Source organism: Micrasema longulum, unplaced genomic scaffold, assembly GCF_059751315.1.
Source record: "Micrasema longulum isolate JH-2025_06_02 unplaced genomic scaffold, ASM5975131v1 h1tg000252l, whole genome shotgun sequence".
Lineage (NCBI taxonomy): Eukaryota > Metazoa > Arthropoda > Insecta > Trichoptera > Brachycentridae > Micrasema > Micrasema longulum.
In genome coordinates this window covers 603,937-892,294 of record NW_028277457.1, presented here as the reverse complement: position 1 = coordinate 892,294, position 288,358 = coordinate 603,937, and the positions used below count along the sequence as shown (strand labels likewise).

Sequence of the window (288,358 nt, the reverse complement as noted above, 5' to 3'; positions counted from 1 at the left end):
CGATATATAAAATACATTGCATAACATCATTGTTATAATAATTAAACTTTTAAAGTATTTAAGTGCCTTATCCAGTCCTTGAGTGTTGTTTTGTGCCTTGATTTACTGTGTTACTAAATCTAATCTAGTTACTAAAAATAATTGTATATTAAAACTACTAAAACCTTTTGTTTGTTAATGAAAATTCTTGGTTCATTGTAATTTATCATAGAAAAAAGACAAGTCATACTTAAATGCACAAATTTGAAATAACCGCTGACCGATTTCATCACCTTTGCGACATATGGTAATTTCAAATTTGTGTATCATCGCCATCCCCCTTTCCACACCCAGTAGTGCACAGGGAATTGTATTGATAAACCAAATGCAGCGTATTTTGATCATGTGTTGTATGAAGGTGAGGTGATCGGTCTTACGCTTCTGACAGTCCAGAAATAATAAAACATTGCAGTTTGAACAGCCCTTAAAATCAATATTTCACATCCATCCTGCCAGAAATCGAACACAAGACCTCAATAATTTTAGGTAAACGCGCCAACCCAACGCCGACGAGGCGAATTTATCTCCACTAGATTTCAACACTAATCCTGTGTTCTGGTTCTATTTCACACACAGAACCGTATTCTTCATCTGCCTGGAAACAGATTAAGTATCACTCGTCTTTTATTTCTATAGTAAATTATAAAATCACTAATACTTTCTTTTTATGTTTGGTTTGAAACGTGTTGTGTTTTGTGAATTAATAAATTAATATGTAATTTTATAGACTGATCAATCTACATCCGTCCATTGTGAATTGGCTATTATGAACTAAATATTGTATGCATTTATATTTACATAATAATGTGACATCTCTAATTAATTGTAAAAATGATATTTGTGAAATGTATTTGTGGTACTTGAGAAAAGAAATGAAGTCTCTACGGTATGCAGTTTTTGATAAATAATAAAAACTTTTTACGGTTTAATTCCTATACCGTTACAAATTTTCATAGTGATATAACATTTTTGTTATTTATTGTTCATTCATCATCATCCCATGTCTGCTCCCCAGTTGGAACACCAGACCTATATGTCGGCAGTGGACGCAGTTGAGGCTCTCAGGAGGCATCCGCAGTATATGGCCCAGCCAACTGTATAGCCTCCGCTTGATGTTAGTTGTCACCAGAAGTTACTGCGTGAATTTTCTTAATTCAAAGTAAAACCACCGCACACCCAAAATTCTTCTAAGGTGCCTACATATTCTCAAAACTTAATATTGTACTGTTCCGGCCCTAGTGAGTTTCCATGATTCGCACCCATAGAGAATAGTTGTAATGCAGCCATTGTTTAATGGCTGAATTTAGTTCTTACTAAATCCGATCTCCGGACAGCCTCCATGCTGTTGAAAGCAGAGCCTGCTGATCCTGGCTGCACTTCCAGCTCTTTAAAAGCTGCTATGATCCCTTTTTATGTAATCAAATAACCAGATTTTGCATGTAGGTTTTTTATTTTTTTTATGTTTAAGTCTGCCCTGGTGAAAATCTATAGAGATTGTCATACTAATATTTCCTAATAACAGTTAACACATTTGGAAACAGATAACTTGCATCAATCTAGCATTTATTAATATTTGAATAAGTCTTGAATCTGTTATTGTTATTTTATATATTTTAAAGAAGGGCAAATACCGAAAATTCACTCAACTGCCCGGTATTTCATCTGATATGTACGAAACCGCAAGATAACTAGAAATGCAGCAGTTCATTATTTCATGCAAACCAGAGAAAAATTATACATTGGTCAAGTTTACTATTACAGACTATTTCTACTAAAGGCTGATTTCTGAAACTCTGATGAGGGAAATTAAATATGCACAAAAAACAATCAATCAAAAGTGAATATTTTGTACAATATATATTATGTATGTATATATGTGTTTACAAAGCGAAGAAGTGTGTGGGACATTGACATTGTTGTCAATTAAGTTATTAAAATGAGAGTCATATTTTTAGATCTTTTTATATGTAGGTAATTACTTTTATTATTACAACACGTGTAGTATGTTTGTTTTGATTAATTCTTTACCATGGAGACAATAGCCACAATCAAACAAAAAAGTACATATTTTATTTTATGTATAATTTGTTATAGAAACATTTGTTAATATCTGACAATTGTGTATGTATCTTGTTTGCTTTATCTATTAGTTTTATATACCTTGCTAAAGTGTAATTATTTACATTTATACTTCTTAATATTTTGTTTAATTCTGCTTTTCAAAACCTTTTTTCTATGTAATCTGTTATCATAATGCAGTTTTTGTTTTAAGCGTGTTTAATATGAATTTGCATATTCTCTAAATTTAATAACAAGTTGAGATTGACAAAAATCTCTGAAAATCAATAAAGCATCTTCATATACAAATTAGGCTTATGATTGTTAGTATATTATTCATTCCTCAATTCTGTTGATGCCGTAAAAAATCATGCATTTAATTGTATGGCAAAGTTTCCCATGTATGAAAAATTTTATAAAAATGAACTACTTTGAAACGTCACATCAATAACGTTAGTAAATATTAGGATTTATCCACTCACCGACTTTTTATGTGTACCGGTTTCGAGACGTACCCGTCTCTTCGTCAGGACACCCACTACACCTACACGCAAATACTAAGATACACTATCACATTTACTGTTACCGTAGTGTACACGGTGGCCTCCGTGGTGCAGTGGTCAAGACGCTTGACTCACAAACGGAAGGTTCCGGGTTAGATTTCCGGTGAGAACACAAAAATTAAATGTGATTTTTCTCAAGCCTGGGTGTTCTGTGCTGTAATTCACCACTGTAACTGGGCCTCCTGGTCTGTCGTGGTGCACAAAAAAAACCAAAATACATGGTATTTACGAAAAAATACACAAATTACATGCAGTTACCTAACCCCTTCCCCACAAATTCTACAACATATCGCTAAATATTACTTACTTAATTTTAGTGCATGTTTAGACATGGTGGTGTTTGCATCCCCTTGAACTCTGCGTGTAATTAGTGTTTGTTTTTTTTTTCATAAATACTATGTATACTACTGTGACAGTAAATGTGATAGTGTATTTTAGTATCTGCATGTTGCAGTAGTGAGTTTCCTGATGAAGAGACGGGTATGTTTCGAAACCGGTAGGCATAAAAAGTTGGTAAGTGGTTAAATAGTCATATTTACTAACATCCATTTATTTTTTTGGCTTAGTTTGATAATCTATTAAAAAATCAGTACTGTGATAGCAAAAGATTATACCTGTCACAGACACTATTTTACTGAAGAGCAAAAAGAAAGTTTCAAAATCGATTGGGCAGGGTATTATAAAAGATAATTCCATGTATCTTATATCTATGTATATATTATCATAGCTTTATCCTTTTGCCACATCAAAGAATATACTTTTAGGGGCATTTTTTGGAACAAACTTGAAAAATGACAAAAACAGCACCTATAACCATTTGCCATCACAGTACCGAAATAATGTTTTTATTTTATTTTTAAAACAAAACTCGGAATAAAAAATGAGCGAGAAAATTTAAATTATGCTGTAAACAGTTCCTTGCACAGTCTTTTGAAATTTTGGAACTAATATTTTGCTAAGATATTTTAGAAGTTTATGTTTTTTTTTTTTTATATGGGAGTTGCTTTATTATTTACCTTGCTTATAATATACAAGGTTTATATTTCAAAAAGTGGATTTTTCTGCAATTAAATATCTTAAAATTTATCTAAACTATTGGGATCAGGAGGGATATATTAATGTGGGCTAATCAGGAACTTCTCAGCATTTGCTCACGTGGAGAGGAAACCACTTAAAACTCTTCAGGAGAAGCCGGCCTGTTAGCAGTAGTCAACAGGCCTTCCGTTCCACTAGAGGAGTGTTCGGCATTTTGTTCCCTACTTTGGTTTATTTTACCAATTTCCTGCGCTATATTTATCATGTATGATACTACCTCTCGTGTGAGTTCTTTATTACCTATCACCGATGGGATGTCGCATAGATCTTCACCCAGGCCTCTGCATCGCGCCTCCAGCTGTTGTCTTTGAAAGCTGAAAAAGGGGCAATGCATCAACAGGTGAGGGACATCTTGAGGAGTTTCATCATCGCATGGGCAGCTGTCGATCTCTGAGAGCTTGAAGCGATGCAGGTAGCTCATGAAGCCACCATGACCCGTAAGCATCTGGGTGAGCTCGTAGCCAGCATTTTGCATTTTTCTGAAATCATAGGCATGAAAAATTGTAGGGAAAAACATTTTAGTTACACTTCCGGTTGTCTCACTCAAATAGCGATCGTTCCAGAGTTGAAGGGTCCTGCTTCTTATTTTCCTTTTGGCAAAACTGAGCGGAAAATCGGCGAAATCGGGGGCTGTTTTCTTAAGCGTAGCCTCCCGAGCCTTTTTGTCAGCCTTTTCGTTGCCAAGGATTCCGCAGTGTCCTCGTATCCAGCCGATGTACACGTCCTGGTGTCTGCATCGTAGATTCTGGATATCTGTTCTTATGTCCATTACAATAGGGTTGACTGAATTTCGGTCAGTTATTGAATGGACTCCAGATTTGCAATCTGTCAGGATCGTTATTTTCTTCCATCTGTTTGGTAGCTTCTTCAAAACATAGACCAGGGCTTCTCTGATCGCAAAGAGTTCTGCCTGAAACACGGAGCAAAAATTGCCGAGTTTCAACTTTCTCGACGGCAGCTCTCTGATGCCATCGTAAGGTACAAAAGCTGCACCCACTTTGCAGTCCAAGAGACTGCCGTCCGCGTAGATCCTCAGCTCTTCCCGCGCCGTCCCAGGCAGAACCTGATCATCGTAGCCATGATCTATCGGATAGCGCTCCGCCGGATGAGGAAGTGAGAAATAGTCTCCCACTCCCTGGTAAAATCTGTCCTGCGGCAAGTCTTGCAAGGTGAGGCTCCTTTTCACCTCATATGCTTCTGCAAGCTCCCTGATCCTCAGATCGAGTGGCATGAATCCACTCAAAACCTGTGCTGATACCAAGGAGATTGGCATATTGATAATGAATATTTTTGATGTATTCTTGCAAATTGTGTATTTGAAACTTTGTTAATTGTATTTTTTCCTACTGACAACGCAACCGTGTATCACTTGAAGTGTTCTCTAAATCCCTACCTTGTTAATGCCTACAATTCTGTAAATTAAACATGAATTATTCTTGTCAAGTATTTGTACTTATTAAGGCTGTATGTTTTGTTGATTTTGTCATGGATTTTCGTGAAATATATGTATTTTTTTCATTTAGTAAGTGTATTATTTTCTTCCGTTTTTTTGGAACATACAATTGAAGGCATTGGAAGCAAAGATAGCACACTCCCGTTTTGGTGTTTTTGAGAAAAATAACAAAAACTGCTACACTGACGTTAAAGGTATTACCGTTTATAATTCATTTATAATCAAAACTACCATCACTGATCATTATACAACAACTATATTATTTCAAAACAACTATAATACTTCTTACAAAAACAGATCGCTACAGAAGCACATTACCGCAATAAATTATAAACAATTACACGATGACATTTGCAACGAATGTTGAGAGCAAAGCATTTACACTAAAAATAATGCAAATTATGCGTTTGACTCCTTTATAGATATTTTAAAAACAAACATATGTAAAGATAGCTATTAAAAACTTATAAGTAATAAAAAACAAGCATTTACCTCTTGGATAACTAGAGGAGTCTTGAATTCTATCCACAAAAGAAACCGAATACACTTGAAATTTCGTAAAGACCCAAATAACATCGCTCTAATAACCTTTTACAAAAAATATCGTAATGTTTGTAAAACAGTCAAAAACTGTGTAAAAGTAAACTACTTTAAAAATGTCATCGACTCACCAGATTGCACCTCTAAAAAGGTCTTTGAAGTTATAAAAAAAGCATCTAATACTTATGTGAAAAAAGACTCACCCATACGGAAAATGAAAGATAGGGATTCTTTAATAATGTTTATGGGTTGTAAAAAAATTGCAAACCACGCTAATGACTATTTCTCAACGATTGGCGCTAAATTAACTACTTGCCCAAATGAAATCATTGAAACTATTAATTTACTAAAATCATCAAATTCATTAGGTCCTGGTGGTATTGGTTCTGTTCTGATTAAGCATCTAAAATTAACTATTGCACAGCCTCTCTGATCGCGCCACTTGCCCGTTGGCAGGTGAACGCTCGAAAATTGACTGGTTCGCAGAATGTGTTATCTTTATGCTTTGCCGCTGAACCCTAATATATACAGTGAATGCAATTCCTACCTTACACTGGGTTTCTGGCACCTTATTGTTTGTAACTTGTCTCGCGGCAGTCAGGATCAGATCGTGGGGTCATGAAGGCGGGGCACTTGAGATGGTTTCTTGATTATTATTATTTCACGACACAGTGGATTAAATAAATTATTATTCGCAAAAGTAACTAACGATCGCAGTGAGAATTGAAAATTATCTAAGCACATGAATACTGACAGCTCGGTTATATTAACAATTGTTCTTTTGTTAAATGCATTTGAGTAATTTTGAATATTGAACATGTTGTGCCGGAGACAAAATGTGGTACCTACCCACAGTAAGAAACGCAACATCTTAACCAGGGGCCAGTATGTAGCAAATAAATCCAACAAAGTAAATGTGGGGAAACCACTATCTCTTATGTTTTTAACCTAAGCTTTAGTTCTGGCACATTCCCTTCTTCCTTAAAAAAAGGTATTGTAATTCCCATTCATAAAAGGGGAGACAGAGTAGATATTGCCAACTATCGACCAAAATCTTTACTGAACACAATCTCTAAAATTATAGAAACAATAGTAAAAAAGAATTTCAGAATACATAGACATTAATAATATTCTATCGGCAAATCAGTACGGATTTCAAAAAGGAATAGGTACACACACGACACATCTCTGGTATAACAGATCTTATTTCTAAATATGTAGACTCCGGCAAGAAATGTCTTTAAATTTTTTTAGACTTGGCAAAAGCTTTCGACACGATATCATATAAAATCATGTTGAAACGTCTGTCAAATATAGGTTTGCAAGGTAATTTACATAATTGCATTTGCAGATGACACTGCTCTAATTTTTACTAGTGACAAATGGGATGAAACTTATTCTGCGGCTCAAAACAGTGTCAATATAATAAAAATGTGGCTGGATAACAATCTCTTAACTTTAAATATTGACAAAACAAAATATATAACATTTAGTAAAACCAGCACAAACAAAACCTTTGATTAAAAATTGCTCTGAAATACTTGAATCAGTACACATCAAATATTTGGGAATAATTATTTATAAATATTTAAAAGGACAGAACACATAGAATATATAACACAAAAAAATAGAAAGCTTTCCCATATCTTCAAGTCGATACATAACATCTGATCCCTAATTAAACTCAAACAACTATATTTTATTTTATGTAACTCAATTATAACTTTTGGCATAATAGGATGGGGAGGCACTAATAAATTATTAAAAAATCTCGAATCTGCTCAAAAAATCAGTATTATCAAATCAAAATAATTTTTAAAAAGCCCTTCAGGTACCTTAGCATCAAGTTATTTGAACAATTTGAGATCTTAGATATAAGGCAATTATATATTTTTAGAATAATAATGTTTATGAAAGCAAATTATTCTACCAAATCCCAAAAGAAGCACTCCCACACTACCAGAAGTCAAACTAGAGGATAGGTCATGGGGTCTACCACAAACTCTAAATTCGGGTAAAGAAATTTAATGTTTCTGGGCCCCAAAATATTTGATATGTTACCTAAACATTGCAAAACCATGACCCGGATTCAATTTAATAAATTTGTAAAAAATTGGTTACTGCTTTAGGTAGAAAAATCGGAAAATTTACTCAAAATACATGCTTAAATAATAAATGGTATAAATTAATATTTTACAACTGTATAATAAATTAACTAGTAGGTAGTAATGTTATTGTTTATTTTGCATAAAAATGTTTGCCTCAAAACAGGTTGTACCTAGTTAGGCAGACTAGACATGATCCAAAGAAATCTATTACCTAATTGTGTATATCGTAGATAAAGTAATTATTATTTTTGTTAATAAACCATAATTATTATTTATAATGCCAAAGAGAGTCTTTATGTTAGAAATGTTGTTTTCACTGAACTTAAACTTTAAGATACTAATAAATTAGCTTTAATAGAAACACAAATTCAAAAAACTTTCTGAATAATTGTATGGCATGGCCATTTTGAAAATTTTAATCTCAATACTGTCGTTGGTCGAATAAAATGGCTAATGGATATTGCTATGTTTGCTTCCAAACACTATTTTCAAACCATCAGAAGTATGATTTTAAACTACATTTGCAACTCAACTCATGATTTTTATAAAAATAAAGTTGATAAACTACAGAATGACATCATGACCAAAAAAACAAAAGTTTTTGGAGGTTGCTATCTTTGCTTCCAATGCCTTCAATTGCAGAAATTGAATCACCAAATATTTTACGTGTAAATTTTTCTTATATTTTTTTACTTTTTTTAAAATAAATGAAGGTCAGTCCTGACATATTTTAATAAGATTTAGAGATCGATAAAAAAAAAAACAGTTCTGAACATATATTTTTTTTTAATTCAATAAATGTTATCATAAAATACCAAATAATATTTTTTTCTTTAAAAAGAAATATGTGGTTTTTATGATTTACCTAAATATTTCATTTTGAGGGCCATTTTCAACGAGTTGTAAATAACTCACTATTAGAAAATGGAAATCAAGTTGGGGTAGAGTGGGATTCAAACCCCAGACCTTTGAGCCTAAAATAGTATAATTTTCAATGTTTTGTGGCCTCTCTTTTTGTCTTAATGACAGTAGCAATTCTAGGTGGCATTGATAAAATTAAACTTTTTATAGTTGTTAATATTTAAAGCATTAACTTTGTGGTCAAACATTTTACTAAATGTTATTAAATATTTGCATATAACCACTTACCGACTTTTCTATGTCTACCGGTTTAATTGGTGTCCTGATGAAGAGACGGGTACGTCTCGAAACCGGTAGACATAGAAAAGTCGGTAAGTGGTTATTTACAAATATTTAATAACATTTAGTTTTAATAGTTGTTTCCAAAATCTCTTCATCCCACGTATGTTCTAGTGCTTTCTTCAGCACTTTTGCTGTCTGGGGATTCCACCTTTGTATTGCCCATAAATTTTTGATTGCGTTCAAATCAGGGCTTTTTTCAGGCCACGACAATTATAAAGGCATGTTTTGAACCAAAAATGCGAAAACCCGATTGGAAAAGGCAAATGCTCACAAAAGTTAGACTCTAAATTAGTGGAAGACAGTAATATTTTCAGGGGAGAGTAAATTCAACATCTGGGGATCTGATGGCATCCCCTATGTGAGGCGATGGATTGGGGAGCAATACAGTGATGAGTGTCTTCAGAGAACTATAAAAAAAGCAAAAGGCCAAATAATCTCCCTTTTATGTAAGCCGGATAAATCCTATCGAATCGGTGCAACATCGTTTGCTAAGAAAGTTAGCATGGATGATTGGCCTCGAGACTACACATACGGAGAAATGGAGTCAATGTTAAAAGTCTCAAGTCTACAAAAATGTAGAGGGAACAGTAAAAGCTTAGGAGTATGAACTCATTTGGAATGATTATTTGCCGTCAACAACACCTTTCAGAGACAGATATTGTGTATTTCCCAAGACGACTCTGTTGATATTAAATGTTTTTTTTTGTTTGTGGACAGTTTACTCTTTACTTTACTAAAAACGATGTGAATAAATTCAATATTTGTGTGGCTTGGGTCTAAAAGGGCCAATGTCGTACATGACAACATTACGCAGAGTAATTTTACAGCTCATTTGTGACGTTATAATAAAATATTTGAGATGTTTGAAACGATTTTCATTAAAAAAATACAAACACATATTTTCAGGTTTGTCTTCATAAATAATGGCATCAAGTAATATTTATTTAAAGGGTAAATAAAAATACTTCATATTTTATAAATATAACAAAAAAATATGTTTTATAATACCTATTCAGCTTGCAGTTTTATTTGACTTCTTGATTCAGGATGAGATTTTAACTTTAAAAATCCAATATCTCAACTAGTAAAATGCAGTTGCTAACTTGTGTCAGAAACCAGACAATATGTATGCGTACATATTTTTTTTTTAATTTGTGTATTTTTTATTGATACAAAATGTTTTGAAGAAAAAAATTAAATCAGACATTGGCCCTTTTAGACTCAAAAAAGAATTAGCGTCTTTGTCCACTATTTTGTATTCATCATGGATGATAAGAACATTCAATTATCAAAATTAAACAATTAGTCAGTCAGGAGATGTTATGCGGATGAAATAATCTTTGTACAAAAATATAGGCAGGCCTCCGTGGTTTGGTGATCAAGACGCTTGACTCCTGCACGGAAGGTTCCGAGTTCGATTCCCAGTGAGAACACAAAAATTTTAATGATTTTTTCTCGAGCCTGGGTGTTCTGTGATGTAATTCACCTGTGTAATTGAGCCTACTGGCCTGCTGTGGTGCAAAATAATAAACAAAAATAAACAAAAAAAATAAACAAAATAGAAAAAAACAAAAAAGTAGTTTCTGCATTTATTTTCCATTTCAACATTTCTTTATTGACATTGTTTTATATAGGTTATTTTATTTTATTTTGGAAACCAACAGTTCTACATACACATTTATAATAAAGAACAGATATAGTGTATAAACTCAGAACCAATAACAGGTTTCCACAAATTGTACAAAGTTAGTAAAGAAAATATAATGATGCAGTTTATTCATAAAAAAATGTTTTTTTTAACAATGAAAGAAGATATATATATATATTTTTAATGAAAAGTTATTTTGAGTGGGGCGGGATTAGGACAGGGATGAAGAGAGGATAAGGAGGTTAAGGGAGATGTACATATTTAGTGTCTATCAAGTTACATAATACATTTAAGTGTCAATTTTAAATCTGACAGAGTGATATTTGTGTAGTCTATGTCTTTAAATTTGGTATTGTTCACTGAAAAAGTCCTTAGAAAAAAAGCATTTTTAGGATATGATATTTTACTTATTGGGAGCCAGACAAGTACGTATTGTTTTTTTTATGCTAATAAAGGTTTTTATTAAAAAATAAATAAAAAATGAAACAGGTGGTACAGTCTACAAATCCTGGCTGGAACATGTACTGTTATTAAACAAAGTAATTCTGTACAGTCAACCTGATCCTGTTTGAAGTCGGTACGCACACACTCTGCGTTATTGTAGAGAAATGATTCCATGGTAGGTGGAGGCAGCGAGAGTTATACCACACTTATTGATCCTAAAAATACAGTTTTTTGGGCGGCCTCCGTGGTGTAGTGGTCAAGACGCTTGACTCACGGTGAGAACACAAAAATTAAAATGTGATTTTTCTCAAGCCTGGGTGCTCTGTGATGTAATTCACCACTGTTGTGGTGCAAAAAAAAATGTAGATGTAAAAAAAAAAAAATGTTTTTTTTTTCTGGTACCCGTCTCGTTCAATAAAAAGTCAACTATTGCAATTTTCCTTCCATCGCAACGCTCAAATTTTCATTGTATTTCTGCACATGGATTTATTTACACTACAAGTTTAGTCATATTCATTTCGGTGTAAAAATCATCCAGCGGTTGTTCCCAACGCTTCTCAAAGAACACTCCTTGTAAGAACTTGGCGTGAGTACCCGTGTATATAGCCCAAGGCAAGTAATGCTTCAGATACAACTGCCGGTGTTTGGGCTTTAATCTTATCGCTCCAAAAATACCTCCCCCGATACACATCGGCAATCCAGTTTGCAATCCCTCCACCCATTTGATCGTAACTTCTCCTAACATGTTAGTTTTCATCCCTAAACAAGCGTGCACTAAATCGTGTACTTCTCTGTACCTCTGCATCACATAGGCCAATTCTTTATCTTTGATAAACTGCACGGGAAGCCTAGAATCCGCTGTAACTTCGTTTTCTAGTAAAAAATTGTGGTAAGTTCTTCCTATGGTGCCCTCTGGTAAGGTCCCCAACTTTTCGAAGTCGACGGTTTTTGAATTGATGCGCGGTTTGTCGTGTAAAATGTCGATTCCTTCGACAGTTTTGAGCATTTGTTCTCGCATGTGAATCAACGCAGTTTCGCCGGTGACTTCACCGAGACAAGCGATCATGTCTCCTCTATAGGGGTCCACGAGGGCGACTGCGGCAGAACCGATGGATAAAGCGGCCCTTTGGAATTGAGTTAGTTCGATATAGTTTTGTTTGTATTCGTTTTCGAAATTTAGGTTAGGATCATCTTTTAGCTTTTTCTGTGACGTACTGTAATGACGTAACTGGTGGGAGCTTTGAATACATTTTCTAGTTATTTGATTTAATCTCAACATACACGTTGACTTTATTAACATTTTAATATGATTTAATTACAAACAGAAGTTAAATACTGCTCAATACTTTTATGCTATATGTCAAAATAATTTTGACATATCGTCTTAGTGTTGCTATTATAAAAATAATTATAAAAAATTCAAGTAAGATAGGAACTTATTTTAGAAGGAATGAAGAAAAATCACTTTCTTTCACAGTTTGAAAGGAATAAGGGTCTATAAAATAATATTGAGTAAAAAATTTTTTTTTTACTATTTACCAGTGGCAAAAAAATGTTTTTTAATTTTGAATTCTCGCGAAAGCGGTCATTGCATTGGCCGCGCCCCTAATACATCACAATTCATGTGAATATTTAATTTTGTAACCATTTTGTTATAATTATCAATGCCAAACATGTCGCGTTCTTCTAGACATATTTTTTTATCATTGCTTTTTTTAAATTATGTTATGAAATGAAAATTATGAAAATACAATTATTTTATCTTAATCCACTTCACAAATTTTTATCCTTTTTGATATTTCCCTATTTAAAAAATATCATCATAGAGCTATCCCACTATTTTTTTTGTTGTGAATTCCTTCCTTAGAAATCAGTGTACTAAAGCTAAATCAATCATGCAGTTATAATAATTATGCATTTTTGTAGTATAAAGACAGTTAAATTAATAAGAGCAACAGTTATACATTATACAGTATAAAACATTGTTAATAATGTTACTGTTGTGGTTCATATAATACTACAGGTTATTGAAAAATATTAAATAAAACTTTAATAGTATAGTTAAATATATTTTTTATAATTTGTATAAGTTGTATCCCCAATACATAATGAGATTTAATATTATATGTACATACATATTACGCAACCATAATATTTTATTTCTAGTAATATTATACTCTAACATAAATATGTACAAATATTTATTATATAGATTTTGTGTCCCCTGAGGTTAGCTTGACCTGCATAGGCCACCTTTTATAATTTTAACTTCTGACATTCCAGTCTCAGACTGAAATCAACAATAGTGTCTATAATGTGTAATATAAGATTACATGTACCAGGGTCAAGGACTATCATTGACTAAATCTTTACTGGCCAATTGATCATCCAGATACGTTTGAGTTTCGCTAGAAGTACAGGAAAGAAACACATCAGATTTCCTATTCAGCAAAACCCGACAACAGGTGGAAGCGTGAATTTTAGTAGACGGAAAAGAAGATCTTAAGTTCCCAAAGTCATAGTCTGAAAAACTCAATGGCTCTACGAAACAATCGCAAGTTTGAGTTTCTTTGAAAGAAAAGTCTGGAGATTCGTTGCGTGTCTCTTCAAACGTCGATATGTTTCCAGGAAAGTCAAAAATGTTATCATTTGTTTGAGTCTCAGTTGAGATTAGGGCACTTTCAGAATCCCCGTAACTAAGCGGATCTTTTAATGAGTCTATTTGGGTACTTAAACAATTCTCGTTAAAGCTGATTTCGGTGTCTAAATTTCTGGTGTCCGTAGGCCAGGCAGTCTGCGTTTGAATGTCCGACAGACAAATCAGCTCGGAAAAGAGTATCGAGTCGTGTTTCCATCTGTTTGAGTACAGGAGTTCATCTAGAGCTGTCTGGGTTTCAATTGTTGTCGAGTTCCCCGTACCATCGCCATAAGTAAATTGACTATCCATATTAGGTGAATAGTTTGTTGTTATATTTGATGTATTTATACCACCACATTCACTGTCAATTTCATTGACACACGGTTGTAAGGCCATTTTCAAACAGTTTTCTTGTTTCGTATCGTTTGTATCGAATTGAGATAAGTTGAAATTTTTACTATATCGCTTAACCCTGTCTGGCTCTTGTTCAAAATCAACAGCTGTACTACAAGCTATGTCATACTTAAGTATTTTTTTCTTTGGAAGAGTTACACATAAAGATTTAGATGGAATACTTTTATCAAAAATATTTGTCATTCTTTTCGATACTTTTAAATCATCAGCGGAAGAAATCTTTTCTTGCATGCTGTAGTTTGTTTGAGTTGCGAATGTTCTTTTGTTATTTTCATACGATAAATTAGTAGACTTGTCGAGCTTAATTTTTCGTTTCACAGTACCATTAGATGAAAATGTTTGAGTTTCAGCATTGAACTTTTTGGTTATAGAATGATTTGTTTTTTTCACGATTTTCAGAGTGGTTTGAGTAAATCTATCCCGATTAAAAGAGGAAATACTTGATTCATCGCCATTTTCTGATATTTCTTTAATTATTTCGCAGTTGGAATCGGACATTTTCTTTTTTTGGATTCTTTTTCTACTTTTTGAAGGTAATTTAGAAGCAGATTTTTTCGGCCTTTTATTTGATTTAGAATTTACATTAGCGCTCACATCATTTGAAATTGCAGAAGGAAGTAAATTCGGTAGAAGAGTGTTAGTTGGGATTAATACGTAACTAGGAGCACCGTTGACATTATTCATTTTGCTTTCATCAGTATTGACAGCGTAAATTTCATTTCTGTTGACGTATTTTGTCAAAGTGCCGATTGTATAAGTACTAGGTAAATTAATTGAATGGGAGTCTACTACATTTTGCGAATTTGAAAACTGTTTCAAATCAACTATTGACTGCACGGCTAGATTGTGTGGATTATTCAAATGAGTTTCATTAATAAGATATTTGTTTTGCCCGGTGTCGTGAATTATTATCTTCGATGAATTCGAGGAATCCGGATTACGTAAAACGGGAAGTTTGATATTATCACTGCCCGAATTTTCCATTTGCGGTGAATGATTTAAAAAGTATTTATTTTGTTTGTATAATTGGTGGAGTTTCGGATGCTTTCTGTATAAATGTAATACAAGAGCATTCTTGTCAATGTATTCCCAGCCGCAAACCTTGCACGTAAATATGAGTCCGCAAGTATTTAAGTGACGTTTGTAAATGGATTGTATGGAAAATTTAGCTTTACACTTCTCACATTCGAATCGTTTTTCTCCGTGAACTTTCATATAATGTTGCTTCAACAAACGGTTATGAGTAAAATGTTTATTTCGTTTTGTTTTGATATTGTAAATGCATTGTTCCACGGGGCAGAAATATCTCGATTTGCACTCTTTAGAAGTAGAATTCATTTTGCCAATTTTGTGGTGTTTGACAAGGTGCATTTTTAAATGTGGAGCCTTCTTGAAAACACTATTACAGTTTTGTTCTGGACAAACATGGTCATCCAAGGATTCAGTTAATTCTATCTCAGCGGGGAAAATGTCTACTACCTCTGCCATCTTAGTAATAAAACCTTAAACTACCCTTTTTTACATTATTTTATTTTAAAAAAAAATTTTCTGAAAATACTCAAACTTCAAACTACGCACGTTTGACGTAATGAATGACACTTTGAGGTTTGACCATAGATAAAGGATATAATTGGATATAATATGAGTTTGACATTTACATGACCACAGACATGAAATTTGAGAGTGTTCATTTACATTTACTTCGCGCTTACTAATCGTCAGAAAATCTAGTCGGTGTTGGTTCGACCAACACCGACTTGAAATCCAAACTCTCACAAATATAATAACTTATTTTGTCAAAAAGGAGATGAAAACAGTATATAAAGGAACTTCAACTGATTTCAATAAAAGAAATCAATTATATCTTATGTTTGCTTCATGATTGCCACAAAGCTTTTATTCAGTAGTGCCTAATATAGAAAGTGCATATTATGTACCACCCCTTTTGACAGACTGTACGTAATGATAAACCAATACTCGACATAAATATTTAGACGCGATCGCGTATTTGACTCACCGTATGTTTTTTTGTTTCTTCAATTTTGTGAAAATATAAATGAAGTTCATTTATTTTTTACTTACCATACGATTATTTTGAAGCCAAATTATATAAATGAAATACTTAAGCAAAAAGATCAAATAATAATGTGGATATTACTACTTTTATTCATTTTTAAGAATAATCAGAATGATAAATAATATTTTTGTCCGTGGGCTCAAACAAATAACGAATAATGACTTATTTTGTTTGTCAATTCCTATTTTTCAACATTAATATATTATTTTACAAAACACGATAAATTAAATACTTCAAGTAGAAAAACATTATCATTTTCAATTTAATTTTTTTACAAAAAGAGAGGTATTTGAGTTTTTTATTATTTGCTGAATTATTCAAATATTCAGACTTCCTAAAAGCCGTTAATAACTTGGACTGGAAAAAATGGAAATTTGTTTGTGACAGAGTAAAATTCAAGCCTTGGACCTTTGGACCGTGAATTTACAATACTACTGCATGGCCCGGTTCTCGGCTCCATAGTGTCTCTTAATTTCTGAACAAATGAGCTGTTACTTTTTATAAAACCTTTTTATTTTTCCATACTTATTTTTCATGTTGATATTGTTTCAAAATTTTTCGTTGAGTGATTTTGTTGCAAAATATTTTTTTTAACTTTCTGTAGTTTTTTTTCAAATATTATTATAACACTTTTTTTCAAAGTTATGACTATATTGAGTTACAATTTTTTTTTTCATATGATTTTAATATATTACCAGGTAATCTAAAAAGTATATTGAAATATTTTACAACTCAGATCAGACGATCACCAAACTTAAAAAATAGTCGAACACATTCCGAAATCTCCTTATTTTTTTGCATTCTATGGATAAACGAACAAGCAAACGTCGGAACAGTGTTCATATCGTAAATTTACAAATAAAAATACTTTTATTTTTTAAAATAGCTAAAGTTTAGCCCATAAACATGAAGAACAGAAAGTTATATCTAGTCGTTTTATTATCTACATAATATTTGTTTTATCATATAAACTTATACATCGTATAATGCAACATGGACCATGTTTCGAAGTTTGTGAGTATTATTGATGTTTTCCACTTAAAATATATAAAAATATCCCATGCAATATATTTTTAGTGTTATTTAATTGGTTTTATTCAGAACATCGTGTTCTAATGAAGTCCTTTATCCGCTACTTTTATCGTTCCTTGCCCACAATATATATTTTTGGATCTATTGCACCTTAAATCTATTTTTGTTTCCTACTAGTTAAGTATGTTTACCAGTTTTATATTGTTCGTTTATTATTATGTAATTTATTAATTTATTTTGTTTACAAACAACGAAAAATAATATTTAAAACCCAGATATACTCAAATGTAAAAAGACTATTTATTTTTCATCAATTACTTGTAAACACTAATAAAATACCCATTTAAATAAAACGAACAATATAAACATATTACAACAGAGATGAAGAACATTTTAAATAAGGTAATACAGAAGTCGAGGCGTCTAGGATCAGATGTTCGAAGTTTGAACCCCACTCTACCCCAACTTGATTATCATTTTCTAATAGTGAGTTATTTACAGCTCGTTGAAAATGGCCCCAAAATTGAAATATTTGTGTAAATTATGAAAACGCGAATAATTTTTTTTTAAATAATGAAATTTTTAGATGTAGCTTGAAAGAATAATATTTTTAAATACCACCTTTTTTCAGTTCCGGATGTCTCCGATATCTACGGACCGGTTCGTTACCTGGAGAGTGTGAAGGCGTGCGGGCCTGCCACCAAACAGGTGCTGTATGTAGAAGTCGTCCCAAAAGGTTTTGTCAAGATCCAACACTTGCCCAGCTATGACGAGGTACGATATTTAAAATTAAGTATTTATCAACTGTTTTCCCTCCGCTTTTGGCGACACTTAGTTTAAATTTATCGGTAGTATTGGCAGTTATAGGGCTTATGACCTGTCATTGGCTGGTTCAAGTAGCCACTTTACACACTATGTGACATTCACCATTCTGCCAATGTTTAAACATCCACATTTCCTCAACTCTATCTGTTGACTTTCGTGAAGTAAAAGAGCTGATGTGGGCTGTTCATCCGGCTGAACCAATTCACCAACTAGGCAACGCCTGAAAACAATTTTACAATACTCAAAACATTCTTGAATTATGTAACTGGTAAATGAAGAAGCATGAAAATTGGAAAATCGTTTTCAGGTGGTGCCTAGTCGGGGCATAGGTTCAGCCGAATGAATCTCACCCGCATGATAAAAGTTTTGGCTCTTTTACCTTACAAAAGTGAGGAGTTGAGAAAATTTAACCATAGGCAGAATGGTGAATGTTACACAGTGTAAAGTGGCCACTTAAACCAGCCAATGACAGGTCATAAAGGGCTTAAGTTCCTAGACTTCCATATTCCCTTCTCAAAAATGTTTTCCCTCTCTGTTGCAACAAATTTAAACACAAAAATTAGTGACTTTGAAGCAAGTCTGTAAGCATTTAATTAAATCTAAATAATAAACTTCTAAACACAGTTGTATACTTTATTTCTTTATATTGATTTTTTTTTAAATTATGTTGTTTATACACTCATCTTTTTAATTTTATACCAACTATAGTTCTTAACACTGTTCCTATCTTTTATTTATTTATATTGTATTTTTTTAAATTTATGTTTATATGCTCGTCTTCTTTTTTATACCAACTTTATTTCCAAACACTGTTCTATCTCTTATTGCTTTAGATGTATTTTTAAAATTTTATGTTTTATATAACTTCCATGTATGTAAAAGCCTTATGGGCGTGAAAAATTATTAAAATAAAAAATAAAATAAATAATGAAAATATTCAGCGTGTTGTTGGCGGGCCGGCTTGCAATAGTAATGTTAGCTCGTGTTGGAGTTTGGCTAAATGAAATCCGCATTATGATTGGTTAAATGAGCGGAACGGCAAATAATCTCGTTTGATATATAGTTACGTGTGTGTAACGTGTGGAACATTTAGACAGATCAACAAAGTACATACTCTAGGGGTGTTATAAAACTATGATTTTAAATTAATGTGTTCTGTTTCTCAAAGGTGTTTCTAATCTTTATTTATAGAGTTTGCAAGATCAGGATCCGTTAATGACAGTAACCCAATCTCCTCCACCCCTTGATGGCATCAAAAATACAAATACTCCCGAAGAAGCTAATCAAAATCAAGAAAAAAAATCAAGAAAACATAAAGACAAACATAAAAAGCTCAAAACCAAAAAAAACAATTCCATAGATGACAAATTCAATAAAGAAATCAAAGATCAACTACACAATATTGAAAAACTAGATTCCATAGACAATTTTGACAGTTTACCTTCGCCAGATAGGTGCTCTAGTCCCGAATGGCCTCCTTCACCCAAAAGAAAAAAATCCCTAATAAGGCGAAAAAAGAAAAAGTTAAAGAAGTTTATTGATCACACGAGCAGCACATTTACATGCAATCGTTCGAATTGTGATTTTTCAACCACAGAATTAACTGAACTTAATTTACATAGAAAGAATGATCATAAAGGGAGAAAAGATTTTCAGTGTGACCAATGCATATACAGAGGTGCTACAGCATCTGATCTTAGGTAGGTACTAAAATCCTTTATTTTTATTATCACTTAAATATACATATTATGAAGCGTATGATAAATATTATGTGCCTATCATATGAAGAGTAAAGTTTTATGTGTGAAATAGAACCATAATCTTGGACGAGTGTTTTTAACTCAATGGCTCCTCTTAAGTAAAAATCCTAAAAAAAGAAATCTAATGAAAAAAAGCCTGCCTCGTAATGTAGTGGCTGGTGCCATGTTTGAGGTCCCGGGTTTGATTCCTGGGAGGGTCGACTTGAAATATTTATTTAAAAGGTGGTTTTACACTTCAATATTTCATCACCCATGGTCTGCCATCCGAAGCGTAAGACTGATCACCTTACCTTCCCATAAAAGATTTACGAGTTACGATCTAATAAATATGTATTTAAATGTAAACTGTAAAAGTTCGATGAGGATGGTAATTTTTTTTTTCTTTGATTGACAGAAAGGGTGGTTTATTTCTAGTTGATAGAGATGGCAGATACTGAAAACTGTAATGAAGAAGTTCAATGCTACCAAAAAAATTATATATATTGCATAGTGGTTTTTGTTTTTGCAGAAAACATTACAGGCAACATTCTGGAGAGATCCCATACATCTGTACAATGAGCGGTTGTGACTTTAGAGCCAAGCATAATAATAGCCTTGTGTACCACACTAAAAAGGTATGTTACTGCTACATTTTATCATAATCAGCTCTTCAAGCTTTCCGGACGCTTTAGTGCAAAGGAAATGTGTCAGGATGGTAAGGTTCCTTCTTTTGATTCTCTCCTGAAATGCAGGATCCACAGGTTTCAGACGAGTCGGAAAAGTAAGGAACCTTCTGATTTTCAATATCAATTTATTTACTTATATTATGTTTTCATTACAAAATATTACATCTGTAGGATTAGGTTGTTGGGTGTTGGTTGGAGTTCCTACCACAGTTAGAGATTGACAGAGAAGACACGAGGTTACTGTTTAATGCATATTTATTACATGTCGAATAAGATACAGCACCTGATTGTGTAGCAGGAGCGTAGCAGCGATGATAGGTTGAAGAGACGGCACTTGAACTACATGCTAAAACTGTGTGACTTCATCGATCTGGACTGAAGTGAACTGAACTTGTTGGGCTGACTGACTGGCGTTGCATCCTGTGATGTCTTTATAGACCACATTCCTTTGTAGTTCATTTCTTCATGGTAGGGACGATGTGAATGTACTGCAGAACGATGCCCCCTGATTTCATGTGCAATACTGTTGGAGTTGTTATTTTGGATTATACAGAAAATGATGTCATTGCTTTCTTCGGTAATCACACTATTTTAGGTGAAACGTTTTAGCACGTGTGTGTCGTCAATTATGGACTGTGAACCCTATACATCTCAACAGATTTCCCTAGTGAGGAGGATCCTTGAATTAATTTTATAAAAAAAAAAATATATATATGTATATGTACACTCAAACTGGGTCTAATAATCACAGGAAATAGCGAGATCTCAGATGTAATGAGGAAACATTCGTTGACGTTTTAGTTTATGTTAATTTTGCATAACACCTATTCTCCTCTAAGGATGCGAATCGTGGCACCTCACTTGGGTCCAAAACAGCAAAATATGAGAATAGGTGTCTCAGAAGAATTTCGGGTTTGCGGTGGTTTGACTTTGTTAGGAATGAGGTAATAAGAAAATGGACGCAGCAAACTTTGGTGACAACTGTCATCGAGCGGAGGCGATATGGTTAACCTTAACCACGCTTGGCTACTTTACAAGACATCAGGTTCTCGGCATCCTGGAAATCCACTGCTGACTGTTCGTCGGCAGTTAATGTCAGTTGAGCTAGCAGTCTGCGTGGACACTGTCATAGCTTAGTTGTTAGAAAATGTCCTGGACAACAGGTAGTGTTAGTTTGGTACTGCGCTAGGATCCTCAGAGTTGTCTATGGTCCTGTGAGAGAAAGCAACCATTTTCGTCGCTACAATACGGAGCTATATGAAATCTATGGAGGGCCCGATGCAATCAACTCCATCAAGGTGGGATGCTCGAGGAGGGCTGGCCATGCAGTTAAAATGGGCGGCAAGAGTGGGTCCTACCCAGGACTGACGGGTTTATGATGATGATGATGGAACATTTTGCAAGCACTGATTGATTATAGTTGCGTGGACCTGCGCCAGGAAAAGGGGGAAGTGAGAGGAGTCTTGAGATGGATATGGATAGGTAGGGAAGTGAATTGTGCATAGTTAAATTATTTTGTTCTTGTTTCAGTACCACCCGACAGGAGAACCCTTGAAGTGCGATGCATCAGAGTCCTGCATATTCAGCACATATCTGAAGGCAGCTCTCAAGCATCACAAGATGATGCAACATGGTGGCGGGAAATCTCTGGCCTGCGAGATTTGCCCCTACAAGTTAGTACACTTGAATAATTCCATGGTCCATAAGAAAAGTAGGACTCCCTCCGCATACCCGAAAACTGTTTTAAAGACTGTGCGGTTTCAATCATACTAAAAAGCAATGTTTTTTTTTTGTCAAAAAACAAGTTACTCTTTTAAAATGTACAATTTCATAAACCTCTATTTTAATAATTTAACAATTTGTTCAGTGGTAGAATACTCGCTTGCCATAAGAAAAGTACCGTGGAAATCAAATCTTTGTAAATAAATACTGGACTAAATTTTTTATTAAGATCGATGGCTACTTCAACAGAGATAAAGTCTAGCCATCTGAAAAAAAATACATAGAGTACATTATTATTTTGTGTTAGCTTGTTATTCATCCGTATTCAAAGACAAATTTTAAGCTGAACATAGTAAATTCTACTCACCTCTCCTTCAAGTTATTCTCTGCGTATGATTAGAATTTTCTTTTCTCAACATAGTTTTGTCCCTGAATACGGGCATTAGTCTAATTATAGACACTGCTCGCTCGCACCTTGTAGGTAAATACATAAAATAATTAAATAACTAAAAAACTAAATATTTCATTTTAAGGCCATTTTCAACGAGTTGTAAATAACTCACTATTAGAAAATGGGAATCAAGTCGGGGTAGAATGGGATTCGAACCACGGACTTTTGATCCGTGAGTCCGAAACGCTAGCCACAGGACCACATCCCGATTAATTCCTACATAATTTAAATGAAAATTAAGAATATGTGATTTTTTTATTAATTAAAAAAAAAAAACTTTATTTAGATCTTCTGTAAAGTTGCTACATGTCAATTAGTAACTTTTTTCTTTCCAATGTTGATATTTGAGCATCCATTTTGGTGGCATGTTTAAATAGTTGTGAATAACCGTATCAGAAATTGGAAATCGAGTATTGGCAGCCTGATTGGATCTCTGATTTGCGAGGACTCACAAATCTACCATGAGACTTTAACCCAAACTTTTTTGATGTTTGTTTAAATTTATTTATTCACAATATAAAATATTACAGAATAATATATATAAAAATAAAAATCAACATGAAAATGTGAAATTATTCTCATTTTAAGGTGCTACCTAATGGCCGATTTGCGTAAACACCACCGTGTCCATACTGGAGAGAGTCCTTATGTGTGTGACTTCGAAGGATGTAGCTATGCCTGCAAAATTTCTTCCAACCTCAAAAAACACAAGAGGATTCACACAGAGGAGAAACCGTATTTCTGTGATGCCTGTGATTTTAGGTACAGTTTATATTTTTTATTATTATTGTGGATAATCTTCACCGACCAGCCCTATGGAAGCTTGGATACAAAAAATGTTTTTTAACACACGGTAAAAATTAGAACAATAAACTGTACGGGTTGAAAATGTATGAAAAATATAACTACTTTGAACGACGTCACTAGTTTATACGCATTAACCATAAGAGAGCAACAATAAGAGAGTTGTGAAAGATTTCCGGTTTACGGTAAGTCAACAGACCAATTGGCAGAACTGACTGAGAAGAAGCGAAAGATAACTTAAGACGTCGCACATGGAGTAATTTCATAAATATAAAACTTTAACAAATCATAACGCTGTTAATACGATATATAGAAATTTAAAAAAAAGTTTTGGCATAGTTTAATAGTCTATTAATAAATACAATTATGAAAAAATAAACACTGAATTTTCTCATTGGCTTGATGTGTCTTGTAATTAACAATATATTTGTCATGAACTTGTACCTTTATTGTATTAGAATATGTTTTAAATAAATCATTTCTAAAAAATGTTTTCTTTGCTTCTTGTCAGTTATCTTCACCGTTCAGATGTGTGTTTTGATCACTCGCCGACCAGAACTCGTGACGTTGCGGGCGGTGCAAGTTTCGGTGGGGATTTCCAAAATTATAGAGCTTGAAAATATCATAGCAATGATACATAAAAATAAAATACAGTAAGACCTCGTTTTTACATTCCTCAATTTTACATTTTACCGCTTTTTACACCGAAATGTTCAGTTCCCATTTTGCTTCATACATTCTCATACAAATATTCTCCCCAATTAACATTTTTCATATTTTTCATCACCCCGGTTAGCGTTTAAAATTTTTCAGAATTCATTTGATGTGTCAAAAAAGCCAAAATTACATCGTAATAATGGCGCCGCCGTCCACGCGCCACCGCATGTGCCACGCGAATGAAGAATAACAACAGATAAACAACCAATAAAGAATAAATTATTGTCTTAACCTAAATTCAAAGCGGTGCAGTGTAATTGACCGTTTTAGTGTCTTCCTTTCCTTCCTTTATTTTTGTTTTCATTTAAACAAAAATGTCATACTGACTTGTGCAAATCATGATACACAGTTGACAAACGTTTAGAAACAATAAAGTTTTAAAATCAATAAATTACGATGTTTAAAATGAACAATAGGGATATTTAAAGTTATAAAAAAGATAGTTTAAAAAGTTATCATACAAAGTGTGGAACAATTTTGCAGCGATCTATATGACAGTTGTTTTTAGTGATGTCATAGGAAAAAAAATATTCTCGCTGCCTTGAAAAACGTAAAAAGGGGGTTTTACTGTAATTGTTTTTTGGCTTAGTTTGATAGTCTATCAAAAAATTAAAAATGTGAAAAACACCACTGAACTTCCTCATTGGTATAATGCATCTTAAGGTTTTTTTTGTTTGCAGAACAAACTTTATAAACTCCCTCAAGGTGCACAAGAGGACCCACACCAACGAGCGGCCGTACTGCTGCGACCAGTGCGGCTACCGCTGTAACCACACCTCTAATCTGAAGAAGCATGTGGCCAGAGTGCACCCGGGAGCGCCTTACAACTTCCTGAGGAAATCCCTGGACTGACACGGAAATCTGAATTCCTAGCAAGAGAGAGAACTTCGAAGAAGACAAGCATTTGTAACTCTTTAAGCGGAAATGCGGTCTTACTTTTCTTCATACAAACATAGTCCCGTATTTTCTCCGTATTATGGCACTAGGCAGCATTTTATTTTATACACTATAGATATTTACCATTGGCGTGCCTCTATTGTTTCGCTTTTTTGATAAATTGTTTCTTATGGTAGCTAGGACCATCCAAAAACCCAAAAAAGCCCCCAGTTTTATCTGCCATCTTTGGACGTACAGTATACAAATATGATAAATACTTTTAAAAAACAGAAAAGGTACCGATACAGAAAATTTCATTCTGATACTCTTTCTAAAAAAAAACATCAAAATCTGTTCAGTTGGCGAAAATCTGTTATCTTTTTCACACTGTATCGTCGAGGTATCTGCGAGAAGGTGACAGAAAGACAATCTTCAAATACCTATTTATCAAAATTCTTACCCACTGTATAATCTCTTAAGTACTGTAATAAATTATAAATTTTCTTCTCTAAGTGCCTTGTCAGGCATCCCCAATGTTGGCAATCACTCTGGTGAAGGCCTCTGTCCTGTACCGCCCGGAAAATCTGCTTCACATATGAAGCCAGCCCAGTCTCGAATATTACGCAGCCAGGACCGTCTTCTTCCAGCCCCTCGGCGACCCTTAATCTTGCCTATCAAAATTAAAGCAAGTGGTAATTTTTTCCACGCACTTTATGCCCCAGGGCCGCGATTATGATGGGTAGCTAAGGAAGTCATAACTTCATCATGAAGGTACAGTTGAAGATAAATTCTCCCAAGCGATTACAAAGATACACTACCGACCTCCCCACATTCAAGTTTTGGGTAGGTATATTGAAATATAACAAAGAGAAGCGTACGTCACGGTACACATATCTACGCGCTTAAGTACATGCTAGAGAATGCCAAATCAGAATTAACGATGTTGTCACAGATTGGTTTGAGGTCACAGCCGGAGTTCACCAAGGTTGTGTTCTTGCACCATTCCTTTTTATAATCCTTATGGATTTCATCCTTAGAAAGTCAATTCCACTAGATCGAGGAATATCTATCTCCCCCTCCCAAAAACTCTGCGACCTAGAGTATGCTGATGATGCGGTTATAATTGATAATTCAGTTGGGGGCCTTCAGGTCACTGTAGATAAGCTAAATAGGTACTCCACATGCGTGGGTTTAAAAATCAATATTGTTAAAACCCATGTACTGTGTAATACTTCGTGCATTGATGCTCAAAATCCCCTGACTCAAAACGTCAAACCAAATCATCGAAAGGGTCAAGAGTTTCAAATACCTGAGAGTGTATGTTACAGAAAATGGCAGCTTTCAAAAAGAACTGGGCCACATTCAACAGTATGAAGGCTGTCTGGAGATCGAATATTTACTCAGTGAAAGCAAATGCCGCCTATATAACGCCTGCATTACACCTATTCTCCTCTACGGATGCGAATCGTGGCACCTCACTAGGGCCCAAAACAGCAAAATTCTGAGTTTTGAGAATAGGTGTCTTAAAAGAATCTTGGGTGTGCGGTGGTTTGACTTTGTGAGTACTCGAGTACTGTGAGGGAGCGATAGGAATAATGTCTTGTCCCAGCTTTGCCAACACCCTTGACCTTGCGGGACAGGACACTGGGACAATACAAACATTTGTCTGTAGTTCACACGTAAACGCTGCAAAAATGAATACGTGACAACATTTGCTACGAGCAAGTTTGCAATAAATATTATATCTGTTTTACCAAGATGTATTAGAAATGTTAGGGGAACTAATAAAGCTCTTGTCCTACGGTCCTGTCCATGCGCATAGGGCAATCCGGCCCCGCGGAGTGGAAGTAATCCATTGTCTTGTGGAGATAGCTTTCCCGCCTATCTCTGGGACAATGTCTCGATCTGTTGTCATGTCCTCCAAATTGCTTTTCATACGTGGACAATAGGTCGGATGCTAAGACAGAACAATATTTGATTGTCCTTTTGTTAACACTACTTAACTGTGTGCCATTTCTAATTTTTTTTGTTTATTTTTATTATAAACAATTTTCGTTCGCATAAATTATTTTTTAGTATCAGTGTCACTGATGTATAAAAATTCTTACTCATTTTTAAAAACTATTTATACTGTATGTAATATTTATAATTAGATAGATTTTAAAAGAAAATATAAATGTATCTCTGTATATAACTGGAATAATTGTATCGATTGAGTAAGCGTGTGCTTTGTAACACTTTACGATAAATTATTATGCAGTGAAAACTTTGTTTTAATAATAATCTTTATTTGGCATTTTAAAAAATCACGTTTACATTTAAAAAATCGGGACTTATTATAATTTTATTTTTAAAAAATAAAAATTTTCAATAAAATTTACACTCGAAGCAATCTTTGAAAGACCTCAAAATATGCAAAGGTGATGCAACTTCTATGACAGCTTGTATATTCTTTCCTTGTAAATATTTTTTTTGCATGACTGCTACATTTAATATACAAATAAAGTACCTTTTAATACTGTACATGGATTTTATTTCAATGATATTTTATATTATTAAAGCTCTTTCTAGGATAGTCTGTTAAATAAGAGCAAGAAACAGTATAAGTCGGATGTACAATTTTTTTTATGCTGGCAATACCAAATTTGAAGTGTTGTGTTTTTTCTTTGGTAATGACAAGGTCGCGACTTTCTATTTCAGTTTTGCCGTTTTTAAAATGTTGCCATTAAATGAAACACCAGCGCCCTCAATGGTTTTCTACAGTTTTTAGATAATTTACATTTGAGGTCTCGCCATAGTGTCGAACTCAGCTCTACTACAACTTGGTTTTCATTTTCTAGCATTCAGTGAATTACAACTAACTTAAAATGGCTCCAAAGTTAAATTGGGTATATACTCATGGTAATAGTCAGCGCATTTGTATACCATGCAAGAGGTCTCGGGTTAGATTTCCAACATGGTTGACTTGAAATATTTATTTAAAATTGTGTTTTTATGCTAAAATATTTTCAGTCCCTGGATTGGCACCAAGCATGAGACTGATCATCTAACCTTCATGTAATAAAAAATATCAGGATACGCTGCGATTGGTGAACCAATACAGTGCCCTATGCACCATTAGATGCGGAAAAGAAATAATGATGATGATATCATTAAACCTATTTTCAAGTAACTAATAAAAATTGTAATGGAAGCAATAAATTAATTTCACATAGATTACTCGTAAAAGAGAAAGACATGACATCACCAAATATAACAAAAACTGAAGATGGATATGTCAAAAGGTGAAGTAATTGGCGTGCATGTGTGAGAAGATGTATGAGGGCCGTTCTCTATTATCTATTTCCGAGACCTATCTCATATTCAGTCAATTTTTATTCAAAAACTCTTAATGAAAATAATGCATCCTAAAACAAGAAAAATAAAATCTAGCGCTCGCACATGCCTAAAATAAGGAAGCAGCTGAGAAAAAACATCTCAAAACTTCATTTTCCCCCTTTCCAATTGCCAATTAGATTAGTTGATTTTTTATCATACTTGCTCAGCGCTAGATTTAGGGGGCGCTAGTGCTCCGTGACTTACTGAAAAAGGACGGAAATATATACGGTTGCGTAGGTTTTCACTGTCACTGTTATCAAAATGTTTCTTTTTTGGATGATCCCATGTATTTTCGTTTCAATGTTTTGGAATTAATCCAACATACACGCGATCACCCAAAAAAGATACATATGTTAGTAAATAAATACGAGCATATTATTCTCCCCTCCCTTGTAAGCAAGTGTCTAGTTCTTTGTCAGCTGAACCTATGATAAGTTTGGCTATACACTTGCTTTTTATAAAAATACAAATTAAAATCATTTTTTTTTTTTTTTTATTGAATATTTTTTTTTTTTACAAAATACATTTTTGAAATATAAAATAGGTAAATATACAGAACATCTTATATATAACGTTTCTACCTCTCTTATAAAGTAGATACTTGTGTTTAGAGAGGGAGTTCGTTTCACATTTTTTTTTTTAAACAAAGTAAATTAAAACAATTCCAATAAAGCAAAAAGTAAAGTTTTTTTAAGGCGGTTGTATCGAAGGGAGAATCGAAGTTTAATGTTTGTCCAATTAATACATTTTAATTATCTTCCAAGCGGATATAATGACTTAATTGCCTTCCAAACATATTTCACTGCCTCCATACCTTTAATTATTTTCCATCATTTTATTTTAAAAGTACATGGCTGACGACAGTGCCTTTCATAAATTAATAAGCTCACTAAGAATTAGGTTCTTTTAATGCAATGAAGTATCAGAAAGAAAAAGGTCTTTATTAATTTTAAATCTAAATGAATCGCGATAACGACTCATGAATTAAGTTCTTTTAATGCAATGAAGTATCAAAAAGAAAAAAGTCTTTAATAATTTAAAATCTAAACGAATTGCGAGAATGACTTATGAATAAAGAGGAAGAAAAATCTGTATTAAAGAACTGGCTATGTCATTTTATTCTTTCCGCCTACCCCTACGGAGAAACGGTGTCACCGTTTGTTTGTTGATGAATGGATTCGTTTTTTTAATGCTCCTGTTTTAAAAAATGAGAGAAAATAATATTCAAAAAATTATTATCATCACTGTTTTTTTTAAGTAAGCAAGTACTGAAAAAATCACAGATAAAATTTATTGTTTAAAAGTAGATCAATTATTTTTTTGCAAGACCTACTGATCTAGTTCAGTTCAGTTTCTATGCCGGTCGCGCTGTCACTTTTAGTTAGCAAGTGGTATCGAGTGAAAGGGAATTCGCACGAATTTTCATTCAGTGAGTGTCATTGGGCGTAATTGGAATGTGCTCGGATTGTGGTGCTCTGTGATAATTCTGTGAAAATAACTTAACTTGTGTTGATTTATACGACAGTGTTAAACACCATTACATAACCTTTAAATACTCAATTAAGACGCTGCCCTGGTACTTCGGTGAGTCGTGAGTTTTTAACTTTGGCTATCTCTTACAATTAATGCATAAATATGGAAAAATTACGAGTAAAATGCGTTGAAAGATGTCGTTATTTTTGTTCCGTCATTTAATAGAAACTGGGTACAGCATATGGTAGGTTTATTATATTAAAATAAATTTAATTGACATATTTTGTATATTTTATTAATGTTTTGATGAAATAATAATAAATGATTACGAGTTTTCCCGCTTTCTTGTTTTCTTAGGATGATGCAATATTCTAATGGAAGGTCAGAAACGTTAGGTATTCGTTCATTTTTCAAACTAAAGATAATACAAATCTATGATAGGCATACTTGAATATCCGGAGCCATCTCGATTATGCCTCGTTCCTTTTCGAACCGTGTTCAAAAAACAATCTCCAAAGACTCGACCGGATCCAATCCCAAAGTCTGAGACTAGCCATCGGAGCAATGAAGTCCTCTCCAATTAACACTTTACAGGTAGAGGCTTCTGATGCCCCACTCAGAATGAGAAGACAATCTTTGCTCTGTCCAAATAAGGAACCTACTCGTCAAAAAAGTAAAATTGCTCTCTGACTGTGTAACATCATCATCTTTTTGGTCCCATAAACCGCCCCCTTCACTAGTCAACCGTTTTAATTTTTACAAATCTTTCGAATTTAACATTAACCCTAAAGACCTTCTTCCCCTTTGTCGTTTTCCATTTAATGTTTATGTATGCGTCCCGAATATTGAACTCACATTCGAAGTCATAATCCACCTACAGCCCCGGTTTACATTCAACCGTAATCAGTCTTCAAGATGGATAGGTTGGAAAGTTATCTACACTGATGGATTTCGGTCAGATTCGCCATCCCACACGGGTGCGGCCATATATTGTGAAGACGACTGCATCTGTATTTACAGCGGAATGTATCACAATCCGAGAAGCTGTCAAGTACGCCTTAAGCTCACAATATAGCAAGTTCCTAATCCTGTCGGATTCCTTGAGTGCCTTACAAAAAATTAAATCCCCTCCATCCTCTTATCCTGAGGACAAGCTCTGCGTGGAAACTAGATTTCTTCTTTCTTTATCAGAGGCGTCCAATAAGAGTATTGTTATGCCTAGCCATTGTGGTATTCCCGGGAACGAAAAAGTGGACGCGTTAGCAAAGGAGGCGGTCCACTCCGGGGATCCTGCCTACAATAATTTACTACCACTGGGTAATCCCCTTGTTATGACGAAGGAGAAGCAACTTCGTACATGGCAAGAACATTGGGTAGCCTCCTCCCAAGCCAAGGGTCAACATCTTTTCCGACTGATGCCAAATATAACAGAAAAGCCTTGGTTTTCCAAAGTGATTCTGAATAAGTTTGAGACATCCTCCATATGCAGAATGCGCATTGGGCACTGCTGCAATGGTTCTCACCTGTTCGAATGTCAGCTTGATTAGGAAGATTTAAACCATGTTTTTTTTGGATGCCCCATAAATGATTGTTATCCTGATTTCCTATCCGACTTCTCTGATATTAATATACCATTCCCTATTCATATTCTAACTCTCCTGTCTCCACCCAATAAACATCTATTCAAAATTCTATATAAATATCTAGTTAGAAATGATGTTAAGATGTAAATATGTTATATTATAATATTCAATGCAAAGTTCTCAAAATATTAAATACTTACTTACTAACCTGAATATATGTATTACTAACACATGTATAAATATGTAAACAAACAAAAAATTCTGATCTGTCTTTCCTCTTCAAAATTTTAAACAATTTAATTGATAGTCCATACCTCTTGGAGCGTATTTCAATCAATTGTCCCGTAAAGTCAACACGAAAAGTTAATTTTTTAAATAATTTATTGCTCAAAAAAAAAAAAAGTTTAAAACTCGTTTATTTATCATAGCTGCTCTAAATTTAATTTAAAATATCTAAATTAAATTATTAATTAAATTAAATTTAGATATTTTTAATTAATTAAAAAAAAAACTTTTTGAAACACTGAAAAATAAAACATTTGTCAGTGTGTAATAAGTTTATGTTCCTTTAATTATGTTTATTTTATTATAATATCAAAATTTTGAATTGGTCAACTATATTATGAAAATCCCTCTCTTCCACTCCTCCACTCTATTTCCTCATCTTTTTCAGAGCTCTTTTTTTTTCTCATGTCTTACATAATATATTATTTTTCTCTTTGCTGTGTAACATGTTCTCTCATTATATTTGTGAAAAACTTTAACTGGATGTATGTACTATTTTTTATATTTTGTATTCTTATGTAACAACTGTTGTTTTTCCTTAATAAATGAAAAAATAAATAAAGACAGTGATATGGCGTTCTATCCTCTCTGCTTACCCCTACGGAAACGGCGTGATGTTTTGTTTGTTTGTATATGGTCACCATAACAGAGTTCATATTAAGGATATCGAAAGAGTTCAGCATAAGTTTTTGCATTTTATCAATTTAAAACTAAATATACCGATTTAATATATAAATAACACATACTTAAATTATTATTTAAATATACAAACATTAGAAAACGGACAATTTAAATGACTTGATTTTTTAATTGAAAATAATAACATCAATGTTCGATTGTTGTGAACTCATAATTTTATTAATGTGCGAGTGCCCGGTCGAGTTACCCGATGTAATACTCTGTTCTACTGCGGTCCATCATCGACCAATTACAGCTCAAATTCATCAGTAGTACGGATGCATGTACTTGCGAACCAATATGTTAACAACATCACTGTCTTTAATGTGAGTCTTGTAGATTTTAAAAATCAATGTATATGTTCCATATCAAATAGAAGTTTGCCGCTTTAAACCTTCAAACTGTATTTCTTTCATATGTTTGTATTTTATTTGTTTATCTAATTTTTTATTTTTAATATCTCATACAAACTTCTTTTTTTATACCAACTATACTTCTAAACACTGTTCTACCTTTTATTTCTTTATACTGTATTTTTTAAAATTATGTTTATTTATTTATACATCAACGGTTCAAAGAACCTTTTTTAAAATAATGTTTTACAAAAATAACACAGCAGTGAACAATAATTATGTAGTACATAATATAAAATATAAAAAAACAAAAAAAGTAAAAAAGAAACAAAACATCTCTAACAATTAATATGAGAAATCTTATGTTCTAAATATAAATATAACAAAGTAAAATTGAGAATAATTAAAGATAAATAAAGTGGTTAGTATTCAACTAGGTAATGATAAAAAAGAAAATTAATACAACATTAGTACTTTACAAGTAATAAGTTTTTTATTAATAACATCTTTATTTTATCAGTTGGTTAGAAGAAGTTGTCATTTGGCAATAAGTCCACCAATTTACGATTTATATTATGTCCAACACGTTAAAATAAAGAAGAAAAAATATTAGTTATTTATATACTCGTGTATTATATATCTTCCATGTATGTGAAAGCCTTTTTGGGTGTGAAAAATTAATAAAATGAATATATCTGTTTTACCATCTCAGTGACCCTTTCTTAATCTAATCAACTATACCTGACTCAGATTTGCACTCTCGCCTGATTTCATCATTCGTAACCCTGTCATACATTGATTTCCCACACATTCGTCTAATAGACCACATTTTGACCGCGTTCACTCTGCTTTCATCCTTCCTTCGGCCAGTTCCATGTTTCACTTCCATACATAAGTTTAGCTTCGATTGACAAATTTTTATTAACAATTACTGTGCTTAGTACGCCGTTCATATTATTGCCCGCATTCACTCTCCTTAGACACCTTTTCTACTCTTCGATCTCTCGAAAACATGCTTCCTAGTTACACAAAATAAATAAAATGACGGGTCAAAAACCCTGTAAATGTCTCGACTTCTGTTTTTCTTAATCTCTGATGTGATATATAAATATCAACATTTGCATTTCTAATTTATGTAGCTAGTTTTCCCTATAAAATAAGTGTAACGTATCTAATTAGAGAGTCACTCTGCTGATCCCTTCATTGATTGATTGCTTCTTCGTGACGAAGCATATTTTCAAAATGAATTTCTTGTCAACATAAATTATGGAAATTTTAAGATGAGTTGAAAAATATACATAATATAATATTGAATAGTCATGCTTAGTTTCATGGACAGAATTGAGAAAATCGGTTTGAAAAAAACACAAGGCCAAAATCAAAGCTAATGTAGAAACCCGGGCCATTGAAGAACTGCTGCCGGTACCAAGAATGGAACATTATATCGTCGCCGTTCAGGCAAAAGTCACTTACCCAAAAAACACAATTTTGAGCAATCAGTTAAAAAGTTTGGAGTACTAGAAAAAATCTTATTTTTGTATTTTGGAAATTTTATGTATACAACACAATTCTCTCATATCTTTTTTATAAATTCCATTGGTAACTTTTTATTTCTGATACATTTTCATATATCTAGAAGGTTTTTCAGTTCAGTGCCGAAAACCGACATTTATTATTGTAAATAATACAATACTATGTTCTATTTGCAAAACATTGAAAAGGGGTACAATTAAGTCAAATTTAATTAAAATGAAATTATAAGCAAACATATTAGGTACTGTCTATCCTCACTGGGTATGGTAAATACCTGTTCTGAGATAGGCAGCATTTATTTATTTTATTTATTTATTTATTTAGTCATTTAACATTCTGTCAAAAATTGTTCGAGACATATCAAAATACTCCAAATACAAGCATGAAGTAAAAATAAAAATATATGAATGGATGGTTTTTGAAACGTTCATTTTGTCTAAATTCTTAACCTGCATTATTTGCCTTGCCGACGAGTTGCTGTAGATGATCCGCAGTATCAGCTATAGTGGCAGTATCATCATCGTATCTTCTATTATTTATTACTTTTCTATTTATTTGAATTTCTATGTCAACATCTTGCAAGGCATCTCTAAATACAAATTCGGAGTACAAGTTAAAAAGCATCGGTGAAAGTATGCCATCCTGCCTTACACCTTTAAGGATACGTTCAAACATACAATATTCTAAACAGCTTTATCTCTGTTGAAAAAAATAATTGATTAATATTAGATATTTTTTCACACATACCCTAAATACTGTAATTATAAAAATATATCTCTTTTTGTAATACAGCTTATTCTTATTTTGCAAGATAGGGGTCAGTGGTATATAAGCTCCTGACACTACTGCGTCCTGAGTAGATCCATTATGACGGGTCCCCGTTAATAAGTTATTGCCCTCCAAGCCCAGTAGTGTGAGAGTTTCCATTTTTCTAAATCTCCCCTTCTAATTTATTTATTATTAGTGTGTACACGGCACAAATGCCTTTTATAAACATAAACATAAACATAAATATATTTAACATAACAGTGCTCTATTACAAAATTATAAAATAATATTATAACAATATATCCATACATATTACACAGCTGTTTTATACATTGTTCGATATACGATTTTGATACTTAACATACTTAGGTAAAAAAATAATTAAAAAAATGAATAATAATAAAAATAAAGATAACGCGGTATAATCGAAATAGCGAAAATCATAAATCATTGTTTCGTTGGTATTGTTCCCCCTAATCCCAGCTCCTTAAAGTACCAGGCTATTTGGTAGTGGGCGAGGGTTCTAATGTCCTCAGGTTTAACGTTGGTCCCTCGAAGATGCGGCTTCTTTGTGATATAAAGCATCGCATTTGCATATAATGTGTATGGGTGTTTCATCATGTGCACTGCAGAACTTACATTAAGAAATTTCAGAAAGGGTCATTCCAGCATGGTGTTTGTTCAATTTGCAGTGCCCTGTACGGGGTCAAGTGATAAATCTTACTTGGTTTTGGCTAACTTTCATTAGGTCGAAAACAAACCTTTGCGAGTACCGCTTTAATAGTTCCTACATGTTGGTAGTTTATTAAAATACACAACAAAACCCTTAAATTCTTCTTGAATTAAGTCATTAAATTTATAGTAAAGTTTTGAAGTAAAACAGACTTATTTATACATTACAAAGATAATATTATACAATCGCGATTTTCCACACTCTTGAAATACATGTAACAATGTGTTATAAGAGTCACGTACAAGGATGTAACAACCGTGTTTATTATTTATCAAGTATATCTTTGTATTTTACTATGTATGTTTCCATAATGCGCGACATTGGCGGCCTCCGTGGTGTAGTGGTCAAGACGCTTGACTCACGCACGGAAGGTTCCGGGTTCGATTCCCGGTGAGAACACAAAAATTAAAAATTTGATTTTTCTCAAGCCTGGGTTCTCTGTGATGTAATTCACCACTGTAATTAGGCCTCCTGGCCTGTTGTGGTGCAAAGAAAAAAATGTAATATGTAAATATGTAATAAAAAAATATGGCACTCTCCTATTCCGCGTTTACATTCCTTAGCCAACAAATTTACTTGTGATATAGACATTTTTAATACGACAATTATCCATTTTAAAACGTTCTTAAATGCCCTGTTTAAAACTAATTATTAATGTCGTAATAAAACTTTCTTTTTCATACAATTTTTTCTCTGTTTTTGATGTGTATTATTATTTATTATTATCTTTTTCTGAAATTAATGTATCAAATATTTTTGTGTACCAGATATAATGTTATTATCTTATATATACTTACTGTAAACTAATTTTTATTATTTGTTTTTAACAATAATTTGATACCATTTTTTTTATACGTATAAGTAAACGTAAATTTATATATTTTTTTGTTTAAATTCTTTACAAGTTATTTACAATTTGCTTTTTAATTCAATTACTTTTCTTATATCCATATATTTTTTTTCTTTTTTACTATGTTAAGTTTCACTTTTTATTTTGCATGGCAGTATGCTTTTTATTGTTTCTACATGTATACAAAAAAGCGTTGTTTATCTTTTTAATTATTACTTACTATGTTTGTACTTACCTGTATATTGTTTGTAAATGCCCCTTGGGCGTATTGTAAAATTAAATAAAATAAAAATTAAAAATAATAATAATTACCAATTACATGCAGTTCGTATATAATACTATAAGGATTGCTTACAAAGCTAATAGAACATCTTTAATTTACTAACCCATTAAGGCCCAATTATATTTACATATTTTTTTCGCATTTTACAAAAGGCAACGATCTCATTATGAAGACTTTTCTACGTTTTCTTACCTTATAATTAACACGAATAGATGTTTTTTTTAAATGGTTTAAAAATATAATATTATTTTATTTTCGTAACTGTCGCAATATTATTATTTCCGAACAGAAGTAAATAATCTATATTTTGTATAAAATGTTATTTGTTCATATTTATAATTAGATCCAATTCCATACGCATTAGTTTTGATTACAAATGTATTTAGATTTTGGGTACTGTATTATTTTAGTCGTATTATTATTATTTTAACATTATTTTAGTATTACCAAAAATCAGGTAAAAATAAATAAATGAGAAGAAATTATGAGGAATGTAAGAAAATAATCTGATTGGGATCTATAAAAAGCGAATGCTGTTTGTAAACATTCAAAAACAAACTTTTTAAACACAAAAAATCGTATAAGCATTCTCGTTGAATGCAACCCTGGTAGGTCGATGGAAAAAAGATTTATGCTTCTAACTTTTTTTTACAAAATCGATTAATAATTTTAATATTTACGAACACGCGCAGCGCAAAGATCTACATTTCGCTGAACACCGCACGCAAATAGGTTGAGCCGTTAAGGAGGAGTTCAGTGACATCCCACGTACAGAATAATTATATGCGTATAGATTATTTTTTGTATTTATAAAATATGAAATATTTTCATTTACTTTTTAAACAAAGATTATTTGATGCCATTTATAACGAAATCTCATTTTTCGAAAATTTGTAGTTACCAACTTGTTCCAGAAACCCGAGGATAAAGAACTATTTTTTTTTACGAAAGTTTTTTTTTGAAGTCACAAAATTTTGTATTAAAAATATCTAAATGGGGACAAAGTAAATTAAATTCGGAGCAGCTACGATAAATAAATGAGTTTTGAACATATTTTTTTTTGGGCAATGAATTATAAAAATAAAATTAACTTGTCGTGTTGACTTTATGGGACAATGGATTGAAATACGCTCCAAGAAATATGGACTATCTATAAAATTGTTTGAAATTTTGAAGAGGAAAGACAGATCAGAAATGCTTCTACGTTTAGTAAGGGAAGTTAAACTATGAAAGGAAGAAGAGTCTTCATACGAGTCAAAATATGTAAGAGATTTACGATCCAGAAGTTTAAGGAATCTATTCTGTATTCTATCTAATTGTAATATATAAATTGTATATCGAGGATTCCAAACAACAAATGCAAACTCAAGATGGCTGCGAACGTACGCATTATTTATTTATTTATTTATTATATATACGGCCTAAGCCAATTACAACAGTTACATGAAGAAACATAAATGCAAGAAACTGAACAAAAAGAACATAAAACTATTTAGCAATGACAAACAAGGGAAAAACAATAATTGTATACAATATATTAAAAAAAACGAAAGACCTAAAACTTTGAGCTAAACCATGCCAATCCAACTTCATCCCACACTGTTTAGTCGCGAAGAGATCTACGAAAAGCCGGAAGATCTATCCCAAAAAATTCCAAATCGTGTGATGAATTGACTAATCTACACATTCTAGACATTGGAACATAAAAACCAAAGTTGCTCTTAGAAGATTTTATAAATAGCAGATTTTGACTTCTGGTGACACGGTTGGGAACATGAAAAGAAATTGATTGCAACAGAGATGGAACATCACTTAAAGCATTTAAGTATTTTGAAAATGCATATAAATAAGGTCCATCTCAGTTCTACGTCTCTCCAATGAAGACAGATTAAGAGATTGCTCTATTTCAAAATAGGAATAATAACCCCTTTGTAATCCGAGCAACCATGCCACTTTTCTTAGAAAACGGTGTTGGACAGACTCGATATGGTCAATATGAGTCCTGTAGAATGGAGACCAAATAGGAGAAGCGTATTCTAGATGCTGTCGAACTAGTGAGCAATAAAGAGTTTTGATGGTATTAATATTTTTGAAGTCCGCCGTCACTCTATTGATAAAACCGAGAAGTTTGAGAGATTTGTTTACAATATTATCAATGTGTTCACGATAGGAGAGTTTACTATCTAAAGTAATGCCAAGATCCTTTATTGACGAAACCATTGAAAGGGAAGTATTTTTTAGTTTGTAGTTGAATTGTATAGGTTTTTTTCGTCGCGAGAAAGATATTATTTTACATTTGTCAATGTTAAGTTGAAGACAATTGATGTCGCACCATTCATTAAAACAATTAATAATACATAAGATTTTGAGGGATGCGGTTGTTTTGAATGGTTGAGTGGTGCGTATAATAAAGCCCAGATTTCTAGTATCACAAGAAAAGTAACACAGCACATAAATATATTATCTGAATATTATTTTTTATTTATTTACAAACGCATATACGAGTATACCATGTATTATGCACAACAAAATCATTTTTAATTTTTCATTTTCGATATACTGTAATATAACTTATGACTTATGACACATTATGTACATTGTTAATTATAAGTTTGAAATCATTTATAGTCCAGTGTTTAAGTATCTATTATAATATTATAACTGTATCATTGTGTATATGATTGTAGATTTAAATAAATCAAAATTATAAAGATCAATGACACATTTCATTTACATAAAACGACCAACTCAAATAATTAAAATAATAACTTCAATACCCACGTTAAAATGTAAATAAAATGTGTAACTTGGTATTATAGACAGATAAATATTTTTATTTACAATGTTTATTTTATGTTATCTTAAGATACACACATGTTAATGATAACACATTGATAGTAGAGCTCTTCCGGGTTTCTTTAACTTGAGTAGGCACTCAAGTGGTAATATTAAAATATTCAAGTTGTACCTGAAGAACTTGTAAACATTATTATTATGGAGAACTTGCATAGCGCTATTTTTGTAATATATTTCCTCAAAATATATAATGTAATGTTAGCTTAGTTGGAATGTAAGTTTATTTATAAAATGAGGTGATTTTTCACAAAAATGTCGCTATATAAATCAGATAAATGTGTATACCTTAAAGCTGAAATGCTGGAAAAATTGTTCAGGAGAGCGGTTTGAAATTATAAACTGTTTCAAATGTATCTCTCGAAGTAAAAACACAATTTATTGCTGTTTTTTGGGATTCATAGGCTTTTGATAAGAGTATTTAAGAAAGAAACATTTAAAATATGGACTAGCAAATAACTATGGGACTTCAATGTTTTTTGGTCAAACCCCCCGGCCCACGCCGTCATGAGGAAGTTCAGTGGTTTTTATATATATAATTTTTTTGTTAATAGACTATTAAACTAAGTAAAAAAAATTTTTTCAATTATTTTATATCGTATTATCAGCGCTACGATTTTTTTAAGTTTTGTATTTCTGAAATAACTCCGCGTGTGACGTCAGAGGTTCATTTCCGCTTATTCCCATTCAGTTCTTCCTATTGGTCCAGAAGCGATAAGCAGACCGGAAATCTTTATTATTTTTTCCGTACATGTTCAAGAAACTTTGCCGTACAATTTAATGCTCTAATTTTTACCCCGCGCAAGAAAACATTTTTTATATACAATTTACCGTAGGGCTCAAGTTCCTTATTCCTCCTCGGACTTCAGTATAAAGTCATGTAGAACATTGAATGAAAAACAATGTATTTATAAAACTTTATTTAGGCAAAAACATTGAAATACGTGCCATTAATTAAAACTTTCATTATTTTTTTAAATAACTTGTAAATATAAATTTAATGACATAATTTTAATAGCAATAAAACAGTCATTGAAAGTAAACAGTATGTGAAAAAAAGCAAAGTGAAATAATGAAATTATGGGCAAAAAAAATGACATAATGGTTAAGTATGGTTGATTATGACAGTTAGACTTCTTGTGCAAAATCCCTCGCTGCGTCAGAGGTGGTTTGTTATAAAAAATGTGGAATTTATTCGGTATCCACTGCTTTAATACCAGCAAACCGTTGAATTTTGTTAAAAGTGAGAGTATTATTACTGCACTACACGTGTTTTAGAACAAGCTTTTTCAGTAGTGGTATACCGGAGGACTCCAGTGTTTTTAGCATTTATAGAATCTGAATATATGAGCAAAATGACATTCATAACTCAATTTTGCAAAAAATGTAACTTCCAGCCTTTCAGCTTTAAGGTACAGATATTATTATTGTTGTAATACCCGGAGAGCGCTTTTAAATATCGATAACTAATACCATACTAATACCTTATTCATGTTAGTGTTAGTAACAAAACAAAACGAACTAAATACGAAATAGCAAACTAAATACAAGCGTAACTTACGAAACCCAAGTTAATGAAAAACGATAATGATATTTATTTATTAACGTTTTATTGTATTATTGTGGTGTTGAAGCCTCGGATTTTCTTCTAAAATCACAAACTGTAAACTAACTATATTTTCTAAACGTCTACCTTGGGAAAAATATTTTCATTGATAAGAAGGTACCTACTGGAGGCGTATAAAAAAAAAAAAAGAAGGTACCTAGGTACTTGTTTATGGTTGAATTCCAAAACGTAAAATAATCAATTTACAAATATAGAATTCTTTTTGCAAATGTCAAACTCGACACTTCTCACCAACAGGGGTGCACTTTATTCATGAATGCGATTTTCAAAAATGTATTTAATGTCAGTTAATATTTCTTTAGTATTACCAAAAATCCAGTAAAAATAAATAAATGGGAAGAAATTATAAGGAATGTAAGAAAATAATCTGATTGGGATCTATAAAAAGCGAATGTTGTTTGTAAACATTCAAAAACAAACTTTTTTAAACACAAAAAATCGTATATGCATTCTCGTCGAATGCAACCCTGGTAGGTCGATGGAAAAAGATTTATGCTTCCAACTTTCTTTTTAACAGATTCGATTGAAATTTTTAATATCTACGAACACGCGAAGCGCAAAGATCTACATTTCGCTGAAAACCGCACGTAAATCGGTTAAGCCGTTAAGGAGAAGTTCAGTGACGTCACACGTACAGAGGAATTATATTTATAAAGATGTCAACAATTGAAGAACGACAATTCATAGATATTACACCCCGCACAAATTGACATTAGCCATTAAAAAAAAAACATACCGAAATGAAATATGCCTTTGACAAAAGTTTAGACGCATATATTTTATTTAATAAATTTAAAGATGTAATATAATAAATCTTTTATCCATAAATACTTCAAAATATAACAAGGATCATTTTCAAAACAAATGCTTAATAAAATTTATCTGAATGAAACGTAAATTTGATGATCACTTTTGCACTCATAAACGATATTTCACTTTAAAATCTTTAAAAAGACTGCGTGTTTTCTAAATAGTTTAAATTGGAGATGCAATCCATTTTACTACTGAAGAGTGTGATAGATGACAGATTGCAGGCTTATTCCAGCGTTATACCACGTCGGACGCAGGTATGACCGTGGAATAAGTTTCTATGGTATCTATCCCAGCTCTATGTCAGGTATAACTATATGCGGAGTTAATAAGTAAGTATTTTTACTATACCATCCTTATTATATCACTATGCTTATGCGTAATTTTATCTTCTTCTTCTTCTTTTCCACATCCGCTCCTAAGTGGAGCATGTGGACCTCACCAGTTGCCCCCGGGAGACCCTATCGCCAGCCAGCACTCTCGCTTTTTCCCATGTCAATCCAGCGCCCCTTAATTCCGCCGAACAAAGTCAAAAGATCGTCATTGACGGCCTTCCGGGACGGCGTGATCCCGCAGGTTTAAAGAAGAGGCAACTAGGGTTTAGGTTTTCCCGAGGCATGCGCAGCACGTGTCCAAGCCAGGTCCACCGCATCCTCAAGACGCTCGTTATAGGAGGCTGCTGCGTCCGTTCTCGGACTTCAATGTTAGTTATAAAATCGAACCACCTTATACCTAATATTCTTCTCAAGCACTTACTCTCAAAACTCAGAAGTTTGGTGTTTTGAGCTAAGGTTGAGTTTAGGTAAGGTGCCAAGATTCACACCCATATAGGAGAACTGGCATTATACAAGAGTTGAATAATCGGCATTTCGTTTTGACCGAGTATAGACTAGAGTTCCAGACAACACGCATCATGTTAAAAGTTGCTCCAGCAATTCCTAGGCGGGTTGCGAGCTCTTTATGCATGCTTCCATCCTCAGTTATGTGTACTCCCAAGTATTTGAAGCTGTCAACTTCCTCAATCCTCTGTCCATTATTATAGAGAGGCTGATCAGGGTCAGGACAGGATTTGTTGCACATAATCGTGAGTCTTTTTTGTATTAATATTAAGACCCAGACGAGTTGCGTTTTCCTGCAGTGTGTCAACAATTTCCTGAAAATCACCAACAGACTTTTCAAAAAGGACTGCATCATCTGCATATTCCAAGTCGCACAACTTTAGGGGGGAGTTCACTTCCATACCTCGATCAGTAATTTTATACCAGGTTAATAAGTAAGGCCCTATGTATAAAACGTATTTGACCAACAAAAAATAAGTTTATCGCGGGGAATGTTCCTCTGAAGTTTCGCGGATCGGCCCTGAAACCGTCTGTATAATACACTCTATAAACACACTGTATAATACAGTGGCATTGCCAACGTCGCCAAAGGGAAAGTTCAAATCTGACATTCGAATTTTTCGCCATTTATTTATTTATAATATTAAACTTTCCATCAATCAAATCTATCACATACACACGTGCGCGCGTTTAGTTACAGCTAAGTCATATGTATAGTGGAGGTTAGGCAATTAGTACCTGAAGTGCGTATTCGGTTATGATATCCGAATGTGTAATTCGATATACAGTAAAAACATCTATCTATCGTTCCTCGAATAATCGTTTTCCCGGATGTGTCGTTTATTACTTCCAACTCCGAAATAATTTCATATAAAACATACAAAAATTGATCGCATCGATCGTTTCTCTATCTACCATCTTACCGCATTCATCGTTTGAACGATGCGCATTTGACATAATTTAATTTTTTTTTTTTTTTTTTTTTTGTTACAATCCATTTATTCAATTCCTTGCTTATTTTTACAAGGATTTTTTACGTATATTACATATCATAGTTTCTTAAATACTTAAAGTTTGTTACATTTTTTCATAATTGACTTTTTTTTCAAAGTCTTTACATACTAATATTATTTTACATTATAAGATATCACATTTTTTTAAAATTTTCACACGGTTTTTTTTATATTTTTCATTATATTTCATTTCAAAATGTTTGTAAAAACTTAAAAATAGTTGTTTTTTCAAGATACACTGAATTTGCCTCTTATGCAGGGTAATCACACTATAGGAGTATTATATTTTGTTTTATATTGTGGCTCTTGAGTCAAGTTCATTAATTTGTTTTATTCTTGTTACTATGGTTTTCAGAAAAAACACATATGCTGGTCTTGTTTCGTTATGCTTGAGTACTTCTATTGGTTTATTAAAGTCTATATTTTTCATTTTGTACAGAAAGTCTATTTTTAACCTTTCAACATCAAAAATGCTGCATTTAAAAATTAGATGTGTTACATCTTGAATTGACGTTTGATCACAGGGACATAAATTCGTATTTATTAATTTAAATCTGCATAAATATTCCCTGAAAGCGCCATGGCCAGTAAAAATTTGGGTTAGTTCAAAAGATCTGTTTGTTTCATTTAATATATTTATGCAATCTTCTACATTGCCGAAGAATATCTTAGTTGTTTTTCCTTTCTTTGAGCTCATGTATTTTTCGTCCCATTCTTTCGTTGAATTTATTTTAATCATTTTTTTAACATAGGATATCGGAATTTCATCATAGTTTGGTAGTGTTTTCATTTTGGTTGCTTTCTTTGCGAGGCTATCAACAAACTCGTTTTGAGTATGGCCTGCATGGGCCTTTATCCAAGTTAGGTATATTTTGTTTTTAACGTCCTTGTTCAGTTGTCCAACACGTTTTATAGCATGAACGATTTTATCGGCTGACCTCATGTCGCTAACTGCTTGGATGCTTGAAAAGCTGTCACTGTATATAACGATTCGCTTGTTAGTAAGACGTTGCAAACTCCAATTAAGTGCTTCTTTTATAGCTATGAGTTCACTCTGATATACTGTACATTCTTTGGCTAGTTTTAGAAGTTTTTTGTAGATTACCTGCTCGTTTATGTATACTACAAAGGCTGCTCCTACACGGCTATCTAGCTTGCTTCCATCGGTGTAAATTTGGATGTCATGCATATTATCATTCAGCACGGAGTTATTTTCAAAAATCACTTCAATGGCGTTCAAGGCAGCTGGGTGATCAAGTTCACTCACATTCACTAGGGTTTGAATTATTCTGTCGGATGGGATTTCTTCGGCTTTGCCATACCTTTTTACGTTATAAATTTTTTTTCTTTCTGAGATGGCAATTTCTAATGGTTTTATACCAGCCAAAATTAGTGCTGCATCTGTAGAGATTGTGCGATAGCCCTTAGTTATCTTTATGGCCATAAATCGTTGCAGACTTTCGAATTTTTTTATGTTTTTCTTCTTGCTAGCACAATCTCCCCAGACGCTTGCTCCATATGTAAATATCGGTGTGAGTATATATTCATATAGAATTTTTATAACCTCGCTTTTAAGTCCCCACGTGGCTTTAGCTGCTCTAGCTATTTGTTTAAAGATACAAAAGATTAATTTAATATTTTGTGTATGTTCTAATGCGCAGAACGTTCGAAAGAGATATAATGACAATTAGAACAAGTTAAAGTTTCTGAAGATGATTGGCTAAGACTCGACACACAGACGAATTTCAACAATTTTGTCACATTTGACGACAATATCCCAACTTGTGGGATAGAAACTATCGAAAGCTCGTGTGACACAAGGTTGAAGGAGACAGCTGAAGAGGCCGATATTGATGAAGAGGAGCCGTAACCTGTACCGTCATTTTCAGAAGCATGCTCTATCTTCGAAAGATAAAAACATTCTACTACTCACATTCAATAACTGATGCCGAAAAAAATATTATTTGCAAAGCGGAAAATATAATGTTGACTTACGGGAATAAAACAGTAAAAAAAACAAACGTCGATGAAAGATTATTTCCAATGCAATAAACTTTAATATTTTTTTTGTTTTTGTTCTGCTTTCTAATTTTATTTAAATACATTTATTTACACAAATCTTTTGAAGTTCTTTTACATTCGCTATATTTGGAATTGTTTCGAATATATACGTTAGTCTTTTAAGTTTATTTGTAATATTTTCAATCTGCTGTTTCCACTTTAAAATTATTCGATTATTTCCTTCAATCGGTTACAAGCTACAACCAATACGTGTAACAATCATTTTCAGGTCGGGCACTCCCTGCCTCGCTGGCTGTTTCTGCCCAAGGCAATTAATTTATTATTACTAAGTATATATTATGATTAGACCAATCAAAACAGAGCACGTGTGTACGTTACTGGTTCCTGTATCCAAGGGTATAATGAAATTATGTGAATGGCGTTATTCGTTTTCTTTAGTTCAATAATTTATATTGCAGCATTGAAGGATATGAAACACAATGAGGAAGTTCAGTGTTACGGGAAATCGGATGTACGAGGCATGTTCAGAAAGTAAGTGCACTACCGTACATTCACCGAGGTTGGACCGCTGTGCGCGCGCAAACCACGAGCCCACTGCGTGATATCGCATAATTGCCCAATTTCAAACCACGACAAAAATCTATACGGCGTGATAAAATACAATACGGCGGATCGATATTTATTGTTTTACAATTATTTTTTCATTTAGTGCCCGGCAAACGCAATAACCAGTACACCATAAGACCGACTCATCTCCAGATAATTTCCTTTTGCAGGATTTTTACCTGAGAGTACTCGCTAAATTGAAATAATGATTTTGATAAAATTATCATCAAAATCTCTTTTGTCAAGTTTTACTTTATTTTTTGAACCGGGTTTTGGTCCCGTAGCTAGTGTTGCGGACTCACAGAGCAGAGGTCCGAGGTTCGAACCCCACTCTATCCCAACTTGATTTCCATTTTCTAATAGTGAGTTATTTACAACTCGTTGATAATGCTCACCGAAATTGAAATATTTGGGTATATTATAAGAACGCTAATACAAATTTCTATTATTTTTTTAAATAATAATATAATGGGTGTTCTTTAAACCATGTCACATCCGAAACCACGATGATCAGTATGGGCAAGAAAACCTATTAGCATATTTAAAAAAATATTTAGAATGAAGAAAATTAAAAAACAAATCGTTGCTTACTTCTGCAGGGGAGAAGCGAGGGTAGCGTGGCCGTGCGGTTGACGGTGTATCAGAATCCCCCTTCCCCCTCCTCGTTTCTCCCCTGCAGAAGTAAGCAATTAACTTTAATGTTCCAATATGTCTTCTTGCTCATACTGACCATAGTAGTTTCGGATGTGACAGGGTTTAAAGAACACCCTGTATTGACCAAGACGTTTTTATTGATATTTTTTATTAAAATCATTAACTATAGAGTACGAATGTATAAATATTATCAAATTGAAATATATTTTACTGTGCCGTTTAGATTAAGACGATATGTGTGAAATAGGCTATTCTCCGTCGGATATCACGTAGCCGGTTTGTTTATTTGGAAATTCTTGTAATAATGAACAGACTTCAGATTTTTAAATTTGTTTAGAAAAAGTTAATTAGTATTTTTTATACACTTGTTGACTATTTTTCCACATAATCGCCATCCCGTTCAATGCGGTGGTGGGCCGTGGCACGAGCTTCTTTATGCCTTCCTGGACGACCTCTCCAGCCAGGTCAGGGGTATACAAGGGGGGGTTCAAAACATCCCAACCGAATGAGTCCAAGAGCGCCTTGTTGGCTAAGGCTGACAAAAAATAACCTTTTTTGTTTTTGTTTTGTACACCATTTTGTGAAAATGGTTTAAATTATATTGATATGGTATTTGTTACACTCAATATAGTGTTAAGTTTCCGCAAACCAAGTTTTGTAAAATTTCAATTGAAAATAAACGTAAAAATTACATTTTTTAAATAAAAAATTGTAAAAGCGCCATCTATGAATAATTAGTTTCATATTTTCGTTTAGAATCACCTTAACTTCTTTTTGTACTGCCATACCGAGTCGTGAAATGTATCGAGATCTAATCGTTGCTCATTCTCAGTACAGTAAGTAATTTATTTTTTAAATTTTTATTTTACTAACATAAACGGCAAATCTGCCTTTTACAAAAATTTATAATACCAACATATTTAGCTTAATATATATATATTTTTTTAAAACATAAATTTTCTTCATACCCAAGATTTATAAAAAAAATTAAACCTAAAAATTATACAAGATTTATATTTAAAAAAATAACCTAAAAATTATACAGCATATTCAGTAGAATGTTTAAATAATAAAACATTCTACAGTAATATAACAAGAAAATCGTTAATACTGTTTCATACAGCTAGGCAAAGTGAATAAAAAATTGCACATATATATTATGAAATGTATAAATAAATTAATATAATTACCATTCACCATCTTTGAAAAAGTTCAAAAGGTTTGTTCTATAGGAACAATACTAGGGTATTAAGTGTAGGCACTTAACATATCCGATATGTGGGAATAATCATATTAGTGAACTATTAAACGTATTAGAAAATGTAAATACATATTTATTAGATTAAAGAATATTTTAAAAATCAAAAATTTGAAAATAGCTTATTACTCAATTTTACAATCTTTGTTACAATATGGTATTGTAGGATGGGGTTGTGCATATGCCAATATATTAAACCCTCTTAAAATAGTACAAAGATTAATTATTAAAGTGATTTTAAAGAAATCCTCAACATTCAATACGGAAAGTCTATAACATATTTAAGGTTCATACAGTACAGACACTCTTTATAAAATAAATTCCATTATACAAATTTATAAAGAGGAAAAAATAAAAGAATTTTAGATGAATAAGTCACTCAGATACCAAAATAATATTAAAATTCCTAAATTCCACACAAGTCATGGTCAAAATAGCTTTGTCTTCAAAGGTGTAAAAAATTATAATAATCTCTCCAATGAACTAAAAGCAATTAAAAAAAATATAAAAATATATTTTTTTGAACAAGTGTAAAAACTGCATTAAATGTTAATTAGTATGAATGTATTATTATTTTATGTTTTTTTCTTTATATATTCTGTGTTTTTTTCCCCTCAAATACTCGTTTATTCAAAATTATATAAACTCTTATAAATAAACAACTACAACAGTGTAAGTCACTCTTCAAGTACAAGAGTTAGTTCATTTTTTGGAGAGTTACAGTGATAAAATTTACTAGATGTATAAAAGTAGATCTGTATAGAATTTTTAAAAAACATGTACCTTTTATGAAATTTATAAATAAAAAAAATTAAAAAAACTATTGCCGAGTTCATGAAGTCGGTTTAATACGGCATTACAAGTATACACTGTCCGTGAATTGTTGCTACAAAACGGTGGCACTTGTCTAGTCATTCTTCCAGGCACCCTGAAGTTGATGAGAGATAACAGTTCAGGGCAATCCCATATTGAATTTACAATTCTATCATTCAGTTTTTACAAGTATAATGTTTTTAGTAAAAAATCGTAATTTAAAAATTCATGACTGATTCTAAGTTTAAAATTTATATACTCAGTTTAAGCATTTACGGGGCCTTTATAATGTCTAGACTCCTATATTCCCTTCTCTAACATGTTCTCCATCTCTGTTGTAATATGTCAATAACTTTTTGTAGTGCAACACCAACTGGTCCTTACACTCTAGTCAATATACCACGTAGGCTGTCCGCGTTATTTTTAAAACGATTTATCTGCCTTTTTTATTTCTGACGAATGTGGCTTATATTGTTGACATGCTCGGCGTAATCAGTTGACGTGTTTATACTTAACAGTTTTTAATCAATTTCTTCTAGTGAACTCGGATGTGAGAGCAAAATCAATATTAAGTGTGGGGATTTATCGATTAAGCTAACATCCAGGCTACAAGTTACTGACCCCATAGAATTAGTATATAAAATGTTATTCAATATTTGTATATAACTTATTGACTTTTCTAGACATATCTACCGGTTTCGGGACGTACCCGTCTCTTCGTCAGGATACCAATTAAATCAACATGCGAAATCCACTATACACCTTCACCATAGTTACGATCAAAACTTGACAGGAGTGGAATAAAGGGAATATAGTTTATTTGGTTATTAATTATTTCTTTCTTATTATGAATCGCTTTTTTAATGTCGTCTAATTTTAATATTTTATTTTCAACATGAAAAACTTTTAATCCAGTGTCTTTATTGAAATTATGATTATTTTCTATCAGATGGTTTGCGAGTTTTGAGCGTATCCATCTCAAATTACGATTCCCATCCTTACAAGGCCAAGAGACTTGATTTATTAGTTCCATACGAAGCACAATATTATTTAATATTACTATTATTTACTATTATTATTTTTTGCACCACAACATGCCAGGAGGCCCAATTATAGTGGTGAATTACATCACAGAACACCCAGGCTTGAGAAAAATCACATTTAATTTTTGTGTTCTCACCGGGAATCCTACCCGGAACCTTTCGTGTGTGAGTCAAGCGTCTTGACCGCTACACCACGGAGGCCGCTATTGATAGAATAAAATAGGATAGAATTCATTAGTTGAGTATACCTCGATAAAAAGGCTTGTATAGCTTTGAAACCGGTCGGTAGAAAAAAAGTGGTTGAAAACAAAGTTTATTACAAACAAAATTACTTGTAATAAACTTTGTTTTTAACCACTTTTTTCTACCGACCGGTTTCAAAGCTATACAAGCCTCTTTATCGAGGTATACAAATAAGTTTAAAGAAAAATTGTGTTCTGCCAAGGTACTATGGACAATAAATATGGACCTATAAAATGGTTCCTTGTATAAAATGTTTTAATACAAATAATGAAATACATGCTAAAACGATCATGTTATTAATTATAACAGGTGTACATTATTAAATATAAATTGTTATACATACTTACACTATATCAAATGTAACAAATAAAAAATAACCTTCACTCTTTGATCTTGAATATTCAATGTCAAATATTATCAAATTGTTTAGTAGTTCAGAAAAAGTGGCGGTGAGAGGTTTTGTTTTTTGTTTTCCGTATCCATATCCCAAATGCACTATCAACGGTTCTGAAATAAACTCTGCTTTCTACATTTCAGGTAAAATTATATTTTTTTGTATTACTTTCCAAATCGTTGAAATCAACCTTAGTATCTACTGAACTACGTTTTGTAAAGAGATCTTGGAAAAAAATGCGTTTGAGCATATTTAATTTCATTAGCATCATTCCCTTTCCACACCTAATGATGCATAGGGCACTGCATTGGTACACCAATCGCAGCGTATCTTGATCATTTTGGTTACATTAATGTAAGATGATCAGTCCTTCGCTTCAGGTACCAGTCCAGCGACTATGAAATATTCTGGTGTGAAAACACCCTTTGAAATAAATATTTCATATCAACCATGTCGGGAATCGAACCCGGCGGCCTCCGTGGAGTAGTGGTCAAGATGCTTGACTCACGTACGGAAGGTCCCGGGTTCGATTCCCGGTGAGAACACAAACATTAAAATGTGGTTTTTCTCAAGCCTGGTTGTTCTGTAATGTAATTCACCACTGTAATTGGGCCTCCTGGCCTGTGCAAATAAATGAAATGAAATGAAAAAAATCTCTCGCATGGTAGGCAAACGCGCTAACTATTTCACCTTGAGGCCGATTTAATTTATTAATTTTAAATTTACAGAATGATGAGTTACGACAAATGTCGAGATCCGTATATTAGGGAGAGTTGAGATAAGCAATATCGACACAATTTATTTATTTATTTATTAACGGACATTGTCCATGTATACAATTTATAGGGTTTAAATATTACAATTAAAGAATAGTTTAAAACATTAAAAAAGGAAGAAAAGAAGCATTAAAAAACGCAAGAGACATCAAGACAAGATCTGGACTATTTATTTAGTGCTCGTTTAAATCGTTGTAAACTTAAAACAAAAAAGTCCAGATCTTGTCTTGAGTTAACAATACGACAAAGACGGGCCATTGGAGAATTAAAGCCATAGTTTGTTCTATGCTGATCGATGAACACTACTTCATTGTTTCTCAACCTACGAGTCGGAATATTGAATTTTACTTGTCCAAGTAATGATGGAACATCGATTATATCATTTAGTATGCCGAACATATATATGGAATCAATATTAGTGCTACGTTATTGTAGACTAGAAATATTTAACATTGACTATGTCAGCATACGAATAATAACCTCTCTCTAGTCTAAGCTTCCATGCTACTTTTCGAAGCAAGCGAATTGAGAAAAGAGTTTTGCGTTGGTTAAACATAAAGTTAACACGAAAGAATGGCTGAAAAGATGCGAACGTTGATGGATGCAGAAATTGAGAAAGACATGACATGAAGAAATCCTACAAATATTTGAAGGTGGACATGTCAAAAGTTGGAATAATAGGCGTGCATGCATGGTAAGATGTATGAATGTAGAGGAAGCGAGGTCTGTTTGCAAAGGTTCTTAGCCCCACGGAGTTAGGGATACGTTATTATTTTCTGTAATATTTTTATTTTATTAACATAAACGGCAAATCTGCCTTTTACAAAAATTTATAATACTAACATATTTGGCTTAATATTTTTTTTTTTTTTAAAACATAAATTTACTTTTACCCAAGATTTATAAAAAAAAATGAAACCTAAAAATTATATAAGATTTATATTTAAAAAATAACCTAAAAAATATACATCATATTCAGTAGAAAGCTTAAATAATAAAACATTCTACAGTAATACAACAATAAAATCATTAGTACTGTTTCATACATCTGGGCAAAGTGAACAAAAAACTGTATATATTATGAAATGTATGAATAAATAAATATAATTAGCATTCATTATCTTTGAAAAAGTTCAAAAGGTTTGTTCTATAGGAACAAACCCTACACTAAATATATCAGATACGTAAGAATAACTATTGCCGAGTTCATGAAGTCTGTTTAATTCGGCATTAAAAGTATAAAAAAGACAGTGATATGGCGTTATATCATACATCATACTCGTATCTGCCTCTGAAACGGCGTGATGGTTTGTTTATTTTTTGTTTTTTTTTTCTGAGTTCAGTGATGTAAATAAAAAGACAAGGTCAAGATTACATTGTTATGTCCTCTTGTGCAGTGGTGTTGTGGGAGCTATCTGGCGCATACCACTTCTATGTATTTTAAATGATCAGAATTACACTGTTCTCGCGTGGTGTGTCATGGTTCATGGTGCACCACCGATGGAGTCCCGATTCAAGGATTTTTAGTCTGCGCTAGAGTGATGGAGGGAGATTACAACTCACCACATCAATGTGTTTTTAGAAACGTTTCCTTAACGTATTCAGTCGCTGTTTACAGCTACGCAAGCACGTCTTAACGATGTCAAATACGATGAATGATTAATAAAATCGACAGACGAGCTCTCATCACACCTTACCACTACACAACATGATACAACAATGTAAGCCTACCTTAATGCCGATGATATCTCTTACGCCATTAAAAAATATACATAAAAATACCCACTTCATACGTATTATATTTTTCTTAAATTAATTACTGCTATAAAAACGATAATTATGTGATCAGCTCTCTTTGACTTTAAACCTTTTTTTAAATGTTTCTTCAACTTTTAAAATGACATGTGGTTGCGAATTATGTGAATATGCATTGGTCAAGTATTGTCACAACTTCTACATCATTTTTACCCACAACCACTGTTCACCTCTCACCTTAGTATCCTTTGATCACCCGCCACATTAAGACGTCGTGTCGTGAATCGCGCGTTTATTTCGTTGAACGTGTGTCGCATCACTGACTTTGTTTCCACCAACCGCCAGTGTTGAGCTCCATATCGGGGGCTTACCCCTGTGTTGCCGCTCGCGAATGACCAGTCGGACCACAGCAATTCAATCAAGAACGAAGATAAGGTTAATCGCATCTATTCCTAATCCATCTCATTTGTTGGGGTTGTGACCGATTGACACTGTATACCGCATATCAAGGATACCCACTTATTTTCATTAAATATTAAATACCGTCCACTCCGCTGAATAATATTGTAGAATCCCTAGGGCTTCGCCCCCCGCAATTTCTCGCCCCGTACCCGTGTGGGAATTCGTTTTCCCACCATCCTGATTTTTTTACATTATTCCACACTTGTTAATGTGTTTTTGCACCTTAACCACACACTATAGGTAAATGTTATAATTCGAGTGATAAAATCAAATTGATAACCACAAAACGTACCTATTCTAATCACTGTGGTCATATCCACAATATTTTGTATGCATAAAAATACTATGTATAATCTACAAATTATTATTTTCATACTGTAAACTTGCTGAATTAAAAACGATGGACGTTTACGAGTAATATTTGTATAACACCGTAATTGTTATACATAAAAATTATTTATTTTATAATTATTGGTTTGGTTTGGAAATAAATATTTATAAAACAAAGATTATGAGTCCAACAGGATGAGACCTTTTTTGTTAACAATAATAAAATCAATTAAAATAACTTTTTGGAATGAACGAAATTTATAAAAATAAAATTTTTAAAAAAAGCACATGGTTGCTTACTTCTGCAGGGGTGGGGGGGGGGGGTCTTATACACTAACAACCGAGCTCCCTTCACTTCTCCTCTGCAGAAGTAAGCAACCATTGGTTTTTAAAAATATTTTATTCAAAAAAAAAATTTTGTTCTAAATATATTTTTTTAAATATGCTAATATGTCTTTATATCTAAACTGATCATCGTGGTTTCGGATGTGACAGTGTTTAAAGAACACCCTGTATATATCTAGGACACAAATTCAAACATGGTAAAGATAACCAGATAGCGGAGTTACCAAGAAAAATAGGGCTAAGTTGGGCTGCTTTCGGCAAACTTAAATATATTTTTGAAAATAAAGAAGTCCCTATATGCTTGAAAAGACAAGTATATGAATCGTGCATATTGCCGGTGACAACATACGGATTAGAAACCATATCTATAACACAAAAAAGTAGCCAGAAATTAAAATGCACTCAACGATCCATGGAAAGACATAGATGCTCGGTGTATGTCTAAGAGACGAAGAAATTGAGAAATAAGGCGCTGAACCGGATTCGTGGATATCATAGGTCGTGCAGCGAAATTTAAATGGTAGTGGGCAGGACACTCGGCGAGACAAAATAATGGCAGGTGGACACCCAGAATAATAAAGTGGAGACCATGGGCAAACAAAAGAAGTGTTGGAAGGCCACAGAAAAGATGGGTAGACGACATTGCCTCGATTGCCGGTAAAACGTGGATGATGAAAGCGGGTGATAGGAAGGAATGAAGACGTTTGGAAGAGGCCTTTATCCAACAGTGGAGAGAATAAGGCTGGAGAAGAAGAAGAATCATAGTTATTTATTATTTCAAAGGCAATTTAATGAAGATACGTACAAAAAAAGCTATTTGTCGATACAATTCCACATGCATATTGACATGGGTGGCCACAGTTTTAACCACTACGGGCGACCTGCTTTTGAATTTTTCTGGTGCGGTCACTAACACTGAAAGTAATTTAAACGTGCTTACGTTAAAAGCAAATGTGCTATGCATGTAGGTACACGATGATCGCATTCTGGGTAACCAGTGACAAGTAACAAGACAGGCATAACAAAGATACAAAGACAACAAAATAAAATAATTAAACTATAGTCCCTAAAATATAGCTTGATTAGAATGACAGCTGTCAAACTAATTTCATTAGTGATGGAAATTACTGATCACTGATCAAATCGTTTTTATCAGTTATTTCATGCAATCATGAAACTCTGTTTCCAAAAAATTGAAATAAAAACGCAAAAACAAGCCTATTATAGTGTGTTTACCACAATTATTCACCAAAAAATTAGACATTTATACTTTTTTCATGAACAACATCAAATTAATTATTTTTCTATTCGATCAATTTACATTGATCAATTTGTCCCATGTCTAACGTTTTTGCAAAATGATTGTAAGAACGTCGTTAATAATTAGGTTTATTTTAGTTTTCTTTTAGTTTTAAAGCTGATTTTATATTTTAATGTTGATTTATGTTTCAAGCATTGTATTAAAAAAATAATTAACACGCCAGATACAAATGATTTTTCGTGTGTCAATATAAATAACTCCTTTGACGTTACTACAAAGTTATGTCGTCCCTTTTTCTGACAACTGTCATTCTAATCATGTTACATTTTAAGGAGTATAACATAAAACTTACCCTGCTCGACCCCTACGACGAAACTGTACGAAAAAACACACTAGTAGCTCTACTACTACAACCATAACGCCATTTCCCCGTAGGGGTAGGCAGAGAGAATGGACCGCCATACACGTCTATCCTGGCATACATTTCAGCTTCTTCCACACTCATACATCTTGTCATACATGCCCTTCGGTTCTGTCTGCTTTTGACATGACCAGACTTTAGATTTTGGTTCATCTGATCATGCCACGTCTTCCTTGGTCGTCCTCGTCTCACGTTGCCGTTCATTTTCGCCATATATACTTGTTTTACTATTCTTTCGTCGTCCATTCGTTCTACGTGACCAAACCATCTCAGAAATCCTTTCTTAATTTTATCAATTATACTTAGATTTACACTCTCGCCAGATATCATCATTCGTAACCCTGTAATGCATTGATTTCCCACACATTCCTCTAATAGATCGCATTTCAACCGCGTTCACTCATCTTTCATCCTTCCTCTGCCAGTTCCATGTTTCACTTCCATACATAAGTGTTTCACAAATAACTATCGACGTGCTTAAAAACATGTTTTTTGAGTTATCACAAGTATTTGACCGATCACAATGAACAATAATGAACATGCTTAAGTTATCGCAGTCGTAAGTCAACGCGTGTGTAATCTCTAAGTCAACGTTCGTGTCAGTTTATTTTTTGTTTTCCCCGTAAATAAATACAGTTCACTGTCGAAAAATCGGCGTTTGGTATAAAAAATAATACAATATATTGCATTTGCAAAAGGAGTATCTAACACAAAAAAGTGAAAATTAAATTACAATTACTATAGAGACTGCTCTTCTTGACATTTGGCTTGCCAACCGCCGGCTTAATGCAATAAAAAGCTTGATAAATAATAAATAAATATAGCAGTTTTTAAATATTTTCCAAATTTACACCGATGAAATTCAAATATATGATTGCGCAGCAGGATTGATTATACGTTGCGAAACGTCAATATTTTGACATTTAATATTAGGTGTTTACGGATGTTGCATTGTGATCGCGAATACGATAAACAACCATGGCGAGAAATTGTTATCACGTCGCTTATTAGCTCGTCGATATTTATTTGTGATTGAGCTGTTATGTGCCGTGTAAGGTGTTGAGGGGCACTTTGTAATGGGTAATTGAATCGCCCTCCAGTAGTCAATAAAAGGCAGCTTCGAAGATGGTATTGTTTTATTTAGTTCACCTTTGAAGAGAACAAGATGTGTCCAACTACACTCGTTGGGTTTACTGTACTTATAATTTAATAATATTCAAGTTTACATTTAATAATAAATTGTCGTAGTCACGACGTACTAAGTTAGGAATCTAATTTTAATGTGTCCTCCTGGAACCAATGTATTGGGTTATAAAGTGTACATTTTCAGTAAATGGAGGGGATTATAATAGGTTAATTTAAGAAAGGTTCAGTTTGGAGCATCGCAAGGTGCATCTAAATGGTCAATCCTTAAAAAGACAATATTGTCCCTTGGGAAATCCGCCCCTTGCAGGTGAGAGCATTAAGATAGGTAAATTATTAGACGCGTATAGACTCTAGATATAAATCGTCAAATGGGTAGAGACTACGACTAATAAATAACCCTTGGCTAAAATAAAATGTCAAGCCAAAGATCAAAAATAAAATAGTTACGATACCATATAAGTTATTAAGGTGTGGGAGATGGCAATTATCTAACAAGGGTTTGAGTTAGTTTTGAATATAACAAAAGGCAAAACGTTAGCACTTAACAGAGCTACAGAACGCATCCCCTGCGATCAACGGGGGTTACCCGTTTTTCATTTATAAGTAGTTTAACACGTCATATGTCTTAACCTTTGCCCTTGCTTTAAATAATATATTTTTGTCATGTCATGTAACTATATCGCATTTAAACATATCTATTTGATTATTCTACATGTGCTTTTCAAAATTATTTTCATTTATCACTATCAACATGCCTCGCAATTTATCCACTCTCTGTTTGCACTGTCGTTGTATTAGACGAAAAATAATATGAATATAAACACCTTATCGTTTATTATGATGCGATTGCGTCCGTCGACGGAACACGGAACTGAGCGATCGCAGATCGCACAGGGTAATATCCCCATTATCTTTATTAGACGTGATATCGTTTCACGGTGAATCCTGATAATAGTGTTTATGTTTGTATGTAGGCAGTACTGGTGGATTTTTATAAGCTGGCGCGTGCGCTATACTTACAAATACGCATTGTGTAGTGTCCGTGAATAAGCCCATGGTATGTCATAGCACGGCATACGCATTATAAAAATAATATATGTCTCTCTCGCGCTCAGACGCGCTTATGAGCGTGACATAGACAACTATTGCTTTATTAGTTGCTAATTAATTTATTTATTAATGAAATCATACAGTCTTTATATAAAACAAGGTACAAAAGAACAATTTAAAAAAACTAAGACCAATTACAGATTTCACACTAATGAATGCAGGAGGAGAGGGGAAAAATAATTTAATTCTAAAAAAGTAAAAATAAAAATATTGCATAAAAAGTTCATAAAAAGGAGAAGACATTGTAAAGCTACTCCACTTTCCTCCCTCTCTCTCTGCTTCCATGAACATTTCAATTTAATTGTAAAAAATCACAACCAACAATAAATTATTCGATGAAGGTAGTAGATGTAGGTAACCATAAATTAAGAGTTGAAATCAAATGTTTAAAATTAAAAGTAAAAGTTAAAATTAAAATGAAAAGTTTAAATTAAAATTAAGTTAAAAGTTTAAATTAAAAGTTAAAATTAAGAATTAAAATTTAAAAGTTAAAATTGAAAGACAAAATTAAAAATCAAATTAAAAGTTAAAAGTCAAGCAGGAGATAAATTTAAAATGTCTTTAACTGATCTGATAAAAATATGGTATTTACAATGTAGTATGTCGATGTCACTAAAACTGTCATTATATGTAATCTGTATTCTTCGTAGAGTGCTATTTTTTAAATAATTAGTCATTGAGTTGGGAATGTCGAAGAGTACAGATTGACCAGTTCTACGGACAGGGACTGGATATGAAATGCCTCTAACAATTTCTGGGCTATGAATTACGTTATTAACAATTTTGTATAGAAAGCTCATATCCAACATGGTACGCCGAGTTGCGAGATTTTGAACCTTGTGAAAATTAGCTGACTCAGTCCTACTTGAGAATGAAACATTATTTCTGAAATCTAATTGTCTAAGAAAATAATTTTGAATATGTTCAATACGATTTTTGTACGTATTATATTGGGGATTCCAAATCGGCGAACCAAACTCGAGGACACTACGTACATATGAAAAAAAAGTTGATATGGTAATACAATATACACAGGATGCTTCTGCGTTCGTCTGAATTCCGCTGCGATTCTTAATAGTAAAAATATAATAAAATGTACGCGTATTAAGTTATGGATTAAAAACACGGGTTTATAAATATGTAGGTATTTTCATTTAATCGAATCATGAATAGGTAGATTATGTAGTGATGGGGCTTTCACACAACTTACACAAAGACATTTTTAATGCACAGAATACTGATTTTAAAAATCTTGATATTATATATTGTTATATTAAATGTTTTTAAAAATCTCTTTTGGATTAGAGCGGAAAAAAAACAATTACTTAAGAAAATGTCACATATTTACGAGTATTTATTTTTAAACAAGCATTTTGTGTTCATCGTAATAATAATTAATAGAGTATAATGAAAATGCACAGTACAAATTATATCGGAAAAAATATTTATACACACTTATTGATAAACAATAAATCTTGTTATTTATACACTTAAAACAATCTTTACAACTTCGCATTCTGGTTCTAGACTATAAAAAATACATTTTCAAAATTTTTAATTGCCCCTTGTTCTTGGAAGGATTATAATTAGTAAAATGCAACATTTTAAAAAATGATTTGAAAAATTAAAAATAATGAAACATAGTATGTTTGTAAATTTATATTACATTTTCGTAACCCATTGAATTTTTTATTATATACACAATCCTCTAATCCGACACCGAATTTAAAAAAAAGGTAGAACATTTGGTTAAAATTTAATACAACGTTTTTCAAAATCAACAGTCTGTAGATTTTAAATGCGTTAGTGTGAGTTTTCTGAACGCACCAGCTTAAGTTAAACCCCTAGTAGGTATGTTTGAGGAATACATTTGACTATATTCCCCCCTCCCGTCCCGGTGATGTGTAGCTAGTACAATATTATAAATGCGAAATTGTGTTTGTTTGTGTTTCCTTCACGTCTCAACGGAGGGACCGATTGGAGCGACGCGGCCGGAAGGACCGACGTAAAGTAAAAAAGGATACTTATTTTTCACCCAGAACAATAATTTAAAAAAATATGTCGACAATGAGCAACATCCTTTAAAGCAGCCAGCCATAGAAAATGAACCTGAGATAATAGCACCTTTGTGAAAAGAGTGAATAATCAAATCTGCACAACCGTTGGAAGTTTTTGACTGAATGATGAAAACATTTTGTATATTACAAACAAGAATCTATTTTTGTTGACCAGTTTTAATGATTTTTATACTACCGTAAGATTTTTCTACTGCTGTGGGTGTTTTCTGCAAATTTAGAATTGTAGTTTTTGTGATCGACACTATTTTCATATTATTACAGTTTTTTTGTGTGAAAGCCGTCTGGCTTTTTTTAGCATAACATAGAATTGGCCTTACTGCACCCGATAACACCAACATTATTTTTTTTCAAAATTGTGCACTGGCTGCTTTCTGCATAACTACGTCCATTTGAAAATGGGTAGGCGATAATGTGGAATGTCAAAAAAAATCCATTTGAAATTTACATAACTGACTAGCTTTATCTCTATGGTTAGTTTGGTTTGCTTTTTGCTTTTTGCTTTGGTTTTGTAGCAGGATTTTGGATTTGTACACAAAATAACGCCATAGACTAACGAACCGTCATAGATTGACGAACCGTCGTATTTTTTTCATAGCTATAGTTGGAGTAGCGAAAATCGATACAAGCGAATTCCTATCGTTCCACCTGGAAAATTCTTATTGATAACCGACAAAACTGATTAATTATCTAACTAATTTCTCCCATGCGAGCGAAGTTGCGGGTAAAAGCTAGTATCTCTAAAAATTTAATAAATTTTGAGTGAAGATTTTCGGTATTACTCCGTTATACATTTACGTATCGGTTAAAATATATTTTTATTAAAAAAATCGTACTTATTAGGAACTCTAATATATAAAAAAATTACCCATGTGTCGCATGTTGCGGCGTATGACGTAAAAGAGAGCCGAGTATGCAATTGTCTCACACCCTTTGCGTCTCACTCTCGATACTACAGATATTTTTGGGAGCGAGAGAGACAATTTCACGTGTCATACGCGCGAGTAGCAAAGTTGCCAGTACTTCTGCCAGACGTCAATTAGTACCACCCCGAATTTCGTCAGTGATAATTCTTTCATTGGTTTTATACAAATTTGATTAACATAATATGATAATTCTTTCGTTCGCGTTGCGACCATGAGCTGATGGTTTTTTCATGTTTTTAGCTAATTTTTTGCCGCCGAATGGCCGATGTGAACATTAGATAATGCAGGCATCATACGTCTTTGTTTTAAATATCTACTAAACCAATTTTTCCACACGGCTATTGCAGTTTTTGACTGCCAGTTTATTTAACATCGTGTTCTCGTTACATGGGTTAAGTGGCCTATTTAGTTCTGTGAATGAGTGACTCGACAAGTAGTCAACCGCCGATTTTCACTGGTAACTCAGAGCTATATCTCTCTATAGGAAAATGGAGTGGAGTCGTCGTAAATTATTTTGGATGCAATATTGGACAGCTGCCAATCCACCGATGTATGAATCGCCTTGCTCTATATGCCTACATTTTCTGAAATGGATTAAGAAAAATTAATTGTGTTTTCAAAATCAATATGGATACATACTGTGGAGAAATGTAATCATGCATAACTTTGAAAAAGAAATTATTAAAAAATATGTCTACAAAAACGCGACATGTTTGGCGTTGATAATTGTGACGTCAAGATTCATGACGATGTTCTATTTAAATTTAAACCGTCACAAACAAAAAAAAACAAAGTTCGAAATTTACACAAATCGTGACGTATTAGCGGTGTGGGTAATGCAATGGACTGTTTTCGCCGGAATTAAAAATTATAAATCAAAAAATATTTTTTATGCCAATTCATTAGTTTTATCGTTAAGTTTAATTCTTACTTTTTAATTACTTTTAGCAAGTTTATTTTTCATTTAAATATTATTTACATTTATGTAAAAACTAACTAGAAACTGATTTAATAACTTTTTTACTTTGATTTTAATTTTTAAACTACTTTTATATATTTTTTTCATTTAAATTATTTATTGACAATTCTTGATGGAATTCCATTGTAATGATGTAATAACTTATATTTCCATATAAGTTATTAATTTAAAGAATACTTGGTACACTTCCACTTATTTATTTTTACCAATTAGCGCTTTCACCCTCTAATGGGCATCTTCAGACTGGTCGAGGATGCCCATTAGTGAAAGCGCTAATTGGACACAATAAATAAGTGGAAGTGGACCAAGTATTCTATATGAATATATAAATAGCTTAAAAAGGGCCAAAATTTTTTTTTGTTAATTTTGATGGAAGTTTTTCGTTTGTTTGAGTGGGTCCCTGGGTGGTTTAGATTCACAATTGGACCCGCTAGGTAGATAATTAAAATATCGAAAAAACATTTGAGGAACCAGCTTATAGCAGGCAAGCCCACGTTCGGGCAGGACAACGTCTAGTATACTATAACCTAGATGCCATTTATATGTACAATTTACATGTTCATTTATAACTTATTTCTAACTTTTTTTAACATTTGATAAATATACCTGCTATAAAATTTAGTTAAACAAACATAAAACATAGATTTTACGTTTTTTTTTTCAAAATTCTTTTAAAATTGTTATCGATTTGAATCACACAGTTGTGGAACACTTCGCTTGTGGTTGGCGGAATTCCTCGCGTAGTTCGGCGTGCGTCCTTATTCCATATTCCGGTATTTATTTGGTATTTCCCGCGGAGAATGCAATTTCAAATTCTAAGGAAATCGATTTCTCTTTTATAAATGTGGGTAAGCAAACTTAGAAATCACCATCAAAAACGGAAAATTAGTCATTAAAGCCAAAATAAAATATACATAAAAACCTACCTACCTACCTAAAAAATAGCGTAATTCAAAACCGTCTCTAAATCTTCCAAAAGCAGATTTTAATTATACTACCTGACACCGCACACTAAGCATTCTCCATTGAGTTGGTGAAGCATAATTACAAATCTCACAAATCTTTTTTAAAAGTTTTTCGCAAATATCTCTGTAACTCCTTTAATGGAGATTTCTAAGTTTGCTTTTAATACTCTCAAATGTGCGTATTTTTATTGCTACAAAGACCGAAATCTCCAGAGACGAACGACATCATTATCTTATTAAATAATGGTCGTCCTCGTGGTGCAGTGGTCAGCGCGTTTGCCTTCCATTCAAGGGGTCTCAAGAGGACGTGGAATGTTTATTTAAAAAGGTGCTTGTACTGGTACCTTTTTTTTATTTTTTATATGGGAGTTGCTTTATTATTTACCTTGCTTATAATATACAAGGTTTATATTTCAAAAAGTGGATTTTTCTGCAATTAAATATCTTAAAATTTATCTAAACTATTGGGATCAGGAGGGATATATTAATGTGGGCTAATCAGGAACTTCTCAGCATTTGCTCACGTGGAGAGGAAACCACTTAAAACTCTTCAGGAGAAGCCGGCCTGTTGGCAGCAGTCAACAGGCCTGCCGTTCCACTAGAGGAGTGTTCGGCATTTTGTTCCCTACTTTGGTTTATTTTACCAATTTCCTGCGCTATATTTATCATGTATGATACTACCTCTCGTGTGAGTTCTTTATTACCTATCACCAATAGGATGTCGCATAGATCTTCACCCAGGCCTCTGCATCGCGCCTCCAGCTGTTGTCTTTGAAAGCTGAAAAGGGGGCAACGCATCAACAGGTGTACTGGTACCTGAAGCGTAAGACTGATCATCTTACCTTCATGTAACAAAAAAATATCAAGATACAATGCGCGGGGTTGCCCGAGTGGCTTTGGTAAAGACCAAAAATTTTTTTTTTAAAGACTATTCGTTAAATTGTGTTCTCTTCCATTACAATAGTATTATTAGTCTACTCTAGTATAATTTACATTATTTTAACATATTATAACAGAGATGGAGAACATTTTAGAGAAGGGAATATAGAAGTCTAGGCATCTACAGGCCTGTCAATGGCTGGTTTAACATTCACCATTCTGTCTTTATTTGAACATCTATATTCCTTCAATTCTTCCATCTGTTGATGTTTGTGAAGTAAAACAGGCCATGCCTTAGTGGGATTTTTATATGGGAAATAATAATAAAATATAATAATATGTATTTCGTTGATATGTAATTATGCTTTATTTTTTTAATACTCTGTTTTATTATTATGTTTATTGTAAGAAAACAAAAAAAATAAAAAAAGAGCTAAAACCTTTACCACTTTATTAAAAAATATATATGTGATTGATTGATTGATTGAGTGATTGAGATTCATCCGATTGAATTATTTCACTCACATACTAGGCAACGCCTGGAAACATTTTTAAATTTGAATGTCAATATTAACAGCTCTCTAGGGGGTTGAATCCAGTTCTTGTCTACAAAAAATTGGACCAACTCAAAACATTGTTGATACAAACACAAGAGCCAGACTCTTTTTTGGCAAGTTCTACCTTAAGTGTTACATTTTTTTATTGGATGTATTTTTTTTATGCTAATAAAGGTTTTTTTTTTATTTTTTTATTTTTTATTTATTTACTTAAGTTAGTTAATATTACATTGTATATTAACTAATATATTTACAATTATAACAAATACTTATTAAATATTTCTTACATAACTACATTATTACAATAAACATAACATTTTTTTTTAAAATCCGTAAGTTTTCTTTCATTCTTCATACTTTCAGGCATCTCATCATACAGTTTTAACCCTTTATACATTAAGCTATTTTGTGATTTTGTTTTTTTCTTAAGTGGTAGTCTTATCCTATTTCTATTTCTTGTCCTATATTTATGTACATTTCTATTTAATATAATTTCACTTATAAAATACTTTGGCATGAGATTATTAAACACTTTATATATAAATACAAATACATTATACAATAGTCTTTTCTTTATTCCTATCCAGTTCAATTGTTTTCTCATTTTTTCAACACTATTATATTTGCTTTTTTTCAGTATAATTCTCATTGCTCTATTTTGTAGTATTACAAACTTGTTTATGTCTCCCTCGTTAGCTAAATATAATATAGTAGAGCAATAGTTCCAATGAGGGGCAATTATTGTTTTGTATATAAGTTCTGCACTCTTTTTATTTATTTTTTTTCGAATTCTTCCTAGGAAGAAAATCTTTTTTGAAATTTTCTTATGTATATATTCAAAGTGTGATGTTAAATTTAATCTGGAGTCAAGAATAATTCCTAAGTATTTCATTTCATCAACCCTTTCAATAATTTTACCATCAATGTTTACATTCATTGTTATGCCATGTGCTTTATTACCTATTTCCATATATTTTGTTTTACTAACATTTAATTTCAATTTATTTATCTTTAGCCATGACGATATGTTCTGTAGATCTTCATTCAATTTATTAATTGAGTCTTCATAGTTTTCTCCCGCTATATATATAAGGGTATCATCTGCGAATAGTCGTACTTTGCAGTGCTTTACAAAAAATAAATTAAAAAAAAATAGTTTAGGTTATTATTATTGTATTTGTATTTTTTGCCTTGCGCAATAAGGTTATTTGCTTAAGATAGCATAATTCCTTTTTTTATCTTTTAATTTGAAAGGCGTTCCTTTCAAGGCTGGGAGAATGTTTGCGCCACATGTACTATGTATATGAGTATTGCACATTCACTTGTAGGTTGCAGTGTTAAATTTTTTGCTACCTACTGAGCCCTTGTAGGAATTTTATAATTATCCTACTGTGGGTATAATCTTTTTCTCTCCAGCCCAATAAGAACTGAACTGACAACGAATGTAGATGTGGTTTGATATTCTCAGCACGATAGCTAAAATATCTTGTTAGCGACTTCTCTCTCGCGGCAGGTTCTATCAGATCCTGCGGTCAGATCGGCACTTGTCGGTTTCTTGATTATAAATTCACACGATAACACGACACAGTGGATTGGAATGACGTATTGATAACGTTAATATTTCCTTTATATATTTATGTACTGAAATGACTAATGATATCAATTATGTATAGTACCGAGATTAGAGCACGGCTATCGGCAGCAAACAGACGTTATTATGGCTTATTTTAACACCTGGGATCCAAATTGCTCACTAGAAAAACTAAGACCATTATTTACAAAACTCCTCAGACCGGTCATTGCATATGGCACCGAATGCTGGGTTATGACCAAAAGAGATGAAAACATGGTATATGTATTTAAAAGAAAAATATTAAGGAAGATATTTGGTTCTGTCAACCAAAACGGAGTGTGGAGGAGACGGTTTAATCGTGATTTAGAGGCACTGTATGGCGAACCCAATATTGCACAATTTATCAAAATAAGAAGATTACAATGGTTGGGCCATGTTCACGGAATAAATGATAATCGTACCCCTAAAAAGATTATTTATACTACCCCGGAAACGGTGCCGCCGTCTTCATAAAAAGGGGACACCCGCTTCGTTCGTTGTCGTGCACATTATCACGACCTTCATTATTATTATGGATAACTTATAAAGCGCCATTTTCGTAATATAATACCCCAAGGGCGCTGTACAAAGTGATTCTATAGATAAATCAATTTAATCGAAGATTTTTTTATTTATTTTGATTAATTTTAGCTTATTGTTGTGCACACAGTGCTATATTGATATAATTACAGTGTTATTACAAAAAACAAACCTAACACATCACCAATTAAGTACACAACACATTAAATATAATACAATTTCTGACAGGACAACAAAATGTGGCAAGAATATGTTTAACGCATGACTCCATTAGTGTGAAATGTGGTGTTTTTTTTTTTTTTTTTTTTCAAAAAGAGGCTAAATATTATCAATAGAGGCTTATGTTATTAATCGAAGCTAAATATTGTTAAAAGAGGCTAAATGAGTAATTTAAGTTAAACAATTTATTTTACTATCATATGCTACAGTTTATTCAAATGATTTAGTAAACAAGTGGGTTTTAAGTTTTTTCCGAAACATCGCTTCACTCTCACAGCCTTGCACCTCTGCTGGGAGAGCATTCCATGCCGTAGGACCTGCGACCGTAAATGCGCGTTCATCGAATTTAGTGCGCTGTTTGTGTATAGGTATAATCAGTTTTGCTCTCGCCGTAGACGAAGCTGATCTGATTAAACTGTCTCAACCATTTCCATACCATTGACTCTCCGTACACCTCATAGATCTGTTCATGAATGTGGATTGGTTTAATGTTCTTCGCATAAGCAAACTTAGAAGAAATTACAGAACTTATCTCACAAGCCGTGGGATTTTCAATTTTATTTGGCATTTCAAACAAGCACCACGAAGCGTACACAACAGTCAGCTAACATCAATAGCGTCAACTCCTCAATAAGTTGCGGTGAGTACCACGCAGGCGCGAATCTTTGGATATACCTTGTGCGTCAGAGAGTTTATTGTCTTTGAGCATTACAACTTATACCCAATAGCTAATTGACTCACTGCACCGTGACCGTACCCATTACAAATAACCAGTACTGATTGTCTCTCAATTACCCACTTGTAGCAATGATTCTCTCTACAGTCGAACTACCAACTCACGTAATATATAACTTTAATGGTGATAAGTTTTTGCGCTACCATCACCAACTATTGTTTTGCGCCAACTATTTAACATATTTGCATGTACCGCCCCAACCGCGGGGCCATAAAATTCTGAAATTTATTGCACCGGGAAAACATTTTCGAGAAGAGAATGTGGGAGTCTAGGCCAGCGATTCCCTTTTTTTTTGCTATGGGACCCTAATTAATCAACCTGTTTTTGGCGAAATCCCATCTCGACATTAAAAAATTAAATTGACAAAAATGTTATTATTAAGGCCCACGAGTGCGTGGTCACAGTGGCGAGCGTTTTGCGGCGTGGGATGCAGCGCGTGGCGCTGGCCATGTGCCCGCGCGCGGGCGCCGCGCGCGATTCAAGGTCTATCTACTTTATTGTTTGCGTGTTGAAATGTTAGACTCGAAAAAAAGGTCCAAAACAAGGCATTTTTCAAAGGTGAAGCTATTTACCGACAAAAGCGCCGGCGTCGACTGCCTGTTGTCTACGACAATACGCCCTAACTCTCAGAACCCCTGTGACCCTTCCACGGAACCCCAGAGCTCACTTCCATTCATTCAAATTCACCATTCTGCCTATGTTCAAACATCTTATTCTCCTCAACTTTTCCATCTGTTGACTTTTGTGTAGTAAAATAGCTGAAACCTTTATTGCTGTAGGTGAGCTTCATCCGGCCTTGTCTTAAAACATTTGGACATACTCAAAATATTTTGAAGTCAATGATTACTTATACATATCTATGAGGGTATTAGAAGCAAACTAAGAAATCTCTATCAAAAACAGAAAATTAGTTATTGGTGCCAAAATAAACTATACATAAAAACCTACCTGCCTAACTTAATAATAGCGTAATTCAAAGCCGTCTCTAAATCTTGCAAATACAGATTTCAACTATGCTACTTGGCACCGCAAACTTAGCGTTCTCCATTGAGTTGGTGAAACATTAGAAATCTCTATCAAAAACGGAAAATTAGTTATTGATGCCAAAATAAACTATACATAAAAACCTACCGGCCTACCTTAATAATAGCGTAATTCAAAGCCGTCTCTAAATCTTGCAAATACAGATTTCAATTATACTACTTGACACCGCAAACTTAGCGTTCTCCAATGAGTTAGTAAAACATAATTAGAAATCTCTATCAAAAACGGAAAATTAGTTATTGATGCCAAAATAAACTATAAATAAAAACCTACCAACAATGTTTTGAGTATGTCTAAATGCTTGCAGACTGGCTGGATTTTCTCCCTTGGGAGTTGTTCATATTTAAATTTGTCGCAACAGAGAGGGAAAACATTTTTGAGTTGGAAATATGGGAGTCTAGGTATTTACAGGGCTTATGACCTGTCATTGGCTGGTTTAAGTGGCCACATTTCACACTGTGTAACATGCACCATTCTGCCCATGTTTGAACATCCACATTTCCGCGACTCTCCCATCTGTTGACTTTTGTGACTGTAAATGCCTAGACTCCATATTCCCAACTCAAAAACGTTTTCCCTCTATGTTGCCACATTAAAAAAAAAACTTACCTGCCTACTTTAATAATAGCGTAATTCAAAACTGTCTGTAAACCTTGCAAAAACCAATTTCAATTATACTACTTGACACCGCAAACGTATTTTACTATGTTTTTCCTATATTTCCATTATGTCTACTACCTTTGGGGTGGCGATTATAATTTTGTGTGGATATTATTTGACCGAATCCGTTGATCTGTGTTAAAATTTGCGGGGAAATAAGAGATGGGTTGCGCGGAGACGGAAAATGCGGAATCGAACAGTGTGCGGCTAAACAAACTTCAGTAGACAAAAATCCTACCTTTAGGAAGACAGGAAAGGGAATCAGGGACAGGAATCCGGATGATATCTCCAAGTCCTGGCTTTTTGGTAGTTTTTTTCCTTTTTGGTGAACACGGCACTTTCACTAAAGTTATTTGCAAAATATAATGATGAATTTGGCGGAGCGGCGGTCAGATGATGTAAAAATGTTCAGATGCGGGCAGATGATTATAGGACGAGCAGATAAAATTCTAACATGCGGAAGTCGGCAGAAATTATCAAGAAGAAAAAGAAAGTGTAATTGTTGATGTTGGTTGCTATGGATATTAAAAATTGTTCCTATAGCAACCGTAGCTACCCATGGCCAAAGAGACGAGGAGAATAACAAACATTGAAAGTTTGGAGATCACAGGATGGGTAGGATAGGTGGACCTTCATCCACCGGTGGTCCATCCAGCCACAAACCACTCAATCCCATCAACCACTCGTGCAGCCAAGCTTTATTTATTGATTACTGTTTTTTATATTTTTTTTGACTAACTTAGAACGGGGTGAATAATCCTAGTTAGAAAGTCAAAGCAACATTGTATAAATGTATAATTTAATGTACATAATATGATAATAACTACATAAATATTCATAATATTGTTAACATGATTTTTTTATCACAAAACTGATTCCTCATTGTGGTTTTTTAATGTGATTTACTGTTTACTAATGTAATTGAATTACGTACAATAAGCATTATGTTTTTTTACAATATTTATAAAAATAAACCACTCATTATTGTGATATGATTATAAACATGTTACTTCAGTGGCCGCTATCTGATTGAGTAAATTAATAATACTCGTAATTATACTATCAACAACCTGCCATTGGAGTGTTCTGTGAATCATCAAGGTTAGGTACATATGTCAATCTGCAAAATCTTCAATAAGTCAACAATATTTTGAGATTGTCTAATTTTTTTTATTTTTAAAGTATTACAAGAGAGATGGAGAACATTTCGCACCTTTAGAACGAAAACGACTCAACTGAAACCTTAAAATGAGTTAAGATCATAAAATGACTCCAATGAGTATTATTCATCTTTCTGCATTAAAAAAAATGTTGGTATAATTGCCCCTGCAGTATGAAAAATTTTCAGCTATATTCATTTTTTACTTTGTCTGTGGCAGTTAGACGTGTTCGGCGTGATCGGCGATTTTCGTCTTGGCGATCCAGAATGCCCCCACTGGGACGATTGTGCCTTAGTTTCGACGTCATATCCGTAAACCCATGTTTCGTCACCTGTTATAACACGTTTCAGTAATTCTGCATCGTCGTTGACTTCATTTAGTAACACCTGAGCAACTTCTATTCGCCGCTGTTTTTGTTCGGAATTAAAAAAAAATTGGAAAAAATTTCATGGCACGAGCCAATCGATATGCCAACATCATCAGCGACTTCTCTGATTGTGATTTGGCGAGCGTTCATAACCATTTCATTAACTTTTTCCACGTTTTCATCGATTGTTGATGTGCTGGGGCGTCCGGGCTGTTTGTCATCTTTAACGTCTTCACCGCCATCTTGGAAACGCTTATACCACTCGTAAACTCTTGTTTTACTCATATCAGACTCATCATAGGCCTTTGTTAACATTTCACCTACTTTATTACACTTTATTCCATTTTTTACACAAAATTTAATACAAATTATTTATTCATTTTTTATAACAAACGAAAATCGCCGAGCTCATAAAAACACGTCCAACCTTAGCGGCTGCACAGACAAAGTAAACAATAAATATAGCTGAAAATTTTAGCATACTTCAGAGGCATTATACCAACATAATAAACATTTGACAGTCGGACCATCAGTCGGACAGTTTTGACAAATTCCCGTTATTTTCTGAACACACCTCGAACAACTTATTTTTCATTGTATTCTTATACTGTATAAGAAATAAACAATATATAAAAAAACAACAAATGTAAGTAATTCTATCTATTTTGTGTAATTGTATAAATGAAGATGTATTTCTATGCATGTGGAATTCTATCGAAGAATACCTTCAAACTGTATGTTTTCCAGTATGTATCTTTGTTGAATTACCTTATAAAGTAAAATAAATACGAATGCAGTTCCATGGAGAACTGTCAGTAGAGAAACTCTTGTCTCGATTTATTTTTATTAATTAGTTCTGCAGCTTAAGCTTTCGTTATCTTAATTCCTTATCTAGAAATGCAATCGCATCAACTATTTTGCATATAATATAGTAATTAGCTAGATGCCATTGCTGATTTTCTCATTCAAAATAACAAACTAATCTCTTCAGCTTGTTTGTAAATAAATATGAGATAAACTGAATATTGGGCGTTAACATAAGTTGTGTTTTTTTTTCAAATTAAAAAATTAGGAAGGAAAATTTCTGCTCTCAAAATAGAGGCTAAGCGGATTATTCGTTTAAAAAAAATCAATCTATAAAGATTATTCAATGTAAAATAATAATTATTTTGAAGATAATAGTACATATTAAAATAGCGTATCTGGGACCACTGAGATTTTTTCCATTAAAATAATGTAGACTTCAGATTTTTATATCAACTCAAAAAATATTTTTTATGACGAAAGTGGAATTCGGTGATTTCTATTCAGGTATAAAATAACTTATTGCGATAATATCTACATTTTTAACTTTAAAACGGCAAAAAACGTAAACATCCATAATCCATACTTAAGAAGATAAAAGTTTTATAGTGAAACTTTCGTGGCGGTTTTCCGACCCGAAAATTCTCCTTCGTTTGTTGTCAAATTAGTCAATAATGTATCCCCCATATTTATTTTCTTCTCGCTTGAATGTCAAGGGTGTCGAAAATGCTCACTTTCATCTACTTGACATCCTGTTTCGAAGGCTTGTAATCAAATAAAATAATTTATGTAACGTAAAAGCAAACACAATATCTTGTAGAGCAGAAAATTTTCTTTCAAATGTCTTATAAACTTTACCATTTTGTTATACTTATGGTGCTCATTTTTAAATTTGAAAAAAAAAAACGGACACAACTTTTGTTAACCTCTAATAGTTTACTGTGGGAATTTGAGCATTTTCCTCGATCGTTCTCCAGTACAGCACGCGCTTAGCTGACAGATGTATCTTGACTTATTGACCCAATGTTTGTGTCCCGATATAAATATAAGATTGAATCCTAGTTTGTCTATCTTATTTATAAAGTTCTGCATCTACGCGCTGCACTGTTTCACTTTGAGATCTGTAAAAGGTTAGTTTTTTTATATTTTTATATCTGTTAATTTCATCTATTTAAATTAAACTGATCATCTAAATCCGTCGCAACATAAAGGGAAAAGGCCTTTGAAATAGAGGTGGTAAAAAAATTGAAACTGCTGTTTTAAAACAGCTACCCTTTCGAAACACCAAGAACAGTTTCACAAAAATAACTTAAAATCTTTATCCATAATGCCTACCTACTCGTATTGTAATCTCCCAAGGAAGAAGTACATATACATATACGCATGAAATCTCCCCGGCCCGTCCTCACTCCACCCCATACCCGTGTAGTCCCGTGACCTTGTCCATCCTTATTCCATATCTTAAAATTCGAAATTTTAAACAGCACGATGTCGTCAGTCGTTACCATGAAATAACAAATAATATCAAAAGCTGAAGGTGTTTCCACAACGGAGTAGCAATTTAAACTGAAACAGTGTCGTAACCAGTTGTAACCTTTAAGACATTTTAAAAGAACGAGATAACTTGTGAGTACACCGTTTAAAAACAACTGCGTTTGGTGTTAATTTTTACGTTTTTGACCCATTCATTAAAACTTCATACAATATTATCGGAATCTACGTACAGTAATGAGGCACTTAAGCGCACAATTCCTTTAAAATGCCGACCCTGCCGTTTGTATAAAAGGAACGCCAAGTTTACTAAGTGGCTCAATTTTAGTGTAAGCGCCCAATTTACACGCGCATCCAATTGATAATTTCTTGTGTATACAATATTTATAATTTATCATGGGTAATTTATTATAAATGTTAAATTAATAATTAAGTTCATATAATCCAAATGAAAACATAATTATAGGTATAAATGTGACTTATAGAATCAAAATGTGACATGTCCACTTTTCATAGTTTAGAGATAATCGTGAAAATGTGTTTATTTGTGAAATAAATGAATAGAAGTGTTTGTTTTCTTTTATTTACATTTTAACGGTTGAAATATTTCATTTCAAAGCATTAAAAATAATTTACTAAGCTCAATTTTCTATAAATTTACGATTCTTGTTTGGATCTGTCACTTTTTGAAAGTAAAGTACGGATTTGTCATATTTTGATATTAACCGTTTGGGATTTGTCACATTTTGCTACTACCGAGTGATGATTTGCCATCTTGGTCTTAAACCATGGGTGCAGCCAGGGATGCAAATTAAATGAAAAAAATCTTTAATAGTTTGTATATTAAAAAAGAAAATACATTACAAAAAATATTTAAGCTATACAGTGAGGTCGCTTATTTCTTCAATTGTTGTACAAAATAATTCCGGGTCTTCTGTAGTTTCCGCATCTTCTATATCTTGAAAGTTATCAATGATGTTTTTGTAATATAGTAAGCACGCAACATTTCTCCAATTATCACCATAGTGCTTAATGATTAGATTGTTTACATCTTTAACTTTATCTTTTTTAATTTTTGCAGTTTTATTTAACTGAATGGGAATAATTTGGCTCGGCGATGTCTTAGATTTTAATATTTTTTTAGGCATACACAAATCAACTTTATAATGGGCTTCTCCAGCAACTGTTATTAAACCGGACATATTTTTAGTTAATATAAACCTTTTGGTAGGAGCAAATTTAAAATGCCACTGACTTGGGGGCTTAAGAATCCCCTGTATGGCAGACTTCCAGTCAAAAATGTTCACTTCAGTCCCTAGCTTGTGTACCTTTCCATGCTCTTTAAAAATGTTGTAGTAGTCTTCTGGATCTACAATTACTTCCTTCATCTTTATCTTTTTTTCTATTCCTGCAAAAACCCTATCGGCTGGAAGGAAGGAATGACCGACCACGGGAAATATTATTTCTATAGTTTTTACGGAATGAGTATTACTGTCTAACCACTTGGTACACATTCCGATAAGGGTAGAATTTTTGTTCTGTCCTCCACATCCATCAGCCATAAGTCGGAGGTTGGTGATACCATCAAAATCGATGGAAGACAGAAGATGAAAGACTGAACTCGCTATTTCGTTGGATCCTTTGGCAAACTGATCCTCTGTCCATGCATAAATAAATACATTGTCAGATGTTAATTTAGAGTGCGAGGTACCAATTACTGCTGTAAAATTATACATATATAATTGGCGTGAATAATACGCAGCTTGATCTGGAACCTTAGGCAAAGGTTGGTTCTTTTGACAATCAAAAGATATTGTCATCATTCCAGATTTCTCTTCTTGTAGCATTTTAAAAAACATTTTCGCTTTCAGTTTATGCACTCGTTTTTCAATAATAAAGGTATTTTTGGTTCCAATATCCTTTTCGTATTTTATTTTTTCCCCAAGCTCTAAACACTTGGAACATTGGTCGGATTTTGGAGAACCAAATCCGATATTGAATGCAGTTTTAAAAATTTTCCTAAAATACGATGTTTTTACTGTGCAACTCGGGTCTGCTTGGGCATTGAACATTTTGCTCAATTTGTTGATATTCAATTCTGATGCCAGGTACTGCCGGGATTTTATTTTACTTCTGCAATAATGTATTTCTAAAGGAATAAATTTTGATATGTATTCTACGACAGCATTTTGACGTTCAGCAAATTTAAGGACCTTCCTATTACCTCCCCGTTTTTCAATAGCAGGAGTACCTGATGTAAAATGTCGTTTCATCACTCCTAGAACACGTGTTTTTTTTATGTGTAAAATATTTAAAAATGTATCTCTACAGACCGGCACTATCATCCTATTAATTTTTCTTACATGATAAGACGCTGATATTGATTTGGTTTTTTTTTTTTCTAAACTAGTTGAGTTATTTCCTCTTCTTCTCTTTACTTTTTTTGGCACACAATATTTAATCAAAAAATTATCTTGGTAAATTTTATTTGCATGCAAATAGAATTTTTCATAAAAGTTGTGCATGTCTGCCATTGTCAAAGATAAACATTGGTATGCTTCAGAATTATGGTTGCATTTTGGTGCAAAGGGTAAAGTTGGTGCGGAATATCTGTAACATAACCAACAAGTCGATGTTTAGAATAGCATGGATATGAAACTACTTAAAAAATATAAATCCACCTTGTAACGAAACTCGGCGTACAAGCGGGAAACCAGTGAATTAATATCATCTTTTGAGCCGATTTTGTGGAATAAATTTCTTTGATTTGACCGATAGTTTTCGAGAAAATTGATTAAGAATTAATTTGTTTTTAGATGAATTTTTGGAAATTGTTATCAAATATCATTTATTAAGACAAATAATACTGTTCATAAAAAAACAGCATTTTAATAAGAATTCATACAATTTTACTTAATCTGCGGTACTTATGAAAGCTTTTACAAGAAGAATTTTTTTTTTTTTTTAACCTAGATTCAAAAGTTATATTACACATTCGACTCCAAATATAATGCAGATTCACCAGTTTTCAGATTGTACTACGAGTTTCGTTACACATGTATATGCAAATAATATTTTTTTAAATTCAAATATCACTAAATAAAATTGACAAATTGACCTACACTAGGATACACCACTGTAATTTTAACATGCAAGATAACATTGGTTTTTTGACAGTTAAGAAAAAGAACTTACCGTTTTAGTACTTCTTTTGACCTTTTCCACTTATCTGGTTGTCTAATCCTCTTCCTTGCTTTATCTGAAGTAACTCTTTCCATATTTTACGAACTTTCTACCACTTTAAACTTTGAAAATCACAAAACATCTATCCCCTGATACTCATTAGAACGCAATTACAATGGTTATGTGAATACTCTATGAGTAAAAAAAAACAATGGCGGTTCCTTCGACCAATCACGAGACATCTGTAACGATGCTTGTTGGTTGAATGGATTTGTCAGTATTTGATAATACACTTGAATGAATATGTCATGTTTTGATAATAACCATGATTTTCAAAGAGCCACCGCTTAAAATTTGTAAGGATTAATCGGTTTATGATGACAATGCCATTTTCCAATTTTTAAAAGCAGTGAAACTGCATTATTAACTCATTTTTTTCCCAAAGTGGATCTGTCACTTTTTGATACTATAGGTCACAAATGAAATGACATTTTGTGAAATTAAAGGTATCATGGATTGAATAAAAGTTTTGAACTAAAAAAAATTATGTTATTCCATAAAACAAGGTTCCTATAAAATACATTAAATAATAATTAAAAAAATTAAAAACTGAAATTTGAAATTTAGTAATTTTTTCTTTCTTAATTAACAAAAATTGAGCAACGGAAAAAACTTTAATTTTTTTTCGTGTCGTCCACTGCACTAAACTGTTATTTTTTTTTATGTTTTCACGCAACAGCTTAAATTGTAAAACGGTAACTGTTATTGCTTTTTTTAAATAAAAAAACTGAAATGACATTTTTTTTAAAAATGCAATATGGAAGTCTATACATTTACAGGGCTTATGACCTGTCATTGCCTGGTTTAAACGGCCACTTTACACACTGTGTAACATTCACAGGTCACAGGATGAAGATGGATTGGCATGGTTTAGCTCGAAGTCTTATATGTCTATGAATGTATCGTATAACATTTTTTTATTGCTTTTCATTGTCTTCGCTACATAGTTTTATGTTATTTTTGTTCAGTTTCTTACATATGCTCGTGTGTTTCTTCATGTAACTGTTTTAATTGGCTTAGGCCATTTATACAGGGTGTTAATTAAACCCTGTCACATCCGAAACTACGCTGATCAGTGTGAGCAAGAAGACATATTGGCACATTAAAATAATTTTTTAGAACAAATAAAATTTAAAAAAATAAAATATCAAAAAAAGCAAATGGTTGCTAACTTCTGCAGGAGAGAAACGAGGATGGGGAGGGGGGAATCTGATACTGCGCCGCGCTCCCCTCACTTCTCCCCTGCAGAAGTAAGCAACCATTTGTTTTTTTTAATATATTAATATGTCTTCTTGCCCATACTGATCATTGTGGTTTCAGATGTGACAGGGTTTAAAGAACATCCTGTATAATGAATAAATAAATTAACTAGTTTCAGCAACAACACGTTTGCTTCTTCAAGCTTAGTTTTTTTTCATAGTTTCAATGTTGAGAAAATAAATAAAATAAATATACTCAAATCAGTGTTTGATTTAAATATTAAGATTAAAATGTTTTATTCTCATGACTAGTTTTTGTCTTTTGAAACTTTAACGGTCTATTATAAATCCATTTTCCTAGGCATTGTATGCTATGCAGCTGGCTGTTGGGCACACCGATGTGAGTTGCAATATTTCAGGCGAATTATTTTAAGTGGACAAAGGCAACCTCTCCCGGCTCTTGCTAGAGCATATAAGACATACTCGATGGATGCACTCCCGGTTCTAATGGGCTTGTCCCCTTTGGATCCAGAGGTCCAGCGACGATCCGCAGATTTCCACTTAAAAAGAAAGCGTTCCTCTATTATTGGTGGCGTCTGTCTACTCCCACGCTTTCCTACTTTACAAAGCATCAGGTTCTCGACGTCCTGGACGACCGCTGCTTTTGGACGATGTCTGCTCGTCGGCAGTTCGTGTCAGAACTACGGGACGCGAACCTGACTCGGGAGGATCCACAGGAGCTGGCAGCTGACAGATCCTTGGAAGATCTTTGTGGACACCATATGCTCCAACTAGGGAGCGGACATCCAATGATGATGATGTTTTAACCTTGGTTTATTACAATGAGTTACAAATATACCAATATGCGAGTGGACTAGCTTATTAGGTGTGAAATCTATGAGAGACAAATGTAGAAAGACCAGCTCACACCGAATGCCATACCTCCATCTCTCACAGTAAATCCGCATAAGCATTTTTCTCTAAATGTGTTTATTTGTCTACAGAGACACAGTCTTCCATTCCCTACCGATGGAAGGCCACGACATGCACTCGGGACACGGCGGCCACGACATGCACTCGGGACACGGCGGTCACGACATGCACTCGGGACACGGGGGTCATGATGTGGCCACCCAGCACAGCGTTGTCGCGGCCGTCGCAGACCTAGCTAAGGAACACCTGCATGTGAGATTTATTTTTTGTTTGTTTTTTTCATTAAATACAGTCGAACTTGGTTATAACGATCACGGAAATAGCGAGATCTCGGATATAATGAGGAAACATTAGTCGACATTTTAGTTTGTGGTTTTCTCCATATATTTATTCCGTTTTATAATGGTCTTCTTCTCGGATATGTCCGTATGCCAAACAAAAATATTGCCCACAGTTGAGCGAAAACTCTTCAATTGTTTAAAAACATCATTTTCAAAATGAGAATCTAAGTAATAAAATCCAAATGGGGGACTAACTAATTACCGATGCCGCTGGGCGTTGGTATCGGTTTACGTTTATGATACTATGTAAGTGTCTAAGTACTAAGTACCTAATTGGTGTTTTCGCCGACAGCATTGACAAAGTATCACACATATGGTTGGAATTGCGTGTAAAAATTCTCTCCTCCACAGTTCTAATCCCGGTCCATGCTCGGATGTTTCGAAGCCAGGAAAACTCTTTTCTTTCGACCCCTCTATGTCCCTCGATCTTCCCCTTCGTGACAAGCTGAAGTATGGCATATTTATCACCTCTGAACACACGGCCAAAATATAAAATCTTACGGAGCTTAACAGTGGAGAATAGTTCTCTTTGTATTGGCTCTACGCAATACTTCATTGTTGGTTATCAAATCGGTCCAAGATATTCTTAACATTCTACGGTGGATCCACATTTCAAATGCTTCAAGGCGGTTTATAATATTAACTTTTAGAGTCTACACCTCTACACCGTACAGTGAGTCAGACCGTATATAATATTTGACCATTCGCTGTCTCAGCTTAAGGTTTATATTATCGTCGGTAAAATCATAATGCAGAACAAATTAGTTGTATAATCTCTCATTTTCATCTACCTCCATTTTGTAATGTTAAATACCCTTTGTTTTGTTAACACAGAATGTTATTTGTTGACCTAACGGACAATGGACAACTCGGGTATAAAGATAAGCGTGAATAATAATATTTAAAAAAATATTTTTTTCATTTTTATTTTTCAAAAATATTTACAAAATAGTCTTAAATTAATGTCCTGATGAGTTACATACATACAACTTGTCAGCAGGTTCTTATAAATTGCTTAGATTATTCATACTAAACCTACATTAATAATAATTTTACTTGAAAAACATTACATATTACATCATCAAAAATTAAAAACTATCACTAATACAAAAAAAAAATTCTATTAACCATAATTTGAGCAAACGTCTCACTCCTGTATTCAACTTGGTATTTTTAATATTGTCTGGTAACATGTTCAATATTTTAGGTTTACTGTATTACAGTGTCTTTTTGACATATTTTTTTTTTTTTTTTTTTTTTTTTTTTTTTTTTATTTATTTACAATTTTAAAAAACCCGTTAGGGTTACATTAGAAATTAAATATTGTCTAGTCATTTTATGTCTCGTCTAGTCTAGTTAGTTCAGTCATCATGTGCTTTTTCAGATTGATTTTAAATTTGTCTCCATTAAAAGTTTTCAAGTAGTAAGGTAGGTCGTTGTAGTGTTTAAGTCCATTATGTAGTATTTTTGACTGTCCTGTGTTTGTCTTTGCTTTTTCAATATGATAGTGTTTTTGTTGTCTGGTGTTATATTTATGTATGTCAGCATTTTTGACTAATATTATGTCGTCGTCTTGTATGTTTCCCAGTGTTATTTTGTGCACAATTTTTAAGGTCTCAATTTTAGTCAAGTAGTTTATGTCAAACTGGTGTGTTTTTTTGTACAGTTCAGTCGTAGAGGTCAGGTAGGGTAGGTTGTATGTTAGTTTAAGAATTTTATTTTGTTGTCTTTGTATTCTTGTTATGTCTGTCTTGTTACCAGTTCCCCAGAAGGCGATCATGTAACTCAATTTACTTTTGACATAGGCTTCGTACATCATAATTTTTTCTTTTCTTGATATAAAATCTTTAATTTTGTAGAAGAGGCTATGTAGTGATGCCATTACTTTAGTGAGTCCGTCTATGTGTTTTGTCCATTTTAATTGTCTGTCCATTGTAAGTCCTAGGTAAGTCACATGTTCTAGTTCTTTAAGAGTTTCGTTGTTTATTTTTATGTTCATGTTATGGTTCTTCTTTTGTGTTTCAAAATGTATTATATTGCATTTCTTGGCATTTAGTGTTAAGAAGTTTTTGTATGTCCATTCTAATAGTTTTTGCACGTCATTGTTGATGGTTTTAGTCGTTTCAATGTCATTTTTGTTTTCGTATAAAATTCCTAAGTCGTCCGCATAGATTGTTTTTTTTCCCATTATGTCACTGTGTATTATGTCGTTAATGTATATTATATAAAACAATGGTCCTAATATTGATCCCTGAGGTACTCCAAATTGCATTGTTGTTATTTCACTTTTGTGTTCTTCAATTTTCGTAAACTGTTTTCTTCCTTGTAGATAGTTTTTAAATATTTTGAGAGCTTGTCCCTTAACTCCTGTATGTTTTAGTTTATCTAGAAGGGTATCTATGTGGACTGTATCAAATGCCTTCTTGAAGTCAAGTATGAGTGCAGTCACTGTATTTCCTTTATCAATTTTGGTTTGTATAAAGTTGCAAACTGATGTCATTGCTGTGGAGGTACCCTTTCTTTTTATTGCAATATCTAGGAACAGCTAGCTCTAGTACAGCCATACTAGTAAACCCAGTGTTGTAATCACGTACCAACTTGTGTTTATACTCGTAGTGCGACGCATGCATTATTGTTTTTATTTTTATTCCAAGCGAGCAGCTTAAATCTGTTTTAACGAAAGTTAATTGTTGGCGTATTTTAACTTTTCCAAAACATATCTAGCCCATTTTTTAAATTATTGAGACTGTACATTGAGACCAGCTCTTGTGGCAGCTTATTCCAACCATCAATAATCCTATTGCAAGAAATGTTTCTGTGAGTTTAGATTGAAACTGATTTTCTCCAGCCCGAGACTGGCCTCGAAGTCGAGCATCTTTTTTATTTGAAATGTGGATTCCACATTTGACCTGCTATAATGACTGTTGAGTATTTTATGTCTCTATCAAGACACCCCTTTCTCGCTGTTCCTGCAGCGTTGTGAGACCGAGAGTTTCCAGTCTCTGTCCGTACGGAAGCCGTTTTAGGCTCAGCAACAGCTTTGTGGTGTGTCTTAGGACTCTTTTCAAAATGTCGAAATACAAAAAACGAGTAAAACAAGCCATTATCCTGTTTCCTTGTAAAGGTAGGCAGAGCGAGAGGCCTTCCTCTACATTCATACATATTCTCATGCACACGCGCCAATTATTTGTACTTTCGACATGTCCACCTTCAAGTATTTATTGGATTTGATCATGCCACGTCTTTCTCGTACTTTCTCAATTTCTCCATTCATCAACATTCTCACCATTAACCTTTTTAGCTGTTCTTCTGCTGTACATTCGCTCTACATGTCAAAACCAACGCAGAGTTCCTTTATTGGTTTTGTCGATAATGGATCTTGATATTTTTACCACACATTTTCCTGAGAGATCGCATTTTGACATCAGCCTACTTTTATTCTTGTTTTTCCAATTCCATACTTCGCTGCCGTACATAAGGTTCGGCACCAGGACTCCATTGCGAACTGCTTATTTTGCCTCCGGTGACAAAAATTTATTTGTAAAGGTTGATTTAAGTGCACCGTTCATTCTGTTCCCGGCGCTCACCCTCCTCACGATATATTTTGCAGTCATTCCATCCCTAGAAAACATAATTCTCAGATATAAAAATAATTCACAGTGATCTCGCGTTTAGTCATACTTTCATTTCTTTTAAAAACTATCGCATTCGATTTATTGACATTCATCAGAAAATCGCTTCCCTTGTATAACATATTAAGGATTCCATAATAATAATTATTATTGTTATCCTTACAGATGGAAAGTCGGAGTGGAGATGCCGAGCAGCACTCTGGACACGGCTCAATGGCTGGCCATATGATGTCTATGACAGTAAGTTTCAAGAAACACACACATTAGAACACGGGGAATTATAAAAATTATCTAAATTTTCGCGGCCTGCCGGTAACTGCCATAGCGATCCTAGCGGCTCAGAAAAGGTTAATTTGAAATCATCATCTTTTAAATTGGTCTTATTTTGTGCCTCATACTTTGTTTAAGACTGTATTTTTTCAGTAATAAGCAAATGAATTACTGCTTTTATTTAATAATCGAATACGGAAGTTTATTAAATAAACAATTATTTTAGTTCCACGGCGGCTACAACGAGACGGTGCTGTTCGAGTGGTGGAAGTTTAACTCTATCGGAGGACTCATGGGATCTATTAGCATTATCTTCATTATGGCAGTTCTTTATGAAGGGTAAGATACCATTAATTTGTAAAAATTCATAATTATCTTTTGAGTAGCTAACCAAAAAAATTCTGCATAATTTGGTATTTTTATGTAACACTGTGATATTTTGTTTTGATATTACAATAGTCTTATATCGACATGTGCTACGTAAAGTGCTCTATCCGCAAATCTATTACATACTTTACAGGAGAGAGCTTTAGACCTTTTTTTTGGTTATATTTGACAATAAATCCTTAAAACTCCTTGGATTTATTAACTGACTTCAAAAACATCAATACCCTTAAAACTATTTTCTGTTCCCTAGTTCGCCCGCACCTAGAGTATTCCTCCGTTATCTGGTCTCCATATTATGATGTTCACATCAAAAATATTGAATCAGTTCAACATAGATTTATAAGAAAGATAGGCTGGAGGTTGGGCTTATCCAGAGACCAATATACGTATAATGAGTTAGAAACTAGCTTAAATATATCTTCTCTTCAAGACCGTCGAAATAAATTCGACCTTCTAGTCCTGTTTAAAATTCTCAACTCACTCTTTGTTGCGCCTGAACTACTAAGCTCAATTAAATTAAATATCCCAACTAGAAACCTCATACAAAACTTACTCTTTCATACCGATAACCATAGAACTAACTATGGTTTTCATTCCCCTGTGCCCAGAATTCTTAGGTCTGCCAACAAACATACCAGTCTTGATTTCTTTGATAACAAGTAGTCTTCTTTCATACGATCACTGAATCAAATTCAATCATAAACACCATTCTCCCGCTTCCACTCCCACCAAGTCTACTATATACCATTATGTCTTTCTACTTTCTTTTATAATAATTTTCTATGTTAATATGTCCCAGAAAATGCCCATTGGTCGTATGTATAAATAAATAAAGATATAGCTACCGATGAAAAATATAAAAAGGTAATATTTATGCCTTACAGTGGTCACATTTGTTTCGAAGTGTTGCCACTGCACCTTACGGCGCACGAGTATTATGTCATCTCAAATGTAAAATGATCGGACGCTGGATAGTGCTGTCATAACTCAAACTTGATTCCGCCTTCAATATCAAATAAAAATTCACTTATTTTTCTATCCTTTCTGTTCCAGGCTGAAGTATTATAGAGAATATTTGTTCTGGAGAACATACAACAGCCTACAGTACCGAGCCGTACAGCCCCCTGAAGAAAAGCCAGAGGTGGCGGAGCAAGCTAGAGTCGTACAGTAAGTATTTATTTATTATAATGATGGGCCTGCAAATAATTGGACTTCAAATTATGCGGAGCATTCATTTTTATGGTCTATCTTAGACAGCTCAACATGTGCATGGTCTATTACTCATTCCAAAAACAAGAATAACCTGCAAATGGTTATGCCCGTTGTAAAAGCTACCTCTGTAATTAACAATATTACTTTTATATTACACCCAACTGAAGCTCTTCTTGATGCTTGGTAATCGCGATGAGAATCTTCCCCATCACAAAGGGTAACTTTTTTCACCCTCAATCCGTTAATACCCAAAGTCACCTTGGGTCATCCCCGATAACAAGATCACCTAATTTTTATCAGGTCATTGTAATTTAAATGAAAAATTACTTGTCTTTAATATTGTTGATTTCGTCTTCTGAACACATCTTGTGTTCTTGTCCCTCTTCCTCTCTCTGTGAATTCCGAATGGAGCTTCTCGCTAATATCCGTCGCCCTTTTATAGGTCCTGTCATATACAGATCTGATGACTTCTAAGAGATTTTATCATCATTTCATGTCAAATCTATTGATTTCCAGTCAGTGGAGAATTCATTTCCCTCGATCCGATGAATTTCATATTGTGTACTTCTGGATTATCTTTTTTCTTCAAAAAGATGCCACGACTACCGGATTGCAAAGGGCTTCTTCAGGCAGCTTTTCCCGTTAGGCATTGATAATTTTTTTACTGTATGTGGACTCCCCTAAAGACACTTAAGTCCTTAAGTGCGGTGTGCGGTATGTGTTGGCAAGCTGTCTTCTGCTCTTTTATATGATACAATGTTTTTGAAAATTTATTGTTAAATATTAAAATGCAAATTTACAGCCATAACAAATTTAGCGTATCATTTTTAAAAACAAGTGGCTTTTTGGTAAATTGGTATATTTTTTTATATAACGTGATTTACATTGAATGTATTTATTTTATCTTATGTACAAATTAAGATTGAATATTAAAAATGAAAATTATACTAAAAATGCTTCTCTTAAAAGTTCTCTCTTTTGAAATATCTATCAATACTGATAAACTCTCTGGGGTGTGAAATCCAAAGATTTTGACATATTTTGATATACTTAAAATATTGTTTATAATATGTGTAATTCTTTAAAAATTTGTATTACCTATGTACATAAATAAATTTAGAATAAAGATAAATAATTTTCAAATATGTAGAAACATTACAATATACAAATTAGTCAAAAAGTTTATTTTATTAAATCTAAATTGTACTTAGACTAAATCATGTTTTCATGGTGAAAAAAATAGTTATTTAAATTGATTGATTAATTTTGTCGCAGCATGGTGGGAGAAGCCTTTCGCAAACAACCGTAAGTTTCAAAAATGTTACAGTGCATGACTTCTTCCTATAACCAGTCTACTAATATTTGGTGTTATAATGCTTACTCTAGTTTGGGGTACTAGTGGCGAGATTGGAATGGAAACTTCATGTAGTATATTGACTCTGTAAATAGCTAAAATATCATTAATTAAAAAATATTAACAAAATAAGAAAAAAAATACAATAGTAATGATTTTTTTTTCCTTATGTCAGATAAATTTTCAATAATGGTTAAAAATAAGCTTATTTTGAATTATCGAAAAATGAGATGTTTCATGCTCTATAAGATAAACGACACGTGTGACGTTACCCGCGCCGTTCTTTGCTCGAGTTGTACGCAGGGTTTCTTAGGAGCACACCCGGCACTGATGACAAATTACGTCGACGGTGAGCTGTTTTATATGTGCTCCTTTTTTAAACTGAAAATTGTGAATGAAAACTTGTTTTTCGTGTATTAGAAAACTCTAATTTTCCAAGCAAATAGCAATTTGTATTAAAAAAAAATTCAACACAGATGAAGCTGTTCAGAATATGGAAGTCAAGGTATTTACAGAGTTTACAATCTGTCATCTGTGTAACATTTACCATTCTATTGGTAGTTGACTTACATATTAGCGTACAGCATTTTTCAACGAGCTAGAATGTCCAATTACAGCGGTGAATTACGGCATAGAACCTAAAATGAAAAAATTAAGAAAAAAACAGATCGGCAAAGCATAAAACAATTACCTACTGTAAATTTTTTAATTCACTGTTGAATTTTTTGTATCTGTATACGGCTTTAAGCCTTAGCGGGGCAGTATCGAAAATGAAAGTATGGTGGAAACCAGCGACATCTATTGTTGAAAATGAGTATGTTTAAAAATAAATTTTAAAAAATGTCTGAAACATGAAGTACCTACTGTGTAACTGAGGAAGACAACTAAAATTTTACACGCATTTAGGAATAACGTTATTTCATTGTGTTATTTTAACTTATGTTGTGTGTTTTGATTGAATATTGAATTAACATGTTTTGTAGCGAGTAGTTTGCTTATATTGATTAACCCATTCAGGACCAATTCAAAAATACATGAAATTTAAGATTAATGTGCTCACATATCTACCAAAATTACCTATCTTTCAGCGGCACATACAATTTTACACACGTAGAATAATTTGCTTCGTAATTAATTTGTTACGTGTTAGTAATTAACAGATACGTTATATCGCAGGGCAGTTACTACAACTAGGCAACTTCTAAATCAGCACTTGTGAGTTTACCCACTAACGACAGATATTTTATTATCCTCCGTGAACTCTTACAAAGAGGCATGTCACGCATTCAAATCATCATAGGTCATATGATATATTGAGATCAATAATGAATCACGAATTGCGTACAAATAATTATAGCATTAATTTTTATTTTTTTATTATTATAGATAACTTATATAGCGCCATTTTCGTAATATAATACCTCAAGGGCGCTTTACATAGTGATTCTATAGATACATAAATTTAATTGAAGCTTTTAAATTTGTAATTTAATTAAAACAATTTATTTTGTCATCACATGGTACAGATTTATTCAAATGATTTAGAGAACAAGTGGGTTTTAAGTGTTTTCCCGAAACATCGCTTCACTTTCACAGCCTCGCACCTTTGCCGGGAGAGCATTCCATGCCATGGGGCCTGCGACCGCAAATGCCCGTTCACTAAATTTAGTGCGCTGTTTGCGTGGAGGTATAATAACTTTTCCTCTCGCCGTAGACGTAGCTGATCTAAGCGTGAGACGCCTGTTAGCTAGTTCATCTGGAATGCACGGTTCCTTTATATATGGAGGAAGATTAAAAAATGTGTTTTTAGTGGGTAACTCACAAATGCTGATTTCGAAGTTACCTAGTTGCAGTAATTACCCCACGATACATTAATGCACAAAACAGCTCTGATACTAAAACTTTTGTAAATAATTTAATATTTTATAATTTTTCATAACTTTGGCTTCATTTTGTAATACTAATTTGCACCTTAATACTTACTCCATTAAGGTAAATTATCTTTATTTATAAACGCCCAGATGACTCTTACGATACTTAGTTAAAGAGTACATAAAGTATTATAGCAATTGACATAAAATAGAATCGTAATAATACTCGCTTACAGATGAAAAAACTCCTCTTACTCAAATGAAAGACATAACCCCTACAATACATCACATACAAATAATATAGTCACTAGATCCTCAGCACAAAGACAACTTAAACAAATACAAACTAATACCACTTTCGGACAAAGGGATTTTGAGTATTATTCTATTAAAACCTATAACCTACTTCCACTATCTATTAAAACAATTAGTAACGAGAAAATGTTTAAAAATGGACAGTGGAGCTAGGTAGAAGAAAATTGGATTGTCTCATTCCCCCAAACCAATATTGAATCAACTGCTACACAAATGTATAGCTTATGTTATGTTTTTGTTCTTTCATTGTGCGTTTTGTAATATAAATAATATAGATGTACATAAATTAATTATAAACATAAATACGTTGTGTTTAAAACTGTCTGAACAGGTTTTTAATTATCTCTGTTTATTAAGTTAGTCTTCTTTGTTTATTCTCAAATGTAAAAATATTTTTTTAAAAGTGTATTGTTAAGTGTCCTCGGCAGGGGTAACCCCGGTGAGGTCACATAATTTTTATTATTAATTATAGTTTGTAATGGAAAAAACTTGAATAAATAAAAATAATAATTAGACATGTCAAATTTGAATGGCTTATTTCTCGTTTCTTAATCAAATGAGGAAGTTCAGTGCTACGGGAAAATAGATATAAAAAATGTTTTCTTACGCGCGGTAAAAATTAGAGCATTAAATTGTACTGCAAATTTTCTCAGAAATGTGTGAAAAAATAGTAAAAATGAATTAGTTTGAATGACGACGCTAATTCTTCCGAATCAAACGATGATAGTGTTCTGATAGATTTCCGGTTTACAGAAAGTCATTTTACCAATCAGCAGAACTTATCGGAGAGAACTTGTGACGTCACATGCGGAGTAATTTCAAAATTACAAAACCTTAAAAAATCATATCGCTAATAATACATTTAAAAAAATTGGCTTCGCTTGATAGTTCATTTCAATTCAGTAGAATGCCGAAAATCAGCGTATAGACGCCAATAGCATAGTATTTTTATATTCTGTTTGCAAAACAGTGAAGAAGGTAGAAAAAATATACAAATAAGCAAAATTAAAATATAAGCAAACATATTAAGCACCGTCTATTCTCACTAGGTATAGTAAATACCTGTTCTGAGGTAAACAGCATTTCTTTGTTTGTTCAATTATAAAATGCATCATATTTTTACTACTGATGTCTAAAGAAAATTAATCCAAAATTGAATAATATATAAGAATATGATCATCTTAAAAAATTTATGGAACTAAAAAAATTGTAGTTTGACAGGTTATCAACTTTTTGGGTGGTGAACTGTGGTTTTGATACCAACTGCAGTGGTGTAATGATCAATAATAGAGGTGCCAAGCACAGCAGATACAATGGGGTTAATTGTTGTCTATTGACAACTTTTTGTTTTTAACCCGCTGAACTTCTTCATTCTGTAACTTATTACTTTAATTGTACTTCAACGATCCTCGCTTAAATAATATTGAAAACTGAAAAACCCCATATATTAAAAACATTGAGAAATAAGACTTTATTTTTTATTATTTTCATGCTACCGCTATGGTGGCTGCACTCGAGTAATACAGCTTACCGTGCATGCCGCTTCTATGGTGGCGTTCGAGTGCAAAAGGTTGATACTACTCTTGTTAACTTTTTTCTTTAATATAGTTCTTAATTTAAATTCGTATTGATTTTCGTGAGTGCCACACCAGAGTATTTTTGCTTTGGTGGGTACTCCTTGTATAGTATATGAAGATAGCACGAGGGCTATAACGGTCTCTCTATTTCGTTTTTTCTCGAAGTCTTCGGGCGCCACAGAGCGCACTGTGCTTATGAAAATATTTTATACAGTCCACAATAGTGGAAATATATACAGATCTTTTATTTAGTAGAGATCGACAGCCATAATTTTATTCAATTAGCTGCAGCACCAGCACCAGCACACATTTATCCAACTCTCGTTGCTCTGTTCTGTGTGTCTTGTATTTTTTCAATCTCCGCATCAATTCCGAGAAATGGGACTGTAGAGCGATAGAGGCGTTGCAATAGATTATGTGTGGATAGAGGAATGATAGAGTGTCTCTGTTCCAGGCCGTCGATGTGCAGCAAAACACACGCGTGGCAGACGGTCCTCCACGCCGTGCAGGTGTCCGTGTCCTACCTGCTGATGCTCGTGTTCATGACGTACAACACGTGGCTGTGCGTCGCCGTCGTGGCGGGCGCGGCCTTCGGCAACTTCCTGTTCGGCTGGAAGAAGTCCGTCATCGTCGACGTCACCGAGCACTGCCACTGACGCCCTGACACGCCCGTGTCCAATTCCTGAGGGACGCGCTGCCAAACAGACAATTAACATTGTAAATTTCTAGAGAGACTCGAATCGTGGCGATGAAGTTACATACTATCTCAGTTTTGGTTAATTTTATGTCAACAATTTTTTGACCATGTCCGTAACTGTGTAAAGAAATACTAAATTTATTTGTTTACGGACTCATTTCGGGCTTTTTATATACAAGTACGATTAACATAATATACAACTAAAAATAATTCAATCTAAGACAAAACCTCGACACAAGATCTGGTCGACTTGTACCAAAACTCGAGTTTACAATATGACAATTGTGTCCGGGATGCCGGACATCGGTGCATGCGAGCCAAGGTTCGTGCTGTGCTGATTGAGGAACGGCACATCATAATTTTGCAACCGTCGTTAGTTTCCACCATGCTTAGTTTGGACACCATCCAAATATTGTTGACAATGTGATTCCATTTAATGAAATTTCTCATCATTAGATTCTTAACATTATTTTAAAAAAAGTGTAAAATCAGTGAAACAATAATTTAGGGTGTGACTAAAAAGTGTACGATTTGATTTTTTTTCTCCATAAAACTAAAATTAGTTTAGAAATTTTCCAGTTTATTTGTATCGATATAAAGTATAGACGTGTCAATTATATATGGAACACAATATCTCTCAAATGCCCTCCCGGGCTTCTCCGGAATGACACCATTTTTTTGTTGAAAATTTCTACGACATTTTGACACAATTCGGGCTCTATCTCACCAATATGCCGGATCATCCCGTTCTTTAGGTCTGGAATTATTGCTGGCTTATTTGCACAGACTTCTGTTTTCATAAAGCCTCAAAGACAAAAGTCCAGCGGTGTCAGATTGCAAGATCTCGGCGACCAATTGATGTATCCGTTTTGAGAGATGAGCCGACCTCTGAACTTTGATCGCAACGCAATTCGGGCCATAAAAAAATTGTGATCATGTCACGATAACGTTCATTATTCACCATAATCGCTTGGCCGGCCTCGTTTTAAAATACGCTCTGATAACTCCCAAAAACCGCACCAAACTATGACTTTTTGTAGATGGATAGGTTTATCGACAATCTGTTTTGGATTTTCAGCTGCCCAAATGCGGAAGTTCTGCTTTTAATGGATTTATTGAGATGAACAAATGCCTTATCGCTGAAGATAATTTTCTTAAAAAAATTTGAATAAACTTCGAGTTCCTCCAGCATCCAATGGGTGAATTGTACGACGCTGCAAATGATTCATTATTAATTTCTGTCTTTAGATCTTCACAGGTCGCAGTGACGTCAGGAGCTTGCATAGCACTGACCTCCACTTTTAAGAATGTCTTTAAATGTCATTTTCAAATATGACATTTCTAAATTTCATTCAAATCGTACACCTTCTACTTCGACATCCTATATTTGAGCTGACAATATGATATTAATTAGTTATTATTGTTAAAAATCAGAACTTGTACGTACATTTTGTGTTTCTATTATATTTATCTCTATACGAGGCAAGCCTCTATCAAAAGAGACAAAAATGTGCATGTATTGGCTTGTAATCCATTAGCTTGACAAACATTAGTGTAATCCGTAAAGTTATATTGAAACTCTTGATCAAATATTTATTTTTATTGTAAGTCAAAACATGTATGCCAAATGCTCTAAAAAAATTATCCATTTATGTACAAAATTGGTGTATTTACGCATGTTTTTTTAATGACAATTGTATTTTTATATTATTAGGGATATATATTATTATTTGTTTTGTTTTTGTATTAATTTTCTAGGACAATAATGTATGAATTTTTAATAGAGCGTCTATGACGTAATTAAAGGTGATTTGAGCATGCACTTGTAAATTATTATGATATGTGATAAATGTTTTTAAAGCTGCCACTGCCCAAAAGTTGATGAAAAATTAATGAGTTTTTTGAGCGATAATCGAAATTATTTTTTTTTAAATGTGCATTTTTATATTTTCAATTAATGCGGCGCTAGAACATACTACAAATGAGGCAAATAGAAACAACAATGGAGCGATTATTACTTATTTTGTATTCGCATTACGGATACGTAAATTTCATTCCCTCGCGGATCAGAGGTCCGAGGTTCGAACCCCGCGCCACCATATCATGATTCCCATTTTCTAATAATAGTCAATACACCTCGTTTAAAATGGCACCTAAAATTATAATATTGCTTATTATAAATAGGCTTTTAACCACCGAAAATAAGAACTACATTGTTTAATTTTTTAGAATAACAGTACTTGATTACCAAGGTGATATAAAATAACTGCATAGATCAGCACTGTATTTATTTACATGCCGATCTTATGGTGCACTCCACGGTCGAGGTCGTCTATCATCATGGCAATTTTTATTTTGTCCGCAGCTACTCTACAAAACGATTTGGAGCTGCAGTAGAATTACTCTCTTTAAGCCAAGAGATGTGTCGTCTTCCTTCACTGCGTTTTCTTTTCCTGTAGGAGGTTGTGTACAACTTTTTCTTGAACGGCAGGGCGTCGATAGTCCGAACATCCACAATTTATACCCTGTTTGGACATACAAAGTATTCGGATTATAGTATGCAGATACTTTGAAAGGCTTTTTTCGAAATACAACAATGTTTTTTACCACTGAAAGCGTGTTTTAATCGTGCAAAATGTTGTATTCTTAAAGTATAATGCTGTTAATCACACTTTTTTTAATAATTCCAATGTAATGCTTTGACAAGCGGTATTTAATAACATAGAAAATGCTTTATCCCTTAATGTGCGTAAAAGCATTTTTCTGGAATCGACTTTACCCGCCCATTCCAAGCAAGTATTCGAGGCAAACACAGCTGGAATATGTGGAATCCTTGCAACTGGTTCCGATGCCTCCAATTACTCTTCTTGGTTTTCACTGTCACGCTCATTTCTTACCATGTCTCCATCAGTTAGTTTATCAAGAAATTGTTAATCTCTATTTCTGAAAAGCCTCTGTTTTGAAAAAGGCTTAATGTAAGTCATCTTCAGGTCGTTCGGATTAGCTGGGGTTCGGACTATCAAGGCTCTGTTCCAATATAATACTGACTATTTCGTACTTCTCTTCCCGCATAAAATGTCTTAAGTACTCCAGCTTTCTTTTCTTAATTGTATTCAGTATTTTTCTTTCATATTTTTTGCATCTCAATACTTATTAATCGCGAACTCTGTCCACCCGTGATATTTCAGGCATTCTTCTATAGCATATCGATGAACGCTTGTAATTCTGCTTCTGTTTTTGTTCCTATATGCCTAATGATTTTTTAGATTTCCTCTTACTTAATTATATTTTAACTACAATGAGAATAAGAACAGATCAATCATGAGAACACATAGCATGTTTTTTTTGTTAGATTAAAATTAATTTTTGAATTTATACATTTTCTTTTACTCGTTTAAGTGATGAGCTTTTGTGCATTTTTCACTTCTGTACGTGTTTTATTTTCTAAATTAATTCTCATAATTAGATTTGTAAGAATATTATGACTGTTAAATATGCATACAGTGTAATCATTCCTTTGTGTATAGAATAATGTTAGTTATTTATAAAGTCTATAAGGGCTGTTATCACTTGTATGATTTGAGATATTTAAGAAGTAAATGATAAATTATTCTAAATTGATGTTTTTTGTTCTATCAAGCACCCACTCCTAGGCGCTGATATAATTTATGGTACAACTGAGCTTTCTTTGAGAAGAAAATGTTAAAATAAAAATTATTATTGTTAATATTAAAAACATTTTTCACTTTGTGGTATGATATTTTACACTTATTTATTTATAATTTTGTATAAACCACTCTAATTAAGAGTTATATGTCAACTGGTTTTGAGGTTACCAACTCATCGTCAGAACTTGTACTAACTTAGAGTCGCTCTCGTTACTATTTATATTACAAAAGATTATTTATATTAGAGATACTATTTATATAGAAACGAAAAATAACCATATTTCAACAGGGTTTATGACCTATCATTGGCTGGCTTAAGTGGCCACTTTACAGATTGTGTAACATTCCCCATACTGCCTATGTTCAAATATCCATATTTATTCTGGAAATCATATTTTTAACCAAAAAATACAACAACAAACCATCTCGCTGTTTCCAGGGGTAGGCAGAGAGGATAGAACGCCATATCACTCTGTCTTTGTATACAGACCTCGCTTCCTCTACATTCATACATCTCATGCACGCACACCGATTATTCCTACTCTTGACATGTCCATCTTCAAGTATTTGATGGACTTGATTATGCCATGTCTTTCTCGGTCTTCCTCGTTTTTTGCATCCATCAATATTCGCATCGTTGGATCCTTTTAGCCGTTCTTTCGCTGTCCATTCACTATACATGTCCAAATCGACGCAGCACCCCTTTCTTGATTCTGTCGATAATGCATGTCTCAGCCTTACACAGTTCACAGATCTCGACATTTGTGCACCTATCATACATCGTTTTACCACACATTCGCATCTTAAGACCAATGAAAGAAATAATTTTAAACGAGGGCGAATGCCCTTGGCAAAATAGCAGGGGGCAAAATTAGCACTTCACACCAGAGTTCTGGTGCCAACTATTACATAACAGATTGCCTGATTTGCTTTATTGAACAGCTTATTTTGCCTTCTGCCATTTACCAAGGTTGATTTAAGGTTTAAGGGCATTCGTGCTCATTTAAAAATATTTCTTTTATTGGTCTTGAATTTTAAAAATGATTTCCATAATAAATATGGATGTTTGAACATGGGCAGAATGGTGAATGCTAATGACCTATCGGTCATAAACCCTGTTGCAATATGTATTTTATATTATATTTATGTACATATGGGAACGAAGTACGAAATTGGAAAAAAAAAGGATGAAAGTAGGCTGAATGTTGTCAAAATGTTATCTCTCAGGCGAATGTGTGGTAAAACGATGTATGATTGGTGCACAAATGTCAAGATCTGTGCATTATGTAAGGGCTAAGCCCGCCATTATTGACCAAATCAAAAAAATACTGCGGCGTTGGTTTGGAGATGTCGAGCAAATGGACTGCGAAAGAACGGCTAAAAGATTTTACGGTGAAAATGTTAATGGATGCAGAAAACGAGGAAAACTGAGAAAGACATGGCATTACCAAATTCAGCGAAAAATTTAAGAGAGACACGTCAAAAGTGGGAATAATTATGCGTGCATGAGAAGTATGAATGTAGAGGAAGCGAGGTCTGTATGCAAAGACAGAGTGATGTAAAAAAAAGTGTCCCACCGAAAAGTCTTAATGAGTAACAAATTGTAATATGTATTAAAAATAAAAACAAATAAACACTGTTCTGCAGCACTGAAACTGAAATGTGGCATTCTATCCTCTCTGCCTACCCCTACAGGGAACGGCGTGATGGTTTTGATATTATTGTTGACATTTGCAAGCAATAACACATCTTCTGGATTGAATTTGTACGTTGCTTACGATGGGTTTGATGGAAAGAAAAACACGCAAGTTGACAAAACATTTATTAAATAGGATCTAAGTATAAAACAGTATTGCGGTGTGCGGAGCCCTACGGCGGCGGCGGCAGCGCGGCGGCCTCCTGGGGGGCGGTGAGGCCGGACATGAGGTCGCGCACTGCGGGCCACAGCGAGCACTCCCCATGGTTGGAACTGAACTCGGCGAACCTGACATACGAACGATCGCTTCAATTAGTATACAAAGATCAGACTCCCGTTTAGAAAGGAGAAGAACATATTATATAGAGTTGGAACACATTTCGGAAGAATAACAGTTTATTTGTCTTAGCTACTTTTTACGAAACTAAGATTCACTCTACTGCTCTGTGACATGTTTCATTCTGGTTTTCATTTCGAAGTCTCTATATTATGGAACTACGACATGAAAGGTTTTAAAAATCCAGTTATTTCTATTTTTATATTTCTTTAACTTTTTTATTTTCTATTGAATATGTTTTGTAACTTGAATTATAAAAACTTAACTTTTATTTTATTGATTAATTGGAAGAAATTGCCATTTGGGAATAAGCTTACCAATGTACAATTAAGATTATGTACAAAAAGTTGAATAAAAAAAAAAAGTAGAAATGAACATAGTTATGCAGAAAGCAGCCAGTCCACAATAGGAAAATATCACTCCTTTTTTTTACATTTTCAAAGTAATAAAGGTTATGAAATACTGTCCAGTAAAAAAAGAATTTTTTTGCTAATTGTTAGTAACAAAAAATATTTTTAAGTTTGTGATTCTGGATTCCCGCAAAAACAGTCATTCCATTGGCCACGCCCCTAATACGTCACGATTCATGTTTATTTGTTCCTGCTCATTCAAATTTGTTTAGAACATTGTCACGAATCTTGACGTCACAACCACCAAGGCCAAACATTTGTCATTTTTCTAGCAACGTATTTTTATTAGATTTATTTTTTACATTTATGTATGAAAACATTTCTCCACAATATCCATATTGATTTGGAAAAAACAATTAATTATTCTAAATCCGTTTCATATATTTTTAAAAATACAAGGCAGCAAAAAAAATTACAAAATGGAAAAAATTGATGACAGCGTTTTATTCCAAATTTTTGAATAGGTAATTTTTTACATAGATGAAGATTTAATGTACAGCTACAGTACAGTTCACATGAGTGGACAGTGTGACGCGTTTTGTCATGTTTGACATTATACACTCTAGTATATATATATTTTTTTTAAAGTAGACTTTAATCTGCTAATATTTAAGATACCTTACCAACAATTAAAATGGAATTCTACAAATTGACTGCATTCGCAATAAATAAATTATACTGGTGTTCAGATCTTCAACACAAGATATTTTGCTTTATATTTTCATTAAATAACACAGATCCACTTTTCTCTTCAATTAGAAAGTCAGCGGTAAAAAAAAATATGCATCGCTGTGAAGTTTTGTAATTTTGAAATTACTCCGCCCGTGACGTCACGGGTTGTCATCGGTGAGTTTTCATACATTTTTTTATCTGATTTCCTGTAGCACTGAATTTCCCCTTTGTACTAGAATCGGTGTGAGAAAGGAAAACATAAACATATTTTATAATAGTATCAGGGCGGGGTTACCTCTTGAGCATGACGGACGCCTGGTTCAGCAAGGAGTTGGGGGAGTGGTGCGCCCCCGGCTCCCTCTTCTCGGCCAGCTGGGTGACGTTGGTGGCCACGTCGTACACCAGCGGCAGGACGACCTGCGCCTCCCCGCGACTCAGGCACAGCTGCCGATTGCATTTTCATATTTATTTATCATATTATACAGGGTGTTCTTTAAACCCTGTCACATCCGAAACCACGATGATCAGTATGGGCAAGAAGACATATTAGCATATTAAAAAAAAAATTTAGAATGAAGAAATTTTTTAAAAATAAAATATTTAAAAAAAACAATTGGTTGATTACTTCTGCAGGGGAGAAGTGAGGGGGGCGCGGTTGTGCTGTCTCTCCAGCAGAAATAAGCAATCATTTGTTTTTTTTCTATATTTAATTTTTTAAGATTTTAGTCATTCTAAAAATTTATTTAAATGTGCCAATATGTCTTCTTGCTTATACTGATCACCGTGATTTCGGATGTGACAGGGTTTAAATAACACCTGTATGTATATACATTAATAATTTATTTAGCGTACGGCAGAAAAACATGTGGACAATGCGTGCATACGAAATGAATAGGATCGATGCCTTCGAGATGTGGTGTCGGAGAAGGCTGCTGCGTGTGCCTCGGACATCCAGAAGGACGAATGCATCGATACTGGAAGAGCTCCATATTACAACTCATCTATCAGTGGTGTGTTTGAGAAGGATACTGTCTTTAGCACGTCTAGACGTGAGCCAGACAATCTAGAAAAGGCAATAATGTCTGGCCCAGTTGAAGGTAGGAGAAGCCGCGGTAGAATCCCATATAGATGGACTGACTAAATAAAGGAGGCTACGGGGCTAAAATTTGATGAGTCGGGCTGAGGACAGACTGGAGTGGAACAGACTGATCAGAAGTGTACATGGTGATCACGATCTTCAGCATTGAGGAACCGAATCGGAAGAAGAAAAAAATGTACATAAAAATAAGAAAAAAAAAGTTGAAATTTAAGTCCAAATGTCCAAGCAAGTCAGATATTCCATCAATTCATGAATCGCAGTCAGGAGTCCACTGGATCACTAGGGTGGCGTTCTGTCTGGCAATCGTGGAGTGAAATGTTAGTTCGCCTCCTCGAGACACACCTGGATAGCACTAAATGAACTGACACAACTGGCGCCAAATGATCTCCGGGGTGCTATTCTGAATCTTCTTGCGGGGGTAGAGGAGAAACAAATTTGATATTTTTTGCCTGCGACTACACTTTGCTTCCATATATAGCCACATTGATGCTTAAACATAAAATATCTACAAAAATGTGAAACCAAACATGATGATTTTCAACAATGTTTTGATTATGTCCAAATGTTTGCTGACAGGCTGGATTTCCTCCCGAGGGATTTATTCAGATCTAGATTTGTCGCAACAGAGGGAAAACATTTTTGAGGTATTTACAGGGCTTATGACCTGTCGTGGATGAATCTCACCTACATGATAAAGGTTTCAGCTCTTTTACTTCACAAAAGTATACAGATGGAAGAGTTGAGGAAATGTAGATGTTCAAACATAGGCAGAAGGGTGAAAGTTACACAATGTATAAAGTGGCCACTTAATCTAGCCAATGACCCCTGTAAATGCCACATATTCCCTTCTAAAAATTTTTTTCCCTCAGTTGCAACAAATTTAGAAGATGATTTTCATTTAAAACATTATCGAACTATGAAATGTCAATTATAAAACTATTTATTTTATGTCGTTTAATGATTGATCATCAGTGTGGCCATATATGAAGCAAAGTGTAGTCGCATGCAAAAAATAAAAATCCACAAACCACTTTAACTAGAACAGCACTCCTGAAAATAAAGAAAACAATAGAATTTTGAACCACGGGCCAGCATTGCAAGGGTTCTTCCGAGAACCATTTGACAAAGAAACTCGAATCTTTACAAGTTGAAGCGGGTCGTGTAGCTGGCCCCACACAAAGTCGGGGGGCCGACGACGCGCGATCCGAGTGAATGAGCACTGAAAGGGAGACTCACGAAGATGAGTATCTTGTTCCTGGCGATGAGCACGGCGGGCTGCGCCGTGGGCACGATGGGCGCGGCCTGCGGCGGGATGCGCAGCGCCCACTGCAGCGCCCAGGACCGCGGGGGCGCCAGCTCGCAGCGCATGAGCTGCAGCAGGTCGCGCAGCAGGCCCGGCGGGGCGCCCCACGCGCGCGCCCAGCCCCACACCGAGTTGGGCTTGTAAGGAGGACTCACGACGCGCGACTCGAAGTACTTCTCCATCACCTGCGGACAAATATATCATACAGCGGTGTGGAAATTAAATAACGATACTGCGCCTTCCACCACGCGGCCGCATTGGGCGAGAATTGTAATAAACACAGTATCATATAAACATACATTGTTAAATTAATGTTCTTTTTTTATATTTTTATATATATTTGGACCCCTGTATTTAGTAGCCTTACGTGTCATGTACAAGGCTAAGGTACTCGGAAAAAATCATTTTTGTTTGTCTTGGAAATGGATGTTCGATCACACTCAGTCCAATCACCATTGTTGTAAAGTTCAAGAACAGTGGCGCATGATAACTACTTTTAACTACAGTGGGGATATCTGTTAAGGATATTCCATCTTTCCTGCATTTTGCTTCAAGATTATGGCATTGTAAACTGAAGAATGGGCACTGAAATAACAGATGTTCGATACTCTGTGAAGAAATATCATCGCATGGACAATAGTCATCATTCCTTAATTTAAACCTATATAGGTAACTTCTCATAGCTCCGTGTCCGGTAAAAATTTGAGTCGTTTCGAAAGTACTTAGGTGATGACGACGGAAGTCGAAAGTCGAAGGAATTAATGTTCACATTTACCCAAATACAGTAGAATTCCGTTTATCTGAACTCCAGTCATCCGGATTGCCAATTATTGAGACTGGTATCTTTATTAAGGAGTTCAACGTATTTATACAAAACAGAGGTAAGGATAGAGAATTCAAAATTATATGAAAGTAAATTGAATAAAGTTATTTTTATCTTAAGGATCATTATCAAAATTTTTTCAGGTTAACTAATGAGTTGATATAATGTTATTTTAATGAGTTTACATATATAAGTATACTAAAAATAATATACTTAAACTCATTCAAATAACATTATATCAACTCATTAGTTAACCGTCTAAAGAGGTAAGCCTCTGTTTTGTGTAAATACATTGAACTCCTTAATAAAGATACCAGTCTCGAAGATGTCGCGAAAGCGATGAAACCGGTCACTGGATATTCCAAATTTGTGGATTAAAGTATAACTCGTCTTTTATTTCTATAATAAATTTTAAACTATGATTAATAATAAAAATAATGTGACCTCACTGGGGTTACCCGTGCCGAGGACACGTAACATTATAATTGGTTATAGCCAGGCAGCCTTTGCTGATGCGCCTATATCTCATGTACTGCTTTTTTTCCAAGTTCTTCTTCCTTCAAAAACGCATCCAAATGGTTTTTAAACTGATTGACCGAAATGGAATGGACAATTAGACTTGGCAATTTATTCCAGCCTGAAACTACCCTGCTGGAAAGGAAGTTTATCTTGGGATTGAGGTGAAATTGGGGACGATAGAGCTTCCAGTTATGACCCTGTAAATTTGTGTCGGGATTTAATTGCTACATCTCACGCAGGGGGCAGGCATATTAATTACTGAGTATCTTAGAAGTTTCTATCAAGTCCCCTCGTTTCCGTCGTTCTTCCAATGATGTAAGTCCTAGTGCTTTTAATCTACCGTGGTAAGGCATCCTTTTGAGTAATTAGGGGATTTTTGTAGCACATCTTTGGACTTTTTCCAATAGCTCGATGTCTTTAGTAAAGTAGGGACTCCATACTTGATATCCATATTCCAATAAAGGTTTACATAGGGCTAATATTAAAGCAAATTTTTGATGTAATTCCAATTCGCTGTATGATTTCAAAAGCAATGAAAAAGTGATCTTAAAGTAAATTTTGCATCTTAAAGTAAAGTCTCACCTGCAGCTCCTCCATGCTCCACTGGTCCTTGTGTTCGGGGAGGGGGGCCAGCGACAGGTGCAGACTCTGCATGTGCACCGGGTGGAGGGCGACCCTCCCCTGGAGGCCGCAGGCTTCTGCGCGGAACATCACTACGCCAGGCTCCGAACACGACACCAGCGTCAACTGGAAATCACGCTCAGAATCAAACAAAAAGCAATCTACAAACAGCCCAGGCAAATTAGAGCAAAAAGAAATCGAGGTAGATTGAAGTTGGGTAACTTATTATTCAGTTATTGGTCAGTAAAAAGCTTACAAAAGAATTCTCTCAAAGTATCAATGTTCTAACTGAAACTAATTTTTCATTTTTGGGCAAGGGACATGAGAGATGTCACTCCTCTTTGTGAAGGCACAAACCCATCTACTACCCAAAGTTATATTTTATAAAGGAAGTTAACTCAATGATATTCAAAGACATAAACTGAATGCAAATTCAACAATGTTTGATTATGTCCAAATGCTTGCAGACTGGCTGGATTTCCTCCCTAGGGAGTTGTTCATATTTAAATTTATTTCAACAGAGAGGGAAAAAGTTTTCGAGAAGAAATTTGGAAGTCTAGGCATTTACAGGGCTTATGACCTGTCGTTGGCTGGTTTAAGTGGCCACTTTACACACTGTGTAACATTTACCATTCTGCCCATGTTTGAACATCCACATTTCCTCAACTCTTCCATCTGTTGACTTTTGTGAAGTGAAAGAGCTGAAACCTTTATCACGTGGGTGAGATTCATCCGGCTGAACCAAATCACCTACTAGGCAACGCCTGGAAACAATTTTCCAATTTTTATACTAGGTGATTTGGTTCAGCCGGATGAATCTCACCCACGTGATAAAGGTTTCAGCTCTTTCACTTCACAAAAGTCAACAGATGGAAGAGTTGAGGAAATGTGGATGTTCAAACATGGGCAGAATGGTGAATGTTACACAGTGTGTAAAGTGGCCACTTAAACCAGCCAACGACAGGTCATAAGCCCTGTAAATGCCTAGACTTCCAAATTTCTTCTCGAAAACTTTTTCCCTCTCTGTTGAAATAAATTTAAATATGAATGCAAATTGGTCGAACTCATCTGAACATTAATTTAGTCCATCTCCTTAATGTCTCTTTTCAATGTCTCTACCCATTCATCTAGTCCAGTGGTGTCCAACCTGTAGTTCGCGGGCGCCTGGTAGCTTGCGACCTATATTTTAGGCGCCCGCAAACAAAAAGATGGACAGAAGAATACTTAATATCGATTTGCAAAGTTTATGATGTAATTTTTGACATTTGAAAATACATGTCTTTATAAATTTATGGCTAAAGAGTGTAAGTGTAGCCACGTACATTTTCAGGTTAGAACATTTTTTATCTATAGTATCACAAACACGAACATGGCAATAATGTGTGCGTCAATCGTTTATTCCAATTTATCCAAAGCGTCTGTATTGCAAGTTGTGTAGTTAGTAATTTTTTACATTGAAAGTTTTGTCTGCTAACATGGGCAATGGAATCAGAGCCGTCAAAGACTAATAAAACCTATCATTTCAATGGGAGGATGAATTAATATTTATGAGTGTAAACGACAAAGCTGTTTGCCTACTGTGCAAAGCTTCTATTTTACCTAACTGTATAAATTTATTTTATTTATAATATTAAGTATATTCATAAATATCAGTTAGTAGAATACATAACAAACATAGAAAGGATTGAAAATGTTGATTGAAAATATTTTAAATACCTAGATTATAAAAACAATAAAACGCTTAGTACTTACAGCCAATCTGCCTAACAAAATGGATTTTTTACCCTTGAAAATAGACGCACTGTATCTGAATTATGCTATTTACATAAATTATTAAATAATAAAGTAAACTCTTTTAACCTACTCTCCAAAATTAATCTCAATGTCCCCTTTCGCGTGACAAGAAATAAGTATTTGTTCCAGCTGCCTGTCTGTAGCACTAACTATGCACAACACTCTTTCCTCTATCGTTCTTGCTCTTACTATGCTTTTTTTTCATCTAAATATATATTTTACATGCCCTTTAATTTATTTAAAAATAAATTAAGACTTCTTATTTCTGGCTGCGATATGATCCCATTTACTATTTGATGATGCTCACACTTACACACACCTGAACACTTACTCCTACACTAATACACATAAACACACATCTACACTTACTCTCATACAAATACACATAAACACACCCTTTTGTTGTAACACAATTTAATAATATGTATGATTCTTATTTAGAAACTTTGCTGGTCTGTCTTTAAACTGTATTTTTTTTAATGTTACTATATCATTGCCGACTGTGTTTCTTTAAAATAAATACATAATGTAGGAAGAGTAAAACGAGCCTTGAGCATTTAAGATTAAACTGGGCGGTGCCCGCGAAGATGGCAATGGTTTCAAAGTAGCTCTTTGTGCAAATTCGGTTGGACACCACTGGTCTAGTCCACCTCCCTAATGTCTTTCCTTCAGCCAGCGGGCCTACCTCGGTGTCGTCCTGCTGAATAAATCGCTGCAGGTGGCGACGCATGTAGACGCAGCCGAGGAAGCGCTCCAGGGGCGCCATGGGAGGCGCAGCGACGGGGGCGCCGGGAGGGGGCTCGCAGGGCGCGCACAGCGCCTCCAGGGCACCCGCGGGCAGAAGGGTGGCCACGGCGCCCGCCCAGGCGCGCCCCCCGACCAGCACTCGCCCCGCGCCCTTGGCCACTGGAAACAAACCGTTACAATGAACAAAACATCCCGATGAAAATTTAATCTGAGTTGAATATTTGCATTCTTATGAATTACTTAAACATTTTGATTTGAGGCAGTTTTTTGTAAGTTGTAAAAACACCTTGATTCAAAATGGATTACAAGCTATTTCACGTGAATGTTTACTGCAATTAATTTATTTTGGTTGTCGGCTTTACTTTAAGAAATGTAGTAGAATGGAAAATACTACAACTACAGCCTCGGCGATTTCAGTTCTCTTAAAAATACTAACCTTTGAGTTCTTGTGATCTAGCTGGGGAGGGTCTGGGTACACTCGGAGAGCCGGGCCAAGCAGTGAAAGGGCTTCCTAAAACATAATCATTTATTTTAAAAATTTACTGCATAAATAAGTATACATTTCTAATACCAGGGAATCTATATAAAATTAGTGAATTAGAAAATGAATACAGAGTGTCCTCTCATTAACTACATAATTTCTTTTTCAAAGTTAAGCATGAAAATATTTCTCCACAGTATCCATGTTGATTTTGAAAATATATCTGTGATTCAGAAGATAATTTGGAGAAAAAATCAAAATCATTTTATACCCGTCGTTTTTTATAATGACAGAAGAGTACATAACTTTGACGCCTATTTCTGAATCAAACCAGTAAAACGCTCGTCGCATGTTGTGCAAAGCGAGCTGTGTACAGGCTCTTAGTGAAGACAAATATTTACCAGGGGGTAAGTAGGCGGGCCCCGGGCTGGCCGCGGCCAGGGCTGGCAGGGGGGAGGCGCCGGGGTGCTGAGGGGAGGCGGGGCTGGCGTGGGCCACGCCCCCCATGGGCGGAGACGTCAGGTTGAAGGATCCACTATGTCCCTGTAAACCGAGCACGGAAATGTCATTTCTTAGAGAGGATTCTATAGCAACATTTATTCGCTCTCTAGTATGTTTCAGATGACCGTCTAGTAACATTTAACATCGATTTACTTTCGACAACATGTAGGAGGACTCTCAAGCAACATTAATTTACGTGTCGGAAGACTCTAACTACATAAATTTCGGCTTACGTACGAGTCGGAGGACTAACCTTAATTCACTCCCCGGTACGTACCGAAGGACTCACTGGCAACGTTGAACTCACCTGGTGCGGGCTGGCGGGATGCGGCGTGTGGGGGGCGGAGTGCGGCGTGTGGGGGGCGGGCGGCGTGAGGGGCGCGGGGAAGCGCAGCCCCCCGCCCCCGTCCCGCGGGGACACGGGCGAGGGCGGGTTGTCGTCCTCCGAGACCACGCGCGCGCCGCTCTCGGACACGTACAGGGACAGGAAGCTCTAGAAGAGAATAAAACAAAGTCACATCCATTCCGCAAGATGTTCCACAAATCATTTCTTTTTTTTTCTTTTCTTCTTTCTTATATTTTACTGAGTCTTCCTTTCTAAATTACAGTTCTAAAGATATTTTTAAATATTTCATTTTAATTTGATTTTTTGCACCACAACAGGCTAGGATTGGTATTCCGAACGCAATAACGCGTATTTAGTACGTAAAAATCCACTATTACGCGCTATAATTGTGTTTGGAATACCAGCCCAGAAGGCCTAATTATAGTGGTAAATAGCACAGAACACCCAGGCTCCAGGAAAATCACATTTGTGTTCTCACCGGGAATCGAACCAGGAACCTTCCGTGCATGAGCCAAGGGTCTTAACCACCACGAAATTGTGTCTCTCATTTAGTCCGAAAGACATTGGACTGAAGTAATTGGTCAGCAACAAAAGTACCCTAATGTTAGTCAAATAAGGTTTACTTCAAACCGTCCAATCGGTTAAATATTCAAAAAAAAAAATGTTACGATAAGTGTCCATAGGAGTGGATACTCTAATATAAATTTTAAAGTCTTCTTTTGTGATTTCTTTCTGATTTTAATATTTCCTTATTCATAATAATAAAAATACTTATATAGTTTTATTTAACTTTTATTTATAATTTTGTCAGGACGATGTCGGTCACGACGAAACCCAGTCACTGGTAAAAATGATAAATAAAAGTGGAATAAAATATGTATTATTATTGTTATAATTAAAATGCAGTTCCACCAAGAAATGTCAGTAGAAAACTCAATCTATTTTCTTATTAAGATTTATTAACATATTACAACAGAGATGAAGAACATTTAAGAGAAGGTAATATAGAAGTCTAGGCATCTACAGGGCTTATGACCTGTCAATTGGCTGGTTTAAGTGGCCACTTTACACACTGTGTAACATTCACCATTCTGCCTATATTTGAACATCTATATTCCTTCAATTCTTTCATCTGTTGATGTTGGTGAAGTTAAAGAGCTGAAACCTTTATTTACCTAGACTTCTATATTACCTTTTCTTAAATGTTCTTCATCTCTGTTGTAATATGTTAATATAAACAGCTCCCCAGGGAGTTGAATCCAGTTCTTGTCTACAGAAATTTGGACAAACTCAAAATATTGTTTATTAAGATTTGTATAGAATACGTAAAAAAAAAAAAAGAATTTTTGTATTTAATATTATGCGAGAACGTGACTATGGTGTGGCTTTTTATATATACGAATATCTAGAATATATTGTAAAGTACCATAATAATGTATTGTAGAATTCGTTTCCCAAGTTTCATTTCAGATAGGATTATCAATGGTGTTTTACCTTAAGCCCTTGAGTCGGAGTGAACTCTCCCACCACCGAGCTCCTGTCGAAGCGGGAGTAGGCTCCGTCCCTCACGGCCACCGTGCCTCCTCCGCGCACTGTGACCTCCAGGCAGTAAGAGCCTTGGTAAACTACCCGGACCTAGGAACATAAATCTGCATTAAATTTTAACTACAGATAATTGGAGTTTTTCAGATACTTTGTAAACCTGGGGGTTGAGCTTGGAGCTAGATGGGTATAATTCAAGCAGTACTGATTTAAATACAATCTGTCTATCCTCAGCATTACAACCTTCAGTGGGTCTTAACTTCCTCCGAGAAATGTCTCTATCCTGTCTTGTCTCTGGTTGCCAACTTCCAATTTTGCTGTCTCAGATTCCGACAGTCTGCCACGACATCACACAACCGCCGGAGTCTCAGCCTGCTGACACTTTTTTGCCATACTGGGTCGTTAAACAAGACTCTTTTTGGAAGTTTCAGATGTCCTAGCTAACACAATCTATTAATTTTAATGAGCCATGTTCAATATTTTCCTCCATGTCGGACCACCCTTAATCCGGTGTCAATGAACCTGGGTGTTTTTTAAACACTTACTACTTAAAGAATTGAAAACGTCACATCCCCTTCCATTCAGTAGCTGGTAAAAAGACTGACGTATCGATAGCTTGCTTTGTTTTAGTAGTGCCTCATGCGTGGGCTAAGATAGGTAGGTTTAAAGTGTGTTTGGGTTCCTCACACACAAGTTCATAGTTTGAATAACATTTTCGGGCACATACGATACAGAAAAATATCCCCAAGTAATCAATTTGCTGGGGCGTCTGGGCCGTTTGTCAACTTCAACGTCTTCACGGCCATCTTGGAAACACTTATACCACTCGTAAACTCTTGTTTTACTCATAGCAGACTCACTATAGGCCTTTGTTAACATTTCTCACACTTTGTTACAGTTTACGCAAACTTTGATACCAATTCTTTGATCCATTTTTTTAACAAACGAAAATCGCCAAGCTAATAAAAACATGTCTAACCTTAGCGGCTGCCACAGACAAAGTAACGAATACAGCTGAAAATTTTAACATATTTCAGGGGCATGTATACCAACATAATGAAAAATTGATAACGGGACACTCCAAACCCGCGAATTTTGAAAATTCCCGTTATTTTCTGAACACACCAGAAAATTTTTATTTTTATTTGAATCTCAGTTTGTTTGGATTTATTTTATTTCGAAGAAAGTTTTCGTCGTTTCTTTTTTACAAAGCTTCACAATTCGTTGAATAAATGTCTAATTAAAAAAAAATTATTTTTTTAAAAAAAATATTCTTACAATAAAATATATACTGCAGCTTACCATGCAAGAAATAAAAAATATACACATATAAAGTGATAAATAATGTATTTTTAATTATGGGTGAACCACGCCCGGTTCATTCATCGGGTAGTGCAAAATAGGTTCATTGACACTGGGTTAAAGGATTCTGGGGAGTATTTTCCTTTCAAAGGAGTCCAATTTTGTTTCATTGTGTCCAGGTCTCTGAGACATATTATGTTAGAACTGGTATAATCAGTGTTTTATATAATGTGGTCTTTGTTTTTCTGGATAGTAGACGCAACTGTAATTGTTTAATGAGGCCAAAGCAACTTCGGTTTGCCGCAAATATCCTCTTTCCGATATCTTCACTGACATTATTTTTATTGTTGACCGTGTGTAATATGTGACCTGTTCCACAATTTCAAATGTGTAATCGTCGATGTTTGTAAAGGATTGGCTGATACCAGGCAACACTGATTTGCATACTACAAAATATAATTTTCATCCTATAAAAGTGCTCTTTGCCAATGTCTCAGGCAATATTGCAGCGTTTATCATCTGGCCAGGTAGCGGAAGGAGCCTGGTAATAGCAACGCCTCACCTTTCTCCATGAATGCGGCAGCAGGGTGAAGGTCTGCACGGGAACCTGAGGACGCGCGTGCTGCAGCCCGAGGTGCGGCGAGGAGGGCAGGCGGCCCAGCGCCACCAGGGGGGCGTACGTCTCTCTCAGAGCGGCCATCAGCTGCAGGAGATCATTACTCCTAAACCAAAAATAGTACAGTTAATTCTATGAGCAAAACCTCAATTTTAAGACTTCTAAATTAAGTTTTCCATAAAACCAAAAACAAAAAATCTGAATGGGGGTTGGTGAAAAAGTGGTAGCTCCACCTGAGGCCATCATTACCTGTGCAGGAAGGCCTCTAGCTGGTGCGTGATGAGGGCGTGCGCGTTGGCGGCCGGGGGCGCGGCGGCGGGGCGCAGCCTCAGGCGCCCCCCGGCCCAGTTCACGGAGCAGCGGGCTCTGCCCTCGGGCCCGGCCCCCAGCACCAGGCGCCGGTAGTTGTACGAGACTATGGACACGTGCGTCTCGGCCGCCTCCCGCTCTGGAATCCAATAAGCAATATACAAATTGTATCAAAACATTTCTCTAGAGGCGGCGGGTAACATTTTTTTAAGTACTCGGGCAAAAGTAAAAAAAAAAAATTAAATAAAAATATTAAAAGAGTAGCTCTTTCTTTTTAGTATTCCAGCGTAGGTTCACAGACCTGACAAACTGGAATACTAAAAAGAAAGAGGCTATCATATTTTTTTAAAATCTGCATGGCTTTTGCTACAGACTTGTATTAAGACTAATTAATTATTTGTATTAAGACCTTACTTACATATACATACCTATAGTTTCTGAGGTTTGGTGTTTTGAACTTTGGTAAAGTGCCAAGATTCGCCCCCTTATAGAAGTACTGGCATTATACAAGAGATAAACAATCTGCATTTCGTTTTGAATGAGTATAGACTAGAGTTTCAGACAACACGCATCGGGTTGCGATCTTTTTGTGCATGCTTCAAGCCTCAGTTATGTGGAATCTCGAGTATTTAAAGCTGTCGACTTTCTCCATCCTCTACCCATGATTATAGAGAGACTGATCAGGGTCAGGACAGGATTTGTTGCACATAAGTCTTTTTGGTAAAAACTAAAATAATACTGTACAAAACTCCGATTAAACTAATCCTGACATATGTCTCCGAAACCTGGGTTATGCCAAAGAATATTGAGGGAACCATTGCAACTTTCGAAAGAAGAATCCTCAGACTTTTCTATGGCCCTTCGAGAGAAAACAACTATTGGCGTCATCGCTACAATAGGGAGCTATATGGTATCTACGGAGCGCTCGATGTAATCAACTCCATCCGTTGGAATGAACGACGAAAACCCCATAAAATGCCTAACTCTCTCTGTGCCACGAGGACGACGAAGAGCAGGAAGGCCTAAAATGCGATGGATGGACTGCATTAGTGCAGATACGACAATGTTGGAAGCAAGGAACTGGAGAGGAAGGGCAGCAGACCAGCAAGAGTGGAAGAGACTCCTAGATTCAGCCAAAGCCCACCCAGGGCTGTCGAGATTATGATAATGGTGAAGTCTTTTTGGAATTAATATTAAGACCCGAACGAGCATAGTTTTTCTTGCAGTTTGCCAACATTTTTTTGAAGATCACCAACAGGCTTTTTAAGAAGAACCGCATCGTCTACGTACTCCTAGTTGCACAACCTTTTATTTAACAACTCAAGTGTCAAATGACCGTCGAGTAAAATTGTTCAATTTATTTATTTGTATGACAGTTGAACAAATAATTAACTATGTACAATATTTCAGAAAGGAATTTTGTATTCTTTAAGATGCATCAGTGGTTATTTTCTTACCGGAAGGTTCTCTCTGCGTGTAGTGGTACACAAGCTCGTGCAGATGTACAACGGTGGTCCAATCAGCCAGAAGTGCTTCAGCCACGCGGGCGGCCCCTTCAGCACACATCTCGTATTGGAAATACACACAGCGTCGCATTCCTGCAACAGGAGGAGAGATGTCTAATCATGGCAAATGAGGAAGTTCAGTGGTAGACGAAATCGGATATGAAAAATGTGTTCTCGCGTGCGGTGAAAATTAGAGCATTTAATTGTACGAAGAAGTTCCTCAAAAATGTGTGAAAAAATTAACAAAAAAATAACTATAAATGTTTCAGCTCTATAACTTCACTAAAACCAACAGAAGGAAGAATTAAAGACAAACGGATACAGACATCTATTGAAGAAATATTCCACAAATCAGTGTTTAACACACATTTCCGTCAATATCACAAGTTTCGCAGAACTCCATATCAATTTATTATTAACAAAATAAACGTGGACCATATTCTCGGTTGTATGAAAGAATCGATTTGAGGCGTTTGAGGTTATTTATTTGACATTTGATATTTGACCGTGTTTTATAATTGATACCGATAATTGAAAAAAACACTAGATGTCAGTAAGGTATTGGTTTTTTCTTTCTAAAACAATGCACCGAAGTTCACAGAAAAGCACTGCCTATAAAGATACCCATAAACACGTAACTACAATAAAATAAAAACCCACACATACACGTTTTGTGCATGTAAACAACAGCTGCAATATGAACAAAATAAGCATTTGTAGTTTGTGCCTTAGCCGACCCTGGCCGATGGCGGCACGCAGATCGGTACGACAAAGTACTTAACCGAATTATATCTGGCGTATTTTTCAAATTTTACGAATAGTTACTCGCATATTTTTTACTATTTTTTGTTATTGATTTAATGAAATCCTAGTAGGGTACGCACTTCTTATGTGCCTATATGGAACGCACGCCACTGCGCATCAGCATAGGCTGCCTGCCCATAACGAATAATAATAATAATTTAATTTTAATAAAAACCTCTGACCTTTTTCATTCTGCATTTAATTTCTACATTTGGATCAAGGATCTCTCGTCAATGCTTTTTTCTATTATACACTAATCACTTAAGTGGTGAAGATGATATAGAGACGACCTTCGCATCATAAAATTGTAAAGAACCCGGCTCTCAGGCGTCAGTACACCCTATCTCCTTACCTTGCTCCTTGGGATGGGAGCTCTGCAGGGGTGTGGCGTGGAACACCAGCTCAAGCATCCACACGCGCGCCTGGTTGCGCGGCTGCACTCGCACGGCGGCCGCGAGCAGGCGGCGCTGCAGGGCGCGCGTGGGGCCCGGCGCGGCGCCCGCGGGCCGCGGCAGGGACACGAGACGCAGCGCCGGGCCCCCGCCCGCCTCCACCTGCAGCCCGCCGTGGCAGACGCCGCGAGCCGCCAGCTGGGATACAAAAAAGACATTATTTTATCTGTACAGATATAAAAATCATTTGATTGCGTCTGCTCTTTCATGACCGAAATTTGATTAATCATGCTAGATCTTGATAAGCTGTCTACATCCTACATTACCATTTTGTTCGTCGTCCATTAATTCCACATGAACAAACCATCTTAGTGATCAAATTCTAAATGAACATTATTTGGACGGACACCTTATTGTTCGGAACTTCTCTCGCGGTGTGAATATCAAAGCACATTCACAATGACAATTCGGTTCTTATTAAATTTTGTTCTTTTGTTTTTTAATAATAGGCCGGAGACAAAAATGTGGTACCCACCCACAGTAAGAATTGCAAGATCTTAACCAGGGCCCAGTAGGCAGCAAATAAATTCAACGTGTAACACACATATATTGAATGTGGCGTAACCAGACGTCATTAGTTCTGCCGAATCAACCGATGATAAGAAAGTTCTGATAGATTTCCGGTTTGCAGTAAGTCAACTGACCAATCAGCAGAACTCGTAGAGAAGAAGGAGAAGATAACTTGAGACGTGACAAGCAGTGTAATTTAAAAAAAAATATTTTGGCTTAGTTTAATAGTCTATTAACAAATAACGAAATTTAAAAAATACCACTGAGCTTCCTCATTGGTCTGTTCTGATGGTAGGTTCTGATCTCAGTGTCCTCGTCCTAAACATCTTAAAATAAAAAATAACCCACCTCTTGCGCTAGATACACAAACGGAATCCTCTCGTCAGCGGCGGCCACCACATGCGCCAGCTCGGGAAGGAAGTAGGCTGGCTGCTTGGAGCGCACCGAGCGCCCGGCGGCCGTAGCTTTTCTCTTGCCACTCGGACCTAAGTGTGCAAAGAAAAATGTTCAATTGTGGGTTATTTGTCGTCATTGACATTTGCCGATCCGCATCCGGGAGTACACTACATGCAGGGGCGAATCGTCCAAATAAGTAATTATGCGCAGCTGATTTTTGATAATAATGTATTAAAGAAACTATGCTTATGGGAAAATAAATAAAATAATTGTTTACGCTAGAAACATAAATCACCGCCACCGTTTATACCTTCCAACAAAAAAAATACCTATAAAGTGCGCCCAGTCCATTCCCAGTGAACAATGAAACTAGTCGATTACCTCAGCTTATTTCTCCTTACAAAAAAGTACACTATATTTTACATCTTTAACCCAGTTGCGGTATTTTTGTACTAAAACAAGCTTGCAGATTACCAGTATTATTTGAAGAATCTCTTCGAAACTAGTATTTCGAACATTAATTCTGAAAGCATATTTTTCCTTGATAGGATACCGATGAAATATTATGTATGACATAGGACATGTGACGATCGAAGTGGCCATTTTTGGGATTATTCATTTTAAAAGGAATCGGCCAGTGCTCGGCGTTGACATTTCTAATCATAATGGAAATACCTGCTGAGTATTATTGTTATTTGAGTTGATTTTAAGTACCCTGTCAGGTATTCCCAACATTGTCAATTACTCTGGAAAAGGTCTCTCTGTCCTGTGCTGCCTGGAAAATATGCTCCACAGTCCTGAAGCCAGTTCAGATTTTAATATTACGCAGCCAGGACATTTGTTTTCTTCCTGGCGGCTCTCAGTCTTGCTTTTCTCCATGCACTATATGCCCCAGATATGAAATTTGACAAACTTTTATGGTTGTCAAGAGATACCTGTTCGTTCTAGCTCAACTTAAGACTTCCGAGTTTGTTATCAGTAGCTGTTGAATGGAAGAAACTTTATACAAATTTGTTTGGCAAGGGAAACTTTCCCAAACTTGTATATAAAAATTCCTACTAGCGCCCATAAGAAAGATGTTTCATTGATCTTCTCACTATGAGTTTCGCGCTTTTTACAAATGGCTTGGGGCCTAATGCAAGAAAGACATAAAAACTTGTCTCTTAGAGTGTAAAATGGCCACTAATGAAGGTCAAAAGCCATGTGTCTAGACTTCCATATCCTTTAAGAAAACATCTCCATTTTTGCTTAAGAATACTATCAATCTTAAAAATATCCCTATGTAGTAAAATCCAGTACTACATTTATAAAATATTAATGTTCAATAAAAATCATCTTTACTTAGAATTTCCTTACAGGGCGGGTCTACTGAGGTGAATGGCCCGTGAGTCAGTACAAAAGTGTCAAACTGGACCAGAGATCCGAGGCGCAAAAAGGCTCCCACGGAAATTCCGGAGTCAGCGTCAGACGGATCCTCTTCATCGGGACCGCAACGCCGCACGGAGCCGAGGTGGAAGGACAGCTTCACTCCGCTCTGCTCCTCAGACATCATCTCCACTACCTAGAAAAGTAAATGACTGATAAATCGAGGGTTTTCATGGACTCGCAGGCTCATATATGAGTCGTGAGTTTCTCCCGCAGTAATTAAGTGAAAACATACTAAAAGATTGCCAAACTCATACATAAAAAATCTCCCCCAACTTTATGTGACCGACATCTTGTGGCATATATGTCCAAATTAAAGAACTTAGCTTGTCAAAAAAAGCTTCAAAGATTTATAATTTTGACGAAATCATTAGCAGTTTCAAATCTACACGTGCGCAAACATTGAACTTTTTATTTTAAGAAGTATAACAGACTCAAATCGCAAGATCAGGGTAGCCAATTTATGTCTTCACTATGCAAAATTGTAATAGAGTAAGGTTAGTTAGGGTTTCACCGGAATAGGGTTAGGTTCTCACCAGAATAGGGTTGGGTTAATTAGGGTCTCACCGGAATAGGGTTAGGATATTTAGGTTCTCACCAGAATGTGGTTGGCGTGGCGGTGCAGCGTGATGTAGAGGCGATGCGGACTGAGCTGGTGGAGGGGGTGCGTGGGGGGGCACAGGAGGGGCAGGCGCTCGGCTGCGGCTGCAGGCAGGTGTTGGAGGGTCTTCTCGCAGCGCCGCGCCATCAACCAGTACCTGGGAAAAAAAATAATTCAAAGATTGAACAGAGACCTGCTACGAATAATATGAGGGGTAGCTGATAAAAATAAAACATTTATCTTTATGTAATCAATAGTGCATAGGACATCAATTTTGTAACATGGAAGGTGATCAAGGTGAAGGTGGACACTGCAATAATGCAGAGTAAAACCGGCTTTAAAATAATTATTTCACATTAAAATTTATTTCAACAGAGAGGGAAAACATTTTTGAGAAGGGAATATGGAAGTCTAGGCATTTACAGGGCTTATGACCTGTCATTGGCTGGTTTAAGTGGCCACTTTACACACTGTGTAACATTCACCATTCTGCCCATGTTTAAACATCCACATTTCCTCAACTCTTCCCTCTGTTGAAATAAATTTAAATATGAATAACTCCCTAGGGAGGAAATCCAGACAGTCTGCAAGCATTTGGACATACTCAAACATTGTTGAATTATTCCACGTTTACACAGCTGGGAATCGAACCTGAGATCTCTCGCAAAGTAAGCAAAGAAATGACTGTAACCACAAGGAGGAATGATATACATAATTTTTCATATTTAGGGTACGTTAAATCTCTATATGCGAGTATAGAGTGATCACTTAAGCCACCCGATCGTATATAAATGCTTAGACTTTCATATTCTCAATAGCCTCATCTCTTACCGTAGTTCGGCCAGCAGTGGCTTGATCCTGTCGCGGTCGGCGGAAGCCAGCGCGGCGGGCAGCGCGGCGGCGGCAGGCGCGCGCGGGTGCTGCGGCACGTGGCAGCGCAGCGCCCCGCAGTGCACGCCCACGGCCACCAGCAGCTGCTCGGCGCGCAGGCACGGCGACAGCAGCGAGCACGACAGCACGCACGGCGACCCGCCCAGCGCGCACTCCACCTGAGATTCATCATACAGAAATGTATACGTCCATTGTCCATCAGTAAATTACATTTCGAAAATGTAACTCAATGATTCACCATTCAGTATAGTAATCACTCAAAAAATTGTGTGGAAATCTTATTCAATATATCATCACATATTGGTCCTTCAAGCCGGATTTATAAAGAAATTTTAACAATAAGGTTGAATAAATAAGTGTCTTTACCCCCATATCGGTGAGTAGCGTGCGCAGGTCCTGCAGGCGCGCCCGCGAGCGCACGTGGATGGTGGTCACCAGCAGGCGCTCCATGGACAGCTGCGGGCAGTGCAGCGCGCGCCCCGCCGCCGCCTCCTGTGCCACGCCCAGCTGCGGCACGTGCGCGGCCACCAGCGGCCGGCCCGCCGCGTCCGCTTGCACGCTCACGCGGTAGCCCAGCTCGCATCCCAGTTCCCTGGGGGACAGGGGAGCATACAGTTAGTTACCTGGGATTAGTGGGCCTCGTAGTGAATGTCGATTCCTGGCAGGCTGAATATGGAATATTTGTTTTAGAGGTGGTTTAACACTGCAATATTTTACTGTTTCTGGACAACACATGTCTCAAGAGAACCTTAACCCAAGTTGCTCCTTCTTTACACCCGCGGGCTCTCACCGTCCTGGAAAGCTGTCGATTACGATCTTTTGGCTTTATTTGGCGGAACTAAGGGACGCCGGATTGAAGTGGGAGGAGACGAGAGTGCTGGTTAGCGAAAGGGTCTCTTGGAGGCGTCTAATGATGTCCACATGCTCCACCTAAGAGCGGATGTGGATAGCGGAGAACGCTCCAGCACACAAGGCTTAGTGTCAATAGCTGCTATTCACAAAGCTGTGTTTGAGTTGGATGAACATCCCTATTTTCACCTGAACTAGCCACCAACGACTACCAGTTATTCTATAGCCCCCAATGAGTGGTTGGCAGAGGTCGGACAAACGATCTACCAGGAAGCTATAGAATTGTTGGAGCATCGCTGGAAGATTTACATACAAGTCCAGGGAGACTACATTAAAAAAAGTCACAAGGAAATAGGTCACAGGTGGAGCATATCTACCTCCAGTAGGACACAGTCAGCTTCCGGCCCGGCACGTAGTGGTCCACCTGAACGTGCCGGCCCAGGCGGTCGCGCGCCAGGCGAAGAGTCTGCGTGTATAGCAGCTCCAGCTGCAACGAGCGGCAGAAGTAGCCCAGCACGGCGAGCAGCGCATGCAGCCCGCGGCCCCCGGCAGCCAGGCGCGCCTGCGCCACGCTGCGGATGTACGCCACCTGGCGCGGGTGCACTAGGGCTTTGCCCTCTGGAAACATCCAACGCAAATACATCAATATGCTGGGGTGGAGCCGCAATCATCAATCTAAAAGTGTGAATTATATAAGATATGAACAATTTGAAAAATCCAGTGTCTCAATGCATCCAACGGAGGGTTGTTGACGGCTCTGGGTTTTTCTGATCGGACTTGTTTCTCCCGGTTTACTAACGAGCTGATGAACTAACATACCGTATGGCCGTCGGAATTGTGAAAATTAGATTGACAGTGACAGACAAAATTACTATATTTACATAGGTGCACAACGGCAATAAGCATTGAAACCAGTAAATATGAATTCTAAATAACGCAAGCAAAGAATATTATTTTTTCATTTAAATAAAGCATTTAACCATTCACTAAAGCCCCTTGGTCTCGGTTGAGGGTTTGTGGGCATACACTTGCCTGTTATATCTAAACGAGACCATTAACCTGGCTTCTGGGAGAGTGAGTCGCCTTCTCAGTTCTCACTGGAGTAATTCTCATTTGGCGCGTCCACGTTGCAGAGGTGGGCACCTTTCTATTCAGTAGACCGGAGTGTTTAAAGTGACTAAGTTTGGATGAGGACCCAGTATTGCGGGGTATAACGCGATCTCTTGCCCAGAGCTATGGGTGAAGACCCCAACGGCTTTGATGGCGGAGATGAAATGCATCGGTACAGTAGAAGAGGCGGAAGGGGCACAAACCTTCTCTCAGGCCACCCGGACATACTTCGGGCTGTGTGCTGTTAGGAGACAGCGGCATCGGGCAGGACGTTGTGTTGAGGATGGCAGCGGAGGGACAATAGTCAAACCGTGGCATCCTAAGCCCCAGCTAGCAAGAGAGGTTCCTATTTCGACATCAGGTGGCAACCGGCCATAAAAAAAACAAACCAAACAAATCTCCTAGTCTGACGCGATGTGTATATTGAGGACTAAGAGGGCTGACCCCAAGTAAATGAGACATACGGCCATTAAAGCTTAAAACTTGTTTTTGCAATGTGCGGATTCGAAAAGACCTCTAAAATGAATCCGGAAAGTGGGTGGAGCTTTCAATGTCTCAATGCATCCAAACCGTCAATAACTGGATGTCATCAAACAGATTCAAACTTAACCCATCTAAAATTGAGCTTCTATTGACAGTGACAAAAAGCGACAGCAACTTTAAGACCGATCTCCAATTTCAATCACAGGTTGTGATCCCTAGAATCAATGTACCCCTAGAATCAATTTTAACTACTAAGTGATCATTTAGATTCAGATTTTTCTCTACAATTTCAGGTCAATAAAAGTGCTTGTTTCTTCGATCTCCAACAAATCAAATCCATAGGAAGAAATATCCCAATAGATATAACCAAAGGTCTTGTGAATGCTTATGTCGTTTCGCGTCTAGATTACTGTAATGAAATATATGCAAATCTCTCACATCTCACAACATCCTCAAGATTTGCACTGGTTTCCGAACGAGTCTCCCAGTACATTGACAGAACAACGGAGGAAAACACTTTCAATATCTGAAAGGCTCCAGAAAATCTACAAAATACCCAGTGGAAAAGTTAAGTAACTGTGCTTTACCCCCAATTTCTGAATCTTGGACAAGAATAGCCACATCCAAGAGTCTCCAGGGAAGGTTGGGAGCATCTCCCATGACTGTGAGAGACACACTAAATTCCTGTCCCACTTGGAAGGTGACACGTCCATTCTCCACCTGAAAAAGCAAATTAGAATTATCCCATTACAGAATTTTATTATACGGTGGAATGGAGATTGTGCTTTAAATTTTAGCAAGATTACAGCAATTAACACGTTATAAAAAAGTTAATGTAAAAAAACTAAAAAAATTCTCAATTAAAAAAAAGAAGTAATAATATAAGCACAAAACATACGTACTGAGTAGATATTGAGCCAAAAAAGGGCTACTGTCATGGGTTATTAAGCACCTATGAGAAAGTGGTTTTTCTCAAGAGGTCAACTCGTGTGGTGCAAAAAACTATAACAACATAGGACCGAGAACACTTCCCTGAGGCAAACCACAAGTGCGAGATATTTTACATAAGGGTTAGGGTCACCTTGAAGGTCCGCATGTTCTCCGGCAGGGCGCAGGTGACCAAGCGCTGGCGGATGACGTGGTTGAGTGCGGCGAGGGTGGCACGGCGCTGCGCGGCACTCAGCCCCTCCGGGGGCACCAGGCGTTCGCGGATACAAGCCGGTAGGCGGGCGTACGTGCCCTGCGTGAGAACCTCCACGGCCGCCGGGATGTGAAACGTCGGCAGTCTGGAGACAGAACATATTGATAATAAATAATATTATGTGTACCCAAACATTCTTAAGAAATTACTTTATTCGTAAGTAACAGCGTTAGAAAATGAGAATATTTTTTTTTTAATTGAATAAAACTACAGGGTGACGAGCGGCATTAGTGTTTTCTGTAAAGGGCGCCATGAAGACTAAGGGGGTCGCAGAGGGGATGGTTTCATCAGGAGGTGAGAAGTGAGGAGAAACAGGTGGAAAATTCGTATTCCAATGGTTATCAGTAGAAAACATGGAATGGTAGGTAGATGAGAGCTTTTTTCAGAAGAGGCCTACATTTAACACACGTGCTGAATCGTCGTGCAGCGAGCATTCTATTTAAAATCCAATACTGGAGTGAAGCAAATCTTAGAGAACTTCATCAAATACCCCTTCACTCAGACAGGGCCACTGCATGGTGTGCAGTATCGAGAATAGGGGTCACCGGCTCTTATCTTTTTGGTCGAATAGGCGTGCTGTAACAGTGAACGTAGTACATTATTTGGCCTTAATCCAGGATTTTTTTCATGCCAGTTCTCGAAGCTATGGTACAAGTAAATGTGTGGTTCCACCAAGACGTGGTCACAGCCCACACAATGAGGGTTTCAATAAAAAAATTTAAGAGAAAGCAGACCTATCTCAAATGATGTGCGTGCTATTGGGTGAGTTCTTCAAATGTTTCCTTTATATATAGGGTTTTTGTGTTATTTGTACAAAGCAGCATCTGTGCCATATGGCCGCAGTCTCCATTGGAAACCAGAATTAGGTGATTGTACTGATCGTGCGTATTCCATTGATCACAAATTTACAATCTTGTAGTGAGGGGTACAATGAAAGCGTTTAAAGTTTCTAATAACTGTAACACAAAAAGTTCTTTTATCAAATGAAAAACAATTTTAATATTTTGACGTAAGAATGTCTTTATTTTTAAAAGGAAAATTTATAAAGTGAATTTGCACAAAAGTTTTTATTGTCTTTATCAGGCTCAATAGTCCAACACCCTGGGCGTATTTTAAGAAGTCTTCAGAAGTAAAATCTTCAGGCAATAGTCCAGCTTACTGGGCATAAAGCGTTTGATGTTTACTCGCGAAGAAGCACTGGCACTCTGGTTTGTAGAATCACAGGCTGTCCTTATATAGGCCATCCGGGCTTTCTTTCCATAGATGGTGACATTTGTGAAAGAGACGGGACGAGATGGTGATACTGGTCAGAGGAGCAAAGTATTCAATCGTTTTATCGCATCGGTGCGTTACATAACTAGTTTTCAAAAATTGAAGAAACGGAAGAAAGACACAAGTCTTTGAAAACAATTTCAGAAAAGGGGTGGGCACGCTCTTCTGATTCAGTTCCTTGTTTACAGCTACCATCCCCAGACCCTGGACAATCTTACAGGACGATATTCGGGCACAAATACAGTGTTAGTTCCAAACTGAGACCGATTTTTTTTGGCTTAGTTTAATGGTCTATTAACAAGTGAAGAAAAACCACTGAACTTGCTCATTTACCAGTTCTGAAGATGCCCACTTAGGCGAAACCACTCGTTAGTAAAATTAAACAAAGAAAAACGAAACCAAGGAATTTTATTGATATTTTTATCAATAAATATCTACAAAAAACATCAATATTAGTAGAATTTTATGATTCTCTACATCGCCCTACCTGGCGTGCACCAGCGTCTCGCGTGCCATGCGGGCCAGCATGTCGGCCGTGTCCACGAAGAGCAGCGCCTGCTTGTCCAGGAAGGCCATGATGTGCGCGGAGCGGTCCACCTTGGACGCGCTACTCGCCCACTTGACGAGCGCCAGCAGCCGCACGAACAGCTGCCGCGTGCGCGCCGACAGCTTATAGATCTCCACCTTACGCTCCATGTCCGTCTTGCGCGGCAACCTGCGTCGGAGAGAGATTATACGTTAAGGTGGTGCATTAACTATTCAAAACTGATGAGGGATCGCTAAGATAAACTCGGATTATGACTTTCCAAAATATTTTTTTTTATTTATTTAACTTTTTGTACATAATGTATCTTGTACATTTGCAAGCTTATTGCCAAATGGTAATTTATTCCAACCAAACCACAAAATAAAAGTTTTATTTATATAATTTAAGTTAGAAAACATATTTAAATAAAAAGCTAAGGATAAACAAAAATATAAATATTTTTTTTTATTAATAAATTTCATAAAAAGTACATGTTTTTGTAAAATTCTAAACATATCTACTTTTACACATCTAGTAAATGTTATCACTGTAACTCTCCAAAAAAAGAGACTAACTCTTGTGCTTGGAAAGTGACTTACACTGTTTTAGTTGTTTATTTATAGGAGTTTATATAATTTTAAATACCAGTACATGAGAAAGAAAAATAAAAAGATAGGATATATAAAGAAAAAACATAAAACAATAATACATTCATACTAATGAAAATTTAATGTTGTTTTTACACGTGTTCAAAAAATTTCTTTAGATTTACTTTAAATTTATTTATTGATATATTATTTTTAATAATTTTTAGTTCATTGGGAAGATTATTATAATTTTTTACACCTTTGAAGACAAAGCTATTTTGACCATGACTTGTATGGAATTTAGGAATTTTAAAATTATCTTGGTATCTGAGTGACTTATTCATCTCAAATTCTTTTATTTTTTCTTCTTTATAAATTCGTATAATAGAATTTATTGTAAAAAGAGTGTCCACTGTATGAACCTTAAATATATTGGCATATGCACCACCCCATCCTACAATACCATATTGTAACAAAGATTGTACAATTGAGTAATAAGCTATTTAATTGTCAATATGTTTCTTTTTGGGTGATACTGTGTGAGTTGGATTTGTTCCGACGTTTCGGCTACCATTGCTGGAGCCATCTTCAAAAAGTATGTGTTTAAGTACTAGTAATTTGTAGCGTGTCGCAGTCGGCAGTAGGCACATTTCTATTAGTTTTTGTAGTATGTAGTGCTGGGAACCATGTTGAGTTTAATTTAAGCCCGTCGTCTTTGTTTATGTTATTTGGGTGTCTGTGTATTTCAATTGCCTCTTTTACTGGGTTTATGTAAAAAGTTCGAAGGCGAAAAATTTAAACAGAGATACTGTAGTAACATCTTTGAAAGTGGATGGGAGATAATTCCACAGTCGAGCCGCATGGACACTCAGCTGCAAAATCATCCTGGTACCCAAGAAATCACAAAGAGTGTATATATATATATAGTTGGATAATTTATATAGCGCCATTTTTGTGAAAATCACCTCAAGGACGCTGTACAATTAATAAATATCCCAGTACGTCTTGCAGCTACAGAGCGCATGGACGGTCGGGATTCTAGTTTCTCGTTTTCAATTAAGATCAATAAAAAATTATAACAGATAGGAGCTAGATTACAGGACGTCTTGCAGCTACAGAGCGCATAGACAGTTAGAAATTTAGCTCCCATTCACACATTTTAAAAATTGACAAATAAATTTAGTGTATTAATGATACTAAAAAAAAATAAAAATAATATGAATAGTAAAAAGGAGTAAGATTACAACACGTCTTGCAGCTACTAAGCGCATAGACGATAGGAATTCTAGACCCCATTTATAAAATTTAGGTATTTTTAAGTTGGTATATGAAAGCTAGATAACCAATCATCGTGCAGCTACAAAGCGCATGGACGAGTGGAATTCTAGCAAAGTTAGAATGATATCAATAAATTTATAAAAAATAGAGCATAGTAGACTGCAAAGCGCCACAGATTTCAAATTGACAAGCTGTAGATGGCAACGGCTGCGACACGATACAAATCCCGAGTACGTAATGTCGCATGTGCATCCATTTATTTATTAATGGACACTGTCCATTGATACAATTTATAGGGTTTAAATATTACAAAAAAAGAACAGTTAAAAACATTTTTAAAAAAAGAAAAGAAGCATGACAAACATAAGGGACATCGAGACAAGATCTGGACTATTTATTTAGACTCGTTTAAATCGTTGTAAACTTAAACCAAAAAAGTCCAGGTCTTGTCTTGAGTTAACAATACAACAAAGACAGGTCATTGGAGAATTAAGGCCATAGTTTGTTCTATGCTGATGATGAACAGTACTTCATTGTTTCTCAACCTACAAGTTGGAATATGGAATTTTACATGTCCCAGTAATGCTGGAACATCGATTTTACCATTTAGTATGCCGAACATATATATGGAATCCATATTAGTTCTACGTTTTTGTAGACTAGAAATATTTAACGTGGACTCTATATCAGTATAAGAATAATTACCTCTCTCTAGTCCAAGTATCCACTCTACTTTTCGAAGCAAGTGATGTTGGACTGATTTAATGTAATTTATGCGATTGAGATAGAATGGAGACCAGACCACTATTCTAGGAGGCATATTCTAGAAGAGGGTGAAACGTTGAGCAATGAAAAGTTTTAATTGTACTGACATTAATAAAATCACAGGATATTCTGTTAATGAAGCCAAGTAATTTCAGTGATTTATTTACTGTATTATCTATATGCTCGTTGTACGTCAGTTTATAGTCCAAAACAACTCCTAAATCTCTGATGGACTTAACTACATCAATTTTGGAGTTTTCTATTAGGTACTCGAGGGAAATCGGTTGTTTTGTTCTATGAAATCATTATTTTGCAATTTTTAATATTTAGTTCTAATTTATTGATTTTACACCATTAGTTAAAAGAGTTAATACAAGAAACGTCGGTAAATAGTACGAACGACACATGTCATAATAACCCAGAAAAACATAATGTGGTTTTTAATGTTCGAAATATTATTATCTTTGTCATTTTCAAATTTATTAATTCTAAAAATATATAAAATTTCAGGTTCAAAACAAGAGCGGTAATACTTTAAAAATTCATTTTAGTATATAAAATTCACGCTTACAGTTCCGCGAGTACGGTGAGCTCATGGTACGTCCTTTGCACTATGAAATCTATCAGCACGGCCAGGGATATGGAGCCCCCACGGGCTCCGCCGCCTTCCGAAACTGGGGCACATCCCTCTATCGAAACCGGAACCATTATGACAGAAAATCAAAAACCCATTACATAATTAAAATAAGCTGGCGGGGAACAATTAAAATATGTAACTACACCATTTCGAATGATTTAAAAGTAATTATAAATAAAAATGAATCTAATTTGACAAACGCTACCGCAGCAAGCGGGTTTATTTTGACAAGCTGCTAAAACCACAGACAATAAAATTGACACCCGAAAAAAATAATGCAGATAAGTACTTTATAGAAAATAATAAAATTTTATTGTTTGTGGTAAAATGCCGGTAGCGTTATCAATCTAAAATTATAAACTTCCATGGCAAACATGGACGCCACCTCTATGGTTGTTTGCGTTTGTCAACTTTAGAGAATTTCAAATAAATACAGCGAGAAGTGGCGAGAAATTTCGGTGTTTACCGCGTTCTTTTTCAATATTTTTTGACAGAGCTTCTGCACAGAAATCAGTTCGAATTATGGAGAGCGATAATGAGTTCAGGCTGAGTTTGCTGGAAGGAGCCTCCGATAGCCCGCCACCGGCGGCCGACGAGTCCGCTGATGTTTCAGCCGATTCCGTCCACACCAACGGTGTTTCTGGTACGTTAAAACAAGAAAAGTCCGAAGATTTACCCTATTTTCGACCCGCAAATGTCATGACCTAGATTTGTTAACTGTTGATGGAAGTAACGTTCACTCAGTCGCGGTATCCGGAGCTTCAGTTCGTGTTGTATTTCTCCCACAAATCCGACAGATCATTATTCTGTCTTCATGTTTTTTCGTGTTTTTCTGTTTTTGAATCGTATTCCATTTTTTTTGCTGATTATTGGGTGCCCAGATTAAATTTTGTTATTCCGAGAGATGCTCGCTTTCTTCAAAATAATTTAAGTATTTATCCAACACAAATTCGTAATTAAATAGTTCGAAATTATTCTACAAACTTTGTTATTGTTCAATTGAGTTAGCCAGAAAATCTTCACCCGTTGTAGGACACCCAGGACAAAGTGGTGCGTTCCACCGGTATACCACCAGAATTGAGGTTTATATTTTACGTAATTTTGTATTGACAATAAGCCCTATGTCGCAAGAGTAATAACAAACACTGGTGAGTTAATCTACCACTCAGATTTTCAAATGTTTTAGAGCTTCCAATTCTGCAGCTGATTTGCAATCTCGGTATTTGCGAGATTATATATATTTAATCCTTCGCGTTTCAGTTTTGAGCTTAAATGATTTGTGTTTGGTGTTCAGACTAGCGATGGGAAATTGTACAATTTAATTGAAATGCACATCACCACACACTTATCTGTGGCCCACAATTATTGAGGACTGTTTTTTTCAAATATTACACATGCTTGAAATATGTCAAATTGCATAAACAATCTTTCTTTTAAAAAATTACACCTAACAACTAAGCCGAAGGTAATCTTATTCTAAATTTAAATAAAGATTATAAATTTCTTTTTTATTTCATTAGCACTCAATATAAATTATTGAAATTTAAAATATTGTGTTTTGAAAAAATGGTAAGACTTTCAAACTTACTTTACTTTCAAGCCGGTTTTTAGCCCGATTTTTTTTAGTTAATCGATGCTTCTTGATTAGAGGTAGGTAAGACCCTGTCACTAAAAAGATACAAGTCACTTGATCTGTATCTTTAAAGTGACCAAATCTTTTAAGTAGTTCAATTGAACAAATGTATCTTTTGCTCATTTAGCTCATCATATCTCCGCATCTTCGTATCTTTCGTATAATTTGTTTCTTCGGTTCTTTTGTTCACTTGAGCGGAGTGTGTGCGAGTGCGAGATAGAAGCTAGATTTCTGCATGTCTTGCAGCTATAAAACGAATGAATGTTTGAAATTGTATCATTCTTATAGTGCTTGAAATAATTTTGTATATTTTTCTTTTTGCTTTTCCACAATTCTGGCAAAAAGTTATGGACCTTCTTGCCAACATGATAGTGTGGTCTCGATGCCAGAACAGTGTTGACCCCTTCACTTAGTATCATATCCCTATTTTCCAATATTTCCTTACTTTCATTAACTCTTGTTGCTTGCGTGCAGTACAATGCGCTTTTTCAATCCTTTATTTACTTTCAGCTTTTGCAAACGGTAGCGGTAATGAGGCCGTGGCCGCTGAGGAGGGTGACCATGGCGCCGGGGAACCCATGGAACTAGAGGAGCCCATCGGCTCTCCGGTTGCGGATCCCAACTCCTATATAGGAGACAACTGCTTGTCCACTCCGGTAAGTCAAAAACGACCACCGATCTATCATCATTATCAGCCGTTTCTTGTCCTACGGTGATCACGGGCCTCCCCCTTAAGTTTCCACATCTCCCTATCCTGAGCCAACCGCATCTAACCACTTCCCACGACCTGTATTATGTCATCAGGCCACCTTGCCCGAGGCCTGCAGACACTTCTTCTGCGTGTTCTGGGTCGCCGTTCCAGGACTTTTTTTAGTTCATATCGAGTTTTTAGTTCTGACTATGACCAGCCCAACTCCATTTCTGGTTGACAAACCTATCTTTAATCAACTATATTTAAAGTTTGTCCAAATGCTTGTTGACAAGGCTGGATTTCACTTTGGGAATTTATCAAAATTGATATTGATCGCAGCAGAGGGAAAATATTTTTGAGAAGAGATATTTGTCGAGACTTTCGTCTATTTGATATTACATTTTGAAGGCTTGTAATCAAATACAATAATATATTTATTTATTTGTACCAAAATATGTAATACAAAAAAATGATAATTCAAACTTTTATTTGTTTTTTTCATTATGTATTTTTGTATTATTTAATTTAGTACTCAATCTTATTTGGCATATTGTTTATTACTCCTATTTCTTACTGCAGTGTAGTGAGTTTTTAGAAACCATATCTCAATTATCATTTCAATTATGTTTTTATACACATATTCTTTTTCTATTGATTTCAATGATACTCTTATTTTGTATATTTGATTATGTATGAATCTAAATTTGAATAATTTATATTTTAATATTTAGGTCTGATTATCTTTTATAAATTGTATTCTTTGGAATTTTATTATTTATTATTTATACCTTGTTATTCTGGATTGTATATTGCATCACATGTCATTTTATTTTAATCTAATTAATTTTACTCTGTATTTTTTTTGTTAATTATTATGGCTTGACACGGGCACAGCCTAAAAAGCCTTAATAAGATAACTTATATTTAAACGAGTGTAACTTTTAATGAATAAATAAATAAACACAATATCTTGAGGAGCAGAAAGTTATCTTTCGAATGACGTATTACCTTTTCAATTTTGTTTTTCTTCTGGTGCTGATTTTAAAATTTGAATAAAAAACAGACCCGACTTATGTTAACACCTAATACTTACTAATATTTTTCTTTTACGTAACTTAATGATTTCCCTGCATAGGCCCATACGGAGAGCAACTCCCCCCAGGCCGACTCGGAGGGGCTCAGCGGCCCCGCGGAGCTTGAGCCTGGGGAGATGGCCGACGCCTCTCCCGACCAGTCCGTCTCTTCCAACACCCCTCCCGATCAAGGTCAGTAAAAAAAATACTTCCTCAATACGCTACACTTCCAAAACGTCCATTATGATTACACCATTGTCATTTTTCTACCTCATGGTCTATTGGTGAATGCGTTTGCCTACCATGCGAGAGGTCTCAGGTTTGATTCCCGACATGGTTGACATAAAATAAAAAAATGAAAAAAATGTGTGAACGATAATGATTTTCCTAAAAATATATTTTTTTTAAATAGTAAAATGTGATCTTGGTGAAAATACCAAATATCTTGTAGGACTTTTTCTTGTTGATGCGGGAAGCTTCTACATTAGTTGGAGATGACAGATGAAAACTGTGTTGATGCTTCCATATGTATTTATCACATGTTGAATTAAATATAGAATTTATATCATCATCATCATCATTTCATGTCCGCTCCCTAGTTAGAGCATATGGTGTCCACAAAGAGCCTCCAGGTATCTCTGTCCACATTTATTCTGAGCATTACAACATTTATATTTGAAGCACTAACTTTGTGGTTATTCATTATAATAAAATAAATATAAAACAACTTTGTTTCTAACAACTTTATACACTAGCTTCTTTATCAAGGTATAATTTACTAATTAATATAATTGCTTGTTTAGTTTAGAAACTGGTAGCTAGAAAAAAAAGTGTTTAAAACAATTTATTTTAATCGAATAGAGAATTACTTAACATAGAAGATATTGGTCAATTTGGTTTATGCTTTTAAAAACATGTCTATCCGGTGGTTTCAGAACTGAGTCTCTCCAAGGGTGAGTTGCCCCTCGTAGCTGATGTGGCCAGCAGTGACGATGTGTCTCCCGCAGATGTGTCCAGCGGATCCATGGACATTCTTCAGACAGCGGGAATCAGGTAAATTCACTGCGTGCCTGATATTTAAAGCTCCTTTTTCCTTCACCTTATATTTTTTTTAGGTACATTAACATTGAACAATATATGTGTAATAAAAAAAATCCATAGACAAAATCTATGACTTTTTTTGCTTGGTCGACCGCAAGATATGCAAGGGTTGCCAGTTAAAAAGCCTTAAAATGACATGATAAAGCCAGTTTTAACATTCTCAGTACACTGTTTTAAATAACACTTAGAGCTACATATTTTAAAATGCAATTTTAAATATGTGATGGTGTTTAGTTCCAGTACCTTGGACAACAGTAGCTCGGCCATATCCAGTTCAGCGCAGCCCGAAGCCGAAGATCTGCTGTGTTCCAGTAGCGCCGTCTCCGACCTCCTCACCCCCATCACTACGTCAGTATACAAAACAATCCTATATTTTACCCATTGTGACGATGCGGTGTCGGGGTATTTTAGTTGATTAGTCTATTAATTTTTTAAAAATCTTCGAGCAGTACACAAAAATAATTTGACAAGTGGTTTTTTGAAAATGAAACGGATCGATATTAAATAAACAGTAAAACCTCGTTTTTACGTTCCTTAATTTAACGTTTTGCCTCTTTTTACGCCGATATGTTTAGGTCCCATTTTTTCCATACATTCTCATTCAAATATTCTCCCAATCAATGTGTTTTACGGTTTTCATATCCCCAGTTTTTTTTTTTACTCATTCGATCTGTCAAAAAAGCCGAGCCGCGCGCCGTTGCGTTTGCCCACATGGGGAATAAAGTCAATGTAAATAAAAAAATGTGTAATTTGTTGTCTCAAACTAAATTCAAAGTAGGTTCAGTGTAATTGACCATTTTGTTTAAGTGTCTAGTTTTGACATTTTACTCGATTGTGGCATGCGGTTGACGCATGAAGAATAAAGTCTCAATAAATTACAATGCAGAATGTTCAAAAATTTGGCAATAGAAATATTATTTTAAGTTATATCCATAATTTGGAAAGAAGATTGTTTAAACAGTTTTCATTAAAGTATGGAACAGTTTTGCCATGATGTAAATGACAGTTGAAATTCTGTGGTACCATACTAAAAAAAGTGATACCATATAAACAACATTTCCCAATATTTAGGGAAAAAATCGATATATTTTTATTTTCGTGTTTTTAAGGTTTTACCTACATAAAATTATTTGAACTGATTATAATAATTTTTTGAAAGTAAAAGGTTATCAGGGTATGCAGCAGTAGAGCAGTAATCAATAGGTATTTGACTATAGTTTTTCTGCACTCTCGCAGATGCCTCCCCGAATACTGTGCGAATAAGGTAACCGCACGTCGGACTAATTATGCCTAACTAAAATTTAAGTCTTGTATTCCTGTCTGTCGCACCCTAAAACTGCTCCAATTTAGATTTTTTTTAAAGAATGAGTTTTTAGAAAGAAAATTTCTGTCTGCACTTTTTTTTTAAAAGTTACTATTTTTGTATAGCGTACGTCCAAAGATAGCAGATAAAACTAAGCACTTTTAAGGGTTTTTGGATAGTCCTAGCTCCTATGATAGGGATAATGGCGGAGAAAATACGGGAATATGTTTTTATGAATAGAGGTCAAACGGCACGTCCTCTTAATCTGATGATAGTAAAATAGTGATATATAATTTCAGTTCAGCGGACACTTCAGCCCCCGCCGTTCCCGAGGCGAGCCCCCTTCCGTACCCACAGCAGCCCGTCACCAACTCCACGCACGCGGCCGTCTCCTCGAGTAATATCTCCCGTGAGTATGCAGCCTCCTTATTTGCTCTAACCCTAGATTATTTTTATTACCGGTTTTAGTCGTGAAATTATATTAAATTTATTATTATTATTTACAAATTTATTGCAAAAAAATATACATATATAAAACCAATTAATGTAAAATGAAAACGGAGTGTTCTCTGTTTATGATAGTCTCCATCTAACATGGCACAGCCTGTTCTAAGGTGGAGATTTTCTATCTTTAAAGTGTAAGTAGTCCTATACTAATAAAACAATAACATAAAAAAGAAAAACTAAAACTACTTAATTATAAATGCCTAGCTAATCAAATGTAAGAAATTAAAAATCATTATTATACAAATATAAAGTATATATATGTGCCAAGAATACATGTTACTTAAACATAAATAATATAGTATAATATATAATAAAACAAATATAAAGCAATGAAATATAAATGATTTAGAATATCCGATAGTTTTAGTTTCAGTCACCGAGCTCTATTGATTCAATTAATTAAAATTATAAGATTGATGTGGCATTTATTCTCTCTAAAATGGCAGCTCACTCTCCTTGGTAATTACATCAAATGCAGATTGTCTGATCACTGTGATAATGATTGCAGTACTAAATCAGCAAGTGTCATCGACGTGCTCGGAGCTCGGGGGAGGGGAGGACAGCGCTGTGTCTTCCTCGGTGAGCAGCAACGGTACAGGGGACGCCACGGACGCCCTCGCCACCTTGGCCAGCGCTGCTCTGCATCGCCAGCATTCACAGGTATAGCGACTAGATGAGAGATATCTATATACTTTATATATATATATATTGTGTTGTGTCATCAATGAATTGCGACGTAGAAAGCTTAAAAATTTGGCAATAGAAATATTATTTTAAGTTATAAACATAATTTGGAAAGAAGACATTTAAACAGTTATCATAAAAGTGTGAAACATTTTTGCCTCGATGTAAATGACAGTTGAAATTCTGTGGTACCATACCAAAAAAAGTGGTACTATATAAATAAAATTTCAATATGTATGGGAAAAATCATTGTATGCATTTTGTGCAAATTAAAAAAATTTATTTTCGTGTTTTTATGGTCAAGTACCTAGATCAAATTATTTATGCCTGTATTTTTTTTAATTCAATAAAAAATAACATATTGTAGTAGGTATTGTTTGAAAATATACAAAATATGTTTAATTATATCATTGGTAATTATGAATAATTCCCAATCATGACAGTTCTTACAATTTTTCTGCAGTATATTTAGTATAGTCTTGTAAAATAATTATATTTTAATGAAATTTAATTTCTTCCATACATTTTTTACTTGTTTTTTCTTTTTCAGGAATTTAAATTGGAAAAAGACGAAGAGCCGTGGTTTACAGTGGGAATAGTAAAAGGCACAACATTTACAGTAAGTAAACGTTTTGTATACAAATAATATTACTAAGGAAATCTGTCTTCTCCTGTGGTATGCAATTGGGACTCATCCGGAAACAAATGCCAGCTGTCATCTGACCTGCTATCATAAAAATCACTCTCTAGGGGGCAGTGAAGATTCAGAATACCACCCCTGGTGTGCTGCATGTGTATTTAAAAAATACAAAAAAATGACATAAATGTAACATTCCTAAAGGAGTCGAACAGGGATGTGTAAATTATGTTCAGCGTATATGTGCAACGATACCTATATGAAAGAACTGAAAGATTTAAGAATGCTAGCAAATATGGGAGATTTAACTTCAATTGTCTTTGTATGCTGATGATGCCGTACTTCTTGCTAGCAACAAAGAAGACCTGCAATTGTTCTCGGTAGCAAAAGTCTACGATGTATGCAAAGGGTGTGATTTGCTGATGAATGTTGATAAATGAAATGTGATGATTTTTAAGAATATGACTAAATGTGAAATCTCTGTGAATGGCTTTGTACTGAAAGAGGTAGAGGAATATTGATAAAGTATATTTACTAGGAATGAAAAGTCTGAAAGAGGAAGATATTGAAAGGAGGGTGAGCACCGGGAACTGTGCAGTTAGCAGTTTACAATGCAGTGCTGACCCTCATGTATGGGAGCGAAATATGGAATTGGAAAAACAAAGATGAATGCAGGTGGAATGCTGTCAAAATGCGATCTCTCAGGCGAATGTGTGGTGAAACTATGTACGATAGGCGCACAAATGTCGAGATCCTTACATTATATAAGGCTAAGATAGACATTTTCGACAATATCAAGAAAGGATTTCTGCATTGGTTTGGACATGTAGAGCGAATGGACAGCAAAAGAACGGCTAAAAGGATTTACGATGCGAATGTTGATGTATGCAGAAAACGAGAAAGACCGAGAAAGACACGGTATGACTGAATCATATGGTATGACAAATACTTGAAGATGGACATGTCAAAAGTCAGAAAAATCGCTGGGCGTGCATGAGAAGATGCGTGAATGTAGAGGAAGCGAGGTATGTATGCTACGACAGAGTTATATGCCATTTTACCTTCTCTACCTACCCCCACGGCGAAACGACGTGTTGGGTTGTTTGTTTTTATAACACAAATAACAATTTCATATCACTATCTGGAGCAACATACACCATATTGCACGCTTGCCCGTATTTCAGGTGCAGAAGTTTATAGCGGACCCGAATCTGGACCTCTCGGGGCTCACCATAGACAACCTGCCCGACCTGTCGGGGCTGCCCACGCTGCCCCTGGAGCCCGGCACCGGTTACAAGTTCCGTGTGGCGGCCATCAACTCGTGCGGGAGGGGAGAATCTGGAGAGGTTAGTTATCCTCGACTCGGTAATCGGATAGACTGCGGAAGACATTCTACGTCATGTGTCAGCCATTGAACTAGTATGGTTGGTCTGTACGATAGTAGCGATGAACATGTGCCTTGAAGAGTTGAATAAAAAATAATGAAAACTGCTTGGCATGCCGAACAAAGTGTTAAGTAATAGCTTACTAATCAAAACAAAATAGTATCTTATTCTTTGAAGTGGGGATCAATGCCGTATATGCTTCTAAGGTCCTGCGACCTGTGAAGAACTATTGTGATGGGTCCCCGTAAATTAGTTCTCGCCGTCCAAGCCCGGGGCCTCGATTATGATGGGATGATAAGGACGTCATACCTTCTCCATGACGATATAGTTGAAGATAAAATTTCTCGAGCGATTATAGAGATACACTAGCGATCCCCCCACCATCATGTTTTGATGCAAGTACATCGGTACCCCTAGTACCCCTCGATACACATATCTACACATTAAAAGTGATAAAAAAAAATTTCCTCCGACCAATTTTTCCTTTAATTGCGATTTATTAAAAAATTTCATTGTTCTGAGGTTGGCACTTTTTTTCTTAAAAGCCTATTCAAAATATGAGAAAGAAATAAGTCAATTTTGAAGTCGAATTAAATTCTGACATAACTGTCAGTTTGGAAAACGAACGGCTAGATGCAAAAAATAATGTCGCTAGATTCTGCCCCATCAACATATAAGAGTATCTAGGCATTAGAAAGTTACCAAAAATCATTAGTTATTACATTTTTTCCATCTGTTTTACTATCTTTCTGAGTGGACTTTAAAGGAGCCGGCCTTGTAATTACTCAGTAGATAAATACAGGCAATCGTTAAGCATACCCTCTTGGTAATCATCAAAGTCATATAAAAATCATGTTTAAGCGAACATTTTTTGCTTGAAGTGGGCACTTTTTATCACAGAAGTCTATTTAAAATATAAATGAGAACTATTTAAAATGTTAATGAAGTAAGGATCGCGGACTTATTTTTTGCGGTCATTCATTGGTCGGACTCGATCATATGATGTCGAGATGACAAGTTGGTGGATCATACCGAAGTAGATAGAGATAGTACAGAAATTAAGTATACCGTCTCGATATGTACAGATGAAGATAGTGTTCATAATCGAGACCCAGGTTTTTAAAGATCCTGGCTATTGTGGAAGGCGAGAGCTCTCATTTTACTAAAGCCCAGAGAATAAAGTATCAGGCCATTAGGTAGGGGGTTTTCTCTATACTGACGTGTCAGGGCCTCGTTTAGATGTTAGTCACTTGGCCCAGATTGTTCCTACTTGTTTTCTTTAAACAGAATATATTTTCCTGTAGAATTCGGTTGTTCGCAGAATTTTTGAACACCCTTTCTCACCAAAACCCGGCTTAAACATTGCCTGTCCCGTTGTGTTTAGGAGTCGGCGTTTAAGACTTGCGTTCCCGGCTACCCGGGCGCTCCCTCGGACATCAAGATCTCCAAGTCCGTGGAAGGAGCCCACCTGTCCTGGGAGCCCCCGCAGGCCTCCCCCGAGGGCATTTTCGAGTACTCCGTTTACCTGGCCGTTCGCCCGGCAAACCCTGCCAAGGTAAGACCATCCATTCTCTTGCAGGACGATGGAATGAAACAGAAGCCATAACTCTCGGAAGGCTGTACGGCAAGAAATGCTAAAAGCCTAATGGCATTTTCTTCAAGAGAACTGATTACCACGATTTTACTGAGGTTATTATATATCATAATCAAAGGAAATCATTTGTGTTTCTTTAAAGCATTGTGTAGAACTCGATCCAAACATAGTATAGTTAGTCAAATATTAAAGAAAATGTTAGATAATTGTTGTTTAAGTGCAAGAAAACACAAACTTCACATAAATGGTGGAAATAAAACATAAAAATGTATTTCATGAACATTAAAAGGGTTAGCGTAATTCCCTTGAATGATTTATTTATGTATGCTTATTAAATTGGTTCATAACATCTTAAGAACTAATATAACTTATAATGTGTCTTATTGTGAAAAACTAACCCCAAAGAACATTAGAATATCACCAAAATTGTATTAGCTTGAAAACTGTATCAAAATATTTAGTTAGTGACAATAATTTTATATCGGGTTATTGTCCTGTGGTTAGTGTCTCGGACTCACGGACCAAAGTTCCGAGGTGGGATTCGACCCACTTTACCCCAACTCGATTCCATTTTCTAATAGTGAGTTATTTACAACTCGTTGAAAATGGCCCTCAAAATTAAATATTTGAGTAAATCATAAGAACGCAAATATTTATTTTTATAAAAAAAAAAAAAAAATTACCCTTTATTTTCATTTACCTTTTTCCCTGCATTTTGGCCCGGTGTTTTTTGACACGTCACATTCGATGTGAAACTCATAGACAATTTTTCAACGCAAAAAAACTTTAATTTGGGGGAATATTTGAATGAAAATGTATGAAAAGAAATGGGACATGGAGATTTCGGCGTAAAAAGCGGATAAGTGTAAAATTAAGGAACTTAAAAAGAGGTTTAACTGTATATTAGTTTTGAATATTATCCTCATTGCCTTATTCTGTAGAATTAGAATGTTTTTTTGATTTCATCTTCATAACGTAAAAAAAGTATGAATAAACAGTAATTTATATGTGGGTATGTTGTTTTATAGATCGGTAGTCAGATGGCAGAAGGGACCATCTGTATTTTTGTCTATGTTTTAGTTTTCAAAAGTTTGAATGAATATTTCAGTAAATACACGCAGAAAAAAAAAATCAGCGTCATTTAGAATGGTAAGTTACTATTAAAAAGCAACACTAAAATATTTTAGTTTGTGGATTAAAGTCTTGAAATTGAGACGTATTTCAGCTCTCCTGAACATTTTTGAAAATTACAGATGGTCCCTTCTGCCATCTGACTACCGAGATATACTAGTGTTTATATCGATCATAATTCTTAATCTTTCGAATTAGATTTAAAATTATGACAAGATTTTTCTTAACAATCTAAGTAGTCTATCAAACATTGTCAATTTGCTAATTTGAAGCACATATATTTTTTTCAGAAAGAACCATTGTATCAAAATGGAAAAATCATGTACATGGTCTTCTTAAAACAACATCTTCAATTGTTTCTGTTTTGCATAATGCATACTAAAAAGTATTCCCCGCGATTGTTTGATCGTACGTTTGTTCGCAGGAGACGACGGCCAAGTCTCAGCTGACGTTCGTACGTGTGTATTGCGGGAAGGCTACCACGTGCATCGTGGCACAGGCCTCCCTCACTAATGCGCACGTGGACTCGTCCACCAAACCCGCCATCATCTTCCGCATCGCCGCACGCAACGAGAAGGGCTACGGGCCTGCCACGCAAGTCAGGTGGCTCCAGGGTGAGTTGTCCCCCGTTCTCGTGTGCAGAAAGGACGGAGATAAAAGAAAAACGCAATACTGCATGGCCAAGGTCTCATTCTTGTACTCCGAACCTAAAACGCCTTACTTGTGCAGACTTAGACAGAAAGGAGTGACTCGATAGAGACATAAAATATTCAACAGGCCTGTATCTGCCTAAATTTGGATCCCGTGTTCAAACTAAAACGCTCGACTTCGAGATCACAGTCTTAGGCTGGAGAAAACCAGATTCCACCTGAACCCACGGAGCAATAGGGTTGTTGATGGTTGCCACAAGAGTTGGTCTCCACGTGTAGTCTCAATGACTTAAAAATTGCGTTAGATTGGTTTTGGAAATTATAATTTTTATTTTTATTTTATTATTTTTTCACGCCCATAAGGCTTTTACATACATGAAAATTTTACAAAATATAAGTATATAAACAACATTAAATTTAAAAAATACAATATAAAGCAACAAAAGATAGAACGGTGTTAAGAAGTAAAGTTGGTATAAAAAAAGAAGATGAGTATATAAACAGCATAGATTAAAAAAAAAAACACAATATAAAGAAATAAAATAAAGGAGCAAAATAAAGGAACAGTGTTAAGAAGTATAGTTGGTATAAAAATAAAAAGATGAGTGTATTAACAACATAAATTAAAAAAAAAAAAAAATACAATATACTGTAATAAAATATAGAACTGTGTTTTAAAGTTAAGTTGGTTTTAAAAAAATTAAAGCAATATTTATATATTTCTTTTTTTTTTAATAAGCTAAAGAAATACAATTAAAGGTTTAAAGCAGCTAGGTACATAATGTTATAAAATACAATATGAACAGAATATTAAGTTCTATTTGATAAGGAACATATACATTGATATTTAAAATTTACAAGACTCACGCTAAAGACATCGATGTTGTTAGCATATTGGTTCGCGAGTACATGCATCCGCATTACTGGCGAATTCGCGCTGTAATTGGTCGATGATGGACCGCAGTAGAACAAAGTATTACATCGGGTAACTCGACCAGGCACTCGCACATTAATCAAATTGATAAGTTCACAACAATCGAACATCGACATTATTATTTTAAACAAAAAAAGCAAGTCATTTAATTTTCGTCTGTTTTCTAATGTTTGGATGTTTAAATAATCATTTAAGTATGAGTAATTTATGTATTCAATCGGTATACTTAATTTAAAATTGATAAAACGAAAAAATTTATGCTGAACTCTTTCGATGTCCTTAACATGAACCCTGTAATGCGGTGACCAGATAACTGAGTTATACTCGAGTTGACTTCGCACTAGGGCAATATACAATGTTTTCATTATGTTTATAGACTCAAAATCCCGTATCGTTCGCAGCAAAAATCCCAAGGTTCTCATGCTCTTATTTGTAATGTTTTGTATATGTTTAATAAAACTCAGTTTTTCGTCAAAAAGAATACCTAAGTCTGTCATCTCTGTAACTTTTTCTAAAGGTGATGAATTTATTTTATACGTGAAAACGATGGGATTCCTGTTGCGGCAGAATGTCATAATTTTGCATTTTTGAATATTAAGAAATAAATTATTTTTTTTACACCAATTATACAAATTATTAATATTTGATTGCAGAGTTTCACAATGATTAATGTCCAATATTTTTTTAAATATTTTAATATCGTCCGCAAAAAGCAAAACTTCGACATCATGGAAACAGGATGTAATGTCATTTACGAACATTAGAAAAAGAACAGGCCCTAGGTGACTGCCTTGTGGAAGACCACTAGAGGCAGAAAAACAGTCTGATTTTACATTTTTGATTTTTACATATAGATACCTATACACGACACCTCGCCGTGCATACAGTTGAACTGTAGATAGGAGGTGGCTTGGAGCTGCTATTTGACCGGCTATCGGGTGATAGCTTTCTTCAGGCTTCAGTTTTCTTCTTCAGAAGGGCAGGCGGCGACATCAGAGGCGGAGAGGGCGTAGATATAATAAAAACGCAGTCTTGGTTATACACTATACACACTTTATTCAATAAAAATACAGAGGTTCTATCAAGTAATTTGTACCGTGCCGCAGTCGGGCACGGTACGAGACAGCATACATAAGCCGCAAGGGAGAGCGAGAAGGGGTCGGACTTTCCCGGCTTACGCCGTAGCACGCTCTCCTATTGGCTGGACAATTTCAGATATTGTTTTTACACGTATGCTTATAAGATAAAATAACTCCCTCGAGATGAGTTTTACATGTAAAGGGAGTATGTAGGCCTCTTCCCCGTATCTTATTTAATGTAGAAATGATACAGGGAAAGGTCCCACATACTGAGAAAAAGGGTGACATGAGTTTTAGAGGATTTGACAGGGTCTGATTCCCCGCAATCTGATACAAATATGTGGCTAGGGTCTCGATATCCTAACTTCTGCCCCTGCGAGTGACATAATTAACCGTCTTTATTTTAGGGGCAGCTAGTTAGATTACAAATCGAGACTCCTAGCCGAAAATAAACATAAAAACATGATATACAAATATTAACCTAAAAACACTGGCACCGCACACTCTCGTCCGAGCGCCATTCGTCACCCTAGCGGCCACTCGGGAAGCTTCAGTCGCGGCCGGGGGTTCGACCGTCTCTCCGCGGTCATTCCGTCCATTTTCCCCGTGCAGCTACCATCTCCGCCTGGGCGCCCGCAAAAGGGCCGCTCGGCTTGGTGTCGGTGCCTAACGTTTGGCGCTCGTTCGCCGCGTCACAGGCCGTGTTGTATGTTGTATTATCGCACGCGCGGCGATGTCCGATACAATACCTGTCAGATAGATAGGCTCGAAACCAATCAAGGATAGCTCCACGAAAACCCAAACCATACAGCTTACTTAGTAATATTTTGTGAGAGACTTTGTCAAACGCCTTAGTAAAATCGGTGTATATACTATCAACTTGATTTTTATCATTAAAGGCTTCCGATATGTAATTATGGTAAAGCATTAGGTTTGTGGCAGTTGACCGGGCCTTTATAAAACCGTGTTGTTTAGTGTCTATTATATTTGAGACATCATGTTGAATTTGGTCAAGTATGAGTGACTCAAAAATTTGGGTATGACTGATTGGATGCATATAGGACGGTAGTTTTTAATATCTGAGTCGTCCCCCTTTTTAAAAATTGGAGTTATATAGCTAGATTTCCATTTGGAGGGAAAACATCCCATTGACAATAGTTTATTGAAAAACGTGGTGAGAGGTTCAGCTATAACTGAGGCACATTTTTTGAGAAAAATAGGCGGAACATTATCAGGACCTGCTGATTTATTTTCATCTAAAGAGAGTAGTCTCTTCTTACAAGACAACATATTAATTTGACAGTTTGAAAGCGTAATTGTTTTATCAAAAGTAAAGGTTGGAATCTTATCATCTGGAATAGGTTCATCATACACTTCCTTAAAGAAATTTGCAAAAAGGTTTACAATATTTTCAGTGCCATTCACTAATTTTCCATCTAGATGCATAGCACTTGGATATTCGAAATGAGAATTGTTTAATTTTTTTATGTAGTTCCAAAGATTGTTTGAGTTTAACGCCGAATTTTCCATACTTTTTACATACGATTTAAAGCATATCTTGGAAAGCGTTTTACATTCGTTTCTTGTTTTGGAAAATTCCTGATAATCATGAATACTCCGACTTTGCTTAAATTTTTTGTGTAGTACTTTTTTTGAATTTAGTAAAATTTTAAGTTCAGCGGTAAACCACTTTGGATAGTTTATTTTAATTTGAATAATGTTTACCTGATTTAACTACATATTTATTCACTGTCATACAGGGAAACTAAAATATGGAGAATTATATTGAATGGGCAATCATAGTGGAATTTTTTTATTAGCTAATAAATTAATCTAAAAAATCACAAGCTGATCGGTACTATTCTTATTAAAATCTGTTAAGAAATAAGGGAGATATAAAGGATTAAATTCTAGTAATTTGAATGGTGCCAAAAACAAACCATTCATGACGTCTTCGGATGTTTTGTGACGTCATGGGATTTTTTTTGTCAATGTATGGATTTTATAGAGTATTGTAGATAGCTTCCTTTTTCTATGTGTCGTTAGTTTAAATTAACGGCGTCCTGTCACTTATCAAACGATTGTGTTGGTAATGTCAAACATTAAAATGAATGCATTACTCGTGAACTTCTGTGACAAAATTTATTACCAACTTACGAAACTATCGTTTTCGAAAGACCTTATTTTCAAAACGAAAATAATGAATGAAAATATTCATTATAAGGGTTTATATAAACACTAGGAGACTCTTGAATCTTTTATTTGTAGAGTAGGTTAAATCTGATATGATATATAATATAATATAATACTCCCTATTGAAGTAGATAATAACTACCGAGTCGAGGGCGAGTGTGCTCATATTGCTGAATCCCCGCCTGCATGCCCAGCTCCTCTAAGTAGTGGTCTGTTTGGTAGGGGGCCAGCGCCCTAACATCCTCAGGTTTAATCAGTGGTCTCGAGGATGCAGGTTCTTTTGTAATATGAAGCATCACATTCACATGTGTATAGATGTTTTATCATCGGCACTGCCGAATCTACATCTAGAAGTTTCAGAAAAGTTCTTTCTTGCTTGGCGTTTATTTTTCTCATATTGTTTATTTACATTAACATTTCCCATCACATAAAAGAAAAAAAAATAATTTTATGTACGTAAAGGGGGGGTGACGTCTTGCAATTATGTGTTTTTTTTTATTTTGATTAGTAAATATTTTCAATCTAAAGTATGACTTACAAAAAAAACCTTCAGTGTTATCAATGAGTGTACCATAAAAAAGAATTATGAATATAATTTTTGACTTCTTTCTTAAATATGTTATATTCCTGAGTGCACTTATTATTTCCTTTGTTCATTTCATTAAAGAAAAATATTTCTCTGTTAATATAATGATGTTGCGCTGTAGTTTTTAATTTTGGAATTAAGATGTTTCCGATTGTTCTCGGTCTCGTACTTACATTTCGTGAAATATTCAATCTGCAGTGCCTAAAATGGGCTCTAGTGATAACTCACTTGATTTCGGCTAAGTTTCATCAGGTCGAAAACAAATCTTTACGATGCTCCTTTAGTGGTTTCTGAGAAAGTACAAACGAGGCTTCGTCCAACTTTCTTTCTTTTTTCTGTAAAATAATATTAGTATTGTTATTTTTTCTTTGCAGAAAACAAGGCGACCGGCTTGAAGCGGGTCTTGTCAGACGGTCGGCCCCCAGGAGCGCCCCCGTCCAAACAACAGAAGCCCCTCCTGCACTAACCCCTACTCCGCCGCTAGCTAATCAGCTCGGATATTTCTTACTACCCATGGATATTTTTTCTTGTGCGTTTTAGTTCTCAGCCCAATAAACCGCCCACACGGGAATTAAAATTAAAATTACACTTTGTTTTCTGATTTTTACGTCCTTTCAGTACTGGTGGCACGTTTCTGGGTTCTTATGCCATGTTAAATTCCAATGTGTCCTGTTGTTGACTATCCCGAACGCCCGTAAGAATGTAATATGAAGGCGCAACAACTCTGGTTACGCTACCAGCACATGGAAGGATGTGAAAATTAATTAACGCGTATTTGAAATTTATCACAACAGAGAGGGAAAACATTTTTGAGAAGGAAATACGGAAGTCTAGACATTTATAGGGCTTATGACCTGTCGTCGACTGGTTTAAGTGGCCACTTTAATACTTCTTTATTCTTCCTTCTTTTTATACCAGTTAGTTTAATTAACAATATTTTATTGATAAAGGGATTATGATAATCATAAATATATCACTTTATTTGGATATTATGTAGAGAGTAGAGTTAAAAGAATCTCTTATGGTTGGTTTCATCGAAAAAAGTTAAGTTTTAGTTAAACAACGTCATTCTTTCGTCAAATTTGATTTCTTGAACTAATTAGGCATTGCAATCCATTTTGACGAAGAAGTGACTTTGATTTCTGCTTAAAATGTCCAGCATCCAGCTGAGATTTAGTGGTTTTGATATTAAGGGGGTTCTCTGGTTTGATGGGTTCAAAAAATAGTTTTTTTTTTTTTTTTTCCATAAATTGTTTCCTTAGTATATCTAGAATAGAACATTCAAAGCCATTATAAAGATACAGCAGTTAGAACAGGCAGGTATTTGGAGCGCTGGTATGAGCTGTAACTGTGCTCGAAACTTCAAACTTTCTTCCATCTTATCTTGAGAACGGCTTTACCGATTCACTTCAAATTTATAGGGTCAACTCAAATTCTATTATCAAGATCTATTGTCATCTCAAAATTTAAAATATTTTTATTTTTTTTAACAAAAAGTTAACAAAAAATACGTGAAATTCAAAAATTTTTGTTCCGAAGTCTGCCAAAAATCCAATAATCAAAATTTTCTTTTCATAATAGTCCATTCCGTGGATATAAGCTTACGTTCCGAGATATCTCGCTGTTACTTAGGGTTAGCGATATGTACATTTTATTCACTATCAAATTGTTTCTTGTTTAAATTTTGAGGTCTGAAATTTCAACTGTTTATGCGCTATGGAGCTGCGGGACATGTTGTAGTCTGGCTCCTATTTTTGTAAATATATTTTTTTAAATGAAAACACTTTATAGTCTCTTGACTTTAAAAAATAATGTAAATGGGATGAGATTTCTTACCGTCTGCGCTCTGTAGCTACGAGGCGTGCTGTAATTAGGCTCCTGCCTGTTATTAAAACCGATCATTTTGTTTCGAAAAATTATTACGTTTGTTAATAGACTATCAAACTAAGCCAAACATTTTTATGTATAGTATTATCAGCGCTATGATTTTTAAAGTTTTTTAATTTCGATATTACTCCGCACCAGAAGTTCTCGTCGGAGAGTTCCGCTGATTGGCGAGTTGGCTTCAAAAATGAATTTTTATTTTTATAAGATCAACAATGCGTCGTAGTAACATAATGAGGAATATCAGCAGTTTTTAATATTTTTTATTGATTAATAGGCTATCAAACTAAGCCAAAACTTTAAGAAATATATACAGTAAAACCCTTTTTACGTTTTTCAAGGGAGCAAGAAAAAAAGTGTAAAACTGAGGAAAACACTAAAGTGAGAAAATGAACAATGTATGAAAAAAATAGGAATTACATAAAAATAAATTTGATTTGCTACACTACTTCCAGAAAAATTGTAAAAACGGTGATAAGTGGAAATTGTAAATATTTTTTTAACCTATTTTCATTGATTTCACATTAAAAAATTTTTTTATTTTTTTTTAAACAATATTATGTAATCTGTTTTTTTATTTGATATAGCAGCATGTTAAACTTATTTTATGCGCAAATAAAAAAATTGAATTTTGAATTTGCATAAAATATTTTTTCCCCTAAATGTTGTGGAATTTTATTTATATGGTATCACTTTTTTCTATGGCATCACTAAAAACCGCTGTCAAAGATCGCGGCAAAATTGTTTCCTCTTTTATGACAACTTTTTAAACCATTTTTTTATAACTTTAAATATTTCTTTTGTTACGTTTTAAACATCGCAATTTAATGATATTAAAACTTTATTGTTTCTAAACGTTTGTCTACTGCGTATCATGATTTGCACAAGCCAAAATGACGTTTTTGTTCAAATGAAAACTAAGACTACCCCTAAAGGAAGGTCAATTACACTGCACCTCCTTTGAATTTAGATTAAGACAATAATTTATCTTTTATTAGTTGTTGACCTTTGTTTATTCTTCATTTGCGTTTCGCGTGGCAGACGCGGTGGCGCGCGGGCCGCGGCATCATAATTACGACATAATTGTTAAAAACGTTAATTGGGGGGAATATTTGTATGATAATGTATGAAGAAAAATGGGTCCTGAACATTTCGATGTAAAAGCGAGAAAACATAAAATCGAGGAACGTAAAAACGAGGTTTTACTGTATAAAATCAGCGTTATGTTTTTTAAAGTTTTGTAATTTTGAAATTAATCGGAAACTGGAAGTCTATCACAACACTAGTAGCTAATTTTCATGATTTTTTTCATACATTTTGAAGAAACTTCGCAGTACAATTGAATGCTCCAATTTTTAGCGCGTGTAAGGAAACATTTTAGTATCCGATTTCCCGTAGCGCTGAACTTCTTCATTATACTTTTAATTTTTGGAGTTCCCGACATCGCTCTTTTACTTACTAGGAGCACAGAAGTATGCGCAAGGAAAGGGTGTATTATGTTATGTTTTTAAAATAAAATTAAGGTACAATAAATAGTAAACAATTAAATTTATTTTTTAAATCCTTAAATGATTTTTATACAAGGGGTCCTTATCCACCATTGTTATTTTAGTATACTTTTTTTTTCGCAGTGCTGCGTGGAACGTAGCCCCCTTGTAAAAAATGGTTCCCGTGTATGAATTATCCAACTATGTAAATATTCGGTAATGTTTAAATTAAAGCTGTTTTAATTCCAGTAATCAGCAATGGACGGTTTATTGAACTTTTAACTAAAATGATAATGATGCATTGTTTACAGAAATCGGCCGACTGTTTGAACTGACCAATGACACAGCAATAATATTATATTGTATCATAAGAGTATATTACAGATTATTCAATAGTGTATAGCCATATCTAAATAATACTTTTTTGGTGTTTTTTTACGAGTCTTTTATTGCCTAATCAGAGAGCGGCAAACCTTAATTAATTTTATTAGGTCGTTTCACATTTTTACTACTATTTTTGAATCAGCAAAAAGTTACTATGGCAACGTATGATTCTTTTTTCCGTGAGACATTGGATAAATTATCTACTGTGATTTATGAAATATGTACATTTTTCATTACCTGAAAATGGAACAAACCGCCCTACTTATTCGCAATGTTCGTTAGATGACAGGTAACACCAACTACCAGCTGTTCCTTTTTCAAATCGCTCTTATTGTGATATCGATAGATTCCCTTATTAAATCCAGTGCTTCTTACAAGGATTAAGATACATTCTAAATAATATCTCTTTTATGGTGATTTTTTATTAGTTGTAGTTTCAGACACACACATTGCCTTTTATATTAGTAAGATGTAATTATAAACTTTGGTCAGTTTGAATGGTGAGATTTCTAATGATTTAGGGAACAAATTGTATAACATATTATGTATGTTCCTGTGACTGGATTATTGTTGCATGCGAGTTGAGGGAACGAGTGGCGTATGGCAGGAGAATGTCTGCAGAACTGTATAGAATGTATTTTAATTATAGAATTTAATAATTATTTGATGTGTTGAAGTTTTATAAGCTGGACAATGTTAAAATAAAGAGATTGTACCAAAATTTAAATGTTGATTTTCTTTAACCAAACAGAAATGCATATCGTCGCTTAGCTAACAACACCGCTTAAGTCATTTTTGTTCTTTATACACGACAGGTAAAAAACTGCTTATTTTATTGAATTGAAGAGGAATTAGACTTCAGTTTTTAATAGATGACATTTTATGTTTAAATGACTTAGATGGAGTTGTTAGCTAAATGACTATGTGCATGAATTAAAACATAATTTGACAAATAAAAAAAACATAAAAATTTTACATGTAGGACATAAAGGTCAAAAGTTAGATAGATTAGAAATTTTAGAAATAAATAGGATAAAAAATAATAGCGATAGAATTTTAATAAATCAGCAGACAGAATTCAAAAACTCACCCTTATTAGCCCCCTTAGTTTGACCCTGTACATTGTAATAAAACAATAAATGTTTTTCATAGAATAGAATCCTCTCTTAAGCTAGGGTTTCCTAGGACAGCGGTGCCCGTATTTTAACGGCCGTAGTGAACGGTGATGCGGTGGATAGCTGTCGTAACGTCGACTAGAGAGTGGTTTCCTAGGAAAACGGTGTTATCAACACCATTTAACACCGTTTCCCTAGGAAACCACCCTCTAGTCGACGTTACGACGGCTATCCACCGCATCACCGTTCACTACGGCCGTTAAAATACGGGCACCGCTGTCCTAGGAAACCCTAGCTTTAAAGTACACCGCCAACACATGTTTCAACAATTTGTCTCACTCGGCTCAATTGAAATATTGCATATTGTATCTCTTTCGACTTATTTTTAAATGTACCTACACTGTATAATATTCACCAGTCTGAAGATGCCTATTCTAATGGGCTCTCTAATAAAACTCACCCTCTAGGGTGAAAGCGCTAAACGGTCAAATAAATTAGTGGAAGTGTACCAAGTATTTTTAAATTAATAACTTATATGTAAATATAAGTTATTACATCATTCTATCCTATGTGTATAGTGGGTTTGAATGTAAAATAGCCCATGTTAATGTGTTAGTGCCTGTTGGTGAATCAAGTAAACATATGATTTGTGTTTGTGTAAGTACACACATTTATTTATTATATTAGGTGTACAAATAATAAGTTTCCGCTGTATGACAAAAGTTAACGCCACCAGTAAGTTATGGTTCTTTAATGTCGGATGTAAAACGCCACTATCTTAAGGTGGGCATCTGTCGACAACATAACCTTGAAATATTAGTGAATTTTTATCAGTATGAAGATAAAAAACATTAAAATTACTAAAAAATTTCAAATAATTCCTCTGGTACACACAGAATAAATAGTATTTTTTTAATTCCACAGGAATTAATTCCAGTCAAAAGGGTTGTCAATAAAAAAATGGTAAATGGATGTAAATATCGGTTCTACACCCTGTGAATGCGTAGACTTTCATTTATTTTATTCTTCTTGCGAAGATATTTTCCATTTCCAATAACAAACCTGTCCAAACAACTACATATTTATTTTAATGAAAAGCCTCGAAGGTTAAATCTATTAGTTGTCGTTGAAGATTTGAACATACTCAATGAGTAGTATTTTTAAAGCCTTCTCAGAGGGGTGAATTAATTTCAAATTTTAACTTACAACCAAAGATCTTCCATAATTTGTATGCAAATAAAACAATAGTTTTGTTGACCTTGTGAGCTTTATTGTACTCTAATAAACTGTATTCCGAATTATTATAAATTACATATTATGTATTAGAGCACTTGTCCCGGCTTAAGAAATTGAATATTTCAGTCTGGTATTGACTCCAATCCAAGGCGTCCATTAAAGGGGGATTTAAAAGTGGGCTAAAAAAGCATGTTAATTAATGTTATGTATATTCCTTAATTAATTAATATGCATCGTTCTACCTATTGTACTTTTACGTAATATTATGAATACAAAATATATTTTTCAATTGAAAAATGCCACAGGGTCTCAGGTTGATGAAAGGAAACTCGATGAAAGGTCTATTCCTTCTTGCGGTGGCGGTCAAACAATGACCGTAAAAGTGTTGGCAGAGTCGGTCGGAATAAGCTGACACCCAACTTTGCACAATAGGCAATGTTGGTTGTCCCGGAGAAGTTAAATACTCTCAGAAGGTGGAGGAATCTTCGTAGTCAACGGCGTAGGATATGGAAAGCGTAAGGAAACTGCCTTACTAAAAGCCCTATCTCCCAAGAAATGCAAAGATTAACAAGTTTCAAGTTAAATTTTTCAGATTTTTAGATCTCTAGGTAGAGACGGCTCCAGACAATATTAAAAATGATGAAAAAAAAAATTGTAATGGCATTTCTCCATTTGAACGCTGGAAAGGAAAAAGTTACCAAGCGACATGTAGCAACTTTACAGAAAAGCCAATTTTTTTTGTTTTTATTTTTAAATAATATTATACATACGAGTATATGTTATTTTGGCGTGATTCTTACATAACTTAAAAATACCTGATTCTTTATTATTAAAGAAAATAATAATATAATTGGCTCATCCGTAAAATTTCTACATGTCACTTGGTAATTTTTTCCTTGGTAACGTTGATATATGTATTCTATCAAACAAGACAATAACAAATTATAAGAAAAACATTTTAAAAAAGCATACAAAAACCTTTACTTGGTTAGTAATTATTAGCAGCAGAAATTACCAAAACTCTAAAACAAAACAAAACACATTCAAATCCAAAAAACTCTATTTCATTTATATTACAGTTTGCCCATTACATACCCCGCACACTTCACCTGTATTGAGTCTGTTTGGCTTGAAAATCTCTTCAAAAGCCATCAGAATTGTACAGTCGCAGGGGAAGGTTGTATAGGAGTGTTGCGATAAAACATGGGAAATGGTTTACCTGATGCTGTTTACTTGGTCGGACCGTGCGGGATGATCTTCCTCCCGTTCACGAAGTTCCGGTAAAGCTGGAGGAGATCATCCGTCACAGTTCGATCCGTGTCTTCCAGAGCCTTCCACAAGTCTCCGATCTGCAGCTGCCGGCACCAAACCTGCTCCCGCCAAATTATTTGCATGTTATCAAGAAATGCTAATGCTTTCTCTGTCTGATAAGCTATAATATCCTACTCACAGACAATACGTCTGTTAGAAAAACTGTTAGACGGTCCGATTTAAAACTCGCATTGAACGATTTTTTATTTAGTTGTGAAAAAAACATTTCTAAAACCTATTTTATGAATACTTCAAAGTGTTTAATGAATTCTGAGAAGGTCTCAGGGAAGCTAAAATCGTATTTTCATTTAGAAAATATTGTATTAATATCAAATGAATAAAATGCTGCATGGGGATTATGAGGGTGAATTTGATGAAATTTTCACATTTAGCCGGAACACGCAACGCAGATGACATTTAATAAAATTATAGATGCCAAAGTTTAACTTCAATCCAGTTAAACAAATGAACATCTGTTGATGCATGGAATCGTCTGCCTCAAGACATACCCACACCACTATCTGTTCGTACATTTGAAAACAAATTACACATGTATATATAAGTCATAATATTATCAGCTGATAATTGCCTGCCTCTAATTTTTTTTATTTTTTAAATACAACTTCTCCAGGCCTTCTGGCACCTCATTGAACACTTTTAAATCTTTGTAAAATCGGTTTCATTTATTATTTTTTCATTTTATTTTATTCAGAAAACATAGTCATACATAATAAGTATTAAAAACAACAATTTTTTAACATAAAAAGACCAATTAAGTTTTCATAAATTATGCAAAAGATATAAACATTAAATGTGGCAAAAAAAATTCAATAAATAAGAAATTCAAGTGAGAAAAGAATAATTGTTAACATTTGCGTTTTCCATTGAGGTTATCGTTAGTAATAAATTAGAATAAATAAAAATACCAAATGCACACTCCGAGCCATTCACGCACACACACATGAACGCACATATAAAACATACACAAACATATACATTACATGCGGCACATATACATAGCATAAACCACTCAAGATGCACATTCAGCAACTATCCCAAATAATCGACCCCATGAAGAAATTTTCTGTACAAATGCAACGTGCAGTCAAAAATGCCTACATCAATACTGAGTTCATTATAATTTCTACTGGTACGTCTAATGAATAAATTCGAGGTTTAATTGTTTTTACAAGTTGGTATATAAAAAAGGGAATTTAATCTGGTATAGCGAAGAGGACGGTTGTCTTAAACTCTCATCAGTCACACAAGAGGAAGGAAAAATTACAAAAATAATAATATGGTATATTTGACCTTCCATGGAGGAATCTGATCAAGGGTAAAGCAGACAGCCATGATATTGGATTTGCACGTGGGCACCATCATTCCACCTGCAAAGTATGGAGAGTTTGAGCATTTATATTTTCAATTTACTCAATACATGTTTCGGACATACCCTCGAGTATAAAAAAAATTGCAACATTATATTTTGGATGAGTTCTCACAAGTCTGCAGCCAGTGGGTGGCCGACCTCATTTCGCGCAGGGGCAGCATAAGCGCGGTGCGAGCCAACCCGCGTAGGTCGGAGCCGGACAGGCCGGCCGTGGCCCCCAGGAAGCGCCCCCACTCCGCCCCCCCTTGCAGGGAGCCCATTCTGCCGATGCACGACACCAGGATGCTCTCGCGCGCCAACCTGGTGGTGTCAGGTAACGGGTCATCTTGGACATTCCAAATACGCAAACAGGTCAGTATATTGTTGATAGATGGATTAAAGATAAAAGAATGAATTAAATATCGATAGGAAAAAATCCTTCGTTAAGATTTTATACTTTTCTTAGAAAAAGTTGCTACCTGTATGTTGTTCTTGCGAAGCGATATGTTGGGTTTTTAGGCATGTTGAATTATATAAATCACCAGATTCTTCAGCAATTTTTCAGCAATTTGTGCAAATACACTTTAGTGAAAAATAAATTCTGTCGAAACAAATGTATAATGCTTATATGAGGAAACCATTGTTCTTCTATAAATATACTTTCTATACACGGTTCTACGTAGAACCTATCCTTCCACACAAGACTTTCCGATGTATTATGGATATACTCATAAATGTTATTCTCTTTGTTTAGAATGGGGTTGGTTTCTTTGTTAAGAATGGGGTTGGTATTTTTGTTTTGAATGGGGCTGGTTCCTTTGTTAGCCACAGGCAAAGAATACCACACCAACAATGTTTTGCGTATGTCCAAATGTTTGCAGACTGGCTGGATGTCCTCCCTAGGGAGTTATTAAGATCTAAATTTCTTGCAACAGAGAGGGAAATATTTATGAGAAGGGAATATGGAAGTTTAGGCATTTACAGGGATTATGACCTGTCATTGGCTGGTTTAAGTGGCCACTTTATTACCTGTGTAACATTCACCATTATGCCTATGTTTAAACATCCACATATCCTCAACTCTTTTGTCTGTTGACTTCTATGATCATAAATATGTAGTGTTTAAAACTGTATGAACATTTTGTTAATTATCTCTGTTTATTAAGTTAGTCTTCTTTGTTTATTCTCAAATGTAAAAATATTTTTAAAAAAGTTCATTGTTAAGTGTCCTCGGCACGGGAAACCCCAGTGAGGTCACATTATTTTTATTATTTATTATAGTTTGTAAGAGAAAAATAGGAATAAATAAAAAATTTGAAAAAATGGTTTTAGATCCTTTACATACATAGCCAGGTGAACGGTACACATTGTGTAAAGTGGCCAGTTTAACCAGCCAATGACAGGTCATAAGCCCTATAAATGCCTAGACTTCCATATTCCCTTATCAAAAATGTTTCCCTCTCTGTTCAAACAAATTCAGATCTAAATATCACACCATATAATGTTTTTATTAAACCCGTAACGAAGCATCTTGAAAATATTTCTTTGACAATTGTTTCAATATCTTCAGATGTGGATTGAAAGGCGGAATAAACAGTATTCAATGGTTCTCTGGATAATAAAAAGAAATATTGAATTACACATCTGGCATGGGAACGTAAATTCTCTGTTGGAGTCGTCTAAGGAAGGCGGGGTCGATTTCCCAAGGGCAGTTTGTTGCGCACAACAAGAACATCGGAGAACCCTGGAAATAAAATCAACATCATAGGTTTTGCGTGCCAAAGATAATGTCAAAAATTATCTACTGCTTTTTCAGTGAAAATCAGCAATGACAAAAATATATTTGGACAAAAGCACCGTATTTCAGACACTAAAACTGTTTGCTTTTATTAAAAATTAATTTCTCTCCTAAATATATAAAAAATAATAAACATAATCATAATAATGTTAGTACAATTGAAATTTATTATTAATTTATGTTATGATGGCATGTTTAAACATTTGGGATCCAAATTGCTCAATAGAAAAACTACAACCATTATTTACAAAACTCTCCTCAGATCGGTCATTGTAAATGGTTCCGAATGCTGGGTTTGACCAAAAAAGATGAAAATATGGTATTAGTATTTGAAAGAAAAATATTAAGGAAGATATTTGGTGCTGTCAACCATAACAGAGTGTGGAGGAGACGGTTTTATCACGAATTAGAGGCACTGTATGGCAAACCCAACACTGCGCAATTCATCAAAATAAGAAGATTACAATGGTTGGGCCGTGTGCACAGAATGAATGAAAACAGTACCCATAAAAAGATTCTTTATACCACTCCGGAAGGCAGACGAAGCAGAGGCAGATTAAAATTAAGATGGGTAGATAATGTGGAAAGTGACATCAGAGCAATGAGTGAGAGCAGAGAACTGGAGAAGAGCCGCAGGGTGCAGGGACGAATGGAGACAAATTCTGGAGGAGGCCAGGACTTACAACGGGCTTTAGCGCCACTGATGATAATGACAATTGAAATTTAGTCGCATGTTACACATAGTTTTGCGTTAAACACAAAAAGAAACGTTAAAAACACAGACTGAAGCCCAATGTGGGACACAGATTAAAACTACAATCGAAGCTCCAAGTTGGGCGCCAATCACTCTTAAGTATGATTTCAGTTTTAGAGTTATTTGTTCCGTGTTACCTCATATCTCTGCATCTGGATGAGAAGTTCCGAGGCCGCCCGCCTTCCGGATTCCGAGTCCTTGGTCTCGCGCTTCCTGCACAGGCAGTCCACTTCGTCCAGCAGCAGGATGCAGCGCTTGCAACCCAAGGTGCTGAATAGGAGGCGTATCAGCCTGGAAGCGCATAAACGACTTATTCATCATCATGAGAGCCTTAGCCATGGGGCACTGCATTAGTGCAGTACATGCAGTGTCCCATGATGATCTGTTACTGGAAGGTAAGGCGATCAGTCTTACGCTTCAGGTACCAGACCGGGGGCAGTGAAACATTGCAGTGTTACACCACCTTAAAAACAAATATTTCCTGTTGATCTACCCAGGAATCGAACCAAGGATTGCAACTTAATCCACATTTCATGATGCATGAGGCACTTCATTGTTAAAGTACGTGCAGTGTGTCTCGACCATGTGTCGCAGGAAGGTAAATCTTAACATAATACAACAGAGATGAAGAACATTTTAGAGAAGGTAATATACAAGTCTAGGCATCAACAGGGCTTATGATCTGTCATTGGCTGGTTTAATAAAGAACATTTTAGAGAAGGTGATATAAAAGTCTAGGCATCCACAGGGCTTATGACCTGTCATTGGCTGATTTAAGTGGCTGTTCAAATAGTCTTCAAAAAGTGATGTTTAAATATAGGCAGAATGGTGAATGTTACACAGTGTGTAAAGTGGCCACATAAACCAGCCAATGACAGGTCATAAGCCCTGTGGATGCCCAGACTTCTATATTACCTTCTCTAAAATGTTCTTCATCTCTGCTGTATTATGTTTATATTAACAGCCCCCTGGGGGGTTGAATCCAGTCCTTGTCTACAAAAATTTGGACAAACTCAAAACATTGTAGGTAAGTCTTACGCTTCAGGAACCATACATATTTATTACAAGGGAATCTATTATGGACATGGCTCAGCTCGTTCTAAAATGGAGATTTTTTGATTATATGTACCAAGATATTTTAGGATCCCTGTAATGAGATACGAAGGCATAGAATTAAGAATAATCAAGAAACCACATACGCGCAACAAACAAAAGGTGACTAAACTACTCTTAAAAGAGTAGTTTTACGTTTTGACCCATTAGTTTCTTTGTAGACGTCGCTCAGTACGCAAGTTCCGATTTGAATTCAACTATGCCGTGTTGTGTCGTGTTAAAGTGTAAAAAATCTGCTACTGATTTTAAAGAAACAGGATGGGATTACATTTCATGTGTTATTAGCAAATCGTGTGTAAGTAGCAAATGCATTACTTAAAAATTGAATTATTTCTCAGTCGAAGAAAACAAAATGGACATTTCGTTAGTGTTGCCAGGGTAGTAATTTGTTTACCATACTTTGCTCATCTAATGAGAAAACTAATGAAAATTGGACCTCGGATTAAACAACGCCGTGGTGGACATTTGACTGACATAATATTTTAAACATCAAATATTATTTAACGTGATATAAAAATATCCGTTTTATGTAAAATAAAATTTGTTTTATTTTTTAAGTTCAAAGCTGATTACTTGAATTACTCTTATTAACTGATCCTTTACTTATCTACTCTGTTGTGTCAATCAATGTTTCCGCGTGAACAATAAAATTTTAGAGAAATCAATAAAGTGTTTTTTTTTTAACCTTAAATTTGTGTTATGATTATATTTTATCCCATCTGGCAACATTACGCGATGACTTCACGAATGCGCGCTGCGAAAGTGGGGGAATTTTCGGACACAGTCCGATGTATTCAAATATGATTCTACGCTACTTTTGAACTATTTTTAATTCTATGTATGAAGGCATTTAAAATAAAATTAATAAGATTTACTACGGCAGTGGGTATGGAGCGGTATGGTAAAAAGGGGTGCAGTCGCTCATGGTGATTATTGACTGTTGGAATAGAAGATCGGGTTACTTCTCCGTGTTTCCCACCCAGGCGTTCATGAGGTCGGCGCTGGAGACTTGGTACAGCGGCAGGTGGGCCTCGGCGGCCGCGGCGTGCGCCAGCGCCGTCTTGCCCACGCCCGGAGCCCCCATGAGCAGCGCGCGGCTCCAAGCGCTGCGCCCGTCTGCACAAACAGTCGCATTTATGGTCACAGTCATGGGCACAAACACAAACGGTCGTGGCTCTAACACCCGAGCCTTCGCTGACTGTATTCCCGAGACATTGCTGTTACTTAATTTGGCAGATAAATTGAGGGCATTGGAAGCAAAGATAGCAACCTCAAAAAAAATTTTTTTTTAGTTATGATGTCATTCTGTAGTTTATCAACTTTATTTTTATAAAAATCATGAGTTGAGTTGCAAATGTAGTTTAAAATCATACTTCTAATGGTTTGAAAATGGTGTTTGAAAGCAAACATAGCAATACTGATTTATTATTCTTATTTAAAATAATGAAATCGATAATTGACAGCCCTGCTCTGCTTGAACTAATTCAAATTCAAATACCTGGTAGGTGCACTAGAAGTTAGGAATTATTTTTTTGCAACAATTCGCGGACCAACTTTGAAATGTACTTTCCTATACCCAGGACCCAGGATACACACTATACACAGGTATGGAAATGAATTAGAACAAATATTCGATATATTCAATACAAATTCTGTTCATGAATTAAAACGAATTCTCGCTCGTTATTTATTAGAAAAATAATGGATTTATTTAAAAATATATTATTCAATTTAACTTTGATTCCTGGAATACGTGATTCTTTATTTGACACGTTAGACATAATTTTAAATTGTACATTGGTGGATTTATTGCCAAATAGCAACTTCTGTGTGTAAAGTGGCCACTTAAACCAGCCATTGACAGGTCATAAGCCCTGTAGATGCCTAGACTTCTATATTACCTTCTATTAAATGTTCTTCATCTCGGTTGTAATATTTTTATACAAAAAGCTCCCCAAGGAGTTGAATCCAGTCCTTGTCTACACAAATTTGGTCAAACTCAAAATACTGTTAAATAAAATAACGTTCACAAAAAAAGGGAGTGAATTTTTTTTTAAATAAGAGAGTTGCGGAAGATTTCCGGTTTACTTACCGTCAACGGCTAATCGGCAGAACTGACCGAGAAGAAGCGGAAGATAACTTAGTAAATAGTAGAAGTAATTTCAGAAAAATAAAAATTTAAAAATCGTAGTGCTGATAATACGATACATAAAATAAAATAAAATGGCTAATTTAATAGTCTATTAACAAATAAAAAGAATTAATAAACCACCGAACTTCCTCATTGAGTTTTAATTATTAAAAGAGCATCAAATAATTTAACTTGCGAACAACCTATGACCAACAGAAAAAGAAACAGTTTTTTGTATACAGCAATCAATTTTTATAATTCACTTTCTAATGATCTAAAAAATATACAAAACATGTACGTACTTAAAAAACACCCAAATAAAACAGTTCTTACAGCCCGTGTGACGAGTGATATGTGATGTTATTTTATTGAATTTTTATTTAAACTATTGTGTTATTATATTTAATATCCCCTCATACCAGCACTTTTGCTGATTGGGAATATTTTCGTACTAATAAAATATGTAATAAAATGTAATATATATATATATATATGTGTGTATATGTAAAATAGTGATTAAGCGCATGAAAGTTCTGAGAATAATCACCAAATCGTTACGCTGAGAATATAGTCATAAATATTATATTTAAATTACAAATTTAAAAAATAATACCAAAGCGGAAATTCACGTGGCGTTTCCGAGTAGTGTTTGTGATTGCTTGCGTACCTACCTACCTACCTACCTACCTATAATAATATTATATGTAATAGTGTACCTAGTGTAAAATATACGTAGTACCTCGTAACCGAAAATTTATAACAGCAATAGAATATTATTTAAGACGAGATCTGAATTTCTCAGGTTGACTTTGAGTTTTTATTGCGCGGTGTGTTTATTATCAGGATTGATGTCAACCCCTATGAAGGGCCTTCCAATTTTCAATGTGCGCAGGTACCAGTTATTCATATATTTTGATGCTGTTTTTTTTTTTTAATCTACAATTATAATATACTAGGGCCGCGATTATGAATGGGTATCTTCATCGGTATACAGGTGTTCATTAAACCCTGTCACATCCGAAACCACGATGATCAGTATGAGCAAGAAGACATATTGGGACATTAAATTATTCTTTTAGAACAACGATTTTTTTTTAAATGTCAAAAAAAGCAAATGATTGGTTACTTCTGCAGGGGAGAAATGAGGAGGGGCAGGGGGAGTCTGATACTGCGCCGCGCTCCCCTCAATTCTCCCCTGCAAAAGAAAGAAACCATTTGTTTTTATAAATATTTTATTTTAAAAAAAATATTTGTTTTAAATATATTTTTTGATATGCTAATATGTTTTCCTGTCCATACTGATCATTGTGGTTTCGGATGTGACGGGGTTTAAAGAACACCCTGTATACTGAGACGGTATAAAATAATATCAATATTTATGTATGAAAGTGTGTATATTTGTATGAAAATTAAAAATATCTTCATCGGTAACCGGTAATTGAACAGGATTAGTAAAATATGAAAAACCTATATTATATTTTACATAGAGAAAACTGAATTTTACTTTGTAGATAAAATTTATCTTTAATTTTATCTACTAAGTTTTCTGTATAAAAAATAGAATATGTTTAATTACCGATTACCGACGAAGATGTTTTGAATTTTCATACAAATATACACAATTTCGTACAAAAATATCAATATTAGTTTATACCGTCTCAGTGTACTCGTATACCGATGAAGATATCCGTTCATAATCGCGGCCCTGAAGGCGCGTAGAACCAAGTTTGAATACATCGTACTGTGTCCAAAAAACCCCTCTACCCGACATCCCGCCTGCGCGCATGCGTAAAGTGGCCCCGTAATGTTGCCAGACCGTGAACAATATAGGTACACATATAAAAGATAATTTTGTGTTATGTTATATTTTACAACAAAAATATTTTACTGACTAGACCATAGAATAAAACTTATACTTTTATTCGGCAAACGTAAAAAAGTCAATAAATAATCATTTAGTAGTTAAGTAAGTTTAATATTACATTTAATCTAATACATAGAAATCTAGGTAAAAAATCCGACTACCCTGGCAATGCTAACAAAATGTCAACGTAATTGTATTTAACATATTGACCATAGAATTAAGAATAGTCCGAAAACCGCATACGCGCATCAAACAGAAGGCGACTAAACTACTCTTAAAAGAGTAGTTTTACGTTTTGACCCAATAGTTTCTTTGTAGACGTCGCTCAGTATGCAACTCCTGATTTGAATTCAACTATGCCGTGTTATGTCCTTTTGAAGTGAAGAAATACTGCTAGGATCTAAAAGAAACAGGATAGGAATACCTCACTGGGCACAACCCGTGTCGAGGCATTCATTTACATGATTTAATATAATTTACTTATAGTGTCTAAAAATATATATAGAAAAAAAAAGTATTTTGTCCCATCTGGCAACATTACGCGGCGACTTCACGAATGCGCGCGGCGAAATTGGGGCTAAGTGGGGGAATATTCGACCACAGTCCGATGTATTCAAATATGATTCTACGCTCCTTCTGGACTATTCTTAATTCTATGTATGCAGCTCTCGTTGCACTTACAAACCTAAGTAGTAACGTTAAGATAACAAATATGCTGGTTATTTATTTGTTTATTTTACGAGGTGCGAAATGTAAATATTTTCACGGATTTTCCCTCGCGCACTCGGAACTCGGAACCACCCGCGCGTCTCCTACTCCGGTCCCGCCTTTCCCATTTCCTACAATCCGTTTTGACGTACATTCATTATTCAGACCTCAGATAAGGACTATTCGCGTCATGTAACACGTTTCTGACGACGAAAATTCCCAAAAACGAGATATAAAAATAACAGCCTTTACGCCGCGAGCCGCAAGCCGCGAGCCATAAGGCGCGCGAATTATAAATATAAAGCTTCGCGTCCTGGTTCCCCTAAACAGTTGCACGCTCGGATCGAGTGATAACACAGAGATTATATCGATATTGGGGGTATCGCTCTGATTACAATTAGATTAGCGAATCATTACATTAGTTATTCGTTGTTCACACTACAGACATTTACAACAATGGGTGTGTTTAGACATCTCCTGACTTGGTTTATGCTGTTTTTCGTGCTGCTGGGAGCGCCGAAATTTGAAGTTGCGTGCAATCCGGCGGACTATGATTACAGCAATGTAAGTACCGAACTATCTAGTCTAGATTAACCCTCCCTCCCCGGTGCGCGGTGATGTGTAGCTATAGTCCTTAAATATAGCTTGATTACAACTGATTTCATTAGTAATGGGAAATTACTGATCACGAATCAAATCGATTTTATTAGTTATTTCATGCAATCGTGAAACTCTGTTTCCGAAAATTGATATAAAAAAAACGCAAAACAAGCCTATTATAAAAATGTTTAACACAATTATTCACCAAAAAATTAGACATTTATACTTTTTTAATGAACAACATCAAATGAATTATTTTTTTATTCGATCAATTTGTTCCATCTCTAACGTTTTTGCAAAATGATGTAACCTTGTAAGAACGTCGTTAATAATAAGGTTTAGTTTAATTTTAAAGCTGATTTTATACATTAATGGAGATTTATGTTTCAAGAATTGTATTAAAAAAATAGATAGAAGTAAAGGAGCTGAAATCTTTATTATGTGGGTGAGATTCATCCGGCTAAACCAAATCACCTACTAGGCTACGCCTAAAAACAATTTTCCAATTTTTATTTTTACTTCACAAAATTTTCAAAATTTACTTCACAAAAGTCAACAGATGGAAGAGTTGAAGGAATGTGGATGTTTACACTTGGGCAGAATGGTGAATGTTACGCAGTGTGTAAAGTGGCCACTTTAAACCAGCCAATGACAGTTCATAAGCCCTGTAAATGCCTAGACTTCCATATTGCCTTCTCAACAATGTTTTACCTCTTTTTTGCAATAAATTTAAAGAATCAACAATAATTTGAGTTTATCAAAATTTTTGTAGACAAGGACTGGATTCAACTCCCCGGGGAGCTGTTAATATTTACATATTACAACAGAGACGAAGAAAATTTGAGAGAAGGTAATATGGAAGTCTAGCCATCTACAGGGCTTACCACCTGTCGTTGGCTGGTTTTAGTTTTTCACTTTATTGCACACTGTGTAACATTCACCATTCTGCCCATATAAGAACATATATATTCCATCAATTTTTTCATCTGTTGATGTTTGTGAAGTTAAAGAGCAGTAGCTCAATCACAAATAACTATAGACGTGCTTAAAAACATGCCAAGCATTTGAGATATCACAATGAACAATAATGAACATGCTTAAGTTATCGCTTGTGTCGGTTTGTTTTTTGTTTTCCTCGTAAAAAAATACAGTCCACTGGCGAAAAATCGGCGTTTACTATAAAAAATAATACAATATATTGCATTCGCAAAATAGTAAGGAGTATCTAATACAAAAAAGTGAAAATTTAATTACAATTACTAATGAAGACTGCTTTTCTTGACATTTGGATTGCCAACCGCCGCGCCGGCTAAATGCAATAAATAACATGATAAATAATAAATAAATAAATGAAAATAGCAGTTTTGGAATATGTTACATATTTACACCGGTGAAATTCAAATATGTGATTGCGCTGCAGGATCATACGTCGCGAAACGTAAATATTTTGACATTAGGTGTTCACGGATGTTGCATTGTGATCGCGAATACGACAAACAACCGTGATGAGAAATTGTTCTCACGTCACGTATTAGCACGTCGATAGTTATTTGTGATTGAGCTACAGGATGTGTAGACAGTAGGGGGGCGGAGGGTAATACCGTACAGAAGACAATTCCGTACAGTCGTTTTAAGTCACACTTGTCCCTTTAGTGTACTCTTGTATTCTTGCAAGTTATTACATCAGTCGGCGGAGCACTAGTGGAGCCATCAAATGTGATACTATATTTTTTTAATTTTCGTAATTTGACTATCATATTTGCAGGAATATCTGAACGTGGACATGGATCGTCCTATCGGACTGTTCGGCAGGAGGTGGGACCCGTGCGGAGAAGGGTACCGCCGAGCTCTCGATGGCAAATGTCGAGAAGTATGGTATTAGACAATTAGACCAAGGATGAAAATCGCCCGATTAAAACAGTGTTACACAAAGACTATTTGTATATCTTCCTTACACAATATTGTGTTCAATAAAATAAAGCATATTATCAGAGATTTATTTATGGATTTAAGTTATAATTTAAAATATTGGAGAACGTTTGAGATAATAAGGGCTCTAGTAAAAGGAATTTTGGATGAGGTTATATTAAAAAAAAATAGACTATAGTCCTTAAAATATAGCTTGATTGAAATGACACCTGCCAAACTAATGTCAGTAGTGAAAGGAAATTTCTGATCACTGATCACGTACCGATCAAATCGATTTTATCAGTTTTTTCATGCAAACATGAAACTCTGTTTTCGAAAATTGACATAAAAACGCAAAAACAAGCCTATTATGGTGTGTTTAAGGCAATTATTTACTAAAAATAAGACATCAAATACTTTTTTTCATGAACAACGACAAATTAATTATTTTTTATTCGATTGATTTACATTGATCAATTTGTCCATCTCTAATATTTTTGCAAAATGAGGTAACCTTGTAAGAACGTCGTTAATAATTAGGTTTATTTTAGTTTTAAATCTGATTTTATATAATTATGTTGATTTATATGTCAAGCATTGTATAAAAAAAAAAAATGCCAGATACAAATGATTTTTCGTGTGTCAATATAAATCACTCCTTTGACGTTACTAAAAAGTTATGTCGTCACCTTTGCTGACAACTGTCAATCTAATCAAACTATATTTAAGGACTATAGTACTGAAGGACGCATTGAATAAAAAAAAACATAAAATATAATAACAAAAATTGATTGAAATGTTCCGACGCATAGCGGGTACCATTGTATGCTTTTTCATTCATTTAATCATTTACATAATGAGAAAGTTCAGTGCTACGGAAAAATGAAACAAAATATGATTTTTAACGCGATAAAAAATAAAGCCTTAAATTGTGCGGCAAAGTTTCTTGAAAATTTATTTTAAAAGTAATAAAAATGATCATCAACCAATGATAGAGTGTTGTGATAGATTTCCAGTTAACGAGAAGCCAATCCACCAATCAGCGGAACTCACCGAAGATAACTTGTGACGTAACACGCGGAGTGATTACAAAACTTAAAAAAAATATAGCGCTGATAATAACGACACATAAATGTTCCAAAAAATTTTTTTTCTTAGTTTGATAGTCTTAAGAAATAAGAAATCTAATTTTAAAAAAATGTTGAAAAATTACCTGGACCATGAAGAAGTATAGAAATTGAAAAAAATATATTTTCAGGCGTTGCCTAGTATGTAGGTGAAATAATTCAATTAGATGAATCTCACCCGCATAAATAAAGGTTTCAGCTCTTTAACTTCACAAACATCAACATATGAAAGAATTGAAGGAATATAGATGTTCAACTATAGGCAGAATGGTGAATGTTACACAGTGTATAAAGTGGCCACTTAAACCAGCCATTGACAGGTCATAAGCCCTGTAGATGCCTAGACTTCTGAATAACCTTCTCTTAAATGTTCTTCATCTCTGTTGTAATATGTTAATAAAAAAAAAACACTGATTTTTTATATTGATCGAAAATAAACAACGGATATAAAAAAGCAATACAAAAAAAACTGAACGTAACATGAAACATGTTTACTTAAAATCCCTCATTGTAAATCCAGACTCTGGCAAAGAAACTCATTTTTCATAGCTGTAAAACTGTTCAGTGCATTTCATAAGGACAGTGAGATATATATTAATTATTTAAATTTGTTTCGATTTTAATTTTTGTTGAAATTATGGATAGAAAAGGCAGATTTAAATATTTTCTTTTTTAATAAATAGTAATACTTTTATTTTAATTATCTCATTTTTATTGTCAAAAAAAAAGTGTTTTAACATTAGCACTTTTTTTTTTTTTTTTTGATATCTATCGTATTTTTCCAGCAGCCTTTATTTAAAATAAAAATAAACTATGTACCCACATACAGGCCAGGCTTTTGTGGGATTTTTTTTTGTATTTTTGCAATATGTTGTATTTTTTTAATTTGCAACTATTATATTGTACCTTTAGTTAAATTCAAAGAAAAAATATAATAAATAAAAAAACATGATAAAAAGCAGTACAAATAAATTTCAATTATGATTTAATGGTGACAAAGGTATAAATAAATATAATAAACAAAATGAAATAAACATGTGAGCCTAAACAAATTGAAAAAAGTGGAATGCGGTGTGTTTGTTTATTATAATTTGTCATGAAGGAAGTGGTTATAATTTAATTAAAATATTTTTTGGTTTTTTCAGAGTAAAATAAAAATGTTGTTTAAACCTAACTAATAAAAACGGTTCTAGGAAAAAGTTTTAGAAGCCTGTTTCAAACATTGTAAATCCTGGCAGTTGTGTTTTTACTTTTTTATCATAATTTGAAATAATGCACTTGCAAGGTAAGTTTTTACTCAACGACATGAATATTGCTGTTTCAAGCAAATAAAATGTCGCGTGTCGGTTCAAATGATTAACGAAAATGATTTATTATGAAAAAAAATTACAAAAAATACTTGATTTTTTTTTGTATAAAGTTTTGGGATAAAAACACAGAAAAATAAATATTATAACACGGGCAAAATGCTCAATTTGCACAGTGAGTAAAACTAGCCAATGGACCATAAGATTTGTAAATGTCTAAACATTCACATACGCAAGATGTAAGAGGGATATAAGAGAATATTTTTCATCTTCGTTGAAATACTAGAAAATATTTATTTTTTTTATTTTACAGAAACATACAGTCAATAATGATTAAATTACATAATTAAGAAAAGGTTAAAAAAAATTAAAGACAGACCAGCGAAGTTTTAAAATAAAAATCATACATGTGAAATTATGGTACATTTTTTAATGTATGCGTGCGTTTATATGTATATATATATGTTTAATTTTTTTATTTTTAAATATACATATTAATTTTTCTCAAGCCTAGGTGTTCTATACTGTAATTCACCACTGTAATTGTGCCCCTCCCTGGTGTGGTATTCTGAACGCAAAAGCGCGCGTAGAAAACGCATTTTTAACGCGTATTTACGTACTTAATACACGCTAACAGCGATTTCCTCGAGCGCAGTTCTGTTCAGAATACCAGCTCTGGCCTGTTGTGATTAATAATAAAGAAATAGTGATGTCCATTGAATTCAATGAATGATATTACTATTTCGTGATGCGTTTTAGTAACCGCAAATCTAATGACACATTACTTACATAAATATGCAATATAAATATTTGATTCTAGTATGTTTGCAGAATATAATATTATGTTTATATTTGTTATCTCAGTGGCCAGGGTCAAACCAAAACATTAGGCGATACATATTGAGTTTTTTTTATTATGAAAATAATAGCAAACATGTCGAAAGAGACGTGCGTAAAAGGCAAAATAGATTTATTTGTCTGTTTTAATTAATTCGCTATTCTATGGATGTTTTGCGTAGATTAGATTGTACTAAAATTTCAATAAATTTTCTTTAAAAAAAACAGTAGATACTTATGGGTATTAGAAGCAAACTAAGAAAACTCCACCGAAAACGGAAAGTTAGCTATCGATGCCAAAATAAACTATACACAAAAACCTACCTATCTAAATAATAGCGTCATTCAAAACCGTCTCTAAATCTTGGAATTACAGATTTCAATTATACTACTTGACACCGCAAACTAAGAATTTTCAATGGAGTTAGTGAAGCATAATTAGAAATCTGACAATTCTTCTTTCAAAACTTTTTCGCAAATACCTATCTCAGTAACTTTAATTTTTATTGAGTGGCAAAGTTACGAAATATCACTGAAATACCGTAAAATTCCACATTTTAAAAAGATCGACATGAAAACTTGAATGAAAACGTTTAGGCCTCTCGGCATTTAATCGGCTGATAAAAAGTATTATTTACAGTACATTTATATTTGAGTAAAGAAATTATACGATTTTGCAATTTTATAACGCCGTTCTTTCAAAATCGCGCCATTAAAAAAACGTAAATAAACATTACGTAAAAATAATCATTTTCTTAGTTATTTCTGATAAAAAATATAATTAAAAGTTTTTTAAATAACTCTGATGGAATTCCATTGTTATGATGTTATAACTTATATTTACATATAAGTTATTAATTAAAAAATACTTAGTTCACTTCCACTGATTTATATGACCAATTAGCGCTTTCGCCCTCTAGTTGGTATCTTCTCAGACTGGCCAGTCATCAAATATAATTGCTTTTTTATATAAAGAAAAGTATTTAAAATAATTCAAAAATGCCAACGATTCGAACCGGCAAGTTATTGAAAAAAAAGCTGAAATTAGAAATACAAGCATTTTAAACAACACAATTTTTGTCGTTTTTTTCTTAAATTCCAACTGAAATTATTATGCCTTCAGGGATGTTTAAAAAATAGTTTTTTCGTAAAGAAAGGCATTGAAATTCACAATATTATATTTAAAACAATATATTGCACTCGAACATTAAAAGGAAATTAAGTTCTTCGTGTATTCCAAGTTTTCATTTAAATAATGTCGTTCATGCCAAATCATCTGGATTTCAGAAATTAAACATTTAATATTTTGCACGTTTGTAGCACTAACTTTGTAGTACATTGCTATATTTTAAAGGTATAAATAAATTACTTTGTTTTATAAACCACTTTTTTATTGTCACAACCGACTAGTTTCGGCAACTCACGTTACCCTCTTCAGGTCATATATAATACTGAAGAAGGGAAACGTGAGTTGCCAAAACAAGTCGGTTGTGACAATAAAAAAAGTGGTTCATAAAATGTTTTTTTTTTTACATCTCTAAAATAAAAATTCAATTTTTAAACTGGCGAAAGGGGATACGAAAATATATAAATCCCTCGAAAAAAGGTGTCAAAGTGTAATATTGTATAATAAAATTTAAAAATAAGGTACAAACCCTACGTTTTTAGGCCCTATATAACCCAATAGAATCATAAACATTAAAAAAAGAGAAAACAAAGTTTGCGTTCTTATGATGTATCCGAATACTTATTTTTTTGGAAGTCATTTCCAACGAGTTACAAATGACTCACTATTAGAAAAGAATCTCGGTCCTCTGGGCCCGCATTTTAATTGGAAATCAAAATTTATCTTAAATTTTATCTACAAAATAAAATAAAGTTTTCGTTTTTTTTAAAAAAGGAATAACCTACTAAGCCTCTATTTTGAGGCTTGTCAGCAGATGGGATAGAGGGGATATGGAAGGAGGTAATGAAAAATACACCACAAAACCCCGACCAATTGAGAAAAAAAACTTTCTTCGATTTTTTTTCTTGCAACTGGGGGGAATCGAACGCGCGACGCCAGTTTCACAGTTGGCCGTCTAACCAATTGCGCCACGCCTGTCATGAAAATTGAATATGCATACATTTTTTTTCTAAACATGTTCAATTACAGGTTACCGACGAAGATACCTTAAATTTTCATACAAATATACACATTTTCATAAATAAATATCGATGTTACTTTATATTGTCTCGATATGTACAGATGAAGATATTGCTTGTGTAATTCCGACCCTGATCCATGAGTCCGCAACACTAGTCGCGGGACCACTAACTTCTTCTTCTTCTTCTTCTTCAGCCTTCTGTCCTCCACTGCTGGATATAGACCTCTTCTATTGTTAAGTAAAAAACAGCATTTATCGATACTATTCCTGGCCGATTACCTATTTTTTCCATCCTTCCCATGACTCATCCTTATGGTACCTACCTAACATCAAGATAGAAGAAATTAAAAATTAGAAGATTCGGATTTAGAACAAAATCAAAACAACCTTTTTTACTTCACATAAATTTGCATAAAAAGTGGTTGGATTTGTTGCGCGTCGTTGAAAACATCGTTACATTCTATAGTGCACTTTGTCATCTAGTGCCCAAAATTGAAGAACATTCACATCATAATATTAAAGGTAGGTATCCATTCCATGTTCCTATCCTTTCTTCAAATATTTCCCTATCACAAAACTGAATGAAATTCGTTTTTCATTTACAGTCCGCCTTTTCGCTAACATCCATACCCTTCCATTTCTTTCGTTTGGTTGCTGCTGGCAGTACATTCTTACCCCACACAGCAGCAATGTCGTCGGACCATCTTTTTTAAGGTCTTCCGACCCAACTATTATTCTCCCGAGGTCTCCATCTTAACATTTTCGGGGTCCATCTTGTGGGGTCTTGTCTCGCAACGTGTCCCACCCATTGCCCCTTCAGTCTTGCTACGCGATCCATGATATTTCCTCCTCAATCACAATATCTGTACATAACAACTATCAATATTGTTAGAAAGAGTCCGGCACTGCAAGATTTGCGAATACAAACATATCCGATAGATTGTTGAACGATCCGCGAAAAAAGACATCGCAGAATCAAGAATAGCCAACGTCATTTGGTTTACCTCGAGCCGCGAGTATTCGCGTTGACATACAAATAAACGTATTTCGTATTTTGCGTTGTACAAATCGCGGTGTGGATTCGATTTTAAAATATTTATGGCGATGAGAACGTTAAGCAGATATATTTAACGCGAAAAGAAATAAAGATAGATTGCAGGAGTAGCTGGTTTTAGTCGAGTGTGGAGAATCGCGACGAATAGACGGGTAAGATATTTTTTTAATATGCTGAAACAATTCGAGCCATGATCGCCAAAACATCGTAACCGACAAAAACAAGTAATTCAAGGAATATATTTTATTATGTGTACTTAATCCTCGAAAGCGATTACACACATAAAATTATCTGTGAATAATTACCCATTTCGCAAAATATGAGTTCTGTATCTAAATAATTGGGTTCATGATAACGTTTTTTTACTCAACTAAAAAGTTACACTTTTGCAGTTAAACGCGTACTTTTATAAAAGTGGTTTAAAAGCAAAGTAAACCAAGTCCACTCCAAGGTTAGTTTTGAGTATACTAGTTTTTTTTTCCAACTAGAATCTTTAAAATGTATTCAGGTGACATGGTTGAGAACATGAAAAGAAATTGATTGCACAGAGATAGGATATCACTTAGAACGGGGTAAATAACCCTAGTTAGAAAGTGAAAGCAACTTTGTATGAATGTATAGTTGTATGTATATAATATGATATGGTATGTTTTTTTTACTTCATCAATCTGGCTGTTTGCTGACGACACTAAGATTCTCAAACAGATTAACAGCCCTTCCGATTGTTCGCTATTACAATCTGATTTATTGTCTTTTAGCACCTGGTGCTCATTCAATAATCTATATCTCAACTTAAGTAAGTGCAAGGTTATGAGATTCTTTCGTCTAGAAAATACAATCATATACGACTACTCACTGAACGATGAAATATTATCATCCGTGTCTAGTATACGAGATTTATGTATTCCAATTTACACTAAACTTTCTTTTACAATTTATATTGAACCTGTTATCAATAAATCCTTAAAACTTCTCGGATTTATTAACAGAAGCACAACTGACTTCAAAAATATCAATACCCTGAAAACTTTCTTCTGTTCCCTAGTTCACCCGCATGTAGAGTATTCCTCTGGTCTCCATATTATGTTGTTCACATCAAAAATATTGAATCAGTTTTACATCGATTTTTAAGAAAGATAAGCTGGAGGTTGGGCTTATCCCGAAACCAATATACGTATAATGAGTTCGAAATATACTAGCTTAAATATATCTTCTCTTCAAGACCATCGAAATAAATCCGACCTTCTAGTCCTAATTAAAATTCTCAACTCACTATTTGATGCGCCTGAACTACTGAGCTCAATAAAATTAAATATCCTAACTAGAAACCTCAGACAAAACTTAATCTTTCATACCGATAACCATAAAACTAACTATGATTTTCATTCCCCTGTGCCTAGAATTCTCAGGTATGCCAACAAACATACCGGTCTTGATTTATTCGATAACAAGTTTTTTTTCTTTCAAACGATCACTGAATCAAATTCAATTTATTATAAACACCTCTCTCCCGCTTCTACTCCCACCAAGTTTATTATATCCCATCGTGTCTTTCTACTTTCCTTTATAATAATTTTCTACGTGTAAATATGTCCTTAAAAATGCACATTGGGCGTATATATAAATAAATAATAAACAAATTAAAAAAATATTTATTTATACATATGTACAAAATAAAAAAAATAATAACGTATTCCTAACTCTATAAGGCCAAGAGCCCCGTGCTTCACAATTTCTAAAATCAATTTGTTTATTTTTTAAAGCGAATGATGAGTTGCGTTTTATTTTTTATCTTAAGACGTCTGCTATCAGGAAATCCCAAAATAAATTAGCAAAACGTGTAAACAATGCTTTAGGAATGTAAACAAACGAAATATTCACAATGTGGCGGAAACCCATAAACATTCATTTGACTTAGGTATTTTAGGTGTAAACACCATACTTCAGATGATCCTCATTTACCCACATTCAACCAGCGATAATTAAAGTATCTATTGCCAAATTAATGTTTGTACACAAGTACGAACGTAGTTACTACCCTAGGCAGTTTACACAAGGACAAACCATCACGCCGTTTCACCGTAAGCGTAGGCAGAGAGGATAAAACTCCATATCACTCTGTCCTTGCATACATACCTCGCTTCCTCTACATTTAGACACTTCCACTCGATTTCTTTATCCTCGATTTTTACCCGAGGTAGTCGTTATCTTGCAGATATACCGCCGTGCCACCCCTAAACCACCATAATTCGAAAAATCCACTTTCGAGAAAAACGCAAAACACTTTTCAAATAAGTAAATAGTAATGATATTATAATGGATGAAAGCAATTAATTGTGAGAAAAAAGCGTGTTTTAATAAAATAACAAAAACAAGTTTTTTTTTCAAATTTGAATCAGTTACGGTAGGCAAAAAGTTTCTTAAAACTTGTTCAAATGCAGTTTTAAAACTTGGTACTGCAAAAAAGGTACTTTTAGTAAATATTAAATCCTAGAATGTAGGATTTCATGTAAGCAGTATAAATAAAAACACATTTTAAAATAAAAGAACATAGTTTATTAATCAAATTAATGTAAAAAAAAAAATTCAACAAAAGCCGCATTTTATTTAGTATTTTAATCAAGAACTAAAAACTTAATGTTATACTGCACTGGTCGATATTTAATTTACAACCTTCCAGTTGTCGATGTCGTGGCAAAAAATGAGATGGATTTACTTATAGCTAATTAAATGGTGATAACGAATCAATGAATAACTCAAAAACGACAAAATATGAGTTTCGGCGGATTAGGCTCTGCACGGCGGTATATTTCAAAGAATAAACAGAGTTCGAAATTTTTTTTAAATATATATTTAATTGAGGGACCTTCAAGGAACGAACACCTTGCGTAAAAATGTTGGTATAAAAAAACGAATTATTAAGCCACACAAATAACTAGTGGTATCAAATAAGAAATTAAGATAATTTACAATATTTTAAGGGGCTTTTATATAGACAGAGGTTATATTCAATTTACAAATATAAAAATACAGTTTCAAATTAAAAATAAATATATAGAAAACAAATAAATGTACCAGTTTTTATTTTCAAAAAATTAGAATAATTGGTTCTTGAAGTTTGATAAATTTATAGCAAATACCTTAATTTTTTGATCATCAGTGTGTTTGTTTCCAAGAGAGAGAATTTGCGAATTTGACTTAGATATATTAATATATCTAAATATAATAATATTATTCTTCTATACCTAATTTTAAGTAAATTGAATATACAGAAGATAATATTATAGTTTATGTTTTCTCACGGTAAATGCAGTTTAAAGTGTATGAAACTTAGATTAAAATTATGAAAATTTATTGAATATTGTTTTTATAGAAGCTTCGGTGATAAGGCAGACAGGAGATGTCTTCAGGGACCTATCCCCGGCAGGAGGGAGAAGTGGACGATGATAGGATCGTGTTCGACGGACCGACATCAGCTGACGATCCTCAGGCGGGGTCAGGGTCGGGAAGCACCGCCGGAACTGGAGAAGATGCTGAAGCAGAGGCGGTGTTCCAGATTGATCCGAGATCCAATTTCGATACAAGGTTTTCCTCGTTTTATTATTTAAGTGTATTTATCTCATTTTTACTCACAGCTTTTGTTCTATGGGATATAGCTAAAGGGCTTTTCTAGACAATTATTTCCCCGAGGTGCAGACCGACTACTGCAAGTTATCGCGGGATTGGTTTTTTTAATAAATTAATCTAGATTTTTTTTTTACACTTCTGTGGCTTGTTAGTGTAACGTGTGAGTTGACTGTAAATCTTCAGTCCTATTAAGTTTAATAACCATACATGTTCTAGCCGGAATGTGTAGACAGGTATCATCTATTTCAAACACCATCAAGTAAAACTTTAATGCCTTTTTCCGTAGGTCTTTTTTAGTACACAATACTAAATAGATATAGACTTTACGAATATCACACTGTCATCACAGAAATTAACACTTAAATTCATTGAATATAATCATCGGAAACATTCTACCATCCATCGTATGTGAAAAATTTAACGAGAATTTTAATAGTTATTTCAATTTAACACTCCATATAATAGGTACAGAATACTACACGATACTATTTATTTTCACATGTAATACATTTATTCGTACGAAATAAATTGAGAAAAAATTTTTTTGGTACCTGCCCACTGCTCCATCAACTTTTTGTGAATATGTTTCAATTATATTATAATACACATATTATATATAATACTAGCGGACCCGACAGACGTTGTCCTGTCCGAACGTTGGCTTGCCTGCTATTAGCTTGGAAATAGACTTTTCATTGATAAGTAGGTACCCACTTACTTGTTTGTGATTAAATTTCAAAACGAAAAATTGTTAATATTCAAATATTGAATTTAAGTAGGTACCTAGGTACTTATTTATGGTAGAATTCCAAATCATAAAATAAATATTTTTTTCAAATAAGGCATTCTTTTTGCAAACGTAAAACTCCGGTCTTCTCACCAACAGAGGGGTGTACTTATGTAGGATAACAATTTTTAAAAATGTATTGAATGAATTATTTATTTTTTTATTTTATTTATTTAATTTTACAATACGCCCAAGGGGCATTCACAAAAAAATATACAGGTAAGTACAAACATAGTAAGTAATAATTTAAAAGATAAACAACGTTTTTTGTAAATATGAAGAAACAATTAAGAGCATACTGCCATGCAAAATAAAAAGTGAAATTTTAAATAGTAAAAAAAATAAAAATATATGGATATAAGAAAAGTAATTGAATTAAAAGGCAAATTGTTAGTATTACCAAAAATCCAGTAAAAATAAATAAATGGGTAGAAATTATAATGAATTTAAGGAAAGAATCTGATTGAAATCCACAAAAAACAAATGCTGTTTGTAAACATTCAAAAACAAACTTTTTTACAAACAAACAAACAACATCTTTCCATTTTTTTGTAAATGCATTCTCCTCGAATGCAACTCTGGTAGATCGATGAATAAAACAGTTATGCTCCTAACTTCTTTTTTACCCATTATATTGAAGACTTTAATATTTTTTAATTTTTTTAACATTTTTTTTGCACCATAACAGACCAGGAGGCCTAATTACAGTGGTGAATTACATCACAGAGCACCCAGGCTTGAGAAAAATCATATTTTAATTTTTGTGTTCTCACCGGGAATCGAACCCGGAACCTTCCGTGCGTGAGTCGAGCGTCTTGACCACTACACCACGGAGGCCGCCTATATAATATCTACAAACACGCACAGCGCAGAGATCTGTATTTCTCTGAAAACCGCACGTAAATCGATTAAGCCGTTTAGGAGGAGTTCGGTGACATCACACGCAGGGAGGAACTATATATATATAAAGATAAATATTATGTAGGATGTAGATGGTGTTCCCATATTCCCGTGAGTTTTTTTTGTCTTCTGCAATCCATACATGCGTTTCTGAGTTCTGAGTAGATAATCTTGAACAACTTCAAGTCATAATAATAAATTAAAACAACACATAAAATCTACTGATGTAATAACTTATATTTACATATAAGTTATTAATTTAAAAATACTTGGTACACTTCCACTTATTTATTTGACCAATTAGTGCTTTCACCCTCTAATGGGCATCTTCAAGCTGGACTGGAGGGTGAAAGCGCTAATTGGTCAAATAAATAAGTGGAAGTATACCAAGTATTTTTTAATTAATAACTTATATGTAAATATAAGTTATTACATAATAACAATGGAACTCCATCAAGGATTGTCAATAAATAATTTTAATCAAATATAAAATTTACGTTTAAACATGTTTTTTTTTTTACAGATCGGCACCACCAACTGTCGCTTCTGAAGATAGCGAAGGAAGAGTAATATTTGAAGATGATAACGATATAACGAATCCCGAACATATCATAGGAAAAAGGTCAGTTGATATTTTTAATAAGCATAATTCACAATATAAATAACGTGAGAGCGAAATTGGAGTTGAAAAATCCCAAAAACAGACAGGTGTGAGTTTGTTAAGTTTTAATGGTTTTTACAGCAGTTGCTGATAGTTTTTCCTTTTATTATAAATACTTATTTTACTATTTTACATTATGGGGTAAGGGGTGCATTTTTTTGGGATTAGGTAAGGAGTTTGGAAGGAGACAAGAAGATGATTTAAAAAAGAAAAGCGTGGAATGTGGAATCGGTTAAAGAGTTTGGGAGGAGACAGAAAGAGGATTCGAGAAAATAACGCATAGAATGTGGGGTCGAGTACGGAGTTTGGAAGGAGACCAAGAAGAACCCAGAAAAAGGAAAATGATTAAATGAAAATAAAAATCGGTGAATTATAAAATAATAATAATGAAAATGAGAAAGAAGACAATGTCAATAAATAGAAGGCAGTAAAAAAAATATCAAACGGGAAAAAGTAGGAAATGACACGTGGGAAATTTAAAAATATAAACAGAATGTTATGTGCTTTGTAGAATGAGGAAGTTCAGTGGTTTTTTTTGTGTTTTTTTTATTAATAGAGTATTAAACTAAGCCAAAAAGACTTTTTAAAGTTTTGTATCTTAGAAGACCAAAAATCTTCCATAGCTCTCATATCATAGGATGATTTATACGAATTAGTGACGTCATTCAAAGTAGTCCGTTTTTATTTATTTATTCGTACATTTTCAAAAATCTTGGCGGTACAATTTAATGCTCTATTTTTCACCGCGCGCAAAAAAATATTTTTTGTATCCAATTTCCCGTAGGGTTGAAGTTCCTCATTGTTTTGAGTGAGTTTTGTGGAATTCACTAGGATGGTATTTGTTGAATTGTGCCTATTCAACTTTAAAATGGGATACTTATTTTTTATCTCGAATTAAAAAAAAAAAAACATTTAAAAACAAAAAAATATCAACAATGGGCAACATTACTTGAAAATGATTAGATGATAAGGTGGAATCTCAAAAAGAATAAATTTGAAATTAATTCTTTAAATTTCTATAATTGCCTCGCTTTATCTATGGTTAGTTTTGGTTTTGTTGCAGGATTTTGGATTTGTGAACAGAATAGTGATGTTACATCACCAAAGACTAACGGATCATCGTATTTCTTTCATAGCGATAATTGGAAGACCAAGCTACTTCGATCCTGATAAAATTTATCATTCCATCGAGAAAATTCTTATTGATAAACGAAAATTCAAATTGATAAACGAAACAAATAATTAATTATTACCTACACAATTCTCCCTAATACCGCGTAAGCGAAGCCGCGGGTAAGAGCTAGTAATAAAATAAACATCAACCTACCCACTACCCACTACCCACTACCCACTACCCACTACCCACTACCCACTACCCACTACCCACTACCCACTACCCACTACCCACTACCCACTACCCACTACCCACTACCCACTACCCACTACCCACTACCCACTACCCACTACCCACTACCCACTACCCACTACCCACTACCCACTACCCACTACCCACTACCCACTACCCACTACCCACTACCCACTACCCACTACCCACTACCCACTACCCACTACCCACTACCCACTACCCACTACCCCCCCGTAATTTTTCTCGCCGTTTAGATTTTCACGACCGCATGAAATCGGCTAATTTATGAGTGCGCAACTTTTTTTTTAATTGGTAAAAATAATCGTTTTCCAATAATTATTGTATGCAGATTTTATTCACATTTTGAGTGTGTCCGAAATTTCCACCACAAATAATTTTAACTAAAATTATTTCAATAAAAACATTATATCAAAAACAACACAAACCATCACGCTGTTTCCCCGTAAGGGTAGGCAGAGAGATTAGAACGCCATATCACTTTGTCTTTGCATACATATCTCGCTTCCTCTACATTCATACATCTTCTCATGCACGCGCGCCGATTATTCCGACTTTTAACATGTCCATTTTAAAGTATTTGTTGGATTTGGTCATGCCATGTCTTTCTCGATATTCCTCTATATCTGCATCCGTCAACATTTGCATCATAAATATTTTTAGCCGTTCTTTCGCTCTACATGTCCAAATCAACGCCGAGCTCCTTTCTTGATTTTGTCGATAATGCTTATCTCAGCCTTGCATAATGTACGGATCTCGACATTTGTGCATCTATCGTGCATAGTTTTACCACACATTCGACTTAGAGATCGCATTTCGACAACATTCAGCCTACTTTCATCCCTGTTTTTCCAAGTCCACACTTCGCTCCCATACATCAATGTCGGGACCTGAATTCCATTGTGAACGGCTAATTTTGCCACTTGCGACAGATATTTATTTGCCAAGGTTGATTTAAGTGCACCGTTCACTCTGTTCCCGGCACTCGGCCTCCTTTCAATATCTTCCTCAGTGTTTCCATCCCTAGAAACATACTTTCCAGATACACAAATTCCTCTTCCTGTTTTAGTATAACCCGATTCACAGTGATTTCACATTTAGTCATACTTTCATTTGTTTCAAAAACCATCACATTCGATTTATCGACATTCATCAGCAAATCGCTTCCCTTGCATACATCGTAGACCTTAGTTACCAAGAATTGCAGTTCTTCTTTGCTGTCAGCAAGAAACACGGCATCATCAGCATTAATTTTAATCAAAAATATTGTTGATATATAGTATTTGATATTTTTATTTTATTTTCAGGTCAACCTCAGATGTAGAGGCAGTTCCACACACCGAAGATGAAGACGAAAGAATAATTTTTAGCGACTGAAAGTTTTTACCGATCGATACGATGAGTGGCATCAACTGCTTTCTTGTTGATTTTCTACTACTTTCCGCTACTAATTATTTAAAGAAAATACGAAATTGTTGCAGAACTAAATTGACTACGATTGACCGTATTCCGCAGATTCAATAGTGAAAAATATTTAAGAGAAAAAGAGATATGGCTGTAAAAATTCACAAGATACATCCGACTAATCTCCACTCGATTTCCATTGGCAGGATTTTTAACTGAGCCGCTAAATGATTTTTTAATAATTGCAAAAGAATTGAATAAATGTCGATCCACACGAATTTTGTAAAGCCATGTGAATTTGAAATGGGCCAATCTCTTACGAACTAAACAGTGTACTTACCACTATTTGAAGTTAAGTTATTAAAATTGGGGATATTCAGTGGTTTCCTCTTATATATTTTTAATTTGTTAATAGGCCATTAAACTACTCCAAAAATATATATTTATTTATATTTTTATTCTTTTCAATTTACTTATTTCACATAAAACGTTATTTTTTTATTTTCTTTATGAAAACCTTCCTGGGCATAACCCGTGTTGAGGCATTCATTTACATTATTTTTATATTATGTTCTAGTACATCTATAATATAAAAGGCAATGTTCGAATGGTTCTCCTCGATGGACTGAATAACTACCTGACCGATTTACGTGCGGTTTTCAGATAAATATACATCTTTGCCACGAGAAGGTTTATAGCTCATAAAATCATCAATTTATTAAGTACAAAAAAAATTAGGAGCGTAAATGTTTTTTTATTCATCACCAGGGTTGCATTCGCCGAGAATGCGCGTACAAAAAAAATAGATAGATTTTATTTTTTTCTGTATGTAAAAAAAATGTTTTTGAATGTTTACAGAACTGCATTCGTTTTTTTATGGATCCCAATCAGATTATTTCATTGAATTCCTTATAATTTCCACCCATTTATTTCTTTTTACTGGATTTTTGATTATACTAAAATAATATCAACTGAGACTATATTTTTTTGAAAATCGCATTCCTGACTTAAGTGCATCCCTGAGCAGAGTTTTTTTTTCTTCCTTTATTAGGGCCTACTACCAAAACTTGATAACATCGGCCAAAAAACAAGTTACATTTATAAACATAAGAAAAACCTAAACAGACAGGAATAACAATATACATACAAACAAAAGACAAGAAAAATATAAGTACATAAGTATAGATCTTAATAAGTAAATAATAGTAATTCCGATTTTTACCATGTCCATCTTCAAGTATTTGTTGGATTTAGTCATGCCATGTCTTTCTCGGTCTTCCTCTATTTCTGCATCCATCAACATTCGCTTTGTAAATATTCTTAGCCGTTCTTTCGCTGTTCATTCGCTCTACATGTCTACATCTATCGTACATGCAGGCGCGCGTGCATGAGAAGATGTATGAATGTAGAGGAAGCGAAATCTGCATGCAAAAACAGAGTGATGTAGCGTTCTATCCTCTCTGCCTACCCGTACGGGGAAACGGCGTGATGGTTTGTTTGTGTTTGCATAAACAAAAGGAATAGGAATAATTTACCCAGACGAATCTCACCCGCATAAATGAAACTTTAAGCTTTGTAACTTCACAGACATCAACAAATGGAAGAATTGAAGGAATATGGCTGTTCAAATATAGACAAATGGTATGATATCAAAAATGCATTTTAGTAATTGCGAGGAGAAAAGTAGTCGGAGAATGCTCGCAACAGACTAAGGTCCGTTCTGTTAAACATACGCCAATTGGCCGCAGGTTGAGGGAACATATTTTGAACGCTCATGTTTACTCTAGTTGTATAGTACAAAAACGTCAAAATTATTAACAAATTACAACGGGAATAGAGAACATTGAGAAGGGAATATGAAAGTCTCCATCCTCTCTCCTCCGAAATATTATCCATCCCAGTTGTGATTTGTTAATCTTACTGAAAGTCAGTCTTTTGTCTACAGACAAACTCGAAATATTGTGACAAAATTCATCTATTTTTATTTATCGATATGGCGTCTATTTTGTAGAACTCATGTTAGGAATATAAAACTAATTGTATTTTTTAAAAACAAAATCCATCCATCCCAAGAATGACATACGTTTAAAAAAGGCCCTAAAAGGCTGAACAATAGAGACTATCAGAAGCAAACTTGGAAATCTCCACCAAGAACGGAAAATTAGTCATTGATGTCAAAATAAACTATACATAAAAACCCACCTACCTAAAAAAAAAGCGTAATTCAAAACCGTCTCTAAATCTTGCAAAAAAATTTTCAATTAAACCATTTCGCACCGCAAACTTAGCATTCTTCATTGAGTTGGTGAAGCATAATTAGAAATCTCATATTTTAAAAAAAAAAGTTTTTCGCAAATATCTCAATAACTCCTTCAATGGAGATTTATAAGTTTGCTTCCAATACCCTCAACAGGGAAATATCACATACTACGAATACCGATAAAAACCTATGAAACGGATTTAGAATAATTAATTGTATTTTCAAAATCAATATGGATATTGTGGAGAAATGTATTCATACATAAATTTGAGAAATAATTTATTTATAAATACGTCACTAGAAAATCGCGACATGTTTGGCCTTGATAGTTATGACATCAAGATTTGTGAAAATGTTCTAAACAAATTTGAATGGTTAGGAGCAAATAAACATGAATAGTGACGTATTAGGGGCGTGGCCAATGGGAATGCCTGTTTTTGCGGGAATTCAAAATTCAAAATTAATTAACAAATTACAACGGAAATGGAAAACATTGAGAAGGGAATATGAAAGGCTCCATCCTCTCTCCTCCGAAATATTATCCATCCCTGTTGTGATTTGTTAATCTTGCTGACTCCCTAGGGAATGAAATCCAGTCTTTTGTCTACAAAAATTTAGAGATCATGTTCTAAATAAATTTCAATGGTCATGAACAAATAAACATGAATAGTGACGTATTAGGGGCGTGGCCAATGGAATGTCCATTTTGAGGGAATTCAAAATTACAAATTAAAAATGATTTTTTATGCTACTATTAAATTATTTTTAGTGGCATAAAAAATAATTTTTATTTTGTAATTTTGAATTCCCGCAAAAACGGACATTCCATTGGCCACGCCCCTAATACGTTGTTTCTTACTACAATTTTTTTTTTACTGGACAGTATTTCATTGATCTTTATTACTTTAAACATGTATAAAAAACACTTATATATACTTGATATTTTCCTGTGGTCCGATTTTTTCAAAAAAATAAATAAAGTCAGTAGACTCAAATCAGGGTTTGATTTAATATTAAGGCGCGTAAATTTATGTCAAAGGCATCTATAAAGTATGTATTTGGCCATCTTATCAGTATCAATAAAAAGTTATCTATGATAAGGAATAACTATAATCTTATTCAAATTCAATATTATGTTAGTCGGCAGAAATATTCGATATACCGAGTGAATAGGAACTCGTTATTATTCGGCGGAAGTGAGTGAATGTTTCTACCGTAACTGGGTAAATTAATTTTATATGAACCCTGATTTTTATTATCTCGAGCTAAAAGTTATACTATGACATACATAAACGAACGCAGGACGTCGGATTGGTGAAATTATTTGTAATAAAAATCTCGACACGTTTGTATTTTCTGAAACATAAACAATGTAATAGAATTATGTAAACAAAAACAGTTATCAGCCGTTGTTCGAATACATGTCATGTTCAGTAATGTCCAGCGTTATAACGAAATATTCGAAGGGATGTGAATGTTTTAGAATCTCAAGAATAAGAATCTAGACAATCTAGAACAGTATGTACCCTTAAGTCCTTAAGATGTTTAATGAGTTGTCAAAAGATATAAAGGATGCGCTGGGTCTATGGCATCGTTTCGTGGGAAGCGATGAGTTTTGTTAAAAACAAACATCCATATAGGTAGATAGAGTTGGTTATCGGAAAGCGTCTGGATTGAACATAAATGTTTTGTTTTTGGATTGCATAATAAGTTGTTCAAATTAATAAACACTTTTCACTTATTAATTCAACAATTTTCAGCTGAAAATGTAAAACTAGAAAATAAATCAGAAGCAGTCCTAGAACTGCCTCATGTACAAAGGAAGTGGTTTGAATAAATCGCGGAAAATATAAATAATATACAATATTTTGAGTTAGTCCAAATTTTTGTTGACAAGGACTGGATTCAACTCCCTGGGGCACTTGCCAGCCATTGACAGGTCATAAGCCCTGTAGATGCCTAGACTTCTATATTATCTTCTCTTAAATGTTCTTCACCTCTGTTGTAATATGTTAGTATAAACAGCTCCCCAGGGAGTTGAATCCAGTCCTTGTCCACAAAAAATTTGACAAACTCAAAATATTGTTGATAAATCCACCTGGTCCATGAAGAAGTATAGAAATTGAAAAAAATACATTTTCAGGCGTTGCCTAGTATGTAGGTGAAATAATTCAATTAGATGAATCCCACTCGAATAAATAAAGGTTTCAGCTCTTTAACCTCACAAACATCAACAGATGAAAGAATTGAAGGAATATAGATGTTCAAATATGGGCAGAATGGTGAATGTTACACAGTGTGTAAAGTGGCCACTTAAACCAGCCATTGACAGGTCATAAGCCCTGTAGATGCCTAGACTTCTATATTACCTTCTCTTAAATGTTCTTCACCTCTGTTGTAATATGTTAATAAATAATATATTTAAAATAAAATAAAGAGTTCATACGTAAAAATATTAGGTTGGTTATAAAATAAGTAAATTAGTACCATCATCATTCCATTTCCGAACCTAATGATGCATAGGGCACTGCATTAGTACACCAATCGCAGCGTATCTTGATCTTTTTTTTGCTACATGATGGTAAGGTGATCGGTCTTACACTTCAGGTACCAGTCTAGGTACTTCGTAATATTCTAGTGTAAAAACACCCTTTTAAATAATATTTCATATTAACCATGCCGGGAATCGAACCCGAGACCTCTTGCGTGGTATGCAAATGCCCTGACCATTACACCACGAGGCCGATAAAAAGCTAAAGTTAGTATTAGTATGAGTATGCAATTTACATATACGCGGCCTCCGCGGTTTAGTAGTTAAGACGCTTGACTTACACACGAAAGGTTTACAGTTCGATTCCCGGTAGAAATTAAAAAATGTGATTTTTCTAAAGCTTTGGTGTTATGTGCTCACAACTCATCACTGAAATTCGGCCTCCTGGCCTGTTATGGTGCAAAAAAATAAATTAAATTGAATAAATATAAAACAAAAGTGAACGTAGAATAAATTAGGAAAATAAGTGTGTGTTAAAAAGTGTTAATGTAATGTGTAAGTACACAATTTTAATCATAGAACTCAATAATAAAATAACAAAAAAATATATTTTAAATCGTTTAAAAATAATCATCTGATCGTATAAAAAAAATGTTTAAAAATGGTCTACATTATTTTGAGTTTGTCCAAATATTTGTAAACAAGGACTGGATTTCACCTCTTATGGAGTTATTAAGATTAACAACATATTCCAAGAAAGATAAAGAACAAAACTTTATCTTAATTTTATATTTCAAGCACTTAATTTGTGGTTATTTAAAGTGAACGTGATTTAATAAAACTTTAAATCAGGAGTTTCGAGGAATTTTCCAATTGTATTTAGCTAGATTCTAGGAAAAGGAAAAAATTTTAAAAGTTAATAATTTTAATGATTTTATAGAAATTTCGAATATAAAGGATTATTGGACAAGAAACATGTCTTCGGAACCTAAGCAAGAAGTGGACTATGACAAGGTGTATAGCGAACTGCTTTCAGATGATAAAACACCGTCAGGAGCCATTGAAAGCGGGTAAATCATAATTCAATCAATCAATCCCATAACCGATAAAATCTAAACGATTACTTATATAACCAGTCTAAGGCCAGTTCCCTCACAATCATATTTCATTTATTAATTAATTATATTTATTTAGGTAATTCAACAAAGACACACGCTTAAAAAATTACACAGATAAAATTATATTTATTGTTTTTTTTTTAATGTGTTTCTTGAACAAAATAAATTGTGCGTGTCCTTATACTTACTTATCATATTACTCAACACAAAGACAACTTAAACAAATACAAACTAATACCACTTTCGGACAAAGGGATTTTGAGTATTATTTAATAAAAATATATAACCCACGTAACGAGAAAATATTCAAAAAGGCTATAAAAAATGGATAGTGGAGAGTTAGGTAGGAGTTAAATGGATTGTCTCATTCGCCCAAACCAATATTGAATCAATTGCTCCACAAGTGTATGGCTAATGTTAGTTTTTTTTTTCATTGTGCGTTTTGTAATGTAAATACGTTGTGTTTAAAACTGTCAAAATATTTTGTTAATTATCTCTGTTTATTAAGTTAGTCTTCTTTGTTTATTCTCAAATGTAAAAATATTTCAAAAAAAGTATATTGTTAAGTGTCCTCGGCACGGGTAACCTCAGAGAGGTCACATTATTTTAGTGATTAATTACAGTTTGTAAGAGAAAAATATGAATAACTAAATAAAATAAATATGTTTAAAAAGTTTAAAGTAAAATAATTGTTGGTTTCGTCAACATGGACAAAGCAGGTTATTTTATCTTACTTTTATCGTGACTTTTTAGTCCATTTTGACGCAAACGATAAAATAATCAAATATTTACATTAACATAGCCGACTATGCACAATACTATTTGATGGAGGGCATACAAAGTATACATACAGTGGAGAGCGATGATTTTTTTTATAGGTAATCCGCAAAAACTGTTTATTAATTTGTACCTATATACATACATAATATGTATGTAAGTACATAATATATAAGTAATACAATTTTGAAGGGCTATTTTTTCATTGGTTCTGTGAAAATCAACTCAAACAACAATTATTAATTACTTCGCGATATACCATACGAAGCTTTATTCTATACTATTTTAATACAACACTTGTACAAAAGTTTATTAAGGTGATTCTAAACGAAAATATTAAACTAATTATTCATAGATGGCGCTTTTATATTTTTTTATTAAAAAATACAATTTTTACGTTTATTTTCAATTCAAATTCAAATTTTACAAAACTTGGTTTGCGGAAACTTTACACTACATTGATTGTAACAAATACCATAGCAATATAATTTAGGTTCTTTTCACAAAATTGTGTACAAAACAAAAAATAACATATTTTATTTTTTACTTATTTTTTGTTACTTAATTTTAATGAAAGTGATGCCAATACCACAATAAATCTGTTTTACTGTATAAGAAAGAACAGGAGAATAGAACTCAAAACATGGAAGACAGAGACGCTGTTCTGTGGCCGATGTTAGTGTGAAAGAGACAAAAATAACATAAGAAATTTGTCCAATCAGTCGGTTATTGGCACTAAGCTGGAATGCACGCTAGTTGTATGACCGGCGTATTTATGATTTTTAATTTAATTTGCTATAAGAGCCCTAAATTGAATTATATTTTTTATAAATTATGGAGAAGGAATGATTTGACGGTATGCCTTTGTGTCTTTTTTTCAAATGTCTGAACGTCAGAATATTCTGTCTTTTACTTAAAGTAATACGATGTTATATCACCGCGTGGAAAGGAATTTAGGAGTACAGCCTTTTAAGATTTAAGAGCTTTAATTTAAGTATAACTTTGGTACTTTCTTAACTAACTAACTAACCATCACGCCATTTCCCCAGAGGGGTAGGCAGAGAGGATAGAACGCCACACCACTCTGTCCTGGCACACTTCCTTTGCTTCCTTCACATTCATACATCTTCTCATGCACGCACGTCGATTATTCCGACTTTTCACATGACCACTTTCAAGAATTTGTTGTACTTGATCATGCCATGTCTTTCTCGGCCTTCCTCGACTTCTACAACCAGACACATTCGCATCATAAATCTTTTTAGCCGTTCTTTCATCATTCATTCGCTCCACATGACCGAACCATCGCAAAAGACCTTTCTTAATTTTGTCGATAATGCTTAACTCAGCCTTGCATTCTGCTCTAATTTCGACATTAGGGCATACATTGTTTTTCCGCACATTCGCCTGAGGGATCGCATTTCAACAGCATTCAGTCTACTTTCGTCCCTTTTTTTCCAACTCCATGCTTCGCTTCCATACATTAGGGTTGGTACCAGAACTCCATTATGAACTGCTAATTTAGCCTCTTGCGATAGACACTTATTTGCTACGACAGACTTTAAGGCACCATTAACTCTGTTACCGGCACTAACCCTCCTTTCAATATCCTTGTCCATATTTCCATCTCTAGTAAACATACTACCCAGATATACAAATTCTTCGACCTGTTTCAAACTATCTCCATTTACTACAATCTTACATTCAGTCATAGTTACATTTCTTTCAAAGACCATGACGTTCGACTTTTGCACATTCATTAGCAAATCACTCATTTACACTATGATCATCACCTGCAGATCTGAATCCCAAACTGATTCCACTGAAGATGGAGACAGAAGAATGCACTTTGAAGATGATGCGGACGTCAAGAATGCAACCGATTCTGATATAACCTCAAGGTCAGTTACAAAAATGAACTAATGGTCAGATTGAATCTTTAAAAAAAAAACAATTATTAAATATAAAAAAGCATGTCTCGGATTCAATTCCGGTGAACGCTGTTTATTTTCTGCAAAAATTATAAACCCCAGACTGACACTATAACCAGTATAACATGATGCCGACTCATCTCCCATCCATTCCTTTTTGCAGGGTTTTTACTAAATACTTATTATTATTACTGTGGATAATTTATAAAGCGCCATTTTTGTGAAAATCACCTCAGGGCGCTTCACAATATCCCAACACGTCTTGCAGCTACTTAATTACTTGCCACTAAACATTTTTTTAATAAATGCAAATGAATAGGATGAATGTTGATCCACTCTAATTTTACCGTAGAGTGTGGATTAGGACAATTTTTATTTATTCATACATTTTTTTGTATTTATTTTTATTTAAGAAGGTAAACATGAACAGAAAATATAAAATGAAAAATAACGAAACCCACTTAAGCCGCGAAACGGGCTTGTCAGCAGGTTTCTTAATTTTCCTTTGCAAAGAAAAAAGTTAGAGAAATTATATAAATTTAAAAAGTAATATAAATATTATTTAAAACTAAAAGCATACGTGTTTTTTACACAAAATTTAATAGATGACACTTAATTTTTTTTTCTTAAAAGTTTAGTCAACATTTTCTTTTAAAATCTGCATAGGAATCTTATTAAAAATTTTAGTAATTGTATAATGAAGTGTTCTTTGGCCATAAAGATACATATTACTACAAAAAAAATAACGTATCCTAACTCTATGAGGCCAAGAGCCATGTCATGTGGTAATATAATACGTGTGGTGAGATTGGCGTACAAATCTTTGGATCTGTGGCACAAGTTGGTAGCTACAAGTTTTCAAAAAATGAGATGTCTTAATAAATGCCATCAAATAATTATTGTTTAAAAAGTAAATAAAAATATTTCGTGTTTTATAAATACATCAAATAATATTTTATAATATTCAACATGCGGTTTTAAATAAATTGTTGATTAGATATGAGCTTTTAACTTGAAAAGTGCAATCACTAGAAAAATGTAATTACCAACTTAAGCCAGGAACCCGACGAAAAGGAGTTATACCCGAGGATAACCAAACGATAGTGGCTTTGTATTAAAAAAAACATATTCGCTTTTTACATTCCGACCCAAATCTCTAACATTCAATTTATGAAGTTTTTAATTTTATTTTTTATAGTTTTAATAATTTGTTTCATTATTATTTACCACTAACGATTTGTTATTTCAGATTTTTAGAGCCGCCAAATACCGAGGATGAAGATGGCAGAATTATATTTTCCGACTGAATAAATCATTAAAAACACACGTTTTTATTTCAATCCTTCCATAAGTAACTCAAAAACGTATGCTCCAGTATAATAGTCATCTCAAGGTAAATGTGGCTCTAAGCATGCTTTTAAATTAGATAAATTCATGAGATGCAACCTATAAACTAAATAAATTCCTAATAAAATAAAACGTTTGATTAATTTTTTCATACCTCTAAGAAATATACTAATGATAAAATAACTAAAACAATTGTATTATGGATTGATAAATTCAATACTGATGTATGGTCTGATTGGCTGGGGAAGCTGCACTAAAATGACTGTGGCTTCAGCAGATATAGCTCAAAAATCAGTGATAAGAGTTATATTTAAAAAATCACACCCAAGTGATTTGCTGAATAAATAAATAAAAAAATATTTAAAAAAAATAAAAATAATAATAATCAAATAAATGAGTAAATAAATAGATTTAAAAAAATATTTTTTTAAAAAAATAAGTAAAAAAAAATATATTTATATATAAATAAATATAGAAAAATATATAAATGAATAAATACATAAATAAATAAATAATAAATAAATAAATAAAAAATAAATACATAAATAATTAAATGAATGAATTAATTAATGAATTAACGAATGAATGAATGAATGAATGAATAAATAAATAAATAAAAAACAAATAAATAAGTAAATAAATAAGTTTAAAAAATTTAAAAATAAATAAACGATGAATAATTCATACAAAGTAAATTGTGTTTTGGTCAAATGTTTGGAAGATAATGCCAGTGGATCGATTAGTAGGATTATCAAATAGAGTTGGGCATTTCTATTTTTTATAAAAGCAGCAAAAACCGTTACCGTTTCACAAATAAATCTGTTTCGTGAAGACGTTTAAAAAATGACAGTTTAGTGCGGGTGCGACCCACCTGCTGCCCCGAATTCTCAATTTAAGTATATAAAATATTTTGTTTGGCTTGCCATTTCCCTTATGGCATAAATATTATGTTATGAATAAAAAAATATATAAAAAATGCTAATCTCAACTTGAAAATAAGGCAAAGATTGGTAAAATGTTATGTGTGGTCTGTGTATTGTTGTATGGCTGCGAGACTTGGACTCTGAAGGTGAACACTATGAACAGGCTAGAGGCTTTTGAGATGTGGTTGCATCGCAGAATGCTCAAGATATCTCGGACAGACCTGATAACGAACTTAGAAGTCTTAAGTCGAGCTAGAACGAACAGCGAACTCTTAACCACCATAAAAGTTCGTAAAATTTCGTATCTGGGGCATATAATGCGTTTTTACTTGCTTTATTTAATTTTGAAAGCCAAGATTGAGGGTCGCAGAGGGACTGGAAGAAGACATATGTCCTGGCTGCGAAATATACGAGTCTGGACTGGCTTCAGGACTGCGGAGCAGATTTTCCGGGCAGCACAGGACAGAGAGACTTTTGCCAGAGTGATTGCCAACGTTAGGGATACCTGACAGGGCACTAAGAGAAGAAGAAGATATTTAAAAATATGAAAGTTTTTTATGTTGCTCAATTTCTGTTAAGAAATAAAAAACTACTAACTTTCAAAAACGCTTTTAATTTTTTTTTATTATCATTTTAAAGGAATGTTATTTTATGGAATCAATACTATTTTTTAGCTAAAACTTTTATTAACTGCGGAAAGAAAAAAGAAAAAGTTTTTTGTGGAATAAATAAAAATAAATAAATATTATGCACCATGTACAGTGCGTTCGATGGTTTTATAACTCTATGCTAATGGGTAAGTGCCTGTCGGTGAACCGAATAAACATACAAATTTTGATTGTGTTAGTAACACTAAAATATTTTATTTGAAAACGTCCAGTCACGGACACATTTTTTTTTATTTTTTTTTTAACATTGTCGTTTATGCCTTTTACAAAAATGTATAATACTAACATATTTGGTTTAGTACATTTTTTTTTTAAAAACATAAATTTCCTTATACCCAAGATTTATAAAAAGAATTGAACCTAAAAATAATACAAGATTTATATTTAGAAAATTAACCGAAAAATTATACAGCATATTCAGTAGAAAGCATAGCACAGCCTGGAAAAGTGAACAAAAAACTGTATATATTATGAAATGCATGAATAAATAAATATAATTACCATTCACCACCTTTGAAAAAGTTCAAAAGGTTTGTTCGATAAAACAATACCCTACACTAAATATATCCGATACGTGGGAATAACTATTGCCGAGTTCGTGAAGTCTGTTTAATACGGCATTACAAGTATACACTGTCCGTGAATTGTTGCTACAAAATGGTGGCACTTGTCTAGTCATTCTTCCAGGTACCCTGAAGTTGATGAGAGATAATAGTTCAGGGCAATCCCATATTGAATTTACAAATAAATTTAAAAGGTCTATAATTTTTCTTCTATCGTAAAGTTTTAAAAAAATTAATGTTTTTAGTAAAAAATCGTAATTGAAAAATTCATGAATGATTCTAAGTTTAAAATTTATATACCGTAAGAATTTCAAAGGTTTAATAAAAAGTTAAATGGATTGTGACTATGTGTGTGTAAGTTATTCTTCTGACGCCAACGCCATGATGTTTCGACAACGATTCTATTCATTTGATGTTAATATTATTTCAACACAAAACAGGTACATCATGTTTGCAGACGCGAAATTTGCTTAAACTGTTTTGTAAATAGAAAACTTCCCTGTAGGCGTTGTACTGGTGCGGTGCATAATATACACGGTGTTTCAGGGCCAGACCGTGAAACTTAAGAGAAACATTCCTTATGGTAAACTTTAAAAAAAACTTTTTTTTTGTTGTATTTTAATATATTTTTTTGGGATTTTGAAATGGAGTAAATCTTTATTTTCTCAGACAAGCATCTCTTTTACAAACCCCTATCCCTCCCCTACAAAAAAAATTACATTTTTAACCAACGAAGCGATATGCACCGGACTACCGGACGCGGTCAAGGGAAACGGATGAGTAGGGTAATTTGTGGAAGGGATGCTTGTTTGAAAAATTAAGGATTTAATCCATTTTCAGTTTTATAACTTTCGTATTCCACATAGACCAAAAAGACTTAATTTCTTGTTTTACAGTCATCATCATGGTACTAATTATTCACTGAATTCACCAATTATTCGCAGGCAGCGACTTGCAAATCAATACAGCGATGATTTAAATTTATTTTATACCACGCTTTATGATGATCAAGTCCTGTGTTTTGAAAAAGAATTAACAATTAAAAATTCAAATAATGATTAGTTCTTCACTTTTGTTTTTACTCTTTGCTCTTGTGTGTTTAATTATTTTTTAAATTTACTATGGTTTAGTGTTAATACTTATATAAACCATGAAGTAAACTTTTTAACTTTCCTTTTAAAGCACTTTCTTTTTTTTTCTTCTCTTCCTCTTTTTTTAAAAACTGCTATTTTCTTTTATTTACCTTTCTTTTATAAACGTAAATATTTATATTTGTTACAGATGTAATATTTCATTTTTATATATAAATACTGTTTACCATTGTATACTTTTCTAGATGTTTTTGTTCTTTTTTTAATATTATTTAATTTTTTGTTGTACTTTTTTCACCGGTTTTATTGTAATTATGTAAAAGGTTCACGGAACCGTAAATAAATAAATAAATACTATTTTTCAAATGTAGATGAGGCTTTAGATACTAATCCTTCATAACGAAATCATAAAGTATGAATAAAAGATAAATTAGATAAACTTGCGTTGAATGAACATATTTATGAACCTACTTATGTCGCGTACCTATATTATGTAATATAGGTGTTCGTTTTCACCTGAGAATCGGAATACAAACATTGATTTTTATTTTATTTTATTTTTAATAAAGCAGCCTAACATAAAAATCTGTGCTATTGGCTAATAATCTTTTTATGTGTTTTTGTAATCTGAAAAATTAGTCATGAAAAACAATTATTTGCTTAGCTGTATTGTGTGAACAATAATTTTCTTTTGGGCTTATGGGTTTCAATTATTTAGCCGGTGGAGAAATAGTGACGGTTTCTGGTTCCCCCGATCGGACTTGTTTTTTCCGGATTACTAGCGAGCTAATGAACTAACATACCCTATCGCCTTCAGAATTGGAAAAATTAGATTGAGAGTAACAGACAAATTGACTACATATACTCATGTTGCTCTGACGGCGATAGGGGCATTGAAAGCAGTTAATGTAAATTTAAAAAAAAACACGAATCTTTTGTGAACAAAATATTTTGGAAAAAATTAAAAATTATCGTTCTTTTAAGCCAATTTTTTTTTATTGCAAAGTACATATCTAAAAAGAGGCCACAAGACCTTTAAAACGGTCGGGGTAAGTAATCAATGCTTCATTGTGCGAATGTTGATGCGAGTATTTTTATAGTGTGGTAAAATGAGGAAGTTTAGCTCTACGGGAAATTGGATGTGAAAAATGTTTTCTTAAGCGGAGTAAAAATTAAAGCATTAAATTGTACGGCCAAGTTTCTTGAAATAAAAATATTTTAATAAAAACGAACTTCTCAGAAGGGCGTCACTAGTTCATTTGAATCATCCAATGGTATAATCGATGTTCCATCATTACTGGGACAAGTAAAATTCAATATTCCGACTCGTAGATTGAGAAATAATGAAGTACTGTTCATCGATTAGCATAGAACAAACTGTGGCCTAAATTCTCCAATGACGACCCGTCTTTGTCGTATTGTAAACTCAAGACAAGATCTGGACTTTTTTGGTTTTAGTTTACAACGATTTAAACGAGCACTAAATAAATAGTCCAGATCTTGTCTCAATGTCCCTTATGTTTGTCAATGCTTCTTTTTTTTGTGTTTTACACTATTCTTTTATTGTAATATTTAGACCGTATAAATTGTATACATGGACAATGTCCGTTAATAAATAAATAAGAGAGTTGTGAAAGATTTCCGGTTTAAGGTAAGTCAACGAACCGATCGGCAGAGCTGGCCGAGAAGAAACGGAAGAAACTTGAGACAACATACGTTGAATAATTTTAGAAATACAAAAACTAATATTAAAAAAAATCATTGCGCTGATAATATAATACGTACGAGTTCACATAAAAAATGGCTGAAAATGTCTATTAACAAATATAAAAAAACCACTGAACTTCTGAGGAAAAAAATCATTGCGCTGATAATATAATACGTACACGAAAAAAAAATTGCCAAAAATGTCTATTAACAAATATAAAAAATCCACTGAACTTCTGGGGAAAAAAATCATTGCGCTGATAATATAATACATACACATAAAAAAATGGCCAAAAATGTCTATTAATAAATATAAAAACCACCGAACTTCTGAGGAAAAAATCATTGCGCTGATAATATAATACGTACGAGTACACATAAAAAATGGCTGAAAATATTTATTAACAAATATAAAAAAACCACTGAACTTCTGAGGAAAAAAATCATTGCGCTGATAATATAATACGTACACGAAAAAAAAATTGCCAAAAATGTCTATTAACAAATATAAAAAATCCACTGAACTTCTGGGGAAAAAAATCATTGCGCTGATAATATAATACATACACATAAAAAAATGGCCAAAAATGTCTATTAATAAATATAAAAAACCACCGAACTTCTGAGGAAAAAATCATTGCGCTGATAATATAATACGTACGAGTACACATAAAAAATGGCTGAAAATATATATTAACAAATATAAAAAAAACACTGAACTTCTGAGGAAAAAAATCATTGCACTGATAATATAATACGTACACACAAAAAAATGGCTAAAAATGTCTATTGACAAATATAAAAAAACCACTGAACTTCTGAGGAAAAAAATCATTGCACTGATAATATAATACGTACACACAAAAAAATGGCTAAAAATGTCTATTGACAAATATAAAAAAACCACTGAACTTCTGAGGAAAAAAATCATTGCGCTGATAATATAATACGTACACATAAAAAATGGCTAAAAATGTATATTAACAAATATACTAAAACCACTGAACTTCTGAGGAAGATGAAGTGTTCCGAGTTGTTCTCGGTATCGTACTTACATGAATTAGATTATCAATCAAATTATCGAACTTTGGAGATGCATACAATTTCGTGCATAGAGATAATCTTTAGTAGTTTTAATTATTCAATTGAATTAAAGTTTATGGCGAAGTATTCCTAAGATGAATACGCGCCCTTACATTTACGGTGTGTATATTATATACACTGCTGTCAGTGTATATTATAGTTTATGGTAAACCGTGAGGTTTGGCCTCATTGATCTTACTGAAACCAGTTAGTATGAAACACTGTGTCAAGATATAAACAGGCTGCAGTGTGTAGTGTGTAATGAGACCTTGCGCCAAGTGCAAATTTAAAGATAATATTATCAGGTATTTATTGACTTGGTGGTTATTTTAATATTAAAATCAAACACTGATTTGAGTCTACTTAAAATCGATTATTTTATCTTTAAAACCGAAATATTATAATAATATGTCCACACATAAATTACTGTTCCTCCATTTTTTTTATGTAATGAAGAGAAAATTAAAAATATGAAGGTATTAGAAGTAAACTTACAATTCTCACCTTAGAAAAATAAATATGAGATTTTTAACTATGCTTCATCAACTCAATGAAAAATGCTAAGTTTGCGGTTTCAAGTAGTATAATTGAAATCTGTTTCTGCGAGATTAAGAGACGGTTTTGAATTACGCTATTATTTAGGTAGGTAGGTTTTTATGTATACTTTGTTTTCGCATCAATAACTAATTTTCCGTTTTGGTCGAGATTTTTAAGTTTGCTTTTAAAACCCTCATATGCTAATTCTTCAAAATAAGGCGGCGAGGATTATATTCAATAGAAATATGCGTTCTAATGTACGAGTTGAAATAATGCATAAAAATGGCTTGCTCACAGTAAAGCAAAAAATAAAATATAATACAGCGATGTTTAAAATAAAATTTAATCAAAAATGTCATTCATATGAAACTATGGATACAAAGAGATTTGATTACCAATGAGGAAAAAGACTTGAGTCTCAAAACTCATAATACAAGGGATTAAAGCTGTACAATGAGTTATCTGAAGAAATAAAATAAATAGAAAGCATTGACGTAATTAAATTTAATTTTTTTTAAATACGTTCTTGAGAAATTTTAATAAAAAATTATAATGTTACCAAAAGTTCTTAAGATGTTATGAATTAACTTGATAAAGAATATTTTTTGGTTGGCTGGAAGATATTGCTTTTGGCAATAAGTCCGCCAAAATACTTATTATTTGTACCTTTAGTTTTAAATAAAATAAATAAATCGGGTTGTGGTCTCGTGGCCAGTGTTGCGGACTAACGGATCAGAGGTCCGAGGTTCAAAACCCGCTGTACCCTAACTTGATTTCCATTTTCCAATAGTGAGTTATTTACAACTCGATGAAAATTGTCAGCAAAATTGAAATATTTGGGTAAATTAAAAGAACGCTAAATGATTTTTTTTGCCAATTGTTGGGGTGTTTCTTAAATATTAATTCGTTACAAAATGCCATAACAGGGCGAAACAATAATCTTTGTTTTTTGTTTGTTTTTGTGTTTAAAAAAAAACGATTTAAATTAGACACAAATCAGTGTTTGATTTTCATATTAAAATTAGTTATTGTTACTTATTCTATTTATTATCAATGTTTAAAGTATTAACTTTGTGGTCAGACATTTTAATAAATGCAACGAAATATTTGTATCTAACCACATACCGGCTTTTCTATCTCTATCGGTTTCGTGACGTGCCCGTCTCTTCTTCAGGTGACATTTATTTATTTATTTTTCAAAAATATTTACAAAAAAAAAAAATTCTTAAATTAAAGTCCTGCTGAGTTGCATACATACAACTCGTCAGCAGGTTCTTATAAATTACATTAATTATTTACACTTAGCCTACATTAACAATAATTTTACTTGAAAAACAATTACAGATTACATTTTGAAAAATTAAAAATTATCACTAATACAAAAAACTTTTTTCTAATAACCATAATTTGAGCATTGATATTATTTGCACACATGATAACATTACAATAAAATTAATGGTTATATCATAGTAATAAAACTATAAAAAAATGGAAACTATTAAAAATGTGGATTCATAATGCCCTCGTGAGCAAAAAGGCAGCTTTTCGACAAAAATCACAAAATTAATTAAAAACAAGGTAAACTTCTATAAGAAATTTCGAACTATTTGATATAAAGCAAAAAACAGTAGAAAAATTAGTTCAGTACAAAAGAACAACGACATGTACAAGAAACAAGAAACACTTATTGATGTAACTGCTGTGTTTTTACTGATGATTATTTACAGACAGTTGATAAATGCTAAAAAGTGTCATATCTCAAAATACGACTTTCGCAAATAGCTGCCTTTTTGCTTATGAGGGCAGCAGGCTTTAAAGTTATTAAAATTTTATTTGGTGCAAATGCCATTGGATATAATGTATGAAAGTAATGTGATTATGAAATATATTCTATTTCGAAAGAAAGGAACCTATGAGGAAGAAAATTACTTAAAAATTGGCCGTCCTAAAATAAAATTTTAAAAACATGCATCGAGACGGTTGTGGTCCCATAGGTAATAATTTTTTTATTTTTTTTTATTTTCTTTTATTCAGGAAACATACAGTCCAGTTACAAAGTTTCATATTTTACACAATTAGACTTAATTCTAATGGACCAGTGAAGTTTCCATATTATAAAGCAATTATATGTAAGATTAATTATGAAAGTATAAAAAAGAGAACGATAAAGAAAAACATAAATGAAAATTGTTTAAAAATTAAAATTTAAGTGAAAAAAAGATATTTTAAAGTTTGTAGTTTGTAGTGAGTATTTACAAATGGAAATAATATTGAAAATGAAGAAAATTTGTAAGAGTAATTAAAAATTAAGAATTGAAATAAAGAATGAAAAACATGCTCAGATGTAAAAATAAAATAAAATAGTAATAATTTTTTTTTTTAAAAAAAGGAAAAACATAAATATACACATATTTATTTTAAGGTATTCAAAGAAACGATGAGAAGAATCTTTAAGTGAAATATAAGACAGTAAATTTAGGTCAATTTAAAAAACATCTTCAAAATTCATGACACATTATAGTAAGAGCAGCAATATATTGATTTTATTTACATATATAATATAAGTAATTAAAGGTAGTTTAAAAGTATAAAAACATGCCAATGCAGCAGAGAAAAAATAAAAAATAAAGAAGGAATAATGTAATGTAGCAGACTCCGGATCGTAAGGTCCAAGGTTCGAACCACGCTCTACCTTTAAGACGTACGCAACCATTTGGTATTTTTTATATTTAATTTTTGAAAATTTATTTGTTCCAAAAATTTATCTTGATGTGCCAATAGAACGTGGTTATGCAGAAAGCAGCCAGTCCACAGATTAAAAAAAAATGAGATTTTGATGTTATAGGGTACAGTAAGGTCAATTTTATGTTTTGTTAAAAACAGCTAGACCGCTTTCAAACAAAAAACCGTATTAATCACCATCTGAAAATGGCGTCGATCACAAAAACGGGATTTCTCAATTTGCAAAAAACACCTACAGCACTAGAAAAATCTCACGGTGGTTAAAAAATCGTTTTAACTGGTCAATTACGTAATAATTTTCTTATTTGTAATATAAAAAACTAATGTTTTCATTGTTAATCATTTGTTAAAGTCAAAAACATTCCAGCTGGTGAGTAGATTTAAAAAAATTACCGTTTTCACTAAGGTGCTATTATCTCAGATTCACTTTTTTGTGGCGGGCTGCTTTCTGATCATCGTGGTTTCGGATGTGACAGGGTGTAAAGAACACCCTGTATATGTATTTAATTAATATAAAAGTTGTATTTAGTAGTGATATTGTATACTTATATTTGTTATCTGAATAAAAATAAAAATAATAATAAAACAAAACAAATCTAAACTGAGATTTTTTTTATCCGCCGTCTGCTGAATGCCAAACTGCCAGACCAAAGCACTCTGTTACGGAGGTCAAGGATTTGGTGAATTTTTTTGTTTGTTCCCACCTCAATAGTTTACGTGCTAATGGTCAAATCGTCTGGCTTGGAGGATGTAGTTTTTTGCACTTACATAGACATTTCGAGAACAAATAGATAACAAAAACATTTTAATGTCAATAGAGGTTCGGCATTTAGCTGTAATACGATTCCCGGTAATTTTCCGTAATGACATTTGTCACGTATTCGCACGATTCGGCGTAAACAGAGAAAAAACGTGCGACTCGTACATTTTAACTAACGTGCAAAATATCCTTGATTTTAAATTCCTATTTTGATTAAATAATTTTAACAATACACAGCGATATACATACAATGTCAATTCCTTTAAATATTTAGGTACTGCAATGACTAATGATAACAATTATAGTACCGAGATTAGAGCACGGCTATCGGCAGCAAACAGATGTTATTAAGGCTTGTTTAAACATCTGGGACCAAATTGCTCACTAGAAAAACTAAGACCATTATTTACAAAACTCTCCTCAGACCGGTCATCACATATGGTGCCGAATGCTGGGTTATGACTAAAAGAGATGAAAATATGGTATTAGTGTTCGAAAGAAAAAATATTTAGGAAGATATTTGGTGCTGTCAACCAAAACGGAGTTGGAGGAGATGGTTTAATCATGAATTAGAGGCACTGTATGGCGAACCCAACATTGCACTATTCATAAAAATAAGAAGATTACGATGGTTGGGCCATGTGCACAGAATGAATGATAACCGCACCCCAAAAAAGATTATTTATACCACTCCGGAAGGCAGACGAAGCAGAGGCAGACCAAAATTAAGATGGTTGGATAAAGTGGAAAGTGAGATAAGAGCGATTGGCCTGACAAACTGGAGAAGAGCCGCGGGGTGCAGAAACGAGTGGAGACAGATTCTGGAGGAGGCCAGGGCCCACAACGGGCTGTAGCGCCACTGATGATGATGCATACATTTTCTGTTTAATATAATAATACGTATTTTGCAGTAACTGGAAAAAATATGACATTTACGTGGAAAAGGCTGAAAATTTAAAACATTATCATGTCAATTTTCTTATGACCATTTCAAGAATACTATCTGAAATCATTAAAATGAGCATTTCCAATTTTTATTATTGTTTTAAAATAAGTAAAAGATTTTCAGTGGCAACGGTATATTATTTTTTCTGTGTGACGTCGGATAAATTTTGCACACTGCAATGTTTTGGTAATTAAAAATATGCATATTTTTAATTTAAACCATTGCGCTAGTTTAGGGTTGCCATCCGTCCCGATATATCGGGACTGTTACCGTTATTAAACCCTTTGTCCCGACATCCCGATGAAACCTATAATGTCCCGATTCAGAATTACACAGTACAATGCTGTTAATCAACATAAATCTTCTACGACCGTACTGACTATGAATGTGAAAATATGGTTGCAAATGCTTCCAGCAATTTATGTATTTAAAGAAATTCATTGAAGCTCATCTTGCCTCGATAGAGTGGAAGTTGAAGGGCTCTGTGAAAGATTTTTTTTTTCAATTTTCGAAATTTAGCGAGTATTTAATTTCCATTCCTACTCATAAAACCACATTGAAAAAAGCAATATAATTGATGTTGGCCTAGTAAAAAGCAACGATAAAAAATGTCATTTGCTGCCAGGGACTGTAGAATCAATATTGCAGTATTATGTCAATATTAAGTCAGAAAAAATATATAAATATCAATTGAAGCACTAAATAAAAAGTAAGAAAAACATATTTATTATATTTCTGAACAACCATTATAAAATTGCTTTTTTGTTGCTGCATATCCCCATTCCAGAACGTCCCGACGAGACCCTAGCGAAATATGGCAGCCCTACGCTAGTTTAAAATACGCATATAAAGGAATACGAAAATCTCATATTCTCTTCTCAAAAATGTTTTCCCTCTCTGTTGCAATAAATTTAGATCTTAATCTCAATGCAGCTACTATGGGGAATAGGAAATCAAAATGACGAAAATATACTATAAAGACAGCAAAATAAAATATTAAAGTTGGTATCTGACCTCTAACAGCAACTAATGAACCCTTTAAATAAACTAGACAATTAAATTTAACTGAACTCTTTTAACTAGAATCCTGAAAATTGTTTCATAAATTAGCCACTGATGTAGTTGTTGTAGACGGAGAAGTAAAACTTGAAAAAAAATGTAGTGAACATGGACACAATACGAAAATATCAGAACAATATTATATACAACCTTCTAAAACGAGACAAGGACAGTCGAGATTAATAAACTAGGGACTGAAATTATACAATAAACTACCAGACTTAAATAATTTATTTATTTAAAACTTCAAGTACAAAGAATAAGTATTTTAGCTGACTTATTGATAAAAGCAATATTTTCCAGCCAACCAAAACACAGACTGGTCAAAAGAAAAGATTTGTCAAAATTTTGTACTAAAATTATCATTAACAATAGAATATGAATAAAAAAAAACTATTTTGTTAAATTAATGTAATCAAATTTTAATGGAGACTTCTCAATTTGTTTCTAATACCCGCATACATCTTTAATTATAGAATAACACAAAATATATAGAATTACATTTGTAGTTTTATTTAAAATATACTTTTTTTAATTTCTTATACAATAAAAAAATAAGTTGTACATATGTACTTTTTAACTTAGATTTATTCCTAAGAGATTATTAGCAAAAGTTGAGAGTATAATAAAAAAAATCGATTTTGTTATTTCATTTTGTTATTTAATTGTACGGCGAAGTTTTTTGAAAACGTAAGAAAAAATTTACAAAAATGGTTTTAATAAAAATGAATTCCTAACATGTTCTTGTGAATCAACCAATAAAGGACAGATTTGTTATGTGTTGTGATAGATTTCCGGTTTCCGGGAAGAATTTTTTTTTAACGTTTAGTGTATTTTGACTCTATGGAGCTTTACTTTTAAATGCCAGGACAACTCATCGACGAAAACTCGTGACGTCACGGGCGGGGTAATCTCAAAATTATAAAACTTTAAAAATCATACCGATGATAATAAGATACAAAGTTTGGTAGTCTATTAACAAATATATAAAAAAAAACAAAATCACTGAACTTCATTATTTGTACAGCATAATTTTGCCAGTAGCAGCTTACCCATAACCAACTTCCGTATTCTTACAATAATCACCAGACCCTTATCCGCACCCGATGGTGCATAGGTCACTGAACTGATGAAGTAAACGCGATGTATCTCGATTATCTGTTACTGGAAAATAAAGTGATCATTCTTACGCTCTAGTCTAGAAATAATGATTTACTTCAGGCTATGCAGTGAATTTAACATAAAATATATTTCTAATTTCTCATAGATGCTTATTGTAATTTTTATTATTACTATGTTCCATTATTGAAAACCAGTAGATTCACAATTTGTTAGCCTTAGAACAGACTATTGTCTAGTTGGGCGACAAATAGAGAATTGCAAACGAAATCCATATTCACGGTTTTTCAGGGCCAGACCGCAAAAATTCAAAGGAAAATTCCTCATGGTAAGCTTTAAAATAAATCCTAATTAAAAAATTGAAAAAAATATCGTTTTTTTAATATTTTTTTTACAAATGCCTTTTTAGAAACATTTCTTCTTTATTTACATTCAAATCACGTATAAGATGTCACTTCCTGAATATTTAAGTTTTTCCTTTTTCCTCTTACTTTCCGTCCATCCTTTCCGCCCCCTACTCTCTTCATAGTATAGTGTAGATATTTAGTCAATTTTTACTTCTTAAAAAAAAATTATCAATATTTTGTTCTATGAAGAAATTACTAATAAACCAACAATATATTCATAAACTACTGATTTTCTCAAATTGATCGGTTTGGGTAGGTAGGAAGAAATTGCCATAAGGCAATATGCTTGCCCTTATGTATATGTATGTAAACTGTACATGTACTCGTATATAAAATGTTAAAATAAATAAATAACGACGTCTCTAGTTCTTCCAAATCAACCAATGATAAGAGTTTTGTGATGGATTTCCGGTTTATGGGAAGCAAAACAAATTATAGAGAGCGCCCCCGACGGGAATATTTGGAACAAGTGTGCGAAGATTTAAACTGCGCCTCATATGTCGAGCTGAAGAGGGCTGCAGAAAATAGAGACCAATGGCGGACGAGATGCGGGACTTTGCTGCAAACTAATCCCCAGGATTGAGACTGCGAAGAAGAAGAAGAGAAGCCAATTCACTAATCAGCAGAACTCACCGAAGAGAACTTGTGACGTTACACGCGGACTAATTTCAAAGTTACAAAATTCTTAAAAATATTTTGTTTGAAAAATTGGCCTAGTAATAATCAAAATAATGTGACCTCACTGGGGTTACCCGTGCCGAGGATACTTGACAATATACTTTTTGAAATGTTTTTACATTTGAAAATAAACAAAGAAGCCTAACTAAAACAGAGATAATTAACAAAATATTCAGACAGTAAAAACTAGGTATATATATACATCTACATTATTTACATTACAAAACGCACAATGAAAATAACAAAACCTAACGTAAGCTATACACTTGTGGAGCAAGTGATTCAATATTGGTTCGGGCGAATGAGACAATCCATTTCACTTCTTCCTAGCTCCACTATCCATTTTTTATAGCCTTTTTAAACATTTTGATAGTATATAAACAAATAAAAAAATAACCACTGAACTTCCTCATTTCAAACACTCAACATGTGAAGAGTTCACCGAAATTTTCGGAAAAAACAAACTTAATGAAAGCCGTTGCGAGTGGCCATAAATTTTAACATTCGAGTAATTAAAACAATTGCAATTATTTTCTACTTAAGACCGGAATTTTAACCACGAGCCACTGGCTGTCCTATATTATCTTCTTCGTAAACCTAACCCTAACTGAGTCACGCTACGGTTGCGACTGCCAGAATAATGAAAGTAAACATTGCAGGATTAAAAATAATTCAGAGGATTTTTTATCAGTTAGTCAGTATTCAACCGCGAGAAGTACTATACCCATAGCTAAAGATAGTCTAAATGAAAACTATTGCAGAACGTGCTGAAAAATATTTCTAAGACTGCGAGTTTTTAGTGGAAATTAAAAAGTAAGTGTTGTTATTATATTTGTTCATATCCGTACACAGAATCGTGGCCCCACGGTAGTGTCGCGTGTCGCGCACTCACGGATCGGAGGTCTGAGGTTCCAAATCCCGTTCTGCCACAACTTCATTTCCATTTCGATTTCATGGTGAGTATTTTATGTACTACTCGTTGAAAATGGCCCCCGAAATTGAAATATTTGAGAAAATCATTAGAACGCAATGAGGAACTTCAGCCCTGCGGGAAATTGGATACAAAAAATGTTTTCATGCGCGCGGTAAAAATTAGAGCATTAAATTGTCCGGCAAAATTTCTTGAAAATTTACGAAAAAAATAATTAAAAATATTTTAATAAAAACGCACTACTTTGATCGACGTCACTGGTTCATAAGAACCAACCAATGATATGAGAGCAGCTTTGAAGGCTACCCGGTTGGCTTACCGTAAACGAACCAATTGGAAGAACTAACAGAGAATAACCTCTGACGTCACACGCGGAGTTATTTCATAAATACGACACTTTGAAAAATCATAACGCTGATAAAACGATATATAAAACAAATAATTTTAAAACTTTGGCTTAGTTCAGTAGTATATCAAAAAATAAAAAAATAAAAAAGACACTGCACTTTCTCATTATTTGTTTTATTAATTTAATTTTATGAAAAGGATTTTGTGATTCTTCCAACTCTAGGATAAATATTCTTAAATGGGAATTCCGAGTGGAGAAGTCTGCCTCACATTATAGTGGTTAGACTGGTTAGTCCGTTTGCCTACTATGCTTGAGGTCCCGGGTTCGATTCCTGGCAGCGTGGACATGAAATGTTGGCTTTAATGGTGGTTCTACAGTCAGCACTGCAAAATTTCATTCGTATATATTTATTTATTTATTTCACATAAAACATTATATTTTTTATTTTTTATATAAACACCTCACTGGGCATGATCCGTGTCGAGACATTCATTTACATTATTTTTATTTTATGTTCTAGAACATGATAAATATAATATAATAAATAACACTGTATTGATATAAACATAAAACATAAATAGAAGACATGCAACAATAATTCCTAGTTCGAATAGACTACTGTTTTGTCGCTATTCCTAGACAATAACACCTTAAGTCTAAGACTGATCGATCACCTTACGTTCTGTGTAACAAAAAAATATTATCAAGATGCGCTTCAATTGGGGCACTATGCACCATTGGATACGGATAGAAGAATGGGTCACGCATGGGCTACAAAAAGTATCGATTCGAATCGTAAAGAGTGAGGAATGTATTTTTGAGATATTATGCAGAAATTGGCGTAGAGACAAAAATAGCCCCGGTTTCTTGTTATAACTCTTATGGATTCATGAAAAATTAACATTCATTAATATACATTCGTGAAGTATTTCAGCCAGATGAATCTCGCCCGCGTCTATAAAGGTTTTAGTTCTTTAAATTCACAAAAAACAACAGATGAAAGAGGAAATGCGGATGTTCAAACAGGCAGAATGTTCAGTGTTTGTTTTGAATGAAAAAAGCCAATGGCAGGTCACAAACCCGCCCCGTAAATCCCTAGACTTTCATATTCCAATCTGGATTTTTTTTCCAATTCTGTTGCAATATATTCCAATCTTAATAACTCGGGAGGTAGTGAAATCCAGCCTCGTCTACAAACACTTGGACATAATAAGAAAAGCAAAAGTATTCTTGAGAACAACGTACCTACGGCAATCCGATATTTTGCAGTTTTTTTTGTAAATTATTATTAACTTTATACGTACAACATTAATTTCTTAAATTTGTTGCAACAGAGAGGGAAAACATTTTTGAGAAGCTTGTGACTTGTCATTGGCTGGTTTAAGAGGCCACTTTACACACTGTGTAACATTCACCGTTCTGCCCGTGTTTAAACATCCACATTTCCTCAACTCTTCCATCTGTTGACTTTTGTGAAGTAAAGGAGTTTAAACCTTTATTACGCGGGTAAGATTCATCCGGCAGAACCATTTCACCTACTAGGTAACGCTTGAAAATATTTTTTTAATTTGTTATCAATAAATCCTTAAAACTCCTTGGATTTATTAAAAGAAGTACAACTAACTTAAAAAATATCAACACCCTTAAAACTCTCTTATGTTCCCTAGTTCACCCACACCTAGAGTATTCCTCCGTTATCTGGTCTCCATATTATGATGTTCACATCAAGAATATTGAATCAGTTCAACATCGATTTTTGAGAAAGATAGGCTGTAGGTTGGGCTTATCCAGATACCAATATACAATAAGTTAGAAACTACCTTAAACATATCTTCTCTTCAAGACCGTCGACCTAGTCCCATTTAAAATTCTCAACTCACTCTTTGATACGCCTGAACTACTGAGCTCAATAAAATTAAATATCCCAACAAAACTTACTCTTTCATACCGATAACCATAGAACTAACTATGGTTTTCATTCCCCTATGCCCAGAATTCTTAGGTCTGCCAGCAAACATACCAGTCTTGATTTCTTTGATAACAAGTTGTCATTTTTCAAACGATCACTAAATCAAATTCAATTATAAACACCTCTCTCCCGCTTCCACTCCCACAAAGTCTACTATATACCATTATGTCTTTCTACTTTTCCCTATAAATAAATTATACAAGTTAGTTAAATCGACAATGTTTTGAGTATGTCACAAACATTTGGAAAAGTTTTGTTGATATTTTTTTTTGTTTATATCCCGATTTAAGCGTGTTGTCCAGATGTTTCTTAAAATTTATGTTTGTATAATAATTTGAATTTACAGTATTATTTAATAACTAGCGTACCCGACAGACGTTGTCCTGCCCGAACGTTGGCTTGCCTGCTATTAGCTTGGAAAAAGACTTTTCATTGATAAGTAGGTACCTAGGTACTTGTTTGGGATTAAATTCCAAAATTAAAAACTGTTATTATTCAAATATTGAATTTAAGTAGATACCTAGGTACTTGTTAATGGTTGAATTCCAAAATATAAAATAAATATTTTTTCAAATATGGCATTCTTTTTGCAAACTTCAAACTCCGGTCTTCCCACCAACAGAGGGGTGTACTTATGTAGAAATACGATTTTTAAAAATGTATCGAATTTAATATTATTTTAGTATTACCAAAAATCTATTAAAAATAAATAAATGGGTTGAAATTATAAGGAATTTAAGGAAAGAATCTGATTAAGATCCACAAAAAACAAATGCTGTTTGTAAACATTCAAAAACGATCTTTTTTTATACACAAAAAAACATCTTTCCATTTTTTTGTAAATCCATTCTCGTCGAATGCAACCCTGGTGGATCGATGAATAAAACATTTATGCTCCTTACTTCTTTTTACATATTAGATTGAAGATTTAAATATCTACGAACACGCACAGCGCAAATATCTATATTTCTCTTAAAACCGCATCTAAATCGGTTAAGCCGTTTAGGAGAAGTTCAGTGACATCACACGTCAGAGAAATTATATATATTTAAAGATATGCATGCTTCTACTTTCTATTATGTTGTATCCGACTCAACACATAGCTCTTGCCCTCATGGAGTTAGGGATACATTATTTTTTAAACGTGTATCTTTGTATGCATAAATAAAATATAAAATAAATAATAATAATATCTTGATAAATAATTGCTAAATCATTCATTCAAAAGAAATATTTTTTTAATAACTTTCAAGTATTAAATAATCTCATTTTGCTCGTTTTATTTCCCACATAAAGTTACCACCCATAGTTTTAGAACCCAGCGACGCATATGGCACTGTATTGAAACATTAGATGCAGCGTATTTTGATCATCTGTTTCACTTCAGTTGCCAGTCAAGAGACAGTGAAATATTGCAGTGCAAAATTCCCCTTTACGTGGATAATAAAACACAAATAATAAATTCACGAGTAGAGAAAAATTGGCTGAGTTTTGACAGATACTTTTTTATTCGTTTACATTTTTGCAATACTTCCGTGTATGTCACAAAATTTTATAGTACATACATATATATATATATATTTATAAAATAATAATGATAACATTATAAACACTCGCTGTAAAAGCGGAAATAATCAATTATAAATGCATGCTTTGCACTTTATTTTGCCATCCAAGCATTGCTGTTTATTTCACCAATATTTTATTTAATTATTATTATCAGAAACCGCAACTATTATTTGATCACTACACACTTTTTCATTTGATTATGGCAAATTACGTTAAAATTTTCGCATAATGAGTAACTTATATTTAAACCCTATAAATTGTTTAGATGGACAATGTCCATTAAAAAATAAAAAAAATAAACTTCAGCCCTTCGGGGAATTGGATACGAAAAATGTTTTCTTGCGCGCTGTAATAATTAGGGCATAACATTGTACAACAAAGTTTCTTGAAAGTGTAAGAAAAAAAAGAATAAAAAATATTTTAATGAGAACGTACTACTTTGAACGACGTCACTGCTGCATATGAATCAACCAATGATATGAGAGCTGTGAAGGATATCCTGTTTGCTCACCGTAAACGAACTAATCGGGAGAACTGACAGAGAAAAACCTCCGACGTCACACGAGGAATTATTTCAGAAAAACAAAACTTAAAAAAATCAAAGCGCAGATAATACGATATATAAAAATAGAAAAACATGAAAAAAACACTGAACTTCCCCATTTCTTGTCAATACGTGAAAGCATATAATGTTTTCTACATACTGCCAACATTAAAACAATTTCCTGTTCTTTTCGCTACCATTGTGAGCCTTAAGAAGCCGGTGGTCTTACGTTGGTAAAAAAACTTTGGATTATCACAGGGATAATCCAAGGTAATTTATCAAATTATTACTTCAATCCATTTATCAATCTATTGTCCGCAAGAAAAAACTTTACAAATGATAAAATTAGATTTACACGAGATGATGTGAGGTGATGTTTGATATTTTAAGAATTTGGAGTGAATAGAAACGACTAGTATGGTGAATCGAAAATACTAGATAAATGAATAGAAACGACTAGTGCGGTGAATAGAAACGACTAGTGAAGTGAATAGAAACGACTAGTGGAGTGAATAGAAACGACTAGTGCGGTGAATAGAAACGACTAGTGAAGTGAATAGAAACGACTAGTGGAGTGAATAGAAACGACTAGTGCGGTGAATAGAAACGACTAGTGAAGTGAATAGAAACGACTATATGAGTAAATAGAAACGACTAGTGAGGTGAATAGAAACTCTTAATTAGAACTCGGCACCTAGGAATTTCGGACCTTCGGGTCTCACAAGAAGAGTAGTCAACCCTCCGAGAGTTCCTGGATTCTCCCGGAAACATGCTATCATTTTTCGAATCGATTGCAGCATCAAGATTCGATGAGCGCCCCGGCCATTTCAATACGAAGAGGACCTACCTCCACTCGATTATCTTTTTCAGGATTTTTACCCGAGAGCAGACATCGAGTCGAAAACACTCGTTCTGGTTCTATTTTACAGAACTGTGATCTTCATCCTTCTGGACAAAGAAGATACTTTACAATTTATGTCTATCACTTACTAATAAAGTTGAAACGGAAAGATTCTGAGTTAATCACAATAACATTTTTATTCAATTTTATTTGGAAAATTACAATATCTTCAATAGTTAAAACCATTAATATTTAGACATGCCCTGAGCCAAAAATGATGACACTTAACTAATGCCCAAACGCTCAATCATGCCCAACGCGTATTTAGTCGTTCTTCGACCGCCATAGGCGTGACGTTTAGAATCGAAACAAAAATGCAAAATTGTGTCATGGAAACAAGTAAAAAACCTTTCAGATAAACATTGTAAAAAGGATTGTGTAACTTTTAACTGTGTAAATATTTGTTCATCAGTGATTTAAACAATTAACAAGTATTATATTTTGGAAACGTCAAACTACGCCTGGCGGCACAATTGCAAACCTCGTCTTAGTTACAGTGATGCACTGATAGGAATACATTTTTTAAATATAATAAACGTGAGTTATTCATATATTTTCGTTCCTCAAAAAAACTCAGTGAAAAGAAATAAATGTGTCGAAATTATAAGGAATTTAAGGAAATAACTTGATTGGGATCCACCAAAAACGAATGTTGATTGTTAACGTTAAAACACAAACTTTTGTATGCACCAAAAACGAGTATCCTTCAATTTTTTATAGCACCTGCATGCTCGCTGAATGCAGCCCTGGTGTAATAAACAGTACTTAGTAACTATGGGTACGTTTTCGTGTCATTACTTTTTTTAATATTTTGCTTTGTAGGGCATGTCTATCTATTATATGTCAATGGTTAAAATGCAGCTATCAACAAAACACCTGCTGACGCGTTATATATTAAGAAACTAGGTGGCGGAAGGGGAACGAGAAGGGGAAGGGGAAGGGGGCGAATTATGCACAATGCGAATACCTATAAAAAGGCGATCATTGAAGAGGAGCAATCAGTGTACTCCGGGCCGTGTGTAATATCTGCTCCGGACTTCGGACCGGGTGCTCCAAGTCTGCAATCCATTTTGGGTCGTCCCTTATGGCGATGACGAACCCGAGAGCTCTCCTGAGGTGGTATTCATAACGCAAAAGCGCGCGTAGATGACGCATTTTTAACGCGTATTTACGTACTAAATACACGCCAACAGAGCGATCTCTTCGCGCGCAATTTCGTTCAGAATACCAGCCCAGGGCCCCGATTGCAACGGGAAGTTAACAGAGTTATCTTCGACTGTCTATAGAGAAAAACCGATGTTTGTGTACGAAAATGAGTATATTGCACGAACATTTAAAGTATCTTCGTCGGTAATTTATAATTGAACATGTTTGGAAGAAAAAAATGTGTGCATATTCTGATTTTCATACAGAAAACTTAATTTGACTTTTTAGATAAACTTGAAGATAAATGTTAGCTTCCCACTGTAATCGGGGCCCAGGAAGGATTTTGTTTCACGAGTTCCACAGTGTGTGTGTGTAGTGATAATGATTGAAAAGTGAAAAGGAACCATACGACCACTCGTAGCCATGTGTTAGAGGGCCGTGGTCCTGCGGTTGTGTCGCCGCGTACTCCGTATCGAAGGTTCGAAATTCGCTCCCCGATCTGCCCGAGGACGACGAAGCCTCCGCTTCCGATGAAGAGGTGAATTCGTTCATCGCCCCAAACGAACAAACCGAGTATCGTTTACACCATTCTTGATGTGTTGCGCGCAGATGGTTCTTTTTTGTTAAGGGAGTTTCTTATTTAGACCCTTATCATAAGAGTTCCAAGGGAATTGAAATCGATGATAGGAAATAGCGGATTTTTAAAGCATTTTATTACAACTATCGGAATCCACTTATAACCATGCAGTCCATAAAATGAATTAATTAATCGTTTTAAATAATAATTTACCGCTGCCCTAGTTCTTGTATGTTCGACAAACCATTTTGCAAATTTTAGAGACTTTTTTTTACTAAATGTTATTAAATATTTGTATTTAACCACTTACCGATTTTTCTATATCAACCGGTTTCGAGACGTGCCCGTCTCTTCGTCAGGACACCAATTAAACCAACATGCAAACCAACATGCAAAACCCACTATACACCTTCACCATAGTTGTTGCACAAATATATAAAACCAACACGACATGCATTTTAATAAGCACGTGCGCACTGATTAGAATAAACATGCACTGATTAATTTATGAAAATATTATCTTGTTTGAGAATTAATGAAAAAAATAGAGGGGATGGAGGGAGGGGATAAGCTTAATAGGTTTTAAATGGTGATTATTACAGTGGAACATCGTATAAAAGACTAAATTGGAAGTTTGTTCGATTATTGATCAAAGGAACATAATTTTTTAAAGCTTTCCTAATGTGAAATATTTCCATATTATTTACTTTTAACCCTTTATTGTTTTTATCTAAGATTTTAACTCCAGTATTTTTATTAAAGTCATGATTTAAATTGATTAGGAGATTTGCGAATCAATTGGTGCCCTAACGAAGAGACGGGTACGTTTCGAAACCGGTAGACATAGAAAATTCGGTAAGTGGTTATATACAAATATATAATAACATTTAGTAAATTGTTTGACCACAAAGTTAATGCTTTAAATATCTTATGTCTTCGATAGTTTTTAATAATACCGTACCATCTGAATTTGTACGATGGAGAAATTGATGTTGAAATTAATTTTTACGATCTTTCTATTTGTAGATAATCATTATGCATTAATATTGTTTTTTTTGTAGTGTTTTAGCACTTTTATAGATTACGCAGAGTTAATTGAGCGCCATTTGAAATACTAAAAAAACATGTAAAAAATTGAATTAAATATATTTTTTTTAAATTTAAATATTTTAAAATTATTCTTTATTATTGTATTTTTTTAGGTTAGACTGCAACAAATTGCTAGTGGCAATAAGTCCGCCATTTACCTTTGTTATTATTTTTGTATGTTATGGTTAATAAAGATTTATTATTATGAATATATTAGTCGAGGCATAACTACTGAGTTGAGGATTTTAGGTATAACTGTTGAGTGCAAAGTTATCTGTAAGACATCGGACTCGCATTTCTAACAGTTATTTACAAAAACAACTTAACATTGGTATAATAACACCTTGAAGTTTAATATCTAGGATTAAGGGTAAAATATACGATGGCGAAACAAATCGATTACAAGTGGAAAAATCGGCTTTTGTTGAAACAAAAAAATGTTAACCGGATTAAAAAAAAAAAAAATTGTGATCTGATGATTTATCCAAACATTGAAATTTAGAGGACAATTTGCAACGGGCTGTAAAAAACTATTAGAAAATGTGGAAGGGCGGGGTTCCAGCCTCCGACCCCAGACCCCTGAATCCGCGACACCATCACACAAATAACGTATTTCTTTTTTTGTCCGCAGATTTGCTGACCATCCTACTGGAGATGTCGGAGTCAGGACCGAGAGTGACCCTCGACGACGACAAGATCGTGTTCGAGGATGCTCCCGAATGTGAGAAGGAAGCGGCGCCCGAGCCCCCGGCCGAGCAGGCGGAGGGGGAGAACGCAGGCGACTGTTCTCCCACCCTGTCCACGAGGAAGATGATCGAGGCGCAGGTGCAGCCCTGTCCTCCGGGATACAGGAGAGACGGCAACGGGGTGTGCCAACGCATCTGGTAAAACCGGGCGAGACCTAACCTGACGTTACTTCAGCACAAGGGACGAAAATACTTTAAATTTAACCTAACTCATGGACTCAGACTACGCAATGAAGCTTGATCATGCAATTGTATTAAACCCAACATAACTGGATAATTACAGAAACCATACGATCAACCTGATGATGCTTTGAAATTTACTTAAGCTTGAACAGATGACCGGTAGCGAGACAACCATACATTACTTCAGCACTTGAGACATGTTGGATAAAATTATTTCTGAACTGAGCTATCCTTAAATACTATAGAGATCACACACTCAGCCCTGATGATATAAAATACTTTACCAAATCTGATCTAGTGGACAAAATCTAATTCAGCATAAGATCTGGCTTACTGGTGTGCTAAAATTTTGAAGATGCTTAGCTTATAATGGACCATAACAATCTAACCATACATAACTCGATGGATTACACAATGATACAGACAATTTAAGAATGCTTGACCAAACCTCACCTGATGACCCAATAGAAATTAAAATTTTAGCTGATGTTGCTTTAGTACAAGAAACTGCGTACAAATATAAGAAAATTCACTTAAATCCATTGAACAACACCGGCATCTAACCTAACCTGAGACGGTATTATACTACACGACCAGCTCCGTTTGAACAAGAAAGAAAATAGCCTTTTCCAGCGTTATGATCTTCAACCAAAACGATCTAATTTAATAGGATTCACATCGGCTTAACTCAAGAATTTTTTTTAAACGCGAATATACATTCGTTACCAGTCCAAAATCACAAAAACTGCAATATTTTTGGTCAAAACATTCGGATTGAGTACTCGGCAGCTTAAGCTTGGGTTTCCTAGGACAGCGGTGCCCGTATCTTAACGGCCGTAGTGAACGGTGATGCGCTGGACAGCCGTCGTAACGGTGATTAGAGAGTGGTTTCCTAGAAAAACGTTGTTGATAACACTGTTTTCTTAGGAAACCACTCTCTAATCACCGTTACGACGGCTGTCTACCGCATTATCGTTCACTACGGCCGTTAAGATACGGGCACCGCTGTTCTAGGAAACCCTAGCGTTATGGACAAGTACTTGGATACTTGTTAGTGGCAATAAGTGCACCATTTAACCGTGTTTACATTGTTTTGTTTTGTGTTTATCACATTGCATACTTATGTTATGGTTAGTAAATATTTTTTATTATCATTATTGTATGAAGAATATTGTTTCTTCGGTATTCTTGCCTGTATATTTAATTTGAAATTGACAATGATCTATGTCGTCAGTCGTCAACGTTGATTATTCATGAATAATTGAAATATTTATTTAACATAATGTAGCATGTAATTAAAACGTGAGTACGAAAGAAACTCAACTCGATTTGATAATAAATATATTTTACCAATATTTTTGTTTCATTTCATAATTAATTAATGAAATAATAATTTAAAAATTAAATTTACCTATTTTTATTTTAAGTTGGTTCTAAGCGAACATATTAAGCTAATTATTCATAGATGGCGCTTTTATCATTTTTTTATTGAAAAATGCAATTTTTACGTTTATTTTCCATGGAAATTTTACAAAACTTGGTTTGCAGAAACATTACACTATATTGATTGTATCAAATACAATAACAATAAAATTTAGGTCCTTTTCACAAAATGGTGTACGAAACAAAAAATATCTTATTTTTTGTTTTGTACACCATTTTGTGAAAAGGACTGAAATTATATTGTTATGGTATTTGTTACAATCAATATAGTGTAATGTTTCCGCAAACCAAGTTTTGTAAAGTTTCCATTGAAAATAAGCGTAAAAATTGAATTTTTCAATAAATTATGTTAAAAGCGCCATCTTAGAATAATTATTTTCATATTTTCGTTTAGTATCGCCTTCAGGACACTACGATGGGACTAGAATTTCAACCGTGCATTCTTTAGCCGCTAGACATGATATTCTTTTACTGTTTTTTTGTAAAAAAAAAATATTTATTTTAAGGACACTTCGACAGGACTAGAATTTCAACCGTCCCATTCGTGCACTACTAGACATGATACTTTTAAAATGTTTTTTCAAAAAAAAAAAAATATTTGCGTTCTTATGATTTACTTACCTGCCAAAACATTGAAATTTTTAGTAGCCATTTGTAACGAGTTGTAAATAACTCACTTTAGAGCGGGGTTCGAACCACGGACGATGTCACAAACGCGAATTTTTTACAAGTAAAAGATCCCACTTACTTTTGAACAGGTGCGGGTATTTGGCAGGGTAGATGATGGCTTCCCGTAGGGTCTGCTTCACATCTTCCAATCCAGCAATGTCTTGGAAACCTAATTAATTATTTATTATTTATCCATTTACGATTTAAATAAAAAATACAAAGACCTAAATAAAATAAAAAATTGTGGTCAATGTAGTATTCTAAGCACTGGCATATAATTACATAGACACGTTACAAGTGCGTAATAGATGGCATTTTAATTCTTGCCTGCACTCGCTAACAAACCTCAACCGTGATCGGATGTGCCATTAAGATAAATAATCCCGCCGTGTGTGATGAAAAAATAGTTTAATTACACTATAATTGAAAAATAATACAGATATATTTTTTCATTCGTCGATACAATACGATTTATGGAATAGTATAATAGATAACCTATGTATATTATAAAACGTATAACTGAAAATACACGTGTATTTGTTTGTCCGTCACAGAAACTCCCCCGAAACGGTAAGTCTCAGAGACGTGAAATTTTGGACATGTCATTCTAGATGCAATTTCTAGTTTCATCATTTGGACAAACTCAAAATATCGTAATCAATTATTGTATTTAGTTAAAATTATATATGTACATATATATCGTATATTATTGTTATGTTTTAGATTTCGTAAATTGTGAGGATATGAGGTGACAGGGAATTTCGATAAATAGGCACCTATTTGAAAAATGTTTTCCTGTTACTGTCTTGAAAATGCCTCTCCGATGCTATGCGAAAATCACAACTAACTGCATTTCGGACCTTTTATGCCTAACTATAATAGATATAATCGACGTTTCATTGTCCCATTTTCCGCACCTCAAAACTGAACCGATTTTATTATTTTTTTAAAACAGAATACCATAATGAAATTTTCTGTGTCAATACGTTTTGTGTTTAAAAAAAAACAAACCTATTTGTTTACCGCGCGCCCGAAGACCGCAGATAAAACTGGACGTTTTTATGGGTTTTTGGATGGTTCTAGTTCCCATAACAAACTATTCATCAATAAAGCGAAACTGTTGACGATGGTAAATATTTATAGTGCAATAACCCAGGGAGAAAAACGGGAATACGTTTGTATCAAGAAAAGTCGAACCACGTTCCCTCTCAAGATAAAACATTATTGAGTTTACTTAACTTTGCTTCATAATGCTTTTACGTAACCAAAGAAACAGGTTCGGTTTTCTTTTTAAAAAATATTGACCTATTAGTACACATAGACGCACTCTGAGCCCTCTAAAATTATGGCACTCACGCCTAAACGATTAGTTATGGCCAATGCGTATTTAGTCGTTCTTTAACCGCCAACCGGTTTTGACGTGAACTTGATTTTTCATTAAAAACCCAAATGCCTGATTGTGCGTGAAAGCGTGTAAAAACTGTTCGGATAAAAGGAAAAAAAAACAGTGAAATGATGGTGATAAGTAAGAACCTAGGTACTTGTTTATGTTTAAACTCCAAAACATAAAATGATTAACTTTCAGATAAAGCATTCTTTTTGCAAATGTTAAACTCTGCTCTTCTATCAACAGGGGAGCACTTTATGTAGGAATGCGATTTACAAAAATGTATTGAATATCAGTATATATTATTGTAGTATTACCAAAAATCCAGTAAAAATAAATAAATAAGTAGAAATTATAAGAAATTTAAGGAAAGAATCTAATTTGGGATCCATAAAAAGCGAATGTTATTTGTAAACATTCAGAAACACTTTTTTTTTCAGAAAAAACAACATCCTTCCATTATTTGTACATGCACTCTCGTCAAATGCAACCCTGGCCCGCGATTACAAACGCTATCTTCATCGGTACATATCGAGACGGTATAAACTAACATCAATATTTATGTACGAAGATGTGTATATTTGTGTGAAAATTCAAAGTAACTTCGTCAGTGACATGTTGAACATGTTTAGAAAAAAATGTAAACATGTTCTGCTTTTCGCACCGAAAACTTAATTTTACTTTGTAGATAAAATTGAAGATACATTTTAACTTCCCATTAGATTACGGGTCCTGGTAACGATAAATGGAACATTTACGCAAACATTTACGCTCTTTTTCTATTTAGTAAATTGAAGATTTTCAGAGCTATAAATATGCTCATGGCAAAGATCTACATTTTGCTGAAATCCACACGTAAATTATTCCAGTAGTTATTATTTAGTCTATCAAGGACATACGTACAAACATTGTCTTTTATATATATATATATAATTGAGTTTCTAGTATTTTAATTAATTTTTAAAAAAATATTACATAAAGTTTAATTTTTTGCATTTAAATTGTACTTTTATATTTGCCATTTGTTTATAATCTCCGCCCTTTGGGCGTTAATAAATAAATAATAATACCGTTACCATCGTAATTATTCGTTTATTAAAAAATAAGAAGAAAAAATGTGAAGATCCTATTGAACTTACCCGCACTGGTGACCAAGACTTGGTGAGCGACTTCCTCTGGTAGGGAACACTCCGCGCGCTGTGGGGACGTACGCTCTAGCCTGCCACCCGGGCCGTCTGACTGGACACTCGAGGAGCTCTGAGGCACGAAGATAAAACAGCATAAATACATCTCAATTGAGGCGGAGAAGTTTTTAAAAATTAAGTACTGGTCGATCAACTAGAGCTGGCGCGTTCGTAAAACTTACACAAACGCATGTAAAATCTACAGGATGTTGATTTAAAAAATGTTATATTCAATTTTAACCAAATGTGCCATATTAAAAAAAAAATCTGTGTTGGATGAGGGTTTTGTATAAGAAAAAAAAAATACTTACTAATTCTTAACCCTTTTGTCGGCATCATATTGTAATGGTCAGCGCGTTTGCCTACCATGCAAGAGGCCTCGGGTTCGATTCCTGACATGGTTTATATGAAATACTTATTTAAAAGGGTGTTCTCAAACTGGAATATTTTATTGTCCTGGACTGGTATCTGAAGTGTAAGACTGATCATCTTACCTTCATGTAACAAAAATGATCAAGACACGCTGCAATAAGTGTGCCAATGCGGTGCCCTATGCACCATTGGGTGCGAAAAGGGAATGATGATGATTATGGCGAATATACTAATTTATTTTTACACAAATACATTTTTTATGTATAATAATATTTTGTGTTCATTATTTTCAACGAACTAAATAATAAAAAGGCTAGTTTTCTGCCGCCATTTTCGGAAGATTTTTTTTGGGAGCGACACGTTATTAAATTAAAATACAAAATTTTCTTTTTCGCTCAGACAGGTTTTCTCGCTCTAATCCAAAAATGATTTTTAAAAAAACATAGCACATTAGACTTAAATTGAATGTGAGAGTTTTTTTAATCAATATCTTTTCTGTGCGTTAAAAATGTGTTTGTGTAAGTTTTGTTAATGCACAGAGCTCGAGATATATATGTTGAGTTGTGTAAACTAAAAGAGCTAAAACCTTCATCATGTGGGTGAGATTCATTTTTTAAAAAACATTTTTCAATAAAATATTTGCGTTCTTATGATAACAACCCAAATATTTTAATTTTGGGGGCCAATTTCAACGAGTTGTAAATTACTCGCTATGAGAAAATGGTAATCAAGTTGTGGTATAGTGCGGTTTGAACCACGGACCTCTGATCCGTGAGTCTGAGACACTAGCCAAGGGACCACAACCCGGTTTTAGCACATTTCAAAATTAATATGCGTCATGTTTTTTATGTGCCCGGGCGTACGAAGAATACAGTTCTGAGTGTGAAAAAGAACCGCAATCTTGGACGAGTGTTTGATGGCAACTCTCGATTGAGTTTAAAACAGTCGTGAAGGTTTTTGGATCTATTTTACAAAATAATAATATTTACTTTGATAGATGCGTTTTGTGACGTATCATCTTGTCGAAAATTCGAATTTAAAACCAAATTATTGTTTTCCGGTTGCTTTTCACATCGGGCTTCATCATTTTGATTAAATGGTACGCTGCCACAATCCTCCATATAACAGCGACACACGTGGTCAAGCGTCTTAGATTTCCAAAAGTCCATTGTCAATTCGTTTTCATCTATTGTAGAAGCAGTTTCATTATTTTCCTGCTCTTCAAATTCAACACGTCCGCTTTTCTTTTCATTCAAATCATTTTTCAAATCACCATCGTTAACATTTTTGTCTTTTTGTAAGTAAACTTTATTGGCGCAATCGTTTTCTGCAAAGCTGAGTTTGTGTTTGAGAGCCGTGTCCAATGAAAAATTTGATTCATATAGCATTTTCATTGTTGGTGAGTCCTCGAGGAATGATAGATTATAATATGGAGACTCGTTTTTTAATTTGCAAACGTTTTCTTCCGTAAACAATGACTTTTGCATACTTGACGATGAACCATTCTAGAACAAATATATCGTGACAGTACATGGTGTAATTATTTTGTACGATAGTCAAAATCAAATGAATTCTTACCGTTTTTTTACCATTTTCTATAAAATCTAAGTCGCACTGCGTTTTTCCTGATGTTTCCTTGTTCATATGCATATTTTTATCTATAAATTTTTCATTTTCGAACATTACAAACAATTAATAGACTTCAATTTTCCCTCATTTCATTTCCATACGAAATTTTCAAATGGCTATTTAGTATATTTATTTATATCCATACGAATTGGTTTCGTACGCAAGTACTTGGAAGAAAATATTGTATAACAGCAACATTTAAGATATAAAAAATATCTATTGCTTTTAGAGATGAAAATAATCGACTAAATTTACTAATCAAATGATTAGTAATCGAATGAAGGAAATAATCGAACTAATCATTCGAATGAATCATTTATTTCCGGTATACCATAGACAATAGACACAGAAATTTATTCAAAGACAAACTCCGTTTTTCGGGAGAAATATCCATGCTTTGGGAATGTTATGTACTTTTTTTTCCTTTATAACAAAAAGAGCCTTCTACCAAAATTTGATAACATCGCCCAAAAACAAGTGACATAGATTTACAAATTAAAATAAAAAACAACACAAATATAAAAGAATAACAATATGAACACAAGCAAAAAACGATACCTACATTGTATGAAACCTTAGAGTTGGTTACATGTAAACTTAGTACCTAGAATATTTTCAAATGTTTTGAATTTTTATTTTACTTAAACTAATAATATTATATGAAAAACAGAAGTCACGTCCTAATACGGATTTTATTTCTAGAAAGCCGGGAGGTGAATATAAAAAAAGTCGTGTGTTTATTGTATGTAACCCTAATAAAAAAAGCAATTCATTTAAAAAAAAAAAAAATAATACTGATTTTTAAACAAACAAATGGGAAAATGAAAAAATAAAACATGATCCTTACTTTATGGTATTTAGAATATTAACATGGGTATAATTATAGTCTGTGGTTATCATAACTTGACATAACCTAATATTTATCTGCCAAAGAAAGGATGAAAATTCAAATATTTTTGTTTCATATTTATTGTTTAGGTCCTTAGAGTATATACTTTAGGTCACGCATGTAAAACTACAATCAGCTGTTATTGTGTTGATATTTCAGATCGGATGAATTTGATATAAATTTTATTATTATTAAGTACACAAATAGGTTAGCAGCAGACCTATAAACAAACGTCACTTTATTTTATTGCTTTTGTAAAATGATGCACTTTATATATTAATATACATTATTATTTTATCTGTGCTGACATAACTAAAAAAAACAAAAGCATTTTATTTCAACTATCACGTCCGCCAGATCCCAGCGCCCATTACGTAATAAGAAATTAGTTGGCGATGAAAGTAGTCGGCGTAAAGCTCGCCCATTGGTCCATTTGTAGTCGAATGAATTTAACGCACGCCTATTGGTCTATTTGTAGTCGAGTGAATTCATGAGTTGGGAAATTACTAATTTATTTGATAGTCGGCGTGAGACTCGCCCATTGGTTTATTTGTAGTCGAATGAATTTAACGCACGCCTATTGGTCTATTTGTAGTCGAGTGAATTCATTAGTTTGTAAATTACTAATTCATTCGATAGTCGGCGTAAAGCTCGCCCATTGGTCTATTTTTAGTCAAGTGAATTCATTCTTCTTCTTCTTCTTCGTATTTTCATGGCCTTTTCACACCTCAACTTGGGTGTTCTGGCCTGTGTCGAGTATTTTTTTTTTTTTTTTTACATATATACACATGTGTTAGTAATATAATATGTACAAGTTAGTATGTAAGTATTTAATATAATATATACATGTAATAGTAAAACATATTTACAGCTTTACACCATTTACAACTAGATATTTACATAGGATTTTAAATACACGTTTATTGGGTGGAGACAGGAGAGTTAGAATATGAATAGGGAATGAGATATTAATATCAGAGAGGTCGGATAGGAAATCAGGATAACAATCATTTATGGGGCATCCAAAAAATATGGTTTAAGTCTTCCTAATCTAGCTGACATTTGCAAATGGCAGAGTCCCGGTCATAGATTCTGAACAGGTGAGAACTATTGCAGCAGTGCCCAATGCTCATTCTGCATATGGAGGATGTCTCAAACTTGTTCAGAATCACTTTGGAAAACCAAGGCTTTTCTGTTACATTTAGTTTCAGTTGGAAAAGATGTTTACCCTTGGCTTGGGAGGAGGCTACACAATATTCTGAATGAATTCATTCGACTACATTACTGCATTCGGGCTTTCAGTCGACTACATTTACCCATCGAATGTAGTCGACTACTTTCATTCGACTACTTTCATCGGTAATTGCTTTAGCTGTCAAAATCAAAAGTCAAAAAGCGCCGTGGAAAAGTGTTTCTTATAGCTCCATCTCAAAAATGTTTTCCGACAGCTGATATTTGCTGAGTTTAAATATATTTTTATTTGTACTATTGACTAACGCAGAATGGAGAAAACTAACGAAGAACTTTTACAAGAAGTTGAAAGAAAAATCCATTTTGGAGAGGAATTGATTCAAAAGTTGACTGATATACTCAACGTTGACGGTGTTACGAAACTTCAAAGAAAGATTAAGCAAGAAATTGTCTTTCTTAAAAAGGTAAGGGTTCTCACGCGTCTCACAAAATTGCAATGAATTAAATAATAAGTAATCAAAACCATTTTTAATAATTTTCTTATAATCATTTATGGATTGTGTTTCTATTCTAATTTTTAAAACTAACTAATTGATCCATACATTAGTAATAATTTCGGATTCAAATAGGAAAATGTCGGTAAACATTTCTAACATGCTGATGTAGTGGTGCGTAAACTTACGAATTGGATGTTCTAATTTCGTATCCTGCTCTTGATTCCTGTTTTCTGACACAGTTATTTTATTTAAAGTCCCCAATATGTTAATATCTAGGTAGACCAAAACAAAATTAAACATATAACCTTTAAGTTAATATTAATTTATTTTTATTTTGGAACGATTACAGCAAGACGTGTTGTAATCTAGCTTCCATATACATATCAAATTAATCAATTTGGAAACGGGAATTTAGAATCCCAACCGCCTATGCGCTCTGAGCTGCAGGATATGTTAAGATGTTTGTTGTACAGGGCCTTGAAGACGATTTTCACAAAACTGGCGCCATAAAAATTGTCCATAATAATAATAAATTAAATTCTGAAGCCGATACCGAAGTATTTTGTATTTATAAATATGCAATGGGGAGAGGATGAATGGCGAGTGTCCAGCGCCATAAAACGGGACCCCCTTAGCTAAGGATAATTATGATAAAAAAATCTGAAAAAGAAACCACTTTGGTCGATAATTCCCCAAAATACCACTATGGAAAGCTCTCTGTCAAGTGGTCGTCAAAGTCAGGGGGACCTGACATAACACGTGAAGAAGAGGATGTTTTTTTAAATTTATTTACAGACTTGTTCAGTCCATTTAACAATAGTATTTACATTTCTTTATAATATGTACAGGTACAATTGAAAAAAAATACAACTAAAGAAAATTAAAGCTAGGACAAAAATATAAATAATAATTACTGCCTCAAGACAAGATTTTTTGAATCTAGAAAGACTGACACCAAAAAAGTCCAGATCTGATCTTGAGTTTGCAATGTGACACATTTGGGGCATGTTGTTATCAAAAAAACAAATAAATTATGGTGGTTTACAGACAAATGTATATGAATATATTCTTTAGATACTACTATAACAAGGATCAATAAAGGTTGTGCCCAGTGAGATGTTCATGTCGCGGGGTAATTACTGCAACTAGGTAATATTGAAATTGGCATTTTCCAGTTTTTACCACATTTTTGTATCCTCCTCCATGAATGCTACAAATAGACAAGTCGTGATGCATTTAAATAATATTAAGATGTGTTTTATAGCTAGACAACAAACAAAAGACTGTTCTCTAATGTCACCCGGAATGGAGGGGGGTGCGGGGGGGAGTGTCATATTGCAAGCCCGAATTACAAGTCGTTCTCTTAACATACTGACTTGAAATAAATATTATTTTTTTAATAAATAACCTATTTATTGAACATTGACGGCATCATTCGTTTTTATTGTTTCGCATAGTAACAAAACAAGTTTCATGTTATTTTTTTTATTATTTCAAATAAACAGCACTGTATGGCTTTTATATGTACGGAGAAAAAAGAATTATAAAGTATACATACAAAGAAGATTACTAACAATTTACGAATACAGTCGAACTTGGATATTACGAGGAAGACGGGACAGACTGAATTCGCTTGTTATAAGCATTACTCGTTATACCAGAGAATGGTTTTTTAAATCCAATCGCCATTGTATATCTATTGCATCACTATTGGAAATTATAATCAATGCTTACAAACATCATCATCATCATCATCAGCCGTCTCTTGTCCAATGTTGAACATAGGCCTCCCCCTTTAGTCTCCATATTTCCCTATCCTGAGCCAACCGCATCCAACCACTTCCTGCAACTTGTCTTATGTCATCAGACCACCTTGTCTGAGGCCTGCCGACACTTCTTCTACCCGTTCTGGGTCGCCATTCCAGGACTTTTTTGGTCCATCTAGAGTCTGTGATTCTGGCTATATGACCAGCCCAGCTCCACTTCTGGTTGGCAGCCCTATAGACCACATCGGTGATCTTTGTTCTCGCTCTAATCCATGTATTGGTTTTTCTGTCTCTCAACAAAATACCCAGCATTCTCCTTTCCATGGCTCTCTGTTTCACTGATAATTTGTGTAATTTTTTTTTCGTGAACACAAAAGTTTCACAGCCATATGTCAGTACAGGGAGAACACAAGCATCAAAAAGTTTCTTCTTTGAGTAAATTAAATACTTCGGAGATTTTAGGATATATGAGAGCTTACCAAAGGCGGCCCATGCTAAACCTCGCCTTCTTTCTATTTCTACCTCTTGATTATCTTTGCCGAGCTTTATAAAGCTCGGCTTACAAACATACCACTTTCTAAATTTGAAATTTAGATTAATAAACATTAATAAACCCTAAAAATGCTAGGCTATATTTTGCGAGTAACTAAGGATTTTCAAAATATAGCCACTTTGAAATTGATGTACACAGCTTTGGTTAGGAGCCAGTTGGAATACAACTCAACTATATGGACTCCGTATTATAGTTCCCACCAAAATACTCTAGAAAGAGTTCAAAATAAGTTTTTAAGATACGTTAACTTTAAACTTGGAATCAGATGTAAATTTATTAACTATGATTTTTTATTAAATTCTTTGAACTTGTTGAAACTTACTGAGAGAAGAAAAATTATACATTTACTGAATTTATTTAAGATTGTAAACTTTATTACATTTACATTTTTTTTTTTTTTTGCACCACAACAGGCCAGGAGGCCTAATTACAGTGGTGAATCACATCACAGGGCACCCAGGCTTGAGAAAAATCACATTAGAATTTTTGTGTTCTCACCGGGAATCGAACCCGGAACCTTCCGTGCGTGAGTCAAGCGTCTTGACCACTACACCACGGAGGCCGCCATTAACTTCAAGGTACCTGGACGAATGACTCGTCAAGTACCTCCGTTTAGTTGCAACAATTCGCGAACCGTATACTCGTATAATGCTATTCTGAATCGACTCCATGTACTCTGCAATAACTATTCCAACGTTGCTGATATTTTTCACTTAAAGTATAGCTTATATAAATCAACTCTATTAAATAATTTCAAAGAGGAAGAACGGTAATATACATTTTTTAGATTATAGTGCTTTCTATGTTTACTTTTGTATGGGTACTATTGTGTACCATATTTACGTGTATACTTTTTTTTTAATTACTTTAATTGTCATTATTATAACTATTTTTTTATTTATTTATTTTTTGAGACAAAAGAATTTTATTGTATTTAATATACTTATATTTTGTAACTTTTAAAGAAAAATATATATAAATTCTTTTCCTTTTAAAATTTTATCTGCACACATTGTTTAATTATTTTTTTATATCTAAATATGTTCTTCATACAAAACTCCTGTGTTATATATATAGTATTTATGTAAAATAATATTTTTGTATTTAATTTTAAGTTTTTCACATTATATTGAAATGTTTATATTATTTTTAATATGTATCTTTTTAAGGTAAAAGGCACTGCGTGCCGTGTATATTAATAAATAAATAAATTACTATTTTTTCACAATGTGATAAGGATAGAGAAAACTTTTTACACACTCCAACATATTTTGCGCCATGTTCTATTTTACAAATTATTGCCACTTTTTCGCAAATTGAAACACTTCCGCTTGTTAGTAGTCATGTTTACAATTCAAGGGGTAGGTTTCAACTTATCTGACGTCACCCGCTCATAATGTTCATGCACTTAATCAGGACAAGAGAATAAACATTAATTATAAGAAAAATAGATAGCTATTACTTGGATACTTAGCGTATCTGTTTGAATTTTCGGCATTTGAATTGAAGGGAGCTCACTTTGCAAACCCACAGCCTTCTTTCCTCTTTCTCGTCCTAGAAAATAAGTCTTGGGGGGCGAAAAATTTTAATCTTGCCAGGGGTGCTCATGAGCCCACCTACAACGCTTGTAATTATCCCACAGTATTATAGGAATGAAGAATATCATTTATAATAAATCATAAAAAGTATAAATTAAAGACTTTTTTAAAGTTCTAGAAGTGTTGCAAATTAAGTTATTTATTTACAGTATTTATTAGCTGTCTTAACCCTTTTTTGGCATTAAATCATATGTACCCTATAGGATACATATGATTTAAGTTTTTCTCATTAACTAAAACATGAATAAAACAGCATTCAGTTAAAACTGCTCTACCATATTTTTCATTTTGCACTATCACAATTCATAATACACTTTCATCAAAACCAAAAAAAAAACAATTTTTTGAGATTCTGAAGTCTTGGCGACCATGCAATGTGTAAAAAAAATAAAATTTTCATGCCGAGATAGGGGTCAAGTTAAGTTTTTAGGCAGTAAGCATTTTTACTTTGTGATGAAACATTTCAAAATATAAAATATGGCTTATATTTTATAATTTTCTAATCAGCAAAATTGAATTTCGCAATAACAGTTCCATGCAACACCATGCGAAATATTATTTTATGAAATGTAGAGACTAGCATTTTTTATTATTATAATTAAATCAATTGCAGAATAGAGGCAGGTCGTGAAGCATTCAATAAAATGATAAATATTTTCTGTAATGGCCTCAATCTGAATGTTTTGGTGCTTTGTTCGGTCAGTACTTTTGTACAGAGTTGAAACATGTTCCCTCGAGATTAGTACCATGAATTGGCTGGAGGCATTTGAAATGTGGACCGATATGGTCAGCAACGCAAATGTGATCCAAAGAGCAAGAGTAGATAGACAGGTACTGACTGATATCAAAGTCCGGAAGGTGTCCTATTTGGGGCTTGTATTTAGAAGAGAGAAGTACAAACTACTGCACCTAATTATAATAGCCCCGCCACACTATGCTCCTCGCGCTTCTCCTCACTTTGCCCCTCGCGCTGCCGCCCTCTCGCCCGATGTTGCCCTCTCCGCCCACACACTGCTCTACTCGCACAATTAATCACAACGCTCCGCACTTGTCATTTGTCTGCTATACAATGGATAATGAAACTGTGGCAGCGTGCGCGCTACGCATTATAGTATAGCTAATTATATCAATGTCATACAAAGAAATATACATCATTCAAAAATGACGTGTGCGTCTTGTGCGAGCGCTGCATACTCAGATTATTTGGCCAACCATATTGCCGGTCCTTTGACTCGCGTTTGAAAACCGATAAAATAGGAAGCGGTTGGCACGACGAAAAGCATGAGGTGCAGCATGACGAGTAGTGTTGCTACACTACGTCTCTGCCTCCTTTCCTCGCTACTTCCCATGCCACCCGTCGAGTGTGTGGCAGGCCAATAAAAGGCAGAAAAGTGGGTTGATGAGGTATGTCCAGAATGCAGATCTCTTGGCTCCAGAATATATGACACTGAACGGGGATTAGAACTGTCAAGGCACTGTTTAGAGGTGCTCAAAACAGGGACACATTTCATATTTTATTTTATTTTTTAATATAAAAGAGAAATACTTGAATTTTTATTATTTACTCAAATAGTTAAATTTTCAGACCATTTTCTAAAATTCGTAAATATCTTGTGATTGTGGTAGATTGTGGTAGAGTGCGATTTGAACCTGGGACCTTAGGTCTGTAAACAAACAAACCATGACGCCATTTATCCGTAAGGGTAGGCGCAGAGAGGATAGAACGCCACATCGCTCTATCTTTGCATACAGATCTCGCTTCCTCTACATTCATACATTTTCTCATGCACGCGCGCCGATCATTCCGACTTTTCATATATCCATCTTCAAGTATTTGTTGGATTTGGTCATGCCATGTCACTCTCGGTCTTCCTCTATTTTTTTTTTATTTATTTACAATTTTAAAAAACCCGTTAGGGTTACATTAGAAATTTAATATTGTCTAGTCATTTTATGTCTCGTCTAGTCTAGCTATAGTTTCTGCATCCATCAACATTAGCATTGTGAATATTCTTAGCCGTTCTTTCGCTGTCCATTCGCTCTACATGTCCAGACCAGCGCCAGGGCTATTATGAAGATAATGAGAATTTATTGATTTTTCCACATTGAGTTTTTTTAGGTTATTGTGCCATGTTTTCGTTCACAATTTTTGCCGATGTTTTGGAACGCATTGTGGCATCCATTATCAGAGTTGTTTTTGATCCGTCCGATGGATGCAAAGAGTAAAAAACTCCACGTGCATCCGAACGGCCATAAAAAATCTAAGAATTTTATTTATTATCTTCCAGTTGCGATGTTCCGGTAAGGTGAAGAAGGAGCAGCTCTCGTGTTCCAATCTCCGGCACCTGGCCTGCGTGGTGGAGTGTGCCCTTCGGCCCGGAGTCCGCGCGGTCAGCAAGGGCATGCAGAGCGCCGCGGGAGGGAAGGTCAGCATTGATGTCATCAGCGACAATGGCCGGCTCTGGACCAAAGGTTACATATTTAAAATATTACGATTATTATTACTGCTCTCTCGTAACAAACAAAACAAATTGTGAGAAAATGACCCGCCTTGAGAGAGTTTAAAACAGTGCCTGTTAAACAAGTAGACTGCTAGTGGTAACGCCAGAAGGAAGAGCAATGTCTTTAATCAACTGCATCTTAATTTATAACATGATGCCAAGATGATCAATTTTACACTGTACAGTGTACAGTGACTAAAATTTTAAATAAATGTCCCATGTCAACCTTCTCAGGTAGCGAACCGATGCAAGGTGGTACCGCGCTCTAAGTCGCTCCGATGGGGTGTGATGAGGAATAATAACATTGTATTCCTGTTTTAGTGATTGCGAGGAATCCTAAATCTTTATCTGCGCTGAGCGATGGAAATGCTTCGTACGGAGCGAGGTCAGTTCTCGATCAAGCCCAGGACTATATGGAGTGTGCCAAGGAACATCCTTGCTTCTATCAAACACCACAGGTTTGTTGATAATTTACTTAATACTCAAACATAAAAAAATTGCACAAACTTAATTTAGTTATACTATTTAACATGAAAAATTATAGAGTTAGTGCTTCAAATATTAATTTCAAAATTAGCCCATTGCAGGTACAGCAAACCAACTGACAAAATGGTCAAACGTTACTATTAAAATTTTTAGCTCAGTGAGCTTTTTGTTAATTTTTTTACTAAACTGTTTAGATATTTTTAATTCGAACATGGTAGAATCCTGAACATGGATTCTGAACAAGTGAGAACCATTCCAGCAGTGTTCGATGCGCATTTTAGATAATATAGAGGTTGTCTCAAACTTTCATTTATGGAGGAGGATACAAAAGTGTGTTTTTAATGATAAACTCAAAAATCCCGATTTTAAGGTTACCTAGCTGTAGTAATTACCCCGTGATATATTACCCTGCATACATCAAGCCAGGCTTGCGTTTAACAAAAAATCAAAGATTTTTGAGTCAAATAATAAAAACCGAAAACTCCGCAAACAACTTGCCAAGACATATGTATGGAGCATATTGATGTACGGTTGTAAGACATGGTGCCTCGCCGAAAGAGATAAAAAAATACTAGAGGCCTTGGAGATTTGGTGCTACAGAAGAATATTAGGTATTTCCTGGAGAGACCACATCACTAATGACGAGGTTCATAGCAGAGTCGAATAAGGGAGGCGCCTAATCAAACCATCTCAGAGAGGCGAGCCCTATGGATCGGCCACATTTTGCGCCATGAGGGTCTCCTGCATGAAATAATAGAGGGAATGGCTGAGGGGAAAAATTACAGAGGGCGCCCTCGACGGGAGTATTTGGAGCAAGTGTGCGATGATGTAAACTGCACCTCATATGTCGAGCTGAAGAGGGCTGCAGAGAATAGAGACCAGTGGAGGACGAGACGTAGGACTTTGCTGCTAACCAATCGTGAAGATATTACTCACACATCTTATAAATATCTAAATAAAAGAAAAACAAAAAATTAGACACTGGCTAGAACACCCCAGTTGGTAGGAGAAAAGGCTAAAAAAAAAACAAAGTAGACAAAAATGTTTTTAATAAATGTTTTTGTAAAAATGAACTAATAAATGTTTGTTGTTGTAGGTGGTGTTTGAGTTTGTGAGTGGTATTGAGGATAATTTGGCTTCTAAACTACAAGACTTGGGTATAACTGTTAGAGGAACTATTATACCCACTATGGATTCCTTCCAGTCAGATTCTAATTCAGACTGCAGCGGATCTGAAGAAGATTATGATGATGAAACATGCACCAGGTTTGTTGGCTATGTCTTATTTATATTTCAAATAGAAATTTAGAACCTTTTTTAGGTTGTTTAAAAATCACAAAAAACAATCCCTCTCTAAAAGTCTCTATAATCCGAACCCCATCGGAATCATAGCATCGGGTGAAGGGCGAGAGAATAAAAGAACATGAATAATGCTCCTGGCCTTCCAAATTGTATCGATTTGAAGAAAGTAGCATCATATCTATCTTTGAGTAAATCAGTTTATGTGATGTAAAGTACGACTTGGCTAAGTTTGGCCAACACAGGTGAGTTCATGAAGGAAATTGATGTGGATTCCGAGTATAAAGATGAAGATTCTTTTCCATTAGTCCATCAATTGCAAACATTAAGTTTGGTAGATGATATAAACGATCCAGAAGTTCAAGCATGGGTTACTGGAAAGGATATGAAGAAAAGTTTTTAAAAATGACTGATGATTTGATTGTTGAGAGAGGATGCATTGAAAGAAAATAAGATCATTAAAGAAGCAGGAAAACTTCACCTAACACGGTCAAACATAAAGATGGCATTTCAACTTTTCAGTTAGCAGTCAAAAACAATGTACTAGATTAGTTTTGCGCCAATTGTGAAATAAAGTATATCAGGATCACGGAGAAGGTGCTGCTCAGAAAACAATTCCAGATTTTAAAAGTATTAAATGCATAATTCACACATGCCCTAAGGTATATTAACATGTCATGATGGGTAGATTATTCTTATACAGAAAATCTTATTTATATACAATATGCAAAGTTGTATTTATCTCTTATCCAGTAATCCAAAAAATTTGTTAAACCGAACAGGGTCGGTTTTTAATTGTTCGAATTATAGAGACTATACTGTAAACAGCGCTTATTAACGACCTATATTAATTTTATTTCAACAGAGGGAAAACATTATTAAGAAGGGAATATGAAAGTCTAGGCATTTACAGGGCTTATGATCTGTCATTGGCTGGTTTAAGTGGCCACTTTACACACTGTAACATTCACCATTCTGCCTATGTTTGAACATCCACATTGCCTCAACTCTTCCATCTGTTGACTTTTGTGAAGTAAAAGAGCTGAAACCTTTATTATGCGGGTGAGATTCCGTCTGAACCAAATCACCTACTAGGCAACGCCTGAAAATAATTTTCCAATTTTTATACTTCTTCAAGAGGAAATGTGGATGTTTAAACATAGGCAGAATGGTAAATGTTACACAGTGTGTAAAATGGCCACTTAAACCAGCCAATGACAGGTCATAAGCCCTGTAAATGCCTAGACTTTCATATTCCCTTCTCAATAATGTTTTCCCTCTGCTGAAATAAATTTAAATATGAATAACTCCCTAGGGAGAAAATCCAGCCAGTCTGCAAACATTTGGACATACTCAAAAATTGTTGCCTATATTAATGCCTGTCTGTGAACCTAACTTACAAATTTCATTTGTGTCAGTTCGTATACTAGAATATTTTATTTAAAAACTTTTTGTCACGCACACATGATCAAAGACCATTACGATTCGAACGCACTGTACATATTTATTAAATATTTTTTTGTATCTACGAGTGCTTTTAATTATATAATTTTTTTTTTTATATAAATATTTTGTGTTCTGTACCCAAATACTTTAATTTGGGGCCATTTTCAACAAGTTGTAAATAACTCACTATTCACCATCATATCCTTTCCACACCTAGTGGTACACAGGGAACTGCATTGGTACACCAAATCTCTGTAAAAAAATCTGTAGCATAATGAGGTGATCAATCTTACGCTTCAAGTGTTAGTCTAAGACTGGTATTTTGAACGTTCTCTAGGAGGTAATGAACACGTTGCTAGCAGTTAATTTACGTACTAATTACGCAACACTTTCTCTACCTCCGAGAGATCGTTCAGAATTGCACTGCATGGACAGTGAAATTTCTGTTCAACTCAAGTTGTACCTTAGAGAACTAAAAATTACGCAACCGATAAAAATGTATACTATGAATAAAAATAAAATGATAATGTACATATATTATATGCAAATGGATTTTTGCTAGCCAAATGTGATTTTTATGATTTTTTTTCCGTTGCGTTAGTAAGCCGATAAAGGAGTTGTGCGACAGCAGGGAGTTGGTAGAATTAGACACTTTGAATCTAGACGTGACCAGTATGATGGCTTACATCAGTAACCTCACCAACGGCAGCCACCACTTCGTGTTCCAACAGCCGCTTCTCTCGCAGCAGGCGGCCTGGGAAGCCCTGAGGCCTGTCAAACCCGTTCTAGAGAGACTTTTTCAAGGTAAATATTACTTCGATACAGTATTTATTTATTTATTTGACACTCTATATACATATACATATAAGGGCGGGCATATTGCCTTAAGGCAATTTCTTCCTACCTACCCAAACCGTTCAGTTTGAGAAAATTATAAATACAAAAATTAAAAGCAAAGATTAACAAAAATAAATATAAATATAAAATAAATTAACACTTTACTATGAAGAGAGGAGAGGGGATGGGAAGGAAAGAAGAAGGATAAAGGAACAATTTAAATATTTAGATAGTGACATTTCAATCTTGACTTAAATGTAAATAAAGAAGGGGCGTCTCTAACATTAGTGGGTAGATTATTCCACAATCGAGCGGCTACTACTGTGAAAAAGAAGGCAAGAAAATTAGAGCGATGACAGGGTATTAAAAGGAGTTACTAGATCGAAGAGATAGTCCGTACAGTAGTGAAGGACAGCAGGAAAATATGAAGTAAGAATGCTCGAATTAACGCAATCAACGACAATGTTCTTCGTGTGTCTCCGCGGCGTCAGGTGAACCTCTTTCTTGACTGGTACAGGAAGCTAGTGGACTCGAACTGCAGTAGTCTCTGCCTGTACTTATCAGATAATGCGATCCTCCAGTGGTTCGGCAGGAATATTATAGACCTATGCTGAGCTACTGGAAAAAGTCCAAAGATGTCAACATACTCAAAACCACGGTAGATTAAAATCACTAGGACTTTGGAAGAATGCCGGAAGAGAAGAGATTTGAAGATATTAAATGATTGCTATGATTGCCCCCTGCACGAGATATATTAATTAAATCCCAACAGCAGTTTATGGGGTTGTAACTGAAAGCACTATTGTCCCCAGTTCCACCTTAATCCTAAGAAAAACTTCCTTTCCATCAGGGTGGTTTCACACTGGAATAAATTGCCAAGCCAATTGTCCGTTCCATTTTGATCAACCAGTTCAAAAACCGTTTGAATGAGAAGAACCCAGACAAAAAGCAGTTCACGAGATATACGTGTACTGGTAAAGGTGCTTACCTATAACAAATAATAATCATAAATATTTACAATTATTCAAACATGTGTTTCTGAGTGAAGTTATCACATCAGTGATTTACATGATAGCGTTTTGAGTTTTGACTACTTATGCCTATAAAATAATGAAATGTCTCACTTTAGCCCAGCTTTGATGAAAAATCGGTTGAAAAGTTTTGTATTCACACTATTTCCATCGAATTTATTTAGCTGGCTTATTCTTATTCTTTAAAGTGGACGTCAGTGCTATATAAGGTCCTGAAGATCTATTCTGACGGGTCCCTGCGAATAGTTCTGGCCTCCAAGCCCGGGTCTTTAAAGAGCCTAGCTGCTGTGTGGAAGGCGAGAGTTCTTATTTTGCTAAATATTTTCCTCGAAACCCAGATTTGTAAAGTATCAAGCTATTAGGTAGGGGGCGAGCTCTTCAACGTTCTCAGGTTTAACCGGTGGTCCCCCGATCAGGGCGGCAGCTTATTTTATGATATAAAGCATCACACAAAGAATGTGTATAGGTGTTATAAGGTTCATTCTATCATGGCATTTTGTTTAATCTGCAGTGCCCGGTAAGGGCTCTAGTGATGACCCTCTGTTTATTTTGTCTAAGCTTTATTAGGTCGAAAGCAAACCTTTGCGAGTGCCCTTTTGTCAGTTTTCTCGCTGGCTTACTTACATCTACAACTTTTTCCGAGGGCTCGAAATTAAATTGACACAAATATGTTCCTCGCAGGTAAGAAGTTGGTGTGTTGCGAAGCGGCCTGGGAGGACTTTAATAAAATAGTCGAAGTGCTCGGGGGGCCGCAAGAGAAGCAGCGCGCTGCTCAGCTGAGGGAGAGGTTAACTGTCATGCCCGATGATGAAAATGGTAACTATATTGTTAGATTTGTTTTGGATCATTTTGCTTTACGTTTATAAAAACATGTAACGCTAGGAAACCTAAACCATTCATGTAATAAGACCACATATAAGGAGTGGTATCGATGGCTGCCATGTAAACTATTGTATAAATATGTTGAAAATATTGTTTATTGGTTAGTATTGGTAAATAGTGATTCTCGGTTATTTTCAAAGTTGATGTATTAAAATTATGTCATTTCTCTTCATAATGTCATAGCTTCTATTTTATTAAATGGAATATCAGCAGATCACTTAATAATAAAAAACGTTTATAACATAAGCATTTTCTGCTCAAATTTAGTACCCAATTTCAACGATCAGTAGTTATTATTTTATCATCAAGCTTAAAATTATGGTAAACGTAAAAATTGACATAAATTATTGTGATCACACTGGAAATCGATTCCGGAACTCTTCGTGTTGTCATTGAAGTTAAATATGAAAAACAAAAGAAAAAATTTAAGATTTTTAGCAGAAATCGACCGAACAAATAATGAAAATCCAGACTGGGTTTATGTTTTTTTATCAGACATTGATATTTTGTCCATTGAAACGAGGAACCTAATTTCAAAACTTAAATCCTTTTTTGAATGTTTTGTCTCATTTCTAAATTTTCAGGTCCTGATGAAGAGAAGAGAGGGGAATTAAGGGTAAGGGGGAGGATAAGACTACGATCCAAAGTAGTGTTTAACTTCGGCCAAAGAATCAAAGCTTTGACTATTTCTGCTAATGAGGGATTTGTTCGAGCAGCTCAACAGCAGGTTGGTAAACCCTTTATTATGTGATTCGAGCCTTATTTGATACTATGCATTAAGAAAGTCCAATTTAATTTCGTGTCACAACACCTTTACTTACATTGCGAGGAACCAAACAGGAAAGCCATAGATTTTCTCTATGAATCTGTCAAGTCATCAGTGTGTTTCTATGTACTCAATACTGACCATAAATTAAAAATATATACTGTAATAGATTGGAAACTCCATACATTTATCTGAGCATTTTGGGGGCAATTGTACCGCCACCGTGCATCAGTGCCACGAAGCTTTGTTTTTTTTTTTAAAGAAGTATTTGCGTTCTTTTGATTTACCCAAATATTTCAATTTTTGGGGCCATTATTGATGAGTTGTAAATAACTCACTATTAGAAAATGGAAATCATGTCGGGGTAGAGTGGGGTTCGAACCTCGGACCTCTGATCCGTAAGTCCGCAACACTAACCACAACCTGAAAGTAATGATTCGAGCCTCAATTTATAGCGACTAGCGTTTTAATCTAATAATTTTGTAAATTTTCATTGCCTGTAAGTACAATTTCTTTTCAGTAAAGTGAGAATGTCTTTGGTCAGCCTTGACTTGCATGATGGTATATATTTGTATTTTCCTGATGGGCATACACAGTGTTGAACGTTAAATGTGATAATGATCATATAATTTATTTTAAGCAATGAAAATGTCATTGTTGATATGTTTGGGATTTTTTCAACAGGGCATCACATACGCTGCCATAATCCACGAGTCCAGAGCTTTGACAGAGCAGAAACAGGTCACAGCGACTCCTTGCATCCTCCCCACATCCTGACAGCGCCGTACGATCTTCTTCAGCAATATGATATGGCCTTCTGATGCAACAACATCTCAAACTCACCTAATTCTCTGCCTACGGGCATAAAAAAAGATAAATAGACTAAATCAATAGGGGAAGATGTTTCTCTAGAAGCAAATATGAAAGTCCAGCCATTTATTTTTCTTTTTATGAAATATGCACCTTCATAATAATAAACTCACTTGAAAGAGATAAATTCTCTAAGGAGATCGATATTTTAATAAAATAACTTCCGTAAAGGTGTTGTAATTATTGAAACAATTCATTACTTTGGTATCTAATCTAAATATTTAAAACAAACACCGATTTGAGTCTACTATTTTATTTATTTTATTTTTTACAATAAAAAATCGGACGATTTCCATTTTCTAATAGTGAGTTATTTATAACCTGTTGAAAATGGCCCAAAAATCGAAATATTTGGGTAAATAATAATAACCCTGAAGAGGAGTTGCCGAAACTAGTCGGCTGTGACAATAAAAAAGATGGTTCATAAAACAAAGTAATTTTATTTATTCCTTTAAAAAAAAGCAAATAAGTATCTCCTTTTTTTTTTAAATTACACGTCTTAATCTTCACATTTGTTTGAAAATGCCGCAGTCCGATTTTTTGTATACTGAAATCAGTGTTTGATTGATATATTAAGGGCTTTACTTTTTTATTTATTTATATAAACGCCCAATGGGCACTTATAAACCTGTTATAAAGTTACGCCTAGGGATAGTGGTAGAATAAGGATGGTATTCCTATCTGTATTCTACCACTTTCCCTAGGTGTGACTTTACACCAAGTTTATGAGTAAGGCTCTAGGATTATAATATTGGGAGGTAACTACTACTACTAGATAACCTCAAAATCAGCATTTGTGAGTTCATCATCATTCCCTTTCCGCACATAATGGTGCATAGGGCACTGCATTGATACACCAATCGCAGTATATGTTAATCATTTTTGTTACATGAAGGTAAGATGATCAGCTTTATGCTTCAGGTACCAGTCCAGGGACTATGAAATATTCTAGTGCGAAAACACCCTTTTAATAAATACTTCATATCAACCATGTCGGGAATCGAACCCAAGACCTCTTGAATTGTAGGCGACCGCGCTGACCACTACGATAAAACTACTGAACTTTCTTTTAAATTTTGCGGTTAAACCGTATGAAAATAAATCCTATTAAGGATCTAGTGATTTGCTTGAATAATTATTAAGGTATTATAATAACTGCCTTAGAAGATAACCTCATTAGTGTATAATAAATTAAAATGAATATTGCATATTTACACATAATATAGAAAGATATTTTTTTTAGTATCAAAAACATTTTTCACTTTGTAGTTTCGCATTTGCCACTTTTTGTTTATATATTCCTATAAACCACTTAATTTTTAGTTACTGACCGGTTTCGAGGTCACCTCCTCGTCATCAGGACTTTGAATTATAAAATACTGTAAGAAAAGCACAGAAGAATGAAGGAATGAGAGAGAAAGAATAATATGAATCATAACAGGAAATAATAAATATTTTTAGAAGAGATCTCAAAGTTCAATGTTATAATTTGCTATGGGATGTTTTTGGTAAACAACTTCACTTATTTCTAATCATCCAAGATTGTCGTAAAGATGATCACTTTAAATAATATGTCAAATCTTTACACCCGTTTCTTGATTCAAATTGCGGTTTTCAGATATCAGATGATTTGCATATTCTGAGAAGTAATTGTTGTTGAGACATCTTATAATATTTTCTTTGATTCTAATTTTGAATTTACTCGAAGTTTTACCAATATGGCAATTTAAATTCAAAATCAGCCGGTCAATGTATAACTAGAAATTAATGTGGTTTATACAAGTTTATAAACAAATAAGTTTACGAAGATATTAATTTTTATTAGTGTTTAAAATAAACTAATATTCTTTATAAAGTATTTTCAATGCGCATTGTTACTAATAATGTGTATATAATTCTTTGAATAGAGAATCTGATTGCATATTATTTGTTACACGATGGAAAATATTTTACATTTTTTTTTTGCACCACAACAGGCCAGGAGGCCTAATTAAAGTGGTGAATTACATCACAGAGCATCCCGGCTTGAGAAAAATCACATTTTTATTTTTTGTGTTCTCACCGGGAATCGAACCCGGAACCTTCCGTGCGTGAGTCAAGCGTCTTGACCACTACACCACAATATTAGTCTCACAGTTCCGATACCAGTCGGGGGACTATGAAATATTTCACAAGGACATCGCGAAAGCTTTAAAAGTGGGTTAGAGAATAATGTCCTGTCATACAATGAGATTTATATTTGAATTACAATGAACTTAAAATTTAGTATGTTCTTTCAAAACATTGCCTTAATTTAATGGTTAATTCAATTATCCGGATTTCTGCACATTCGGATAATGTCTTGCACTCATTAACCCGGGTAATTGGAATTTTACTGTATAAGAAGGAACCTTTACTAAAGTGAATACACAATATGCATGTAATGCGCTAGAACCCACTCACAGAGGATCACCATATCTAATCACAAAATTATTTGAGTGTCTTCTGAATCATTTTAACATTATTTTCCAAATATTATAAGTGGATTAATGTATTGTCTTGTCATTTTACTTGAACTAATGTAATCTTTATAGCAAATCTTTACCTATATTTATGCCTCAATGCCTTGAATTATGAGTTGTAAAATACTAGCATATTTTTGTAATTGAAAAGGGACCACATACACATTGAGTACATGATAGTTTCTAATCTTTTGTAGACATCCATATATTTATTTATTTATAAACATATTTTAAAGATTGTAGTAGAAAATATTACTCGTTAAAAAATATATATAAATAAAATGTATAGGCATTCTGCTGCGGAAGATCAGCAACTTTTTGGGAATTTCCGCTGAGCGTGGCGCTAGCCTTAGAGTAAAGCTGTGTTACAGTGAAATTTCCAAATGCTTATTTTTACTCTATTATTGAGATGTTTAAAAAACCAATAATGAATAATTAATATAGAATATATAGATTTAAGGAAGGAACTAAAATTTAAAAAAAAAACCACCTCAATCTTTGACTATGTATTTCTTAGCAATATTTCTCAAATACGTCGTCCCTTTCCTTGAGCATCAATATGTTGTAATTATTTTAAAAACGGTTACAAAATTTGTGTTGATGAATAATAAAACGCTTTGTGATTGTAAATTGTTTATTTATATTGTGTTTTTACTTATAAAAATATTTGTGTACATAAATATAAACAGTAAAAATACTCTCAAATTCTTATTAAATACCCTGTCATCCACAACTTAACTATTTCCTATATTTATTACCCAATACTGATGTAGTTATGCATTGCGAGATTCATAATATAAATATTTAATACTTCTACTAAATGTTGTGAAATATTTGTACATAACCAGTTACCGACTTTTCTGTGTCTAACGGTTTGGAGGCGTACCCCTCTCTTTGTCAGGACACCAATTAAAACAGCACGCAAAACCCACTATATTGATTTATTTAACACTTTATATACATATACAATTTATATACATATACAATTGAACATAGTTATGCGGAAAACGGCCAGTCCATAATTTTGCGAAAATGAGATATTGGTGTTTTTGGGTGCAGTAAGGTCAATTTTATGTTCTGCTAAAAACAACCAGACCGCTTTCACACAAAAAACTGTAATAATTACCTTCTAAAAATAGAGTTGATCACAAAAACAGCATTTCTCAATTTGCAAAAAACACCCACAGCACTAGAAAAATCTGACGGTATTTTAAAAATCATTAAAACTGATAAAATACATAATAAGATTCTTGTTTGTTTTATAAAAAAAACTAATCTGTTCATTGTTTATTATTTGTCAAAATCAAAAACATTTTAACTGTTTTGTAGATTTGATTATTCACTCGTTTCATAAAGGTGATATTATCTCAGTTTATATTTTCTATGACTGGCTGCTTTCTACATAACTACACTCAATGTATATACATATACGGGCGGGCATATTGCCATAAGGCAATTTCTTCCTACCTACCCAAACCGTTCAATTTGAGAAAATTACAAGTATATGGACATATTGAATCTTATGATTTTATACAAAATTAAAAACAAAGATTAACAAAATAAAAAAATTAACACTATACTATGAAGAGAGAAGAGGCGATGGGAAGGAAAGAAAAAGGATCAAGGAACAACTTAATTATTTAGATAGTGACATTTCAATCTTGACTTAAATGTAAATGTCTCTAACATTAGAGGGTAGATTATTCCACAATCGAGCAGCTACTACTGTGAAAGAGCAGGCAAGAAAATTAGAGTGATGAAAGGGTATTCAAAAGGTTCTCTCATTACTAGATAGAGGTTGGAAGAGCTCTCACTATACACCTTCATTGGTGTCCTGACAAAGAGACGGGTACGTCTCAAACCGGTAGGCATAGAAAAGTCTGTAAAATGCAAAACTGAGGTGTATAGTAGGTTTTGCATGCTGGTTAAATTGGTGTCCTGATGAAACCGGTAGACATAGAAAAGTCGGTAAGTGGTTATATACAAATATTTAATAACATTTAGTAAAATGTTTGACCACAAAGTTAATGCTTTAAATATTAATAATATTTAATACTTATTTTATCATATAAACTAATAGCTTCACAAAATGATATTCTCTCTCTAAATGCCATTGAATATTGTACACATTTTTTTGTGTTAATTCTTTTTTTTTTTAAATAAATCTATAGCGTTCTTATGATGTACCCAAATATTTTATTTTGAGGGCCATTTTCAATGAGTTGTAAATAACTTACTATTATAAAATGGGAATCAAGTTGGGGTAGAGTGGGATTCGAACCACGGACCTTTGTCCGAGACATTAGCCATGGGACCACAACCCGATTTATAAACCCGTTTTGGGCATCAAATATGAGACGCTGAGAGCCGGGGAACTTAAGCAACATGTAAACAGTTTTTGGCAAAATAACTTCCAAAATGAATTTTACTTTTTTAAATAAAATGGCTAAGACTACGGTTGAAGTTACGATTTTTTCTTAACGAAAATGAAATAAATTATGCCAATTTGGCGGTATGTTTTTCCAGCGTAATTTTTTTTGTGAAGCTAAAATTCAGCCGTAAATTTTTTTTTGGTTAGATCAAAAATATTGTAACTAATTTCTAAATACAAACCTAAAAACAGATCTAAATTTGAGATAATTTTTTTGTGTACCTTATCCACATTTTAAAATATTGGTCAACAAAAAATATATTTAAAGAAAGGGTAGAGGCAATAAGGATGTTCAGTGCTACAGGAAATTTGATGTATAAAAAATGTTTTCTTACATGCTGTAAAAATTAGAGCATTTAATTACAGAGCGAAGTTTCTCTTTTGAGTATGAAATATGTATGAAAAAATTTATAAAATGAACTTCTCGGAAATGTCACTAGTTCTAGTGAACAACAACCAATCAACTATAGTGTTATGTGTTGTGATAGATTTTCGGTTTCTGGGTAGCCATTTTTGTCAATGTCTAGTGTTTGAGAGCTACAAGGTTTTTAGCTTAGTTTGATAGTCGATCAACAAATTTAAAAACCACTAAACTTTCTAGTTATGAGTACAAATTCAAATTTATTATATTAAATCAAGTAAGAAAAATTACTTAATTTACTCTGACCGTGTGTTAAATTTATCCTTATCTGAACCGAACTGATTATGTCCAAAATTATTGTACTAAATAATGTTAAGATTTCAACATTGAAATATGCGTAAAAAATACATTTGAACAAATACACCCAGATATTAGTACAAACTACCCGTATTGTGTCATGCAATAGCCAGATCTTCCAATCAATATTTAAAATACTAGAGCCCATATGAAAATATTAGTAAAACATTATGTTACATTTTAACAGTCAAATATCTCTTTTAATTGTGTAATTTATTTTAATACCGCGTAAAACCCAAAACAATATTTAAAAATTCCTTTTCCTTTGTCACATGAATTTAGGGTTGCCAGCTTCGTCTAAAAGGTGGCTATTTACATCTGTGAGCCGTTGAGGCCCGTCACCTACTTTAGTATGAATCAAGTACTGCAGCAAATTAGCATCGTGTTTATCTATGACTATCTTATTTCTGATCTGTTCTGGTAAAGGTTTTGGATCAACCGGAATCCCTTTTATATATTCCACCCCTTTATGCAAATCTGTAGGAAAGGTTTGGTTTATCAAAGTCAATGCAAACGGTACTTGATCTTCCAACATGTAAAGACATGCGTTCGGACCTGCGTCAAAAGTATATGCGATCTTATTACACCCGCAAGCTTCATTGTAGTTGTGGATCATATCAATAATGGCGTGAGATACCTCGTTCATGTATTTAAATGGCGGAAAAGTATCTAAACAAATGGAGTGAAATTGATTGCTTTCTTTCATCGTGATTTCGGCGAATTTGTCAAAATCTTTATTTAAAATTGCTTGTTTTATCGCGAGAGTGCGCTCCGGGACACATTTGTCGACGCGCATTTTGAGTAACTCAGAGGTGGCAACGCTATCGCGCATGCCGTTGGTCGAGCCGATTTTTTTCTTTTTGTCACTTACGACGAGGATTAAAATTCTCATCGAAGGCCAGTGGTCGGCCGGGGCTATTTGAGAAGCTATCGAGTCAGTTCCGTCCTTCTTGGATCCCGCGTGCCACTGGACGAAGCCGCCGTAGACGCTCCGACAGGCGCTACCCGAGCCGAGCCGCGCTATGCTGCTAATTTCTCCATTCACTTTGTACAGCTCGGCGAGAGTCGCCACTAGGCAGGCGTAGCCCGCGGCGGACGAGGCGAGCCCCGCCGCAGTTGGAAAGTTATTCTCGGAACAAATATGCAAATTCCAAGAGAGAAGATCAGAGTTCACGCTCGACTGTTCGGCGGCGCGTTTCTTTATCTCTTTCACACAATTGAGCAATCTCGAATTTTCGAACGATTCTTCTTTAGCATTTAGCCACAGTTTGTTTTCTTTTAACGTGGCACTGGCTAGAATAGTCGTCTTGGCGTGCATCACGTCCGTTGTAAGCGTGGCGCTTAACGAATCATTTAAAGGAATTATAAGCGATTCGTCCCTTTTACCCCAGTACTTTATTACGGCGATATTAACAGGAGCTATACAAGTTACAATACTCATTTTTAATTACAATTTAATACACCAAACTTTAAGAAACTTTGACACACTTCCGAAATTCGCGATTTCAAGTTTGACACTAGATACTAGAATAGAAAATTGACAGAGCACCACTGTCACCACTGACAGTTGACATTATTAGGCTACCAAGTGAAATTCAGATATTCATTTTATGCAGTTGCTACTTTGTAGCATAGATAATAAAAATATGATATACAACATTTTAGTGGGCAAAAAATTGGATAGTAATTTTTAATACATGAGCAAAAAAATATAAAAGGTGAAATAATTTAGTCTGAAAACTGTATAAATATTTTCTTTCTTGTTATACCTTGCCTTAAAAACTGTTAATACTGAATAGAAATTTTAAAATATGTAATATTTTGTCTATGTCGATTCGAAACTTCGAAAATATCGTTGGGTTACAAAAACTTTCAATTTTAATTTTCGGTTTTTGACGTAAGAACAATAAAATTGCTTCAACTTTTAAAATATTTCATAATTCTATATTAAATAAGGACTACCGTATACGTAATATCGCTTAAATCGAGACGCATCATTGATTTAAAATGAAAGAAAACGTATTTCCTTCCGATTTTCTCAATTCTAAAAAGCAAGTTCGTTTTAATATTTCGAAAATGTCTTCACCATCTGACCACCAGTTACCGAGACCGCTGAAGGATATTCAAAATACAAACAGCAATGGTAAACATAATCGGGAAAATACCGGACCATCATATTATCGGGATAAATCGATGGAATCAGGTTCAGTAATACAAGATGGTGTTTATTTGCCTCCAAGAAAATTTGACAAAGACGGAATCCAAACTAGCCGTGACTTTTTGTTGCTCCCCAAACCCAGCGATGACTTGGAATTGAGTGTTCTCGATTGTTCTGAAGTATTTACAGACAAAAATGATGATTTCCAAAATAGGAGAGATGAAAACGCGATTGGTCTCGGTGTTAAAGTGTATGAGAATGATTTTCCTTACTGTTTTCCGCCTACGAAAATGCCCCTTCACAGTGTCCATAAGGAAACCCCGTCTGAAAAACTTTTTGATCTTAATCCAGGTATAACTTATCTAATTATTGTCTTTATTGTTGTTTTTTATTAATTACTTACTTTATTAACCGGGTGGGGTACCATTATTCACGATTACCGTTATTCACGATTTTTAGGATATGGTCTGAAAATTAAAATATTTTAGTTAAAAATAAGAACTCAAATATTTCTCTTTTAAAAAAAATCATTATTCCATGTCCGCTCCCTAGTTGGAGCATATGGGGTCCACAAATATCCTTGAAGCTTCTCTGTCGGCTACCAGCTCCTGTGCATCCTCCCAAGTTAGGTTCGCATTCTGTAGTTCTGACACGAACTGCCGACGGACAGTCAGCAGTGGACGTCCAGGACGTCGAGAACCTGATGCCTTGTAAAGTAGGCAAGCGTGGTTAAGGCTCTCAGGACGCATCCGCAGCACATGGCCAAGCCAACCGTATCACCTCCGCTTGATGACAGTTGTCACCGGAACTTGCTGCGTCCATTCTCTTATTACTTTATTCCTCACAAAGTAAAACCATCGCACACCCAAGATTCTTCTTAGACACCTATTCTCAAGACTCAGAATTTTGCCGTTTTGGGCCCTAGTGAGGTGCCACGATTCGCATCCGTAGAGGAGAATAGGTGTTAAATTAACTAGCTTTGTTAAATTCTATTAATATAAAGTCAAAAATACTACATAATGGACTTAAACACTACAACGACCTACCTTACTACTTGAAAACTCTTATTGGAGACAAATTTAAAATCAATCTGAAAAAGCACATGATGACTGAACTAACTAGACTAGACGAGACATAAAATGACTTGACAATATTAAATTTCTAATGTAACCCTAACGGGTTTTTTAAAATTGTAAATAAATAAAAAAAAAAAAAAAAAAATAATGAAAGTTATGACAGTAAATTATACTAACAGATGATTATTATTGATCAAGTATATAATAAGTTTATTTGGTTTATAAGTTATTTAGTTTACAAGTTTATTTGGTTTCAGGGTTAGTGTCATCGGCGGCTCGATCCAAGAAAGACTTCTGTCTCGATAAACCTGACACAGATCCCGCTTTGGGCTTCTTCACTCTTCCTAATTCTGCCGGACTTTACAGTGAACAAAAAGCCACCTCCGCACCGACAAACGGTGTTGCCTTCGCCAAAGCTAACATCGCAACACAAAATAGTAACTTCAGAACTCATCTACAACGAATGAATGATGAAAACATCTTCAGCGGGCCTCAAAATGTATTAAAGCCTCAGTCTGGTCCTCAAAAATGTCCGACTCTAGGTTTTAGTAACAATATTAGTCCTAAATTGACAGCGAACGCACCATCTTGTGTTCCACAAAAACAAATTAATGTTTTTAATGCCCCAATACACAGTGGGAGCCATAATTTAAATCCAAACCGACGGTTCAATGAACCAGTTATGCCAAATTTACAAAGGTGTAATAGAAATGATCGCAGGTCTCAAACAATGCAAAATAATGATTTTTGTAATATGCAAAGGTGCAATGTAAATCGCGTACAAGTTTGCAATTGTAATGAGAATAATTATCTTAATAATTTACATGATTTTAGACAAAATTTGCAGTTGCAATGCGGTGGACACGTTTGTTGTAATTCAAACACTCAAAACTGCGGACAATATTTAGATTCTAATCAATCCAAGACGGTTAATAATGGATTGGAAATGAAACAGAAAGCGATGGAAGCAAGAGAAAAACAAATAAATGGAATAGATGTTTTAAAAGAAGGTGTTACTCGAGCTGCAGGCGGCGCAGTTTCGCGTAATTCAACTAACAACGAACCAACCGTTTCCGATCTGTATGAAATAATCAAATTGCAGAACCAGCAGCTGCAAATGTTACAGCAGAGAGTCGACAGGTTGTTAACAGTAAACGAGTCGAATGCGATGTTTCAAGAACAGACTGAACAACAGAATCGTACAACGAGCGATGTCGGTACAAATCGTAACGCAGCTCCGCAGGCTGACGGTGTTAAAATGAATTGTATCGAACATATCTCTATAGGTGTAATGACTAGTTTCGAATTGGTTATGAGTTCCAATTATGTGAATAAACGAAGCGTGACCTTCAATCCGCAAGTCGACGGCGATAAACAAGGAGATGGATGCGTGCAAACTACGCAGAATCTCACGAGCAGCAGTAATCCCGAGCGGAATGATTGCGGTAACTTTTTAGATGGTATTACGCCTTGTAATAAGCCCAGTTCCGCCAGTAATACTCCTCTAAGGGATGGTGTTGACGCTGAGCGAGTATTCGTCGAGGAGGGTGTGCAAACCGACTGTTTTACTCCTAAAATAAGCAGCGGGAATAGATTGTTACGGAGGCCTGCACATTTGAAAGGAAATGCACCGATCCCAGAGTACAATGAGGATCTCTATAATGAGTAAGTTTGCATTTAATTTCTTAAATATTCATTTTATTACATCTTTTATGAGCTAATCATTTCTTACTTCACCGTTATTTTTATTATCGTCTTTTACTTCCTCTTAATTCTTTTTCTATTCCCTTTTTTTTTCCTTTATTCCCATCTCGATACGTTGTATGTTATGTTTTATGTTCATTGTCTCTATCAATAACCCGTGGCCAAAATCGGTCTCGTTTTTTATTTTTATTTTGTATATTCTGTTTAATGATTCATAACTGTGTAAGTTTCAATAAAATAAAATAAAAACCAATAATTTACATAGTGTATTAGACACTAAAATATTTTTATAAATTAAAAATATAGAGGTGTACTTGTAAATGACAATTATGTATTATGAAATTCTATTACAAAATTGTCTAAATGTTTCTATGTCGTAGTTGTTAAAAAATATACTCTTCACAGGTAACCCTAGTGAGGGTACTTTAATTTTTATGTTTTATATTTAACTCCTTAAAAAAAGTAAAAATGCGTAGGTACTTAAATGAATTGTTATTTAAGGTACTGAAAGAGATCAGTTTGTATGTTCCAAATCCAAGATCTCATGCACTATTTTACGCACCCAGAAACCGTTCATCAGAATAGGGATAGGGTCTTTTCACATTTCTCTTTATTAGTTTTTATTTATAAATAAGCAAAAAGTTACAAATATAACAGTATTAATATTTCTTTCGTGCGACTTTGGATAGATTTTCTACGAAGGTGTAAAATATGCATATTTTGAGTTATCCAAAACGGACAAACTGCACACATGACATTTTGGCGCCAAGCTTGTACGCAATGTTTATCAGAAGCACGGTCGGCGGTCATAACGCGTGGTGTCAAAATGACGTGAATCGAACTGCGATCTGTTTTTCAAACCCAAAAATTATAAATGAAAAGTTGTTTTGAATACATCGATAATTATATCATAGAATTGTAAAAATATTCTCTTAATTATTTGTTGTTATTCTCGACTTGTGAAAATACCCCATTCACCCATTGATAGGTCAATTCGCTTGCTGAATACGGCTTCTCCAAATAATATGGACATATTTTTGTGTATACATTGGCGGTTAACCAGCTATCCGCTTTCTATTTATGAACTTGTCATACGTAATGTTATTCTACTTGATATTTACAGTCAACATTATGTAATGGTTTAAATAACATATATATATATATATATATATAAATACTTGGATAATTTCTATAGCGCTGTTTTTGTGAAAATCACCTCAAGGGCGCTGTACAATAAATAAATATCCCACCACGTCTTGCAGCTACAGAGCGCATGGACGGTTGGGATTCTTGTTCCTCGTCTCCAATTATGATATACATGAGCTAGATTACAGCACGTCTTGCAGCTACAGAGCGCATAGACAAAAAGAAATCTAGCCCCTATTTACATTTTTTATTTTTTAATTTGACAATAAAGTTTAAAGATTTAGTGATATTTAAAAAAAAAAATAAAAAACAAATTTATAAAAATAGAAGTTAGTTTACAACAACCCATGAATTAGTGAAGACTATGATTGTGAAATAAATAAATAAATATTTTTCAGAACAGAGAATGAATGCTCACAGCCAAATATTGGATGGACATTCTATAATAATGTCATGGTAAGTTAAAGACAAACTTAATATAACAAATTAATTTTAAAACAATCTACGTATTTGTGATTTTGAATGACCATATTAATGAAATATTTTTGATTAAATATAAGTTTTTTGTGTTTATTTTTTTTTAAAATTTATTTTAAGATGACCAAATTTTTTCTGAAATAATGTAAATATGACATAATGTGGTATCTGTGTAGTGTAATATCAGACAGATATTTGCTGTGTCATAATCTGCCATGATAGATTATTAATCAAGTGACTAATAATTAGGATAGGTTGAATTAATTACTTTAATTGATTAACCAACACAACTTATCCCAACCTAACCTAACTTCGCATAGCAAAATAAATAGAAAAATAAAACAATTATTTTTCTATTAAAATTAGCAGAAAATACAACAAACCTAACCTAACAGTAATAATTGTTATTACCGAAGTAAATAAATTTCTATTTTAAAAAGTAAACAACAAAAAAACAAACATTTCTCCGTAAGGGTAGTCAGAGAGGATAGAACATCATATCACTCTGTCTTTGCGGCTAAAAGGATTTACGATGTGAATGTTGATGGATGCAGAAAACTAGGAAGAAAACAATGGCACGATCAAGTCCATCAAATACTTGAAGATGGACATGTGAAGAGTAGGAATAATCGGCGTGTGTGCATGAGAAGATATATGAATACGAGGTATGTATGCGAAAACAGAGTGATGTGGCGTTCTATCTCCCTGCCTACTTCTACGGCAAAATGGCTCGATGGTTTGTTTGTTTTTTATTTTTAAACTAAAGTAGATTTTTCTAATAAATGTTAGCAATCAGAATGTAATTAAATCTATTTTCTCTGTAGAATCGAGTAAACAACATATTACATAGTCCCCCGAGTGCCGGAACATCTCCAAATACGTCGCCCTCAGAAGCGACAACCGCCAGACAGAATCACGGCACTGCTACTACAGGTGTAAACAGGTAATAAAAACAACGCAGTGTGAATGTGCATACAAATGCCATGAATGTAAATGTCGAGCGTATCTGGTCGACACTGATGACATTGTCAAATGACGTCAGTCAACTGTCGAGTGTGTCTGCCGGCATCTTGGTACCGCGAAATGAAAGGGACATGAATAAGTTCTCGCTGTTTCCCGACAGATGGTGTCATCATACCCTTTTAACATCGGGCAGCACTACAACCAACTTCATCATGAAGCTCACTGCTAGGCTTGAAATGACAGTACAATGAAATTTCGCAGTCAACGGGGGATTTTTCACAGAACTCTATCAGATATTTTTCAACTGATTCCATGTCTGCACTAGCCGATTCGCCAATCATTTTAAGGCAAAGCATGTTTGATCGTTATTTAAACCGATCAAACCAACCATTGCTCGCTTTAAAAACATAAACCATAAAACTTTTTTTTTATTAATTTTTTTTTGTTTTTTTACAATAAACGTGATAATAAAACAAAGTATTAAAAAAATGAAGCATAATTACATATCAATGAAGTACATATTAATAGAAAAATAGTAAACAAAAAAATCCCACAAAGGCATGGCCTGTTCGTGGGTATACAAGAGAATGTTAAAGAATTTTTACTCCTAAAGTAAATAATGGACAGTTATAATAATTTAAACAGTTTGGATGCTTTTTTGAAGGAAGAAGAACTCAGACAAAAAGCAGTACATGAGATATAGGCGCAACAGCAAAGGCTGCCTGCCTATAACCAATAATAATAATAATAATTTCTCCTCGTTTTTTTTCTATTGATTGCACTGTAGACTTAGGCAATTTGAAATTCCTACGTGCAACTGCAATTTTACCACCATTTTCTATAATTTTGACTATTTTTAGTTTATTTTCTAACGTCAGTACATTGCGAAAAATATCACGTTATAGTAAATCCGCACTCGCTGGTGTCGCGATCAACGGGGGTTACCCGTATATGCTATTCTTCTTGATGATCAATGAGGATGTTCAGTGTTATGGGTAATTGGTTATGAAAAATGTTTTCTCACATGTGGTAAAAATTAGAGCATTTCATTGTGTGGTGAAGTTTCTCAAAAATGTATAGAAAAATTCGTTAAAATGATTTGAATAAAAAAAAATTGCAACGTCGCAGGTTGATGTGAACAATAACCAATCAATTTTAGCGTTGTCAGCACATTGTGATAGATTTCCAGTTAGCCATTTTTTTTAATGTTTACCATATTTTGACAGCTACAGGGTTTCACTTTTAAATGGCAGCATAATTCATCAACGACAAATATTGACGTCACAGGTGGAGTAATTTCAAAATTACAAAGCTTTCCAATAATAAAGATTGAATTTCCAGTAGCAGCTATACTGCCACACAATTAATCGAAATATAATGGTAATTTCTCGACAGAGATCCTAACAATGTATTATGTTTAATTTCCCTAGAGTGATTCCTCAGCCCGTGTCAGCCTTCCCTCCCCGGCAGTACGAGAAGCCGGCCTCGGAGCTCAGCTTGCACATGAGGCAGCTGGCCTGCAAGTATAACATAAGGCCGGCAGCGATGAGGTTGCCCCTGCCAGCGCCCGGGGACGCTAGGAATGATCTGTCCCTAGCCACCATGCAGTATATGCAAAGATACCAACTGCTATCTGGTTAGTGAAAAAATATCAAATAAACTATTTATACTTAAAATATTAGAAATCAAACACTGATTTGAGTCTACTGAACATTTTATTTTATTTTTACAAATATAAAAATAAAAATCCTTGACAATTGTTTCGCCTTGTTAGGGCATTTTCAACACCAAATCAATCAATAAACTATTTATTATAACAGATACGGATGACATTTTTGGTAAGGGAATATGGAAGGGCATATTTTGTCCGTGTCCAGGTAATGAAAAATACAGTTTTTTGTGAAATAGAACCAGAATAATGCAATGTCCGCTCTCTGGTGAAAATCCTGAAAAATCATAACCGAAAAATCAGAATTTCCTGGATAGCCTAAAAACTAAAATAACATGTTTTAAAACTATGTTTGTTTATTAAATGTTTTCTTTTTATCCTTTAAAGCGATGCGGATGTTTCATATATATGTAGATTTGTCTAAAAAAATGCTTTTGCATTGTTATCTCTATTATCATAAAGAAAATACTTAAAATATGACACTTTTTTGCCACATTTAAATAATTGCTAGTGTAAGGGCCGGTTGCATCAAAGTTGGTATAATTTTAGTTTAAAGTTAAATATTTAAACTTAGTTAAGGCTCAAAATCTAGTAACTAAATAATTCCGTTGCATCAACATTATTTTAGTTAAGTTAAAGTTAGGAATGTTGCCACTGTAAAGGTTCAAGTTTCACCCTAAAAATTGTTGGGATTTTTGCGCAAGCACGTACTTGTTTATTTACATGTAGCAATACACATGCCCCGCGACGCGTCTTTGGGCACAAACGTTTAAATTTCATTCCAATTTTCATTGTGTGCGAAAGGGCGAAGCAACACTGCGCATTCGGAGAAGAAAAGAACAAAAGGGACATCGCCTTTTTTGAACTAGATAAAAAATTAGAAGAGCAAAAGCTAAAACAAAATGAAGAACTTTTTACTCTAGAAATAGAGCAAAAAAATTTTTCGGGCAATTATTGGCAGCCTTAAATGCCCAGAAAGAGTTAGCTGAGCTCAATCTAGCTCTATTTAAAAATAAATAAACAGCATTTCAATACAGTGATGATTTAAATTTATTTCACACCGCTGATGATCAAGTCCTGTGTTTTGAAAAATAATTAACAATTAAAAAATCAAATAATTATTAGTTAACAATATTATGTACTTTTTTGACTGATACCGTGTATGTTGGATTTGATCCGACGTTTCGGCTACCATTGCAGGAGCCATCTTCAGGGAAAACTGAAGATGGCTCCTGCAATGGTAGCCGAAACGTCGGATCAAATCCAACATACACGGTATCACCCAAAAAAGATACATAATATTGATAACAGTGACCGTGAAAACCTTCGCACCTATTTAATTATTAGTTCTTCACTTTTTTGACATTCGAAATCTTGCGATAAAGTCGGGCTCTTCCCACAAAAAATGGTCCGTTCGTGGTTTGAACAGTTTTTTTGTATCGGTTTAGAATATACTCGATGATAAATTCGTCATCGGAAGATGAAAAATCAGATAAAATTGACATTTTGTGCAACTTTTCACAGATCGATCAATGGATTTCAACACTCACGACGCTTTTTTGACAGATGGCAGATCGCATTTAACTTTAAATGGCCCCCTAGCGACCGGTTAAATAAAAGTAACTTTTTTGTTAATATTTATTTAACTTTTTTTGATGCAACGCATTTTGACATAAAAGTAACTTTTATTTGACTTTAGCCCTGACTTAAACTTAACTTTTGTCGATGCAACCGGCCCTAAGTATGCCTTTAATAAGTGTTGTTGTTTAAGGTGAATCTAAACGGAAATATGAAACTAATTATTCATAGATGGCGCTTTTATAATTTTTTATTGAAACTTTACACTATATTGATTGTAACAAATACCATAACAATATAATTTAGGTCTTTGTCACAAAATGGTGTACAAAACAAAACATATTTTATCTTATTTTTTGTTTTGTACTCCATTTTGTAAAAAGAATGTAAATTATATTGTTATGGCATTTGTTACAATCAATATAGTGTAAAGTTTCCGCAAACCAAGTTTTGTAAAATTTCCATTGAAAATAAACGTATAAATAGAATTTTTTAATAAAAAATTATAAAATTAAGAAATTTTTCTATTACTCAGTTTATTAATTTGGACTTTATTATTTTCTTTACCCTTTGAGACTGTATGTGTGTTCAAACGAACACTAACTTTGCAATATTATTTTTCCCATAAATCAAATAATAATGTCATGTTTTTGTGTTTTATTTCCCGGAAATCTTCTCTATGGCACCTATTTTTGCCCGGTAGGTTGCAATCTGTAACCCCGCCTAAAATGGTACCAGATTCCTTCCATTATTATTTGCATTATCTGAGGTCAAGTGCCAACTGGCCTGTGGCCTTATATGTTTAAATTGATGTATAAGGTTATCTTATAATTGTTATTTCTTATTGAATAAAATGGATTGTGGTGTGCACATATCTGCAACTGGTTCCCATACTCATAAAAAACACACAAATTTTCAAATAATTTTCTTAACAAGTATTTTTTACAACTGCCATATTTTATTCAGATTATAGTCATCGAGAACATATACTGATTAATATGATTGTTTAAAATTCTCAGTATCGAATGAGGCTCAGCAGCAGATTGGTTTAGGAGCGGCCAACTTTGTGGACTACCGACCACAACACAACCTGAAGCCGGCATACAAGAACCCTTCTAGGATTCTGGACATCACAGCACTCAAACAACAGTCCAAGCTATTGTAAACTTATAATTTATCTCAATCATACTCTTATTTTTATTCAACACTATTTTGAATATGTCTAAATGTTTGGTAGAGAAGTACTGGATTGTATTCTCTAGGGGGTTTATGGAGTCTGATTTCTTCTTTCTCAGTAGTCAATAGTAAAACTGAACAATAAAGTTTGATAGAAATACCTATGGAAAACTTAACACTGCAATCAGATTGTTTTAGCGATCTATTATAGATATAAAAGACGAGTGATGTTTAATTCCACAAATTTGGAAAAAACAGTGACAGATTTCATCGCTTTTGAGAAATTTTAAAGCTGGTATCATTACAAAAACTGTAAGGACAAAAAATTCAAAATTATATAGTAGCAGTAGAATTTGATTACTTTTATCTAAAGGACTTTTCTACAAAGTGTTATGGGATTTATATAATGTTATTTTAACTAGTTTAAATATGTATATTGTTGTGGTTCTTCTTTTAAGAAGTTCTAACTATCCCGTCCCTTTGAACCTGATGCTTTTCAATATGGGTTTCTGAGAAGTAAAGTATTAAAAAATAGTTAGTCAATTTATTATAATGGGTACAGCAATGGGGTATGTGTTTGCTGTTCATTAAGTAATTCTACATCAGGTTTATTTTGTTAATTTATTGATTTCTAAGTACCGTATTTTTCAGACCATAAGATACACTTTTTTACTCCGAAAATACAACCAAAAATTGGGGTGCGTCTTATGGTCCGATGCGTCTTATTGTCCAAAACATTTTTATTTTTCTAAAAATTAATAGAAAAATTTTGGGGTGCATCTTATGGTCCGCAAAATACACTTTGTTAGTCTTTTATTTGTATAATAAATTACAATGAACTTCCACCAAGAGTTTTACAAATTTAAGACTTGACTGTTTTAGCTATCAATTATTAAATGACTGCAAACTTGATGAAGTTAACATTTATTATTTTTTAGTGCAATTGTATTGACAAGGTTTGTAAATATTTTTGAATGTATATATGTAATAAAAATAATTCATTTAAATTATGTTTGTTTTATTTTATTAAGAAAACACAATATGTTCCAAAACAACTTATGTTCTCTGACAAAGAGTCAAATATATAAAAGTAACTCTCTCTCTATCCAATTCTTGTCCTCATGACTTAAGTCTAAAATGGAGGCAAAAAAAAACAATTTTTATTATTTTGTCTCTGTTATGTTTTTTTTCTTTCATAATTTATCTTTAATAATTCCAATAGATCTTGGTATAAAATAAACAGTATTTTTCGTGAACTCGCTCGGAATAAATGCCGTCCTGTATTTATTTTCGCAGCGCTCATGTGTGATTTGCAACCGAATATTCATATTGTCCCGCACGGTGGAGGCTGTTCACGGAGCTGGGACAAGACGATATTGCAGGGGCAAATCATCAATATAATCGATCATGCGCAGCTTACCATTATACTTGACTATCAATAATAATGTTTTATTGTAGTTTTAATTATAGGAAAAAAAATAATTATAAATTAACATCACCATTTATATCTTCTTCAAAAAATAAATGTAAACATCTACCATGTAAACCCAGCGCCCAGCCCGTTTCCAGTGGGGGATTGAAACTGGCTGATTACTGCAGCTTATTTCTTCATACAAAATGTATACTGTATTTTTACATCTCAAAACCTAGTAGCTACATTTTCCTTCCTGAGTTCACTCGCAGATATTATTTGAAGCTTCTCTATTTGGAGAATAGCATTTTGAACATTATTTCATAACGACCGTTTTCCTTTAATAGTATTCTGTTGACATATGACAATTTGTTGGTATTGTTACAATGTCTTTTTAAAAAAAAAGAAATATTTGCATTCTTATGATTCAATAATAATATGGCGTACTTTAATGCATTATCACGTATGCATAGAATTAAGAATAGTCTGCATGTATGTTAAGATTGAATAAGAAAGTAATGCTTGTGTTGATATCTTTAACGATACATGAAATAATTATAGGAAAATTGTAACGCAATTTATAAAATCAAATAGTCACTTATGTTAGTTATGTAAAATAATTTGAAATAACCTGTTGGTAATAATTTATTGTAATAACTTTTATCACAATCCTAGAATAAAAACAACAATCTTTTTTTATTAAAGAAGGCAAAAACATGTACAGAAAATATAAAAAGAAAAATAAATATACCCACTAAACCGCGAAACCGGCTTGTCAGCAGGTTTCTTATTTTTCCTTTACAAAGAGAAACGTTAGAGAAATTATATAAATTCAAAAAGTAATATAAACATTATTAAGAACTAAAAGCATACCTAATTTTCACACAAAATTTATTTATAAAAATTAAAATGGATTCTTCTTCTTCTTCGTTTTTTCATGGCCTTTTCACATCTCAACTCGGGTGTTCTGGCCAGTGTCGAGTATTTTTGTTTTTTATATACATATTACACATGTGTTAGTAATATAATATGTACAAGTTAGTATGTTAGTATTTAATATAATATATACATATAATAATAAAACATATTTACAGCTTTACACCATTTACAACTAGATATTTACATAGGATTTTAAATACACGTTTATTGGGTGGGGACAGGAGAGTAAGAATATGAATAGGGAATGGGATATTAATATCAGAGAGGTCGGATAGGGAATCAGGATAACAATCATTTATGGGGCATCCAAAAAAAATATGGTTTAAATCTTCCTCATCTAGCTGACATTCGCAAATGGCAGAGTCCCGGACATGGATTCTGAACAGGTGAGAACCATTGCAGCAGTGCCCAATGCGCATTCTGCATATGGAGGATGTCTCAAACTTGTTCAGAATCACTTTGGAAAACCAAGGCTTTTCTGTTACATTTGGTATCAGTTGGAAAAGATGTTTACCCTTGGCTTGGGAAGAGGCTACCCAATATTCTGCGAAGTTGGTAAATATAAGTTTTTACATCATTACTATTATAAACTTTGTTTTCTTTATTTGTGCATGCTGTGTTCACATATAATTGAAGAATAATCTAAAATAACAATCTGTGATTATTATAACAATGTCATATGTATTGTTTGTGAACCACAATAAATAAAATAAATGTATAGTTTTTGTGCATTTTATAATAAAAATAATATAGGTATGCAAAAATGAAATATAAACATAAATACGTAGTGTTTAAAACTGTCAACATTTAGTAATGTCTCTGTATATGAAGTCTTCTTTGTATATTCTCACATGTAAAAAAAGTTTTTTAAAAGTATATTGTTAAGTGATCAACACGGGGAACGCCAGTGAGGACACATTACTTTTATTATTTATTATTGTTTATAATGGGAACAAAATGAATAACTAAATACAATAGTTACAGCACCCTCTTTAATTATTCTTACACACAATTATGTTTTTATAGTAATATCTCCATAGAAATAAGTGTTAATTAACGATGATATTGCATTATAATGTAAATTGTAATTATCCTTATCAATGGAGATTATCAACTTGCAAATATTTCCCGTGATATGGGCACACGAAGCCGCAGCATTAAGAAGGGCGGTGCACAGCAATGCCGGCGTAGATATAGAACTCTCACTATCAAAGTCAAAGAATCCATCCACTCCATCTACCACAATGGTTTGAGGGATTATCTTCCAAGTGTGAATCAAACAACATTTGCTTATTATTTCATTCCAGTTCAGTGGATAAGTAAATGTTATTCGTCTTAGGATATTTTTGTCTGGCGGCAGCTGTAGGGCGACATCCTTAGGCAGTCGGTCTATCTGGGTTTTTGATATAAACAGAATGTTTCCATCTTCAGCACTAGCAAATGCGTGCGAGAATGCAAATGAACTTTTGGACTCTTTTGGCCCCACGAACAACTTTGTCATCACATTTTTTGGCTTCATTTTAAACTAAGAACTGTAATAAAAACATAGACTAAAACTGGCGAAACAAACAACGTAGCGAGCAGCGACTGAAAAATCAAACTGGCCATAAAACCGCCATAATAAATGTCAAAATATTACGAAGCGTAGTTTACTGTTTTACCCACGTTTTACTAACAAATTTCCAAACCCCCCGCATTGTTTAGGCAATCACAAGATTTATGTTAGTAGTTATTATTTTCTGTCGAATTTTCATTGATTCGCTAGTACCGTTTTTAAGAGAATTACAATCGGCATGGTAAATAAAAATATGGAACTTTAAGTCATTCACAGTTTTATTTACGGTTATTTTCAATAATAAATTTACAGTAAAAATAATAGTTTTAGTTTGAACGTCTCCCGCTAGGCTAAAACACTAGCGCATTGTTTCTTCATCGGGAAGAAAACGCTACCGCGGGGGGACTCTCCGGCCCCCCGTAGCGACCCGGCGCGGTCCCCGTGTGCGCGCCACCCTCGCGGGAATCCGCCCAATCGAGGCACAGCCCTAACCGAAATGGCTGCCGGCCCCGACACATTGCGTCGTTTCTGAAAATTTCCGTCTTCTCTCTTTCGAGTGTTCCGATCGCGGTCTATCGTCATCCAGCCGGCTCGCAGTCCGAAAACATCGATCCGTCGAGTCTTCGCGGCGGCTGAACTAGCCTGATTTGACTGAAGGACGGTTTCCCGAGACATGGAAGAAGACTCTTACATCGTGTCTAATTTCCACTCGATATGTCGGCTGTGCCTGCGCAAGAACGGAGCCATGAGCTCCCTGTTCGAGTACGTGTCCGAGGATAGCGAGGTGCCCCTGTACGAGCGGATATCCGAGCTGACGGAGCTGCAGGTACGTGTGTGTCCTTATTGTAGCGTGTCGCCCGTAGTCTAGTCTGTAATCTAGCCCGTAATCTAGTCCGTAGCCCGCAGTCCTCGCTGCGAGCGGCGAGCGTATCGATCGCCCGCCCCGTCGTCCCGGCGCGAACTCGAGCGACGCATAGTATAACAATAACAGACGGTGCGGAAAGAATAAATCAGGGTGGTGAAACATTCCAGATCCAGCCCAACGACGGCTTGCCGGGCCGCATCTGCCACCGCTGTCTGTACAAGACGGAGAAGTGCATAAAGTTCCGCTCCCGCTGCCTCGCGTCGGCCGCCAAGCTGCGCCGCCTCACGCGCCAGCCGCCCGCCGCCCCCTGCGTCGTCATGGTGGTGGACCCCGGCCGGGCGAGCCCCGCGTCCGAGGCCGGCAGCCCCTGCCCGTCCAGCCCTGCCAGCCCGGCCAGCCCCCGCAGCCCGCCGAGCCCGCCGAGCCCGCCCAGCCCGCCCGGCGCCGTGTTCATGTGCCAGTACTGCGACCGCGCGTTCGTGGACGCCGACAACTGCCGCGAGCACGAGCGCGGCGAGCACGACGAGCGCGCGCCCTACGGCTGCGGCGCGTGCGGACTCGTGTTCGCCGAGCGCGCCAGCCAGGCGGCGCACGCGCGCGCCGTGCACGCGTGCGCGCGGCCCTACCCGTGCGGCCAGTGCGCGCGCGCCTTCAGCCGGCGCTCGGACCTGCGCAAGCACGCCGTGGTGCACACGGGCGCGCGCCCCTTCCGCTGCCGCCACTGCGGGAAGGCGTTCTCGCGCAACACCAACCTGAGCAAGCACCTGCGCATCCACGCCGGCCACCGGCCGCACGTGTGCCCCCAGTGCCCGCGCTCCTTCGTGGCCAAGGGCGACCTGGCGCGCCACGCGCTCGTGCACAGCGGCGCGCGCCCCTTTCCGTGCGCGCACTGCCCGCTGGCCTTCGGGCGGCGCGACAAGCTGGCCAAGCACGAGGCGCGGCACGCGCGCGCGCCGCCGCCGGAGGCCGTGGTCGTGCACGTGGACCCGTACGGCGACTTCCCCGGCGTGCCGGAACACATCGCCGGCGGCGGCTTCCTGGGCGCGCTGAAGGCGGAGCCGGAGTCGGACGGGGAGGCGGAGGCGGAGCGCGCGCGCGCCTTCGCGTGCCCGGCGTGCGGGAAGACCTTCACGCGCAAGCGGGAGCTGGAGCGCCACGCGGTGGTGCACACGGGACACAAGCCCTTCGAGTGCTCGCGCTGCGACAAGAAGTTCGGGCGCAAGGACAAACTGGTCCGCCACGAGCGCATCCACGACGAGCGCAAGGAGTTCTCGTGCTTTGAGTGCGCGGCGTCCTTCAGCCGGAAGGACTCGCTCATGTCGCACCTGAAGACTCACTTTCCGGAGCTGCTGCCCCGGGAGGGCCACAGCCCCCCGCTCCTTCCGGAGGGGGACTGAGGACCGACCCTCCTGGCGCTGGACTCCTCCGAGGAAGTGCACTTTTTCTACAACTGACAGTTCGGCCCCTAGTGAACATAGACCGCTGTAGATATGACATATACGGATCGAAGTGTAACTATAAACAATACTTTGCAATCAATTCAAGTGCCGACAACTTCTAGTGTATTTTTTTTTATACGGGGCGTGCGATCTATACATGCCAAATCTTTGTCTGTTTCAATATTTGGTTTTTCTTTTGTTTGTGTTTATCTGAGTAACAATCATAACACTAATGTACAAATGATGCCTGATCATAAAATAGTCATTAGTAAGTTTTTGACCCTAATTATAGCTAATCAGGAGCTAGTGACGCTTCCTTCTCGCCGCAACGCATCGCTTCACTCATTTGTTTTCTTTTCTTAATATGATCTGTTAGGATCTGCTAGTGTTTATCTTTCCCGGGACTGTTTTATTATCCCGTTACTCGAGTTCGAGTACTGCAGGTTTCCTTCGCTAGTTGTTAACTCCTTGGAGTATATCCGAATGGATTGTGATCCTTAATGTCGAGCCTTATTAAAACATTAATAATTAACAAGAAAATATATTCATTTTATTTTGTGTGTAACATTTTCAAGAAAATAATGTATTCACTAGTAAAATTTCTCGCTAGAAGCTCATTGTAATTTCTGTTTAAAAAAAGTTATCGAGTTGGTATTTATGTTTTATATCAAAACTGAGTTATTTAAACGGTGAAATCATCGAAAGTCATTTCAATAAACCCTCATTAGGAACCCAGAACAAATTGGTACATAAATTTACCGCCAGATTTGAGGACTGTTTTTTCAAAACACTACAATCGCTTGAAACTTAATTTTCCAGGAGTGAAATTTTTGTGATTCACATCAAATCGCGTTACAATCATTGTTTAAAAAATTACACTTCACAATTACTTACGGCAATCGAATAATTGTAATTTGATTAAAATTATTTATTGACAATTCTTGATGGAATTCCATTGTAATGATGTAATAACTTATATTTACTTATAAGTTACTAATTAAAAATATTTAGTACACCTGCACTTATTTTTTCGACCAATTAGCGCTCTTACCCTCTAATGGGCATCATCAGACTGGTATTTATTTATTTATTGTGGATAACTTATATAGCGCCATTTTCGTAATAAAATACCTCAAGGGCGCTTTACATGGTGATTCTATTGTTAAGTTAATTTAATTGAAGCTTTTCAATTTGTAATTTAATTAAAATAATTTATTTTGTTGTATCGTGCTACGGATTTATTCAAATGATTTAGAGAACAAGTGGGTTTTAAGTTTTTTCCGAAACATCACTTCACTTTCACAGCCTCGCACCTCTGCTGGGAGAGCATTCCATGCAATAGGGCCTGCGACCGCAAAACATTATATTATATTTATATAGTGTTAGGATAATTTATATAAAACTAAATATTATCTCGAGTGTAGGTACATTTAAAAATAAGTTGAAAGAGATTTAGTTGGACTAGATTTAGTCAGAAATGTAGTTGCACCCTGTACATTGTTTTAAAACAATGAAGGCGGCATCTTCAGACTGGTATACACTGTATACTATACAGTAGGGTGGCCGATATTTTTTTTTTCCGAATTTTGAAATAAAAGGGGTCTAAAAAGTTGCCCTTTGGATTACTCGAAATGCAAAAAATATCAAAAAAATTATTCGATACTACTTTTGGCCCTCAACCAGAGCTTTAAGTTTTCAAAAAGCTGATTTTTATGCAAAACAGCCGTCATTTCGTATTTAAGTAAAGAAAATCAGTCCAATTAAAGTTTATAATGCGCATTAAACCTTATTGAATAAGCATCTAAGGGCGTGAGTTGCACTTTGTTTTGCAATAAATGGGAAGCATTGTTTTATTGGGTCATCATTTTCGTCAATATTAGCCAGGCGCTCAACGGAATCAGTTCCGCAGAGTGTAAACTTTTTGCATATCGGTAGTTTGAAAACGTGTTAGAATTAGTAATGTGAATAAATTATATCTTTACGAACAAAAAAATAATCTTATCGGTATGGATAATTAACAAAATGTTCAGACTGTGATAAACTTAAAACCTCGGTTGAGAGCCAAAAGTGGTATGGAATATTTTTTTAAATAATGTTTACATTCAATGTGATCCAAAATGCAACTTTTTAGACCTCTTTCACATTGATGTCTAAAAAAATAAAAAACTTCATATATCATCGGCCCACTCTACTATACAGTGTTGGGATAATTTATATTAAAACTAAATATTATCTCGAGTGTAGGTACATTTAAAAATAGTTGAAAGTGATTTAGCTGGACTAGATTTAGTTATAAACTTAGTTGGACCCCGTGCATTGCTTTAAAACAATGAAGGCGGCCTCCGTGGTGTTGTGGTCAAGACGCTCGACTCGCACAAGGAAGGTTCCGGGTTCGATTTCCGGTGAGAACACAAAAATTAAATGTGATTTTCTCAAGCCTGGGTGTTCTGTGATGTAAGTCACCGCCGTAATTGGACCTCATGGCCTGTTGTGGAACCCTCTCTTACAGTACACCGCCAACACACGTTTCAATAATCTGTCCTACTCTGTTTCATTGAAATATTACGTATGTATATTTTTCAACTTATTTTTAAATGTACCTACACTTAAGATAATATTTAGTTTTATATAAATTATCCTCACAATGTTTGCCTGTTTTAAGATGCCCATTAGAGGGCGAAAGCGCTAATTGGTCAAGAAAATAAGTGGAAGTGTACAAAGTATTATTTAATTCGTAACTTGTATGTGAATGTAAGTCAGTAATTTCCTTTTATATTTTATTAGAACCCAATATTAATTATTGGAATTAGGAACCGGTCATACATGATAAAATACTGTTTTTTTTCAAAACGCGATATTGTGTTTTAGTATGATTCGCATCGATTGTTTTTTAGGGTGATTTGGTGAACCATACATTTACTTGAGCCGAATGATGCGGCTTGTATAGTTCAGCTCACTGGAGCTCGCAGCAGTCTCGTGGAATAATGTGAGCTGATCTGCGAGCCGGTTCAAAACTCCAGCTCAATTACTCGAGCCCACCGGCGGCTATAGCTTATGTTGAGTTACCCATGTCTACAATAATGGCTACAAAGAAATAATAATTAAAAATACGAAATGTCACGTGGGATGGATATTGTGTTTTGATAAAACGATCCTCAATAGAAGTATATATTTTCTATATTTATATGATATCTTAAAAAGTTCTCATTGAAAAGATATTGAGAAATTGACCATGTAGGAAGTACAAAGAGTAAAAAATTAAAAAATTAGACAATTAACAATTTGAAAAATTAAGAAACTTATACATATAAAGTTGAAGAAGAAATGTGTAACAATTGTCAACACCAAATTAACAAAAAATAAAAAAGTACAAAACTACACTACTACTACTACTACCATCACGCCATTTCCCCGTAGGGGTAGGCAGAGAGAATGGACCGCCACACACGTCTATCCTGGCATACACTCCTAGCCTCTTCCACATTCATACATCTTGTCATACATGCCCTTCGGTTCTTTCTGCTTTTGACATGACCAGACTTAAGATTTTGGTATATCTGATCATGCCACGTCTTCCTTGGTCGTCCTCGTCTAACGTTGCCGTTCATTTTTGCCATATATACTTGTTTTACCATTCTCTCGTCGTCCATTCGTTCTACGTGACCAAACCATCTCAGAGACCCTTTCTTAATCTTATCAATTATACTTGTCTCAGATTTACACTCTCGCCTGATTTCATCATTCGTAACCCTGTCATACATTGATTTCCCACACATTCGTCTAAGAGATCGCATTTCAACCGCGTTCACTCGGCTTTCATCCTTCCTCTGCCAGTTCCATGTTTCACTTCCATACATAGGTGTTGGGACTAAAACTCCGTTGTGCACTGCCAGTTTAGCTTCGATTGACATATTTTTATTAGAAATTACTGTGCTTAGTGCTCCGTTCATTTTGTTGCCCGCATTCACTCTTCTTTCAACATCTTTTTCTACTCTTCCATCTCTTGAAAACATGCTTCCCAGATACACAAATTCTTCTACTTGCTCGAGACATTCGTTGTTTACATTTATTATGCAGTCAGTAACCTCACTATCCCTTTCAAATACCATCACTTTTGACTTTCGTTCATCGCCAATTCGCTCTCCAGGCATACATCATACATTCTAGAGACTATTTGCTGCAAATCAGCCTTGCTGCTTGCTAACAGAACTGCATCGTCAGCATACAACAAGCAGCTTACTGAAAAATTATCAATTTTTGCTCCATTACCCATACATTCTATCTCTTTCATACAGTTGTCCATGTATAGATTAAACAACCATGGTGACATTACACATCCCTGTTTCACGCCTTTTGAGATCGCAAACCAAGATGTAAATCCCCCATTAACTCTTATACACGCTGAACTCTCCTCATAGAGAGACGATACTGCACGTATAAGTTTATTGTTTACTCCATACTTTTCCAACACGCCCCACAATTTCATTCTATCTACTTTATCATACGCTTTTTGCAAATCGACAAATGCGCAGAATAGTTTTTGACTTTTTGCCAAAAACTTCTCCGTTAGCATTCGCAGCGCAAAAATTTGATCCGTGCATCCACGTCCACTCATAAAGGCTCCTTGCACGTCCCACACTTTGTCTTTCGTCACCTTGCTTACTTTCTCGATTATAATTTTCCCATACAGTTTACCGACAGAACTCAGAAGACTGATGGCCCTATAGTTTCCACATTCCGCACGAGATCCCTTTCCCTTATATAAAGGCATGACAACTGCCCTCCTCCAATCCAACGGCGTATGTCCTTCCTTTAGGCAGAGATTGAAAAGTCTGTGCAGCCATGTGCTCACGATCTGGCCACCACTCTTCAGATATTCCACAGCAACCTTATCATACCCAACGGATTTTCCGTTTTTCATACTTTTCAGCGCGCTCTTTATTTCTACCATGCTTATCTCACATGACCTATTATCACTCGTATCTTCCTCTGCACAACCAAGCTGTTGCTCAGGGACACTTTCAGTACTTTCGTATACTTCCATAAAGTATTCCATCCATCTCTCTTTCACTCCTTCGTCATTCGTTAGCATTCGGCCATCTTTTGATTTTATCGCTTTAATGTTTCCACTTTCGGAGGAGTTCTTTGTCTTTTTCACCTCTTTCCAAAACAGTTTCATGTTTTCATGAAAATGAGTGGACAATTTTATACCTTCCTCTTCGTTTAGTCGTTTTTTGCGTTCTTTCACTCCATTCTTAACCAACCTCTTGCATACTTTATAACTACTTTTCGCACTTTCATACTCGCTGCTATTGATGTCACTAATTGATATAAGCTTCATCCATGCATTCTTTTTTTCCTTTACAAGGTCTTTAATACTATCATCCCACCATGCATCTCCTTTTTTTCCTCTTCGGGACGCCATTCCGCATACACTCTTTGCCGATTCACACAAGCACGATTTAAATCGTTCCCACATTTGGTCGATATTGACTTCTATTTCATTCTTTCCTAAACTTTCGGTTAAATCCCGTTCATACTTCTTTTTTTTTTTTTTTTTTTATTTATTGGGGATATCAACAGTAATACATGTAATACAAATATAACAAATAACATATACAGAGAATAAAACCAATGACAGATATCCACAGAAATACATTAAATACACGTACAATACATACTAGTGTGTTTGTGTGAGTGTAAGTGAGTGAGAGGGTGGGTGTGTGGGTGTTATATTGGAAAGAGGGTGTCAGGTATCGAAAATATAAATATATATAAAATATTAAGAAATAGAGATAAAATTTAATAAAATAAAATAAAACTTTATTATTGAAACTAAGTATAAGACAAAAAAGAATGTTTTAAGACGCGCATTTTAAATGTTATTTTTTTACAATCAAATGGATCAATAAGGGGAAAGTTCAAATTATATTCACTAGCAAAACGTATAAGTGGAGAGTTCTGGGCATAGTTCGTACGAACTGCTGGCACATGAAATAGAGAGCTCGACGTGTGACGGGTGCGGTAGCCGGGGACATTTAATGATAACTCTGACAAAAGAGCCGGACTATCAAGGCGTCCACTGAGTATGTCATGAAGCACCCCCATGTCCAACAGTAGACGGCGATCTTCTAAAGTAAGCAAGTGGTGTTTTTTGCAGGAAGACATATAATTGAGATCGGTATACCTGCATCTCCAGTTAAGATGTCTAAGAAATGTCCATTGAATTTTCTCAAACTTTTCTTTATGTGTGACATATTGTGGAGACCAAACAGAAGAGGCATACTCGAGCAAACTGCGAACATGAGCAAAGTAGACCATTTTACATCACTCTTACATTCTCGACTTGCAACTTTTCAACCTTGACTCTAGACGAAGATGTCACAGTTTTCGTTCGTGAGCGCCATCCACGAAATAGAATCACTCGTGTTACAACAAGAAAATGATCTGATTCCGTTTCAGCGCCCCGAAACACGCGGGTGTCGGTTGTGTTTGTTCTTAATCTAGAGTCAACAACCACGTAATCAATTATCGTTCTTTCATTCCCTCTTTCCCATGTGTATCGGTGAATACCCTTATGATTAAAAAAGGTATTCGAAACAAAAAGGTTCCACTCAAGACACACTTCGAGCAAACTTTTTCCATTTCCATTTATCCTAGAATCGCCATACATTCCAAGGGCTGTTTCTAGGCCATCTCGACGAGTACCTACCCATCCATTCAGATCACCGGCTAAAATTATTCTTTCATTCGGTTTTTTCCTCGCACATACTTCCCTTACATTTTCCCAGAACTCACGCTTCACATCTTCACCTGCCGAATCGACTGGGGCATATCCGATAATTAACATAATGCTCGTTATTCCAATCTTAAAGGTGATCCACATGAGTCTGGCGCTAACAAATTCATACTCACTCAAGCACTCTACCATTCTAAGAGAGAGCATCGCCGCAACCCCCCGACTTGCCCTTTCTGATTCTGGCACACCAGACCACAGCACGAGCGTGTCATTGTGCTCCAGCGATCCACTCTCCTTTTTCATGCTCTCACTTATACAAAGAACATCTAGACCCTTATCCTTCATACTATCACACAGTTCATTCATCTTCTTATCCATTCCTCCTCTTATATTCCATACGCCAATACGGCACTCCATTCTCCTCTTTGCACCCCCCCGAGAGACGCGGCATGATGGGTGGTGAGCCTTATCGCTGCCTACAGGCATTCTCTCGTCTTCCTGCCCTCCTATTTAATTTTAATATTTCGCATAACTACTTACATACTACCTACACTTATGATTAAAATATTCCTTACGCTCTTACAATACAAAGGAAATACAAATATATTACTTAACACTAAAATACACACAAATATCTAACGCTTAACTTCACAAAAGTCACTTAGTACTACAATTGTCATAAATCATCCACTCATTGCGTCCCTATTTCTTCCCCTGTCACCTTCCGTGCTTCCGTCTGCGGTGGCCGGTCTTCGCTGGCACAGTTTCCAGATGGTCCACTGTAGCTGTAGAATCCGTCCGGTGCGGCCCTCGCCCGCCTGCACATGGTGCGGCGTGGCCGGCTTCCGAGAACTACGGCCTCTGGCATGTGTGGGTGCACAGGCGCCCGGCCCGGTATTGTGACTCTTCCCGCGCTGTTGCTTTACGTTCCCGCCAAAATGGACACACAATTTTTTGCATTATTCACATCTCAATCGCATCTCAATTTTTTACAAATTGTCTTCCACTCTCACATATTAAAACATATTAACAAAACTACAGATATGTAATAATCTAAGATTAACAAGGAATAACTAAATAGTAGGTGGTTAAATATACTAATGAACCTATAATCTCACAGACACAATCCATGCCTGTGGCAACTGATTCATAAATTTTAAAATAATTATTGAGAAATTAAATAATAACAGATGGTTTTTCAGTCCTAATAACATTTGTAATATATACTCGTGTTTTAATAAAAAAGTAAAAAAAATCCTAGTGGGAAAGATGATCGGTTTTATAGTTAGAGAAAGAAGCAGGTGTAATGGTTAGATGTTGGTTTGAATATCTGTCATAGGCTCTGGAGGCAGGGGAGCTGTGAAGGTGTCCTCAGGCTCAAGCCCTTGTCTAAGTGTCATGCTAACATTGTTCGGATTGAATGAAAGGGTTGGTTTTTTTGTGCTAGGCTTGTACCCTTGTAAAGATGATGGAGCAGTACTAGGCTTTCTACCACTCTGGTTGCTAGACAGTGTTGATCCACTCCTAGCAGAGTATCCAGATGCTATAGAAAGGGGTGGCTGTGTCACTCCTCGACGCAATCCCCCAGATGCATTGTCATCTTTTCCAGTTAGGTGTGTCATGGCAGAGGTGAGTTGGTCCATCTTGTTGCTCAGTGATCCTGAGACATCAGTGACCACTCCTCTCAGTAGTTCTGTAGTTTGTCTGAAGGATGAATTCGCCGACATCACATTTTCTTTGTAAGAGGCCACACTTTGTCGGAGTAGAAATGTCGATTTGTCTATGGCTGTTGACACCTGAGTCATCATAGGATTGTGAACATTGATGGCTGTCTCGTAGTCTCTGATGTTCTTGATTATTGCATTTGCCTCTTCGCATGTTGGGGTGTTATGCCTCAGTTTAGCCACCAGTAGATTTTTGCTGGCAACCATCAGTTTTTGACTCCATAGGGAGTTGTAAGAATCCAGTCCTGACGTCAAATAAAAAATGGAGTCCGAGACACATGGGGAAACCTTATTTAGATTAGCAAAACAATCTGAGTGCCACATGCTCAACAGCTGGTACTTCTTGTCATTATGTGGATCCGATACATCCAGCACTATTGCGAGGTCGGAGTCAGTGATGTCATACGTTGGGGGCTCTTCTGCCATCTCATAATGAGATGTAGCATCTTCCTGAATTGGTGGGGGATAGATAATAGTGGCTGTGGATGATGATGCTTGAGGAGGCTCCTTGGAGGGGTTATAGATACTTCTATCCGGACGGGCCTTCGGGGGTGAAGAGTCCTTCGATGAGATGGATGCTGTGGAGCGCTTTCTGGTCCTCATTGGTTCGGGCGCTAGTGTTTTCCTCTTTGTGTCGGCGGCTGTGGTTGTTTTCTTGTCTTTCTCATATAAATAATAAGTCTTATGTCACAAGAGTATTATAATAACGTACCCGTAGGTTTGTCTTCCACTCAGCTTTTTCAAAATCAGGTTTAATATCTTAAAAAATAACATATTTTATCAAGTTTGCGCGTAAATCAACGCAAAATAAATGTTAACATATTACAACAGAGATAAAGAACATTTCAAGAAACGATTTAAGAAAGGGAATTTAGAAGTCTAGGCATCCACAGGGCTTATGTATGATCTGTCATTGGCTGGTTTAAGTGGTCACTTTACTGTATAACGTTCACCATTCTGTCTATATTTGAGCATCTATATTCCTTCAATTCTTCTATTTGTCAATGTTTTTGAAGTCAAAGTGCTGAAACCTTTATTGATGCAGGATACTTTCATCTGATTAAATTATTTCACATAAATACTAGGCATTACCTGGAAATATATGTATATTTTTTTATATACTTTTTCTTGGACCAGCTGGTGGATTTATCGACAATGTTCTGAGTTTGTTCAAATTTTTGTAAACAAGGACTGGATTCAACCCCTTAGGTAGCTGTTATAATTAACATATTACAACAGAGATTAAGATCATTTTAAGCTTTAGCTCTTCATTGAATTGTTCTTCATCTCTGTTGTAATATTATAACATTAACAGTTCCCTATGGAGTTGAATCCAGTCCTTGTCTACAAAAATTTGGACAAACTTCAAAATATGTGTCCTGTAATGGGTTAATCAGCGAATGACAGGCTTCTTTTTTTTTTTTTTCTTACTTTTTCATTGTCTCGATTAAATCCCTCAGCGGTTAAATCCAGTACTTGTCTACTAAGCAGGGCCAGATCTAACAAGATCTAGCGCCCCTCCAAGTGTCCGGTTGTTTGTGCCAACTGAACATATGATTGTTCCAGCTCTGTAAGATTTAGACACGCTCAAAATATTGTTTAACTTTGTGGTCAAACTTTTCAATAAATGTTCGTAAATAAGTTTATATAACCACTTACCAATTTTTCTACGTCTACCGGTTTCCTCGGAACACTGATTACACTAACAAATATTATTATAGAAATGTGATCTCTTAGACAAATGTGTGAGAAATCAATGTATGCCAGGGTTACGAATGAGGAAGTTCCGAGGTTTTTTGTTGTTTGTTGATAGACTATTAAACTAGGCCAAAATATATTTTTTTCAATTCTTATATATCGTAATATCAGGGCTACGATTTTTCAAAGTTTTGTAAATAACTCCGTGTGTGGCGTCTGAGATTCTTTTCCGCTTATTCTCATTCAGTTCTTCCCATTGGTCCATCGATGGCAAGCAAAGCGGAAATTTTCTATAGCTCTCATACCATAGATTGATTCATATGAACCAGTGACGTCGTTCAAAATAGTCAGTTTTTATTAAAATGATTTTCATTATTTTTTTGTACATTTTCAGGAAACTGCTGTACAATTTATTGCTCCAATTTTTACCGCGCGCAAGAAAACATTTATTGTATCCAATTTCCCATAGGGCTGAAGTTCCTCACGAAATCAGGCAAGAGTTCAAATCTGAGACAGGTATAATTGATAATGTTAAAAGACCGCTTACATCGAGACAATGTTGTCATGTCCCAGCTCCGTGAACAGCCTCGATCTCGCAGGTCGTATCGTTGGAACAATAAGGAAATTTGGCCGCAGTTCACGCTTGAGCACTGCGAAAATGAATACACAATGGCATTTATTACGAGCAAATTCACAAAAAACATAATTAATTTTATACCTAGAAGTATTAGAATTGTTAAAGGACACTGAACTAAATAATAAAAAGGATTATTGTCAGCAGCCATTTTCGGGAGAATTTTTGTTGGCTATCACGTCCGATGGTAGGGGTAATCGCTCAACCAACTTTCGGGTGTCTACAGGAGTGCCTCAAGGGTCAGTACTCGGACCACTCCTCTATCTCCTTTACACTAAAGATATAGAGAACATTATCAAAGAATGTGAATTGTGGTCTTACTGCTACGCAGATGATACTCAGATTTATTATTGCAAACCAGGCGAGAGAAGTGTGCTTGTCAATTTAATTGATGGACGCATCGAGAAAATAAAAAACTGGATGGCTGAAAACAGACTAACATTAAACCCATCAAAAACTGAACAACTATGGGTCGCTTCAGCCAGACGACAGAATTTGATCCAGGATACGGCCCTACCCAATGTAGGGAGTACCGCTTTACCCACCGTTAAACTACTGGGAGTTTTACTCAATTCTGACCTTTCTTTTGACGCTCAAATTAGTAGAACGATAAGTTCATGCTTCTACCAGCTGAGACAAATTAAATGCATACGCAAAAATTTGCCGGTTGATGCCGCCCGTCAATTAATAAATGCGTTTGTAGTGTCTAGAGTCGATTATTGTAATGGTATCTATGCAGGTCTACCAATGAACAAAATGACTCGCCTACAATCTGTATTGAATGCCGCAGCGAGACTTATTTTCGTAATCTCTAAGTTCAGTCATATCACTCCACTACTTCGGGAACTACACTGGCTACGTTTTCCACAGAGGGTCGAATACAAACTCTGTTGGCTTATGTATAAGTTACTGCACAACTCTGCTCCGGAATATCTAAGGGAACTATGCATTCCAGATGAACTAGCTGACAGGCGTCTAACGCTTAGATCAGCTACGTCTACGGCGAGAGGAAAAGTTATTATACCTCCACGCTAACAGCGCACTAAATTTAGTGAACGCGCATTTGCGGTCGCAGGCCCTATGGCATGGAATGCTCTCCCGGCAGAGGTGCGAGGCTGTGAAAGTGAAGTGATGTTTCGGAAAAAACTTAAAACCCACTTGTTCTCTAAATCATTTGAATAAATCCGTAGCATGTGACAACAAAATAAATTATTTTAATTAAATTACAAATTTAAAAGAATCACTATGTAAAGCGCCCTTGAGGTATTTTGTTACAAAAATGGCGCTATATAATCAGTGTTCCGCGGAGATGCCACTTAAGGTTCACTGAGATGGTTTGATCATGTAGACCAAATATGTGAACAAAAAAGTAAAACAGATATATATATATATATATATATATATGTATATATATATAGCTGTAATGAATGGTAACGTGGGACAAGGACGACCGAGAAAGACATGACATGATCAGATAAACCAAAGTCTAGTCATTTCAAAAGCAGACTGAATCAAAGGGCGTGTATGACAAGATTTTTTTATGTGGAAGAAGCTGGGAATGTATGTCAGGACAGATGTGTGTAGCGGTCCTTCCTCTCTGCCTGCCCCTACGGCGAAAATTGGTGTTGGTAGTAGTATATTATTATAAATATACGTTAGTGTAATTTTTTACATACAACTAATAAAGAGACAGGCATGTCTTGAATTAGTAGATGTAGAAAAGTCTGTTAGTGGTTTTACACAATTATTTACGAACATTGAATATACTTGCATAATAATTTATATGATTTAAAAAAATATATATTCGATCACTGCCAGTCGTCTATATTATAATTTGCATAATTTATATTTTACTTGTCATGTAATATTAAGTTCAAATTTTTGTTTGGATCTGAATAAAATTGAAATGTTCACATGTTACATACTTCAAAATACTTTTTTTTTTACAAATAAATTATAAAATATATTCTAGTCTTGACACTAATAGTTATATTATGATGTTTAATTTGTAAGATATATTTCTAAATAAATTATTACAGTTTTTGAGAATAATCTAAAATGTTTGTTGCTTATTTTCAAACCCCCTTTCTGTCGTCACAATTTAGTTTGTAGGAGAACTTATTCCTAAAAATATTTCTGTTTTGCTATAGGAAAATCAGCTTGTTCATTTTGCTTTACCTATTCAAGTCCTCGGTTAAGGACTGCTCCCCGCTTCAAAGTTGCAATAAGTTTTTGAGTTCAAAATTTGTTGTGTGCACTTTAAAAATACAGAGTAATAAAATATTTATGGTGACACTTATTTGTTTATAAATTTGTATAAACCACTTTAATTTTTTAAAATTACACTTCGACCGGTTTCTCAGTTACATGCGTTGCTATTTATATAATAAAATATTGTATGAAAGCGATTTTGTACATCAATTCATTTTCTAATAATATAGCACAAGTTTTACCTAACAATATTAGGCCAGTTTTTTATACTAATAATAACATAGGTAAAATATTAACAAATTGTAAAGATAAGGATGATAAATTAAATCATTCGGGAATTTATAAATTAAATTGTTTAAATTGCCCAAATTTCCATATTGGAAAAACTTCACGTAAATTTAAAGTTAGAATCAAAGAACATATAAGATGTCTGAGTAATAATAATTTTTCAGAATTCGCAAATCATCTTATATCCGAAAACCATGAATTTAATCAAGAAACGGGTGTAGAAATTTTGCATGTCAATAAAAATGGTTTTCGTTTAGATAATTTAGAAGGATTAGAAATTAGTAAAGCCATTAATCAAAAACTTCAAATAATCAATTAAATTTAACTTCGAGTCCTCTTTTAAAACTATTCCCGTTATGATTTATTTTATCTTCTTTCTCTCTCTTTCTTTCAATTTTCTGTCTCTTTCATACAATATTTTATTATATAAATAGCAACGCGTGTAATTATAAGTTAGTTAAAAAAGAAAAGAAGTATTGAAAAACATAAGGGACATCAAGACAAGATCTGGACTATTTATGTAGTGCTCTTTTTAATCGCTGTAAACTTAAACCAAAAAAGTACAGACTTTGTCTTGAGTTAACAATACGACAAAGACGGGTCATTGGAGAATTAACAGTTCTTCATTGTTTCTCAGCCTACGAGTCGGAATATGGAATTTTACTTGTCCCAGTAATGATGGAACATCGATTATACCATTTAGTACGCCGAACGGAATCAATATTAGTTCACTCTATATCAGCATAAGAATAATTACCTCTCTCTGGTCTTATATGTAGAACTATGTTTTCCCTTTTCTATGTTCTACTGTATCCTTTAACTATGTTATACATTTTGAAAAAATTGGCCACGGCCGTTAACTTATTTTATTTTATTTATTTATTTTATTTTATTTTGTTTATTAAGAAAAACAACAGCAATACAAAAAAATATACACAACATTATAAAAAAAAACATAAAATAAAGCCAAATCAGTTTTCCACATAAATACAATTATAAAAATCCAGTTCAGTTAAATATAATTCATAGAAGTGCATGTGTGCGAGTTTTTTTTTGTGTGTGAGGATGCGTGTGTAAAAAAGTGGAGTGTGGTTTTGGTAGGTATGTGAATATGTGTGTGATTGTATATGGGTGTGAGGGTAGGTTTAAGGACAGGGTAAGTATTATGAGTGAATAGAAACAATTTAAAATTATAATGTAAAAATATATATATTTTTTTTTATAACGAAACATAATTTTTTTCAAATAATAGTTTTTTAATTTTGGTTTTAAAAGTGAGTTTACTGCAATTAAATATGTCTATGTTATTGAAAAATAAATTATAATTACGCGTCAAGCGAATCAGAGGAGAGTTCTGTGCATAGTTGGTGCATACTGTGGGTACATGGAAAAGAGATAGATTCGTGTGACGGGTGCGGTAGCCAGGTACGTTAAGGGCCAACTCAGAAACCAGAACAGGACTATCAAGACGTCCATTAAGAATGTCATGTAAAATACCCATATCTAATAACAAACGACGATCCTCAAGACTAAGTATATTATGTTTATGACAAGAAGTTTTATAGTTAAGGTCCGTAAATCTGGATCTCCAATTGAGATGTCTCAAAAATGTTTTCTGAATATTTTCAAGCCTTATCTTGTGTATGGAATACTGGGGAGACCACACAGAGGAGGCATATTCAAGGCAGTGGCGGTATTTCCATAGAAGCCCATAAGCCGGGCTTGCCTATTAATTTTGTTTCAAAATTACCAAATCTGAACCAAACGCTTAAAAATAATTCATTTCGTTGTTTAAATTTCGCGCCGCATGAGAATTAGAGATCTGTTCGACGTTGGTACTGTTCGCATCCCGAGATCCGAACCGCATGAAATCTGTGTGCGCGAACGACAATGTCTTCTTATCTTGCTCACGCACGTGGGCTTCTTATGGGGCTTATTTCACGGTGCAACTCGCATGTGATGCAAACAGTAAACTCAACAAATGTTTGTCTGTATATGTTGAGTTTTATACGGGAATCTGAAGCCAGCTTCTTTAGGGTAAAGTTGGCAGAGAGCGCCTCTCGTATTTCGTATCGAACAAACTTTACGATTGTTTATTATGCTCTTTTTTACGGAATTTGATAATTTTAAACGGTTTTTTTTATCTTAATTGTATAAAAACTGGTACTGGTTAAAATTTACGATAATTTACTTAATTTTGTGCAAACGTCATATATAAAATGAATTCGGAGATGGCCGACGTTTCTTTTTTATTTGCCTATCTACTTTCCATTTCCTATATCTTATATCAATTATATTTTATATTTATGTATCTATGGGTTCCGATGACTATTATTCAACTCTACGCACGCTATATTATATTGATGTTACTTATTGGTAATGGTTGATATCTGAGGAATTCCTTTATTTAAAATAATATTGTGTTTTCTTTATTTCGTTCATTTAAACGACTTCAGAAAGATTATCCTATGCATGTTTAAAAAAAAAAATGTTATTCGTCATAATATGCCTTTTGGATGCTTTGTAGACTGTACAACTGTAGTGAAGAAAGCTCACATCATGTTTTCACACAAATTAATTCATCATCATTCGTTTTCCGCACCTAATGGTGCATAGAGTACTGCAATCGCAGTGTATCTTGATCATTTTTGCTACATAAAGGTAAGATGATCAGTCTTACGCTTCAAGTACCAGTCCAGGGACTATGACACATTCAAGTGTAAAAACACTTTTTTTAAATAAATATTTCATATCAACCATGTCGGGAATCGAACCCGAGACCTTTTACATGGTAGGTAAATGCGCTGGCCACTATACTATGAGGCTGTCAGAGAATTACACCACATGTGAATTAAAAAAATATATATATGGGCTTGCCTTACTCGTAAACCCTAGGCACGCTACTGATTCAAGGAGACTACGAACGTAAGCGAAATAAATTAATTTGATACTACCAATATCATTAAAAACTTGGCAAGTGCGGATAACAAAACCTAAGTTTCTGTGTGCCCGGTTCACTATATTTTCGATGTGGTTTTCATACGTAAGTTTTTTTATCTAAAATCACACCAAGATCACGAACACTTTCAACTCGTTGTATAGCTTGATTACTTAAAAAATATTGATGTGAAATAGGTTTGGAGCTACGTGAAAAAGAAATGAGTAAACATTTTGAGACATTTACATTTATGAATTTTTTTTCATAGTAATCTGTTAATCGGTGAAGATCGTCTTGGAGATTATAGCAGTCACTAGTATCTTTAATATTCAAATATATTTTTTTATCATCAGCATACATCAAGAAATTTGAATTATGGATGACTGCATATATATCATAAAGGTAAGCATTATAGAGCAAAGGACCTAAGTGTGAACCTTGAGGAACTCCCGATGTAATATCTATAAAATTGGATCGAAAACCTCCGAGTACGACAGCTTGGCTCCTGTTGCTTACGTAGGATGATATCCATCGATATACGAATTTTTCTCAGAAGGATGATATGATCCACACGATCGAATGCCTTTTCAAAATCAGTGTAGACCACATCCACCTGTTCACATTTATCCATACAACGAAGTACAAAGTTCGTAAACTCAATTAAGTTAGACGCGGTTGATTTGCCTTTGAGAAAACCGTGCTGATGTGGAGGAATTCCTTATACCCCTGTAGTTGATAATTTTAATTTTAGAACCTTTTTTATGAATAGGTAGAATATGAGCCTCTTTCCATTTGAGAGGGAAATATCCCTGCTTGAGAGAAATATTAAATAATTAATAAATAGTGGAACTCCGTTTATCAAAACTCCACTTATCTGGATTGCCAAATATCCAAATTGTTTTTTAAGGAAATATAAAATAAAGGAATTATTAATTTTAATTTAATTGTGGAATTAACTTTTTTGTTTATTTATTCGTATATAGATACATATTATTACAAAATAAATCAAATAGCGTATCCCTAACTATACGAGGCCAAGAGCCCTGTGTTGAGTTGGAATACAACTTACTTTGCTTGACATGTTTGTGCAAGTTTCTAATATGATTTCAATTCACTGTATTATTTCAAAAGCAACAAAATCTGGCACTCGTTAATCCGGATAGTTGGCGTTTTACTCTAAATAAATAACTTGAGAGTAGGAACAGAAGATGAAAAAGTTTTACAGAGACAGAGGCATATCATGATGTATTCCTTTATATCAAGGTAATGGGCGCCAGAGACAGTACTACTCAAGTTTATAATTACAGTTTAAAAAAGAAATGCTTAATAAGCGTAGATTTTCAGTAGAAAAAGGATAAAATTGAATGAAATAAATCTACATTTTGTTCAGTCTGAGTTAATTTGTTCCACGTTAACACCATAGATGGCAGTAACGCATATAAGTTCTTGATTTTTTTAAAGTACAAAATATTTCTCTTTATCATTTTTTTTATATCATATATATAAATATATACTATTAACCTAAGCAGTAGTTTAAAATAATAATACGTATATATTTTTTTATCGTTTAGTGTAATTAAAAATGGTTTTCTTAGTTTTTTTACTTGCTCAAAATATTTCTATTACCAAATAATATTTTTATAACTGGTAATATTTTTTTTATATTGTTTTTCTTTTTTTGACTTTCTTAATTTGTAAATTTATAATTTTGTTTGAAATGCTATACAGGTGTTCTTTAAACCCTGTCAAATCCGAAACGACAATGATCAGTCTGAGCAAGAAGACACATTGGCACATTAAAATATTTTTTTAGAACGACTAAAATCTTAAAAAATAAAATATAGATAAAACAAATGGTTGCTTACTTCTGCAGGGAAGAAACGAGGAGGGGGGAGGGTGGAGATTTTAGTCTTTCTAAAAAAATATTAAAAAATAAAAAAAATATGTCTTCTTTCTCATACTCATCATCGTGGTTTCGGATGTGACAGGGTTTAAAGAACACCCTGTATATTACTTACATGTATATTTAACTGTATTTGCAACTAATATGTAAAAAGCAATAAGTGCCGTTTATTTCAGTAAAATAAGTTTTTTATTAATAATATTTATTTATTAACGGACATTGTCCATGTATACAATTTATAAGGTTTAAATATTACAATAAAATAATAGTTTAAAACATTTTTAAAAAAGAAAGAAGCATTGACAAACATAAGGGACATCGAGACAAGATCTGGACTATTTATTTAGTGCTCGTTTAAATCGTTGTAAACTTAAACCAAAAAAGTCCAGATCTTGTCTTGAGTTAACAATACGACAAAGGCGGGTCATTGGAGAATTTAGGCCATAGTTTGTTCTATGCTGATCGATGAACAGTACTTCATTGTTTCTCAATCTACGAGTCGGAATATTGAATTTTACTTGTCCCAGTAATGATGGAACATCGATTATACCATTTAGTATGCCGAACATATATATGGAGTCAATATTAGTTCTACGTTTTTGTAGACTAGAAATATTTAACATTGACTCTATTTCAGCATAAGAATAATTATCTCTCTCTAGTCCGAGCATCCACACTACTTTTCGAAGCGAGCGATGTTGGACTGATTCAATGTGAATTGTGCGATTGACATAGAATGGAGACCAGACCACGGAGGCATATTCTAGAAGAGGGCGAACAGTTGAGCAATAAAGAGTTTTGATTGTACGGACATTAGTAAAATCAGAGGATATTCTGTTAATGAAGCCAAGTAATTTCAGTGATTTATTTACTGTATTATCTATATGCTCGTTGTATGTCAGTTTATAGTCCAAAACAACTCCTAAATCTCTGATGGACTTGACTACATCAATTTTGGAGTTTTCTAATAGGTACTCGAAGGAAATTGGTTGTTTTGTTCTATGAAATGTCATTATTTTGCATTTTTTAATATTTTGTTCTAATTTATTGACTTTACACCATCGGTTAAAAGAGTTAATGTCTGATTGAAGAAGAAAGCAGTCTTGTAAAGTTTAAATTATTTTGAGAATTTTGTTGTCGTCCGCGAAGAGCCAAAAACGAGAGTAAGAGAATGATTTAGCAACATCATTAATAAACAAATTGAAAAGCAGGGGTGCCAAATGAGCACCCTGAGGTACACCCGATGTAACATCAATACTGGTTGATAAATTGTTATTTATTCGAACATTTTGTGTCCTACCAGTTAGATACGATTTAATAAATGAGAGTAATGGATCTCTTATTCCCAAGGCATGTAATTTATACATGAGAATTTTATGATCTACTTTGTCAAATGCCTTAGAAAAATCTGTATAAATAACGTCAATCTGCTGACCATTTTCGAGTGCTTTGACAATAACCTGGGTATAATCTACCAGGTTAGAGGTGGTTGATCTGGCAGATCTAAATCCATGCTGTTATATGATTTATTGTGGATTTTACTTTATTCTGATTGCAGATATATTTACATAATATTGATTATTTTACATTTCATCATTTTTCTTTCTATATTTTCTGTTCATATATGTATCTTCTTAAATATAAATACATAGAAAAAACATGTCTACCCTTTAATGAAAAAAAATTTCACGAATTTTAAAAATTATTTTCTTTTTGATAAAAGTAATAAAAAACCTTAGTAACTTTCTATGAGTTATTCTGAGAGCCTTTTTTTGTTTCCGTGGGTGTGAATTTTACAGTTTGTAAAGCATGCCAATAACAGGTCACATACCGTGATGCCTAGACTTCCATGTTTTTTAATAAAGGTTGATAGGCTAATTTGGGGGAGTGATGTAAAAAATGGGAAATAAAATAAAAATGAATACTCCGACTTGGAGAGTAATGAAAAATATAGACAATTTATTTTTTAATTTATTACTCAAGTAAAATAATACAATCTCTAGTGTATATATTATAAAAAATGCATTAATTTGTGACCTTGGTCATCAGATTTGCCCATAAAACCAATTGGTAAATATTTTTTTCTAAATCAACAAATGGATCTTGAATCATAATTATCTTAATTGATTTTTATCCAATTCGTTTTAGCCCAACTCTAACATGATGTATATACTCGTAATTTGGTGTTGTTATTTATTTTATTTTATTTTTATTTTTATGTTAAAATGTTAACGCTTGGAACAAGACCTCAAACACTGAGAGCTTTCTTTGGATTCCCCCGGTTGAACAGTACCACAAGTTCTTCTCTTCGGAATCTGGCAGGTCTCCTCTTCACACTTGCAGTTGTCTTCGTACTTGCAATCGCAAGAGCTTTTTCCACCCTTGCTTCCCTCGCACTTGCAATCTCCTACGCATTTGCAAACACAGGAGCATTTGCCTCCTTTGCTTTCCTCGCACTTGCAATCTCCTACGCATTTGCAACCGTCAGCGCATTTACAACCTCCTGTACACTTGCAGTTTTCTCCACATTTGCAGACGCAAGAGCATTTGCCTCCCTTGCTTCCCTCGCACTTGCAATCTCCTACGCATTTGCAACCGTCGGCGCATTTACATCCTGCTTCACACTTGCAGTTGTCTCCACATTTGCACACGCAAGAGCATTTGCCTCCCTTCCCCTTGCACTTGCAATCTCCGGCGCACTTGCAGCCTTCGGCGCACTTACAGCGACCGTCGCCCTTACCGCCCGAGCAATCGCAGTTATCTCCGCACTTGCAAACGCAGGAACATTTGCCTCCCTTGCTTCCCTCGCACTTGCAATCTCCTACGCATTTGCAACCGTCGGCGCATTTACATCCTGCTTCACACTTGCAGTTGTCTCCACATTTGCAGACGCAGGAGCATTTGCCTCCCTTACCTTTGCACTTGCAATCTCCGGCGCACTTGCAGCCTTCAGCGCACTTACAGCGACCGTCGCCCTTACCGCCCGAGCAATCGCAGTTATCTCCGCACTTGCAAACGCAGGAGCATTTGCCTCCCTTGCTTCCCTCGCACTTGCAATTTCCTACGCATTTGCAACCGTCGGCGCATTTACATCCTGCTACACACTTGCAGTTGTCTCCACATTTGCACACGCAGGAGCATTTGCCTCCCTTCCCCTTGCACTTGCAATCTCCGGCGCACTTGCAGCCTTCGGCGCACTTACAGCGACCGTCGCCCTTACCGCCCGAGCAATCGCAGTTATCTCCGCACTTGCAAACGCAGGAGCATTTGCCTCCTTTGCTTCCCTCGCATTTGCAGTCGCCTTCGCATTTGCATCCCTCGGTGCACTTGCATCCTCCCGCACACTTGCAATTGTCTGCACACTTGCAGACATTACTGGAATTCAGGCAGCTGCAGTTTCCTCCACATTTGCACGGCATTATGAATGTTTTTTTTTTTTATATTCTCAAATACAATGGACCATTTACTGGAAAGAATAGAAAAAGTCATGTTAATAGATTTCTGTATAAAAAACACGAAATGGAAATCTCCATATTATTACTAGCGTACATTCACGAAGACTGGACCGCTGTGCTTGTGCAAACCACGAGCCCACTGCGTGATATCGCAGGATTGGCCCATTTCACACCACGGCAAAAATCTTCACGCCATGATAAAATATAATACGGTGGTAATAATATTTATTGTTTTACAATTATTTATTTATTTAATGCCTGGCAAACGCAATAACCAGTACGCCATGAGACCAAATAATCTCCGGTCGATTTCCTTTTGCAGGATTTATACCTGAGAGTACTCGCCAAATTTAAATAACGATTTTTACGAATTATCATTAAAATTTATTTTGTCAAGTTTAGCCATATTATTTGAAGCGGCCTCGTGGTGTAATGGTCAGCGCGTTTGCCTAACATTCAAGAGGTCTCGGGTTGTCTCAGTCTCTCCCGACATGGTTGAAATAAAATATTTATTTAAGGGTGTTTGCACACTTGAATATTTCATTGTCCCTGGACTGGTACCTGAAGCGTAAAACTAATCATCTAACCTTTATGTTACAAAAATGATCTAGATACGCTGCAATTGATGTACTAATGCAGTGCCCTATGCACCATTAAGTGCGGAAGGGAATGATGATGATGATTTGAATCGGGTTGTGGTCCCGTGGCTTGAGGACTCACTCTACACTCTACCCCAACTTTATTTCCATTTTCCAATTTACAACTCGTTGAAAATGGTCACCAAAATGAAATATTTCGGTAAATTATAAGAACGCAATTTTTTTAGTATGTTAACCCACATGTTTTTATTGATTTATTACAATCATTATTTATGGAGTTTTATAAAAAAAAATAAAATATGAATATAATCAAATTTAAATAGGTACAAACGAATTTAATAAATATCAATTCACTATAATTTTACCGTGCTGTTTAGATTAAGATGATATGTGTGAAATAGGCTATTCTCTGTCGGATATCACGCGGCTGGTTTGTTTATTTGGAAATTCTTGTAATAATTAACAGACTTTAGCGTGTTACAGTAGGCGACAGCTGACAAATTTTAATATTTTTAATAGCTAGTGTAACTTTGAAACCGGTCAGTAGAAAAAAAGTGATTCAAAACAAAGTTGTTTTATATTTATTTTTTGTAAAAAACATCTCCTTTATTTTTTATTTCTATTCTGAATCTTCTCTTCCCCCTAGAGTCTTGTCCCTTTCTCTATGATTACCGAATGGTGCTTCTCGCTACTATCCGTGGCCCTGTTATAGGTCCTGTCGGATATACAGATCTGGTGGCTTCTAAAAAGAATTTCAAGGCTTTTAAAAAGTTTTGTAATCATTTCGGCGAATTGATCATGTCCAATCAATTTAATCCCAGTCAATGAAGAATTCACTTCCCTCTCTTCTCAATACAATGAAGTACATATTATGTACTTCTGGATTACTTTCTTTCAGCACAAAGATGCTAAGGCTACCAGATTTCAGAGAGCTCCTTCGGGCAACTTTTCTCGATTGACAACGAGCAAATTTTCCGTGTATGTGGGCACCGCCAAGGAGACTTATGTCCTCAGATGCGGTGTGCGGTATGTGGTGGGCAAGCTGTCTACCCCCAGAGTGCTTAAAGAGTGGTTCATTTGGGGATTTTTAATTTTAAACGTGACGACACTTTGCTTCATATAATGATACGATGACCACACTGATTATTAAACGTCAAATGACGCAGATCGGGTTTTGGTCCTGTGGCTAGTGTCTCGGACTCATGGATCAAAGGTCCGTAGTTAGAATCCCACACTACCCTAACTTGATTTCCATTTTCTAATAGAAAGTTATTTACAACTCGTTGAAAACTGCCCCCAAAATGAAATATTTGTGTAAATCATAAGAACGCAAATATTTCTTTATCCAAAAAAAACTGTTCAAAAACGAAAAAAAACTAATACGGTTTGGTCAATGATGTCAAATAATGTTCTAAATGAAAATCATCATGTTTGATTTCACGTGCTCATACTTATTTGACGTTAAATCATCAGTATGGCCAGATATGAAGCAAAGTGTAAACGCATGCGAAAAAAATCCCCAAATTAATCACTCTCGAGGGTTTTAGGAGGTAGAGAAGATTCAGAATACCACCCCTGATAACAATTTAAAATTTGGCAATCCGGATAACTGGGGTTAGGATAAACGGAGTTTTACTGTATTAAAGTGGCGTTTTATCCTCTCTGCCTATTCGTACGGGGAAACAGCGTGACGGTTTTTTAAATATATTTTTAAAAACTGACTGATACAACAATTAGTATAAAAATTGATTGAAAAGTATTTTCAGGCGTTGTATGGTGGGTGACATAATTCAGCCAGAAGCTCGATCACAAATAACTATCGACGTGCTTAAAAACATGCTAAGAATTTGAGCGATCACAATGAACAATAATGAACATGCTTAAGCTATCGCAGTCATAATTCACTCTCATCTATCCTATCTTACCCGTGTCTGTGTGTCTGGGGATTTGCGACGAAAAAGAGGATTGCGGAAATACAGGTTATACAAAATAGAGCAATATGAAATGTATTTTGTTTTCCAAGAGATAAAAGCATAAAGGAGATATATTCCGAGACAAATATAATTCCTTTTAGTATTTTACCTTCATATGAAATAACGAACACTTTTTTACAAATATTGCTACATAAATGAAACTCAAATTTAGCGCTTACTTTTAACAGTGATATACATAACCATCGCACACGATCTCATCTCTAAATTAACATTGCCTCTACTCAATATAACCTCCTGCCTATTCACTTTAAATCCATTTCTTACCAGTCTACGAATGGAAATCAAATAACACTAAAAAATCATTTCCTCAAATTATTTCTCGATAACCCTTGACCCATGTGATTTAATGTTAAATAATATATTATAATTTGTTTTTAAAAAGGTCTCCGAGATATGTCCATTTTTGTTTTAATTATGTTCAACTAAATGTATTTTTATTTTTATCTGATAATCTTTAATTGTATCAATCCCAGAATGAGTTTGCTAACTCATGGGAATAAAATTGTGTTTTTGTACATTTTTGTATTTTGAAATAAAAAAAATAAGTCAACGCGTGTGTAATCTCTAAGTCAACACTCGTGTCGGTTTGATTTTTGTTTTTCTCGTATATAAATACAGTTCATTAGCGAAAAATCGGCGTTTACTGTAAAAAATAATACAATATATTGTATTTGCAAAATAGTAAGGAGTATCTTATACTAAAAAGTTAAAATTATATTGCAATTACTATGGTGACTGCTTTTATTGACATTTGGCTTGCCAACACCCGGCTTAATGCAATAAATAGCATGATAAATAATAAATAAAAATAGCAGTTTTGGAATATTTTCCATATTTACACCGGTGAAATTTAACAATGTGATTGCGCAGCAGGATTATACGTCGCGAAACGTAAATATTTTGACATTTATATTAGGTGTTCACGGATGTTGTATTGTGATCGCGAATACGATAATAAACCATGGTGAGAAATTGTTATCACGTCGCTTATTAGCGCGTCGATAGTTATTTGTGATTGAGCTACAGAAAAATCTATCTATGTAAATGCGCCTCGGGTCTGCACAGAAAATAAATGGAGTTTGCTGCTTTTGAAATATTTCAACGCAGTCCATCTTACTGTTAACTTTACTATCGTTATCGTTTTGTTAAAGTTAAATGATTATTTTTATCAATGGACAAAATGTACGAGTATTTACGCATCTAATGATACCATTGCCCGTATTACAAATACCTTATTCTTATTACCAGTTAAATAAATAAATATTTATTTTCAACTTTATCTACAAAGTAAAATTAAGTTTTCTGTTTGTTTACTGTATGGTCAACTATAGTTGTATTATTTATTGTAATGTGCAACTGTGTGACCAAGATTCATTCACATTTCTAGTACTATTATAAGTTTTGTATGATTAGTTATTTTATGTTATGTATAATTTTTATGTGACAACATTTACAATAACAATATTACGTGGAAGCCTCTAATTGGACTTTATGATATGTATTTATGGTATAATTGATTCTTATAAATGTATAAAAGTCTGTTGGCTTTCCAATGAAATAAAATAGAATATGTATACCTACATTTTTTTTCTAAATATGTTCAATGAGGAACTTCAGCCCTACGGGAAATTGGATACAAAAAATGTTTTCTTACGCGCGGTAAAAATTAGAGCATTAAATTGTACCGCAAAGTTTCTTGAAAATGTACGAAAACAAAAAGGAATAATATTTTAATAAAAACGCACTACTTTGATTGACGTCACTGTTTCATATGAACCAACCAATGATGCGAGAGTTGAGAAGGATATCCGGTTGGCTTACCGTAAACGAACCAATCAATTGGAAGAACTAACAGAGAACAATCTCTGACGTCACACGCGGAGTTATTTCAGAAGTACAAAACTTTAAAAAATCATAGCGCTGATAATATGATACGTAAAATAATTTAAAAAAAATTGGCTTACTTTAATAATTTATTAACAAATAAAAAAAAATAAAAAGACACTGAACTTCAACAGCTTACCGACGAAGATACTTTAAATTTTCATACAAATATATTTAATTATTTAAACACATTGTATGATACACTGTAGTCCTTAAAATATAGCTTGATTAGAATGACATTTGTCAGAAAAAGTGACGAAATAACTTTGTAGTAACGTCTGAGGAGTTATTTATATTGACACACGAAAAATCATTCGTATCTGGCGTGATAATTTATTTTTTTAATACAATGCTTGACACATAAATCAACATAAATATATAAAATCAGCTTTAAAACTAAAAAAAATAAACCTATCAATGTTTTGAGTATGTCCAAATGCTTGCAGACTGGCTGGCTGGAAACATAGGCAGAATGATTAATGTTACACAGTGTGTAAAGTGCCCACTTAAACCAGCCAATGACAGGTCATAAGCCCTGTAAATGCCTAGACTCCCACATTTCCTTCTCAAAAATGTTTTCCCTCTCTGTTGCAACAAATTGAAATAAAATAAATCTAATTATTAACGACGTTCTTACAAGGTTACATAATTTTACAAAAACGTTAAGAGATGATCAATGTAAATTGATCGAATAAAAAAATAATTTATTTGATGTTGTTCGTGAAAAAAGTATAAATGTCATATTTTTTGGTGAATAATTGTGTTACACACACAATAATACGCATGTTTTTGCGTTTTTAGATCAATTTTCGGACACAGAGTTTCATGATTGCATGAAAAAACTGATAAAATCGATTTGATCAGTGATCAGTAATTTCCTATCACTAATGACATTAGTTTGACAGCTATCATTCTGATCAAGCTATATTTTAAGGACTATAGTCCGCAGCATACTAGAATACTGTTCCATAATTTGGCACCCTACTGAATCAGACCACACCCTTGAAATAGAGAAGGTTTAAAAGCGATTTTTGCGATACTTATATCTTAATGACAATAATAATTGTCCATTCCCGTATCCATCATTATTTCTAGCGGGGACGCTGGATTACAGCACCCTCGAATCTCGTCATATTTTTTTTCTCGGGAACCATTTCCATAAGCTGATGTCTGGTTATTATATAGCCATTGAGGTATTATATTACGTAAATGGCGCCATAAAAGTTATCCATAATAATAATAAGTCTGATTTAGTTCTTTAATAATTTCATAATTCAATTTAGTAATTATTTAAAAAAATATATTTTATTAATTTTTCACGCTCGTAAGGCTTTTTACATACATGGAAGTTATATAAAACACGAGTATATTAACAACATAAAATTTAAAAAATACAATATAAAGCAATAAGGAATAGATCAGTGTTTAGAAGTATAGTTAGTTTTAGAAAAAAAAAATAATAAGCTGTAGAAGCTAGATATTAAAAATAAAATAGATAAATAAATAAAATACAAATATATTTAAGAAATGCAGTTTAATTTTGATATTAAAAATAGAAAGAAAATAATAATAGTACATTATATAAAACAATAATACATTATGTATATTTGTATGGTACAATATATAATTTAACGATTTATTAAATCGATCAAAAAGTCATTTTGTTTCAATTGCCAATAATCAAAATACATATTTACACATTATTAAACATCCCGGTTAAGTTTATTAAAAAATCGTATTGATGGATAGAATCGGATTACCTCAACCTCTCTGAATGTGTCAATTATGTATATTGTATAGACAAATAACGCTTTTAAAATCGTTGGTATTAAGGCCCGAGACGCAAACTAGCTGGCCGCTGACGCTTGGTATTTTAAGTACTTGCACAGTCCTACATTCTGCCTTATTTTTTTCAAAAATATTACCATTTAAACCGACGGGCATTGATCTCGAAGTTCTGACAAATATATTAATGTATTATAATTATCTTTAAACGCCACGGCGCGCCGTAAGTCAAAATCTTTGTAATATAAATTTGTGTGGAGAAAGGCGGCTCCAACATTTCTAAATATTCCCAAAGTTTTATTGAATTACTGTGAAAATTTAATTACCTTGACTTCGTTTATGCATTTAGAGTATTTTTAAACTTATTTTATCTGAGATTATAAAAGGGGTTTTTATTAATAAAATGTCTGTAACAAGCGCACGAAGCGTGACAAGAAATACAGTTTTGGGATTTTGTACTTAAATTCCTGTGTTTATTTCTATTGGGATCTTAAAATTTTCAATTTGAGATATATAGTTAGATATTTATTATATTTCGAATACAAACAGATGTACAGGTTAAATGATTATAAATAAAATCTATAAAAAATGTATAAATAGTATGGCCTGCCATCCAATATTATGTATTCACTAAATTAAACTGTAAATCAACAATTATTTCATGTTGATATTTCAAGCACGAATAATAATAAGAATGCCCAGAAATGTAAATAATTATCACACGTTCTTTGTTGAAATAGATATATATTTACAATATTTCAGTTTGTCCAAATGTTCATAGACAAAAGACTGGATTTCACCCCCTCGGGGGTGAAATCCAGTCAATCATTAAATGCATTGACTTCCATATTCCCTTATTTAAGGTATTCTCCATCCCTGTTGTAATTTGTTAATCTTAAGATATATATTTACTCACTTTAAACAAATTTAAAGAAAATTCTAGAACCGTAATTAAAAATAATAATTATAATTTAATCTAACTAATATTTTATTTTTTTGTACACTTTAATACTGTAATTATTTTCTCTTGTTTGAAAGAAGAAAGAAGGGAGGACTGATGGATTTTTAAGTCCGAGTAAACAAAAAACTTTTTCTTTTATTTTTTTTATTATTTTATTGTTTTTGTAATATTTTATTTATTTTTTACGTGTGGAATGATGCAGAGTGGCTATTTCAATGTACGCTTTTTTCTTTTCTTTTTGACATTGTATTTAGTGATGTATGGAAAACTATAATTGGCATATAATTTTGGTTTATTTGTAAATATTTATTTTTTGTTGTGATGGCTGTTGTTTTCTTTTAATAAATAAAATATATGAATAAATAAAGCGACGACGGTTTAAAGTTTTAACTATATAATGAATAAATTTACTTTGTATTAAAATAAAAGAAATAAGGACAAAACAAGGAGATAGTGGGAAGGAAATTGATAAGGAGTGGTGAAGGATGATTGAAGGAAAGTAGGAGTGGAAACTTGCATTTGATTTAATGATTAAGAGCAAGGAAAGAGACAAAACGTCTATTCTCTGTTATTCTGAATCAAGCCTATTAGTTCTCTTCTTTACATATTAAATGGAGTGTTAAATATATCAAGACTATTAAAATTATATTTACTAACTATCCGTATAGAATTAACAGTCTAATCTTTTAGTAATTTATTTATTTATTTATTAACGGACATAGTCCATGTATACAATTTATAAGGTTTAAATATTACAATAAAAGAGTAGTTTAAAACATTTAAAGAAAAAAGAAAGAAGCATTGACAAACATAAGGGACATCGAGACAAGATCTGGACTATTTATTTAGTGCTCGTTTAAATCGTTGTAAACTTAAACCAAAAAAGTCCAGATCCTGTCTTGAGTTAACAATACGACAAAGGCGGGTCATTGGAGAATTTAGGCCATAGTTTGTTCTATGCTGATCGATGAACAGTACTTCACTGTTTCTCAATCTACGAGTCGGAATATTGAATTTTACTTGTCCCAGTAATGATGGAACATCGATTATACCATTTAGTATGCCGAACATATATATGGAGTCAATATTAGTTCTACGTTTTTGTAGACTAGAAATATTTAACATTGACTCTATTTCAGCATAAGAATAATTATCTCTCTCTAGTCCAAGCATCCACGCTATTTTTCGAAGCAAGCGATGT

The 288,358-nt window shown here is 34.4% G+C and overlaps 14 protein-coding genes and 3 long non-coding RNA genes across 33 annotated transcripts in view; 11 read left to right on the top strand and 6 right to left on the bottom strand.

The window, feature by feature from the left end:
* The window catches only part of LOC148283233 (uncharacterized), a 10,120-nt gene extending 4,845 nt beyond the window's left edge, over positions 1 to 5,275 (top strand). The window contains exon 1 of the mRNA XM_088223866.1: positions 1 to 5,275. This exon is cut by the window's left edge and continues 4,845 nt beyond it. The gene's annotated coding sequence lies outside the window, so the exon portion shown is untranslated.
* A 5,360-nt stretch (positions 5,276 to 10,635) lies between these two features.
* On the bottom strand, positions 10,636 to 12,699 carry Coq4 (Coenzyme Q4). Its single transcript, XM_088223835.1, has one exon. The coding sequence runs from the start codon at positions 12,449 to 12,451 to the stop codon at positions 11,642 to 11,644; it is 810 nt and encodes a 269-aa protein (XP_088079961.1). The 5' UTR covers positions 12,452 to 12,699; the 3' UTR covers positions 10,636 to 11,641.
* A 508-nt stretch (positions 12,700 to 13,207) lies between these two features.
* Asciz (ASCIZ zinc finger protein) lies at positions 13,208 to 15,828 on the bottom strand. Its single transcript, XM_088223863.1, has one exon. The coding sequence runs from the start codon at positions 15,689 to 15,691 to the stop codon at positions 13,496 to 13,498; it is 2,196 nt and encodes a 731-aa protein (XP_088079989.1). The 5' UTR covers positions 15,692 to 15,828; the 3' UTR covers positions 13,208 to 13,495.
* An 885-nt stretch (positions 15,829 to 16,713) lies between these two features.
* Positions 16,714 to 25,398, top strand: LOC148283230 (uncharacterized). Its single transcript, XM_088223865.1, has 7 exons — positions 16,714 to 17,294; positions 17,944 to 18,086; positions 19,329 to 19,837; positions 20,406 to 20,511; positions 22,093 to 22,235; positions 23,324 to 23,497; positions 24,937 to 25,398. Exons 1-7 carry the CDS (start codon positions 17,267 to 17,269, stop codon positions 25,106 to 25,108), a joined length of 1,275 nt encoding a protein of 424 aa, XP_088079991.1. The 5' UTR covers positions 16,714 to 17,266; the 3' UTR covers positions 25,109 to 25,398.
* A 4,446-nt stretch (positions 25,399 to 29,844) lies between these two features.
* On the top strand, positions 29,845 to 92,305 carry Ctr1A (Copper transporter 1A). 5 transcript variants are annotated; one of them, XM_088223859.1, is made up of 7 exons: positions 29,845 to 30,101; positions 79,291 to 79,471; positions 83,358 to 83,432; positions 83,689 to 83,801; positions 84,903 to 85,016; positions 86,337 to 86,366; positions 90,633 to 92,305. In XM_088223859.1, the coding sequence occupies exons 2-7, from the start codon at positions 79,316 to 79,318 to the stop codon at positions 90,832 to 90,834; spliced, it is 690 nt and encodes a 229-aa protein (XP_088079985.1). In that variant the 5' UTR covers positions 29,845 to 30,101; positions 79,291 to 79,315; the 3' UTR covers positions 90,835 to 92,305. The 5 variants fall into 5 exon arrangements, with proteins under 5 accessions (XP_088079985.1, XP_088079984.1, XP_088079988.1 ...); XM_088223858.1 differs by having other exon boundaries at positions 29,850 to 30,094; XM_088223861.1 differs by lacking the exon at positions 29,845 to 30,101 and adding an exon at positions 51,268 to 51,367.
* Positions 92,306 to 96,352: 4,047 nt separating this feature from the next.
* On the bottom strand, positions 96,353 to 125,179 carry MED14 (mediator complex subunit 14). Of its 2 annotated transcripts, none has more exons than XM_088223855.1 (23): positions 124,888 to 125,179; positions 121,648 to 121,875; positions 119,769 to 119,973; positions 119,275 to 119,407; positions 117,472 to 117,712; positions 116,612 to 116,837; positions 116,186 to 116,403; positions 115,352 to 115,511; positions 114,670 to 114,889; positions 113,281 to 113,417; positions 112,323 to 112,560; positions 111,119 to 111,259; positions 109,602 to 109,800; positions 109,299 to 109,458; positions 107,387 to 107,527; positions 105,854 to 106,039; positions 105,447 to 105,588; positions 105,001 to 105,075; positions 104,503 to 104,723; positions 101,985 to 102,149; positions 99,994 to 100,245; positions 97,954 to 98,102; positions 96,353 to 96,527 (listed from the first exon to the last, which is right to left on the bottom strand). In XM_088223855.1, exons 1-23 carry the CDS (start codon positions 125,022 to 125,024, stop codon positions 96,413 to 96,415), a joined length of 4,089 nt encoding a protein of 1,362 aa, XP_088079981.1. In that variant the 5' UTR covers positions 125,025 to 125,179; the 3' UTR covers positions 96,353 to 96,412. The 2 variants fall into 2 exon arrangements, with proteins under 2 accessions (XP_088079981.1, XP_088079982.1); XM_088223856.1 differs by having other exon boundaries at positions 114,685 to 114,889.
* Positions 125,180 to 125,324: 145 nt separating this feature from the next.
* On the top strand, positions 125,325 to 144,498 carry LOC148283227 (uncharacterized). The gene is made up of 12 exons (XM_088223857.1): positions 125,325 to 125,596; positions 127,097 to 127,242; positions 128,413 to 128,542; positions 129,286 to 129,403; positions 129,686 to 129,799; positions 131,054 to 131,163; positions 131,770 to 131,921; positions 132,496 to 132,564; positions 133,767 to 133,928; positions 135,352 to 135,522; positions 137,117 to 137,306; positions 142,509 to 144,498. The coding sequence occupies exons 1-12, from the start codon at positions 125,476 to 125,478 to the stop codon at positions 142,598 to 142,600; spliced, it is 1,575 nt and encodes a 524-aa protein (XP_088079983.1). The 5' UTR covers positions 125,325 to 125,475; the 3' UTR covers positions 142,601 to 144,498.
* Positions 144,499 to 148,252: 3,754 nt separating this feature from the next.
* LOC148283222 (uncharacterized) lies at positions 148,253 to 218,039 on the bottom strand. 6 transcript variants are annotated; one of them, XM_088223850.1, is made up of 11 exons: positions 217,876 to 218,039; positions 217,287 to 217,802; positions 215,881 to 215,998; positions 213,434 to 213,523; positions 155,548 to 155,701; positions 153,610 to 153,763; positions 152,561 to 152,664; positions 151,054 to 151,241; positions 150,863 to 150,939; positions 149,460 to 149,610; positions 148,253 to 148,419 (listed from the first exon to the last, which is right to left on the bottom strand). In XM_088223850.1, exons 1-10 carry the CDS (start codon positions 217,978 to 217,980, stop codon positions 149,470 to 149,472), a joined length of 1,647 nt encoding a protein of 548 aa, XP_088079976.1. In that variant the 5' UTR covers positions 217,981 to 218,039; the 3' UTR covers positions 148,253 to 148,419; positions 149,460 to 149,469. The 6 variants fall into 6 exon arrangements, 4 of the variants coding, with proteins under 4 accessions (XP_088079976.1, XP_088079974.1, XP_088079975.1 ...); XM_088223848.1 differs by having other exon boundaries at positions 153,610 to 153,781; positions 217,876 to 218,025; XR_015821902.1 differs by lacking the exon at positions 150,863 to 150,939 and having other exon boundaries at positions 153,610 to 153,781; positions 217,876 to 218,025.
* On the top strand, positions 159,390 to 161,881 carry LOC148283226 (uncharacterized). The gene is made up of 2 exons (XR_015821900.1): positions 159,390 to 159,852; positions 161,654 to 161,881. It is a non-coding gene; the product is annotated as an uncharacterized LOC148283226 (long non-coding RNA).
* On the top strand, positions 168,183 to 177,467 carry LOC148283225 (uncharacterized). The gene is made up of 4 exons (XM_088223853.1): positions 168,183 to 168,420; positions 171,642 to 171,853; positions 174,106 to 174,204; positions 176,935 to 177,467. The coding sequence occupies exons 2-4, from the start codon at positions 171,669 to 171,671 to the stop codon at positions 177,002 to 177,004; spliced, it is 354 nt and encodes a 117-aa protein (XP_088079979.1). The 5' UTR covers positions 168,183 to 168,420; positions 171,642 to 171,668; the 3' UTR covers positions 177,005 to 177,467.
* On the top strand, positions 180,443 to 186,932 carry LOC148283224 (uncharacterized). Of its 2 annotated transcripts, none has more exons than XR_015821898.1 (4): positions 180,443 to 180,514; positions 182,723 to 182,852; positions 185,477 to 185,578; positions 186,858 to 186,932. It is a non-coding gene; the product is annotated as an uncharacterized LOC148283224 (long non-coding RNA). The 2 variants fall into 2 exon arrangements; XR_015821899.1 differs by lacking the exon at positions 180,443 to 180,514 and adding an exon at positions 182,010 to 182,337.
* LOC148283223 (uncharacterized) lies at positions 193,191 to 212,595 on the top strand. 6 transcript variants are annotated; one of them, XR_015821904.1, is made up of 4 exons: positions 206,237 to 207,015; positions 207,193 to 208,851; positions 208,936 to 209,185; positions 210,945 to 212,595. It is a non-coding gene; the product is annotated as an uncharacterized LOC148283223 (long non-coding RNA). The 6 variants fall into 6 exon arrangements; XR_015821905.1 differs by lacking the exon at positions 206,237 to 207,015 and having other exon boundaries at positions 208,528 to 208,617; XR_015821906.1 differs by lacking the exons at positions 206,237 to 207,015; positions 207,193 to 208,851; positions 208,936 to 209,185 and adding an exon at positions 193,191 to 193,295.
* A 2,108-nt stretch (positions 218,040 to 220,147) lies between the features above and the next one.
* LOC148283220 (UPF0415 protein C7orf25 homolog) lies at positions 220,148 to 241,707 on the top strand. Its single transcript, XM_088223846.1, has 8 exons — positions 220,148 to 220,470; positions 226,709 to 226,892; positions 227,243 to 227,379; positions 228,504 to 228,673; positions 230,754 to 230,956; positions 232,702 to 232,836; positions 233,487 to 233,629; positions 234,353 to 241,707. The coding sequence occupies exons 1-8, from the start codon at positions 220,318 to 220,320 to the stop codon at positions 234,443 to 234,445; spliced, it is 1,218 nt and encodes a 405-aa protein (XP_088079972.1). The 5' UTR covers positions 220,148 to 220,317; the 3' UTR covers positions 234,446 to 241,707.
* Positions 235,505 to 241,629, bottom strand: Mvd (mevalonate diphosphate decarboxylase). Its single transcript, XM_088223847.1, has one exon. The coding sequence runs from the start codon at positions 241,627 to 241,629 to the stop codon at positions 240,457 to 240,459; it is 1,173 nt and encodes a 390-aa protein (XP_088079973.1). The 3' UTR covers positions 235,505 to 240,456.
* A 488-nt stretch (positions 241,708 to 242,195) lies between the features above and the next one.
* Positions 242,196 to 252,345, top strand: LOC148283219 (uncharacterized). The gene is made up of 6 exons (XM_088223845.1): positions 242,196 to 242,697; positions 243,680 to 245,087; positions 246,671 to 246,728; positions 247,574 to 247,692; positions 249,143 to 249,348; positions 251,979 to 252,345. The coding sequence occupies exons 1-6, from the start codon at positions 242,196 to 242,198 to the stop codon at positions 252,122 to 252,124; spliced, it is 2,439 nt and encodes an 812-aa protein (XP_088079971.1). The 3' UTR covers positions 252,125 to 252,345.
* A 4,088-nt stretch (positions 252,346 to 256,433) lies between these two features.
* Positions 256,434 to 259,494, top strand: prg (piragua). Its single transcript, XM_088223842.1, has 2 exons — positions 256,434 to 256,866; positions 257,073 to 259,494. Exons 1-2 carry the CDS (start codon positions 256,714 to 256,716, stop codon positions 258,300 to 258,302), a joined length of 1,383 nt encoding a protein of 460 aa, XP_088079968.1. The 5' UTR covers positions 256,434 to 256,713; the 3' UTR covers positions 258,303 to 259,494.
* Positions 259,495 to 278,432: 18,938 nt separating this feature from the next.
* LOC148283217 (uncharacterized) overlaps positions 278,433 to 288,358 on the bottom strand; it is a 10,478-nt gene continuing 552 nt past the window's right edge. Inside the window, exon 2 of the mRNA XM_088223841.1 lies at positions 278,433 to 279,945. Within this exon, the coding sequence (XP_088079967.1) occupies positions 278,708 to 279,898 (1,191 nt within the window). The 5' untranslated portion in view covers positions 279,899 to 279,945 and the 3' untranslated portion in view covers positions 278,433 to 278,707. The remainder of the gene's footprint in view (positions 279,946 to 288,358) is intronic.

Bases quoted from the DNA above. Each gene is read 5' to 3' on its own strand.
- LOC148283220 (XM_088223846.1), top strand. From the start codon at position 220,318: ATGGAGAAAACTAACGAAGAACTTTTACAAGAAGTTGAAAGAAAAATC. The intron at 227,380-228,503 runs GTTTGTTGATAA...TTGTTGTTGTAG, and splicing joins GCTTCTATCAAACACCACAG to GTGGTGTTTGAGTTTGTGAG. The intron at 230,957-232,701 runs GTAAATATTACT...TGTTCCTCGCAG, and splicing joins TCTAGAGAGACTTTTTCAAG to GTAAGAAGTTGGTGTGTTGC.
- LOC148283219 (XM_088223845.1), top strand. From the start codon at position 242,196: ATGAAAGAAAACGTATTTCCTTCCGATTTTCTCAATTCTAAAAAGCAA. The intron at 245,088-246,670 runs GTAAGTTTGCAT...AATATTTTTCAG, and splicing joins AATGAGGATCTCTATAATGA to AACAGAGAATGAATGCTCAC. The intron at 246,729-247,573 runs GTAAGTTAAAGA...TTTTCTCTGTAG, and splicing joins CATTCTATAATAATGTCATG to AATCGAGTAAACAACATATT.
- LOC148283230 (XM_088223865.1), top strand. From the start codon at position 17,267: ATGCAACATGGACCATGTTTCGAAGTTT. The intron at 19,838-20,405 runs GTAGGTACTAAA...TTGTTTTTGCAG, and splicing joins GCTACAGCATCTGATCTTAG to AAAACATTACAGGCAACATT. The intron at 20,512-22,092 runs GTATGTTACTGC...TTCTTGTTTCAG, and splicing joins TTGTGTACCACACTAAAAAG to TACCACCCGACAGGAGAACC.
- MED14 (XM_088223855.1), bottom strand. From the start codon at position 125,024: ATGGTTCCGGTTTCGATAGAGGGATGTGCCCCAGTTTCGGAAGGCGGC. The intron at 112,561-113,280 runs GTGGGTTATTTT...TTTGTATCCCAG, and splicing joins TTGTGTATCTAGCGCAAGAG to CTGGCGGCTCGCGGCGTCTG. The intron at 102,150-104,502 runs GTAGGCCCGCTG...CGTGATTTCCAG, and splicing joins TTCAGCAGGACGACACCGAG to TTGACGCTGGTGTCGTGTTC.
- Mvd (XM_088223847.1), bottom strand. From the start codon at position 241,629: ATGAGTATTGTAACTTGTATAGCTCCTGTTAATATCGCCGTAATAAAG.
- LOC148283227 (XM_088223857.1), top strand. From the start codon at position 125,476: ATGGAGAGCGATAATGAGTTCAGGCTGAGTTTGCTGGAAGGAGCCTCC. The intron at 125,597-127,096 runs GTACGTTAAAAC...ATTTACTTTCAG, and splicing joins CCACACCAACGGTGTTTCTG to CTTTTGCAAACGGTAGCGGT. The intron at 137,307-142,508 runs GTGAGTTGTCCC...TTTTCTTTGCAG, and splicing joins GCAAGTCAGGTGGCTCCAGG to AAAACAAGGCGACCGGCTTG.
- LOC148283225 (XM_088223853.1), top strand. From the start codon at position 171,669: ATGTCTTCAGGGACCTATCCCCGGCAGGAGGGAGAAGTGGACGATGAT. The intron at 171,854-174,105 runs GTTTTCCTCGTT...TTTTTTTTACAG, and splicing joins AGATCCAATTTCGATACAAG to ATCGGCACCACCAACTGTCG. The intron at 174,205-176,934 runs GTCAGTTGATAT...TTTTATTTTCAG, and splicing joins GAACATATCATAGGAAAAAG to GTCAACCTCAGATGTAGAGG.
- Asciz (XM_088223863.1), bottom strand. From the start codon at position 15,691: ATGGCAGAGGTAGTAGACATTTTCCCCGCTGAGATAGAATTAACTGAA.
- Coq4 (XM_088223835.1), bottom strand. From the start codon at position 12,451: ATGTTAATAAAGTCAACGTGTATGTTGAGATTAAATCAAATAACTAGA.
- LOC148283222 (XM_088223848.1), bottom strand. From the start codon at position 217,980: ATGTTCGAAAATGAAAAATTTATAGATAAAAATATGCATATGAACAAG. The intron at 215,999-217,286 runs GTAAATATTATT...TTCGTGCCTCAG, and splicing joins CACAAAACGCATCTATCAAA to AGCTCCTCGAGTGTCCAGTC. The intron at 149,611-150,862 runs GTCAAATATACC...TGGCGGGAGCAG, and splicing joins ATCAGATTCCTCCATGGAAG to GTTTGGTGCCGGCAGCTGCA.
- prg (XM_088223842.1), top strand. From the start codon at position 256,714: ATGGAAGAAGACTCTTACATCGTGTCTAATTTCCACTCGATATGTCGG. The intron at 256,867-257,072 runs GTACGTGTGTGT...GAAACATTCCAG, and splicing joins CCGAGCTGACGGAGCTGCAG to ATCCAGCCCAACGACGGCTT.
- Ctr1A (XM_088223859.1), top strand. From the start codon at position 79,316: ATGGAAGGCCACGACATGCACTCGGGACACGGCGGCCACGACATGCAC. The intron at 83,433-83,688 runs GTAAGTTTCAAG...CAATTATTTTAG, and splicing joins GCCATATGATGTCTATGACA to TTCCACGGCGGCTACAACGA. The intron at 86,367-90,632 runs GTAAGTTTCAAA...TCTCTGTTCCAG, and splicing joins GAAGCCTTTCGCAAACAACC to GCCGTCGATGTGCAGCAAAA.